At 43.6% G+C, this 243,793-nt stretch overlaps 1 protein-coding gene across 4 annotated transcripts; it reads right to left on the bottom strand.

The window, feature by feature from the left end:
* Nucleotides 1-1,818: 1,818 nt before the first annotated feature.
* On the bottom strand, nucleotides 1,819-205,133 carry DPF1 (double PHD fingers 1). 4 transcript variants are annotated; one of them, XM_040323123.1, is made up of 12 exons: nucleotides 205,031-205,133; nucleotides 105,166-105,326; nucleotides 102,201-102,308; nucleotides 58,205-58,332; nucleotides 51,433-51,522; nucleotides 48,386-48,464; nucleotides 41,328-41,459; nucleotides 33,153-33,203; nucleotides 18,324-18,443; nucleotides 16,156-16,268; nucleotides 12,703-12,784; nucleotides 1,819-2,537 (listed from the first exon to the last, which is right to left on the bottom strand). In XM_040323123.1, the coding sequence occupies exons 1-12, from the start codon at nucleotides 205,126-205,128 to the stop codon at nucleotides 2,467-2,469; spliced, it is 1,233 nt and encodes a 410-aa protein (XP_040179057.1). In that variant the 5' UTR covers nucleotides 205,129-205,133; the 3' UTR covers nucleotides 1,819-2,466. The 4 variants fall into 4 exon arrangements, with proteins under 4 accessions (XP_040179057.1, XP_040179058.1, XP_040179060.1 ...); XM_040323124.1 differs by having other exon boundaries at nucleotides 102,216-102,308; XM_040323126.1 differs by lacking the exon at nucleotides 205,031-205,133 and adding an exon at nucleotides 166,564-166,652.
* Nucleotides 205,134-243,793: the final 38,660 nt, after the last annotated feature.

Below are 243,793 nucleotides of genomic sequence, written 5' to 3'. Positions count from 1 at the left end.
CGATTCTCAAAAACTGAATGCCAGAACCCCCCCCCCCCCAAATAAATAAACCTGTGATTTATCTGAAAATATGAATATATAAAAAACAGACCAGTGATATGTCTATAATGTTAAAGACTATATAACTCCTATGAAAAAAAGCAGAATCAGAATCTTTGATTCTGCTTTTTTCTCAGGAGTTATATAGTCTTTAACATTATAGACATATCACTGGTCTGTTTTTTATACATCAGAAGCAGTACCTCCGGCAACCACTGGGTGGCGCATGGATACACACTACAGATCTGCAAGAGAAGCCCAGGCATCCATCCAGCGGCGCAGGCTGCTGTCATCGGTTCCGATATCGGCGCCATTTGTGTTCCACGCTGGTTAAGTGGAACTGGCCGTGAAACAGAAGAATCGCAGGTCATCCCGCAGGGAGATCGCGGGCGGGGAGAATCGAGATCGCGATTGTCTCCGCGATTAATCGTGCAGCTCTAATGCATGGACAGATGTTAGTGAAAAGTGGTAAAGAAAATGGCCTACCCTTACTCACATAGGGATCAATCTTTTCCCCACCCAGGACCAAAGCTACAAGGTGGCACAGAACATCTGCCTGGGATAATAAGACATTCCTGGCAGACCTCAGCTGCTAAGAGTGACTATGCATGAGCAGATGTCATTGAAGAGTTCTAAGAATCTTGCCTGTGCTTACCCCCAAAGCCAGGTCAATCTTCTCCCCAACCTTGACCAAAGCGACAAGTTGGCAATACATGGACAGTTGGGAAAGAATGGCACTTGGACTATCCACCAAAGCAAAATAAACTAAGCAAAAATTAGAGCTCATGTCATTGCTCATTACCACGAGGACATGAATCCCGGTGGGACAAGGATACTTCAATCTGCTATATTACCTGCAAACGGAGCCATACAATATAAATCAGTTATAAAACATGTCCCTAGGATGTAAAGGCCTTTCTGGAAAAAAAACTACACAATAGGGTGATAAAAGTTTATCAATGCCAAGATCAGCCTACCTGCAAAGGGGTCTACGCTTAGCTTACCTATTTGTCCACCACAACAAACTTCTAGGAACTACGGGCTTCAACAGGGGTTTAAATTAAACTTGGGCAGAAATTAGGCCCTTAGTACAATCTTAGCCTGAGGGGCCCAGGGATTGCAAGATAACAGCAGACTATAAAATACGGCCATTCCAATACTTTACATCAAGGAATTTAAACATTAACATATAACGGGCATTTTGGTCAAGGGCGGGGAGAAGATTAACCTGGCTTTGGGAGTAAGGGCAGGAAAGTTTCCTTAACATTCTTCAATGACATCAGTCCATGTATAGTCACCCTTAGGAGCTGATATCTTCCAGGAATGTCTTACCATCCCAGGCAGACATTTTGTGGCACCTTGTAGTCTTAGTCCAGGGTGGGGAGAAGACTGACCCGGCTTTGGGAGTAGTGGCAGGCAAGCTTCCTTACCATTCTTCGATGACATCGGTCCATGCATAGTCACCCTTATGGCCCGTACACACGTTCCGAATATCGGACGAGAACAGTCGTCCGAGAAAGAATCGTACGATTTTCGAATTGTGTGTACATTACTTTCGAGAGCCAATCGCAACAGTTCATCCGATATTATTCGATCGGACAAGCACAAAAATATTCCTCGTACGATACCAGATCGTACGATTTTCATTTAGTCAGAATAGTTGTCGTCCGAAAATACAATACAATTACATTACAACATATGACATCACTTCCGATTTTTTTTTTCTTGTTGTACAAGAATTTTTGTGACTTTAATAACCTATTCAATTTTTACTTGCAACTATTAAGCGAAAAAAGTTGTGCGATTTGTCGTACGATATTCGGATCGTGTGTACGGGCCATTAGGAGCTGAGGTCTGCCAGGAATGTCTTACCATCCCAGGTAGGTGTTTTGTGGCACCTTGTAGTTTTAGTCCAGGGCAGGGAAAAGATAGTAAAGGCGGGGCAATTTATAAATTCTGCCCAATTCTCTCCCATGTCAGATCAAAATGAATATATAGTGCTTGAAATTAACCACAATTTGTTAAAAAAAATTAAAATCAGCTGTAAAGAGCAACAAAAAATAGATACTAATGTCAAAGAGAAGATGTATGTCATAGCCCCATCTGTACGACATAGCGAGTGAGCCTGTATAACTTGGTGTTCAATCTCTCTGGGCTTTAGTTTGCAAATTACTTGTATTAAAAGGTCAAACTGAGAAATGTTTAGCAGAGATCACAATACCACTAACCTGGAGGAGATTGCCAGAGAAATAAATAGGAGCAAAATGTAGTACTGTCACACAGCTTAACCAATAAAACTACTTTAAACCCCTCGAATGAGGAGGGTTGAGGACCCCAGTGTGGAAATGAGAGAAGCAGAGGATTCTGGGAATAGGTAAGACCAGTCTGAGGGAGTCAGTGATCTATGTCCTCTTGGTGCTTGTCCTTCTAGGTCAGTGTGATGTAGGCCGATGCTTTTTCCTTCAGTTGTCTCAGGCACAAATGACAACTCCAGCTTCCTGCAAGGACAATTTTTAAAACACATTAATGTCAATGAAAGGCATTCGCTTCAGCCGAGAGCAGACGCATTAATGCCCTGTACACACGATCGGTTCGTCTGATGAAAACGGACCGATGGACCATTTTCATCGGACAAACCGATCGTGTGTGGGCCCCATCGTTTTTTTTCCCATCGGTGAAAAAAAATAGAACCTGTTTTAAAATGTTCTTATTGATAAAAAACCGACAGAAAAAAACGATCGTCTGTGGGGAAATCCATCGGTCACAAATCCACGCATGCTCGGAATCAAGTCTACGCATGCTCGGAAGCATTGCACTTCATTTTTCTCAGCACGTCGTAGTGTTTTACGTCACCGCGTTCTGACACGTACGGATTTTTGACTGATGGTGAGTAGGCAAGACTGATGAAAGTCAGCTTCATCAGATATCCGATGAAAAAATCCATCGGATTAGATTCCATCAGATATCCGATCGTGTGTACAGGGCATAAGTGGCTGTACGTTTGTGTCCACAGGCGGCTCCAGCACACCTGTGGCTTCAGTCATCCTACAAATACCTACTGATCAGTGTTGCCAACCTAACAGATTGAAATTTACTGACACAACATCCAAAATATAGGCCCCGCACACACGATAGAATCCATCCGCTGAAAAATCCCAGCAAATGGGTTTCAGCGGATAGATCCTATGGTGTGTACACTACAGCGGATCTTTTTCCGCGGATATTTCTCCCCTGGGATGGATTCCAGCAGATCGAATATTTGCTGACATGCCAAACAAATCCATCTGCTGGAATCCATCCCAACGGATGGATCCGCTGGTCTGTATAGACTCACCGGATCCATCCGTCCGAAGGGATCCCCCGCATGCGTCGTAATGATTCGACGCATGCGTGGAATTCCTTATATGACAGCGTCGGCACGGATTTCGGCGCGGATTTCAATGCGATGGTGAGTACACTCCATCGCATTAAAATCTGCTGAAATCCTCAAGAGGATTTATCCGCGGAAACGGTCCGCTGGACCGTATCCGCGGATAAATCCTCCCGTGTGTATGGGGCCTAACTGGCACAGCCACGTTTTTACTGCCATATACAAAGTTTTCAAAATTACAGTTTTAAGTGCAAATTCGAGTATTTAGGCTACAAACAAATACAATATGCAATTCGCAATATGATTTAGGTAGATAATAAGGCAAAAAACATACTTCTTGTTTTATTTTTGATATAGTAAGTAAGTAGCTCAGGGACAGGACATAGGGGGGCAAAAAATTAGAATGGGCGGCACACACACATAAACTTGACTCTTCCAGTGACACTGACAGCAGTGTGCAGCAACACAGATGATGAGACCTCACTGACACAACACGTCCTAGTGACATTCTCTCTCTGAGCCTAGTGGTGGTCCCTCCAGTCCACTCTAGATTAAACAGCACTGACGGTCCCAGTCCCAGCCTGCATTGCTCCCATACCGCAGACCCACACACGAGGCTCTGGCCGCTACAGCTTGGCTTCATTGCACCATGACATCACATGACATGCTCAGGCACCGCTTCCACCAGAGCTGTCCAATCACACTGTAGCAGGCACTCGGATGGTGTCACAGCCATATTTTTTACTGGCAACTTTTTACTTTTACTGGTAGGAGAAAATTGGCTGTTTTTTACTGGCTGCCAGTAAAAATACTGATGGTTGGCAACACTGCTACTGATTGTTATGGGCTAGATTCACATAGCCCGCCCTAACTTTGGGGCGGCGTAGTGTAGCTTGTTTACACTACGCCACCGTAAGTTAGCGAGGCAAGTACCTGATTCACAAAGTACTTGCCTGCTAAGTTACGGCGGCGTAGCGTAAATGCGGCGGGCGTAAGCGCGCCTAATTCAAAATAGGCTGAGGGAGCGTGTTTTATGCTAATTCGGGTTGACCTGACGTGATTGACGTTTTTTTGGAACGGCGCATGCACCGTCCACCTACATATCCCAGTGTGCATTGCGGCTAAGTACGCCGCACGGTCCTATTGATTTTGACGTGGACGTAAATGACGTAAATCCCTATTCACGGACGACTTGCGCAAACGACGTAAAATTTTTAAATTTCGACGCAGGAACGACGGCCATACTTAACATTGGCTACGCCACCTAGGGGGCATGTTTATGTTTAGGTGGCCCATCTCTTACGCAAACAGCGTATCTTTACTGCGATGGGCGGACGTACGTTCGTGAATAGGCGTATCTAGTGATTTACATATTCTACGCCGACCGCAATGGAAGCGCCACCTAAATATTGCACCCTAAGATAGGACGGCGCAAGCCGTCGTATCTTAGATAGGTTTAAGTGTATCTATGTTTGAGAATACACTTAAACTTAGGTCGGCGCAGATTCCGAGTTAGGTCGGCGTATCTACTGATACGCCGGCCTAACTCTATGTGAATCTAGCTATATGTCTTTTGTAAACGGTGCTAACTGCATTTTCAGAAAAACGCTCTACAGAGAGTCCCGGTATTACCCAGAATTCTCCGGGGAGGCCCAACACGTGGGAGTACAGTGTACAAATGTATCCAGAGTTACAACCATTGTGGCTGGAATACCGAAGACAATCCTTTCTACTCTGTAAGGTTAATGGCCAGGCAGTAAAAATGCCAGAAAGCGCTCTTAAAATCTGACATCCTAAAGAGGCATCTGTATGTTGCTGTGGAAAATAAAAGTATTTTATCTGCGGTGGAGAGGTTTCTCTGTGGTTAAACATTGATGCAATAATGGTTTACCCAGAGAAAGGAAAAGGCCTATTGTTCATTACAGAACAGACTGTATATAGACGCTGCATTTCTCCATCCACATACTGTAAATATAACCTCTGCCATTTTTACAGTTCTATTTCGACAATACTGAGACCATATCTTTTCCAAGCAGGCAGCCCTGGCTGGGATTTGCAGGCAGTGCTCTCTGTGCACACTGCATAGCACAGGCTCCTGGTGATTATACATGAAATAGATATGTATTGCAGGTTTTCTGGCTGATGGAAAGGAGCAGGATGATGCATGAAACTTTGATGACAGCAAGGAAAGAGCCAGATAACATTTTAAAAAGGTGAAGGAATATTGTGCCAGTTTCCAACTTTTGTGGGGGAAAAAAATGCAAAAATGGAATTCACTATATCACTCGGGGGGAGAAAAATCAAATTCACTATAGGTCACAGACAACGGAGACCTTCCAAATCATTAGTTGTGCTAGAAACACGAGAAGTGCACATGGAAATAATGTTGAGAGCATGATATAATTGCCTAAATGGTTCTTAAAGCGGAGTTCCAGACACAATTTCACTTTTTATATATAAATACCCCTGTAATACACAAGCTTAATGTATTCTAGTAAAGTTAGTCTGTAAACTAAGGTCCGCTTTGTTAGGTTGTTACAGCATTTAGACACTTTATAAAATAGAAATTGACCGGGGCCATCTTAAGTGTGGGCATCATGAAGCCAGACTGTATGACTTCCTGGATTTCAGCCTTGCAGATCTCGCACATGCTCAGTGCTGCACAAGCAGTGTAATAGGTTTCAGATCAGGTTTCAGCACCTGTACTGTCCAAGTCACATGATTCTTCGAGACTGGGGAGTGCACAGACTCCTGGAAAGTTACACCCACTACATTCCCAGGAGTCTGTGCGGTGTAGGTTAGGAAGCTTAAGCACCTAGGTGCAGGAAGTGGGAAGATTAACTATTCTGCCTAGCAACAACACTTTGAAGGCATCAAAAAAAAAAAATTTCTTAAAGGACTAAATGACATTTTTTTAAAACTACTGATGTAATGTTCTATTTATGGGTTGAACTCCACTTTAACCAATGGATTCCTAACCGATGGGACAAAACCGATCGTTAGTAGGCACAACCATCGGTTAAAAATCCACGCATGCTCAGAATCAGGTCGACGCATGCTCGGAAGCACTGAACTTAGTTTTTTTCAGCACGTTGTTGTGTTTTACATCACCGCATTCTGACACGATCGGTTTCTTAACCGATGGTGTGTAGGCGCGACGGACCATCAGTCCATCGGTCCGTTCTCATCGGATGGACTGATCGTGTGTGCGCGGCATAAGTTGCACTATGATATTACTTTACTTTATAGCTTATTTATATAATAAAGGACGCATCCTCCAGAGATGTAATATTTTTTCCCTATACTAATGTAGGCAAAATATATTCTCTGGAGGATGCTTGGTGTTCAGCTTGGCCACTCATGTAGGGTGGTCGTAGAACGTTCTGACTGTCTTTCAGATGACAGTCTTGTGTCTATGGCAGCAGACCCCCTCCAGCCATCTATCCTGGGTGGGGAATGACTGATAAGATCAGTTTGAAAGCCTTGCCTTGTGGCTATTTCCCCCCCCCCCCAAGATAAGCTGACACCAGGAGGTGACCCTTCCTGACCGAGTACCCACTGTAATGAGGCAAGATGGGTGCCTTGCCTTGGACACTCGGGGACACCTTGCCCCCCTATAGTCCACCAAACACACTGGATGAGCAGCAAGTCACACAGACAGCTGGAAGTCGGCACTAATTGTCAGTGAATGAATCCATTGCAGTTCCTTTCCTTCCGCCCGGTTGCGTTGCTCACGCAGTGAGAGAAGACAGCGAATGGTGACCTGGTCATACGCTGACAATCATTGCTCACTTCCTGCTGTCAGTGTGTGATGAGCGGCTGTGTCTGGCACAGCAGGAATAAAACTCATTTCAGCGGGGCTCTTGTTCCCATTGTACCGTGTGTGATCTAATATTTTATTATGTCATTATAACAACCACCCTTTATGTAACAGACTCAGCAAGTCAGGCTATGGTTTGTATTTCCTATAATGCCATATGCTGACCCTCCTCGCTCTGTACACGGTTCTCAGAAGACAAAGGCGATATTTGAATCAGTAACATAAATAAGACAGCCCAAAAAACAAACAAAAAACTTGGGGTATATTCTGGGCGCTGATTCAGAAACTTGCATTGGCTAGACTACATCAGCTCTGGTTTCTTAGATATGGTCAAATATATATAATTTTGTTTACTTAGGTATTTGAAAAGATCTTGCTGATCAACTAATTATTTTTAGAAGAGATATCTGCACAGCCGCACTTGAAAAAAATGTTGGGCCAGATTCAGCGAACACTTACGCCGACGTATCTACCGCGTAAGTGCACGGATGCGCCGTCGTATCTATGCGCCTGATTCTTAATACAAGATACGCCTGAATTTTGGCTTCCTCCGACCGACGTAAGTTTCCTACACCGTCGGAGCCTGGGCGCATATTTACGCTGGCCGCAAGTGGCGCTTCCATTGATTTACGCATCGAATATGCAAATGACCGAGATATGCCGATTCACGAACGTACTTGCGCCCATCGCAGTAGTATATGCCGTTTACGTAAGGCGTACGTCCGGCGTAAAGTTATTCCACCTATAGGAGGCGCATCCCATGCAAAGAAATGGATGACGGAACAGCCTTCGGATTTTACGTAGTTTACGTAGGACTACGTGAATGGGGCTGGGCGTAGGTTACGTTCACGTCGTAGTCATTGAGCCGTCGTATCTTAGGGAGTAAAGTCGATGTGATTCTGAGTATGCGCGCGCATGCGCCGTTCGTTCGGCCCATCATTTGCATGGGGACAAGCTTTATTTAAATGGATCACGCCCACTTCCTTCCTACTTTGAATTAGGCGGGCTTACGCCGGACAATTTACGTTACGCCGGGCAACGCTGGGAGCGAGTGCTTTGTGAATACTGTTCTTGCCTCACTGAGTTACGTCGGCGTAGCGCATATGAGATGCGCTACGCCGGTATAAAGATGCGCCGAGCTACGTGAATCCGGCCCGTTGTCTATTTGTAAAACAGGATCACAAAAACATGTCATAGCAGACAGAACACCAGCTGACGCGTTTCACACTAATCCTTAGTGCTTAATCATAGCAGTTATGGCTACTTTTTTATGCGTTTCTTTCATACTACAAGGAGATTTAAATAAAATAGATTGGTATATGGCATTTATGCTGTATCTCAAAAACTAAAGTCGATAGGGGAAAATTGGTGCCATTTTTGAAATCATTGCGTCAAATATACCCAGGAACTGATCTAACATTCAGGCTGCATTCACACCTGGGCATTTTGAATCATGGGCAGAATTGCGGTAAATCTGCCCACGATTCAAAACGCCCAAGTGTGAATGACAAATCGCACATTTCAGATACCATTAATTTGAATGGCATCTAAAAACACAGGGCCAGATTCACAGATGAAATACGCCGGCGTATCTACTGATACGCCGGTGTATTTTCTAATTTCCTGCGTCGTATCTTTAGTTTGAATCCTCAAACCAAGATACAACGGCATTTGGGTAAGATCCGACAGGCGTACGCCTTCGGATCTTAGGATGCAATATTTCTGCGCCCGCTGGGTGGAGTTTGCGTCGTTTTCCGCGTCGGGTATGCCAATTAGCTGTTTACGGCGATCCACGAAGGTACGCGTGGTCGTCGCATTCTCTTACGTCGTCGCTAGTCGGCTTTTCCCGGCGTAAAGTCACGGATGCCATTTCAATGGCTTATATTTAGACTAGCCATGTTAAAGTATGGCCGTCGTTCCCGCGTCAAATTTCCAATTTTTTTTGCGCAAGTCGTCCGTGAATAGGAAAGGACGTAACGCACGTCGCCGTTCAAAAAATTACGTCGGTGCGACGTCATTTCGCGCAAAGCACGGCAGGAAATTTCAAAACGGAGCATGCGCAGTACGTTCGGCGCGGGAACGCGCCTAATTTAAATGATACACGCCCCATTTGAATTAGGTGGGCTTGCGCCGGACGGATTTACTTTACGCCGCCGCAAGTTTACAGGCAAGTGCTTTGTGAATCAAGCACTTGCCCGTAAAACTTGCGGCAGTGTAACGTAAATGTGATACGTTACGCCGCCGCGGATTTACGCGATTCTACCTGAATCTGGCCCACAATGCGGTTCTGCCTTGATTGTCTGCAGCCTGAATGTTAGATCAGTTCCTGGGTATATTTGCCCCGCTGATTCAAAAATGGCACCAATGTTTCCCTACCAGCACGAGTTTTTGAGATACAGCATAAATACCATATACCAATCTGATAGAGCTGATGGGGGAAAAATTGGTGCCATTTTTGGAATCAGCTGGTCAAATATACCCAGGAACCGATCTAACATTCAGGCTGCATTTACACTTGGGCATTTTGAATCGTGGGCAGATTTACAGCACTTCTGCCCACGATTCAAGACGCCCAAGTGTGAATGACAAATTTCAGATACCATTCACTTGAATGGGACCTAAAAACACAATGCGGTTCTGCCTTGATTGTCCCACGATAAATCGCACTGCAATCGTGGCAAACCGCTTTGCGTGAAGCATGTCAACCAAAAGAAGCCCCTGAATGTTGTTTGGGCGACAAGCTTCATACAATGTGGTTTGGTGCAAGATTTATCGTGGGACAATCGCGGCAGAAGCCGTACTATGTTTTTAGGTGCCATTGAAATGACTGTCATCTGAAATGTTGTGAAATCGCGGGCAGAATCACGGCAAATCTGCCTGCACTTCATAATGCCCAGGTGTGAATGCAGCCTTAAAGGGGTTGTAAAGCTCCGTGTTTTTTTCACCTTAAGCCCCCTCGAGCCCCCATTTTAATTACCTGAGCCCCAAATCTCTGTGGGCGCGATCCCGCATTGTTCTCTCCATGGCTAATGGGCTCCTCATTGGATAGATTAACCACTTGACAACCGGGCCTATTTTGGCACTTCTTCATGTAAAAATCACAATTTTTTTGCTAGAAAATTACTCAGAACCCCCAAACATTATATATTTTTTTAGCAGACACCATAGGGATTAAAAGGGTGGCCATTGCAATCATTTTTCAAACGCCTTTTTTGGGGGAATTTTTTTTTTTTTAGGAATTAAAAAATAACAAAACGGAAAAGTTAGCCCAATTTTTAACATTTTTTACAGGTTACTATTTTCAAGTTACAGAGGAGGTCTAGTGCTAGCATTTTGCGCACGCTCTAACGCACGCAATGATACCTCACATGTGGGGTTTGAATGGCATTTACATATGTGGGCGGGACTTGAATGCGTGTTCGCTTCTGAGCGCGAGATAACGGGGACAGGTGCGTTTTAAAAAAAAAAACGCCCCTGGGGATGGCCCCTTCTTCTTCCAACATGACTGCGCACCAGTGCACAAAGCAAGGTCCATAAAGACATGGATGAGCGAGTTTGGGGTGGAGGAATCTGACTGGCCTGCTCAGAGTCCTGACCTCAACCCGATAGAACACCTTTCGGATGAATTACGGCAGCCAGGCCTTCTCATCTATCATGACAAATGCGCTTCTGGAAGAATGATCAAACATTCCCATAGACACACTCCTAAACCTTGTGGACGGCCTTCCCAGAAGAGATGAAGCTGTTATAGCTGCAAAGGGTAGGCCAATTCAATATTGAACCCTACAGACTGATGCCGCGTACACACGGTCGTTTTTCATCATGAAAAAAAACGATGTTTTTCCAACTTCATCATTAAAAACGATGTTCCCCACACACCATCGTTTTGGAAAAATGATGAACAAAGCGCAGTGACGTACAACACGTATGACGGCACTCAAAAGGGGAAGTTCTATTCGCCTTTGGGCTGCTTTTAGCTGATTCCGTATTAGTAAAAGACGATTCGCCCTTTTTTGTCTGTTACAGCGTGATGAATGTGCTTACTCCATTATGAACGGTAGTTTTACCAGAACAAGCGCTCCCGTCTCATAACTTGCTTCTGGGCATGCGCGGATTTAAAACATTGTTTTTGCCCACACACGATCATATTTTACATCACGAAAAACGACATTAAAAAATGCAGCATGCTCGAATTTTTTTTTCTTTTCGTTTTTCAGAAGATAAACGATGTGAAGCCCACACACCATCATTTTAAATTACGTTTTTAAAAACGTTTTTTTCATGCCGAAAAATGATCGTGTGTACGCGGCATGAGACTGGGATGCCATTAAAGTTAATGGGGCAGATTCACATACATTTAGATAGGCGCAGCGTATCAGAGATACGCTACGCCGCTGTAAATTACTTTTTCATTCTTTGAATCCACAAAGAATTCGCCCTGTAAGTTACGGCGGCGTAGTGCATCTCTCGGCGCGTAATTCAAATCGGCGGGTAGGGGGCGTGCTTCATTTAAATGAAGCGCGTCCCCGCGCCGAATGAACTGTGCATGCTCTGTTTCGAAATTTCCCGCCGTGCATTGCGCGAAATGACATCGCATACTTAACATGGCAAGTCTATCTATACGCCGTAAAATAGCAGCTTTAACTATACGCCGGAAAAAGACGACTAGAGACGACGTAAGAGAATGCGACGGCCGCGCGTACGTTCGTGGATCGTCGGAAAAAGCTAATTTGCATACCCGACGCAAAAAACAGCGCAAACTCCACCCAGCGGACGCCGAAGTATTGCATCTACGATCCAAAGGCATACAAAGCCGTACGCCTGTCGGATCGAACCCAGATGCCGTCGTATCTTGGTTTGAGGATTCAAACTAAAGATTCGACGCGGGTAATTTGAAAGTACGCCGGCGTATTGGGACATTTTTCTTTTATGTTTTTGTATTCCTGCATTCCTCGCTGTGCCTGCAAGACATTCTTGTGCAGTGAAGGGGCTGGCTGCCTCTAGCTACTGAGAATTAAGTGAACTCTGGCTCCTTGCCTACAGTAATGGGGGATTATGGGAAGGAATTCAGCCGTACCAAGCAGCCATGTTGGTACTCCCATTTTAGAAGGGCAGCTGTGATTGTGGCTGCTTCCTACTGCCAGTCAGTAACATGATTTGTACAATTCTATGGCATATATGCACAATTGCTGCATTAACTAAGTACACTATATTGTCAAAAGTATTGGGACGCTTGCCTTACACACACACATTGGGCCAGATCCTCATAGCATAACCTCATCACTGCACAAGAATGTCTTGCAGGCACAGCGAGGAATGCAGGAATACAAAAACATAAAAGAAAAATGTCCCAAAGGCTGGAACAGCCTAATGACAGGATATCTTTACACAAAACGCATCAGCAAAATACTGCATTATAATAAATACCAGAGACATAAAACAGTACATGAGCACACAGGACTCAGTCACCCACCTTCTGGGGGCTCGGACATTGGGGGGCTCAGGCAATACATATGATACCCTCGGTCGCAGTCATCACAGAAAAGCAGCTGGTCCTATAGGGAAAAGGAAGGGTTAATGCATTTCATTCTTTCAGGACTAGTTTGCAGAGACAAATCACAAGTCGGGAGACGCCGGGCTGGACATGGAACGTGATGTTCTGTGCCTGACTTGCAAAGACAATACAAAAGCCACATGGCATATATATATATATATATATATATATATATATATATATATATATATATATATATATATATATATATATATATATACACACACACATACATATACAGTATATAAAGGCCCAGAATAAAATAATGGCGGACGTAGAAAATCCTTATGCAGAGCTCCAGCACTTGTACTGAGAATTGTACGCCGCCGCCACCCCCTGAAAATATCTGACAGAAATTGAATACTTAAGATAATGCCGACACTCTATGTGAAATCTCTACATTTCAGGCTTTTTTTTTTCCTAGAAAAAGATCATTTTCAGGTAATGCCAGAAAATGTTCTACAATCTCAGTCCGCATTTTTCAGGACTTGTAAAAGCGGGCACTTCAGTTGTTTTTATCACATATTTGCCATGCATTTATGGTGTACCATATATTCACATTTATTTGAAGGTTTTCCTTTATCTTGCACAGGTGCTTTAAATCAGAGTCAATGGCTTGGTATTTTGGACAGCTATTTTATCTAAGATAATTTCCCAAAACATGGCCTGTTGGGGGTACCTGAAGACAGGTTTGAGAACCACTGGTGTAGGCCAATGAATGAGATGTATTGGCCAAGAAATAAGATGGTTGTGGCCGAAAATTGAGATGGTGGTGGCCAAGGAATGAGATGGTGGTGGCCAAGGAATGAGATGGTGGTGGCCAAGGAATGAGATGGTGGTGGCCAAGGAATGAGATGGTGGTGGCCAAGGAATGAGATGGTGGTGGCCAAGGAATGAGATGGTGGTGGCCAAGGAATGAGATGGTGGTGGCCAAGGAATGAGATGGTGGTGGCCAAGGAATGAGATGGTGGTGGCCAAGGAATGAGATGGTGGTGGCCAAGGAATGAGATGGTGTAGGCCAAGGAATGAGATGGTGGTGGCCAAGGAATGAGATGGTGGTGGCCAAGGAATGAGATGGTGGTGGCCAAGGAATGAGATGGTGGTGGCCAAGGAATGAGATGGTGGTGGCCAAGGAATGAGATGGTGGTGGCCAAGGAATGAGATGGTGGTGGCCAAGGAATGAGATGGTGGTGGCCAAGGAATGAGATGGTGGTGGCCAAGGAATGAGATGGTGTAGGCCAAGGAATGAGCTAGTACTGGCCAAAGAATAAAATGATACTGGTCAGGGAATAAGATGGTGTACATCAAGGAATAAGATGGTGAAAGATATCCTCAGCAAGGCTATTAATCATACCGGAAAAGTGGAATAAATTCAACAATAAATTATCCTAAAGAAGTACCATAATAAGTCGTCCCCCCCCTTTTTTTTTTTCTTTCCTTCTCTCTTTCTCTTCTTCCTTTCTTCCTTCCTTTCCCCCTTCCTTACCCCATCCTCATACTACATCCTTTCAACCGTTAAGGGAATATCCACTCCAACATCTTGCCTATTGGTTGAAATAGATAAAAATCTAACAAAAGAGAATCTTTTCTCTGGTGAATCCTACAGTTTATAATGCTCACACCTTAAGAGCCGGTTCACACTGGGGCGGCACGACTTCGGGGGCGACTCGGCAAGGCGTCCTGAAGACGACTTCAGAGGCAACTTTCAAAATTACTTCTGTATAGAAGTCAATGCAAGTCGCCCCCAAAGTCATACAAGAACCTTTTTCTAAGTCGGAGCGACTTGCGTCGCTTCTATTAGAACGGTTCTATTGAATAGAATGGGACGCGACTTGTCAGGCGGCTGAGTCGCCTGACGAGTCGCCCCAGCGTGAACCGGCTCTCATGGTTTTGTTTATCTTTTCTCTTTGTTTAATGATTATACGCTATCAAAAGATTCTAACGTATGTCATCATTAGTATTGTTATTACTCGACATTGTAACCATACGCCGTTTTTTGTGCTGTATTAATTTGATATTATGTAGTTTTTTTAATCACCAAATAAAACGTTATGAAACAAAAAAAAAAAAGAAGACAGTGTACATCAAGGAATAAGATGGTGTCAACCAGAGAATAAGATGGTATAGGCCAGTGATGGTGAACCTTGGCACCCCAGATGTATTAGAACTACATTTCCCATGATGCTCTTGCACTCGGATGTGTAGTTGAGCATCATGGGAAATATAGTTCCAAAACATCTGGGGTGTCAGGGTTCGCCATCACTGGTATAGGCCAAGATAGGAGATGGTATTGGTTAAGGAATGAGATGGTGTAGACAAAGAAATTAGGTGGTAATAGACAAGGAATGAGATAGAATTGGCCAAGGAATGGGATGGTATTGGTTAAGGAATGAGATGGTGTAGACAAAGAAATTAGGTGGTAATAGACAAGGAATGAGATAGTATTGGCCAAGGAATGGGATGGTATTGGCCCAGGAATGAGATAGTATTGGACAAGGAATTAGATGGCATTCGACCAGCAGTCTTTGCCATGGTGATATTGGCATTCATGTTTGAAAGGGCCAGGTCTTGAAAACCAAACTACACAGTGCATGTTTTATGGAACGCTTTATCCATGTTTTCTCTACAGAATCTTTGGGGGAACGTCACTCAAAAATGTGTTGAGATTAAGGTAACATTCAATTCATATGCTTAAAGGGGTTGTAAAGGTTCATGTTTTTTCACCTTAATGCATCCTATGCATTAAGGTGAAAAAACATCGGATGATTGCTGGCCCCCCAGCCCCCAGTTTTACTTACCTGAGCCCTGGAAAGTCCCGCGTCACAAACGCGCTCTTCCTTTGCTCGTTCTTCATTGGATAGATTGATGGCAGCGCAGCCATTGGCTCGCGCTGCTGTCAATCAACTCCAATGACGTGAGGGCCAGGGGGCGGGGCCAAGTCCTGTAGTAGGCGGCTATGGACGCCGGATACAGGACTCGGGAGCACGCCCGCAAGGTAAGCCCCTTGGGAGAACGCTTTCCAGAGAGACTTATCAGAAGTGGGGAGGGACCCTAGAAGACGAGGATCGGGGCCACTCTGTGCAAAACGAGCCGCACAGTGAAGGTAAGTATGACATGTTTGTTACTTTAATTTTTTTTTATATTTGAAGCTTTAGTATCACTTTAAAACAAAGTACCGTGAAGCCCCACCACCTTTACATAAAACGACAAGCTGTTCATACAGGCATGTGAAACAAATGCTGGAACTTGCTTTTATACTAACAGAAGACGGCTATCCCAGATTATACACACTGACTGCCATTTAAAAGACCTGGTCAGGCATTTGCTTTACTCTGAAAATAAATAATTTCATGTACATTGCGGTGCACTCACATCATTTTCTGAAGTGCCACAAAGGATACAGGACTTGCATTCAATACATTGCCAGCGATAAGTCCTAACAGCAGCTGTCATGTTGACGGTGAATTGTAGACATGAGGGGTGACCTGCAGAAAGAGAGGATTAGAAGAGCAGAACAAGAAAGCCTGAGATACATATGAAGATTGCCATTGCTAACCTCGATTTCAGAAAATGCTAGCTTCCTGGCTGCTGTGCTGAACCAGTGGAATCAATGCTTCCTGAGTCACCAACTCAAAGGAATCACTCAGGTTGTAGGAGTTCTGGCAAAATATAGTTACTTAATGCCGATTCCAGGTCAGTAACTCAATAAATTGCAGCAAGATAGAGCCCAGAAAACAGCATTTTCAACAGCATCTCAGTAATACATACAATTCTAATGCATATATGGAAACGGATTCATCTGCCAAATGATTGTTTTCCATCCAACCCTGATACTTACACAGCTCTGCCAAAAAGCACTATAATATTGGTGACTGCAGAGGGTGCCCGGGCGCCGCCCCCTTTCTCATGCCACCCCTCTATATGCATAATGAATAAATTCATGCACCGCTGCAGCAGCCACCCCCCATTCATGCGCGCGACCCCTTTCGGGCGCCTGAATTACAGCAGCAAGGGATTTTTTTTTAAGCACCTAATTAGAGCCAGAGGCTCTAATAGGCTGGAAAATAGTCTGGGCTCGGGTCACAGAGCATCTGACCTAGAGCCCACCCAGGTGTGTTACAACAGTGAATGAAGATTCGCTGTTGAAACACTGATCCTCAATCCGGCCAATCGGAAGCGGGTGCGAGACCCGTTTTCTGATTGGCAAAAAAGAGAAGACTCCCGGAAACGGATGCCGTCGGCGTGAAGAGCAGGAGAACGGGAGGCTGCTGAGCAGGGGGAAGAGCAGGAGAACGGGAGGTTGCTGAGCAGGGGGAAGAGCAGGAGAACGGGAGGCTGCTGAGCAGGGGGAAGAGCAGGAGAACGGGAGGCTGCTGAGCAGGGGGAAGAGCAGGAGAACGGGAGGCTGCTGAGCAGGGGGAAGCCGCCGCTGAGCAGGGGAGGCCGCCGGTGATGGAGTGCAGGATAACAGGAGACCGCCGCCGCCAAGCAGGGGGAGTCGCCGGTCATGGGGTAAGTGCTACCGACAAACTGACAGCTGCCACTGGGTGACTGGACCTTTATCTATTGCAGTGAAGTAAAACAGTTTTGGCAGTTCCTGTCCTCAGTGTATGTTCAGCTCTGGAAGCACAGCATCATTGGTTGCTAAGACGCCGCTGGCTGATGTTTTAAACACCAATGGCACATCCCCAGTCCCATTTAGCTGCCGCCTGTAATTTCCCAATGAATGGTCATTGCCATATTTGAGATATGATGTCAGCAAGCATCCCCCAGCCCTGTGTGTACATTTAGCTATGGGCTGGAGACTCTCAGCTTAAAAGGGCCTGGGATTAGTCATTGGTTGCTGGGAGGCTGCAAGCTGCTGGCATCCTAGCAACCACGAGCCCTGTGCAGGAAGCTGTCACGTTCATGCCAGTGTTAGGGAGCTAGGGAGCAAGACTCACCAGAGCAAGTGAAGGTCTGCTTTAAAGAGTAACTCCACTTTTGATTAGAAAAAGACTTGAAGTTGCACAGATATGAATGGTTATCATTGGAAATCACGGGGAGCGACTTGTCGAGCGACTTTGCAGTCCCGAGTCGCAGGACAAGTCGCACAAGTGTGAAAGGGGCCTTAGACGTGATTTCCCTTTAGGAATTTCACACCAAAAATTATATTTTTTTTTTGCAGGGGATGCCCAAAATCTAAATTGCATCTTAGCAATCAGTGAGCCAATCTCACAAGCAGGAAATAACATTTCTGGGGGGCGTTTCATACATCATCTGTGTACAGAAAGCCTCCAGGTTGCCATGTTGGATTTTACAGAAAATGGCAGAGCTGCAGATTGAAAAGGAAAAGGGAATTTTATATAACTTTCAATCATAATAGGACTTGTTTAGCAATTGTATACATTATATTATTATCTTTATTTGTTTTCTCATTGAAAGTGGAGTTACTCTTAAAGCTGCTCGGCTGATTTTCTGTATTATACATATTCAGCTAAGGGTTATGCAGATATCCTATTTTAAACATGATATTGACAGGAAGTGATGTCAGATTTTACCAGAACGTCCACAGTCTGCACAGGAAATGAGGTCCTCTGGACAACCCGTCTTCTTGGCTCCTCCTAGACAGAAATCGCAATAGCCATTGGCAATGACCGAGCCGTCAGGGGCCTTCTTAACTGAAAAGCAGGAAAAATAAATAAAGATTTATTGAACCACAGTGGTAGTTTTGTAAAGCATTGTAATGCAGATGAGGTTGGCTGAGAAGGTAGGTGCTGATCTTGAGTTGGGCTTGGAGGAAACATTCACCTAGACTACAGATATATAGGTAGATTCACATACATTGCCGCAACTTTGCGGCGGCGTAGCTTAAGGCATTTAAGCTACGCCGCCGTAAGTTAGCTAGGCAAGTACATGATTCACAATGTACTTGCCTGCTAAGTTACGGCGGCGTAGCCTAAAGCGGGCGGGCGTAAGGGCGCCTAATTAAAATTTCTCTAAGGGGGCGTGTTTTATGTTAATGGTGCTTGACCTGACGTTTTTGACGTATTTTTTCAACTGCGCATGCGCCGGGCGCCTACATTTCCCAGTGTGCATTGCGGCTAAGTACGCCGCACGGGCCTATTGATTTCGACGTGGACGTAAACAACGTAAATCCCTATTCACGGACGACTTACGCAAACAATGTAAAAATTTCTAATTTCGACGCGGGAACGGCGGCCATACTTAACATTGGCTACTCCACCTAGGGCCCAGCTTTAACTTTAGGCGGCCTATCTCTTACGTAAACGGCGTAAAAGTACTGCGTCGGCCGGGCGTACGTTCGTGAATCGGCGTATCTACTAATTTACATATTCTACGCCGACCGCAATGGAAGCGCCACCTAGCGGCCAGCCTCAATATTGCAACCTAAGATAGGACGGCATCTTAGATATGTTTAAGCGTATCTCTGTTTGAGAATACACTAAAACATAGGTCGGCGCAGATTCTGAGTTAGGTCGGCGTATCTACTGATACGCCGGCCTAACTCTCTCTGAATCTACCTAATACATTATATTGTCAAAAGTATTGGGACGCCTGACGTTGCATCCCCATGAACTTTAATGGCATCCCAGTCTTAGTCCATAGGGTTCAATATTGAGTTGGCCCACCCATTGCAGCTATAACAGCTTCATCTCTTCTGGGAAGGCTGTCCACAAGGGTTAGGAGTGTGTCTATGGGAATGTTTGACCATTCCTCCAGAAGAGCATTTGTGAGTTCAGGCACTGATGTTTGATGAGAAGGACTGGCTTGTAGTCTTTGCTCAAATTCACAGGTGTTAAACACAAGGCCCGTGGGCCAAATCCGGCCCTTGCATCTCTACTGAAGTTGCAGGGGAGCTCCAGCCCTCCTCTGGTCCTCCTTCAGACCCTGTACATTCTACTTTCAAGCAATGCATCCAGCTTCTTTCCAGCAGCAACATAAGGAAAGGGGGGTGCACTGTGATGTAAGTGAGGGTTGGGGACTTAATTTTTGATGGTGGGGTGACTCTTGACATCTAATGTCAGGGGAGGGGATGCGCTGGACATCTAATCTTGGCTACATCCGGCCCTTTTGAGGGCAATCATAATGCCGATGCGGCCCACAGTGAAAATGAGTTTGATACCTCTGCTCTAATTCATCCTAAAGGTATTCCATCAGGTTGAGGTGAGGACTCTGTGCAGGCCAGTCAAGTCCCTCCACCCCAAACTCGCTCATCCATGTCTTTATGGACCTTGCTTTTGTGCACTGGTGTGCAGTCATGTTGGAACAGGAAGGGGCCGTCCCCAAACTGTTCCCACAAAGTTGGGAGCATGAAATTGTCCAAAATGTCTTGGTATGCTGACGCCTTAAGAGTTCCCTTCACTGGAACTAACTGGCTAAGCCCAACCCCTCAAAAACAACCCCACACTATAACCCGTCCCTCTACCAAATGATTTGGACCAGGGCACAAAGCAAGGTCCATGAAGACATAGATAAGCGAGTTTGGGGTAGAGGAACTTTACTGGCCTGCACAGAGTCCTGATCTTAACACGATAGAACACCTTTGGGATGAATTAGACTGTGAGCCAGGCCTTCTTGTCCAACATCAGTGCCTGACCTCACAAATGCCCTTCTGGATGAATGGTCAAACATTCCCATAGACACTCCTAAACCTTGTGGACAGCCTTCCCTGAAGAGTTGAACCTGTTATAGCTGCAAAGGGCGGGGCCAACTCAATATTGAACCTTACAGACTTATCCCGCGTACACACAATCGGAAATTCCGTCAAGAAAACCGTGGATTTTTTCTGACGGAATGTTGGCTCAAACTTGTGTTGCATACACACGGTCACACCAATCTTGTTGGAAATTCCGACCGTCAAGAACGCGGTGACGTACAAGACGTACGCCGATCCGAGATCCATGAAGTTCAATAGGCAGTTCGGCTCTTCTGCTTGATTCAGAGCATGCATGTTTTTGTGTGCGTTGGAATTGCATACAGACGAGCGGATTTTCCGATGGGAACCTTTTCCGTCGGTAAAATAGAGAACCAGCTCTCCATCTTTTGTTGGCGGAAATTCCGACAGCAAAAGCCTGATGGACGGACCAAAAGCTCACATCGGACTTTTCTTGTCGGAATTTCCGAACGTGTGTACGCGGGATAAGACTGGGATAGACAAAAAAAAAAATATATATAAAACAGTCATTCAGGGGGTGACAGGATCACTTCCTGAATGATTGGAAGCTGTTGCTGTGCCACCCACTAAAAGCAATACAGTACAGAACGCTTTTCAGAGGGCAGTAGAAACTTCCACCAGCATGAAAGTGGCCTAAAAGCTGAACTTCAGGAAAACAGCTAAATACAAAGATACACATATATGGGAACTGCCAAAGGGTTTGAAATTCTGTCCATCCAGTCCTGAGATTTACACAGCTCTGCCGCACAGTACAGTCCTGTCTGGTACAGAAGGGGGTCTGATCTTTCTCTGCAGCAGTTTCACCTTCACCAAAAAGTCTCCTTCCCAACCAATGACTGGAGAAGCAGCTCATCTCTGTCACTCTGCTCTCTCCTACCTGCATACTCCTTGCATTGCAACACTCCTGACTGTCTCTTTGTGCTGCTTCTCCCTCTCTGTCTCAGAGCTCTGCTGTACAGGGACACAAAGAGGCCGGGTCAAATTCACAGCTTACATAAAAAAAAAAAAAAAAATCATGATATATTAACCACTTCCCTACCGTAGGACGTCATATGACGTCCTGTACTTTAGGGGCGGGGATATCTGAATGATGGGTGCAGCTACAGGCATTATTCAAATATCATCCTTTTCGGGTAGCGGTTGAGTCCATAAGAATGATCATTGCGGCAGTTCCGCCGCTTGATCATTCTTATAGGCGGCGGGAGGGGACGCCCCCCCCCCTCCCGCCACCATACGGTGCTTCTCCGGCCTCTCCCGTGCCATCGGAGGTGTGGAGAACGAATTGTCTGCCACCGAATGAGGAGGATAGAGATTTCCAATGACCAGATGGTCACCAGTCATCTCTATGACTATCAGTGCCCTGGGCGCGATGTTATGACATCACACACGGGTACACGGAAGTAAACAAATCCGCAATCACGGCTGAAAGCATGAGAATGGTGAATTTTTTTTTCACGATCTCATGCTTTCCAGCCTGGAGGAGAGATGTGGGGTTGGCGGGCTAAGCTGACCGAATTTTTGCCTAGGCAAGAATAGCAGAAGTTTAAACAGGTACCTGTCACAAAAAAGACAAGGGGAAGGGGGGAGGATGAGTGGTACTTTTTTTTAGGTGAATTTCAGCTTTAGGGTACAGTGGCTGATGTTGGCCAATCAGAAATAAGCTTGTTCTGGCTTTTACATCCTGCTACTCTGTTGGGTGATGCATACTTCTTGCCTTTGATTGTACTGTGGTATAGTTACCTTTATCATGCACTGTACAAGTATAGAGGGACCATAAATTAGAGAGGGACCAACGCTTTATTTACAGAAAAGAGGGATGTAGTTATGTACAGTGATTGATCTTGGCCAATCAGAAATAACCTTGTCCTGGCTTTTAGATTCTGCTCTCTTGGATGATGCATACCTCTTGCCTTTGATGTCACCATTAAAAATCTCCCTGTTCTATTTATTCATCATCCTGCTAAGCCTCAGCTTCGGAAGTTCCTTGCAGTACAGATTTCTCTGTTGTTATTTGCATTTGCGTGGCTTCTCTCCAAGATCTGTTATTTTGGCCTTGGCTGCGATTACTGAGCTTGGCTACCTGTGACCGATGTGGTCACTCTGTTAGCTGATGTGCTCGTCTTCCAGACCCGCGCTCACCACAGACGTCTCACCGGGATCCTGACCCCGTCTGATTACTTTACTGCATTGTTTGTAATTTGTCAGTTTAATCCATAGTGAGAAATGTGAAGTTTTGACACCTTTTATATAAAGGACAGCTAACGCAAGATCTATACACAATATTGTCAAAAGTATTGGGACGCCCGTCTTTACACGGACATGAACTTTAATTACATCCCATCTTAGTCCGTAGGGTTCAATATGGAGTTGGCCCACCCTTTGAAGCTATAACAGCTTCAACTGTTCTGGGAAGGATGTCCACAAGGTTTAGGAGTGTCTATGGGAATGTTTGACCATTCTTGCAGAAGCACATTTGTGAGGTCAGGCACTGATGTACTCTCTAATTCAACCCAAAGATTTTGTATCGGGTTGAGGTCAGGACTCTGTGCAGGACAGTTAAGTTCTTCCACCCCAAACTCGCTCATCCATGTCTTTATGGACCTTGCTTTGTGCACTAGTCCAAATCATTCGGAGGAGGGAGAATTATGGTGTGGGGTTGTTTTTCAGAGTTTGGGCTTGGCCCCTTAGTTCCAGTGAAGGAAACTCTTAAGGCATCACCATACCAAGACATTTTGGACAATTTCATGCTTCCAACTTTGTGGGAACAGTTTGGGGATGGTCCCTTCCTTTTCCAACATGACTGCTCACAAATACACAAAGCAAGGTCCATAAAGACATGGATGAGCGAGTTTAAGGGGGAAAACTTGACTGGTCTGCACAGAGTCCTGACCTCAACCCGATAGAACACCTTTAGGAATAATTAGAGCGGAGACTGCGAGCCAGGCCTTCTCATCCAACATCAGTGCCTGACCTGACAAATGTGCTTCGAGAAGAATAATCAAACATTCCCATAGACACTCTTAAATTTTGTGGACAGCCTTCCCTCACATATACTAATGTGCCACAAACAGGAAGTTAATATCACCAACCATTCCCATTTTATTAAGGTGTATCCATATAAATGGCCCACCCTGTACATACTAGGAGTACAACAACTGGGGGGATCTGTAGTGGAGAAGGATCTGGGGGTTTTGGTAGATCATAAGCTCAATAATAACATGCAATGCCAAGCTGCGGTTTCCAAAGCGAGCAAAGTCCTTTCTTGTATTAGGAGAGGTATGGACTCCAGAGATAGAGATATAATTTTGCCCCTGTACAAATCATTAGTAAGATCTCATCTGGAATATGCAGTTCAGTTTTGGGCCCCAGTTCTCAAGAAGGATATCGGGGAACTGGAGAAAGTGCAGAGAAGAGCAACCAAACTGGTAAGAGGCATGGAGGAGCTCAGCTATGAGGAAAGATTAGAGGAACTGAATCTCTTGAGAAGAGGAGATTAAGGGGGCATATAATCAACATGTACAAATATATAAGGGGTCCATATAGTGAACTTGGTGTTGAGTTATTCACTTTACAGTCAACACTGAGGACAAGGAGGCACTCTTTACGTCTAGAGGAAAAGAGATTTCATCTCCAAATACGGAAAGGTTTCTTCACAGTAAGAGCTGTGAAAATGTTGAACAGACTCCCTCCAGAGGTGGTTCTGGCCAGCTCAGTAGATTGCTTTAAGAAAGGCCTGGATTATTTCCTAAATGTACATAAAATAACTGAGTACTAAGATTTATAGGTAAAGTTGATCCGGGGAAAATCCGATTGCCTCTCAGGGATCAGGAAGGAATTTTTTCCCCTGCTGTAGCAAATTGGATCATGCTCTGCTGGGGTTTTTTGCTTTCCTCTGGATCAACTGTGGGTATAGAATTGGATATATGGGATTGTATGACATTTTTTTTTATTTTTTTTATGGTTCGAACTGGATGGACTTGTGTCTTTTTTCAACCTGATGGACTTGTGTCGTTTTTCAACCTGACTATGTAACTATGTAAGGGGGAGGCATTTGCACCAAAACTCATTGACTTTATCTAATACGCTTATTCAATATAAATATCGATTTGACCTCTAAGACCCTTTTCACACTGAGCCGCGCATAGCGTCGGCGGTAAAACTCCGCTATTTCAATGGGCAGCAGTGGTGGAGGAGCAGTATACACAACGATCCTTCACCACTCCAAAAAAAAGGTGTGGCTAGCAGGACTTTTTTTTACAGTCCTGCTAGAGCAACGCTCCAGTGTAAAACCCTGGCTTTCACACTGGAGACAATGGTGCAGCTGTTTGAGCGGTATTTTTAACGCTATAGCACCAATACGCTCCAGTGTGAAAGGGGTCTAAGTGTCATGAACTTTTGCACTGGGCGCTCCTCAAAACCCATCCCAGAATTTGTCATCTACTGAGAATTCTCCTTGAGACGTGAACAGGATCCATCAACATTACACCTTCATTGCACATGAGTTCTTTTGAGTCCAACACTATCAAGCCTTTGCTTCTATTGATCCAGTGTGATCACACAAATACACATCAGTTGCAGCATGACCAAGGAATACAGTGGAACCTCGGATTACGAGCATAATCCGTTCCAGGAGAATGCTTGTATTTCAAAGTACTTGCATATCAAAGCGAGTTTTCCCATTGAAGTCAATGAAAATATAATAATTTGTTCCGCATTGACTTCAATAGCATGCAATACCGAATGCGGCCAGAGTTACTCTTAAACCGAGGTTCCGCTGTACATATGACTGCTCCTCCTGCAATCAGTATACGCATACATTGTGCACTGTACCTGAACGGTCCTGAGTTGATAGCTCATTAGTATCCCGGTACAAAGTAGTTTGATAAGCTATTAGGCCTCATGCACACTGGACGTTTTTACAGCAGCTGTTTTTGGCAGTAGACGTTTTTTTCTACAGTCAATAAACTCTCCATCATGTTATCCTATGTGTCCATGCACACACAGGCTGTTATCAGCAGTTTTGGACAGTGGCGTTTTTGAGCAGTAAAAAAAAAAAATAGTGGATTCTAAGGCGTCGTTCCAAACCGATGAGAATGGTCCGACGGACCGTTTTCATCGGTTCACCTCTGAAGTGGCCTGATGTGCGTACACACCATCAGTTCAAAAACCGATCGGGTCAGAACGCGGTGACGTAAAACAAACGACGTGCTGAAAAAAAATAAGTTCAATGCTTCCAAGCATGCGTCGACTTGATTCTGAGCATGCGCGGGTTTTGAACCGATGCTTTCTGTACTAACCATCGGTTTGGACCAATCGGGCAGTTGTCCATCGGTTCGGTTTTGAAGCATGTTTTAAAATTTTGGACCGAAGGAAAACAGACCGATGGGCTATACACACGGCCGGTTTGGACCGATGAAACTGAACCTCGGTCCATTCTCATCGGTTTGGTCCGACCGTGTGTACGGGGCCTGAGAGACGCTTTTCAGCTGTAAAAATGCTCTAACTATGATAAATGCCAATAAACGCTCAAAAACGTCACTCACCAGTGGTTTTTTTTTTAAGTTTTTGATCCATGGAAAAAAAAAAATCTTCCTCAAAAAAAAGCTAAAAAACGCTATTGAAAAAAGGTGAAAAACTCACTGCAAAGCTACTGGGGTTTTTATAACGTTATTTTAAAGCGGGAGTTCACCCGAATTTTTTTTTTTAACATTAGATTGAGGCTCATTTTGTCAAGGAGAATCGGGTAGTTTTTTTTAAAATCGAAGCAGTACTTACCGCTTTAGAGAGCGATCTTCTCGCCGCTTCCGGGTATGGTCTTCGGGACTGGGCGTTCCTCTTTGATTGACAGGCTTCCGACAGTCGCATACATCGCGTCACAAGTAGCCGAAAGAAGCCGATAGTCGGTGCGGCTCTATACGGCGCCTGCGCACCGACGTTTGGCTACTTTCGGAAAATCGTGACGCGATGTATGCGACCGTCGGAAGCCTGTCGGAAGCCTGTCAACCAAGTAGGAACGCCCAGTCCCGCAGCCCATACCCGGAAGCGGCGGAGAAGATCGCTCTCTAAAACGGTAAGTACTGCTTCGATTGTAAAAAAAACACCCGATTCCCCTAGACAAAACGAGCCTTAATCTAATGTTAAAAAAAAAGGTTTTTGGGTGAACCTCCACTTTAACGTCTGGTGTGCATGAGGCCTTAAAAGTGCAATGACTGTCCACATCCTAGCATGGGGCACTTGAATCACTTGAAGGTGTAGATCAGTGGTCTCCAAACTGCGGCCCGGGGGCCGAATGTGGCTCTTTTCTTGCCTTTATCCGACCCTTGGAACATTATTCTCCCATTGACACCAATAATGGGGCACTATCCCCCCCCCTCCAATACGAAATGTGGCAATGTTTGCTTCCACTGATGCCAGGAAAATGTTCACTCCCGCTGGCCACAATCCAGCCCTCCTTAAGTCTGAAGGACAATAAACTGGCCCTTTGTTTAAAAAGCTTGGAGACCCCTGGTGTAGATCAACAGCCATAAGTACTCATAAGTACTGTCACATTGATGTCACTCTACAGACTGACCAGTCCTTACTTCCCTCAGGCCCTGATAATTACTTTGTTGTGCTGCATGGCAAAAGGCATTTGCAGGTACTAGGATATTTTATCTATTATTTTCCAAGGTGGTCCTATAAAAACAGTATTTTACTGAGACAATCGATCTGCCTAAGGCCTCTTTCACACGGAGTGGACCGTTTTTGTGTCCGCTCTGTGTGTCCGCAAAAGCTCAGCGGGGATCATCCGTAATCCCCGCTGAGCTGTCGGCGGATCCCGCCCTGTCTCTCCTCCGCTCTCCCCTATGGGGAATCGATGGGGAATCTGTCCGTCTTCATCCGATCCGTTCCGCCGGACGGAAGAAAAATAGGGTTTTCTTCCGTCCGAAAAACCGGATCCTGACGGACGCGCATGGTTGCGGACGTTAGCGGATGCATCATCCGCTAACGGACGCGATCCCATAGGGATGCATTACAAGTCCGTAAACGGACTTGTAAAAAACGGACAAACGGTCCGTACGTCTGAAAGGGGCCTACCTGATTTACAATTGCTACAGTTCCCCTTCAAAAACCTACAAAGGCCCATGAATTCAAATGAAAGGTCAATCATTTAATATTTTCTTGGTGAAACCGATCCAGAGAAGCCAGGGCTGTGCCAATCAGTGAGCCCCCCTCCATTCTGCCCCCCACACTTATCAATTTTCAAGTATTTTTTATTTAATTCAATCTGCTCATCATATCTGGGAAGATTTTTCTTCAATGGTGCGACACACGTGTTGTTTTATTTCTGATAATAATACAAAATATGATACATTTCCTAAAAAAAAAAAAAAAAATCAGGTAGGGTAAAAGAAATGTAGGGTAAAACGAATTTCTGTGAGGTCAAACAAAACAAATATTCTGTAGAGGTGCTCATTTCCTTTTTTTCCCCACATAATTTGATCTTATTCAGGTTTTACAGGTGGGAATTACACAAAATCTACCCTTGCACTCCCCCCCTCCCCCAACTGCAAGGATTAAATGCCCATGTAGTCTATGAGTGCAGGAAAAGGATAAATGATAGCCTCACTCTTGGTTCTGACAGGCTTCCTCAATCCATGCAACCAGTCCTCCTCAGCACCCCCTACTAAGCAGCTTTGGGCCGTGGTTGCATGCTCATCTCCTGTAGGTTTATTAGCTGCACTGTACATGATGATGCAGAGAGGCTGCCAACAACACGGAGGTGAAGAAAAGGGAGTAACCGCTCCTGGTGGGTGTGTTGAGAAGATCAGCAACAGTTCAGGAAATCAAGGGTGCTGGCAATGCACGAAGCAATTGATATGAGGAAAGACGGGATGGACAGCCGCACTCCAGAAAAACCATAAGGTTGTCTTAGCCATGACTAAGCACTAATTGGAGTGTGAAACGTGTAGGCTGTTTTCCTTGGGTTCTGCTTGTTTTGTAGTTTTTTTTACAATAAAGACAACCTTATGGTTTTTCTGTCCATCCCGTCTTTCCTCACATCAACACGGAGGTGAAGGACATCGCTGGAGTCTGGGATAAAATAAGAAATACACCTTACCCCTGCACCCCTGATCTAAGTGAGCATTTAACCTTTACAGTAAATGGGGGGGAGGGGGGCATAGCTGCAAGGATAAAGTTTGTCTCATTATTACAAGAGATCAGTTTTAAAATAAACATATTTTCGCAAAGAACATATTTCATTGTCTTTTGCAGTACAAAAATACCATAAAGCAATTCACGCAGTTTGTTCAGAAATGGAAGTCAGCTGTCATTCCTGGATCAATGAGGTCCAGGTGAGGGATTGACATCATTGCCCTAGGCCATTGACCTAGTATGGTCATGTGGCCATATCGAGTCAATGTCACAAGCATCCCCACTCTTTTAGCTACAGATCCCAGCAATGACAGCCAACTTCTGGATTAGGACTGAACCCAAGCTCATCACTAGTTATTACCGGGTAAATATAACTTGTGGTGGAAATTACTGAGCAAAGTTGTAGATGGAAGGTATAAATACTAAGATCTGTTTTTGCAGCATGGATATCGTTGTCCCTTAGCAGAACTACCGAGGTGAGGATCAACATTTTGTTATGACCCATTTGAGGAGATGACAGGTCACTATTTGGTAGAGGGGAAATTGAGGTGGGGATTCCCATGACATCATTGCCCTAGTATTTATACCTTCCATCACCAACTTTGCTCAGCCTCTTCCACCACAATTTATATCTACCTGGTAATAACTAGCGATTGGCTTGGGTTCAGTCCAAACCCAAGTTCGCCCAAACCCAGAACTTAGCAGTCAATGCTGGGATAATGAGTTGAAGGCAAGAGATTACTGGTCCTGTAGTTCACATTACAAAGAGGTATGGATGCTTGTAACATCATTGACTCAATATGGACACATAGTTACATAGTTAGTCAGGTTGAAAAAAGACCATCCAGTTCAACCATAAAAAATAAAATAAAAAATATCGTACAATCCCATATATCCAATTCTATACCACAGTTGACCATGCTAGGTCAATGTCATTGATCTAGTATAACCACATGGCCATATTAGGTCAATGATGTCTTGAACATCACCACTCTAATGTAATGTGAGCTGCAGGATGAGGAACATTAGCTATGGGACCATGAATCTCCTGTCTACAGCTCATTAGGCCAGCAATGACAGCTAACTTCCGGATTTGGATGAACTTGGGTTCGGACTATTCCCATGCCCATCACAAGTTATTAACCAGTAGATATAAATTGTGGTGGAAAATACTGAATACATTTGTTGATGGAAGGTATGCTATGCTAATATATGTTTTTGCAGGGTGGATATCGCTGTCTCTCCTAGTAGAACTAAAAAATTCTCATGACCCATTTGAGGAGATGACAGGTCACTATATAGTAGGGAAGAAATTGAGTTGGGAATTCTCAAGACATCCCAGCCCATCTACCTGGTAATAACTAGTGAGGAGCTTGTGTTTGGGAATGGGTTCAGTCCGAACCCAAGTTCATCCAAACCTGGAAGTTAGCTGTCTTTGCTGTGCTAATGAGCTGCAAGCAGGAGATTCCCCGGTCCTGTAGCCAACATTACAAAGAGGTGTGGATGCTTGTGACATCATTGACTCAATATGGCCACATGACCATGCTACAGCCGTGGCCAAAAGTTTTGAGAATGACACAAATATAAATTTTCACAAAGTCTGCTACCTCCGTTTTTATGATGGCAATTTGCATATACTCCAGAATGTTATGAAGAGTGATCAGATGAATTGAAATTAACTGCAAAGTCCCTCTTTGCCATGAAAATTAAACTTAATTCCATAAAAAATCATTTTTACTGAATTGGCGAAGAAGGCCCCAGGGCGCCCAAGAAAGTCCAGCAAGCGCCAGGACCGTCTCCTACAGTTGATTCAGCTGTGGGATCGGGGAACCACCAGTGCCGAGCTTGCTCAGGAATGGCAGCAGTCAGGTGTGAGTACATCGGCACGCACAGTGAGAAGAAGACTTTTGGAGGGTGGTCTGGTGTCAAGAAGGGCAGCAAAGAAGACACTTCTCTCGAGGAAAAACATCAGGCAGATTGATATTCTGCAAAAGGTATAGGAATTGGACTGCTGAGGACTGGGGTAAAGTAATTTTCTCTGATGAATCCCCTTTCCAATTGTTTTGGAATCCAGAAAAAAACTGTCTCGAGAAGAAAAGGTGAGAGCTACCATAAGTGTCATGCCAACAGTAAAGCACCCTGATGCCTTGTACATGCACTCTATTTTCCCGGTGGTAAAAAGTCTGGTAAAAAGTCCACTGGGAAAACCGAGAACCTGCTCGGTAGCTTTTTCCCCCCTACACATGGGCGGGTTTCCCGACAGGAAAACTGCCATGAGAGCTTTGGTCGGGAAACCGGCCGTGTGTATGTTCCACCACAGGTTTTCCCCATAGGAAAACCGCCAGCTTAAAAAACGCTGGGAATCCCAGCGGGAAAAAAAAAAAACACGTTCTCTTTTTTCCCGCTGGGATTCCGGCCGGTTTTCCTGTCGGGAAAAGTGCGATGGAGCATATACACAACCGGGATTCCCGGCCAAAAGCTCTCATGGCAGTTTTCCTGCCAGGAAAACCGGTCGAGGCATCAGACCATTCATGTGTGGGGTTGCTTCTCAGACAAGGGAGTGGGCTCACTCACAATTTTGCCTAAGAACACAGCCATGAATAAAGAATGGTACAAAAACATTCTCCGAGAGCAGCTTCCCCCAACCATCCAAGAACAATTTGGTGAGTAACAATGCCTTTTCCAGCACGATGAAGCACCTTGCCATAAGGCAAAAGTGATAACTAAGTGGCTTGGGGAACAAAACATCACAATTTTGTGTCCATGGCCAGGAAACTCCCCAGACCTTAATGCCATTGAGAACTTGTGGTCAATCCTCAAGAGGCAAGTGAACAAAAAAACCCCCACAAACCCTGACAAACTTCAAGCATTGATTATGCAAGAATGGGCCACCATCAGTCAGGATGTGGCCCAGACGTTGATTGACAGCATGCCAGGGCGAATTGCAGAGGTCTTGAAAAAGAAGGGTCAACACTACAAATGTTGACTCTTTGCATAAACTTCATGTCATTGTCAATAAAAGCCTTTGACACTTATGAAATGCTTGTAAATATACTTCAGTATACCATAGTAACATCTGACAAATAGATCTAAAAACACTGAAGCAGCAGACTTTGTGAAAATGTATATTTGTGTCATGCCGCGTACACACGATCATTCTTCAGCATGAAAAAAACGTAGTTTTTCAAAAACGTCATTTAAAATGATCGTGTGTGGGCTTCACATCATTTTTCAGGTTCTGAAAAACTAAAAAAAAATTTCCGAACATGCTGCATTTTTTAACGTCGTTTTAAACAATGTCGTTTTTCGGGTTGTAAAAAATGATCGTGTGTGGGCTAAAACGACGTAAAAAACCCGCGCATGCTCAGAAGCAAATTATGAGACGGGAGTGCTCGTTCTGGTAAAACTACCGTTCATAATGTCACGCTGTAACAGACAAAAAAACGCAAATCGTCTTTTACTAACACGGAATCAGCTAAAGCAGCCCAAAGGCGAATGGAACTTCCCCTTTATAGTGCCGCCGTACGTCACCGCGCTTTGCTAGATCATTTTTTAAAAACGATGGTGTGTAGGCAACATCGTTTTAATGCTGAAAAATGATCGTGTGTACGCGGCATCATTCTCAAAACAACTGTAGGTCAATGTCACTGACCTAGTATGACCATATGGCCATATTAGGTCAATAATGTCTCGAACATCACTGACCTAACTCTATTGTCAGCTGCAGGGTGGGGAATCTCCTGCTTGACCATATTGAGTCAATGATGTCACAAGCATCCCCACCTATTTGTAATATTAACTACGGGACCATGAATCTCCTGCCTGCAGCTCATTAGTCCAGCAAACTGATTTCGGATGAACTTGGGTTTGGACTAAACCCAATCCCATCACAAGTTATTAACAGGTAGATATAAATTGTGATGGAAAATACTCAAATAAAGTTGTTGACGGAAGGTAAAAAAAAACAATATATGTTTTTACAGGATGGATATCACCGTCTCTCCTGGTAGAACTACCGGGGTGAAGATCAAACTTCTCATGACCCATTTGAGGAGATGACAGGCCACTATATGGTAGGGGGAGACATTGAGGTAGAGATTCTCATGACATCACTGTTCCATCTACCTGATAATAACTAGTGATGAGCTTGGGTTTGGGTTCAGTCCGAACACAAGTTCATCCAAACCCGGAAGTTAGCTGTAGGTTTTTGCAGGATGGATATTGCGGTCTCTCCTAGCAGAATTACTGAAGTGAAGATCAAAATTTTCTTATGACCCAACCAAAGAGATGACAGGGTCTATATGTTGGGGATGGAGGGAGGGAGGGGGTGGCGGGGTGGGTGATCATCTTCTAGAGTTTATTGAGGAGAAAAGGTTGTAGAACCAACAGGTAAGGATATAGACAGTAAGGTCCAAAAGGAGGGGGGGGGGTGGACATTTCCTTTAAACAATCCACTTAAATGATATAGAATCAGTCAGACCCACGCACTACACAGTAGTCGGGATGTTTTTTTTTCTTATATTTTGGGTACTGTGTATGCCTGTGTCCTCCTCACCTGTATGTCGAGGCTGCATCTCAGGCACCCAGTTCAGCTCTCTGTAGAAGTCTAGAGGGGGAAGAAAGACATCAGAATTGCAGTAGTTACACAGCGGGGTACCAAGGGGTTAAGTGGGAGGTGTGATTATTTTAGGGAAGCTGAGAAGGGAGGGGTGGGGGGGGGGGGTTGTCATCACCCAAACTGATAACCTACCCCTGTCACTCCTCTGTTTCCATAGCAACTGTCTGCATCCGAGGGGCCGCCAAAACATGCAGCATGGATTTAATATATCTCTGCCTGATTTATTGTTTCAATTAGAGAAACAGACGTAGAAATGGGGGATGGTAGGCAATATGCTTATACAGAGAGCAGAGACGCCTACCCAATGCACAGAGTTCTACTGAGAACTAGGCTTCTAATGCCGAGTCTTCTGTACAGGCCAGAACTGGCAAAACCCATCCTGTTCTGTAGAAGATTCAACTGTCCTCCAAATATACATTATTATATCCGCTAAGATTATATCTCGGGCTACCCCAAAAAAAGTTCCCGTAGTCAGGATTGCATTCATCTCACAAATACAAAGCGTTCCTAAAACTCCAATAATGATCATTATTTTACAAAAACCTAAACGGCTTCATATTTCCCCCTTTTTATTCTAAATCTCATAGAGAACTGAAATGCTGCCTTCATTCTCAGTATCCTGTATAGAAAGGAACTGCTTTTTACTACCTTCTATCCCAACTGTCCTGAAGCCATGACTTGTGTGTAAGGCTGCATAAATACTGGCGATTCGGGACAGTGCGAATTATAGCCGCAGGAATTGGAGATTCCTGCCGCGGCTCTCAGCAGCACAAAGTGCACCCAGCAGCAATCACCGCAGGTAATCACTGGCTGTGCAGACAGCCACGAATAGCTGTGACTGCTGGCGATCCGTCATTATAGTGAATGGGGCCGGTGGCCTCACCTAGCCGATAAAAGCTACCGAAATATTCCTGCCGCTACTATTCGCACTGGTCATAATCGCTGGTGTGAATTTAGCCTTACGTCGCGTACACACGATCATTTTTCAGCATGAAGAAAACGTTGTTTTTCAAAAACGTAATTTAAAATGATTGTGTGTGAGCTTCACATCATTTTTCAGGTTCTGAAAAATGACAAAAAAAGAAATTTGAACATGCTGCATTTTTTATCGTTGTTCTAAACAATGGGCCAGATTCTCGTAGATACGGCGCCGGCGTAGTGTAAGTCATTTACACTACGCCACCGCAACTTACTGGAGCAAGTGCCGTATTCGCAAAGCACTTGCTCCGTAATTTGCGGCGGCGTGGTGTAAATGGCCCGGCGTATCCCCGCGTAATTCAAAGGGGGCGGCTTGTATTTAAATTAAGCGCGCCCCCGTGCCGATCGAACTGCGCCGGGCTTAAAATAGCCCAGTGCGCATGCTCCAGTTCTCGACGGAAAACGTCAATGACGCCGACGTGAGCGTCATTGACGTAAAGTCGTATTCGCGGACGACTTAGGAAAACAACGTTTCCTAACGCCATACCCGTGGACCCGACGCCATACTTAACATGGCATACGGCGGACTGGCGTAAGGTTACCCCTCATATAGCAGGGGTAACCTTACGCTTACGGAAACGACGTAAGCGACGGCTACGCGACGCAAATTCGTTCGGGAATCGGCGTATCAGGCTCATTTGCATAGTCAAATGAGACCTGAACGTAAACGCCACCTAGCGGCCGGCGTCGCATTACATTTAAGATCCGACGGTGTAAGTGCCTTACACCTGTCGGATCTTGGCCGTATCTATGCGAAAATTATTCTAGGAATCACTCGCATAGATACCCGGGCTCAGAAACAGAGATACGACGGTGTTTCCTGAGATACACCGTCGTAACTCTTCTGAGAATCTGGCCCAGGGTCGTTTTTTTTCGGGTTGTAAAAAAAATTATCGTGTGTGGGCTAAAACGACAAAATAAACCCGCGCATGCTCAGAAGCAAGTTATGAGACGGGAGCGCTCGTTCTGGTAAAACTACCGTTCATAATGGAGTAAGCACATTCATCACGCTGTAACAGACAAAAAAGCGCGAATCGTCTTTTACTAACACTAAATCAGCTAAAGCAGCCCAAAGACGAATGGAACTTCCCCTTTATAGTGCCGTCGTACGTGTTGTACGTCACCACGCTTTGCTAGATAATTTTTTTAAAACGATGGTGTGTGGGCAACGTCGTTTTCATGATGAAGTTGGGAAAACTTTGTTTTTTAGACATGCTGAAAAACGTTTTTTTTTTCATGCTGAAAAATGATCGTGTGTACGCGGCACTAGGCTTCGGTCACACATACGGCCAGAAGAGGGGGGTTTAAAACCAGGTGATTGAGCCACGGTTTTACCACCCCATAGCCGCCCACCTGAACACTAACATATATCCGCTCATGGCTGTACACATGCCACAGCTGCAATTCTGTACTTTGCGGCAAAACCTAAGCAGCATGTTTCTTTTGGCGGGTGGTGCAGCCAGCGAACACGACTAATGCGGTTCTATGGGGCTGTAATGCCCACTATTTTGGCGTGGTTGTAGGGCAAATATAGGATTAAACTAGGTGCCGAGGAGACATATGGATTTCCTACCATCTGTCAAACACCTCTAAAAAGTGATCTGAGGGAGGATCACTTGTAAAATGAACCCCAATACTCAATATTCTATAGAGACCTCTTCTCACTCACTTTATCCAAAACAAAAGAGGCTATAGATGCACTTTAAGTGAAAAAATATTATAAAAAATACCCAATGATCCTGCCAGAAACCATGTACTGTCCTGTGTACTCTGAATTGTTATCTCAAGTATTCTGATCACCCTACCCTGTTCAACCCAGTGAACAAACCCCAACCCACCAATGTTAGGGACAAGAGGATAGAAGGGAGGCGCTCTGTAGTCCTGAAACACGTTTGGCCCCCAGGTGACAATGCTCCTTTATAAATACAGTACAGTACTGTAAGTAAGCATTACCACCTTAAGATAGGGAATGTGTTTTGGCAGGCTTAGCAGGTGAAATGAAAGCAATAGAAAGCTGAAAAAAACGAAAATGAATGCAGCCACCACATCTAAGGGCTGGTAAGCTAAACTATATTACATATACAGTTAGGTCCATATATATTTGGACACAGGCACAATTTTAGGTTTATTCAGGTATTTATCAAAACATATTCAAGCTATAGTTATATAATGGATATGGGCTGAAAGTGCACACTTTCAGGTTTAATTAGAGGGTATGTACATCCAAATCAGGGGAAGGGTTTAGGAATTACAGCTCTTAATAGCCATCTACTCTTTTTCAAGGGACTGAAAGTAATTGGACAATTGAATCAAAAGCTGTTTCATGGGCAGGTGTGGGCAACTCCTTCGTTTAAGCAGGTAAAAAGGTCTGTAGTTGTTTACAAGTGTGGTATTTGCATTTGGAATCTATTGATGTGAACCTACATCATGCATTCAAAGGAGCTGTACATGCAAGTGAAACGGGCCATTGTAAGGCTTCAAAAACTAAACAAATCCATCATAGAGATGGCAGCAACATTGGGAGTGGCCAAATCAACAGTTTGGTACATTCTGAAGAAAGAAGAACACATTGGTGAGCTCAGCAACATAAAAAGGACTGGACGTCCATGGAAGACAACAGTGGTGGATGATCGCAGGATCTTCTCTATGGTAAAGGAAAACCGATTCACAACATCCAAGCAAGTGAAGGACACTCTCCAGGAGGTGGGCGTATCACTGTCAAAGTCTACAATCAAAAGAAGACTTCACTAGAGCAAATACAGAGGGTTCACCACAAGGTACAGACCATTCATAAGCCTGAAGAATAGAAAAGCCAGACTAGACTTTGCCAAAAAAACATCTAAAAAAGCCAGACCAGTTCTGGAAAAGCATTCTTTGGAAGGATGAAACTAATATTATTTTGTACCAGAATGACAGGAAGAAAAAAAGTGTGGAGAAGGCTTGGAACAGCTCATGATCCAAAGCACACGTCATCATCTCTAAAACATGGTGGAGGCGGTGTGATGGCATGGGCATGCATGGCTTCCAGTGGCACTGGGTCATTGGTGTTTATTGATGATGTGACAGAAGCAGCCGGATGAATTCTGCAGTGTTTAGAGATTATACACTCAGCCCAGATTAAGCCAAATGCAGCAAAGTTTATTGGATGGCGCTTCACAGTACAGATGGACAATGATCCAAAACACACCGCAAATGCAACCCAGGAGCTTTTGAAGGAAAATAAGTGGAATATTCTGCAATGGCCGAGTCAATCACCTGATCTCAACCCAATCGAGCATGCATTTCACTTGCTGAAGGCAAAACTAAGTCCCACAAACAAAGAACAACTGAAGACAGCTGCAGTTAGATCCTGGCAAAGCATCAGAAAGGAGGAAACCCAGTCTTTGGGTTCCAGACTTCGGGCAGTCATTGCCAGTAAAGGATTCTCAACAAAATATTAAAATTTAACATTTTTTTTTACGATTATATTAATTTGTCCAATTACATTTGAGCCCCTGCAAATGGGGGGGACTGTGTATTAAAATGCTTGCAGTTCCTAAAATTTGTACTTGGTAGTTATGTTCAACCTCTTGAATTAAAGCTGAAGGTCTGCTCTTCAAATTCATTTTCTTCTGGTGGCATACGAAATATGCATACAAAAATATGAAAATTGTGCCTGTGTCCAAATATATGTGGACCCAACTCTGTGGTTCTTGAGATACACCTCAACTATCCGCCTAGTACTACACGATCGGAATTTCCGATGGAAAAAGACAGCGTTTATGCCGAAAAATTCCGTTGGAGTTTAGATAGAGAACATGTTCTCTTTTACTCTATTTAAAGACTTCCTTTATAATCTAAAAATATAAAATAATAATTATTATTATATACAAGGGCTGTGCTGAAAGTAATGCCAAAGTTTGTATTAGGGTTGTCCCGATACCACTTTTTTGAGACCGAGTACAAGTACCGATACTGTTTTTCAAGTACTCGCCGATACCGAATACCGATACTTTTTTTTTTTATGTCATGTGACAGTGGCAGTATTTTTTTTTTTTTACAGTGATTTTTTTTTAGGGGGGGGGGAGTGGATTGTCAGTGTTTTTTTTTACCTTTTATTTTAAAAAAATATATATTTACTGCAATTTTTTTTTTAATCAGCCCTGTTGGGGGTCTGTGGAGAGATATCAGGGGTCTTAACAGACCTCTGACATCTCCCCTTTAAGACAAAGAAAGGGACTAAGGACACAGATTCCCCAGTCCTTTTCTCTGCAGCCTCAGCTGAAATGAATGGAGGGAAGCTCCTCTCCATTCATAAACTGAAGCATCGTAAACACAGGTTACGATGCTCAGTTATATGAATGGACAGAGTCAATGATCACTGACTCTGTTCATTCTGAAAAGGTAGGAGCCGGATTTAGCGGCTCCTACCTCCGCTCTCCATCCTGACAGATTGAGGGGGGAGAGAGTCACGGAGCGGGGGGAGAGAAGACTTGCAACTCCCCTGCCTGCCCAGGTATCGGGTGAGGCATCGGAGCATTTCCCCCCGAGTACAAGTACTCAGGAAAATGCTCGGTATCGGTACCGATACTAGTATCGGTATCGGGACATTCCTAGTTTGTATAACCTTGTATTACCTTATATAGGTCATTTAAATTTCATATGTTGGTAGAGTAACTTTTCCTCTATAGCAGTGGTTCTCAACCTGGGGGTCGGGACCCCCTCGGGGGTCGAATGAGGATTTGCCAGGGGGTCACCGAATCCTGGTCTGTTCCTGAAGCCCGCACCACTCTCCCAGTCATTTTGCTATCCCTGGAGCCTGTGGCCACCCAGCTGGGCTGTTCCTGGAACCCGCAGCTGACTGGTGAGGAATGTGAAGTGGGAGGGGCTGGAGGAGACCCTATCTCCTGATTTCAGCATAGGTGTCACTGCTACGAGACACCACGAAGTTGGAAACACAGTGAAGCCGGAGGCACAGTGAGTGACACTACCTGTGATTATAGTTGCCATTAAAAGGACTCAGGGATCGCTAAATATCTGTGGGCTAGGGGCGCAAATTACTTGTCTTGCCTTGGGTGCTGACAACCCATGCGATGAAAATAATGTTACCGTTAGGGGTCCCCACAACTTGGGAAATGTTATCAATGGGTCACGGCACTAGAAGATTGAGAACCACTGCTCTATAGCAACTCTTCTTGTTTTAAATTGCAAGTAAATAATGGATTCCAAGCAGAAGCAATGTGCTATCATTGAGATCTTGACGAAGGAGGGGTGCAGGTTGTCAGACATCCACAGAAGGCTACAGAATGTTTACCGAGATGACACCAGTCATAAGAGCCATGTCTTGTTACTGGTGACTCTTGTCAATGGTGTCATCTCGGTAAACATTCTGTAGCCTTCTGTGGATGTCGGATGACAGCACATTGCTTCTGCATGGAATCCATTATTTACCTGCAATGAAAAACAAGAATAAGAAGTACTATAGAGGAAGAGTTACTCTACCAACATGTGGAATTTGAAAAACTTATGTAAGATAATCAAAAGATTATTCCACTTACTAATGAATCCTTCTAAAGGGGGGGGGTCAATATATAAAGGACTCGGACTGGTTTGCTGTGGTTTAGGAATTTAGATTAGGCTAGGAATAGGAATTTGTTATCAAATAAGGTCATGTCTGAACACTGAAGCAACAAAAGTCAGAGTCCTAAACACATTTAGATCTACCAACAACTACTATATATCAAGAGCCTGCCTGATTGGATACAGACTGACTCATATTTCAGATTAGGATTCTGGCAAGGAGCCAGCACCTTCACCCCCTTCCTGCCCAGGCCATTTTCAGCTTTTAGCACTGTTACACTTTGAAGGACAATTGCGCGGTCATGCAACACTGCACCCACATGACATTTTTTTCTTTTTTTTTCACACATATAGAGCTTTCTTTTGGTGGTACGGTATTTATTCACCACTGGGTTTTAATTTTTTTGCTAAATAAACAAAAAAATACAATTAAAAAAAAATAAAAAATAAACCCTTTTCTTAATTTTTTTAAAATAAACTTTTGAAAATAAGTAACTTTTCGGCTGCACTAGTGGACACTGATGAGGCTTGCACTGATGGGCACTGATGAGGCTTGCACTGATGGGCACTGATGAGGCTTGCACTGATGAGGCTTGCATTGATGGGCACTGATGAGGCTTGCACTGATGGGCACTGATGAGGCTTGCACTGATAAACCTTGCACTGATGGGCACTGATAAACCTTGCATTGATGGGCACTGATGAGGCTGAACCGATGGGCATTGTTTAGCACTAATGCAGCTGCACTGATAATCATTGCCCTGATTATCAGGGTAAGTGATGTGGTGGTGGTGGTGGGGGGGGGGGGTTGCGGTTTGGGAGTTAACCCTCCAAGAACTGGACAACCGTGCTGTCAACCGTCGTCTTTCAGCCATAACACGGTCGGCAAGTGGTGCCAGGAAGCAATTTCTACTCACCTTGGCGACCTCTGGCCTGGGATTTGTTGAGCCCTGGTTTACACTATCGGTGCTCTTTAAAGAGCAATCCTTGTTCAGATTGCTCTTCAGAGAGCTTTAGACAAGCAGAAAGGAGGTCTTCTTACTGCCTGTTTTAACCCCTCGATCCCTGCACTACATCTGCCAAAAGTGACAGGGGGTATGATTCTTTGCAACAACCACCAACCAAAGACTGCATACACCCCCGGCTATTGCATCTAAGGTGGATAGTGGTTTGAGGGAGGTAACAACGTGGTTCAACCACAGGGTTTTACTGCCTCTCAAGCCACACGTGTGAACGAGACAAAAACGGTACGTATAAGATTCAAGTGGGAAGCATTTTAAGTTAAACTGAAGGACATAGGAGCATGAAAGTTCAAGACTAATGTTAAAAAGTATTATTGGATGCTTGGAACAGACTTCCAGGAAAGGTAATAAGTCAATTTAATAATGCTTGGCCAAAATATAGGTCTATCCTCAGAAAAATAAATAATTACATAAAAAATGAAATAAAAACATCCCCCCTAGTCTATTTCCGCCATCACCCTTCTATGGGTCTCTTTGTGATCCCAGACACAAGGACTGATTCTCTAACACACAGCATCTCACCTCCTCCGTCTAGGGGGGCGACATTACTCACGTTTGTGGTTATTTTTCCTGTGGAAAGGGATAAGATATCTCTCTGCATTCTCCTCACCCTCTTCCTCGGCCAAGTGAGTGTGGGTGTAATGGTAGCTGAGACCAGGCCGGTTCTTGTATCTCTTGCCACAAACTGGAAAAGAAGTACAGCTTACTCAATGCTGCTAAACCAAAGAGACACACTTCAACTCATACAAAATATACATCAGATCTAGTAAGGATACTACACACTAATGAGATTAAAGCGGTAGTAAAGTAAACGTTGCGTAAGAAAACGGTAGGTGCGGAGTCGCTGCCGCGGCACAGGGCTCTGAAAGAACGGCGAGGGGTTGCTGCTCCTTCAGAGCGTATGCACCTGTGACGTCACCAGCTGTAGCTTGCCACTTTAAGCAAGCTGCTAGCAGGCTTCAGCACTTCTTGAAGTCTGTTGAAAGCCTGCTAGCAGCTTGCTTAAAGTGGCAATCAGCACTCCCATTAGGATTTGTGTTCAACATTTACAAACTGGAGTTGAATGGCTTGCTGAAAGCACTGCAAATGCTTTGTCAAAGCTTGCTGGTTACACTGCTCTTATACAGGCTGAAGCCCGTGTGAAACAGGCTCTGCAAAAATAATCCATATGTTGGTTGTGGTTGTGTGCGCTACTCTATACACGTCACCACACGTCCCATAGTACATAGTTCATAGAACATGTCGGGAGTGAGCAAGGGGAGGGTAGCTATTTTCCTACATACAATGACAGGAAAAAAGGGGAAGTTTCTAGCCCCCCTTTTCCTCATGGGAGAGCGACGGGGGACAGTTTCAGGTCTCCCCTGGGGATTTCTTGGGCTCCTCTGGGGGAATTGGAGGGATTGGCCTTTGGGTGACCTTTCCTGGGGTCTGGATAGAAAGCCCGGGAAAGGTCAGTTCAAACTGGTCAGAACCTTTCTTGTGAAAAAAAAAACTGGTCAGAACCAGCAGGTTTTCAGCCTGTTTTGGGCTATTTAAAGCAGGTTCCATCAGCCCACGCTCATTCGCCTCAGAAGACATAGAAGCTGTGGTGTTCTCCCCCCCTTTTTTATTATATATCTTTGTCGCGGTTGTTTTCTTGTGTGGTAGTGTTACCTTTGTTTTAAAAAATAAATAAAAATTTAACAAAGGGGGACTAGCTTTGTGTCTCATATTTATTTAATTTATATATTTATAAAAACAAATATTATTATTTAAAGCGGTTGTAAACCCGCATCAAAATATTTTTTTTTCTCCTGTAAGGCAAAAGTCATAATGAGCTAATATGCACCGCATATTAGCTCATTATGAAATACTTACCTCGGAACGAGGTGTGTAGCACTTACCTGGTCCACGCCGAGCGAGATATCATCTTGTCTCGGCGTGTCTTCCGGGTATCGCCGCTGGAGCGGCGATGATGTCACTCCGGCGCGTGTGCGTGGGAGATTTAAATTCGGCAAGGTCCGGCGGCTGCCGGTCCTTTCGCCGTAGATCCCCCCTGTGCATGCGCCGCTGCAATCAGCGGCGCATTGCGAGGGGAATATCTCCTAAACCGTGCAGGTTTAGGAGATAATTCTCCTTACCTACAGGTAAGTCTTGTTATAGGCTTACCTGTAGGTAAAAGTCAAAAAAGTGGGTTTACAACCACTTTAAGAGTTTGGTACAAGTGCTCTAGCTGGGTAGTTGTGTTGGCAGCCTGAGCTGTAGTGGCTAGGCTAGCTTTAATGCTTATTTTAATGCTTATTTATTTTTGTATTTTGTTGATAGTATTTATCACAATATTTTGAAACCAATATTAAACAACCGCGTCCTTTAACATCCAACAGTGGTCTGCTGTCTTTATTTATTATTTAAAGTATTAAGGGTTATTTCCCGTCTGCTGTCCCATGGAACCATGGAGAAGGAACGTAGCCACCCTCTAACAGGAAGTTGCATCACAAAAGCAAAAAAAAAACAGGAAATTGGAGATTTGTAGGAGGCTGTGAACAATAAACAAACATTTTTTTTTTAGTTTAGTGTCACTTAAAATGAATAATAATAATAGTCAGGAAAGACCAAATTGCTGTTCACTGTAGGTAGATCAATCTGTCACTGAACCCGTACAACCTCTGGAGGAACCCATGAGATTGAGGCTGTACTTGACTGTGACACTCACACAACCCAATTATTTGTCAGTGAATAGATCTACATAGCTGGCCTTTTAGAAATGTGTATGACTAAGGCTCCATTCACATCTATGCGACAACGGCGTACGCGGCATATTTTGCCGCGAGTGTGAAACTTTTTTTTTTTTTGACAAAGCATTCCCATTGCTGTCAATGGGCGAACACCAATGTCGCCTGAAAAAAAGGGTCCGGGACTTTTTTTCAGGCGACAGGCGTTCGGCGTCTATGAGATGTGAACCATCTCCATAGACAGCAATGGGAATTCTCCCCTCTAGCGGCAGAAGCGGCCGGCGTCGGGCGTTTTGTCGCATAGATGTGAATGGAGCCTAATACAATAATAAATAAAGGCCAATTTCTATCAATGGCTTCTGCTTACTGTTTACTGTAATGTCTTCAGCGTGGGCTCCTACCCATTGGAGAACCCCCACTAATATGTTTCACCCAGTGTGGCTCCATGTACACGGGACGTTTTACAACCTCTCCTGAACGATTTAACTTGACAGATAGTAACCCGCGTTTAAAACGTCCCTTTTGCTGCATTTACATGCCACAACTAGCAGCGTTTTGCCGTGCTTGCGCTTAGAAGCGTTTAAAAAAATATTATTATTATTTTTTGAAATGGGCAAAAAACGCCTATAAACGAAACGCTGCTAAATGCGGGTTACCGCATTTAAAAGCGTTTGGCGTCTGAAACGTCGGCGTCTGAACTAATTTTTTTGACTTAAAAAAAAAAGGCCTATAAACGCAACTGCCTAAAAACGACAGTAAGGCTGGGTTCACACTACTACACTACTTTCATCCTACTTTGCTCTGTGTTCAATGTTTCCCTATGAGAGCGTCTTGTAGCGTCCTACACAAGTCGGTCCGACTTTGAAAATGCTCCCTGTACTACTTTTGGTCCTACATTGATCCTACTTCAGGCCCATTGAATATCATTGAAGTCGGACCAAAGTAGTATCCTGTTCATGAATGTAGGATAAATGTAGGACCAATGTAGCAGAGCAAAGTAGGATGAAAGTAGTGTAGTAGTGTGAACCCAGCCTTAGGCTCCTTTCACATGGGGCAGTGGAGGTGCGGTGACGGTATAGCGGCGCTAGACAGTCGTATTTACCGCAATATTCGGCCGCTATCGGTGCGGTTTTAACCCCCGCTAGCAGCCGAAAAAGGGTTAATACCGCCGGCAATGCGCCGCTGTAGAGGCGCATTGCCGGCGGTATTTCCGTGGTTTCCCATTGGTTTCAATGGGAAGGAGCGGTAAACACCCCGCTCCTATACCGCTCCAAAGATGCGGCTAGCAGGACTTTTGGAGCAGTCCTGCTAGCGCACTGCTTCAGTGTGAATGCCTTCGGGCTTTCACATTGAAGCCTGCAGGGCACGATTATTTTAGGTGGTATAGCAGCGCTATTTTTAGCGCTGAACCGCCTGAAAAACGTGTCAGTGTGAAAGGGGTCTAAACGAACCTGTGTACATGTACACATAAGTACACATTGAATGAGTTCAGGGGCAGTTGAAAAAAAAGTGTCCAACTGCCTCTGAACGTCCGTTTAGCAGCAGCAGTGTACATGGGGCCTAAGGGCTTAATCTTTGATTTCTACCATGGATAGGAGACCACGCTGAAGACATACGCTATGTCATCAAAAGTATTGGGACACCTGCCTTTACACACACACACATGAACTTTAATGGCACCCTAGTCTTGGTCCATAGGGTTCAATATGGAGTTGGCCCCCCTTTGCAGCAATAACAGCTTCAACTCTTCTGGGAAGGCCATCCACAAGGATTAGTAGTGTCTATGGGGATGTTTGAGCATTCTTCCAGAAGCGCATTTGTGAGGTCAGGTACTGATGTTGGAGAAAAGGCCTGGCTCGCAGTCTTTGCTCTAATTCATCCCAAAAGGTGTTCTTTTCGGGTTGAGGTCAGAACTCTGTGCAGACAATTCAAGTTCTTCCACCCCAAACTCGCTCATCCATGTCTTTATGGACCTTGCTTTGTGCACTGGTGCGCAGTCATGTTGGAACAGGAAGGGGTCATCCCCAAACTGTTCCCACAAAGTTGGGAGCATGAAATTGTCCAAAATGTCTTGATATGCTGACGCCTTAAGAGTTCCCTTCATTGGAACTAAGGGGCCAAGCCCAAGCCCTGAAACACAACCCCACACCATAATCCCCCGTCTACCAAATAATTTGGACCAGAGCACAAAGCAAGGTCTGTAAAGACATGGATGAGTGAGTTTGGGGTGGATGAACTTGATTGGCATCCTGACCTCAAACAGAAAGAACACCTTTGGGATGAATTTGAGCTGAGACTGCGAGCCAGGCCTTCTCGTCCAACATCAGTGCCTGACTTGACATATGCGCTTCTGGAAGAATGGTCAAACATTCCCATAGACACACTCCTAAACCTTGAGGACATCCTTCCCAGAAGAGTTGTAAAAGGAAAAGATGGGAATTGGGCGCTTATTCAATAATGTGCCATAAAGTAATATACTCAAAAAAAAGGATTATGATGAGTATCCAAACATACAAATAAATGTGTATTCCTCGCCCTGAGGAAGTCACGTGACCAGTGACGCAACGCTTCGGGTGGAGCCTTCTAACGTCAGTTCCGGTGGTGTTTAACGGAAGTACAGCGAGGAGGCCTGTGTGTCACTACTCCCATTGCTTATTACTGCGGTTTTTATCCTTACTTGATGTAAGCAGTTTTTTCGACTAAATAAATTTACTTTTCATTTGGCAATATTGCACTATGGCTGTTCTTTGTTTCCTTTCAGCGCCATTCAAACAAGAAGTGCCATTCCTTGGAGCGATCCTCTATATATGGAATTACCCAAGATGTTTCGATGCCAAGTTTTGGACGTAGCTCTTCGTCTTCGCCTGGAACCTGGATGCCTTTACAGATCCACCAGCAGGATTCCTTATCTGACTCTCTGATGAGCCTTGTTTGCCCCTTGGGTCATTGTTGGAGGTGAGTGGCCAATTCATAAATTTAACAGTCGATGTTTGGATAGATGTTTTATCAGTTTTTTCTTATCTCAAGTTATCCCTATGAGATTTTTGCCTTTGTATGAACTAACTCCTACCATTGGGCTTTAGGTGGACTTAATTCACATTTATGTATTCATTTGTATGTTTGGATACTCAGCATATTCATTTTTTGAGTATATTACTTTATGACACATTATTGAATAAACGCACCATTCCCATCTTTTTCTTTTACATTGGTTGCAGCTAATTCACGGTCACTATACATGTACAGTGGAACCTCGGTTTAAGAGTAACTTGGTTTGAGAGCATTTGATTTGCGAGCAACTTTTTTTTTTTTAATTCTGACTCGGTTTGCGAGTGTTGACTCGCAAGACGAGCAGAATTCAAGCTAAATAGTCCTGTAGTACCTCATTTGGCCTGAGGTACAGGGGGCGCAGAAAAGCCAAGCAGAGCCGAAAATAGGCATGCAGTACCTCATTTGGCCCGAGGTACGGGGGCGCAGGAGCCGAGAAAAGCCAAACCTTGGCCTGCAGTACCTCATTTGGCCTGAGGTACGGGGCGCAGGAAACGAGCTGAAGTGTCCTCGGGCCTTTTCAGCGTTCTCTGGCACCCCCCACTTCTGGCCGCATTCGGTATTGCATCCCATTAAAGTCAATGCGGAACAAATTATTCTCGTTTCCATTGACTTCAATGGGAAAACTCGATTTGATATGCGAGTTTGGATTACGAGTATACTCCTGGTACTGATTATGCTCGTAATCTGAGGTTCAACTGTTTATATATATATATATATATGCAGATCCACAGAGATCTGCACCCACGCAGCGTATCAGAGATACGCTACGCCGCCGTAACTTTTCCGGCTTTGCTTCAAATCCTGAAAGATTGCGTGCCGAAAGTTACGGCGGCGTAGTGGCGCCTAATTCAAATCGGCGATTAAGGGGCGTGTTTCATTTAAATGAAGCGCGTCCCCGCTCCGAATGTACTGCGCATGCTCCGTTTCTAAATTTCCCGCCGTGCATTGCGCTAAATGACGTCGCAACGACGTCATTTTTTTTTTTAACTTAGAGGTGAATTACGTCCATCCTGATTCACGAACGACTTACGCAAAAAAAAAAAAAAAAGATTTGAAATAAACGCGGGAACGACGGCCATACTTAACATGGCAGGTCTAACTATACGCGCCGAAATACCAGCTTTAACTATACGCCGGAAAAAGCCGACTAGAGACGCCGTAAAAAAATGCGCCGGCCGCTCGTACGTTCGTGGATCGACGGAAATAGCTAATTTGCATACCCGACGCGGAAAACAATGTGAACGCCACCCAGCGGACGCCGAAGTATTGCATCTTAGATCCCGAAGGCGTACGAGGACGTATACCTGTCGGATCTAACCCAAATGCCGTTGTATCTTGGTTTGAGGATTCAAACCAAAGATACGACGCGGGTAATTTGAAAGTACGCCGGCGTATCAGTAGATACGCCGGCGTACTAGCTCTGCGGATCTGCCCCATAGTTTTCTGAGTTTATTTTCACTATATTCACTGGAGGCTGATGGTTTATATTTGCTTAACAATAAGAACATAGTAATGCGGAAGTTTTTCCCTTATAGCACATCCCAGAAGAGTTGAAGCTGTTGTGGCTGCAAAGGGTGTACCAACTCAATATTGAACCCTACAGACTAAGACTGGGTTGCCATTAAAGTTCATGTGCGTGTAAAGGCAGGCGTCCCAATACTTTTGGTAACATAGTGTAGTTTACTAAAAAGAGCTCACTATATGACGAGGCAGCGTGCAGATGGGCGCCCTTTTGTTGTAGCTCTCGATGTGTCTGACGAGCCAGTATTCAACACGGCCAGCACCTTCAAACACTGTGGGATAACAGATTGTCAATTTGAGCCGAAGCGATCTAAATTGGTCCACTTACTGTCACACACATAAGGTTTGTCTCTATCTTCTAAGGCGGAAGCATCCTGTCTCTTCTTCAAGCCACCAATTCCACAGGCCTATGGAAAAAATCATGTTACATGATGTAGTCTAGTACGTTCCTCCAATACTGCATACACTCTACACATCTTCCAAATCCCCTTCTTATACTGCAGTACCCTCCCCTCAGGCAGGAGACCTGACTATTCTCTGCTGCAGGTCTCGTCCCAACCCCATCCTGTGACTGGGCATTGAAAGAAGAAGCAGCAGACTGAAGAGTTAATCCTTCTGTCACTCTGCTCTCTCCACCTATCAGGGTGCTTCTTACACTGCAGCACCCTCCCTTCAGGCAGGGCACCTAATTTTTCTCTGTTGTGTTGAAGTAACAACTACAGGTCTTATCTCTCCCCCAGCCTGTGACTGAACAGTGAAAGAACAAGCAGCTGACTAATGAGTTCATCTATGGGTTATCTAAAGAGATGGCACAGCAGAAGCTCCCTGCCTTTCTATCCAACCAAAACCTTGGATTAATCAATCTTTTGCTGGGCCGTTCTGTCCAGGAAGCCAAATGAGCTGGCAGCTTCAGGTGGCAATCACGGAGGCACAGTGTGGCTCATTGTCGCTAAACCTGGTAATACACAGGCTCAGCAGTACCGAGTTCCCTGCATGACCGCTGCTCTTGTCATACATGCAGGCACAGCAACTAAGCCTCTTCAAGCAGTACTAAACCCAAAAGTCTCTGTGACCGTACCCACGGGGACCTGCAGACTCGATGTCCGCCGGTGTCCCGCGATCGGGTCACGGAACGGGAGAACAGAGGGATGCCTTTGTAAACAAGTTATTTCCCTGTTCTTCCTAGTAACACAACACTGATCGTCTGCTCCCTCTCATCGGGAGCAGCGATCAGTGACGTGTCACAGTAAGCCACGCCCCCTAACAGTTAGAATCACTCCCTAGGACACATTTAACCCCTTCCCCGCCCCGTACTGGTAACCCCTTCCCTGCCAGTCACATGTACATTTTTATAGCACTGATCGCTGTATAAATGACAATGGTCCCAAAATGGTGTCAAAAGTGTCCCATGTGTCCGCCATAATGTCGCAGTCATGATAAAAATCGCTGATCGCCGCCATTACTAGTAAAAAAAAATATTAATAAAAATGCCATAAAACTGTCCCCTATTTTGTAGATGCTATAACTTTTGCGCAAACTAATCAATGAAAGCTTGTTGCGTTTTTTTTACCAAGAATATGTAGAAGAATACGTATCGGCCTAAACTGAGGAAAAAAACTTTTTTTTATATATTTTTGGGGCATATTTATTATAGCAAAAAGTTAAAATTATTGCATTTTTTTCAAAATTGTCGCTCTATTTTTGTTTATAGCGTAAAAAAATAAAAACCACAGAGGTGATCAAATACCACCAAAAGAAAGCTCTATTTGTGGGGGAAAAAAGGACATCAATTTTGTTTGGGAGCCGTTATTTTCTAAATAGGTTCCTTTAAGCTGGTGCATTGTTGGTTCACTTACCTTTTCCTTAGATTTTTCTTTGTCTGAATTTCTCACCTCCTGTTTCTCCTCAGTAAGCTTGCCCCCATCATCCGAGCCGTTCTGGCTGGGGGTTAGTCAGCCAGAACAGCTTACTGAGGAGAAACAGGAAGTGAGAAATTCAGACAAAGAAAAAAAACATTTAGAAGGAAAATCGAATAAAAGTTACTGTAATTATTGGGGTATACCGCGCGCCGGCGTATAACGCGCACCCCAAGCTTAGAAAGGTAGTTTAAGGAAAAAAAAGAAAACTTACATTTTTGCCCTGCGTCCATCGGCGGCCTTGTCCGGCGTCCGTCTGCGGCCTTGCGCGGGGTCTGTCCAGCCTTGTGGGTGTCGTCTGCGGCTTCCTTGCGCGGGGTCCGTCCAGCCTTGTGGGTGTGCGTCTGCGGCTTTGGAGGTGTCCATCTGCGGCCTCCATCCAGGTGTCCGTCAACGTCCAGCGTGTCCATCCGCACCTTGCCCGGGGTTGCAGCTGTGTTTGTTTTTTTGATTTGGCGCAGAGAGGAGCTGGATTTCCTGTGTGTTCGGCTTGTCTCGGCTCCTCTCGCGTGGCTGCGGGTGGAGCCTAGCCAAGTGCGCAGTACACTCGGCTCAGCTCTAGGCTGCGGCGGGCGGAGCCGAGCATGGCCGAGTCTAGCAGAGTGCGCAGTACACTCGGCTTGGCTCTAGGCTGCGGCGGGCGGAGCCGAGCGTGGCCGAGCCTAGCCAAGTGCGCAGTACACGCGGCTTGGCTCTAGGCTGCGGCGGGCGGAGCCGAGCTCTAGACAACGGGGATCGGCGTATATCGCACACCTACGATTTCCCCCTGATTTTAAGGGGAAAAAAGTGTGCGGTATACGCCGATAAATACGGTAAGTGAACCAACAATGCACTAGCTTTAAGGAACCTATTTAGAAACTAAAAAAACAAACCTTTACAACCCCTTTAAGTGGTTGAATAAAGAATTCTTTACATGGACCCTATTAGCTATCCTTTGGTGCATAACACTTATTGTGCACAAGACACATTTCTCAATGCACGTCTAATATGATGGTATAGTATTGAGAAAACACTAAACCCCCCCCACCTTAAAAGACTGCGTCCCCCCTCCTAGATTTCTCTGCCACCCACTCTGCCTTTTATTTTTGTGTTTCTTCCTCTTGGCTCATCATCCCACATCAACTTATGTTGTAATGAAGGATATTTGTTCAACTAGCACAGGCTGAAAATGGGAGATTTTCAGTGCTTTTCATATTTTTTCCTTGAACGCTTGTTATTTATAAAGCACAATTATGCACATTTGTTCGACTGTTAAGTGCGCTAAATAAATAGCAAAATTAAAGCTTTTTTTAACAAGGAGCAGGAGAGCTTCTTACGAATATTAGCGTCCTCTGATGTCTTTTCCATTTCCTCTTTTCCCCATTCTACCTTTTATTTCAGTTCCGTTTTCCCTCTACCCTCGTCCCGACCCTCACTATCTGCTCTTCCATTTTTAATGTCACATCTCCGAGTTCTCTACCTTTCCTTTGGCTCGGTTCTTGCGTTTTGGGGTATCGTCTTCCAGGTCATCGGCCTCTAGTTCGTGTGGCACGTCTCCAACTTGTGTTTTCTGGAACCGCGAAAAATCAGATTAAACTTCTCTTAAAGGACAAGTGAACTTTCAACACATAATGCAACATTGCAGTTAGAGGATGTCAGGCCAAATAATACATGTAAAAAGAGAAATATTTGCAAAGGAATGTATGGATTAAACTGTTTCACCCACACAAGGCCAGCATTGCAAATGCAACCCAATCATATATACAAATGTTGCAACTGACCTAGTTGCTGAGTGCTAATAATTTTTTATCTCGGGATTCATGTTCCTCCAGTACAGTGGTGTCCAGTGGTGGCTGGATGTAGCCCTTTGCTTGTCTTTATCCAGTCTTTGGGGGCACCATTCCAGTCACTGAAACCAATGATGGGACACTATTTCTCCCACAGATACCAATAATGGGACACTATTCCTCCCACAGATACCAACGATGGGGCACTATTTCTCCCACAGATGCCAATGATGGGACACTATTCCTCCACTGACACCAATGATGGGACACTATTCCTCCCACAGATACCAATGATGGGACACTATTCCTCCCACTGACACCAACGATGGGACACTATTTCTCCCACAGACTTCACAATCATGGGACACTATTACTGCCACTGACACCAATGATGGGACACTATTCCACCCACTGACACCAATAATGGGACACTATTTCTCCCACAGACACCAATAATAGGACACTATTACTCCCACTGACACCAACAATGGGTCACTATTTTTCCTCACCGACACCAATGATGGGGCACTATTCCTCCCACTAATACCTATGATGGGACACCATTCCTCTCACCGACACCAGCAATGGGACACTATTCTTTCCTCTGAAACCAATGATGGAACACTATTCCTTCCACTGATACCAATAATTGAACACTATTTCTACCACTAACTCCAATCATGGGACACTATTCCTTCCACTGATACCAATGATGGAACACTATTCCTATCACTAACACCAATGATGTGTCACTCTTCCTCCCACTGACACCAATGATGGGACACTATTTCTCCCACAGATACCAATGATGGGACACTATTCCTCACACTGACACCAATAATGGTGAACCATTACCCCCCACGGATACAATGGGTCACTATTCCCCCTATTAACACCAATGCTGGGGTACTATTCCTCCAACTGATACAATGGGTCACTATTTTTCCTATTAAAACAAATGATGGGGTACTGTTTACTTCCACGGATAGTAGAGCATTCCCATTGGTCATAGTCTGGCTCCTCTAAGGCCTAAAGAAAACAGGCCCTTTGTTTAGAACGTTTGGAGAGCCCTGCTCTAGTAAAATCTCTATAGTCGCTGGCAAGGGCCTGACCACATTTCAGGAAACTTGTTGAAGGTGTTTATATGTCTTTAAATGAAAAACAGATGTCAACTTTATGAAAAAACGGTCTTCAGACGCATCTGTTGCACACGGGCTCCTCGGCTAATAATCACTTCCCTAACATTCTGGGGCTCCAGCACCGCCATTTGCATTTACACCTTGATACCCAGACTGGTGTGTGTAGGGTCTTCCAGATCGACCCACCAAGCATAGAGCAGCAATATTCCCTGCGGCTCTTCTACCAGAATGTCTGACCCCTTGAAAGGTGTTCAGCAACCTCCTAGATGTACAAGTAGAGTACAACAATTCTTACTTTCCCTGACTGCTAGTTGTAATGCTACTGTATATTCAGGGATTTCCCTAATTACTACACCACAGGGATCTCTCCTGTGGCCTTTTATCTCTTTAACTGCTCCCTCCATACATATGGAGCTTCTCTAACCTTACAAATCAAACGACGTTGTGACAAAGTATTGATGTGGTCTCCATTGAGCTTTTTTCCGTGTAAACCTGATCTCAGCATTGATGATAGTGGCCTATATCGCACTACTAATATCAAATTATGGCAGCACTGAGGGCCAGCAGGCCCCTAATATGTCATCTTTACTGGGGTTGTCAGGTGCAGTTCTTTTGCTTACCCCTTACAACTAATGCCCTGTACACGTGACCGATTTTCCCAGTCGGTTTTTCTGACGGAATTCCGCTCAAGCTGTCTTCCATACACACGGTCACACCAAATTCCGACCGTCAAGAACGCAGTGATGTATAACACTATGACGAGCCGAGAAAAATTAAGTTCAATGCATCCGAGCATGCGTCGACTTGATTCTGAGCATGCATGGTTTTTAGTCCGTTGGAATTGCATCCAGACGAATGGAAATTCAGTTTCTGAAAAATTGAGAACATGTTATCTATCTAATTCCGTTGAAATTTCCAATGGGGCATACACACGGACGGAATATCCGATGAAAAGCTTCCGTCTGACTTTTTCCGTCGGAAATTCCGCTCATGTGTACAAGACTCATGTGTAAAAAGCATAAGAAACTCTTTCTATTATGCCGCGTACACACGATCGGAAATTCCGACAAGACCAATGTGAGCTTTTGGTCTGAAATTCCGACCGTGTGTATGCTCCATCGGACTTTTGCTGTCGGAATTTCCACAATAAAAGATTGAGAGCAGGTTCTCTATTTTTCCGACGGAAAAAGTTCCTATCGCAAAATCCGCTCGTCTAAATGCAATTCCGACACGCAAAAAAACAAAAACAAAGCTCAAAATCAAGCAGAAGAGTCGAACTGCCTATTGAACTTCCTTGATCTTGGCTCGTTGTACGTCTGGTAAGTCACCATGTTCTTGATGGTTGGAATTTCCGACAAGATTTGTGTGACCGTGTGTATGCAACACAAGTTTGAGCCAAAATCCACTGTTTTCCTGTCGTTATTTCCGATCGTGTGTAGGTGGCATTGGACAGTTATCAGTAGCAATGTGTCCTTTTATATCCACACCCAATAAAACAAATTATCTACTTGGTTAAGGGTTAGGCTATGTCCACTAATTATTATCCCAATTTCCATCAGTAGTCACTGGGATCCTTTTATGTCCCCCCCCCCCCCCCTAAAAAAAAGGTTATCTTTACATTAGTGGTCAGTGATAGGGTGCCATTTTTTGCCTTTCCCCTCTAATAAGGTGACTTGTTGGTCAGCATTCACTCATAGACAGGTGCCAGGACTGAACAGTCTCCAGCATGTGGTGCAGTGTGGCACTGGCACGTTGGTTTAGAGAGGCTCAGATTCCTGCCGGTGTACAGCAAAGGCTGCTCTGCCTTCACACCTCTGGGAGCTATGCTGGCTCTCTAGGCTGGATCAATGCAAGGACAAGAAGTACGCACATCCAAAGCCAAACTCAGGAGGGCAGGTTAAACTAAGAGCGCCATTTTTGCCTTTCCCCTCTAATAAGGTGACTTGTTGGTCAGCATTCACTCATAGACAGGTGCCAGGACTGAACAGTCTCCAGCATGTGGTGCAGTGTGGCACTGGCACGTTGGTTTAGAGAGGCTCAGATTCCTGCCGGTGTACAGCAAAGGCTGCTCTGCCTTCACACCTCTGGGAGCTATGCTGGCTCTCTAGGCTGGATCAATGCAAGGACAAGAAGTACGCACATCCAAAGCCAAACTCAGGAGGGCAGGTTAAACTAAGAGCGCCAATGAACAAAGCAAAGAGTAGGTGATAAGTCGTTTTTTTGGTCACCCTGAACGTTTACTACCGCTTTACATCATCAGTGTGCGCCTGGTATTGAGCCGTTTTCCTGCAGACGAACTGCACACATTTGCAGAATGACTGAGGGGTCAAAACATGTTATATATAGCAATGGTTTCACAGCGAAAAATGGGCTCCACTGGTGGAAGTTTCTCTCTCTTTAGACCCCTTTCACACTGCTGACTCCCATAGCGATGGAGGTAAAGTAGGGGTAAAACGCCGCTATTTTACCGTTGGATTTGCGGCGCATTTCGGCCGCTAGCGGTCATATTGCCGGTGGTACAGAAGCGCGGGCCATTGATTTCAATGGGCAGGAGCGCATTAGCAGCGGTGAGTTCACCACTGCTAATGCGCTCCAAAGAAGCTGCTGGCAGTACTTTTCCTGACACCCTGCCAGCGCAACGTTCCAGTGTGAAAGACCTCTGGGCTTTCACATGGAAGACAATAGAGCAGCTCTTTTAGGGCGGATTGCAGGCGCTATTTTTAACGCTATATCGCCTGCAAAACACCCTCAGTGTGAAAGGGGTCTAAGGTGGAACATTGCAAGGCTCAGGATTTGAATTGGCTGCCCGAAAAGACAGTTAATGTAGTGCAAGATATGGCATGGAACATGGTAAAACAGTGTGTGGTATTATAGTAGATCAGACTTTTCCAACCAGGGTGCCTTGAGGTTTCTTTAGGGGTGCCTAAAAATAGCCCCAAAATTGTATACAAACTGGTGGGTGGATGAAATCTGCATTTTTATTGAACAAAGCCACCGGTTTTCATTGTACACCATTACAACCTTCTAGCTGCCAACCTCCTAACGACCAATTACATCATCAGTTGATAAGGAGGATGCCAGTTGCCTGCATAGCATCCTTGGGTTACCCTTCCTTGCCTCTCTCCATCAGCTTTGGGGTCTCATTAGCTAATTGATGGAGAAAAAAACTGAAGGAGAAGAAAAATATTGGAATACTAATCAGTACCAGTTTGCAAAAGTGTGTTTGCTTTGTTAGAATAAATCACCTCAAACGTTGGGTGTCCTACGTGTATTTATGTTGCTGCATTATGTAAAACTTTTAGAATCGTTTTTAAATTTTAGAATAGGGTGCGTTGAGATTGCCCATCATTTTAAAGCGTGCAAATGACTGAAAAAAGGTTGGGAAACACTGTAGTAGACATCTTGAAAAATAAATAAAAAAATAACATACAATAGGTGCACGCGATATTGTGTCAATCTCGCTCCCTTTCTCGGCGAGATTGAGCACCTACGAGCCCCATCGCGGGAGCCAGCGCCGAGCTGGCTTGCCGCGATAGAGACAAAGCCGTCATAGAAGCGACGGGAGATCCGACTTGGATTCCCGCCAATTCTACACGTGTGCAGCGTTTGTTATGAATCCTGAGGGGGAAGTCCCCGCCGGATTTTAAATAAAAATTCGGCATGGGTTCCCCCCTCAGGAGCATACCGGGCCCTTAGGTCTGTTATGGGTTGTAAGGAGAGCCCCCCCTACGCCGAAAAAACGGCGTAGGGGGTCCCCCTACAATCCATACCAGACCCGTATCCAAAGCACGCTACCCGGCCGGCCAGGAAAAGAGTGGGGACGAGCGAGCGCCCCCCCCCTCCTGAGCCGTACCAGGCTGCATGCCCTCAACATGAGGGGGGTTGGGTGCTCTGGGGCAGGGGGGCGCACTGCGGCCCCCCCCCACCTCAGAGCACCCTGTCCCCATGTTGATGAGGACAGGGCCCCTTCCCGCCATTTCAGCGGGAAGAGCCGGCGTGTCAACATCGGGAGAAGAGAAGAAGAGAAGACGTCACAGCACAGCGGCCTGAAGGGAGAAGTAGAAGTCGTCACAGAACAGCGGAAGAAGAGGAGAAGACGTCACAGAACAGCGGAAAAAGGAGAAGGCACCGGACAGCGGGAGGAATAACCGGGGTGCGCCGAGTCAAGAGCGGAGAACATAGAAGAAGACCCCCCGGAGAAGACGTCACAGAAGAGCAGTGAAGACCCCGGAGAGCAGGAGAAGACCCCCGGAAATCGGAAGAAGAAGCTCCCCCTGGTAAAAGAGCTAAAGAAGACAGGGGGAGCCTCCGGAGCAGACTAATAAAATATTTTAATACCCTGTGTTTTTTATTTGTGTTTTTACCACTTTTCCTCCAGGTGAATGGGTAGGGGTACGATGTACCCCATATCCATTCACTTAGGGTGGGGGGCCGGTATCTGGGGGCCCCCTTATTAACGGCCAACGACCAATGTTGAAGGGGCCCTGTCCTCATCAACATGGGGACAGGGTGCTCTGGGGTGGGGGGGCCCCGCAGTGCGCCCCCCTGCCCCAGAGCACCCAACCCCCCCATGTTGAGGGCATGCAGCCTGGTACGGCTCAGGAGGGGGGGGCGCTCGCTCGTCCCCGCTCCTTTTCTGACCGGCCGGGTAGCGTGCTTTGGATACGGGTCTGGTATGGATTGTAGGGGGACCCCCTACGCCGTCTTTTCGGTGTAGGGGGGGGGCTCTCCTTACAACCCATAACAGACCTAAGGGCCCGGTATGCTCCTGAGGGGGGAACCCATGCCGAATTTTTATTTAAAATCCGGCGGGGACTTCCCCCTCAGGATTCATAACAAACGCCGCACACGTGTAGAATTGGCGGGAATCCAAGTCGGATCTCCCGTCGCTTCTATGACGCGCACGTTGGAATGTGCTGTCACTATTCCAGTGAGTGCGAGATGTCGGCGAGATCTCGGCACCATGTCGCCGAGAATCAGCGCGATGCTTTTAATGCTAAAAACACAATATCACAAACACCTACTGTACTAACAGAAAGGTGGTTGTGCAGGCAGGTGGTGGGACATGATCGTTTTTAATAGTGCAGGCAGTCTGTCTAGCACCCAGAGTAAGGTCTCTGAACTGCGCCCCCTCCCCTACTGTTAATGCATGCCTTAGATTGGGTAACCCATTCTCTGTCCCCTTGCTCTGCTGTACTCAGGGCAAATTCCCCTCCTGCATACCCCTTGTCCTCGTCCTGAGTGCAGGTGACACTCATATACTAAAAAAACTGTGATTGTGGTACACAAGTGAACAAGGTTCAGGAAGCTAACATATGACCCTTACCTGACAGTCGCTGACTATCTCCTCCTCTTTCAGTTCCAGCTTCTTGTCCACAGTCTCTGCACACAATAAGGCTTCTAGGACTGGCCCCTCCGGCAAGCTGCTCTCCTTCTTCATAGGCACTTCATAATCTGAGACATAGAAATGGAGTTCAACTTTCAGAGGCTTCCCAAGAGAATTTAACAGATTATATTGTAGTTTATACATATATATGTTAATTACAATCAGCTCTACAATATAGTATATGTATATACACACTGCTCAAAAAAATGAAAGAAACACTTTGAAAACATATCAGATCTCAACGGGCAAAAATCTCATGCTGGATATCCAATACTGATATGGACGGGGTAATGTGTTAGGAATGAAAGGATGGCACATCGTTTGATGGAAATTAAAATTATCCACCTACAGAGGGCTGAATTCAAAGACACCCCAAAAATCAAAGTAAAAAAATTATGCAGCAAGCTAGTCCATTCTGCTGAAATTTCATTGCAACAACTCAGAATGGTCCTCGGTAGTTTGTATGGCCCCAAGTTCTTGTATGCATGCCTGACAACATCAGGGCATGCTCCTAATGAGACGACGGATGGTGTCCTGGGGTATTTCCTCCCAGATCTGGACCAGAGCATCACTGAGCTCCTGAACAGACTGAGGTGCAACCTGGCGGCACCGGATGGATCGGAACATAATGTCCCAGAGGTGTTCTTTTGGATTTAGGTCAGGTGAGCGTGGAGGCCATTCAATGCTATCAATTTCTTCATCCTCTAGGAACTGGCTGCATGCTCTAGCCACATGAGGCTGGGCATTGTCGTGCACCAGGAGGAACCCAGGACCCACTGCGCCAGTGTATGGTCTGACAATGGGTCCAAGGATTTCATCCCGATACCTAATAACAGTCTGGGTGCCATTGTGTAGCCTGTTGAGGTCTGTGTGTCCCCCCATGGATATGCCTCCCCAGACCATCACTGACCCACCACCAAACCAGTCATGCTGAACGATGTTACAGGCAGCATAACGTTCTCCGCGGCTTCTCCAGACCCTTTCACGTCTGTCACATATGCTCAGGGTGAACCTGCTCTCATCTGTGAAAAGCACAGGGTGCCAGTGGCGGACCTGCCAATTCTGGTGTTCAATGGAAAATGCCAATCGTGCTCCACAGTGTCCGGCAGTGAGCACAGAGCACACTAGAGGACCACACTCAGGCCACCCCCATGAAGTCTGTTTCTGATTGTTTGGTCAGAGACATTCACACCAGTGGCCTGCTGGAGGTTATTTTGTAGGGCTCTGGCAGTGCTCATCCTGTTCCTCCTTGCACAAAGGAGCAGATACCGGTCCTGCTGATGGGTTAAGGACCTTCTACGGCTCTGTCCAGCTCTCCTAGAGTAACTGCCTGTCTCCTGGAATCTCCTCCATGCTCCTGAGACTGTGCTGGGAGACACGGCAAACCTTCTGGCAATGACACGTATTGATGTGCCATCCTGGAGGAGTTGGACTGTCTGTGCAACCTTTATAGCCAAGTATTGCCTCTTCTACCAGTAGTGACACTGACCCTAGCCAAACGCAAAACTAGTGAAAAACACTGTCTCCCATTCATAGTGATGCTGAGCTGGCACCGGTGGTCACAGGTGAAGCTGCAGCGCCCCCCTGGAGTCTCATCCATGTGTGCAGTTTAGGTCAGCGCACAGTGGGCCCCCCTATCCTTGGAGGCCCGTGTGCAAAGCACACTCTGCACACATGAATGATACACCACTGGCTCTGCCCGAGGTTTCAATCAAAGACAGATTTTCTAAAAGAAAACAATCTGAAGTGCTATTTAGCTCATTCATAGTGCTCTGGATATCTTTTATCACACCTTAGATGTTTGCATGCAAAGCACATGTCATGTGTACAGGTTATTGTAGCAAATACAAATGTAGTTATACAACCATTGTTTCCTCCAACAGGACTTTAAAGCAGAGTTTCACCCAAAAATGGAACTTCCGCTAATCCAGTTCCCCCCTCCGGTGTTACATTTGGCACTTTTCAGGGGGGAGCAGATACCTGTCTAATCCAGGTACTTTCTCTCACTTCTGGCAAAAGATTGCAGCAGTATCCTCTGCAATCTACGCCATGTCCGGCTCCTCCGTCCCCCGCTATCTTCTGGGTAGAAAAAAAAGGTCCAAAAGACAGCAGGGACGACTCAGAACGCGCAGCGCGACTTGTGCATGCACAGTAGGGAACCAGGCTTCCTGATTCCCTTAGGCCCCTTTTCACATTGAGGCGTTTTTCATGCGGTACAGCGCTAAAAATAGCGCTGCTATACCGCATGAAAAATCATGCCCTGTAGTGTTCAATGTGAAAGCCCGAAGGCTTTCACACTGAAGCGGCGCGCTAGCAGGAGCACTCCAAAAGTCCTGCTATCCGCATCTTTACTGCGGTATAGGAGCGGGCGGTATTAACCCTTTTTCGGACGCTAGCGGGGGTTAAAACCTCACCGCTAGCGCCCGAATATCACGGTAAATACGACGGTATAGCGGCGCTACAAATAGCACGGCTATACCGTCACCGCGGCTCCACGCCTCAATGTGAAAGAGGTCTTACTGAAGATGCCAGCGCCTCCACCCGAGGGATGGGTCGGCTTCAGGTGAGGACATTGCGGGGAGCCCAGGACAGGTAAGTGTTCTTATTTTAAAAGTCAGCAGCTGCAGTATTGGTAGCTGCTGACTTTTAATATTTTTTTTTTTAGGCGGAACTCTGCTTTAAGAACAACCAATCAACGTGTAAAATTACAAGCGTTATTACAAATCCATAAAATATACAATAGTTAATAACCAATGGTAACAACACTTCTGCTATTTCATGTACAGTATGTGCATAATGTGCATTTGAATGCATAATGTGCATAAGAGTGGTACTCCCAGAGCTGGTTTATACTGTACAATCCTAGTAGTTCTTATTGACAGCTTAGTCCATAGGCTGGGAAAGCTGACGCGTTTCAAATCTTTATGTTTCATCTATCTTCTTCAGGGATAATGTACCACTCTGAAATGAAATAAAAAACAACATACTGAAATATAGGCTTATATTCTTCTAAATCTCCATTGAATATATCCATACTTATTATTCAACACTTACTGCACGTGCTCATAGGACATCTTTTGTATAAAACCAAATGTGTGCCTTAACTATGTCCCTCTGGATGACCAGCTGCTGTGTTGTGCCACAAAAGGATATTTGGTTTTATACAAAAGATGTCATTTGAGCATGTGCAGTAAGTGTTGAATAATGAGTATGAATAGATACAATGAGGATTTAGAAGAATGAATGTTTTCTAATACAATTCTGAGTGGTACACTATCCCTGAAGAGGATAGATGAAGAGTAAAGATTTTAAACGCGTCACATTTCCCTGTATATGGACTAAGCTGTCAATCAGAACTACTAGGATTGTACATTATAAACCAGTTTTGGGAGTACCACTTTGATCGGATATGCACATTAGGAAATAGTATACATTTTGTTACCATTGGTTTTTAACTATTGTATATTTTATGGATATGTAATAAAGACTGTATTTTTATACATTGATACCTTGGTTGCCCTTAAAGGGGTTGTAAGGGTTAGTTTTTTAATTTTCTAAATAGGTTCCTTTAAGCTAGTGCATTGTTGGTTCACTTACCTTTTCCTTCGATTTCCCATCTAAATGTTTTTTTTTGTCTGAATTTCTCACTTCCTGTACCTCCTCAGTAAGCTGCCCCCATCATCCAAGCTGTTCTAGCTGGGGGCTAGTCAGCGTGCTCGTACCCTCCCTTGGGACTACATCCCTGTGTTTACATCGTCTTCCTGCAGGGATGTATTCCCAAGGGAGGGGGCAAGCATGCTGACTAACCCCCAGCCAGCACGGCTCTGAAGATGGGGGCAAGCTTACTGAGGAGGAACAGAAAGTGAGAAATTCAGACAAAGAAAAAAAACATTTAGAAGGGAAATCGAAGGAAAAGGCAAGTGAACCAACAATGCACTAGCTTAAAAGAACCTATTTAGAAAAAAAAAAATGAACCTTAACAAGTTCCATTAGAGGAAAAATGGTTTTAACATTTTCTTTGTAACGACGGTGGCAAGCTCATCCCCGCAACTGAGCCACCCACCATTTTGGCAATACAAATGTGGTTTTCCTTTAAAGAGCCACATTACAGCCACTTCTATTTGTTTTTTTTTTTACTTTTTTGGTGTGGAAGGCATTTGGTTCAGTCAGCTGTATATGTAGTAGTTGGCAATAGATCCATACTCTGTGTGCCTGTATCCTCCAGAAGTACAAACCAGCTATAGGAATGACTTAAGTCACGGAATGCATGTGCATTGGACGTAGGGTCCAGCTGGGACTTTCTCTGGGCCACGGCTGTGCCACACACTGAGGATCTTTGGAGTAGGGCTGAAGGTGAGTATTTTTCTCAGTGGTAGCGAAGCGGGGAAACTGTAAAACTTCATCAAAGTTGCCCTTTAAATGTTAAGTGTTGGGGGAATTGTTAAAAGTTAAATGTAGGGGTTAGGTGAAAAATGTGAGAAATGTGTGAATCAAACCCTGATAAATAGACCTCATTTCTTTGTGCCAGAATCATTGCGCCATTAAACTACCAATGCCAGGCTCTAGGAACCAAAACAAATGTATGACTTTTTCTGTTTTGATGGACTATTTTACTGCTAAAATGTTATATAACACTATTCATTTAATTGATTCTACAAATCAGCCATTCTACTGGCCCGTACACACGATCCGAATATCGTACGACGGATCGTACGACTTTTTTCGCTTAATAGTCGCAAGTAAAATTAAATAGGTTATTAAAGTCACGAAAATTCTCGTACGACAGAAAAAAATATTCAGAAGTGATGTCATGTGTTGTAATGTATTTGTATTGTATTTTCGGACGACAACTATACTGACTAAACGAAAATCGTACGATCTGACATCGTACGAGGAAAATTTTCGTGCTTGTTCGATCGAATAATATCAGATGAACTGTCGTGATCGGCTCTCGAACGTAGTGTACACACGATCCGAAAATCGTACGATTCTTCCTCAGACGATCGTTTTCGTCCGATATTCGGATCGTGTGTATGGGCCATTAAACTATTTACTCAAAAGAACCCTTCAAATACTTTTCAGGTCTCAGGGAACCCTTGCAAAAATTGATTCATTGGTCATCAGTAGGGAGAATACCCCTTTCATTGGTGGCTGGTAGAAAGATGTTCTTCATACAGTGGTCCGATGGGGCCTACACACGGTCGGAATTTTCGACCAAAAGCTCACATCAAACTTTTCTTGTCGGAAATTCCGATCGCGTGTACGTGGCATTACAGACAGCAAGAAAGATCACTGGGTTCATGCATCTGACTTTGCCAAGTGGTGTTGGTCCTGAAACTATGCAGGCACCATAAAAAGGGTCGTCAAGCAACCAAAGCTTGAGGAACCCCTAGCCACTTCTAGAAAACCTAGTTTTCCACTGAACCCTGGTTGAGAGTGGATGTTCCAAAGTATTGCATAACTTATTTTCAAGTGAATAAAAAATAAATAGTGGTTAAAAAAGCATCAGAAGGTTTACCAATCACTCTTCGCACATTAATTCCATATGGTCTGCGTAACTGGGGATGTAGCAGTGGTCAGCCTATGGCACATGTGTCAAACACAAGGCTCACAGACAAATCTTGCCCACTACGCCACTTAATTTTGCCCTCACACTTTCCCTGCAGCTGCGGTACCCCCCTCATCTCTGCCCCCACCTTGTCTTAGCAGTTGGCATAAGAGAGGAGGCCCGAATTCCTCCGCCAGATCCTGCTACTCTCTGTGCAGCAGCAGCACACCCTTGTCTCAGCATTCAGTAGACTCCGGCAGCTGACTCCAGCCCTCCTCTGGTCCTCCTTTAGACCCTGCACTTTCTGCTTCAAAGCCTTGCCCCCAGATTCTTCCCAGCAGTAGCACAAGATAAAGGTGGGGGACTCCGGACTTCTGATGATAGGGTGGGGGGGGGGGGTTGGTGTGCTCTGGATATCTGCCTATAATTATGCCAGTTAAAAAGGTGGATTTCAAGTTTGAGTGAAAGACAGCGCTGGACTGGTGGCGCCCGATGCTGACTAGTGGCAAGTTACTTTGTGGAAGGCATAGAAGGAATCGCTTCCAATGGGTTGTATCCCAATTGTGAGTGGTAAGTGATAGACTCCATTGGAGTCTAGGGCTTCTACATTTCTGATAACAATGAAGGCATTAGCGCAGTGAACACTTGGGTGACTGGAGAGGAGCGCTCGATGTCCAAAAAGAAGTTCTCACTTGATTAATTGTAGTTATTTATTAAAGATAAAAGTAAACAAGTAGAGCCAACGCGTTTTTGGGAGAATTGCCTCCCCTTCTTCAGGGCTGTATTTCTTGGAGAATGGTTACATTTTGAGAGGGTTATATTCAATCAGCAGCTCGGCAGTAACCGGCGTTGTGGAGAAGAGACAGCCAGGCTAGTATCATTCACAAGAAAATGTGTTCTATAGTCTTACAGATACAACCAGCCCTTTGAGGACAACCATAATGCTGATGTGGCCCACAATGAAATCGAGTTTGACACCCCTGGTTTATGGCCTGACATTATTTGCGCTAAAACTCCTCCCCTTCCCTCCTCTCAGAAAGTTATGAGATATGGGGGTTTATTTACGAAATCTGGAGAGTGCAAAATCAGGCTCACTTCTCGGTTTGCAGAGTGAGATGGGCCTATATGATTCGGGCAGCTGGGGGTCTTTACCGGCTTTGGGAATGAGCACTATACTAGCTTTGCGCATTGATTCTGGAAGGGCAGAGGAGTCGAATATTGCCTGGTAAAGGCTAAGAAGCATGGGGCCTAGTGTCTCAGAAGAATGGATATAAAATTCAATGGGTACACAGGGCCTTGGCTTTCGCGAAGTGTGAGATAGCAAGGTTAATGTTATCTGCCGTGAGTGGAGCCTCCAGCATGTCTACCTGTTCAGTAGTTAATTTAGGAAGCGTGAGGTCATTGAGTAGGTTTTCCAGGTCCTGTACAGGGTAGCTGATTTTAGATATGTACACTTCTTGAAGGTGAGTAGCAAACTCCTCAACAATCGCCGCAGGGTCCGTAAGGACACCCACTGTAGCAGAGTGTAAGGTAATAACTACTGGAGTCCAAGTGCACCAGGTACACCAGTAGCTTACCGGGCGCTCACCCTGCTCAAAGATCTTTTGTTTGGTGATGAATAGTTTATGCTTGGCTCGTTCCCGGCACATCTGGTCAACCCTGGCTTGAAGCTTCAAAAGTGCCAGTGAGGCTGGCGATGGCTCTGCCACAGTGCTTTCTTTCAGTTCATTCAGCCGAGCCATAGCCTGGGTATAGCCAGCCTTATGCCGCGTACACACGATTGGTCCATCCGATTAGAACGATCTGATGGATCAACCGATGAAGCTGACTGATGGTCAGTCGTGCCTACACACCATTGGTTAAAAAAACGATCGTGTCAGAACGCGGTGACGTAAAACACAACGACGTGCTGAAAAAAGTTCAATACTTCCAAGCATGCGTCGACTTGATTCTGAGCATGCATGGATTTTTAACCGATGGTTGTGCCTACCAACGATCGTTTTTTTTCTATCGGTTAGGTATCCATCGGTTAAATTTAAAACAAGATTGCTTTTTTTTAACCTATGGATAAATAACCCATGGGGCCCACACACGATCGGTTTGGTCCGATGAAAACGGTCCATCAGACCGTTCTCATCGGTTTGACCGATCGTGTGTACGCGGCATAAGAGTCCCGTTTGAATCTGGAAATACATTCGGTGAGTAACATTGTAGCATGCTTTTTAAATGCTTCCCCTTTTATAACTGGAGAGGACATATCAGCATTATTATTGAAAAAGAATCCCCATTCCAAAGCTAATCTATCAGTGTAAGGAATGATAGTCAACCAGAAGGGGTAATCAGGCTCTTCTGCATATAAACCAATCAGATTCCAGGTTTTATTGCCCAAGCTTAATTAAACAAGCTGAGGCTAGAAGCTGATTGGTTTCTATGCAGAAGTGAGCCTGATTTTGCACTCTCCAGCTTTAGTAAATGAACCCCATTGCGTCAGTTCATTGTGTACAAGAGTTATGTCCAATAAAAGGTTAAATTGTTTAGCTTTAAAGTCAGTCCACTCAAAATTGATATTTCAGTTTTGTACACAGGAAAGTAGAGAGAATGACCCTGTAAGTCCAGGAAGAGCGCTTTTTCAGCCGTTATCAACTCCACCCACCCACTGTGAGTCAAAGGGCCTAATGCTCTGTACACATGATCGGTTCCGGACCGATGGATTTTTCATCAGATATCCGATGAAGCTGACTTTCATCAGTCTTGCCTACACACCATCGGTTAAAAATCTGATTGTGTCCAACGTGGTGACGTACAACACAACGACGTGCTGAGAAAAATGAAGTTCAATGCTTCCGAGCATGTTTGTTTACCATAAGAAAAATGTAAAACAGGTTCTATTTTTTTTCACCGATGGGAAAAAAAACGATTGGGGCCCACACACGATCGGTTCGTCCGATGAAACCGGTCCATCGGTCCGTTTTCATCAGACGAACCGATCGTGTGTACAGGGCATAACTCACCTCGTTGGATTTTGAATTTGCTTTAAAATATAGAGCATGCAGAAGCCTTTTCAAGTCATGCTGGAGAATATAGTGGTTAACAAGTGAGGGGAATGACGAAGGCGTAGAGGACAATTAGTTGGATGATGGGGGATGGAGTTGAGAATAATAAGGTAGGCCAGAAAATGTAAGTGATAATTAACCAAGGCACAAACAAGGTCAGGAAAAATTGATCAAACTGTATTTTTCTCCAGACTAGACTAATAAGAAGCTAAATTTGGAAGCCTTCTTCTTGAAGGCGATATAATGCATGACTGTTACTAGCTGTCCACGGGACAGATACTGATAAGTACATATGTGTGATCTTATTAAAAGGTTACTTTGTAAGAGCGGTTATTCATAGCCATGATAATTAGCTCATTTTAAAGTAGTCTGCAATGTTTTTTTTTTATGCTCAATTATTCCTTCTCCATTTTTTTGTACATTCCACAATGAGAGCCCTATATAGGGACAAAAAAAGATCTGAATCCAATTAATTTCCAGCTCTGGGATTTTCATACAAAGAGAGTACATAGTGCTTTATTGGTGACAAAGAGAAAATAGTAGGCGCTCGGTCAGCTTGTAAACAACAAGGAAGGTGCACAGTGGCAGAAACCATTAATATGGACCTGGTCTTAGGTATACAGGGCCAGATTCAGGTAGAATTGCGGCGGCGTAACGTATCATAGATACGTTACACCGCCGCAATGTTTCATCGCAAGTGCCTGATTCACAAAGCACTTGCGATGAAAACTACGCCGGCGGCCTCCGGCGCAAGGCGGGCCAATTCAAATGGGCGTGTGCCATTTAAATTAGGCGCGCTCCCGCGCCGGACCTACTGCGCATGCTCCGTTTCTTAACTCCCGCCGTGCTTTGCGCACCGTGACGTAATTTTTTAGAACGCGACGCGCGTAGCGTAATTCCGTATTCCCGGACGGCTTACACAAACAACGTTATTTTTAAAATTTCGACGCGGGAACGACGGCCATACTTTAGACAGCAATACGTTTGCTGACTAAAGTTAGGGCACCAAAAACGACGACTAACTTTGCGACAGGAAACTAGACTAGCGGCGATGTAGCGAACGCGAAAATCCGTCGGGAATCGCCGTAACTGCTAATTTGCATACCTGACGCTGGTTTACGACGCAAACTCCCCCCAGCGGCGGCTGCGGTACTGCATCCTAAGATCCGACAGTGTAAAACAATTACACCTGTCGGATCTTCTGGCTATCTATGCGTAACTGATTCTATGAATCAGTCGCATAGATAGAAACAGAGATACAACGGCGTATCAGGAGATACGCCGTCGTATCTCTTTGGTGAATCTGGCCCACAGTGCCTTAAAAAGGAATTCTAACCCCTTGAAATTTTCTACATTTTGTCATGTTACAATCAAAAACGTAAATGTATTTTATTGGGATTTTATGCGATAGACCAAAGTGGTCTAAGTGGTACATAATTGTGAAGTGGAAGAAAAATGATAAATGGTTTACAAATTTGTTTAGGAATAAATAAATATTTATTATATACACATAGGGGTGTATGACCCAGGATGGACACAGTCTATATACTGCCATTCCACTGACGTTTCTGGATTCTGAGTCATGGGGAAAGCAAAAGAATTGTCAAAGGATCTGCGGGAAAAGGTAGTTGAAGTGTAGAAAACAGGAAAGGGATATAAAAAGATATCCAAGGAATTGAGAATGCCAATCAGCAGTTTTCAAACTCTAATCAAGAAGTGGAAAATGAGGGGTTCTGTTGAAACCAAACCACGGTCAGGTAGACCAACTAAAATTTCAGCCACAAATGCCAAGAAAATTGTTTGGGATGCAAAGAAAACCCCAAAAATAACTTCAGGTGAAATACAAGACTTTCTGAAAACATGTGGTGTGGCTGTTCAAAGATGCACAATAAGGAGGCATTTGAAGAAAGATGGGCTGCATGGTCGAGTCGCCAGAAGAAAGCCATCACTACGCAAATTCCTCAAAGTATCCCGCTTACAATACGCCAAACAGCACAGAGACAAGCCTCAAACCTTCTGGCACAAAGTAATTTGGAGTGAAGAGACCATAATTTAGCTTTTTGGCCACAACCAGAAACACTACATTTGAAGAGGAGTAAACAAGGCCTATGATGAAAGGTACACCATCCCTACTGTGAAACACGGAGGTGGATCACTGATGTTTAGGGGGTGTGTGATCTACAAAGGCACAGGAAAATTGGTCAAAATTGATGGCAAGATGAATTCAGTATGATATAAAATAATACTGGAGGAACATTTCCATTCATCAGCCAAGAAGCTGCGCATGGGACGTACTTGGACATTCCAACATGACAATGATCCAAAACACAAGGCCAAGTCGACCTGTCATTGGCTACAGAAGAATAAAGTGAAAGTTCTGGAGTGGCCATCTCAGTCTCCTGACCTCAATATCATTGAGCCCCTCTGGGGAGATCTCAAACGTGCCGTTCATGCAAGACAGCCCAAGAATTTAGAGGAACTGGAGGCTTTTTGCCAAGAGGAATGGGCAGCTTTACCATCTGAGATGATAAAGAGCCTCACCCACAAATACCACAAAAGACTTCAAGCTGTCATTGATGTTAAAGTGGGCAATACACGGTATTAAGAACTGGGGTATGTAAACTTTTGATCAGGGTCATTTGGATAGTTTCTGTTGTCATTATAATTTAAAAAGAGTAAACACAGTTAATTGATAATAAATGATTTCAGCCCAACACTAACCATGAGTGAGAGAAAAGTTTTTGTGTTATTATCATTCATATTTTCGGAAAAATGGCCAAGAAATCATAAATTCTGCCAGGGTATGTAAACTTATAAACACAACTGTACATAGATAGTCAGGTTAAAAAAAAAAAAAAAAAAAAAGACACAAGTCCATCCAGACTGGCATGTCATTAAAATTAATTTGCGTGTAAAGGCAGCTGTACCAATACTTTTGGTAATATAGTGTACATAGATGTGTGGCATGCATTGGAAATTCTTATAAAAAATGTGACCATCCAACCCTGAGCACAAGTACAGTCAGCAAATTCCATCAACACATGTTTCTGTCCAAGCCCCCCGTTCACACCAGTGCGATTTGTCATGCGATTTGACAGTTTCAAATAACATGACAAGTCGCACCCCATTGCCGGCAATGAAACCGTGATTATGAAAACGGTTCCTGCACAATTTTTTCTGATTTCATTGCAACTTGCATAGACCGTCAAATAAAGTTGCAAGTCGCAATGAAATCGGCGGTGCAAATCACACTGATCTGCAGATTTTAACTTGCGAGATTTCAAAGCCACACCAGTGTGAACCAGGACTTATGGATTTCACATTCCCATACAAGTCTACAGGGATGCAAAATCCCCTTGAATTATGTCAAATGCAGATCAAGAGGACAACTGCAGGTCAATGCACCAGTCAATGAGTTCTGCATTGACCTCAAAAGTATCTGAAATGGATGTGGAACTGATGTTGTTAACACAGGCTCAAAGACCATTGACACGGGCCCAAAGACCATTGACACGGGGCCCAAAGACCATTGACACGGGGCCCAAAGACCATTGACACGGGGCCCAAAGACCATTGACACGGGGCCCAAAGACCATTGACACGGGGCCCAAAGACCATTGACACGGGGCCCAAAGACCATTGACACGGGGCCCAAAGACCATTGACACGGGGCCCAAAGACCATTGACACGGGGCCCAAAGACCATTGACACGGGCCCAAAGACCATTGACACGGGCCCAAAGACCATTGACACGGGCCCAAAGACCATTGACACGGGGCCCAAAGACCATTGACACGGGGCCCAAAGACCATTGACACGGGGCCCAAAGACCATTGACACAGGCTCAAAGACCATTGACACGGGCACAAAGACCATTGACACGGGCACAAAGACCATTGACACGGGCCCAAAGACCATTGACACGGGCCCAAAGACCATTGACACGGGCCCAAAGACCATTGACACGGGCTCAAAGACCATTGACACGGGCTCAAAGACCATTGACACGGGCACAAAGACCATTGGCACGGGCACAAAGACCATTGACACGGGCACAAAGACCATTGACACGGGCACAAAGACCATTGACACGGGCACAAAGACCATTGACACGGGCACAAAGACCATTGACACGGGCTCAAAGACCATTGACACATGGGTCCAAAGACCATTGACACATGGGTCCAAAGACCATTGACACATGGGTCCAAAGACCATTGACACAGGCTCAAAGACCATTGACACAGGCTCAAATAGTGATGGCTAAGTATGCAGGCATCCAGGGTAAAGCTTTCCACATAGACCATACTCCGCAACGCTGGCTCTCACCGTTGTCAGTCTCCAATCATGACCAGGAAGACTACCCTGCAGTAGAGCGATCTCAAAGCGAGGCTTGAAGCGCTCATGGAGGGCAGCATGGAAGGGATGACATTAATGGCAATGCGGAGGATGGTCTATGTCAGGGATCCTCAAACTACGGCCCTCCAGCTGTTGCGGAACTACAAATCCCATGAGGCATTGCAAAACTCTGACATTCACAGACATGACTAGGCATGATGGGAATTGTAGTTCCTGAACACCTGGAGGGCCGTAGTTTGGAGACCCCTGGTCTATGTGGACAGCTTTACCCCGGATCCCTGCGTACTTAGATGTGTCTGTTTTAATCAACCGTGACAGTTGCTAAATGTTGCACCTTCAATAAATGTAACCATATTGCTACACTTAGAGGCTCCTCTCTTCTCTTTTATACTCTGTTGTGACATGACTCTACTTCAAGTTCAAGTTACATTTTTTTTAAAACATTTTGCTTGTCTTGCAAAACGCTCTCAAACCAAGGTTTTACTGTACAGTGGAACCTCGGATTGCGGGTAACGCAGTTAACGAGCGTTTCGCAATACGGGCACTGTATTAAAAAAAAATCCTGACTCGGTTTGCGAGTGTTTTGCAATAAGAGCAGGATTCAAGCCAAAGTGGTGTGCAATACAGCATTTGGCCTAAACGGCGCCGTTCGGAGTCGAACATCACCGTTCGGAGCCGCTTGGAAATGCTCAGAAAATTTCCGAACTACTCTGTTCCCGAGTCTTTCCAAGGTTTTCCAAGTTCAGCCGAGGTATCTTCGGCCCTTTCCGGGTGTTTCCGAGCCTCTCCGGCGCCGCCCCACCTCTGGCCACATGCGGTATTGCATGCCATTGAAGTCAATTATTTTTGTTTCCATTGACTTTAATGGGGGAACTTGCTTTGATATCCGAGTACTTTGGATTACAAGCATTCTCCTGGAACGGATTATGCTCGTAATCCAAGGTTCCACTGTATATTTATTTTTAGCAGGAGTTCCCCTGAGACCTGAGAAATATTTCAAGGGTTCCCCAGTGATAAAAAGGTTGAGAACGGCTGGGCCAAGCTGATCGCCTACAGCTCTCTGATTTATCTTCTTTTAAATCTATCTTTGTGTTAAGCCCTTATAGTGATTTCATGAAAAGATCTATTCAAACGGAAATAAATGCCTCGGTATTAAACTTTCCAGTGGTCTCGGCACCTGACAATAGCTGGATGTCCATCAAACTGCAGTGCTAAAGGAACACTAATGAGGTCTGTGTGGCTACAGCACCTATCCGTGTCCAGCCACAATGCAGGACTGTCTCCATCCTTCGGTATTACATACAGAGAGAAGAAAGATCCATTAGCTGTCATTAGCACAGTTAAAGCCATAAAAAGACACTTCTGTACTGAAATTAGCCATAAAAAGCCAATCAGGGTGTAGGCGGCAAGTAATCAGGATTACGGGAGGGAGTGAAGGGCTCCTTCTTGGGCTTGCAGGAGATTTTCTGTATTCGGTGACAGCCGTCGACCCCCGGCACACCGAACGATTTTGTACAAACCCACTCTACTTTAACTACTTAAGCCCCGGACCATTTGGCTGGCCAAAGACCAGGCCATTTTTTGCGATTCGCCACTGCGTCGCTTTAACTGACAATTGCGCGATCGTGCAACGTGACTTCCCAAACAATTGACTTCCTTATTTCCCCTCAAATAGAGCTTTCTTTTGGTGGTATTTGATCACCTCTGCAGTTTATTTTTTTGCGCTATAAACAAAAATAGAGCGACAATTTTGAAAAAAAACAATATTTTTTGCTTTTTGCTATAATAAATATCCCCCAAAAAAATATATAAAAAAAAAAACGAATTTTTTCCTCAGTTTAGGCCGATGTGCATTCTTCTACATATTTTTGTAAAAAAAAAAAAAAAAAAAAAAAAAAAAAATCGCAATAAGCATTTATTGATTGGTTTGCGCAAAAGTTATATAGCTAGATTCAGGTAGGGCGGCTTAACTTTATGCGGGCGTAGCGTATGTTATTTACGTTACGCCGCCGCAATTTAGAGAGGCAAGTGCAGTATTCACAAAGCACTTGCTCCGTAAATTGGCAAACGTAATCCCGCCTAATTCAAATGTGGAAGAGGTGGGAGTGTTTTATGTAAATTAATCGTGACCCCACGTAAATGACGCTTCGAACGAACGGCGCATGCGCCGTCCGTGGACGTTTCCCAGTGCGCATGCTCCAAATCACGTCGCAAATAGTCAATGCTTTCGACGTGAACGTAACCTACGCCCAGACCTATTCTGAATCGACTTATGCAAACAACGTGAAATTCGACGGCGGTTCCGACGTCCATACTTAACATTGGCTGCGCCATCTTTAACGCCTTACGTAAACGGCGTAGCTTACATTCCCCTGTCGAGCGTACGTTAGTGAATAGGCGTATCTTGCTGATTTACATATTCTCAGCGTAAATCAGCGTACACGCCCCTAGCGGCCAGCGTAAATAGACAGCTAAGATACAACGGCGTAGGAGACTTACGCCGGTCGTATATTAGCAACATTTAAGCGTATCTCAGTTTGAGCGTACGCTTAAATATACGACGGCGCGGATTCGGAGTTACGACGGCGTATCTACTGATATGCCGTCGTAACTGTACCTGAATCTAGCTAATAGGGTCTACAAACATTTTCACCCCCTTTCTGCCCAGACCAAATTTTTTCGTTTTCAGCGCTGTTGCACTTTGAATTACAATTGCGCGGTCATGCAACACTGTACCCAAATTAAATCTTTGTTTTTTCCCCCCCACAGATAGAGATTTAGGGCCAGATTCTCGTAGAATGGCGTATCTATGCGGCGGCGTAACGTATCTGATTTACGTTACGCCGCCGCAAGTTTTTCAGGCAAGTGCTTTATTCACAAAGCACTTGCCTGTAAAGTTGCGGCGGCGTAGCGTAAATCACACAGCGGAATTCTAATTTGGCGGGTAGGGGGTAATGAAGCGCGTCCCCGCGCCGAACTGCGCATGCGCCATCCGTAAAATATCCCAGTGTGCATTGCTCCAAATGACGTCCCAAGGTCGCATTGGTTTCGACGTGAACGTAAATGACGTCCAGCCCCATTCACGGACGACTTACGCAAACGATGTAACTTTTTAAAATTTCGACGCGGGAACGACGGCCATACTTAACATTGGTTGCGCCTCATATAGCAGGGGCAACTTTACGCCGGGAAAAGCCTAACGTAAACGTTGTAACTTTACTGCGTCGGCCGCGCGTACGTTCGGGAATTCGCGTATCTAGCTAATTTGCATACTCGACGGGGAATCCGACAGAAAAGCCACCTAGCGGTCAAAAAAAAAAATTGCAGTTTAGATCCGACAGCGTAAGAGACTTAAGCCTGTCGGATCTAATGGATATCTATGCGTAACTGATTCTAAGAATCAGTCGCATAGATACGATGGCTCAGATTAGGAATTACGACGGCGTACATGGCGCTGCGCCGTCGTAAGTCCTATGAGAATCTGGGCCTTAGATTTTTGCGCTATAAAACAAAAGAAGAGCGACAATTTTGAAAAAAAAACACATATTATTTTCTTTGTGATTTAATAAATATCGCAATTAAAAAAAAAAAAAAAAATTTTGTTTCTCAGTTTAGACCGATACGCATCCTTCTACATATTTTTCGTAAAAAAGTTATAGCGTCTACAAAATAGGTAGTAGTACTAGTAATGGCGGTGATCTGCGATTTTTATTGTGACCGTGACATTGCGGCGGACATATCGGACACTTTTCACACGTTTTGTGGGACCATTCACATTTTAGTGGATAGCCAGCAGTGGATAGCCAGCAGTGGATAGCCAGCAGCTTCTGGCTATCCACTAAAAGTCATCTGTGGGACTTTACAGCTGCCTGACACATTTACAGGACTCTGAAGGTGCTGTGCTTGAACGGCTGGGGAGACATTAGAGGCCTAAAAGACCCCCAGCGTCTCCATTAGAGCTGCACAATTAATCGTTAAAAAATCATGATCTCGATTTAACCCCCCTGACGATCTCCAATGCAGAGTTTGCCAATTCTTTCATATAACAAGTGGAGAGACTTATCTGCTCACTCAGCTGTCAAAAGAAAATATCCGGGCAGTCTGCCAAGTTCTTAACAGGAAACATTGTAACTAACGCTTCCTTCTTAGATCAAAGGGATAAACTTCTGTGTGTAAAGAAAAAATCCTGGCAGTCTGCCAAGTTTGTAACATGAAACATTGTAACTAACTTCCTTCTTTGATCAAACTTCTGTGTGTAAGGCCCGGTTCACACTGCTGCGAATTCTATTGCGAATTTGAGCCGTTGCGTCATTAAAATAACACCGTTTTCCATTAGTGCAACTTTATTTTCGTATCAGCGACAAAAAGGACCAATACCCCGTAATAGAACAATCCCTCACTCAGATAGACAACTGGATGACGGAGAGTCACCTTAAACTCAATTAAGCAAAAACAGATATCCTTCAACTCCATGCAACCGAAGGAAACTGGCCAGGACTACCTGGACACCACCAACCATTCTGGGACAAACCATCACCCCAAGCACCAAAGTCAAAAGTCTAGGTGTCATTTTTGACTCTGATATGACAATGGATGCACAAATAGGATCACGACCACAGTTGCAGGCAGGACTTTCAAACATGCCTCTTTATCTCCCCAATGGGCAGTATTCAGTATAGGTGATGGTGGAAATTAACTCAGGGTGGCATGATATACATATGCATACCGCCTCTATTTACATATGACTGCTGCCATTCCGCCTATATTTACATATGAATGCCACAGCTATTTGCATATCAATATCGGTATTTACATATAAACACAGGGTCTGCAGGTGAGTCCCCTGTACACAACAATAGGACAGATCTGGGCAGCATTAGTAACAACTTATATGGGAAAGGTCTACAGCGCTACTATAGTGAAAAAATTAATTATATCAATTAATCAATAAATAAATGAAAAAGCAGCAATTATAACGGTGAACTAAACCAAGCAAAATATGTGAAAAAAGGATAATGCGCTAAATCAACTGATTAAATAAAGGTGTCAACACATCAAGATACTGGAGAAATAAGACAAATTGATACAAAGAATAAAGTTCCAAATTCTAAATATATATCGTCTCTTGTTGCTGTAATCCTGAAGGCAACTCAATAACACTTTGCCCGACCGCACACACACAGTGTGTGAGATATAACCAGCTTGATGGTGTGATGATCAGCCTGTCAGGTCAAAAAAGTGCTTTCCACCAGGTATTCACAAGTTTCAGATATGCAAAGAAAGGGAGACAGAGAAAAGACCGATAGTGTGATACCGTTAAATGAAACACTAACGTCTCACAACACTCAGAACATCACTCACGAATCCCCGGTAATAGATCGGCTTTAGCGTGTGTGCATGTAGGCTGCTCAGCTTGTCAGGCTCTTCATCCGGCACCTCCGTGCGTCCCGTCACTCAAGCTCCTCCCCCACGCGTATCGTCACTAGACACGTGACTTAATCATGGGTCAATGTGTGAATGGGGCTTGCTAGGCTATAAATAGCCTGTCACACACTCGCAGCGGCGCGAACGGACCAATGGGGAGGCACCAATGACTACATCATTGCAGATACACCACCACATTTCAGCCGTTGTGGTTTATAAAATTGTATCTATTTAACAAATTTTAATGTGATACAAAATGAGACAAAAATAACTTTTAAAACCGCTGTCTTAACAGTAACAAACAAAAAATAGTTTTAACTCAGGTTCTTATATGGGCAAATCCGTGCAGCTCAGACTCATCTATTTTGAGCACATACAGACAATACCCCGTGGTTTTCATGTAGTATTACTACCACATAAGCCAAAAATATATATATATATATTGATAGTGTATGACCATATACAAATACACCTAAAAATAAAAATAAATACATATAAAAAATATAAAAATATATATATAAAATGCAAAGTAATCCATCATATACATGTTAAAATGTTACATGTGGATCAAGCCAAGAGCTGTCAATCACATATCCCAATCTGCACTTAAAATAGCATCATACGCAGGATTGCATAACACTACAAGAGCACTATACCACTAGCCAACAAGTGAGTATACGCTCATAGTAGGATAACAATAAGATAGCTGATAGGGAGATGTGAGAAATATACATATATATAAAATACTGTTAAAAACTTATTAAAACCAGAGATTTAAAAATCAGATATAAAACAGTTAAGATCAAAGTCGATATTTAAACCATTCGGAGAGAGAGATCCCATCTCATGGATCCATCTTGATTCTGCTTTACTTATCTCTCTCACCCTATGGCTTCCTCTCCAATGGGGACTATATTTTTGTATGCCCCAAAATTTCAAACCCTTTGGGTTCCCTTGATGACATAACTCGAAATGGCGGGAGACATTATGTTTCGGGTATGCATTTAGAATATTCTGTACATGCTCTCTTAATCTTTTCCATAAGGGTCGTTTAGTGCGGCCTATGTATTGTAGGGAGCATGGACACTCCAGGACATACACAACACCCTCAGTTCTGCAGGTAATAAGGTCATCAATATTGTACTCCTTCTTGGTGACATTTGAAGTAAATTTGGTACATTTTTGACCATTAAAATTCGTATTCTTACATGCAAAACACCTCTTGCATGGAAAAAATCCCTTACCCTGAAAGAAGGTAAGTACATTTTTCTTTGTAGCTAAAAACGTTCCTGATCCTCCAACAAAGAAAAATGTACTTACCTTCTTTCAGGGTAAGGGATTTTTTCCATGCAAGAGGTGTTTTGCATGTAAGAATACGAATTTTAATGGTCAAAAATGTACCAAATTTACTTCAAATGTCACCAAGAAGGAGTACAATATTGATGACCTTATTACCTGCAGAACTGAGGGTGTTGTGTATGTCCTGGAGTGTCCATGCTCCCTACAATACATAGGCCGCACTAAACGACCCTTATGGAAAAGATTAAGAGAGCATGTACAGAATATTCTAAATGCATACCCGAAACATAATGTCTCCCGCCATTTCGAGTTATGTCATCAAGGGAACCCAAAGGGTTTGAAATTTTGGGGCATACAAAAATATAGTCCCCATTGGAGAGGAAGCCATAGGGTGAGAGAGATAAGTAAAGCAGAATCAAGATGGATCCATGAGATGGGATCTCTCTCTCCGAATGGTTTAAATATCGACTTTGATCTTAACTGTTTTATATCTGATTTTTAAATCTCTGGTTTTAATAAGTTTTTAACAGTATTTTATATATATGTATATTTCTCACATCTCCCTATCAGCTATCTTATTGTTATCCTACTATGAGCGTATACTCACTTGTTGGCTAGTGGTATAGTGCTCTTGTAGTGTTATGCAATCCTGCGTATGATGCTATTTTAAGTGCAGATTGGGATATGTGATTGACAGCTCTTGGCTTGATCCACATGTAACATTTTAACATGTATATGATGGATTACTTTGCATTTTATATATATATTTTTATATTTTTTATATGTATTTATTTTTATTTTTAGGTGTATTTGTATATGGTCATACACTATCAATATATATATATATATTTTTGGCTTATGTGGTAGTAATACTACATGAAAACCACGGGGTATTGTCTGTATGTGCTCAAAATAGATGAGTCTGAGCTGCACGGATTTGCCCATATAAGAACCTGAGTTAAAACTATTTTTTGTTTGTTACTGTTAAGACAGCGGTTTTAAAAGTTATTTTTGTCTCATTTTGTATCACATTAAAATTTGTTAAATAGATACAATTTTATAAACCACAACGGCTGAAATGTGGTGGTGTATCTGCAATGATGTAGTCATTGGTGCCTCCCCATTGGTCCGTTCGCGCCGCTGCGAGTGTGTGACAGGCTATTTATAGCCTAGCAAGCCCCATTCACACATTGACCCATGATTAAGTCACGTGTCTAGTGACGATACGCGTGGGGGAGGAGCTTGAGTGACGGGACGCACGGAGGTGCCGGATGAAGAGCCTGACAAGCTGAGCAGCCTACATGCACACACGCTAAAGCCGATCTATTACCGGGGATTCGTGAGTGATGTTCTGAGTGTTGTGAGACGTTAGTGTTTCATTTAACGGTATCACACTATCGGTCTTTTCTCTGTCTCCCTTTCTTTGCATATCTGAAACTTGTGAATACCTGGTGGAAAGCACTTTTTTGACCTGACAGGCTGATCATCACACCATCAAGCTGGTTATATCTCACACACTGTGTGTGTGCGGTCGGGCAAAGTGTTATTGAGTTGCCTTCAGGATTACAGCAACAAGAGACGATATATATTTAGAATTTGGAACTTTATTCTTTGTATCAATTTGTCTTATTTCTCCAGTATCTTGATGTGTTGACACCTTTATTTAATCAGTTGATTTAGCGCATTATCCTTTTTTCACATATTAGTAACAACTTCACACTGAGATATCTGGACACAGTACGGACTAAAACCTCAAGGGACAAGGGAATTTAAACTGGGATAGTTGGCAATTATGAGGCAGCTGCTTTGGGCCCCACAACGACAGGGCCCACAGATGCCCATTTAGCCCTGCCTTAAATTGGATGTAAACCTGATTCATGAAATTTGAGCTGGGCGCATATATCTGCAATATTTTGTTATCTCTTTTCAATGAGCAAAGTCTTATAGCTCTCTTCTGAACGGTTCCTCTGTTATCAGCCTGAGAACTCCTGACATATTTTTTGACTTTTTAGACAAAAGCAGCCTGAATCTTTTCTCAGAGGAGGTTGCTTAAATATATTAGCAGAGAGCAGCTCCTATTACAAAACAGCTCTGAGAGTCTCTGCCTATGAGGAGAGGGGGTGTGTGCCTTTCCTCCAATCAGCAATGTTAGCTATCTTGGCTGTATGCCCAGACATCACACTCTGTATTAACCAGGAAGAGAAAATCTAATACAATCTGAACAGTATATAAATCTGAACACAGCAGATATACATATAAAACCTATGTAGGGAGATTTGGTTAATCTCTGTGTATCATCTGAGGCTGTTCACTTCACTGGATGTATGGAGGATTTACATACACTTTAAAGACAGCCCTGGCCAAGTGGCTGCCTTACTGCAATGTGGACACAGGAGGTTGGCTGCTTGGCACGGGTGCCATTCAGAGAATGCTTTGCAATTTCGGAATGAATGCAAAGCATTTTCTGATTGGACAAGCTGGGCAGGCAGGATGGTGACATCACACTCGTTCTGGTATTCTATCTGACTAATTTTTATTACGGGTCTACTCTTCTTCAAAGTGACCCAAGGGTAGTGATGGCAGAGGCCAAAGGGGAAGTCCAATATCCGGTCACACAGCACCCTATTCCTGGCTCCAACATTGGCCTGGCCTAGTTTCAGCTATTCAATCTGAGTTTTATCCCACAAAGCGCGTACGTCAATATCACTATTCTAAAAAACGATAAAAAGATCAATTATATATTTTTTTTTTAAATATTAATATTTTTATTAAAGGTAACAATTCATGGCAAGGGCATCATTATATCATTATATATGATATAATAGCCCCCCATTTTTTTGTATAAACACATATGTTAATTTTTATTTATAAGTTGAATTCTTTTTTTTTTTTTTTTTTTTCTGCCTTACAACTGGGACTGCTTTTTATACGAGAACTGAAATTGCATTTTCTTTCCAGACAAGTATACAAAAAAAAAAAAAAAGAGCATTAATACGTCTGGTCATGTGGTTTGATAGTTTCCATGGCAACTGCTTTTTTCATTTACCGAATAGCTGAATTAAAAAAAAAAAATGTGGAGAAAAATGTGAGAGAAAAAAAACCGGGGGAAGGGAGGAAGGGAAAGGGAGGGGTCACAGAGTGCAGGAGGGGGAGAAGAAGAAGAACAGCGAGGAAGGAAAGGAATAGAGAGAAATAGGAAGCAGAAGATTCAGAGATGTATATGGAAAGGAGGGGGGCAGGAAGGAACAATAGAAGGGGAGATGGATAATGAGCAGTGGGGAGAAGGATGAAGGCTATAGACTGACAGGAGGCCGGGGAAAGGGTTGGTGGGGGGGGGGGGCAAGGGTAAGATGGGAAGGATGTCTTGGAAGGAGAAAATAAACTTGGATGGTGCAGCCAAAGAAGAATAAGTCAAAAAAGGAAAATGAGTGCTGGGCGACCTTCAGCCCTTTGTTTGCTGTACGGCTTAGAAGTGCCCAAAATCAGCACTGCGTGTATCTCCCAGCGCACCCAATCCATGCTTCCACTGCCTTTTTTCATTGATAATTTATAGTATATCTAAACCCAGCAGGAAAAATGTAATTCTTTCCAGCTTACCATTCCTGCATTAGATTTTTTTATTTTTTCAATTTTATGTTCACCTGATGCCATTTTCCGTCTTAGGGTGACAACGATCACTCACTGTACTGTAACTAAGGAGGAGCGGCTGGGGAGACATTTTCACTTCCTATTATGTCTACGGTAACAGGAAGTCCCAAGAAATCTCACCAATGAGGATAGTCAGCAATAAAAAAAGCCTCTCGCAGGACGTTTTAAGAACGGCCCCAGGCTGCGGAAGTTGTAACAAAGAAACAGCTAAAGTGTTTGTAAAACTCAGACATATGAAAAAAGCATTGCCCCTCTATAGTGTGTACTTGTCTTAACCACTTGAGATCCGCGCTATAGACAAAAGACGTCCACAGCGCGGCTCTCAAGTGCCGAGTGGACGTCTTTAGACGTCCTTTTATGTGCATTACCCGCGCGCGCCACTGGGGGGGGGGGCGTGGCGGGAAAACACTGTCCCGGTGATCTGACGTGCTGGTTCCATGTATCATGGAAGTTCCAGCGCATGCGAACTGATGCGCTGAGCTGGTTCCAGCCATCGGGAAAGTTCCGTCAAGCACTGCGCAGGTGCAAACTTGCTGATGGAAATCCCCGAACGGCGGCCGGCATCCAGGGCGACGTGGACTTAGAGGAAAGTGGCCAGTCGGCCTCACGTCCTCGCTGCGCTCGGACGGCTCGCTTCGCTCGCTCGGCCTCCTGGCTCTTTTTTTAACATCCTCCAATCCACGGGGATGTTAAAGAATAAACCTGGATGCCGGGCGAGGTTCGGGCATTTCCGTCGGGAAGTTTGCGCCTGCGCAGTGAGTGGAGGAACTTCCCCCATAGGGGAACATTGAGGACAAGTCACCGGCGCATCGCCGAAGAGCCGATGCGTGTACCTGGTGGCCGCGATGTCCGCCGGGTACACGCGATCGTCGGGAACACAGCAGGGACGTGGAGCTCTGTGTGTAAACACAGAGCTCCACGTGCTGTTAGAGGAGGAGACCGATCTGTGTCCCTTTACATAGGGACACAGCATCGGTCACCTCCCCCAGTCACCCCCCTCCCCCCACACAGTTAGAACACATCCAGGATACACATTTAACCCCTTCCTCACCCCCTAGTGTTAACACCTTCCCTGCCAGTCACATTTATACAGTAATTAGTGCATTTTTATAGCACTGTTCCCTGTATAAATGTGAATGGTCCCAAATTTGTGTCAAAAATGTCCGATACGTCCGCCACAATATCGCAGTCTCAATAAAAATCGCAGATCGCCGCCATTACTAGTAAAAAAAAAAAATTATAAAAAAAATCATAATTCTGTTCCCCATTTTGTAGGCGCTATAACTTTTGCGCAAACCAGTCGCTTATTGCGGTTTTTTTTTTGTTTACAAAAATACGTCGAAAAATACGTATCGGCCTTAACTGAGAAAAAAAATAGTTTTAAAAAAAAAAAAAAATTGGGATATTTATTATAGCAACAAGTAAAAAATATATATATTTTTTTTAAATTGTCGCTTGTTTTTTTGTTTATAGCGCATAAAATAAAAACCGCAGATGTGATCAAATACCACTAAAATAAAGCTCCATTTGTGGGGGAAAAAGGACGTCAATTTTGTTTGGGAGCCACGTCGCACGACCGCGCAAATGTCAGTTAAAGCGACGCAGTGCCGGAAGCTGAAATTTCGCCTGGGCACAAAGGGGGTTTATGTGCCCAGTAAGCAAGTGGTTAATTCAGAAGTGTCATTTCTGTCTGCTGCCGCCTTCCTCGGTTATCAGCAGGAGTCACTTGAAAGAGAAAAATGGTGATAAGGGAGGGACTTCTGGCACCCAGCCTGTGAATGACGAATGACGGGATTCCCGACGATCAAGGTCCGTCGGAAATCCCGACAGGAAGATCGAGAACCTGCTCTTCTGTACACACGAGTGGGTTTTTTCGCGAAGGGGAAAACTCCAATGAGAGCTTTTTGCCGGGAATCCCGGCCGTGTGTAAGCTCCATTGGAGTTTTTCCGACGGAAAACTGCCAAAAACGTTTTCTCGTACACGCGGCCGGGTTTTCTGCCGGGAAAAAGTCAGCCGTGAACCCAGGCGAAAAAAAGAGAACAGGTTCTCTTTTTTTTGTCCGGCGGTATTTGGGCAGTTTTCCCGTCGGAATTACTGCGAGGAGCATACACACGGCCTGGATTCCCGGGCCAAAAGCTCTCCTCGCAGTTTTCCCGCTGGGAAACCCTGTCGTGTACGGGGCATCAGAGCACTCCTAACGGATCTGCAGCGTGCAACTTCTGCTCCCTTTTTTTCTGACAGCTCAGACAAGCTTTATAAATTCTGGACTTCGAATTAAGAGACTGCAGATAAACAGGTACAACTTACAGGTGCAATCTCAAAAACTGTGAATATCTTTAAAAAGTTAATTAATTTCAGTAATTCAATTTAAAAAGTGAAACTCGTATATTATATAGATTACACACAGAGTAATATATTTCTCAAGCATTTCTTTCTTTTAATTTTGATGATTATGGCTTACAGCTAGTGAAAACCCCAAATTGCTTTAACTGACAATTGCGCGGTCGTGCTACGTGTCTCCCAAACAAAATTTGACATCTTTTTTTTTCCCACAAATAGAGCTTTCCTTTGGTGGTATTTGATCACCTCTGTGGTTTTTATATTTTGCGCTATAAATCAAAATATAGCAGCAATTTAGAAAGAAAATCAATATTTTTTACTTTTTGCTATAATAAAGATCCCCCAAAAATATATATACATTTTTTCCCTCAGTTTAGACCGATATGTACTCTTCTACATATTTTGGGTAAAAAAAAAAAAAAAAACGCAATAAGCATTTATTGATTGGATTGCGCAAAAGTTATAGCGTCTAAAAAATAGGGAATAGTTTTATGGCATTTTTAATATTTTTTTTTACTAGTAATGGCGGCGATCAGCGATTTATATCTATATATATGGACATTTTTAATTATATGTCACTTGTTGGTTTGGTTCACCTTCTTTGCTGCAGCTTTTATCATTGTTTATTAATTGTGTATTATAATTATTGATTAGTAGTAGCGCTGTAGTACATATTTAAATTTTTCCAGCGATTTATATCGTGACTGCGACTTTATGGCGGAGACATCGGACACTTTTGCTATAAAAATGCACTGATTACTGTAAAAATGACACTAGCAGTGAAGGGGTTAACCTGTAGGGGGCTCTTAAGGGGTTAAGTGTGTCCTAGGGAGTGATTCTAACTGTTAGGCCTAGTACACACGAGAGGATTTATCCGCGGATACGGTCCACCGGACCGTATCCGCGGATAAATCCTCTCGAGGATTTCCACGGATTTGGATCCGATGGAGTATACTCACCATCGGATCGAAATCCGCGCCGAAATCCCCTCGCGATGACGTGTCGCGCGATGATGACGCGGCGACGTGCGCGACGCTGTCATAAAAGGAATTCCACGCATGCGTCGAATCATTACGACGCATGCGGGGGATCCCTTCGGACGGATCGATCCGGTGAGTCTGTACAGACCACCGGATCGATCCGCGGGAGCCAATTCAAGCGGATAGATTTGTAGACATGTCTACAAATTTTTATCTGCTGGAATTGGGAAATTTCCGCGGATAAATATCCGCAGGAATGTACACACCATAGAATCTATCCGCTGAAACCGATCCGCTGAGATTTTTCAGCAGATGGATTCTATCGTGTGTACGGGGCCTTAGGGTGCGTGGCTTGCCGTGACACGTCACTGATCGATGTTCTCGATGACAGGGAACAGACGATCAGTGACATGTGACTAGGAAGAACGGGGAGATGTTGTGTTTACACTGACATCTCCTCGTTCTTCACCTCTGTGACCCGATCACAGGACACTGGCGGACATCAAGTCCGCAGGTCCCATGGGCACGGTCACGGAGCACGGGACAGTGGTGCGCGACCACGCGGTGGCAAATTAAAGGGGACGTATATTTACGCCCATTTGTCCAGCCATGCCATTCTGTCGACGTATACGTTTGTGCGGCAGTTGAGAAGTGGTTACATTTTGCACTCTCCAGTTTTGATAAATTATCCCCATAGAGCAAGGCTCTAGATTAGGAATAATGGCACTGCTCGCTGTACATGAGTAGGCGTGTGCACAGGACAAAGAAGCCTGAAAACTACAGTATGGGACTTAAAAAAAAAAAGAAATAGTCATGGCATATTTGATATTTTAGAACAATTAACCTCCCTGGCGGTATGATTCTGTCAGAAAAAACATGCTAAAAGCGGTACCATTATTTGCAAGGAAATTTGGCGTTTTATATTGTAGGTCTGTAATTTTTAGAAATAACTCACTTTAAATCTGACCAAACAAGATTCTAATAGGCATCCCGGGTATGAAATTTTTTTAAAAACAAAATTATAAATTATAATATAATAAATAATTATAAATAATTATAACAAATAATAATATAATTATAATAAAAATTATTCAATAATGTAATCAAATCAAAATCACTGAAATTTGCTCAGTTGCAGAATTGTTGCTGTCATTATTTTTTTTTTTTTATGACGAATTTCCCCACAAATCGCTATCGCACAATTCTGCAAGTGATTATAATTTATTATCGCTGTTTTTTAGCTGATCTAAAACTATTTTTGACATAAAGGGACACTTTTGGTTGCTATGGACAATCTACAGTTTGCAGGGAGAAAGAAACGTTTTTATTATATAAAATGACATGCATGACACAGGACAGACCACTAGGGACAAGGGGGGTGTGTTTTTTTTACATACAGTACTGTAATCTATAAGATTACAGTATACTGTATGTAAGGTGTTTGTTTACTTTTTTGAATTTGGCGCCGTTCTCCGTCCCCGTGCGTCGTAACGTCGCAGGGAACGGAGATCGGCGTCACACGGAGGCACTGTGTGAATCGAGCGAGGTCCCGCTCGCTCACACAGCGCGGTGGCATCGCTGGATCCAGGGACAAGGTAAGTAACTTGTGCCTGTGGATCTAGCGAGGCAAGCCCGAGTCTGACTCGGGGTTTCCGCTCGCAGCAGGAAAATCTAACCCCGAGTCAGACTCGGGAAGACCGCCAGGCAGGTTAACATTAAAGAAAGAGGAGTTTAGTGTCACTTTAAAGTGTAATTTAAGGCAAATTCGGTGTATATAAATGGTTAGGTCCTCTGTCAGGTTTCTATTGCTGTCAGGGGGGGATTTGTCCACTTTATTTGTACTGGTGATAGTTGTCACTGAGACAGAAAGTGAGAGAAAATTCAAACATTTAAGTTTCAGGTAGATGTGCCTACACTTACGGCGGTGTAGCTTAGCGTGTTTATGCTACGCCGCCGTAAGTTAGTTAGGCAAGTACACGATTCACATTCATGTACTTGCCTGCTAAGTTACGGGGGCGTAGCCTAAAGCGGGCGTGCGTAAGGGCGCCAAATTCAAATGTGTGTAAGGGGGGCGTGTTTTATGTTAATAGGGCTTGACCTTACATTTTTGACTTTTTTTTTTTTACTGCACATGTGCCGGGCGCCTACATTTTCCAGTGTGCATTGCGGCTAAGTACGCCGCAAGGGCCTATTGATTTTGACGTGGACGTAAACTATTCGCGGACGACTTACGCAAACGACGTAAAAATTTAGAATCTCGAAGCGGGAACGGCGGCCATACTTTAACATTACTATTCCATCTAATAGATGGAATAACTTTAGGCCTGATAATGCCTTACGGAAACGGCGTAAATGTACTGCGGCGGCCGGGCGTACGTTCGTGAATCGGCGTATTGACTCATTTACATATTCTACGCCAACCGCAATGGAAGCGCCACCTAGCGGCCATCCGAAATATTACAATCTAAGATAGGACGGCGCAAGCCATCCTATCTTAGATATGTTTAAGCATATCTGTTTGAGCATACACTTAAACATAAGTCGGCTTAGATTCTGAGTTAGGTCGGCTTATCTAATGATAAGCCGGCCTAACTCCTACTGAATCTACCTATAAGATGGGAATTCCCTTGACTTTTATGGGATTTTCTCTCATCCAAAACTAAAAAGCTTTAGCTACACAGAACCTTTAGATTTGGCTACTCTTACCTTGAAGTCCAACTCCAGGAAACTGTAAAAATTTAGTGCGCGAAGGGCTAATTCAGAACCAGTAAACTTTAAAATGATCCCTTGCAGTAAGGGTGCTCCCACGTTGCAAGGGCTGATTGCTCAATTAGGTCTAGAAGTAATGAAGATTTACATACTTGATCTTCCACACTGCTAGACCAGTCCCCACAGTGTTATCTCCTCTACCTTTCAGTAGTCCATGGTCCAGACATCATCGTGACCAAGGCAGGGCCCGTCGCGCTGCACTTGACGTGTAGGGATAGTCCACTGCCAAAGTGCTGGCGAGTGCCATCTGCTGGGGGGAGTAGAAGATCAGGAAAGTTGAAGTGCTTTTCCTCTCCCCTAGAGCAGTAAAACTTTGCAGTTTGGGTGCAGCTCCACTGCAAGGGATCATTTTCAAAGTTCACCAAGTTGGGCTTTAAAATCAGCCATTCTCCACCAGGGTTCTGCCAGAGGTTGCTAGGGGTTTCTTGAACTGTGGCCGATTGAATTTCCATCTGATGGAGCCTTGTTATTCCCAAGTGCAAGCAACATGACACCAATGATCGTTTTTAGCTGTCTGTATGGGGGGCATTCTGCGCACCACTGTGAAGAGGACATTCTTCCCACTGGCCCCCCAATGACTTGTTTTAGCAGAAGTTTCCCTTAATCCAAAAACTTGTTATGGGGTTCCTTTGGAAAAGGGTTGTTTTAAATGTGTCCATAAAATGCATTCATACCACGGGCGTTACTTTGCCAAAAATTGCAAGTAATTGACTGGTGTGTAGATGTTAACCCCCCGGTTCGGTTCACAGCAGAACATGCGAACAGGCAAAACATTTGTTCGAACACGCGAACACCGTTAAAGTCTATGGGATACGAGCATGAAAAATCAAAAGTACTAATTTTAAAGGTTAATATGCAAGTTATTTTTAGAAAAAGTGTTTGGGGACCTGGGTCCTGCCCCAGGGGACATGTATCAATGCAAAAACAAGTTTTAAAAACGGCCATTTTTCGGGAGCAGTGATTTTAATAATGCTTAAAGTGAACCAATAAAAGTGAAATATTCCTTTAAATTTCGTACCTGGGGGTTTTTTATAGTTATAACCGAGGGCAGGGCCACCCATGACGTGTGACCCCGCCCCCTCTGACGCGTCACAGGAAACCCCCGTTGCGTCAGAGGGGCGGGGTCACCCAGTCACGGGTGTCCCCTCCCTCGGTTATAAAAGAGCTGTCAAAGAGCTTGCGCGTCATTCGGCCGGGTGCCTCCGGTCCAGGCAGGATCGTGCGTCATTCCTCGCTGGAGAGAGCATCGCTGGACATCGTGACTGACATCGCTGGAATCGTTTTTCTATTTTTATAAAGGACTTGTCCCAAGCCGTTCCCTGTCGTTAACATTTTCACACTTTTTTGTGAAATGGTAGGGGTACCCTTACCAATTCACATAGGGGGGCCCGGGATCTGGAGTTCCCCTTTGTTAAAGGGGGCTTCCAGATTCCAATAAGCCCCCCGGCCACAGACCCCCACAACCACCGGGCAAGGGTTGTGGGGATGAGGCCCTTGTCCCCATCAACATGGGGACATCCTTCCCCATGTTGAGGGCATGTGGCCTAGTACGGTTCAGGATGGGGGCGCTCTCTCGCCCCCCCCCCTCTTTTCCTGTGGCCTGCCAGGTTGCTTTCTTGGATAAGGGTCTGGTATGGATTTTTTGGGGGGGACCCCACGCCATTTTTGTTTTAATTTTTTATTTTTCAATGACTTTCAATTACTTTGATCTGTATTGCCGGGACCCGACAATTCATTATAGCTCCGGGTCCCCAAACACGTTTTATGACAATAACTTGCATATTAACCTTTAAAATTAGCACTTTAGATTTCTCCCATAGACTTTTAAGGGGTGTTTTCCGCGGCTTTTCGAATTTGCCACGAACACCCCAAATTGTTCACTGTTCGGCGAACGGGCGAACAGCCAATGTTCGAGTCGAACTCATGGTCGACTCGAACATAAAGCTCATCCCTACTGTTGTGTAACAAACAATAGTGCAATTTGGATATTTATTAGAGGGGCTAGGATGTTTCTAGATGGAGTTCAGAAAGACCTGGAAAGGACCTTTTTTTTGGATCAGAAATTTCATCTAAAAAGCACATTTCTATTTACCATGCCTAGTGGAATGATTTATACCAAAGGAAAGAGGACAAGCACCAAAGAATCACCATTTTCCAGTGAGCGATTCCTTTTCAATTTCAGTATTCAGTACATGATGCTTGCGGTTTCACTGTGTATGAAAAATTAAATACGTTCATAGAAATAGGCAATGTACTTTGACTAGGAAAATATTTGCAGATATACAGCATTCACCTGGCTGTATGTGATTATTTTATATTGGACTTTAATGGAAAAAAAATGCAGAAATGAGAAATGATAAATGAGTTCCAATTTTAAATACAAATGAAAAAGGATAACATATTGTTGGTTATTAAAATTGATAAAATACAGTGCAGAAAATACTCACAGCGCTTCGCTTTTTCATTTTGTTGTGTTACAGCCTTATTCCAAAATGGATTAAATTAATTATTTTCCTCAAAATTCTACAAAACAATAACCCATAAAGACAATGTGAAAGTAGTTTGCCTGTAAAATTTGCAAATTTATTAAAAATAAAAAACAAAAAAATCCCATGTACATAAATATTCACAGCCTTCGATCAATACTTTGTTGAAGCACCTTTGGCACCAATTACAGCCTCAGGTCTTATTGGGTATGATGCTATAAGCTTGGCACACCTATTTTTGGGCAGTTTTTCAATCCTTCTTTGCAGGACCCATGAAACTCCATCAGGATAGATGGGGAGCATCGGTGAAAAAACATTTTCAGATCTCTCCAGAGGTATTCAATTGGGTTCAAGTCTGGGCTCTGGCAGGGCCAATCAAGGACATTCACAGAGTTGGCCCATAGCCACTCCTTTGTTATCGTGGCTGTGTGCTTAGGGTTGTTGTCCTGTTGGAAGATGAACCTTCACCCCAGTCTGAGGGCCAGAGTGTTCTGGAGAAGGTTTTCATCAACAGTGTCTCTGTTCATTGCTGCATTCATCTTTCCCCGATCCTGACTAGACTCCCAGTTCCTGTTGCTGTCACCACCATGCTTCACTGTAGGGTTGATATTGGCCAGGTGATGAGCGGTGCCTGGTTTCCTCCAGAAATGACGCTTGTCATGAAGGCCCAAGAGTTCAATCTTTGTTTCATCATACCAGAGAATTGTGTTTCACATGTTCTGAGACCTTAAGGTGCCTTTTGGCAAACTCCAGGTAGGCTGTCATGTGCCTTTTACTGAGGAGTGCCTTCAGTCTGGCAACTTTACTATACAGGCCTGATTGTTGAAGTTCTGCAGAGATGGTTGTTTTTCTAGAAGGTTCTCCTCTCTCCACTGGAGTGCTGTCACAGTGACCATCAGGTTGTTGGTCACCTCCCTGACTAAGGCCTTTCTCTCCCAAATCGCACAATTTGGCCGGGCGGCCCACTCTAGGAAGAGTCCTGGTGGTTCAAAACTTCTTCCCTTTACGGATGATGAAGGCCACTGTGCTCATTCGGACCTTCAATGCTGCAGAAAGTTTTTTGTACCGTTCCCCAGATCTGTGCCTTGATACAGTCCTGTCTTTGAGGTCTACAGAAAATTCCGGGGACTTCATGGCTTGGTCTGTGCTCTGACATGCACTGTTAACTGTGGGACCTTTTATAGACAAGCGTGTGCCTTTCCAAATAGTGTCCAAACAACTGAATTTACCACAGGTGGACTCCAATCAAGTTGTAGAAACATCTGTAGGATAATCAGTGGAAACAGGATGCACCTGAGATCAATTTTGAGTGTCATGGCAAAGGCTGTGAATACTCATGTACTGTACATGGGATTTTTTTTTTCTCGTTTTTTATTTTAAATAGATTTGCAAAGATTTGGAACAAACTTCTTTCATGTTGTCATTATGGGGTATTGTTTGTAGAATTTTGAGGAAAATAATGATTTTTTTTCACCTTAATGCATAGAACTCCTTTAAGAAACAAGTGTCAGAAAAAGATTTAGGCCTCGTAAACACGACCGTTTTCCTTGGTGGCAGAGCTTTTTTTGGTGGCAGAGCTTTTTTGCCGAGGAAACCGGTCGTGTGTACGTTTTTCATCAAGGAAACTGTCGAGGAACTGGACGAGGAAAAAAGAGAACAAGTTCTCTTTTTCCTCGACAGGAGTCTCAATTTCCTTGTCGGGCTGGTTTTCGACGAGAAACGCGATCGTGTGTATGCTAAGAAACCCACGCATGCTCAGAATAAAGTGTGAGACGGGAGCGCACCTTCGGTAAAAGTAGCGTTTGTAATGGAGATAGCACATTTGTCACGCTGTAACAGTCTGAAAAGTGCAAATTGTCTTATACCAAACTTTTACTTAACACGCAGTAACATGAGATTAGCAAAAGCGGCCCCAAGAGTTGTGCCAGTGGAATCGAACTTCCCCTGCTGTTGTATGTGTTGTACGTCACAGCGTTTGAGAACGAGGAGATTTTGTCTTGACCGTGTGTACGCAAAGCAAGCTTGTCAAGTTTCTCGAAAAGACTAACAAGGAACTTGTCGAGGAAAACGATGCGTCTTTTCCGACGAGTTCCTCGGTCGTGTGTACGAGGCCTTAGTCTTTAAGTGTTTAAACTTTCTGCATTTACACACAGAAGTTTGCTCTTAGAAGAAAGTTAGTTAAAATGTTTATTGTTGTTAAAAACTTGGCAGACTGGCCGGATGTTTTCTTTAGGCCCCTTTCACACTCATACGACTTGTCCCACAATTTGTGATTGCAAAGTAGCATGACAAGTCGTTTCCCATGATTTCCAATGACAACCTTTCATATTAGTATGACTTCAAGTCGTTCCGACTTCAAAGTAGTCCCTGCACTACTTTGGTCAGATTTTGATGCCACCTACACAGACATTCCCTGAAATCGCGGCAAAATCGCGCTGCAAAATCAGGGTAAATTTGCGCAACTTTGAAGTCACAGTAGTGTGAAAGGGGCCTTACACACACAGAAGTTTATCTCCTTGATCTAAGAAGGAAGCATTAGTTAGGTTTCCTGTTAAAAACTTGGCAGACTGCCCGGATATTTTTATTTGACAGCTGATAAGTCTCTCCACTTGTTATATGAAAGAATCAGCAAACTCTGCAATGGAGATCGTCAGGGGGGTTGAATCGAGATCATGATTTTTTTAACGATTAATTGTGCAGCACTACACCAGGTGTTTGCTTTCTACATGTTTATGTACTTACAGACCATCCCAGGGCAAAAATAATATTGAGGAGAATTAAGTTTGGTCCTCCACAACAGTCGCTGTTTCTCAGGTGGTTCCCTGGGAAAATTAATCGCCCACCCTTGGTATAAAGTGTATCTAAAGCCCAATTTTTTTTTTTTTTTTTGGATAGAATGTGAAAGTGTTGGCAACACTGTCAGGTTTTTATTGCTGTGCATGTCCCTGATTAGGAGATGCATCCACGCTATTTGTCCTGTTGACCACTGGGACTGAAAGTGGTCATAAATTCTAAATATTGAGCTGCCACATCAACAGGAAATAGTCCAATGGGGCCCATTTTCTGGTGACATCTGTCTAATGCCGCGTACACACGATTGGAATTTCCGACAACAAATGTTTGATGGGAGCTTGTTGTCAGAAATTCCGACCGTGTGTAGGCCCCATCGGAGCTGGTTTTCAAATTTTCCAACAACAAAATCCGTTCTTATAAATTCCGATCGTGTGTTGACAATTTCAACGCACAAAATTCCACGCATGCTCTGAATCAAGTATGAGACAGAAGCGCTCGTTCTGGTAAAACTAGCGTTCGTAATGGAGATAGCACATTCTTCACGCTGTAACGGACTGAAAAGCACGTAGCTGAAAAGCGCGAATCATCTCTCGCCAAACTTCTACTAACACAAGATTAGCAGAAGGAGCCCAAAGGGTGGCGCACTTGGTATTGAACTTCCCTTTTATAGTGCCGTCGTACGTGTTGTATGTGACTGCGTTCTTGGCGATCAAAATTTCCAACAACATTTGTGCGACCGTATGCAAGACAAGTTTAAGCCAACATTCGTCGGAAAAAAATCCACGGTTTTGTTGTTGGAATGTCCGATCGTGTGTACGCGGCATTAGGGTTACCATACATGTCAAAGTCTGATCGTTCAATCCTTGTGCAATCTATTATAGGTTTACAACAATTATATAATATAAGAATTTTCCTAAACTATCCAACCCATCTGTATCCAATCAGGCAGAGCCTTGCACTACATAGTTGTTGGTGGATATAAAGAAGATTGGACAGTCAAATTGCTATTTGCATGTTGATTTTAAAGGGAAGATTTTCCACTTCCTTGTTGTGGGACAGGAAGTGAAGTCGAATCCCTGGCCCATTGTCTTTCGCATTCACACATTGGGGAATCCACAGTGCTCGCTGTCTGTCCATGTGTCCCTACCTCAGCTCCCATGCCGGACAATTTTAACGGCCTTGGTCCTGTACTCACATCTATACAGTTGACGTGAGTATTTATAGGATTATTTATCTTGTTCTGTATATTTATAATATTCTACTACAAAATGTTATCATATGGTTATGTCTTTTATAGATCACCATTGCATTCGCCCCTGAAGAGTTGGTATATCCCAATGAAACGCGTCGGGCATATATAGATGCATGATGTTGATACAGATGATTTTATGTTTTGTATAGTGTTTTACTCCTAGATTCTCATCATACTATCAAGCACCTCCAGTGGTTCATATTGTGCAGGACTTGTTTTTATTTCACGATATGCCAAGTATCATGATGTTACGCATGTGTAATTTGTAACATGTTCATGCGATTTTGTGGATGCAATTTTTGTCATTCAGTATGCTTGATATTATATCACAAGGCATAATAAAAAATGCTCCTTGCTAAGACTGCTCTGTGTCATACACTTCTCATTGCAAGTCCTCAATCAACTCCCCCTTTTGTGTTGGAACCCAATCAAGCAATACCATATACCTTACATGCTCACTCCGCATGGTGATTGGCCTCATTTAAAGTCCCGCTGACAAAACTTTCTTTTTTTCAGTGGAACACACATAGTAAAATAAGCCGAGTGGGGTTTTAACCCTTCCCTAATACATCCCAAAAGTAAAATAAAATGGCTTTAAATAAACTTTAAGTAAGTAGATAAAAAATTAAGCAGGATAACATTAATAAAAGCAATCATTGACACATCCAACTTTAGTCCCCAAAGACATTTAAAAAAGCCCAGTGTTAAATCTATGACATATTGCTTATTTAGACAAACTTTGGTTCTACAGCAGAGATTTCCTGATAACTGCCCCAGGTGTTACATGAAGGTGCATTCGGACAGACCTGCAAAGCATTGTGCTACTCTAACACTGTAGGAATCTACAGGACTGTACGTCTCCATATGACCATGTACTGGCAGACACATAGGCCCTATGAGCCTGGACACATTGTAGCACATAACCGTCAGAGTTTAGTCCGGTTGTTGACTCTCATTCAACCCAACTAATAAGTGGCCACCCTCTTCTGATACTTCTCAAAATTCAGCTTCCAGCTATTATTTCTCAGTGGTCTCAAGTGTCTGTCTAATTAACTGACAAGCTTCTATCGAATATTTCTCACTGTTAGATCTTCAGATACAAAAATACCAATAGCCTGTCCTTCAGTACTAATTCTGACTTGTGGGCCTTCAGCTGGTAACTGCCTTGCCTTCTGCCTTGACAATCTGGTTAGTTTAGCCTCTATCTGATTTTTCTCGTTGTCCAGTCTCTAATTCATAAATCTCGATGGCCAGTCTCCAGATGGTAAGTTCCACCAGTAGCCTCTAATTCACAAATCTCAATGGCCAGTCTCCAAAAAAAATTCCAGCCTTTCATCCACAGGTCATTCTCACATGTGGACTTCCCGCTGGTAAATCACACTGCTCAGCTTACCGCAGTTTATACTAAGCCTCTAGCTTAACCTAATTATGTCGGCCAGGCTGCCTTTTTTTTCTAGGGGTGCCACATCCTCAAAAGTGCTATAACGTAAAGACATACACAGTAAGTAATGGGTGGGACTTTGAAGGCACCAAAAAAGTTGTTCACGTAAAATTTTATACATTTATTATACACAGATTAAAAAGTACCACATAATAAAAAAAATCAATATCACATGATTGTCAAATGAATACCCATCAATCCACTAAAAGGGAACCCAAAGCGTCATTAATACATGAACAGAACCCCAACATGTTTAAACTCCAGTAGCCTTCTTCAGGGTGTTGGTAAAATGGGTAATTTCTACAAGAGAACAATATACTGTATTTATTGGTGTATAACACTCACTTTTGTACCCTGAAAATAGAGGGTAAACTGTGCCTGCGTGTTATACGCAGGGACTGTGGAAAGTTTTTTTTCCTGAATCTTAAAGTTAGGGTGCGTGTAAAACGACTGTGCGTGTTATACGCCGATAAATACGGTAATAACCAAAAAAGTACAAAAGTAATATACAAGAAGAGTTACATCAATATAGTATGACACATTACATATCGCAATGAAATACACTCACAGCAATACAATCACCAGCACTGTGAGTGTAGTTCATTGTGATATGAAACGTGTCAGTATTGATGTAACTCTTCTTGTATATTACTTTTGTACTTTTTGGCCATTATATTGTTCTCTTGTAGAAATGACCTATCTTACCAAGCCCCTGAGGAAGAACCTTTAAGTTGAAATGCATTAGGGTTCTATTCATGTAATCGCGACCTTATGGGTACCCTTTTAGGGGATTGATGTGTATTCATATGACAATCATGTGATATTGATCTTATATTATGTGTTTTTTGTAATGGAACTGTGTGGTTCTTTTTAATCTCTGTATAATAAACTTTATGCATTTTACAATTGAACAATTTTTTTTTGGTGCTTTCAAATCCCACCCATTACTTAGGTCTTTATCTAAACGCCTTTAGCATATAATTAACACTGCGCAACTTTTATCTGATAATTCTAATTGGCCAGTTTCTATGCAATAATAAATGTGATAATTCTCAATATCCAGTGTTAATTTATAGGTTGTATTGCCTAGTTTCCATATGATAATTCTCACTAAGCCTCAATTTACAAGTTTCATTGCCCAGCCTCCTAATAATTCTCACTACCCAGCCTCCATTTATGAATCTCTTTGCCCTGCCTCTATGTAGACATTCAAACTGTCCAGCCTCCATTTATAAATCTCTTTACCCAGCTTCCCTTTAATAGTACTCACTATCCAGCCACCTTCTAATAATTTTCAGTATCCAGTTTCTAGTTAGAAGTGCCTATACTCCCTTTCATAATTATCACTGTCCAACCCCTTTAATAATTATCACTGTCCAACCTCTATGTATAAGTCTCACTGCCCAGCCTGCTTCTAATAATTCCTTATTGCACAGCCTCCGTTTCTAAATCTCTCCGCCTTTCTGCAATCTAACATTTCTCACTGCCAAGTGTTCATTTGTAAGTCTCTTTGCCCAGCCTCCTTCTAATAATTCTCATTGCCCAGCCTCCTTCTAATAAATCCCACTACCTAGCCTCCTAATAATTCTCATCATCCAGCTTCCAACTATAAGTCTTACTACCCATCCTTCTTTTAATACTTCTCCCAGCCAAAATCCATTTATAAACCTCATTGTCCAGCCTCCTAATAATTTTCCTTGTCCAGCCTCCATTTAATAGATTCATTGTCCAGTCTTCATCTAAAAAATTCTTACTGCCCACTCTTCATCTAATAATTGTCACGGCCTGGCCTCCTTTACTTGCTCAATTTTCCAATTCTCTTTCTGATAATTCTCGCTGCCAAGCCTCCCATTTATAAATCTCATTGCTCAGCTTCCTCCTAATAATTTTCATTGTCCAGCCTCCATTTAGATCTCCCAATCCCCAGCCTCTTTCCAATATTTCTCCTTGCACTTAATAATAAACAGCTGCTAAAAGTAAATTATATACACTGAATAAATCAATGTTATCTGGACAATATGGGTGACTGTATAACGAGCTTTGTATGAAAAACTAGGTGTACTACTGTATGTACAACCCTTTATGTATGATTACTAAAAAGATGCTCAATATTTCTTTTGTGGTTATTATGCTTGTATTGGCTTGGGAAATGTACTTATCTTTCGTAATAAATGTAGATATAAAAAAAAATAGTACATTACATTTACTCTAGAATATACCTAAATTCTATTGCTGAGAGCAAAACAGCTGTAGCTATGGGAAAATATAGGATAACATGCAGACTGTGGATGCTTTTTTTAAAACCATCCACCTCCATTGGGAAGCTAAATATGTTTTTCATGATCAGCAATACCAATTTATTGGTCGTGCATGAGAGGTAACGCCATGATCCTGCTGCTTAGTTCTAGAAAATAAGTGATAAACTCTGGGTTGGGTATTGAGGGGCACCCAGTACAAAAGTTCATGGTACACAGAGGTCAAATATTTTTTTTTTTAAATAAAGTTAACAGATAAAGCCAACGTGTTCTGGAGATAATGCCTCCCCCTACCTTGAGGCTGAAACCGTGGACTTGCTATGAGCTACAAAGGGGAGATCTATATTGGGGCTTGAGCCAAACCAGTTTTTATTTTTTAATCCACGGTGGTGCTGAAAACGAAAATTCATTAAGAGAACAAAAAGGGTGTGCTTTTGTCCACCTCTCGAAGGAGTAAGACCTTTCCCTGAACCCCCAGGGCGCAAGGCTCCTGACAGGGACAAGGTTACGAACTTGGTCCACCTAGCCAAAAGGCCTGGCGGCCCCCTCTCCTCGTGGCCAGCCAAAGCCGACCACTAAGCACTAGGTCGAGGGGCATTCCCGAAAAGAGGCAACCCAGGTTTAGGGGAGGAAGGAATCTATTGGTTACACATTCTCCCTCTAGACTCCAGGGCAAGCCCAAGGACTCGCACCCTCCATCCAGTGAAAAAAACACACACAGACAAAAGTGAAAAAGTGACAAACGTTTGAAGAAAAAAAAAATTACATAAGTGGCCGTGCAATGGGCACTGGCTAGGCCCAGAGGCCTGGTAAGAAAAATTGCCCCAGATTTAGCCAAAAAGCAGAGCCCTAAAAAGTGCAGTGTAGAAAAAAAAATTCACACCGTGGGGTCCCACACCCAAGTGTTACTAAGAGCATTCCTAAGATGACCATTATCAGGGGGCACAGACCCTGCAAACTCTCTGCCTTCCCAGCCCATGGCCAGACAAGGTAGATCCATTCAAACCAGGGAGGAACTGGGCCCATCCAGTTTCCCCCCGGGGGAATTACTCCTGTGCCCCAACTGCCTGTTGATGCCACGGTTTCTGTTCTAGCTGGTACTAGCCTTCAAAGTCCCCATCATACCAGCAGGGATACTATACAGCCAGCCATTCCAGCTCCCAGTAGCCCAGAATGAAGGTGTAGCACCCCTACTGGACACTGATCAGAACAGATACTACGCTTGATGTTAGCCAAAACCGGCGGCAATGTTTTTCTTGTGTATGCAATGCAGGGGTAGGGGGAGACATTTTCCCTAGAAAACGTTGGCTTTATCTGATAACTTTATTCACGGCCTGAATTGATAATCGGTGACAGACTTTTACCACACAGTAAAATGTCTGTCGCCGCAGAGACAAACAGGAAACAATTGTTTCCTATGTGTCCCATTCACACTGCAATGCAGCCTAGCGATGCGCTGCAGCGTGCTGCAATAAAATGCAAACATGCTACATTTTATCGCAGCGCACCGGCCCGAATCACACTGCAATGTCAGGCAGGACGGCGCATTGCTCCACCCTACATTGCAGTGTGTGAAGTGTAAGTGTTGTAAACTTCACATAAAGTTTGTTTAAAACAAAAAAAAGGGGGACAGTGATTAATCGCGTTGGCTGCCCTGCGATTTGGCTGTGGGCCAGTGTGAGTTGGCCCTCAATAAAAAAAAATCTTGAAGTGACCCCTGAGTGTCATGAACTTTTGTAGTGGGCACTCCTCAAAACTCATCATCTATGCTACAGTATATCCAACAGTATCAAGACCTCTATACTTACAACCAAAATTAAATTGCACTGCAGTCCATGGACTTTATGGGCACCATCAGACATTTATATATAAACAATAAAACTTTATTTATGCAGAGTAAAATATTAACACAATAAAATCTAAAAACACAATAGCATACTGCACCCTATGCGGATTAGGTGGTGGCCAGGTACACATGTAATAATTACACACTAACAATCAGAGCAATATTTTATTTATTACAGGTGCTTAAATAGCACCATCAATTCAAGCAGCTCCTTACATACTGTATATATTATGCATTCAAATCAGTCCCTGCCCTCAAGGAGTTTTCAATCTGCAGATCCTAACTCACATACTAGGGCTAATTTAAACAGGAGCCAATTAACCTACCAGCATATCTTTGGAGAATGGGAAGAAACCCACGCAGGCACAGGGAGAACATGCAAACTCCAGGCAGGTAATGCCGTGGTTGAGATTCGAATCGATGACCGTAGTGCTGCTAGGTAGAAGTGCTAACCACTTAGCCACGGTGCTGCCCTTAAATATACATACTAAAGGGCTCCACCACCCCTTCACCAAGGTTTTAGAAAGCATTTGTATCTTTGCACCTTTTTCTCCTGAAGAAGCGGAACTACGCAAAACATGTTGAGCTTTATGTGAAAGGGTGGTGGAGCTCTCTACTATGTATATTGCTCTGATTGTCAGTGTGTAATTATTACATTGTTACATGTGTAACTGGCTACCACCCTTAGGCTCCATGTACACGGGACGCTTTTACAACTGCTCCAAAATTTTTAAACTTGACAGATAGTAACCCACGTTTAAAACGTACGTTTTGCCGTGTTTAGCTGCGTTTGCATTTAGAAGCGTTTCAATAAAAAAAAATTAAATGGGCAAAAATGAAAAACACCTATAAATGAAACGCTGCTAGACGCGGGTTACCGCGATTAGTGTCTGAAATGTGGAAATCTTCTGCGTCTGACCTAGGGTTGTCCCGATACCACTCTTTTAGGACTGAGTACAAGTACCGATACTTTTTTTCATGTACTCGCCGATACCGATTACCGATACTTTTTTTTTTAAATGTGTCCATGTGTCCCCAAATGCAGCCTTGTGTCCCAAATGCAGCCATGTGTAGCCTTGTGTCCCCAAATGCAGCCATGTCCCCAAATGCAGCCTTGTGTCCCCAAATGCAGCCATGTCCCCAAATGCAGCTTTGTGTAGGTCTCCAGTGGCCTACCTGTGTAGGCAAAGAGAAAGCCAAGCCCCCCCCCCCCGCCGTCTAGTTGATCAGCGCACGGGGAACATAACAGCTTTCATTTGAAGAGCTGTGTGTTCCCCGCTGCGCGTTGTCATATATAGCCCCACCCCCTTGTCCGGGCACTTTGATAGACAGATCACCCGTCCAATTCTGGGATGGGTGATCTGTCTATCAAAGTGCCCGGACAGGGGGGAGGGGCTATATATGACAACGCGCGGCGGGGAACACACAGCTATTCAAATGAAAGCGGTTATGTTCCCCGAGTGCTGATCAACTAGACGGCGGCAGTAGCTCTCCTCTCCTCCATTAGTGACATATTTTACATACCCGAGGACTGCTCTGCTCTCCACCCCTCTTTGTCCGCTCTCCGCCCCCTCTCAGCCCACTCTCGGGTGAAAAAAAAAGTATCGGGTGAAGCTTCGGGAGCATTTGCGTGAGTCCAAGTACTCGCGCAAATGCTCAGTATCAGTGCCGATAGCGATACTAATATCGGTATCGGGACAACCCTAGTCTGAACCCATTTTTTTGCTTTCAAAGAAACGCTTTTAAACAAAACTGCCTAAAAACGGTAATAAACAAGACTGTTTACATGGTCACATTAAATTAGTTAAGGGCAGTTGAAAAAAGCGTCCAACTGCCTCTGAATGTATGTTTAGCAGCGTCCCGTGTACATGGAGCCTTATTGACATGGGCTGCAGTATGCTACTGTGTTTATAGATGTTATGGTCTTAAGATTTTACTGTGCATAAAAAAAGTTTTTGTATTTTTTATATATAAACGTCTGATGGTGCCCATAAAGTCCATGGACTGCAGTCCAATTTAATTTTGGTTGTATATATAGATAGTATTTGGGGGATGAGGCACAGTTGTCCTATTAGGCTTAAGGAGGGTCCATGGTGCCCCCCGTGGATTCTCGTTTGATAATTTGATTATCAATACCTCACTTCTGTTAGTCCAGAGCTATCATACCTACACACCAGACAATAAGCGAAGAAGCAATGCAACTCTCCTTCAATTTGGTATCTCTCTACCTAAACAATCAAGAAGAGAAAAAAACCTACATCCAGCTAATTATCGACACCTTTTAACTGAGAAATCTACAACAAACTTTCAATAGGTCTTCTGACTATTGCAGACTGACACCATTGTGCGCTTGGTTTCTTCATACCTGGTGTGCAATGTGTTCCAGGTCCCACGATGGCAGAGCATGATAACACCTGGGGCCCCCCAAACTAACTTCTTACCAAGTTTGAACTCACAGGGCCTCAGACGAGGGTCCTCTAATATGTCCAACCGCCTCTTCTTCCTCCAGCATCGAGCAGGATAGGTGTAGATCTGTCCCGGCGACAAGCCTGCACAGAAGCGAGAACATTTTCATTCATGGCTTACAAGCAATGCATTACAATGCAAAAATCCCATTCGGATAGGTTTGCTTTAATACCCCACAATCTCTATCAAGATTTACTTATCCCTCTACCAATCTGCTTATGCCGCGTACACACGATCGGAATTTCCAACAACAAATGTTCGATGTAAGCTTTTGGTCGTATTTTTCCGACCGCGTGTATGCTCCATCGGACATTTGCTGTCGGAATTTCTGACAATAGATGTTTGAGAGCTGGTTCTCAACTTTTCCGACAACAAAAGTTCTTGTCGAAAATTCCGATTGACTGTACGCACAAAAATCCTACGCATGCTCAGAATCATTGAACCTCATTTTTCTCGGCTCGTCGTAGTGTTGTACGTGACCGCGTTTTTGACGTTCGGAATTTCCGACAACATTTGTGTGACCGTGTGTATGCAACACAAGTTTGAGCCAACATTCTGTCGGAAAAAAATCCACGGTTTTGTTGTCGGAATATCCGATCGTGTGTATGCGGCATTGGAGTTGTGAGCAGAAGGAAATCAAGGTATGGGGGAACATCTGACAGCACTGGACCAAATAAAGTTGTCAAATTGGGAGTCAAGTGCCCTATGTAAACTCTGGCCATTTGCAGGCTACACAGGGTTTTCCATTCATTCCCGACAGGGCTTTAAAACAATAAAACAACTTTGGCTGCAATGCTCACCTCGTTTCCAGTGTTGTCCATCACAGTAATTCCTTTCCACCACTAGATGTCTTCAATCAGAGTTGATTGGACCCATAAGACTGAAGACATCTTGCACGCTCATACAATGGTGCAGCGAGGATATTACTACATCATTGAGGAAGGGGAACCTGTTCATTATGTGACATTCAGAAAAAGGTAAGAATGCAACTAAATGAAGCATGCAGGGGTGATTGAAAAGGTGGGGACCAACAGGGGGAGACTTAGGAAGAAGTCACCGCTCTGGATGGATTTTGCAGTTGTCGGAGTCTTCACTGGGAAGATTCAAATCACTTCCTGTTCTGCTGCATGGCGACACTTGAAACAGAAAGTGAGGGGAAATGACAGATATCATTTTAGTAGAGTTTTTTTTACACATCGATCAGCCATTGATTATGTCATTACAATGGCATCTGGTAGTGGGTGGGATATATTAGGCAGCAAGTGAATATGTTTTCCTTGAAGTTGATGTGTTTAAAGTAGAAAAAATGAGAAAGTACAGTGGAACCTCGGATTACGAGCATAATCTGTTCCAGGAGAATGCCCGTAATCCAAAGTACTCGATGGAAACAAAAATAATTTGTTCCGCATTGACTTTAATGGCATGCAATACCGCATGCGGCCAGAGGTGGGGGGGGGCCCGGAGAGCCTCGGGAACACACAAACAAGGACAGCTCTGCAGACCTTGGCAAACCTCGGGAACGGCGTATTTCTGAGTCTTTCTGATAATTTCCAAACTGTTCCGAATGGCACTGATTGGCTCTGCTCGACTCCCGTGCCCCCCCCCCTCTTCAGCGGTGCTGCACACCACTTTGGTTTGAATCCTGCTCGTTTTGCAAGATAACACTCGCAAACCGAGTTAGGATCTTTAAAAATACAGTGCTCGTATTGCGAAACGCTCGTTAACCTCGTTACTCGCAACCCGAGGTTCCACTGTATAAGGATTTCAGTGAATTTGACAAGGGCAAAATTGTAATGGCTAGGCGACTGGGTCAGAGCAACTGCAAAACTGCAGCTCTTGTGGGATGTTCCCAGTCTGCAGTGGTCAGGACTGACCAAAAGTGATCCACTGACAGAAAACCGTCAAACTGGCAACAGGGTCTTGGTGCCAAGGCTCATTGATAAATGCAGGGAGCGAAGGCTGGTCCGTGTAGTCCTATCCAATAGAAGAGCTTCTGTAGCTCAATTTACTGAAAAAGTTAATGCTGGTTCTCATAGAAAGGTGTCAGAACACACAGTGTATTGCAGTTTGTTGTGTATGGGGCTGCGTAGCTAGAGACCAGGTGAACATGCCGTCTAGTGTCCACAGCCAAAAGCACCTACAATGGGTATGTGAGTATCAGTATTTGACCATGGAGCAAAGGAAGAAGGTGGCCTGGTCATATGAATTCAAGAATGGTTTGAGGAACACAACGAGTTTGAAGTGTTGACTTCAAATTCTCCAGATCTCAATCCAATTGAGCATCTGTGGGATGTGCTGGAAAACCAGGTTTGATCCATGGAGGCCCCAACTCACAACTTAGGCCTCGTACACACGACGGGACATGTCCGATGAAAACGGTCCGCGGACCGTTTTTATCGGACATGTCCGCTGGCGGATTTTGGTCTGATGGCTGTACACACCATCAGACCAAATTTCCCGCGGACAGCGAACACGGTGACGTGGCCGCGACGATGACGCGGCGACGTGCGTGACCCTGGAAGGTCAATGCTTCCACGCATGCGTCGAATCACTTCGACGCATGCGAGGGCTTTCGGCTGAGCTGACATGTCCGGTGAGTCGTACAGACGACCGAACATGTCCGACGGACAGGCTTCCAGCGGACATGTTTCTTAGCATGCTAAGAAACATTTGTCCGCTGGAAACCTGTCCGATCCGCCGGAAAATTGTCTGGTCGGCCGTACACACAAGCGAACATGTCTGCTGAAACTGGTCCGACGGACCAGTTTCAGCAGACATGTTCGGTCGTGTGTACGAGGCCTCACAGGACTTAAAGGATCTGCTACTGACGACTTGGTACCAGGTACCACAGCATACTTTCAGAGGCCTAGCGGAGTCCTAGCAGCCCTGCCCCAGCAGCAAACTGGAGACCCAGACCAAAAAACTAAAATAATATGTTACCTGGCCCCCTGTGTGTCTTTTCCATCCATATATAACAGTTGTTCTGTGCCACGCCGGTCTGGGAGTCCAGGAAAGGAAGTCGCATGCTCCTCTCTGCACACAGGCGGGCGTTATAACTCCGGCAATGCTCTATCGCCTCCCGGTAGAAATCTTCTCCCAGCCTGAAAAGACAAAAAGATCCCAGTTTGTAAAAATGTCTCTTTAGTCTGTTTTTTTTTTCCTCATCACAAGTTTTTTCCCCAAAGCTGGAGTAATTATCTGGTACAATGGGCAATCCTATGCCAACATCTCATTAAAGAATGTATGTTATTTTATAGTGTGGCACCACTATAAATATCAAACTTTTTTTCAAAAACTCACAGGCAAAAATAAAAGTGCACTTATATACTCGTCTGCCTGGCATAATGTAATGACATTTTGATAATGTAGTCAAATTGCGTACCTGTATTTGACTACATTTACTAGCTGTTTTCTGGCATTGGCTCCCTTGATTCACAATGGCAAAAAAAAAAAACAACATAAATCTGTGGTAGGTGGAAAGGGCAAAAGAAGAACGTGAACTATTATTTATCCAATAGCCATTCGGTGGTGAAAGCATAGTGAATGACTGGCAACGCCATCCTTTGCCACTTTATAAATATGCCCCTAGATCAGGGTTTCTCAAGCAAAGTTCCATGGAAAACTATGGTTCCTCCAGAGGTTGCTAGGGGTTTCTGCCTCTTAGATAAATTCCCACTGACACCATTGATCTTTTTGACTGTAAGGAGGTAATTCTTCCCAATGACTACAAGTGTAATGCCACGTACACACGATCGGAAATTCCGACAAGAAAACCGTGGATTTTTTTCCGACTGAATTTTGGCTTAAAGTGGATGTAAACCCTCCATACACCCAGTGAAGTAAACCGCCTCAGATGATATACAGGAATGAAACAAATCTCCCTACATAAGTTTTACATGTTTATCTGCCGTCTTCACATTTATATACTGTTTAGAAAGTTCACATCGTGTTAGGAGATTTTCTCTTCCTGGTTAACACAGAGTGTGATGTCTAGGAATACAGCCAAGATAGCCAACATTGCTGATTGGAGGAAAGGCACACACCCCTTCTCATCATAGGCAGAGACTCTCAGAGGTGTTTTGTAATAGGACCTGCTCCCTGCTAATCTATTTTAGCAACCTCCCCGGACTGAAGATTCAGGCTGCTTTTGTCTAAAGTGTCCAATAATTTGTCAGGAGTTATCAGGCTGATAACAGAGGAACAGGTCAGGAGAGAGCTATAGGACTTGGCTCATTGAAGAGAGATAACAAAATACTGCAGATATATGTGCCCAGCTCAAATTTCATGAATCGGGTTTACATCCACTTTAAAACTTGTGTTGCATACATACGGTCACACAAAATTCCGACCGTCAAGAACACTGTGACGTACAACACTACAACAAGCTGAGAAAAATTAAGTTCAGTGATTCCAAGAAAGCGTCAAATTGATTCAGAGCATGCGTGTTTTTTTGCACGTCATAAATTACACACAGAAGATCGAAATTTCCGACAAAGAACTTTTCCCGTCTGAAAATTTGAGAACCAGCTCTCAAATTTTTGCTGTCCGAAATTCCGACAGAAAAAGTCCGGTGGTGCCTACACATGGTCGGAATTTCTGACCAAAAGCTCACATTCCGACCGTGTGAACGCGGCAATAGGAGCATTCTTTCCACTGACCATCACACTAATGTATCCTGAGCTGTAGATATAATCATTTTTAGCAGGGGATCCCTGAGACCGGAATGTTAATTCAAGGGTTCCAATGTGATGAAAAGGTCGAGAAAAGCTTCCATAGATATTAAATATTCCTTTTTTTTTGTAGTAAAATATGAAAAGCATGAAAAGTTCAGAATTGTTTTCCTTCCATGACTATCTGAAGAGTGCCAAGGCATTGGTCACATGGTCATTGGTAACATGCCAAAACAGGTAATCTTGTGCTACAGGATGGCAGATCAGTAAATTGGTACTCTTTTGTCACGTACACACGATCGGACATTCCGCCAACAAAACCGTGGATTTTTTTCCGACGGATGTTGGCTTAAACTTGTCTTGCATACACACGGTCACACAAATGTTGTCGGAAATTGCGAACGTCAAGAACGAGGTGACGTACAACACTAGGACAAGCCGAGAAAAATGAAGTGCAATGATTCTGAGCATGTGTCAAATCACTAAACCTACAGGTAAGCCTTATTATAGGCTTACCTGTAGGTAAAAGTTACAAAACAGACTATGCCGCGTACACACGATCGGACATTCCGACAACAAATGTTCGATGTGAGCTTGTTGTCGGAAAATCCGACCGTGTGTAGACTCCACTGGACATTTGCTGTTGGAATTTCCGCCAACAAATGTTTGAGAGCTGGTTCTCAATTTTTCTAACAACAAAAGTTCTTGTCGGAAAGTCCGACCGTGTGTACACAATTCAACGCGCAAAAAATCCTACGCATGCTCGGAATCAATTTGACGCATTCTCGAAATAATTGAACTTAATTTTTCTTGGCTCGTCGTGTTGTACGTCACTGCGTTCTTGACAATCGGATGCAAGACAAGTTTGAGTGAACATCCGTCGGAAAAAAATCCACGGTTTTGATGTTGGAATGTCCGATCGTGTGTACGTGGCATTAGACTGCAGTTATGTAGACTTTTGGCTGTATAGAATCCCATATAAATGTCATTATTTTGTTTTGAAGTGACGGCAAAACAAAATGGGAAACCACAATGGGAAACTCTTGTAAATAATATACTGTAGTAGCTTTGGAAGACATTCTGATGGTTAAGTCAGCTAAACTAAGAAATTTTATATTGGGTCCATGTCTGCAAAACAGTGATGACTTATGCCTTGTACACACGATCTGAATTTCCGATGGAAAAAGTCCAACGGAATATTTTCATCAGATATTCCGACCGTGTGTGTGCCCCATCGGAAATTCCGATGGACTTAGAAAGAGAAATTACGTTCGTCTGTATGGAACTCCGACAGAGAAAAAAAACACACATGCTCAGAATCAAGTTGACGCATTTTCGGAAGCATTGAACTTTTCTCGGCTCGTCGTAGTGTTGTACGCCACTGCGTTTTGGACGGTCGGAATTTGGTGTGATAGTGTGTATGCAAGACAGCTTGAATGGAATTCGGTCAGAAAAATCTGTCATAATTTTATCCCAATGGAAATTCCAATCGTCTGTATGGGGAATTACAGATAAGAAAAGGGTATTTAGCCTGGAAGCGATCTATATTTGGGGTTGAGGTGACTACCAAGGTGTAACAGGAGTCACTTTTGGGCACAGATTGAGCCAGGAAATAAGGGACATATGTTGGATTGTTTTAGCATGGACAGTGATCCACAATATATTCCTTAATGTCTGCAAAGAACTAATTACAAGTTGTTGGCTTATTCTGACCCCACCAGGTCAGTGGAGTGTTTTCATGCAATGTGAGGACACATGCTTTTGAGATGGTAATTGGGGCTGCTCCTAGACCTCTCATTATGTATGCTAATACTGTTTTATGTGTGAAATGTACTTGTCAGATCGGTGCAAAAACGTCTGACATAGAAATGTGTATTCTGCAGGTGAATCACTTATTGTCGGAGACGGAATGTCTGGTGGATAATTAGCTCAACTGGATGTCATTGTCTAAAAGAATGTGATTGAAGCCCCAGTGAGTGATGTTGGGGGTGGAGAGTTTGATTGTTTCTGTGATTACTGAAACATGCCTTGTAACTGTATATAAACCTGAGAGCCAACCATTAAAAGTATTCATACATTCGACTCAGAACACAGAGCGTCTGTCTCGTAATTCTGGGGGAATTCTTATGGAATGGATCGGGTCTGCTGGATGGTTGGAGTGTCGGAAGCTGTCTTGGGTTGATGGAATGGGAGATCATGAACGGTGTTAACCCCTGACCGTTACACAAGGTATGGGAGTTATGAAGACCATTTAAAACCAAAAGTTACCCTTTATAAAGGATATGGCTGTTGGTTTCAGAGTAACGTCAATATCAATTGATTTTAATTGGTTAACCTTCAATCCCATACCAATAGATTTATACTTTGTAGAATTGCACTTTGTCTTCCATATAATATATGAATAACATACCATAAAGTCATAACTGCTATTTAATTTTCTGTTTCCTGGATTCCTCTTTAAGAGCAAAGCCGTCTTCTTAGGAGAGATTGTTGCCCATTCCCATTAAGTGCTTGTGTTTATGAGGTTTACCCAGTAAAGTGTAATCAATGCAATTTAGTAATAAATTATATGAACCTGGCAGTCTTGGGTAATAAAGTGTGTTTGCTTTAAAAGAAAATCACTGGAGACTATGAAAGAACGGCAGAATGAAGAGGTAGCACTACATTTTTTATTTTTAAGAATCAAAACAGGGTAAACTATTGCCCAAGAAGTTAAACATTATGATGGACCAATGAGCAAATATTACGAGCTTGCTGGGCCCTGCCAGGCAGGACTATTATGCCGCGTACACACGATCGGAATTTCCGACAAGAAAACCGTGGATTTTTTTCCGACGGAGTGTTGGCTCAAACTTGTTTTGCATACACACGGTCACACAAATGTTGTCGGAAATTCCAAATGTCAAGAACGCGGTGACGTACAACACTACGACAAGCCGTGGAAAATGAAGTTCAATGATTCCGAGCACGTGTAGGATTTGTATGCGTTGGAATTACATACAGACGCAGAAGCTCTCAAAATTTCCGACAGAAAATGTCCGATGGAGCCTACACACGGTCGGAATTTCCGACCAAAAGCTCACATCGAACTTTTCTTGTCGGAAGTTCCCAATCGTGTGTACGCGGCATTAGGTATACAAAGTCCTGAATCAGCACCTGAATCAGTTGTCAGCATCCAGTTGTCAGTTAAAGTGGAATTTTAAGAAAATATAAAAAACATTTTGTCCAGTTCTGTATTCACTAAAGTAAATGTGTTGTAAAACACCACTTTCAAGTTCTTTACACTTGTGGTCAGTGGGAAGAATGTTTCTTACACAGGTGGTAAGTAGTAAGAATGCTGCTTACATTGGTCGTCAGTGGGAAGAATGTTCTTTACATTGGTGGTCAGTGGGAAGAATGCTCATTACATTGGTGGACAGTGGGAAGAATGCTCATTACATTGGTGGACAGTGGGAAGAATGCTCCTTACATTGGGGGTCAGTGGAAAGAATGTTCCTTACATTGGAGGTCAGCGGTAAGAATATCCCCCTTACATTGGTGGGAAGTGGGAAGAATGCCCCCCTTACATTAGTGGTCAATGAGAAGAATGTCCTTACAATGGTGGTCAGTGGAAAGAATATCTCCATACATTGGTGGTTAGTGGGAAGAATGCTCCTTACATTGGTGGTCAGTGGGAACATCAGCGGGAAGAATGCTCTTTAGATTGGTGGTCAGCGCAAAGAATGCTCTTTACATTAGTGGTCAGTGGGAACAATGCTCTTTAGATTGGTGGTCAGTTGCAAAAATTATTTTTACATTAGTGGTCTGTGGGAAGAATGCGCATTAGATTGGTGGTCAGTGGGAAGACTGTCCCCCTTAAAGATAGCTTAAATGAGCGTTGGTGCCAGCGATTACTTATCTGAGGGACAGGAATTGCTCATTGTTTGAGGAACTCCTAGCAACCTCTGGAGGAGCCGTAGGGATCCACAGAACCCTGGTTAAGAAAAGCTGCTTCAGCGTTTATACATTTTGTATATAGAGCCCCTCTGAAGCAAACCTGTACTCAAATGTTAAATTCAAAACATTTTCTTTGCTTTGTGTAGAGTAGTGAAATGTTAAGCCAATGAGGGAGATTTCCCTTGACTTCATGTTCTGGAGAATCATTAGGAAATGAAAGGAAATCTCTCATTAACCCCTTTGTGCCTAAGGGTAAAACAAATCTTAATGCCGAAGAAAGATTTTGCGACTTTGACCCTAACCTTGACACAAACGCTAATCCTGGGGCTGACCTAGCTCAAACCTTGATCTAGGTTTTTTTTACATTTTTTTTATTTTTAATTCTTATTAATTTTCTACTTTCAAAAGTGCACAGTAAATTTGACTTTAGTAAATCAACCCCAATGTATCGGTCTTGTCCATTCACAGAGACAGAAAACACAGGGGCAGGCTTCACAGTGGCTGATCACGGTGATAGCCAATCAGAGGCTATCACAGCGATAAGGTGACCTGGAATCGGATGTTCCGTGTCCCGATCATTAGAACAGGGCTCTCGGAGAGACTGCAAATATGCTGGGAGATACACAAAAATGCACCCCCCGCGGAAAAAAAGACCAGTCCGGTGTGGCCACATATTTGTGTAAGGTTGGCCAGAAGGGGTTAACTGAATTCCAACCTTAGGGATTTGTCATAAGACCATGTGTCTATTTGGAGGATTTTCACTAAAGTCTTGCTCTTGGATTTCCCATCACTTTCTGTCCCAGTGACAATGATTAATGGGACAAATAGAGGGGTGAATCTCCTCAGTGGGGGACAGTGAGTTTAAAGCCTAGTACACATCGGCCGAACAGGTTCAATAGAAAACATCTGACATTCGGCCCATGTGTATGTCAGCTGGTTCGACAGTTTGGAAAACCAGTGGCCGACCGACTCCCGATCAGTGCTCTCAGCCAATGGATTGTTAGTAATGCGGCTCCAAGCTGAAGCTGTCACCCGATGGGTTGAACGAAGAAAAAAAAATTAATGGTGTGTACTGGGCTTTACCCATCTCTACTGTTGCCAAAACAATTGTTCTTTAAATACACTTTGATTAAAACTATTGAATAAAACTATTGAAAAGTCCATGCAAGCCCTACCTGTGTTCAGTACAGCCGGTGCACCCAGTGTTAATTTTGGCAGCAAATTTCGATTCAGTCTTTGGCCTCGTACACACGACCGAGGAACTCGTCGGAAAAGACATATCGTTTTCTTCAACAAGTTCCTTGTTAGGCTTGTCGAGGAACTCGACAAGCTTGCTTTGTGTACACACGGTCAAGACAAAATCTCCTCGTTCTCAAACGCGGTGACGTATAACACATACAATGGCAGGGGAAGTTTGATTCCACTAGCACAACCCAAGCTTGGGGCTGCTTTTGCTAATCTCATGTTACTGCGTGTTAAGTAAAAGCTTGATAAGAGACGATTTGCAATTTTCAGTCTGTTACAGCGTAAAAAATGTGTTACTTTTACCGAAGGTGCGCTCCCGTCTCATACTTTTATTCTGAGCATGCACAAGTTTCTTAGCATACACACGATCCTGTTTCTCGTCGAAAACCAGCCCGATGAGGAACACGACAAGGAAATTGAGACTCCCGTCGAGGAAAAAGAGAACTTGTTCTCTTTTTTCCTCGTCGAGTTCTTCGACAGTTTCCTCGATGAAAAACATACACACAGCCGTTTTCCTCAGCACAAAAGCTCTCCCACCAAGTTTCTTGATGGATTCTATCGAGGAAAACGGTCGTGTGTACGAGGCCTTAGTCTTGGGACTAAAATGGCATTTTAGTTTTAGTGCCATTTTAGTCTTCTGCAATTGTTTTAGTCATATTTAGTCAACTAAATCTCCAGTAGATTTTAGTCGACTAAAATGTCCTACATTTTTGTTGACTAAAACTTATTTTAGTCATCTAAAATCTAATGGGTGTAATTAAATTGTAATGCATTAGTTAACATTTCTCTACAATTTCCAAACTCACTATATACTGCTGGAGTGAAGAATGGAATATGTTATTATTTATGGTATCGAGGTATGAACATTTTGAAGTAAAATTTCAATTTATTTCAAGTCTTAAGGTTTTTGTCTTCAGGTTTACCAAAACCATCTAATATGAGGTCAAACCTTAAAGCCTTGTACACACGCTCGGTTTTCTTGACAAGAACCAGCAAGAAAACTGCTGGCAGAGCTTTCTTGCCGAGTATACCGAGTGTGTGTGTACGATGCTTTCAGGTTTCTCAACAAAGAAAACTGCCCAGAATCTAGACGAGAAAAATAGAGAACATGTTCTCTATTTTTCTCTTCGTGAGATTCTCAGCAGTTTTCTTGCAGAGAAACCCGGGTGTGTGTACACTTACCTGTCGCCGTGGAAACCCGCACATGCTCGAAATGACTTTGACGCATGCGTGGTAGCTTCCTAGGCATAGTTAGGGTGCAGCAAGATGGTGGCAACGGCATCGAATGTGCCGCCCGAGAGTCTGTACACTCGGGCGGCAAGAGATTCCTGTCAAGAATCTCGTCAGGGAAAACAAAGTTTTTTTCCTGACGAGATTCTTGCCCATGTGTACAGGGCTTAAGAGTTTTAATTTGTATGAAATCATGCAGGCCCTTACACTACATGGTTTTGGTAAACCTGAAGACAGGAAAACTGATAGTGTGTATGGGGCTTTAGTCTTTTGACTAAAATGCCATTTCAGTTTTAGTCATATTTTAGTCATCTCAATTGTTTTAGTCGTATTTTTGTAGACTAAAATAGTATTCATTTAGTCGACTAAAATGTTTTAGTCGACTAAATTAACACTGGGTGCACTGCCACTCCACCCGCTTGCTTACAATATTCATTAAAGCAACAGCCCCTCTCTCCTTAGGCCACGTATACACGGTCGGTCCAAACCGATGAGAATGGTCCGACGGATTGTTTTCATCGGTTCACCGCTGAAGTGGCCTGACGGTCTGATGTGCATACACACCATCAGTTCAAAATCCGATCGGGTCAGAACACGGTGACGTAAAACACACGACGTGCTGAAAAAAACGAAGTTCAATGCTTCCAAGCATGCGTCGACTTGATTCTGAGCATGCGGGGGTTTTGAACCGATGCTTTTGTGTACTAACTATCGGTTTGGACCCATCGGTCAGCGGTCCATCGGTTCTATTTTAAAACAAGTTCTAAAATTTTGGTCCGAAGGACAACAGACCGATGGGCCGTACACACGGTCGGTTTGGACCGATGAAACTGGACTTCAGGCCGTTTTCATCGGTTTGGACCGACCGTGTGTACGCGGCCTTAGACATAGCTGGTGTTACAGTTCATTGCCTGAGAACTCACTGGTCACGATGATGTTAATTTAAAAAATAAAAAATTAAAATCTAGTCCCTCCTCTTAATAAATTAGAAATTATTTAATAAACGTATCCTTAAATGGCCGGAGGGCAGTATATCTCAGTGGAAGATTGCTATAGCACAAGGACGTGATCCGTAACCATAATACAGAGCAGAACAGAAGATCCATCCCATACTTGAAAGTCACAGCATGGCAGAGCGTAGAAAATGGAGGAAAAGCATCTGTGTTGCCAGAAGTAACCCGTAAGATGCTTGCTTTAATTTTCTGACATGCTAGATATAACAACTAGGGAATAGGATATTTTAGAGCTTAAAGGCCCTTTAAAAGGAAAATTCAACCCAAAATATTTGATTAAAAATATTAATGGGTGGCAGGGGTACAGATTTCGTCAGGGGTACAGATTTCGGCGGGGCTACAGATTTCGCTAACCCCTTTGTCCCTTTCTGCAATGCACGATTCAAAATGCCAGCTCTAAGAGCCCCTGGGTTAAGCTCTTCTCCACTTGTTCTGCTTGACACATCCCCAACAGAAAACTATAAAGACCGTTTGGACACACAGCATAAGCTGCAGATTACAGAGGAAATTCTCGATGCAGGATATTCAGGTCTCCTACACAGGGGCCTACAGAACTGAATCCACAATGTCCTTTATATCCCATCCTGACCAATTGTCCAATGAAGTTCCCTGTGAAGAGACTTGCCAAGGAACAATATGTTGTAAAGTGACCAGAAAATTGCTGCTTACACCTTCAGGCACCCAATTGGTCAACATTTTTACAGCAATTTCCAGAATATTTGGGTGCTCTGGCACGCAAATACCAACTGCTTTACATGGTCTTGTCTTGCTCCACCGCCTAAGCTTTACTGTTGGCCAATGACATGGCCCTGGAGTATATTCACTTGACCAACCAATAGTGAGGCTTGGCTGGAGAAGGAAGGTGGACAAAGCTGGTTGCATATCAGCGCTCTCTTAGTTTTTGGTCCTGTCTTCTCCACACAGTGAGTGGCACTTTTAGGTTTTGTTCACAGTGGCATTGGAGTGTACCACCCCTCTAAAAAGCAATCCATAGTGGATAACTTTTCAAAGATGGCTGAGTGGTGATTTGCAAGCATTCAAGAAGTGATACTGATGTCCCCTGAATGCCTCTATTTTCCAGTCCCAAGGGGGGAGGGGTTCATTGCAATAACACACCGCAGGCGCTTGCCAAATACATGCAGTTATGGTGCAGTCCGAATGACTCAATGAGCACATTTGGCACCAGCTCATCTAGAGGAAAATAGATTTAACTTCCAAATACGGAAAGCAAGAGCTGCAAAAATGTGGAATGGACTCCCTCAAGCCTGCATTTATTCCTAAATGCACAAAATATATACTAAAAGATAGAAGATTGACAGTGTGTGTATAGCCTGGTCTGGCCAATCCAATGAACGAAAAGACAAACCTAGTACTCATAGGCACAGCATAACCCCTCAGGATTTTTAGGACAGACCAGGTGAGTATTTAAAAAATATTGTTTAATGAAAACATGTAGTATTCTATACAGTAGAGGAGTAAAATCAATTGCAGTACAAAAATACAGGCATGAATATACAGGTGAAACTCGAAAAATTTGAATATCGTGCAAAGGTTCATTTACTTCACTAATGCAACTTAAAAGGTGAAACTAATATATGAGACTTGTAAAAGTAGGAAGATACTGCGCAGGTCCAAAAATAAAACAGTAGTGACACTATAAAAATGTGTAAAAATAAAATCAAAAGATAAATAAAAGAAAATAAAAAAATGCTGCTGCAACTTATATGTAAGATACATACACAAATACAATATAGAAAAGAAAAAGCTGCGCTGCAAGTAAAGTCAACATAAATAATAAATTATGTATAAAATACACAAAAATCCCAGTGCAAAAAACTGAAAATTAGATTTGTGCAAAAAGTCCATGTAAGATGTATCACAAAGGATTGAGAGGTTGTTAAAGAAGTTCTCCGAATGGGTGAAGCAAGGTATCCAGTAAAAAATCTTGTGAATCAGATGATAAATCCACCACCACTTATGTATCAGCTGCTTACCAGAACAAAAATGAAATCAAACATGTAAGACATGGATCTATAAGGGTCCTGGATAAACTGCCGCTCACTCTCCAATATCACCAATCCTTAATATCAGACCAGCTCTCTCCACAGAAGCGACCCAAAGGAGAAAGACACTCACATAGTGTGATAACGTTTTTAAAATTTTAATGAATAAAAGTATTACACTTACATGTAAACAGTGTAAAAAGTGCGATCAATAGTAATAGCCGGCCGGCTCTGCTGTCTGCTCGTCCTTCCGGGTAGACAGCGTGGATCGTGATGACGTCAGCACGTCGCTCCTCCCTACGCCGTTTCGTCACAAGAATGACTTCTTCCAGGGGATACGAGCGACGTGCTGACTCGCCACTCTTATAGCAATATACAACACCCGGGACCGCCCAGCTCTGAACCTTGGGAGATCGCGGGCATCGACCGCCATTTTTAAGTTGGGATCACTGCCAGTATTTGCTACTAGACCTAAAAAATTGCGGAGCATTTAAAAGCTTATGATACTAATGAGTATCAACTTTGTAATACAAAAAAGCGGCGTATTGACTCACCGTTTTTTTTAAAAAGAGAGCATCGTGACAGAAATCACCTCCACTGCAATACAGGGCTGCGTATGTCTGTCACTGAGTAAATTTTAATACTAGACCAGTAAAGAAATTATTAGTATATAATATTAAAGGGCTTGAATTACCTAAATTAATATAATAAGCCAAAAAATGAGTTACTCATAGATCCGCTGTGTGAACAGCTGCGGATCTAAGAACGATAAATAAAGTGTAAATCTATCAACGGATAACCGCATTAGAGATTAATATGATAAGAATTCAAATGCTAGATATCCTAATAATGTGCAGAAATATGGTGAATTAATTGATAATCACATAGCATGAAGGCAGCCAAAAGTCCGCAATTTAAGCGGACAAAGCTGCATCAATGCCATAACAACATAAAAAAGACCTCATGAATGAATACAAAACATCCATAGGAAGAAAAAAATGGTTATAGTGTAAATATTGTGATCAAGATAATCTTAATCTATATGATGACAAACTATGAAAGTGTCTCAAGCTAACCTCTCATAAATTAATTAGAAATTGATGGGTGCAAAAAATTATATAAAGATATATATATATGAAATATATATATCAGAGTGATAACAAAGATAAAAATTATAATATATTTAAAGGGGTAAGTCTATCAACAAAAGCCCATATGTACCAAGATTCAGAGATGGTTCACACAAATACATAAAGGTTAACCATTATCTATGAACGCGTTAACGTCAGTATCTATGTTTAGTCCATAAGGACTATATGTACGGACTCTGTATATCCAGGCCATCTCCATCCTAGAGAGTTCCCTAACCAGTGAACTGCCTCTCCAGTGGGGCTCAAACTTATCTATTCCAATAAAGAGTGTCCCCTCTGGGTTACGTGCATGGTGTTGGTCATAATGACTGGATACTGAATGTTGCGGGAATCCTGATCTAATATTAGCGATATGCTCGCCAAGTCTGACATTCATTGGTCTTTTGGTTCTGCCAATGTATTGTAACCCGCAAGGGCATTCCAAAAGATACACCACGCCTGTAGTGCTACACGTAATGAATGGCTCGATTTTATGTTCATTCAGTGTACTTGTGGATTTAAAGCATATGGTTTTCTTAGATTTGATCTTATTTAATTTACACACTGTGCAATTCCTGCATTGGTGGTAGCCCTTTATGTTACGTTGAAAAAAGGACACTTTCTTCATGGGTGGATCCACCACATTAGGGGCTATCCTATCCCTCAATGAAGGTACACCCCTGAATATCACCTGAGGATTAATAGGCAAAAAGGAATTTAAGATTCTATCATTGGATAATATATGCCAGTGTTTTTTGATTAGCTTTTTGATGGCATAGTGCTGGTTTGAGTATGTCGTGATAAAAGGCACAATCGGTCCATCTCTGCTTGATTTAGGGCCTGACATAAGCAAAGTGTTCCTTTCAATTGCGGCCACCTCATTATAGGTACTCTCCAAAGTTTCGGGGTCATAACCCTTCTCCAACAGTCTATCCTTAAGGATGCCAGCCTGTATTTCATAGTCCTTCAGGGTAGAGCAATTCCTCCTCATCCTTACAAACTGGCTCTTTGGAACTGAATTTAGCCAATTGTCATGATGACAGCTTCCCTTAGGAATAAAAGAATTCCTATCGGTTTTTTTAAAGAAAGTTTTGGTCTGATATAGATCTTTATCTTTCGTTATAGTAAGGTCAAGGAAGTCAATTGACTCTTGACTGGCCTCAAATGAAAGACGTATACCGCGCTCGTTATTATTGAGCGTAGTGATAAAGGATTCCAATTCTGCTCTGTCTCCTGTCCATAGGAGGAGGACGTCATCAATATACCTGGCCCACAACTTAATGTGAGGATGGGTATCACCATAAATGACGTCCTCCTCCCATTTGGCCATGAACAGATTAGCCAGACTTGGCGCATGTTTAGCGCCCATGGCGACTCCACGGATCTGTTTATAGTAGTTATGGTCAAACCAGAAATAGTTATGATCTGCCGTATACTCCAAGAGTTCCATCAGAAAGTCCTTCTGCAAGGATACCAGATCAGAGGAAAGATCCAAAAAATGTCTGACAGCTTCAAGCCCTAAATTATGAGGGATAATAGTATATAATGATTGAACATCAGCTGTCACCATCCATGTGTCTTTGTTAGCCTCTATCTGGGAAAGTAAATTAATAACTTGTTTTGAATCTTTAAGATGGGATGGCATCTTCTGAACCAAAGGTTGGAGGTAATAGTCAATGTACTTGCCCACCCTGGAAGTGATCGAATCTATGCCACTGATAATCGGGCGACCAGGGGGGCAAGTTAAGCTTAAAGATTCAAAACAAGTTATTAATTTACTTTCCCAGATAGAGGCTAACAAAGACACATGGATGGTGACAGCTGATGTTCAATCATTATATACTATTATCCCTCATAATTTAGGGCTTGAAGCTGTCAGACATTTTTTGGATCTTTCCTCTGATCTGGTATCCTTGCAGAAGGACTTTCTGATGGAACTCTTGGAGTATACGGCAGATCATAACTATTTCTGGTTTGACCATAACTACTATAAACAGATCCGTGGAGTCGCCATGGGCGCTAAACATGCGCCAAGTCTGGCTAATCTGTTCATGGCCAAATGGGAGGAGGACGTCATTTATGGTGATACCCATCCTCACATTAAGTTGTGGGCCAGGTATATTGATGACGTCCTCCTCCTATGGACAGGAGACAGAGCAGAATTGGAATCCTTTATCACTACGCTCAATAATAACGAGCGCGGTATACGTCTTTCATTTGAGGCCAGTCAAGAGTCAATTGACTTCCTTGACCTTACTATAACGAAAGATAAAGATCTATATCAGACCAAAACTTTCTTTAAAAAAACCGATAGGAATTCTTTTATTCCTAAGGGAAGCTGTCATCATGACAATTGGCTAAATTCAGTTCCAAAGAGCCAGTTTGTAAGGATGAGGAGGAATTGCTCTACCCTGAAGGACTATGAAATACAGGCTGGCATCCTTAAGGATAGACTGTTGGAGAAGGGTTATGACCCCGAAACTTTGGAGAGTACCTATAATGAGGTGGCCGCAATTGAAAGGAACACTTTGCTTATGTCAGGCCCTAAATCAAGCAGAGATGGACCGATTGTGCCTTTTATCACGACATACTCAAACCAGCACTATGCCATCAAAAAGCTAATCAAAAAACACTGGCATATATTATCCAATGATAGAATCTTAAATTCCTTTTTGCCTATTAATCCTCAGGTGATATTCAGGGGTGTACCTTCATTGAGGGATAGGATAGCCCCTAATGTGGTGGATCCACCCATGAAGAAAGTGTCCTTTTTTCAACGTAACATAAAGGGCTACCACCAATGCAGGAATTGCACAGTGTGTAAATTAAATAAGATCAAATCTAAGAAAACCATATGCTTTAAATCCACAAGTACACTGAATGAACATAAAATCGAGCCATTCATTACGTGTAGCACTACAGGCGTGGTGTATCTTTTGGAATGCCCTTGCGGGTTACAATACATTGGCAGAACCAAAAGACCAATGAATGTCAGACTTGGCGAGCATATCGCTAATATTAGATCAGGATTCCCGCAACATTCAGTATCCAGTCATTATGACCAACACCATGCACGTAACCCAGAGGGGACACTCTTTATTGGAATAGATAAGTTTGAGCCCCACTGGAGAGGCAGTTCACTGGTTAGGGAACTCTCTAGGATGGAGATGGCCTGGATATACAGAGTCCGTACATATAGTCCTTATGGACTAAACATAGATACTGACGTTAACGCGTTCATAGATAATGGTTAACCTTTATGTATTTGTGTGAACCATCTCTGAATCTTGGTACATATGGGCTTTTGTTGATAGACTTACCCCTTTAAATATATTATAATTTTTATCTTTGTTATCACTCTGATATATATATTTCATATATATATATCTTTATATAATTTTTTGCACCCATCAATTTCTAATTAATTTATGAGAGGTTAGCTTGAGACACTTTCATAGTTTGTCATCATATAGATTAAGATTATCTTGATCACAATATTTACACTATAACCATTTTTTTCTTCCTATGGATGTTTTGTATTCATTCATGAGGTCTTTTTTATGTTGTTATGGCATTGATGCAGCTTTGTCCGCTTAAATTGCGGACTTTTGGCTGCCTTCATGCTATGTGATTATCAATTAATTCACCATATTTCTGCACATTATTAGGATATCTAGCATTTGAATTCTTATCATATTAATCTCTAATGCGGTTATCCGTTGATAGATTTACACTTTATTTATCGTTCTTAGATCCGCAGCTGTTCACACAGCGGATCTATGAGTAACTCATTTTTTGGCTTATTATATTAATTTAGGTAATTCAAGCCCTTTAATATTATATACTAATAATTTCTTTACTGGTCTAGTATTAAAATTTACTCAGTGACAGACATACGCAGCCCTGTATTGCAGTGGAGGTGATTTCTGTCACGATGCTCTCTTTTTAAAAAAAACGGTGAGTCAATACGCCGCTTTTTTGTATTACAAAGTTGATACTCATTAGTATCATAAGCTTTTAAATGCTCCGCAATTTTTTAGGTCTAGTAGCAAATACTGGCAGTGATCCCAACTTAAAAATGGCGGTCGATGCCCGCGATCTCCCAAGGTTCAGAGCTGGGCAGTCCCGGGTGTTGTATATTGCTATAAGAGTGGCGAGTCAGCACGTCGCTCGTATCCCCTGGAAGAAGTCATTCTTGTGACGAAACGGCGTAGGGAGGAGCGACGTGCTGACGTCATCACGATCCACGCTGTCTACCCGGAAGGACGAGCAGACAGCAGAGCCGGCCGGCTATTACTATTGATCGCACTTTTTACACTGTTTACATGTAAGTGTAATACTTTTATTCATTAAAATTTTAAAAACGTTATCACACTATGTGAGTGTCTTTCTCCTTTGGGTCGCTTCTGTGGAGAGAGCTGGTCTGATATTAAGGATTGGTGATATTGGAGAGTGAGCGGCAGTTTATCCAGGACCCTTATAGATCCATGTCTTACATGTTTGATTTCATTTTTGTTCTGGTAAGCAGCTGATACATAAGTGGTGGTGGATTTATCATCTGATTCACAAGATTTTTTACTGGATACCTTGCTTCACCCATTCGGAGAACTTCTTTAACAACCTCTCAATCCTTTGTGATACATCTTACATGGACTTTTTGCACAAATCTAATTTTCAGTTTTTTGCACTGGGATTTTTGTGTATTTTATACATAATTTATTATTTATGTTGACTTTACTTGCAGCGCAGCTTTTTCTTTTCTATAATATATGAGACTCATTACATGCAAAGCAAGATAGGTCAAGCTGTGATTTGTCATAATTGTGATGATTATGGCTTACAGCTCATGAAAACCCCAAATCCACAATCTCAGAAAATTATTATATTGTGAAAAGGTGCAATATTCTAGGCTCAAAGTGTCCCACTCTAATCAGCTAATTAAGTCATAACACCTGCAAAGGGTTCCTGCACCTTTAAATGGTCTCTCAGTCTGGTTCAGAAAGAATCACAATCATGGGAAAGACTGCTGACCCCACAGTTGTGCAGAAAACCATCATTGACTTCCTTCATAAGGAGGGAAAGCCTCAAAGAGTAATTGCAAAGGAAGTTGGATGTTCCCAAAGTGCTGTATCAAAGCACATTAATAGAAAGTTATGTGGAAGGGAAAAGTGTGGAAGAAAAAGGTGCACAAGCAGCAGGGATGACCGCAGCCTGGAGAGGATTGTCAGGAAAAGGCCATTCAAAAGTGTTGGGGAATTTCACAAGGAGTGGACTGAGGCTGGAGTCAGTGCATCAAGAGCCACCACACACAGACAGATCCTGGACATGGGCTTCAAATGTCGTATTGTTCTTGTCAAGCCACTCCTGAACAACAAACAATGTCAGAAGCGTCTTACCTGGGCTAAAGAAAAAAACAGACCTAGTCTGTACTCAGTCGTCCAAAGTCCTCTTTTCCGATATGAGCAAATTTTGCATCTCATTTGGAAACCAAGGAGCCGGAGTATGGAGGAAGAATGGAGGAAACCAAGGAGCCGGAGTATGGAGGAAGAATGAAGAGGCACACACTGCAAGATGCTTGAAGTCCAGTGTGAAGTTTCCACAGTCTGTGTTGATTTGGGGAGCCGTGTCATCGGCTGGTGTTGGTCCACTGTGCTTCATTAAGTCCGGGGTCACCGCAACCGTCTACCAGAAGATTTTGGAGCACTTCATGCTTCCTCCCGCAGATGAGCTCTATGGGGACGCTGACGCCATTTTCCAGCAGGACTTGGCACCTGCCCACACTGCCAAAAGCACCAAAACCTGGTTCAATGGCCGTGGGATTACTGTGCTTGATTAGCCAGAAAACTCGCTTGACCTGAACCCCATAGAGAATCTATGGGGCATTTCCAAGAGAAAGATCAGAGACATGAGACCGAACAATGCAGAGGAGCTGAAGGCCGCTATTGAAGCATCCTGGTCTTCCATAACACCTCAGCAGTGCCACAGGCTGATCGCTTCCATGCCACGCCGCATTGAGGCAGTAATTGCTGCAAAAGGGGCCCAAACCAAGTACTGAGTACATATGCATTCTTTTACTTTTCAGAGGTCCGATATTGTTCTATGTACAATCCTTGTTTTATTGATTGCATGTAATATTCTAATTTTCTGAGATTGTGGATTTGGGGTTTTCATGAGTTGTAAGCCATAATCATTACAATTATGACAAATCACGGCTTGAACTATGTTGCTTTGCATGTAATGAGTCTATCTTATATATTAGTTTCACCTTTTAAGTTGCATTAGTGAAATAAATTAACTTTTGCACAACATTCAAATTTTTTGAGTTTTACCTGTAAATGCCCTCTGGTATGAAGGGCTGTTGAACGTAGCTGTAGGAGATTACGCCTGACATGTTTCAGACCCCTAGGTCCTTCTTCATATGCTGAATGTCATCTAAGGCCCCTTTCACACGGGGCGGATCAGTAATGATCCGCCCCGCGAACCTCCGCTTGCTCAGCGGGGATCGCTCCGTTGATCCCCACTGACCCGGCGGATGACAGGGCGGTCCGTGTGAAAGAGCCCTAAAGTATATATATATATATATATATATATATATATATATATATATATATATATATATATATATATATACATACACACCTATAAAGTGAACATATTTGAACATTAGTATAATAGTACAATTTTAACATTGATCAACATATTACTTGGAATTAAACATCCATGCAAGTACATGTAGAATTAAAAATTTCAGTTCTAAAATAGACGAGTAGGAGCAACGCAGGATGCCATTGTTGTAGGCACTAGGGCTGATGTGGGGACATGCATACAAACGAGGGCAATATGCTAAAGTCAAAAAAGGACCCAACACTTCCCACAAATTGGCTTGAGAAGGCAATTGTTGAGCAGGGAAATTAAAAGAAAATCTCAAATAGTATTCTTGGTAAATCGCAGTAAAAAGAAACTAAACTAAAAAACATATTAGGGCTTATTCACACTAAAGTGATCCACTGCTGTGCGTTAACATGTGTTACTATATGTATTAACGTGCATTGCGTTCAGGTAAATCATTTATTAGGAAGGGCCTGGCAATACATCATTATAGAAGTAAAAATGTACCCCATTTTTAAACCACAGTGCACCAAAATGCACGACACACGTTATTGTGTGCTGCTGTACGTTGTGATACGCTTTGCAATGAATGGCACCAAGATGTACTGCGCATGGAAAAGGTGCGCTGGAATGCGTTTTAGTGCGTACCGCAACAAACTAGTGTGAATGGGCATTTCTCCTAAACATGACGTATGAACAATGAGCTCATAATCGAGAATAGGATACAAGACAGTTTACAACAGGATGACAACCTTCTTCCTTTTATGTCCTGGTTTCTGTACAAGCATATGGAAATCATCCATCGCAACTCTGCCCTGTCACATCTTCTTGTGTAAACAGCTCTGAGGATCAGACTGCAGGTGCAGATTATGGAGCGATAACAAATTCTGGTGTGAAATATTTCTTGAATATTCATTCCGGTCATTATCGGCTTTTAGGCAGCAATGGAGTGTATTTCATTGTCTGCTTCAGACGTCTCCCCTTAAAACAGGATCACAGCAGACCCAATTAAAGTGAACAGCTGAATCGCACGCTGCCGTCTTGTATCTGTCTGGGACTCTGGTGAAATATATGCCAATCTGAATTCCCACTTTCGCCTAGGTGCCATGATTGTTACAAAGCTGGATGAAGGTGTGACATTTTCCCCGGGAATTCACTATGATGCATAATAAGCAAGTTATCCAGCAAAGGGAGAGTGACACCTTTATAAAGGTTTGTGGGAGGCAGCAGAAACAAATATTACTTTGGTAAAATCTCTATATTAAAGAAGAGCTCTCACTTCAATTATTTTAGTGTTCTGTCCCCAAAGGACAGGAAGTACTTTATTCCACGTTTCTACGTGCTTTGCAAACTTGGTTATGAGGTTGGACAGAGAGCCCCCCACCTCCCAACATTGTATCTAGCAAGGGGATGGCAGCTTGATAATTGGTGTATCTCTTGGTTCTAAACACTTGCCTGAGACAAGCGGTGGCAAGAAGAATGCAGAGTGGGAAGGGGGTGTGTCATCCTCCTGGCCCTCTGCATTCTTCTTGCCGACGTATGTGTCTCAGGCAAGTGTCAGGAGCAGAGACAAGTACCGGTTATCAAGCAGCGGTCTCCTTGAAAGCTACTTTGTCAGACAGTTGCAGGGGAACGTGTAGCTAGGCTTAAAAAGCACATAGGAAAGAGGGACAAATAATGCCACAGTACTGCTACTGACCACCAATTGAGATAGGGGGGATTACATAATAATGCAACAGTACTGCTACCGACCACCAATTGAGATAGGGCGATTACATAATAATGCCACAATACTGCTACCGACCACCAATTGATATAGGGGGGGATTACATAATAATGCCACAATACTGCTACTGACCACCAATTGAGATAGGGGGATTACATAATAATGCCACAGTACTGCTACTGACCACCAATTGAGATAGGGGGGATTAAATAATAATGCCACAGTACTGCTACTGACCACCAATTGATATAGGGGGGGATTACATAATAATGCCACAATACTGCTACTGACCACCCATTGATATAGGGGGGATTACATAATAATGCCACAATACTGCTACTGACCACCAATTGAGATAGGGGGGATTACATAATAATGCCACAGTACTGCTACTGACCACCAATTGAGATAGAGGGGATTACATAATAATGCCACAGTACTGCTACTGACCACCAATTGAGATAGGGGGATTACATAATACTGTTACAGTACTGCTACTGACCACCAATTGGGGTAAGGGGGGATTACATAATACCACAGTACTGCTACTGACCACCAATGGAGATAGGGGGGATTGCATAGTAATACCACACTACTGCGACTGACCAACAATTGTGATAGGAGGGATTACAGAATAATTCCACAGTACTGCTACTGACCACCAATGGAGGGGCTACATAATACTGCCACTTGAAGGAAAAAGTATTTTGTGATGGAGGACCTTTCTATGTTACCAACACCCCTGGTTAGACTAGGAAAGAGGAGAGGTTCCCCCAGGGTGGGGCTTTAACGGTAACAAAAATACAGAATATAAGGTATAGTAAAATTTATTGTGAAAGAAATACAAAACAAAAATTATGATAAGCAACACATTGATATAAAAACAAAGTACGTCACTGAGTGGTGCGTATGTCCGCAGGGATAGGTTCAGGCCCTACGCGTTTCAAGACTACAGTCCCTTCTTCAGGGGCCGGTGTCCATGCGACAATTGTACTGTATACAGTAAAAGAATATGGTAAAGTAAATTAACAATTGTATCGTAAAGCAAATTGACATGTGTGCATATATCAGAAGAGAGGGAAAAAGTTAAAATCTACACGTTACATTTAAACACGTACCCATCACCACTTGTGTAGACCAAACAGGACCGCAGAGCACCGAGGCACCAAATCCCTAAGGTGGATAGGGGGCCAACCAAAGGGACACAGGATCGTGTCCCAGAACTCCTGAAGACAAACCCTGGGCAAAATGGAGGAAATGTGGAACAAAGCCACAAGGCTCCTATGAAGTGAAGAAAAAAATGAATATAGTGTGATACACTGGGTCAAGATAGAAAATTATCAAATATATAAAAAAGGTAATGAGAAAAGAACGGGGATATATACCTGTGGGACTTAAATGCTTAAGGTAGAGCAGGAAAGCAACCAAGCGGCCACAGGTGTAGTCCTAGAATTTAGGGCTTAGACACACACTCAAGTACGGGGAGATCCAAATTGAGGTATAGAGGTATTGAAAAAGCTTCTAAAGGCATCAAAAATGGGAGGGTAAAAAATGAAAATCATGGGTTAATTACCGTGCGGAACAATGTATATAGTGCTGCACGTAAATATATTTAGCATTAAATACCCATGATATTGGCATACCTGCAGAAAAACACGAGCTGTCCCAGGGGGAAATGTTAGTATAGGTGGAACTCCTGGGAAAATTAAAGGAGAAATATGTAGGTATAGCTATGAAATAAATGGTAATGAAAATTTATGAAAGAAACCAAAGAAGGTGGCTAGTATTAAAAGAACAGAGATTACTGCATACCTATAAATGGAACAAGGGGTAAGCCGAGGGCGATCCCAAGGGTTCAAGAAGTTAAGGATGTAATGGTACAAACAATCCAAATCTAGGGAGAAAGCATGATAATTAAAATAATTAGGAAGCAGAACCTGAGAGGTAGGAGCCCAAAGTAGGTATGAAGAGAGCTTGAACAAGACAGCCAAGGGAATGGTAGCAATCTTACCGTGGCTAGGGGGATAGTGTAGTTGTACGGTCGGCAGTCAGCAATGTAGTGATATAGCCGCTTGCGAGAATAAATAGTTGTCCAGTAATAGGGGAGGGACAATAGCTGTCCAGTGATGGAGGAGGGACATAAGACAACACACCGCCCTCTGCCTCTGGTTGGTGCCAGGTGCACGATGCATCGTATAGGCATGCACGTGGGCGGGTTCGGAACATAGTAGTTCTCGGCGTGTGACGTCGCCGCGGTGGTTCCCGGCGTGTGAAGCCGTCGATGAATCCCCGCGTATGGCGCGTCCCTCAGAGCAGCTGATCGCACGCCAGGTTCCCGGCGTGTAACGTCAGCAAGATAGTTCCCGGCGTGTACCACGCCCCTCGGAACAGCTGATCACCCAAACAAAGCGGAAAGACAGAGCGAAGATCAGAGGGGGGGAAAAAGGGGAGGTGCCTGCCATCTCAAAGAGACGCCTAGCAAAAAGAGGGTATGGTGGATTACACGATAAATGGGAAAGATATATACGTGAATGGTGTTGCTGATAGGGAGCACTGTCATAGCAACCAAGGAATATATAAAAGAAATGATGAATACACGGGATGCTCTACGGTATTTTAAAGGCAGGCAGAGGCATATGCATAAAGAAGCCAAATGAGGACACATTTAGTAAAATTATTGAAATAGTATGATACAGTAATCATTCTGGTGGATGATAAAAGTAATTATTTAAAAGATAAATAATGAGGTAATTATAAATAGAAAAAGTGCCCATAAACGGGTCCAGGGAAAGGGGATTGAAGTGGTGATAATACCCCCTAGGGGGAAAAACAGGTCTTCCCCAAAGGATGGGACTGACCACCACGGGAAACCCGGTTCACTGCTGGCGCTGAAGAGAACCCAAAAGGTCACAGACCACAAGTGGTACGGACCAAGGTCTCACATATGCCGACCCACAGGTGAATCCTGGGGGCAGGCCTACGTGCGCCAGGTCAACGGAGAACAAATCACCTAGCCCCCCCAAGAATAAAGGGGAGAACACGGTGGGTGGCTTCGGCGTCAACGGTGCAACTGCGATCCAAGTGGCCCACAACAAGGGGAGGGGCAAGGGGAACATCAAAAAGGGCACAGGAACGAAATGAAAAGATACCTTGGTATTATCAAGGAACATAAGATCTTAATCTTTTTCACAGCCACCGGATGCAAAACCCTCCAGGAACGGTCTAAAACTGATCAGATCGTTGAGTCCTGGGGGGATATTCGCACCAAGGTTAGCGATCCAGCGGGTCTCATGTTGAAGTAATATTTTATTCCAGTCGCCACCCCTGGCATTTGGGTGGATTCTGTCCAGAATCAGAAAATTAACTCCTGAGAACTTGCCTCCATGGTGCAGCAAAATATGCCTGCCTAAGGGTAGATCTGGGTTAGCTGTTTTCATTGAGTGAATGTGTCTTAGGGCACGTATGTGAAATGGTAATTTGGTTTTGCCAATGTAAAATCTGTCACAGCTGCAGGTAAGTAGGTATACCACCCCTGCAGTTTTGCAGTTGGCAAAGTGTCGAGGCCGGTATGGTCGACCATTGGGTAGGGTGATATTAGTTTTTGTATTCATGTATCGACAGATAGAACATCCCCCGCAGGTGAAGGTTCCACAGCGTTTACAAGGGTCCTTTCTAAAGGCACCCCTGAATTCGCTGGAGACCAACTGATCCCTGAGGGAGGATGCTCGTCGATACGTGATCGCGGGTTCTGTTGGTACAAAAGGACTCAGGTTGGGATCAATAGATAGGAGGTGCCAATATTTTTTAATGATTGACCTGACTTGTTGGTGTTGGCCGTGATATTTGGTGATAATCCTAAGGGTATCACTGGTGGTCTTTTTATGTTGGTGGGGCTTGAATAGCAGGTTATCTCTTGTTTGTCCATCTGCGCGTTTAAAGGATTTTTTCAATGATTTCATGGAATATCCTCTTAATAGGAGTCTGTCTCTCAATGCAGCAGCTTCCGATAGAAAAACATTTTGGTTTGAGCAATTGCGCTTAAGGCGCAGGTACTGACTATAGGGAATTGATCTAATGAGTGCTGCCGGGTGTGCACTGGTGGCGTGTAGCACCGTATTACCCGCTGTGGGCTTTCTATATAGACCGGTAGAGAGGCCACCTTCATGGTTTTTGGATATAAGCACGTCCAAAAATGCAATTTGGGAGTCGCTACTGGATACTGTGAATTTCAAATTGAAGTCATTGGAGTTCATAGTGGACATGAATAGGTCCAGCTCGGCAGCAGAGCCCTCCCACAGCATAAGGATATCATCAATGTATCGGAACCAGGCCGATACATGATGAATCCACGGCCTAGCACCCCTGCTGGAAAGGAAGGAGTGCTCCCACTCCCCCAGGTACAGGTTGGCATACGATGGGGCACAAGAAGTCCCCATCGCAACCCCCTGCACCTGGAGGAAGTAGGAGCCATCAAAAGAGAAGACACCGTGTTCCAGGACAAATTCAAGTGCCATCACAAGAAATTCGCCTAATTTGCGATCCCTTTGGAAAATGGAGGAGATAACATGCCTGATGGCCGCCACCCCAAGGGTATGGGGGATGGAGCTATATAGAGCTTCAACATCTATGGCTACCAACAGTGTGTCACTTGATGTATGCAGGGAATCAACTTTTTGAAGTAGGTGGATAGTATCCTTAATATAGGACGGAAGTTTAGTTACAAAGGGCCGTAGATGTGTGTCGATGAAAATGCTGAGATTTTCGGTGAGGGCACCATTGCCTGACACTATGGGTCTCCCTGGGGGATCAGTAAGGTTTTTGTGGACCTTAGGTAGGCAATAAAACGTTGGTATTTTTGGGTATTTGGTCCGGAGGAATTCCCAGGTGTCCTGATTGATCGCACCCTGAGCAAAAGCTCCATCCATCAGTGCATAGAATTGTGTCTCAAATTTGAGAATACTTGACATGGGTATCGACATATACCACTCGGTATTAGAGAGAATTTTATGACACATGTTCCTATATTGGTCATTATCAAGGATGACAATATTTCCACCTTTGTCTGACGGTTTAATTGTCAATGAGTTACAATTTTTGAGTTTCTCGAGAGCTTCGTTAAGTGGATTAGTGAGGTTCCCACTAGTTTTGGGTCTTGGGATTTTTTTGATTTCCGCAGAAGTGAGGGCGACAAAAGCCGCTAGGTTAGAATTAGTGGACAATGGGGGAAATTTATCCGATTTGTTTTTAAGAGGGCCAATTGCAATCTCAGGGGTGTCTGGATATAGTTCTTCAACGGGCAGGCCTTCGAGATCCAGTGTGTCAATCAGATCTACGTCGTCTGCCAGGGATAGAAGTAGTTCTAAGTCAGCCTGATGCTGTTGGGTCATTGAAGGTGAAACATCGCCTTTGTGTTTGGAGTACAGGCTTTTAAATAATAATTTCCGTGCAAACAGATGCAGGTCTTTGGTAATCTCAAAAGTGTCAAGCTGGGATTCAGGACAAAAAGTAAGGCCTTTGGCCAGTAGTGTTCTCTCTTCTAAAGATAATACATGGCTGGAGAGGTTAATAATGTCCATGCCAGAAGTAGTGCATGTGTCATCCCCTCTCTCCCTGGGGGAGTCTAGGTGTTCGCTGCTGTGGGCGGGACCTGGGAAAAAACCCCAGTGTCAATGGTTTCACGAATAGTTGATCTTAACCCTTCGTGGGTGGAATGTGTGTTTTGATGTAGGGGATTTGTGAAGCAAGGATAAAGTTCAGTGGGGCGTGAGAGGAGACCAGCCTGTTGGTCAAACATAGCTGCGCCTTCACCGATAGTGTGGGACAGATTGGATTGAATAATGCGTTTGTTTGGGGCAGTGACATCTTCACCAGACAATGCTCTTTTGGGTTTAGAGTTGCGGGATGAATTCCTAGACGAATTCTGAGATGAAGTGGTAGGGGGGATATTGGGCTGAGGTTTAGAACCCTTTTTAAAATTGGACCTGTCACTGCCACTGACCACTAATGCTAGGTAGTTAAATAATTCTGACCCTGACCATTAGTTTAAGAGGCGAAAAAACAGTACTGTCACTGATCAACGATGTTAGGGGGAGTGGTTATGTGGTACTGGCACTAACCCCAATGCTGGGGGTATTTTTGCAGTCACTGACACCAATACAGGGACTTATTATTCATTACATCAATACTCAATGAACGTGTGTCTCTTTTTAACCTGTCAATGATGGGTGTTATTATTCCCGCCACCGACACCAAGTGTGGGGGCTGTTATAGCATTCAATTCAAGGACATCAATGCTGGTATTGATTATTACCATTACTGACATCAATGCTGGGGTATATTATTGCGGCCATTGACACTAATGCTGAGAATTAATATTGCAGCCAGTGGCACCAATGCTGGGGTTTATTATTGTGGCCTCTGGGGGTTATTATAAGTTTTTTTTACAGCCCATTTATCTAAATGGCCTGCCTAACTTGATGTAATGCACCTCACATGAAAACATGCTGGTGTTGTGTGGCTTGCCGAGCTGTGTCACTCTGTCAATGATGGGGGTTATTATTGTTATTATTGCCACCATTGGCACCAGCACTGGGGGTTATTATTGCATTCAGTGAGATCAATGCTGGGGGTGATATTTACATTTACTGATGTCAATGCTGGGGGCTATTATTGCATTCAGTGAAATCAATGCTGTGGGGGTGTTTATTACATTTACTGACATCAATTCTGGGGGTTATTTGTGCGACCATTGACAGTAATGCTGAGAATTAATATTGCAGCCAGTGACACCAATGCTGGGGGTTATTATTGTGGCCTCTGGCACTAATGTTGGGGGCTATTATAAGGCATTTTATATCCCATTTATCTGTATGGCCTGCCTAACTTGATGCAATGCACCTCAACACATGAAAACGTGGCTCGACTAGCTATGTCACTTTGTCAATGATGGAGGCAATTATTGTCACCACTGGCACCAGTGCTGGGGGTTATTATTGCATTCAGTGAGATCAATGCTGGGGGTAATTAACAAATTTACTGACACCAATGCTGGGGATGATTGTTACATTTACTGACACCAATGCTGGGGGTTTTTGTTGCGGCCATTAACACTAATCTGAAAATTATTGTTGCAGCCACCAAAGCTAGGGGTTATTATTGTGGCCTCTGGTACTAATGCTGGGGGTTATTATAATGTGTGTTACAGCCCATTCATTTGAATAGCATGCCTAACTTGATGCAATGTACCTCAACGCACGAAACCCGCTAGCATTCTGCAGCCCACACTGGAGGCCATCTATATTTTTTCAGATTGACCACCTCTGCTTTGGAAAATCTGCCAGATTATAATTACTGTCTGTGTCCTCCTGTCCCAATGACAACCACACTCCTCACTATTTGTCCAACTGTCACAAGTAAAGGTGCACCGAAATGGAAATTTCAGAACCGAAACGAAACCGAAATAAAAAAGAAATGTCAGGCCGAAACCGAAAACTTTTTTTTAAAATAATTGTATGTTAAAACAATACAGTCGGATTGCAAAAATGTATGCAGCATCCTATCACTGTCCCTCAATTGCCGCCTCTTGTTTCTTTTTTATTACTTCATCATTTTTGTAGCTTGTCGTTTTACTTTTTTTATTTTTGTATAATTTTCTTATTTTTAATATTATTTTTCTTATTCTTTACTTTTTAATTACTTATTTTATTAATTTAATTATTATTTCTTATTTTTTTACACTTAAACTTTATTGCTATCACACAGGAGAAAATAATTCCCTGTGTGATAGCAATTGGAAGTGACAGGTTCTTTTTATTAACCCTGTCACCCCCAAAACAGGAGTGCATTGGCGGCAGGGACAGGAGCCAGACTAGGCAGCCGGGGGGAGGAGGGGGGGGACAGAGTCCCAAGGGATGTATGTGGGGGGGAGAGGGGAGGACGGGTGGCTGCAAACATGTTATGCTAGAAAGGAAAGCAACTCACCGCCCGTATGTTGAAACTGTCTCCACGCTGCTTGCACACAGCCCCGCCTCCTCCTAACCCCACGCTGTGATAGACAGAACACATCTCAGCATTAGACCCGCATTCTGTCTATCACAGCGTGGTTAGGAGCAGGCGGAGCTGTGTGCGAGCAGAGCGGAGACAATTTCAATGTGTGTTTTACCGCTCTGCAATCCCGCGTTGCACCACTAGTCATTATCGGCAATTTTTAAGTTGTTTCGGCATTTCCCCAAAACAGCTATTTTCGGCCGATATGCATCGGCCGCCTATATATCGGCGCATCCCTAGTCACAAGGATTGGAAGTGGGGTGACAGAAAGCTCTAAATTGCAGGAAGCTTAGCCTCAAAGCAAAGGGATTTTGCTTCCAAAAATTAGGGCCCTCTCAAATCTAGGGGGTAGCTTTAGCTGAATTTGTAAGCGTAGATGTATGGTTAGCACTGTGGAAAGCAGAAGTGGCTTTTCTGAAAGCTTCCACTGAAAACAATGGGGATTTGGGTATAATACATCCAACAGGTCTGAGTACATAGAATTCATTTATTTTATAGCACTAAAATAATCTATAGCAAAGATTTGCAGTTTTACTCTGTCCAAAAAAGCATAAAACAGCAGCAGAATCATCTGAATCGTGTTATTATTGTCGCTATTATTTGTAGGCACTTTTTCAAATACATCCAGCCTAAGAAGATTCAGTGTTAGGTGGGAGGCATTCAAAGACAAAATAAAAAATCCAAGGACAGATGTCTAAAATCGGGTCTGTTGTCAACAAATCAGACACTTTCACAATCCCTCCCAGCCAGAATGCAGTATAGACCAGCACCTATACACACACATAGATATGTATGCAGATTTTAGCACTCTTATACTAGCCTGTGCTTTGCGTACTCAATAAATTCCTCTGGGAGAACTGATTGGAGCTTGGAGGGAACATAAAATTGCATTTGCTGCATAAAGAGATTCAGGTATGAGATGAATTATTCATTGTGTAGAGACTGAGAAACCACCATTAACTGCTCCCATTCCTATCCGGGAGGAAATGCACCCAGGGACCCTAGGCAAAATGAACCAACTAGAGGATCTGGAGAACAAGAACACCCTTTAAACCTGTAAATATCCCACCCTTCACCCTTTCCAAAAATATTTAAGCTACCGCTGAAAATCCTAGTGCTGCAGGGCAAATTAAAGTGGTTGTAAACCCTCTGTTTGAAGTTACACCTACAGGTAAGCCTAGATTAAGGCTTACCTGTAGGTGTTTGCAATATCTCCTAAACCTACACGGTTTAGGAGATATTTGCCAAAAGGAATACACGGTTGTCTACGGCACATGCGTGCCGTAGACAACGGCGCAGGCGCACTAAGAATGCCGGTTATCTCAATGGCTAATGCCGGCATTGACGGCTCCCGCGCGATACCCAGAAGTAACCTTCCGTAGAGATGTCTGTGGCCAGAGGGGGAGACGAGGATGGCTTCAAGGGCTTCGATCTAAGGTAAGTAATTCATAATGAGCTAGTATGCTAGTCATACTAGCTCACTATGCCTTTGTCTATTCCCATGCCTTTTGGAGCAGAGCATAAGAGTGGCTAGTCCACCCCAAAGTTTTCCCACTTGGAAGCCAAGTGGTAGGACGGTGGATCCAACGTATACGCTATGGGGTTAATTTACTAAAACTGGAGAGTGCAAAATCTGGTGCATTTGTGCATAGTAGCCAATCTAACTTCAGGTTGTTCAATTAAGCTTTAAAACCTGGAAGCTGATTGGTTTCTATGAAGAGCTGCACCAGATTTCGTACTCTCCAGTTTTATTAAATCAACCCCTATATGAACAAAGTATGTAGAGACTAGGGATGAGCCGAACACCCCCCCCCCCCGGTTCAGTTTGCAGCAGAACATGCGAACAGGCAAAAACATGTGAACATTGTCAAAGTCTATGGCACATGGGAAATTCCCGTTGCGTCAGAGGGGGGCGGGGTCACCCATACATGTCACTGGGTGACCCCGCGGAGCTTCATCGTTGCGTCAGAGGGGGTGGGGTCACCCGCGCACATCATGGGGGACCCGCCCTCAGCTATTTAAGAGCTGTCACAGCGGGTCTCACATCATTCAGACGTCTCCCAAGGAGGCAGATCAGATCGTGGCGGCATGTTTTTCCATATCGTCGGGTCGTGGAAGGATTACATCACTGGAATTGATTTTTCTTTTTTAATAAAGGACTTATCCAAGGCTGTATCTGTGTTTTTTTTAAAAAATGTACACTTTTTTTGTGAAATGGTAGGGCTACAATGTACCCGTTACCAATTCACATAGTGGGGGGGCCGGGATCTGGGGGTCCCCTTTGTTAAAGGCCCTAGTCCCCACCAACATGGGGACATCCTCCCCATGTTGAGGGCATGTGGCCTGATACGGTTCAGGAGGGGGGCGCTCTCCCGTCCCCCCCCCCCACTTTTCCTGCGACCTACCAGGTTACGTGCTCGGATAAGGGTCTGGTATGGATTTTTGGGAAGACCTCCACGCCATTTTTTTTACTTTGGCGCAGGGTTCCCCTTAATATCCATATCGGACCTAAAAAGGCTGGTATGGAATTTGGGGGGGATTTTTTTACATTTTGGCTCGGGGTTCCCCTTAATATTCATACCAAAGGGCCTGGTAATAGATTTAGGGGGAACCCATGCCGGTTTTTTCAATGACTATTATCTGTATTGCAGGACCCGACAATTCATTATAGCCGCAATCAGTTTTTTGTTCCTTTAGAAATTTCATTTTGTGCAGGGACTGTTCTAAAAACGGGAAAAATGTGCCACTTTACAGGCATACTATAGACACCCCCCAGGTATGTAATGTAAAGGAATATTTTTTTTTTGTTTCACTTTAAGCATTAATAAAATCATGGCTTTTTTGCATTGATACATGTCCCCTGGTGCAGGACCCGGGTCCCAAAACACTTTTTATGACAATAACTTGCATATTAACCTATAAAATTAGCACTTTTGATTTCTCCCATAGACTTTTTAAAGGGTGTTTCTGCGGTTTTCGAATTTGCTGCGAACACCCCAAATTGTTCGCTATTCGGCGAACACTTACGTTCAACTGGAACATCAGGCTCATCCCTATTAGAGACCCTCAGATCATGCTCCTTTGGCTGAATGGACACAAATTCCTATAGACACCCCCAAAATCTAGTATATCTGCAAGGGGGGGGGGGGGACAACATCAAATGAATGGTCATGGTTTTGGAATAGGATGTCCATCAAGCTCATGTAGTAATAGTCAGGTATTCACAAATCTTTGGAAATGTACTCTAGCCAGAATAGAACCTTCAACAAGATGAATCAATCTCTCGAAGTGCCGAGAACTTTAACACTATAAAACATCAAATCCCACCCAACGTTGCCTTTTCAGGTGTTTGGAAACTTTGATAAATAAGGCCAACTGCATGTAAGGCCTCGTACACACGATAGGTTAAACAGAGGACAACGGTCTGATGGACCGTTTTCATCGGTCAAAACCGATCGTGTGGGCGCCATAGGTTATTTAACCATTGGTTAAAAAAAAAAAAAAGCCAACTTGCTTTCAATTTAACTGATGGATTCCTAACCGATAGGTCAAAACCGATCGTTAGTAGGCACGACCATCGGTTAAAAATCCATGCATGCTCAGAATCAAGTCGACGCATGCTTGGAAGCATTGAACTTCGTTTTTTTTTTAGCACGTCGTTGTGTTTTACGTCACCGCGTTCTGACACGATCGTTTTTTTAACCGATGGTGTGTAGGCACGACGGACCATCAGTCGGCTTCATCGGTTAACCGATGAAAACAATCCATTTGTCTGTTCTCATCGGATGGACTGATCATGTGTACGCGGCATTACAGTTCTTGTAATGTGTAAATATTTGACACGTAATATGTGTCAAATGTATGCGATGGTATGACAGAGGAATGTGTGAATGCATTTAAAGAAATCTGATCTAAATGAAATTCAAAAGCATAACTCAGGGGAAGATGTAAAACGATTCAGTGAACTGCCATAGCCATTTTGGAAACACTGGGGTGGATTCAAGAAGCAATTGCGCCTGTGTAACCATAGGTTACACAGCGCAATTGCTTACTTTCCCCGGCGTAACGAGTGCTCCTGATTCAGGAACCTCGTTACGCCGACTGCAGCCTAAGATCTGCGCGGCATAAGGCTCTTATGCCCGCATATCTTAGGCTGCATTCTAGCGATGGCCGCTAGGTGGCGTTCCCTTTGTGCTCAGTGTATAGTATGCAAATTGCATACTAACACTGATTCACAACGTTGCTCGAGCCCTGCGTACGCAATTTACGTCGTTTACGTACGGCGGTTTTCGTGCAAAGCTGCCCCTGCTATTAGCAGGGGCAGCCCATGTTACGTATACCCGTCGTTCCCGCAAAGTTTTACGTAGTTTGCGTAAGTGAATCGTGAATGGCGCTGGACGCCATTCACGTTCACTTTGAAGCAAATGACGTCCTTGCGACGTCATTTGACGCAATGCACTTTCCCGACGGAGCATGCGCTCTACGCTCGGCGTGGGAACGCGCCTAATTTAAATGATTCCCGCCCCCTACGGGATCATTAAAATTGCGTGCTCTTGCGCCGGGCATTTTGCCGGCGCGCCCACGCAATTTACGGAGTTAGTGCTCCGTGAATCGAGGGCAGCACAAAAAAATTGCGGGGCGCAGGGCAAAATCGTTGCCCTGCGCCTCCGTAATAAATGCGCAAATCTCTTTGAATCCGGCCCACTGCTACTTTGTTAGCCCGAAAAGTCTTGGAAGGACCTTGAGGTGGGACTGCAGACTCTTGCCAGTCAGTCGTTCTGTACGTCTTCCCGATCTCAAATTTGCATGCTTTGAACTGCAGTGACAGTGGAGCAAGGGACTAAATAATTTCTATGTAAATGATCGGGGGGGACTGTATAATGAAACTACAGGGGATCTTTGAAGAGCAGAGTTGAGAATCCTGGTCTTGATATCTGTAGGCTCAGGAGTATACATTTCGAGAAGACCAAATAAAAATGTAGAATATATTCCCTCAGGAACTACTTCTAGCCAGCTCAGTTGATTGTTTAAAAAAAGCTGGAAAATCAAAAGACTGAGTGCCGAGAAAACCCCTTTATCAGGGATTGGGCTAATTAAAATTTCATAGATGGACTCTACAAGATGTCCTGGAGAGCAATCGCTATCCAAAGAAAAAATTGCCTTGTGATGGAGATCCTGGACTTCGGGTGACCCCCTACCCTGTGGTATTTATCTCCCACTTTGTGTGGTTGAGCAAAGCCAAATCATCAACTTCTGTTACCATCTTTTATTTGACATGAGTCCAGTGCCTTTTTTCTGTTTAAAAAAAAAAAAAGCTGTATGGATTCCTATTTTTTTCTTTTTTTTGCTGTCTGTGGCCCTGTGGCAGAATATTGCCATCACTTCCTGTCCAGCCACACTGCGAAAGGAAATGCAGGGAGACTCCCCATAGCAATGCAGACAGCAGTAAACACAAAACATTCTAAACCCACTCTCACTAAAATAGGGATTTATTGCTGTTTGCATCACTGTGGAGAAATGTGCTAGTAGAATATAAATGGATATATCCAGGGCTTTTTTTCAGCGGGAACGTGGGGGGAACACAGTTCCGGCACCTCCAGCACCAAATGTATGTAATAGAAAGGGGTGTGCTGGAGGATGTATGGTCACTGGTGGGGGTCTAATGTTGCTGGGGTTGATCTTTTGTTGCTGAGGGTGGTATTTTGTTGTGGCTGGTCCATTGTTTCTGTGTGGGATGTCTACTGCGTGGAGAACTATTGTTGCTGGGATGGGGTCTATTGCTGGGGGGAACTATTGTTACTGGGGACCGTTGTTGCTGGGGGATTCCATTATTGTGTGAGGGATCTATTGTTGCTGGGGTGGCGTCTATTATTGCTGGGAGGGGATTGTTTGTTGCTTGGGAGGACCTATTGTTGGGGTGGGGTCTATTATTGGTGGGTGGGGAATCTGTTGTTGCTTGGAAGGATCTATTATTACTGGGGTGGGGTCTATTGTTGCTGGCTCCAGTGCATCTTATTTTTACTGCTTTTCTTGTTATTAGACACAAACAAATTACATACAAATTATTTAGTAAATGATACTTGGGGCAGTACTGGGAGGTGGGTAGGGGGCGGAATCAAAGGACAGTGCTTGGAGGTAGGTAGGGGCGGAGACAAGGGTGGACTCAGAAGGGGGGGGGAGTTCCTGCACCTATTCTCTGAGAAAAAAAAAAGCCCTGGATATATCAATTAAAGGCTACAAATAGCATGAGGCTCAATTACAATTAAAGTGGTTGTAAAGGCTGAAGTTTTTCTTACCTTCCATGAAGCTAAAAAACCTTCTGTGTGCTGCTCCCCCCAATACTCACCTGAGCCCCCTCTCGATCCAGCAATGTGCACGGGAGCCTCAGCTGTCCTGGATCTCTCTCTCTCTCTCTCTCTCCATTGGCTAAAACACAGCAGAGGAAGCCATTGGCTCCCACTGCTGTCAATTACAATGAGCCAATGAGGAGAGAGCAAGGAGCGGGGCTAAGCAGTGGCTCTATGTGTCTTATGGATGCATAGAGGGGGGCTCGGGAGCGAGCACGTGTCACTGCCCCCATGGCAAGCGACTTGCTATTGGAGGCACTGGTCAAGGGGGAGGAGTGCTGGCTGGTGACCCAAGAAGAGGAGGATCAGGGCTGCTCTCTGGAGCACGTGTCACTGCCCCCATGGCAAGCGACTTGCTATTGGGGGCACTGGTCAAGGGGGAGAAGTGCTGGCTGGGGACCCAAGAAGAGGAGGATCAGGGCTGCTCTCTGATCAAAAAATTTGCACAGAGCAGGTAAGTATAACATTTGTTATTTAAAGGGGTTTTCCACCTTTTTTTTAAGTTTATTAAAAGTCAGCAGCTACAAAAATTGTAGCTGCTGGCTTTTAATAAACTGACACTTACCTGCTCCACGGCTCCAGCGACGCGCCGGCCAGGGCTCCGCTGCTCGCCCCCCCCCTCGCCGTCTTCATTCTTAGTGTGGGCACCCAGCAGTGACAGCTTTCGGCTTCACGGCCGGGCACCCACTACGCATGCGCGAGCGGCAGTGCGCATGCGCGAGCGGCGCCGTCCGATTGGACAGGCGCTCGCCTACAGGGAGGGACTGTGAAAAGGTGATTAAGCTAATCGCCTTTCCAGCCCCTCGGCGGAAGGAGGAAGTGGGACAGGAAGTCCCCTTCTCCTGAAGCCCCCACTCCCCCCCCCAAAAAAATGACATGCCAAATGTGGCATGTAAGGGGCGAGGAGTGGGTTAAGAGGAAGTTCCATTTTTAGGTGGAACTCTGCTTTAAAAGAAAAATGAACCTTTAGAATTACTTTAAGTTTTGCACCCTTTTACAGACTTTATAACTAGATTTGAGAGTATAAAAGGGTCTCATACATTTTGTATGTGGGGGTGAATTTTGAGACTGTGAACCCCAACTAGGGCACAATATATAATTATCCTGGTTTAGATGTAGTAATGGTAATTGTAATATTATATGGACATTGTGTATGGAATACATATACAGTGGAACCTCGGATTACGAGCATAATCTGGTCCAGGAGAATGCTCGTAATCCAAAGAACTTGCATATCAAAGCGAGTTTCCCCATTGAAGTCAATGGAAACAAAAGTAATTTGTTCCGCATTGACTTCAATCGGATGCAATAGCGCATGCGGCCAGAGGTGGGGGGGGGGCACCGGAGAGCCTCGGAAATGGCCGGAAAGGCGCACAACGCCCGCATCATTTGAAATGACCGATTTCTTACCTTTTATTTTACCCTAAGAAAGATACTTTTGAAACGGATTGTCCCATCCCCCCCATCCCTTTGCTCCTGGGAAGCACAGATTGAGGCTGCCTTACCTATGTATAGAATCACCACAGATTATTAATGGAAATATACATGAAAATTCTCTTGTCCCAAGGAAGCAAATTTTTGTCAAATGTGTTGATGACACAAACTGAACGATGAAACGCGTTAGGGATGTATATCTATGTAATCTGTGGTTGAGATGTTTTGTGAAAATACTTTTGTATGTGAATTACTGTTGATATGCCAAGGTTTCAAAATAACGTGCAGCATTTTTGTGCCTTCTTTTTATTCTGTGATGAAATAAAATATTCATGATTGTAATTTTAAAATATGACTCCTAATATGCTACATTGAAAGTCCCGTGGGGTTGGAGTTCTTTTGTGGATGTTATTAAACAGAGATGGTAGCAGGTTGACAATAAGATTTGCCAAAATGTATCCTTCCACCCCGAGCAGGATTTTAGTATGGAGAGATTTTCCTCTTCCTTCCCACCAACAGGAAGTCAGGAGAATCCTCCTAAGGCTCCGTACACACGATCACATTTTCGGGAATTGTGTGATGACATGCTGTCGGTGGAAAATCCGACCATTTGTATGCTTCATTGGACAATTGTTGTCGGATTTTCTGCGGACAGTTGTCGGATTTTCCAAAGTCCAAAGTACAAACACGCATGCTCAGAAGCAATGCACACGAAACACATTAGCAGAAGGTGCCCACAGGATGGCGCTAAGGAGCCGAAAAACAATGTAGTACGTAACTAAGTTTGTGCTTGTTGGCCGACAATTGTGCGTCGTTTGTTTTTGGCCAACGCCCTTCGGACAAAAGTCAGAGGCTTTGGCCCGGATTCACGTACAGCGGCGCATCTTTGTGCCGGCGTAGCGCATCTCATATGCGATACGCCAAAGTAACTGAGAGGCAAGAGCAGTATTCACAAAGCACTCGCTCCCAAACTTGCGCCGGCGTAACGTAAATTGGCCGGCGTAAGCCCGTCTAATTCAAAGTAGGAAGGTAGTGGGCGTGATCTATTATAATGAAGCGTGACCCCATGTAAATGAAGGGCCGAACGAACGGCGCATGCCTAAGATACTCCCTAAGATACGACGGCTCAATGCCTACGACGTGAACGTAACCTACGCCCAGCCCCATTCACGTACGACTTACATAAATGACATAAAATACGACGGCTGTGCCGACGTCCATACCCTAACATGATTTACCCCTGCTTTATGAGGCTTAACTTTACGCAGGACGTACGCCTTACGTAAACGGCGTAGATTACAGCGACGGGCGCAAGTACGTTCGTGAATCGGCGTATCTCGGTCATTTACATATTCGACGCGTAAATCAATGGAACCGTCCCTTGTGGCCAGCGTAAATATGCGCCCAAGATACGACGGCGTAGGAGATTTACGTCGGTCGGATCAAGCCAAAATTCAGGCGTATCTTGTTTTCTGAATCAGGCGCATTGATACGACGGCGCATCCGTGGACTTACGCGGCGTATCAGAAGATACGTCGGCGTAAGTCCTTTCTGAATCCGGGCCTTTGTCTGTGGAAAATCCCATTGTGTGCACAATAGGATTAAAAAAAACATTGCCTGGTCTAATTTCAGCTGTGACATTCAGATGGTAGGGTCAGAATTTGGCGTAAACAACATGAAAGCTTGGATGGCTGGTTGTGGTGTAATGGTGTGGGTAACATTTTCTTGGCACACTTTGGGGCCCTTAGTACCAATTGAGCATCATTTAAACACCACGTCCTACCTGAGTGTTGTCACTGACCATGTCCATCCCTTTATGACTACAGTGTCCCCATCTTCTGATGGCTCCTTCCAGCAGGATAATGCACCATGTCACAAAGCTCCAATCATCTCACCACTGGACAATGAGGTCACTCACTGCACTCCAATGGCCTCCACAGTCACCACATCTCATCCAATAGAGCACCTTTGGTAAGGTGACCAGATTTTTTAAATTAAATCTTTTTTTTACTAGTAATGGCGGCAATTAGCGACTCTCTGCTCGTCGCTGCCGCCTCACAGCCTGTCAAGTCTCACTCCCCGGCTACTACTGGGTGGGGAGCTGAGGAAGATCACTCAGTCAGGGAAGGCAAGGAGATAAGCAGGCAGGCGGCTGGCCGGGACTTGCGCCAAAGCAGAAAAACGTGTGAGCGAAGCTGAATGGGCATGCACCCGAAACTGAAGAAATATTCCCTCCACTCCGACCAGCACATGAACATCAGAAAGGGGCACAGATAGCACTGTATGTTGCGTTGACTAATGCCGCGTACAGACGATCAGACATTCCAACAACGAAACCGTGGATTTTTTCCTGATGTATTGTTGGCTCAAACTTGTCTTACATACACACGGTCACACAAATGTTGTCGGAAATTCCGATCGCCAAGATCGCAGTCAAGTACAACACGTACGATGGCACTATTAAAGGGAAGTTCAATACCAAGTTCAATCGTGTTATGCCGTGTACACACGATCGGACATTCTGACAACAAAACCGTAGATTTTTTTCCAACGGATTGTTGGCTCAAACTTGTCTTGCATACACACAGTCACACAAATGTTGTTGAAAATTCCGAACGTCAAGAACGCGGTCACGTACAACACGAGCCGAGAAAAATGAAGCTCAATGATTCCCAGCATGCGTTGAATTGATTCCGAGCATGCGTAGGATTTTTGTGCGTCGGAATTGCATACAGACGATCGGAATTTCCGATAAGAACTTTTGCTGTCGGAAAAATTGAGAACCAGCTCTCAATCATTTGTTGACGGAAATTCCGACAGCAAATGTCAGATGGAGCCTACACACGGTCGGATTTTCCGACAACAAGCTCACATCGAACAGTTGTTGCCGAAAATTCCAACTGTGTGTACGCGGCATTAGACAACTGTACACTTTTAACAATCAATGTCATGGTCCTTACTTTGTATTGCGAATACATTAGGCATGGCATTACATTAGGAATTACACGTCATTAGTAGAAGTTTGGTGAGAGACGATTCGCGGTTTTCAGCCTCGTGCTTTTCAGTCCATTACAGCGTGACGAATGTGCCATCTCCATTACGAACGCTAGTTTTACCAGACCGAGCGCTTCCGTCTCGTACTTGATTCAGAGCATGCGTGGAATTTTGTGCGTCGGAATTGTTGTCGGAAAATTTGAAAACCAGCTCTCAAATTTTTGTTGTCGGAAATTCCGATGGGGCCTACACACAGTTGGAATTTCCGACAAAACTCTCCAATTTAACATTATGTTGTCAGAAATTCCGATTGTGTGTACGCGGCATTAGACAACTGTACACTGTTAACAATCAATGCCGTGGTCCTTACTTTGTATTGTGAAAACTTTGGCCCAGATTCACGTCCAGCGGCGTATCTCTGCGGCGGCGTAACGTATCCGATTTACGTTACGCCGCCGCAACTTAGACGGGCAAGTGCTGTATTCTCAAAGCACTTGCTCCGTAAGTTGCGGCGGCGTAGCGTAAATCGTCCGGCGTAAGCCCGCCTAATTCAAATTTGTATCGGGGGGCGTGTTTTATGTAAAAGTACTGTGACCCGACGTGATTGACGTTTTTGCGGAAAGGCGCATGCGCCGGCCGTGGAATTTCCCAGTGTGCATTGCTCCAAAGTACGCCGCAAGGACGTCATTGGTTTCGACGTGAACGTAAATGACGTCCAGCCCCATTCACGGACGACTTACGCAAACGACGTAACTTTTTCAAATTTTGACGCGGGAACGACGGCCATACTTAACATTGGCTGCGCCTCATATAGGAGGGGCAACTTTACGCCTGGAAAAGCCTAACGTAAACGTTGTAACTTTACTGCGTCGGCCGCGCGTACGTTCGGGAATTCGCGTATCTAGCCAATTTGCATACTCGACGCGGAATTCGACGGAAGCGCCACCTAGCGGTAAAAAAAAAATGCAGTTAAGAATCAGGCGCATAGATACGACGGGTCGGATTCGGACTTACGAGGGCGTACATGGCGCTACGCCGTCGTAAGTCCTCTGAGAATCCGGGCCTTTGAATAAAAACTATTGAAATAGAAAGGGGCACAGATAATGAAAACAATTTTTTTTTTATTTCTTTGAAATTGCCCCAGCCCCAGTTAAAATCCAATCCGGGGACAAAACCGGGGACAGACTTGGTTCGGGGACAGTGTCCACAATCCGGGGACTGTCCCCTGAAACCGGGGATGTCTGGTCATTCGCACCATGGATGTGCAGCCGATAAATCTGCGAGATGCTATCATGTCACTATGGACCAAAATCTCAGAGGAATGTTTCCAACACCTTGTAGAATCTACTAGCCAGATTCAGGTATAGTTACGCCGGCATATCAGTAGATACGCCGTCGTAACTCTGAATCCGCGCTCAAACTGAGATACGATTAAATGTTGCTAAGATACGAGAGGCGCAAGTCTTCCTACGCCGTCGTATCTTAGCTGTCTATTTACGCTGGCCGCTACGGGCGTGTACGCTGATTTACGCTTAGAATATGTAAATCAGCGTGATACGCCTATTCACAAACATACGCTTGCCCGTCGCAGTAAAGATACACCGTTTCCGTAAGGCGTTTTCAGGCGTAAAGATAAACCACCAAAAAGATGTTAACTATGGACGTCGAAACCGCCGTCGAATTTCACGTCCTTTGCGCAAGTCGATTCAAAATAGGGCTGGGCGAAGGTTACGTTCACGTCTAAAGTATTGACTATTTGCAACGTGATTTGGAGCATGCGCACTGGGATACGACCGCGGACGGCGCATGCGCCGTTCGTTCAAAACGTAATTTACGTGGGGTCATGCTTTATTTACATAAAACACGCCCACCTCTTCACAATTTGAATTAGGCGCGCTTACGCCGGCACATTTACGCTACGCTGCCGTAACTTAGGACGCAAGTGCTTTGTGAATACAGCACTTGCCTCTCTAACTTGCGGCGGCGTAACGTAAATGACATACGCTACGCCCGCACATCTTTAACCTGCCGTACGTGAATCTGGCCATATGCCACCAAGAATTAAGGCAGTTCTGAAGGCAAAAGGGGGTCCAACCTGGGACTAGCAACGTGTACCTAATACAGTGGCCGGTGAGTGTATATATTAAACTGGAGAAAAACAGACTAAAACACCACTACAATGAGTCTCCAAAAATACTGCAGAATGTCTGTCTTTGTCCTTAATCTACAGTCTCCTAACTGGTTACGTCTCCTAGTAGACGGTCAGGTCACTCTTAGTCCCCCTCATCGATCAGGCTCTTTCTCTTTTCTCTCTCACATGGGTACCGTCTCTAGAGCAGCAAGGCCTAAAGCCTGTAATATTTCCCAAACTGATCTGCCACCAGCCAGTGATCTGTCACCATGGAGAGCTGTTATAATATCTAAATAATACTGTATGGGGGGGGGGGGGGCTGAGGGAGGTGGGGGTGGTATGCATCAGGATTTCTGCGGTATTAAACCACCCTCCCCCCCTCGCCCAATCTCACCCTTCCTTGTCAGGCCTGCATTCTTTCTTCTGCATATCCCCGTTTCTCCGAATCTGTTTCCCTGACCTGATATCTGACCCTCGTCTTCTAACCAGGCCTCTTTCTTTGATAGCTTCCTCTTCATTTAAACACAGTTAAAAACACGACCAGTGTTTGGTTGGGTGGTAACATTTTGGAAGTCTCAAACACGTAATTTTTTATCATAATAGAAGTCGCAGTCTTCTATTAGGAGCTGAAAATAATAATTTCAGCAAAATAAATATGGAAGAATAAGGATTAACATTTTTATTCACATTCAGTTGACGTGGGACCTGAAAGCAGATCTAGCGTTACATTTATAAGTATTAAAGGAGTTGTAAAGGAAAAACATTTTTTGCCTAAAATTAATGGGGCAGATCCACAGAGAGAGTACGCCGGCGTACTTTCAAATTTCCCGCGTCGTATCTTTAGTTTGAATCCCCAAACCAAGATACGACGGCATCTGGGTTAGATCCGACAGGCGTACGGCTTTGTACGCCTTCAGTCTTAGATGCAATACTTCGGCGTCCGCTGGGTGGAGATTGCGTAGTTTTCCACGTCGGATATGCAAATTAGCGATTTCCGACTATCCACGAACGTACGCGCGGCCGTCGCATTCTGTTACGTCATCTCTAGTCGGCTTTTTCCGGCATATAGTTAAAGCTGGTGTTTTGCGGCGTATAGTTAGACTTGCCATGTTAAAGTATGGCCGTCCTTCCCGCTTTTAATTTGAATTTTTTTTTTTGTTTGCGTAAGTCGTCCGTGAATCGGAATGTACGTAAGTCACGTCTAGGTTAAAAAAAATGACGTCCTTGCGACGTCATTTTGCGCAATGCACGGCGGGAAATTTAGGGACGGCGCATGCGCAGTTCATTTGGCGCGGGGACGCGCTTCATTTAAATGAAACACGCCCCCTAATCGCCGATTTGAATTCCGCGCCGTTACGCCGCTTGAGATACACTACGCCGCCGTAACTTACGACACAAATTCTTTGGGGATTCGAACCGGCCAAAAGTAAGTTACAGCGGCGTAGCTTATCTCACATACGCTGCGCCCATCTATTTGTATGTGGATCTGCCCCAATGTCTGCAAGGTAGACAGACAGAATAGTGTAATGATTCTGTTAAAAAACGAGTAAATATCTATTAAATTCCTTCATCTATATCACCTTTGGCGTTCTAGTTTCTGTTCTCTCATTCACTTCCTGGTTTTCGGCGCACGTTCATGTAAGAACTACATTTCCCAGTATAAATTGCGGCACGCCCAATAATTCACACCTTCTTGAGGTCTCTAACACGTAGAGAGCGTCCTGCCGCACAGATGTAGTTCCCAGGAGGGGGCGAGCACGTCACTGACCACCGCAGTAAAGCCTCCCTTCACGGTGGTCAGTAAAATCAGACAAGCAGGAAGTGAACAGAACAGAGAAGAAATAGAGCAACTTCTGAGCAAAAAGGAACAATGAGGAAGTGAAAGAGGAATGTCTGCAGGTAAAGGATGCTTATTATGAAAAATAAAATAAAAAATTCCTTTACAACCCCTTTAAACGATCGTACATTTTAAGTAATTAGCAAGTTTAAAGGAAAAGGGGTATACCGCCAGAAGATTTACCCCCCCCTCACCCCTTCATAACTAGGCCACTTTTGGCAATACCGCACTGCGTTACTTTAACTGACAATTGCGCGGTCATGCTGTACCCAAATAAAAGTTGTAATTTTTTTTCCCACAAATAGAGCTTTCTTTTGTTTGTATTTGATCACCATTTTTTTTCCTTCTTTTTTGCGTTATAGATAAAAAAAGATCGACAATTTTGAAAAAAAAATAAAAATTTACTTTTCACAATTAATAAAAACAAATATTCATAAGTTTGGGCCAATATGTATTCTGCTACATATTTTTGTAAAAAAAAAATAATCCCAATAAACCTATATTAATTGATTTGCCAAAAAGTTATAGGGCCAGATTCAGGTACAAATGCGGCGGCGTAATGTATCGTCTTTACGTTACACCGCCGTAAGTTTTCCTCGTAAGTGCTTGATTCACAAAGCACTTGAGTATAAACTTGCGGCGGAGTAACGTAAAGACGTCCGGCGCAAGCCCGCCTAATTCAAATGGGGCGTGTACCATTTAAATTAGGCGCGCTCCCGCGCAGAACGCTCTGCGCATGCTCCGTAAATTTCCCGACGTGCTTTGCGCGAAATTACGGCGCCCCGACGTGTTTGTGAATGGCGACGTGCGTAACGTACTTACGCCGAAAAAAAAAATTGGACGCGGGAACGACGGCCATACTTTAACATGGCTGGTGTAAAGTTAAGCCATGAAAAAGCAGGCTTAACTTTGCGATGGGAAAAAACGACGTAACGCACGCGAGTAGCTTTGTGGATCGCCGTAAAAGCTAATTTGCATACCCGACGCTGGAAAACGACACGAACTCCACCCAGCGGCGGCCGAAGTATTGCAGCCTAAGATCCGAAGGCGTACGAAGCCGTAAGCCTGTCGGATCTTAGCCAAATGCCGTCGTATCTGGTTTGTGAATCACAAATTAAGATACGACGCGGCAAATTTGAAAATACGCCGGAGTATTAGTAGATACTCCGGCGTATTTCTTCTGTGAATCTGGCCCATAGCGTCTATAAAATATGGCATAAGTACTGGAACATTTTAGATTTTTTTTTTAATATACTAGTAATAGCAGCAATCAGTGACTTATAGCAGGACTGAGATATCGAGGCGGTCAATCATACACTAACTGACACTTTGTGAGAACCAGTGACACTAATACAGTGATCAGTGCTAAAAAACACATAGTAATGACACTGGCTGGGAAGGGGTTAAACATCTAAGGCACTCAAACGGCTAGATGTGTGCCTAACCAGTGTTTTTGTGTTTACCATGTGCTGTTTTTACTAAGAAATGTGCTGGATTTTATTCCCCGCTTTGCAGGGACACAAAATCCACCACATCCCTGCTGACAGAACTGAGCTCTGTTTTGTTTACATAGGCAGAGCTCTGTTCTGTGCATCTCAGTGGGTGTGGGCGCACACCCATTTTCCGGCACCCGCTGATCGGCTTGTGCTGTGTCCAAACATAACACAGCCGCGGTGCATGCACCCCCTACCCAGAAGTGTCGGATCATATACAGGTACCTGATCTGATCCGGTGCAGGAGAGCCGCTCTGCCGCCATACTCATACGTGAGGTGGTCAGCAAGTGGGTATACACCAATTTCATTAGAGATTAACCTTAAAGCAGAGCTTCACCCAAATGGACAAGTTCCGCCTTAAGGTCTCCTCCCCCACGAAATGGCACTTTTGAGGAGGGGGGGAGGAGCGAGTACCTGATTTTGACAAGTACCTGCTCCCATGTCTGCTGAGACCAGTCAGGCGATCAGAGCCAAAGTTCTCCTCCCCCTCCTCTCAGTCTTCTAGGACACGTCACAGCCTGGAGCGGCTACCCCCCTCTCTTCTGGGACACGTCACAGGTCCCAGAAGACTATGGGACCATTCATAGCGCGCAGCGCGGCTCACGCATGTGCAGTGAGCACTGAACAAAGAACACTTGCCGCTCCAGGTGAGACAAGGAAGCCTAATGGACCCGGTGGGTGCCTGCCCCAGCTCGCCGCCACAGTGAGCAGAAATGGTTGCACACCACAACTAGTCCAAGATCCTTTATTGGACAACCAAGAGGACACCACAGAACAAAGATTGCCTGGTAGATGCGTTTCACACAGTAAAAATGTGCTTAGTCATTACTAGCTGTCAGAGCTGGGTGCCCACAGTCAAGATGCCGGCACCGGGGAAAAAAGACGGGAGATGGAAATGGCTGGGGTGACAGTGCTGGATCGGTTAGTGGCTGTTTATTAATACTCAGAAGCTTCAGTTTTTGTATTTTTACACAGGAGACTAGAGCTCCTCTTTGGCCATAGGCACTAGTTTACTAAAACCGGAGAGTGTGAAATCTGGTGCATAGAAACCAATCAGCTTCCAGGTTTGATTGTCAAAGTTTAACTGAACAAGCTGAAGTTGGAAGCTGATTAACCACTTAAGGACCGCCTCATGTACATATACGTCAGCAGAATGGCACAGGCAGGCACATGTACGTATATATACGTGCCCTGCTTGACGTGGGTCGGGGGTCCGATCGGGACCCCCCCCCTGTACATGCGGCGGTCCCCGTGGCTTCAGGAGCGATCCGGGACGACGGCGCGGCTATTCGTTTATAGCCGCTCCGTCGCGATCGCTCCCCGGAGCTGAAAAACGGGGAGAGCCGTGTGTAAACACGGCTTCCCCGTGCTTCACTGTGTCGGCGCATCGATCGCGTCATTCCCTTTATAGGGAAGACACGATCGATGACGTCATTCCTACAGCCACACCCCCCTACACTAGTAAACACACACAAAGTAAACCCTAACTCCTACAGCGCCCCCTGTGGTTAACTCCCAAACTGCAAACTGTCATTTTCACAATAAACAATGCAATTTAAATGCATTTTTTGCTGTGAAAATGACAATTGTCCCAAAAATGTGTCAAAATTGTCCGAAGTGTCCGCCATAATGTCGCAGTTACGAAAAAAAATCGCTGATCGCCGCCATTAGTAGTAAAAAAAATAAAATAAATAAAAATGCAAAAAAACTATCCCCTATTTTGTAAACACTATAAATTTTGCGCAAACCAACCGATAAACGATTATTGCGATTTTTTTTATTTTTTTTACCAAAAATATGTAGAAGAATACGTATCGGCCTAAACTGAGGAAAAAAAAATGTTATATATGTTTTTGGGGGATATTTATTATAGCAAAAAGTAAAAAATATAGCATTTTTTTCAAAATTGTCGCTCTATTTTTGTTTATAGCGCAAAAAATAAAAACCGCAGAGGTGATCAAATACCACCAAAAGAAAGCTCTATTTGTGGGGAAAAAAAGACGCCAATTTTGTTTGGGAGCCACGTCCCACGACCGCGCAATTGTCTGTTAAAGAATGCAATTTTAAATGCATTTTTTGCTGTGAAAATGACAATTGTCCCAAAAATGTGTCAATTTTTGTCGCTCTATTTTTGTTTATAGCGCAAAAAATAAAAACCGCAGAGGTGATCAAATACCACCAAAAGAAAGCTCTATTTGTGGGGAAAAAAAGACGCGAACTGTAAAAACCCCTTGGGTCTTTATGCAGCATTTTGGTCCGGGGCTTAAGTGGTTAACTACCATGCACACCTGCACCAAATTTTGAGTGCTCCAGTTTTAGTAAATCAACCCCAAAGTGTATCTAAAACTTTTGGGTAAGTGAAGGGGTTCTACTAAGCATATTTTACAGACATCTGTTTAAGGTTAGGGGTTAGGGTTTCCCATTAAAGAATAAGGCTAGGACTCAGGAATTGGAACAGGGACCTTCCCCCAGAGGTCAAAGGTCAGAAGACTGGTTCCCAGAGGTCAAAGGTCACGGGTAGTGGTGCAACGGATCACAGTTGATCCGTGATTACGAACGGGTTACCCCATTCGGATCGGCACACACTGTGACCTGCGGATTACCGCGGCTCCGGAGCTAGGCCGAAGCTGCGGCCTTTCCTAATGTTATGTCCGTGGCACCAGAGCTAGGCCGAGGTCGCGGCCTTTCCTAATGTTATGGCCGCGGCTCCGGAGCTAGGCCGAAGCCGCGTCCATAACATTAGGAAAGGCTGCGGCTTCGGCCTAGCTCCGGAGCCGCGGCCATAACATTAGGAAAGGCCGTGGCTTCGGCCTAGCTCCGGAGCCGCGGCCATCTTGGTACACCCGGCGGAGGCCCTCCTCTCTGTTTGCATCCACAGAGGAGGAGGAGCCAGCACTCGTGGGACACACCGCTGGGAGTACTACCTGGGGGGGTCTGTCTGCACTACCAGGGGGGGGCTTGTCTGCCTGTACTACCTGGGGGGGTATATGCCTGCTACTACCTGGGGGGGTGTCTGCCTGCTGCTACCTGGGGGGGGTGTCTGCCTGCTGCTACCTGGGGGGGGTCTGCCTGTTACTACCTGGGGGGGGGGGCTTGTCTGCCTGTTACTACCTGGGGGGGGGTCTGCCTGTTACTACCTGGGGGGGGGGGTCTGCCTGTTACTACCTGGGGGGGGGGGTCTGCCTGTTACTACCTGGGGGGGGGGTCTGCCTGTTACTACCTGGGGGGGGGTCTGCCTGTTACTACCTGGGGGGGGGGTCTGCCTGTTACTACCTGGGGGGGGGGGGTCTGCCTGTTACTACCTGGGGGGGGGGGGTCTGCCTGTTACTACCTGGGGGGGGGGGTCTGCCTGTTTCTACCTGGGGGGGGGTGTCTGCCTGTTTCTACCTGGGGGGGGGTGTCTGCCTGTTTCTACCTGGGGGGGGGTGTCTGCCTGTTTCTACCTGGGGGGGTGTCTGCCTGTTTCTACCTGGGGGGGGTGTCTGCCTGTTTCTACCTGGGGGGGGTGTCTGCCTGTTACTACCTGGGGGGGGGGGTGTCTGATACAGTGGGGGGGGGGGGAGATGTGGATATTACAGTGGGGGGGGGATGTGGATATTACAGTGGGGGAGAATTGTTTTTCTTTGTCGATCTGAAAAAATGATCCGATCCGTGACTCCTGATCCGAGGAACGATCTGAACTGTTAATTTTTTGATCCATTGCACCCCTAGTCGCGGGGGTGGCTGACCCACCCCCACCAAAGTATACTGCCTAACCCAACTAAGTCGGGAAATGAACAAGTCGGGGAAAGCTTACGGGGGTGGTCTTTTACAAGGTGGCTGTCAGATGTAAAAGATACAGTACAGCTACCCAAAAATTTCCACACACCATGTTTCCCAGGCTCCATGCTCCCACCTGCAGACTCAGGAACTTCATAGCGAGTGCCATTGGAGTAGAGGACAGGGAGATCTCCCTTACCTCGTAAGAACCCATATTACAACACGTCCAGGTTCCGCTGTGACCTTCCTTGGCCCATGTCGCAACCAGAGAGTAGCACATAGGTGACTTTTGATTAGATAAAAAGTATAGTGAAAAGTAGCAAAAAAAATGTTACAAAACAAGTACTTAACTACTTCAATACTGGCCACTTTCACTTTCTGTGTAAAAAGCTGTAAAAAAACAGCTCATTCTGACAACTGACCAGCTGCAGTGATCCGCTCTCCTCACTGACAACTTCTGTGTGAGGAGAGGACAGCTAGCAACCGGCTCTCTATTTACATCACATGAAGGCTGTGATTGGACACGGCCGTCATGTGATCAGGAGGGCCAATCACAGAGCCCTCCTGCCGATCGGAGATACGCCGTGTCTGGGCGATCCCCATTGTCTAAGGAAAATTTAGGGTATCAAAGTTTGTCGCCTCATGCGCATGGGTGTCTGAGAGGCAAAGGTGCAGCGTATAATAGGCTGCCTGTCAAAATCAAAGACGGTATGTGCATAGGGCTGTACGCGTTCAGGGTAGTATGCCCCAAGGGTAGAAATTTTGGGGCAAACATCCCTACACCAATATGGTTCTCAGAACAGCATCTAGCAACCACATATTTTAGCTTGTCATTGATTTTGCAAGTGATGTCGCCAGGTGGCCGCACCTTTTTTTTTTCAATAGCCAGGCACCGGCAATTGTAACCGCGAGTCAAATTAAATGTGTCGACTCGTTTTTTTCCCCCTTTTAAAACATCTTTCTTTGGAAAGGGGGTGGGGTTTCCCGAATGGTCACAATGAAATTTCAGATGCATTGCAGCGCTGCAGATTGAAAATGAAAGGTATTTTTTTTTTGTAAACAAAAAAAAAAGAAAATTAAAGGTATTTTTAATAACATAGAATGCATTAAGGTGAAAAACCCCTTTAAATGTTTATGTTGGAAAATTACTTACAGTATGTTAAAATCAAAATAAAGCTGTGACCTTGCCCTTTCCAACCTAACTGGTCTGAGTGTTGTTTATTGGTAGACATGGTTATTATGGTTTAGGCCAGGGCTCGACAAATCCCAGGCGCCAGGTCACTATAGTCACTAGAAATTACATCCTGGTACCTGGGCTTTTCTCGGCCCATTCACTGTTGCAGGAATGCACAATTTGTATTGCCTGACACCTGGAACATGCAGTTACGGGTGCCGAGCAGGTAGTTTTTTTCTACATTTAGCCTTGCTGTGGGCAAGCAGCAGGGCTCACTTGTCAGTTGGAAGCATTTTGGAGGCTCTGCTGCTGCCCAATTGTGTCCACACACGCGGGTAAAGTGCACCCCCGTTACGTATCCTGGGCTCCGCTTGCCCAGCTGCGGGACCGGCATAATGGGCGTCACAGAGTAGAGGGGAGGGAAGAGAGTGGACACACAGCTGCTCTCCACCCCATCTTGTTCCTGACCCGGAAGCAATGTGTATGATGTCACTTCCTGGGTTCCCATTGACAGTTTTTACTGGCCGGGAAAGATTGTAATGCAGTGCGATCTGCATTACATTCTGCGGAGCACAGGGGAGACATGCGAGTCTATAAGACCTGTACACGAGTAAAATGCACAAGAACCCAACAACAACAAAATCTCGTTAGTATATAAAATGATTAAAACATACTCGAAGATGAGGAATTGGTCTGCAGCATAAAAAGTTCCCCCCTCCCTCTTTTATCTCCTCTATTGAATAACCACCACTATTGATTGATTTATTATTGTTGTTTTTTCTATTTTATTATGTTTATATATTTACTTATTCTCTCAGATATATGTATGTACTTTGTTAATTTTTTAATTGGAATAAGCATCCGTTGTTTTAACTCCATGCTCTTAATATGCCCTGTTTCCCCCCCTCAAACCAACTGGTGCTCCATTATTAGTTTAATTAATTAATTCATTAATGTCTACCCCTCTCTACACCCAGTATGGATACGCACATGTGTAGTTGCGTACATACAGGTATGTATACATATGCACATGTATGAGTATTTGTGCATATTCCCCCCCCCCTTTACCCCTTTATGTCTCTACTGTCCATATATTAAATGAACCCTCTCCTTCGCAACTAAATCCCCCCCCCCCCCCCTCCTAATTCTTCTGATATTTAGATTTACTTCCTCATCCCTTCGTACTGCTCACCTTATCATTAGCTCACCCCTACTTAAAACGTCGTCCCCCCCCTTACATAAATAGACCCATATATATGAACACATATTTTTACCTCCCTTTAGCAGTTAAATTTAATACCAGCCTTTCTCCCCCCCCCCTTTCCTTCCTCTTAATTTCCATTTATTACCACTACACTAGCGATACGACGGTAATGTCCCTCATTATATTATCTAATTTCATCCCTAATCTATTCCATGACCATTCTTCTGTCAGTGCGGTCCAAGTCCCGCTTTGTTTTCACTTCACGTGTCCCAGCATTGTGCAGCTGTCTGCACCGTTCGTTGCTGACACTTCCCCCGTCTGTCCGTGTTCACCCGATCCGATCCGCCAGACGGATGGAAAAGTAGGTTTTTCCTCTGTCACACTTTGGCGGATCGGAGCGGGTCGGATGTCAGCGCTGACATCCGCGGCTCCATAGAGGAGCACGGAGCGCCCGTTCAGGTCCGCCAAAAAAACTGGCAGGCGGACCTGAACGGGCCGCCCATGTGAAAGAGCCCTTTGTCAAGGCATTTGATCAACGTGATGTCTGGGCTAGGCTCAGCCCTTCATTCTCTGTGCTAATTGCCAGCTCCCATCTCTCCACAGTGAGCCACCTGCTCGTCAGCTCTGCCTACTTAAAGCCTTCCAGTTCATTTGCTCTTTGCCTTCGCCTGTGTTAAAATCACAAGAGACTTTCTCCTGCGTTTCTGTTGAAGACTTGCTTCACTGACGTTCCCTCTGGCTACAGATCCTGCTCGCTGTACTACTACTACTACCTTTATCCCTGGCTCTTGGACATTGGCTTGGCCAACTACCTGATCCGGTTACTGAACTCTGGCTATGTTTTGACTACACTTTCTCTGTTTACCTTTTTATTTTTATTATTAGACAAGTGTGATTTAACTGAGTGAGTGAGAAACTTATATAGTGCAACACATGCGAACTGAATCGCCTATGGGGGCTTAGTATCCGTTCCCTACTGTCCTTTTGCCTTCATAAAAGAAGGCCAGGTGATTCACCTCCATTTGGATGCTGGTTGGTAGAGCGTTCCATAGTCTAGGTCGTTGGACTGCAAATCTTCGTTCTCCTTTGGACTTGTATCTGGCTTTGGGTATCTGGAGTAGATTTTGGTCGGTGGATCGGAGAACGCGATTGGGGTTGTGACTTTTTAATTTTTCGCATAGATATTGGGGGGCATTTTCTTGAACACAGTTATGCGTCAGACAGAGTGCCTTAAAAGCAATTCTGTCTTTTACTGGCAACCAATGAAGGGATCTCAGTGTAGGCGAGATTGATTCCCATGTTTTTTTCCCAGTCACGAGTCGAGTGGCCGTATTTTGAACGACTTGCAGACGAGAGATTTGGTATTGGGGGAGTCCGAGGTAAAGGGCATTTGCATAGTCGAGTCTGGAGTTGATAATTGTTCCCACCACGACTGCTATGTCTTCTTTCGGGATGAAGGGAATGAGTCTACATAGTAGGTGCAGCAGATGGTGGGATCCGCTGACTACTGACCCTATTTGTGCATCCATTGTCATGTGGGCGTCAAAAATGATTCCGAGACTTTTGACTTTGGTGCTGGGGGTGATGATTTGCCCCAAAATGGGCGGCGGTGTCCATGTTGGTGCGGGAGATCTTTCGGTTGGCGTGAAACAGGAGAAGTTCTGTTTTTGAGCCGTTGAGTTTAAGGCAGGGGTGCCCAACCTTTTGAAGAGGGAGGGCCACTTAAGCAACTTGGTAACCAGTCGAGAGCCACAATGAGCGGAGCGGGCAGATGTCAGGTCACGGCTACTCTATAGGCCCTCCTATCCACCCAGATGAAAGGGTATGAATTCTCTTCTGGTTTTCAGATTGGAGGTAGGTGAGCGTAAACAGACATCTGTCTCTCTATAGAGGTGAATTAAGGGTCCCATTTGGTCGGGCCGATCGTGTGAAAAGGGCCCAAGACTGCTTTCACACTGATGTGCTGTTGGTTACCCACACTTTGGGTGCAGCATAGTGCACCTGTGTCTATCCTGCGGGTTAGCTGAACTTTGCCATAGACTCCACCTGTGGCAAAAGCCGGCGCTGTAGAGGAAGCTTCGGCTAATGGGGCTCTGCTGCTGCTTTCTTCCTCTACCACCATCTTCATTCACAACACTGATGATGTAGTATAGCGGGTCGGCAAACCTGCGATCTGGGCTTGCCAATCCTCCATTTCAGAGGAGGTCGCAGGCCACATCAGAGGGCTCCGCGGGCCACATGTGGCCCCCGGGCCACTGGTTGGCCACCCCTGGTTTAAGGTAACTCTTCGTCATCCAATTTTCTATCAAAGTAAGGCATTTCTCTAGTCCGAGATAATGATCCTTATTGTTGCAATGTACTTCTGTCTTGGTCTGATTCATGGTTTCTGACACTTGAGCATAACATTCTCATAGAAACACTCTTGAAAAGGGGTGAATGCGAAAAAGATGCTAGTCTCATAGTCAATGTCTATAACAAACAAAACAGGTTTATGAAGATGGGTACCAAACGCAAACATGTGATAACAGTAGAAAGAAACAAGTGCCAAGGATGTGTTCCGTCTCCGCTGGCATTCAATTCCTACACAGAAAACGTTTCAATTTATTTGTGAAGGTGTTGGAATTCCAGCATTTGAATGCAACATCATACAGAGAATAGGCTATACAGTTTTGCTTGCAGAATCTGAGGAAGGCCTCAACCACTTAATGACACAGAACATAAGGGCAAGGCACTTTACATCCATATAAACACTCAGAAGACAAACAGCACATTTGTAACCAACAAAGAACACAAAGACGTAAAAATAATGCCTAGAAACAAAAGTATAGGGTAAGTAACCAACCTCCAATACCTTGGAATAAGAATTAATGAAAACGTAAAGACCGATGTTGATGTCAGAGCTGGAATCGCCAAGGCCAAACAAAGTTTCTGAGACACAACGTGCTGATGAAAAACAATCTCCCTCTAAGCACAAAGAAAAGATTGCTACAAATGCAATTTCGGTTGATTCTCTGGTATGGCGCAAAAACGTTTTCTCCCACAATGGGTTTTATTTACTGAAGACAATTAGATTGTTCACTTTGAAAGGGAACATATACTTTGCAAGGGTATTTTCTTCAGAGCCTAGTGAATGAGGTGAAGCTCTGCTGACTTCCATTACCCAATTAAAGTGGAGGTTCACCCAAAAAACAAGTATATGCCATTCAATCCAGCATACTGCCGACATGTACAGTATGCCGTTTTTTTTTTTTTTCGGTTTACATACCGTAGTATAGGTATTTCCCCCCTGGCGTCCGGGTAGTGAATCCCGCGGGAGTGGGCGTTCCTATTCAGAGACTAGTGATTGACGTATGACAAAAGCTTCGACCCCGGCACATAATGTGCGTCACCAGTTTCCGAAAGAAGCCAAACTGCGAGTCGGCGCTATACTGCGCACCGACGTTTGGCTTTTTTCAGAAACTAGTGGCGCGCATTATGCGCCGGGGGTGAAGCTTTTGTCACATGTCAATCACTAGTCTCTAAATAGGAACGCCCACTCCCGCGGGATTCACTACGCGGAAGCCGGGGGGGGGGGGGTGGGGGAATACCTATACTACGGTATATAAACTGAAAAAAAAACAGCATACTGTACATGTCGGCAGTATGCTGGATTGAATGGTATATACTTGTTTTTAGGGTGAACCTCTGCTTTAAAGAGGAAGTAAACCCTCTCTATAAAAAAAAAAAAAAAAAACGCCCTGCAAGAAAAAAACATAATGAGCTAGTATGCATAGCATACTAGCTCGTTATGAATTACTTACCCGAGATCAAAGCCCTTCTCCGTCGCCGCCATGATACCCGGAGTGATTTCCGGGTATCGCTGCTCCATCGCTGTGACTGGCCGAAGCAGCGATGACGTCACTCCCGCACATGCGAGTGGGAGCTGCCACTAACAGCATGATCGCCGTTAGAAGCGGTAGGCTCAGTGCGCCTGCGCCCGATGTCTACGGCGCATGTGCCGAAGACATCAGTGCCGCTATTTCTGCAAAAATCTCCTAAACCTTTTATTTGTTGCACCTACAGGTAAGCTCTAATCTAGGCTTACCTGTAGGTTAAAGTGGTTGTAATGGGTTTACAACCACTTTAAACAATAATGCTTTTTTTTTTTTAGAGCTGCACGATTCTGGCTAAAATGAGAATCACATTTTTTTTGCTTAGAAGATAAATCACGATTCTCTCATGATTCTCGCGGCGTAACATCATCTTTCACATTAAAACAAAAAAAAAAAAATGTGCTAACTTCGCTGTTTCGTTTTTTTTTTTATTCATTGGAGTGTATTTTTTCCCAAAAAAATTGCATTTGAAAGACAGCTAGGCAAATGCAGTGTGACATAAAATTTCAGCAATTGCCATTTTATTCCCTAGGGTCTCTGCTAAAATATATATAATGTTTGGGGGTTCCAAGTAATTTTCAAGCAAAAAAATATTGATTTTAACTTAAGAAACAAGTGTAAAGTCCCATACACACCATCAGTTTTCCTGCAGGCTTTTGTCTTCGGGTTTACCAAAACCATGTAGTGCAACGGACTGCCTGATTGCATATGAATTGAAACTCATATTAGATGGTTTTGGTTACCCTGAAGACAAAAACCTGCAGGAAAACTGATAGTGTGTATGGGGCTTCAGAAAAAGATTTATGCCCTGTACACAAGACCGGTTTCCCCGTCAGAATAAACTCTAACGTTTTTTCCGACGGAGGTCCGCTCAAGCTGTCTTGCATACACACGGTCACACCCAATTCCGACCATCAAGAACGTGGTGACGTACAACACTAGGATGAGCCGAGAAAAATAAAGTTCAATGCTTCCGAGCATGTGTCGACTTGATTATGAGCGTGTGTGGTTTTTAGTCCGTCGGAATTGCATTCAGACAAATGGAAATACCGGTAGAAATGTTTTTTCATCGGAAAAATTTAGAACATGTTCTCTATCTAATTCCGTCGGAATTTCCGACGGAAAAAGCTTTCGTCTGACTTTTTCCGTCGAAAATTCCGCTCGTGTGTACAAGGCATTAGACTTCAAGTGGTTAAACTTCCTGCATTTACACACAGAAGTTTATCCCTTTGATCTAAGAAGGAAGTATTACTTACAATGTTTCCTGTTAAAAACTTGGCAGACTGCCCAGATTTTTTCTTTACACACACACAGAAGTTTATCCCTTTGATCTAAGAAAGAAGCGTTAGTTACAATGTTTCCTGTTAAAACTTGGCAGACTGCCCAGATATTTTCGTTTGACAGCTGATAAGTCTCCCCTCTTGTTATACGAAACTCTGCATTGGAGATCGTCAGGGGGGTTGAATCAAGATCATGATTTGTTAACGATTAATTGTGCAGCTCTACTTTTTTTATTGTCCTTGCATGTGATTGGGAATTCTTTGCAAAGTGAAATTTCACCACATTTGAGAAGCTCTGGGGAAATGTTCCTTGCAAAATGAACAGCCTATTTGCCGTTAGAAAATCAAAAAAAGAGGATCACAAGGTTTAAACTGTGGTGTTACAGAAATCAGCTGTTTGGACATGAATGAAGATGCGCTGCAAAGAGACAATAAGGTCCCTTTCACACGGGGCGGATCAGTAATGATCCGCCCCGTGAACCTCCGTTGGCTCAGCGGGGATCGCTCCATTGATCCTCGCTGAGCTGGCGGATGACAGGGCAGTCCGCGCACACTGTGCAGGGACCGCCCTGTCTTTTCTCCGCTCTCCCCTATGGGGGGGATCGGATGAACACGGACCGTCTGTCCAAGTTCACCCGATCCGATCGACGGATGGAAAAGTAGGTTTTTCCTCCGTCACACTTTGGCGGATCGGAGCGGGTCCGATGTCAGCGGGCATGTCACCGCTGACATCCGCGGCTCCATAGAGGAGCACGGAGCGCCCGTTCAGGTCCGCGTGAAAGAGCCCTAAAGCAAAACCATGTCTGTTGGAAGGAACATTGAAGAGAAAATGTCAATTCTTTGGCCATATCGCAAGACATTCAGCTAGAAAAGGGCTACAAGGTACAGAAAGGGAAAGGGAGAAGAAGACCATGGTGGATGGATGACATATATAAAATGACAGGCAGCCATGACATAAAGAAGGCAAAAGGGAAGCCCAAATGGCAAGATGGTGATAGAAGTAAGGTTCAAAGTTCAGCAAAGACTGCAAGTGACCATAGTAGTGGTAACAGATGCCATATAAAAAATCCCCTTAAAAGGGGTTGTAAAGGTTAGTTTTTTTATTTTCTAAATAGGTTCCTTTAAAGGAGTTCTGTGACCTAAAACTTTTAACCCCCGCTGTGCCCGGGCTGTAAAACTATACAAAATAAACCGTCACTTACCTGCCTACGATCCCCCGTTGTTCCGATATCGCCGTCCCGTTCTCCGGTCCCGGTCTCTTCCGCTTCCTGTGTGTCGGTGACTCATAGTGCGCTCAGCCTATCAGCGGCCGCAGCAATGTCCCGTCGCGGCCACTGATAGGCTGAGCGCACTATGAGTCACCGACACACAGGAAGCGGAAGAGACCAGGACCGGAGAACGGGACGGCGATATCGGAACAACGGGGGATCGTAGGCAGGTAAGTGACAGTTTATTTTGTATAGTTTTACAGCCCGGGCACAGCGGGGGTTAAAAGTTTTAGGTCAGAGAACTCCTTTAAGCTAGTGCATTGTTGGTTCACTTACCTTTTCCTTCCATTTCCCTTCTAAATGTTTTTTTCTTTGTCTGAATTTCTCACCTCCTGTTTCTCCTCAGTAAGCTTGCCCCCATCATCCGAGCCGTTCTGACTGGGGGTTAGTCAGCCAGAACAGCTTACTGAGGAGGAACAGGAAGTGAGAAATTCAGACAAAGAAAACTAAAAAAAAAAAACATTTAGAAGGGAAATTGAAGAAAAAGGTAAATGAACCAACAATGCACTAGTTTAAAGGAACCTATTTAGAAAATAAAAAACGAAAAGTTAAACTTTACAACCCCTATAACCACTTGCCGACCGTGGAAGTTATACAACGTCCTCAGCTTTGTGGAGCTACCGTATTTATCTGCGTATACCGCGCACTTTTTTGCCCTTAAAATCAGGGCAAAATCGTGGGTGCGCGGTATACGCCAATACCCGTTTTTCCGCGCCGAGTTTGAATACTGCGCCGACATATACCGAGCGCAGTACACTCGTGTATTGTCGGGCAGTCTCGGCTCCTCCCGCGCTGACGTCCTGGACGTACAGGACGTCAGCGCGAGTGTAGCCGGGCATTGCCGACAATACACGAGTGTACTGCGCTCTGTATATGTCGGCGCAGTATTCAAACTCGGCGCGGGAAACGAGCGGGGAGGACGTGAGGACACCGCAGAAGGACGCCGGACCCGACGAAGAGGACACCCGAAGCTGCAGACGGACGCCGGACCCGACGAGGCCGCCGATGGACGCCGCGCAAGACACCAAAAATGTAAGTACAAAATAACTTTTTTCCACAGGATTCGGGGCAACTTTAGGGGTGGCGGTATACGCGGGAGCGCGCTATACCGCGATAAATACGGTATATCTGAATGATGGGTGCAGCTACAGGCATCATTCAGATATCGGCATTTTCAGTCTTCCCAGCCTGAGGCCTCGTACACACGACCGAGAATCTCGTCATAAAAGAAACATCGTTTTCCTCAACAAGTTTCTTCTCAGGCCCCGTACACACGACCAGTTTCCTCGGCAGAATTCAGCTTCCGACCGAGTTTCTGGCTGAATTCTGCCGAGGAAACTGGTCGTGTGTACACTTTCGGCCGAGGAAGCCGACGAGGACCTCGGCGAGGAAATAGAGAACATGTTCTCTATTTCCTCGTTGTTCTATGGGAGCTCTCGGCCCGCCGAGGTCCTCGGCGGCTTCAGGGCTGAACTGGCCGAGGAACTCGACGTGTTTGGCACGTCGAGTTCCTCGGCCGTGTGTACGAGGCCTCAGGCTTGACGAGAATCTTGTCAAGCTTTCTTTGCATACACACTGTCAAGACAAAATCGCGTCGTTCTCAAACGCGGTGACGTACAACACGTACGACGGCACTATAAAGGGGAAGTTCCATTCCACTGGCACAACCCTTTGGGCTGCTTTTGCTAATCTCATACTGCGTGTTAAGTAAAAGTTTGGTGAGAGACGATTCGCGCTTTTTATTCTATTACAGCGTGACGAATGTGCTATCTCCATTACGAACGCTACTTTTACCGAAGGTGCGATCCCGTCTCATACTTTATTCTGAGCATGTGCGGGTTTTTAAGCATTCACACGAACGTGTTTCTCGTCGTAAACCAGCCCGACAAGAAACACGACGAGGAAATTGAGACTCCCGACGAGAAAAAAAGAGCATGTTCTCAACGAAAAACATACACAATACCGTTTTTCTTGGCAAAAATGCTCTGCCAGCATTTTTCTTGATGGATTTTGCAGAGGAAAACGGTTGTGTGTACGAGGCCTGAGGTGAGATGTGGGGTCTTATTGACCCCATATCTCACTGTAAAGAGGCCCTGTCATGCCATATTCCTCTTACAAGGGATATTTACGTTCCTTGTAATAGGAATAAAAGTGATCAAAATTTTTAAGTGTCAAAATATTTTTTTTTTGAGTAAAATTAACAATATTTTTTTTTTAAAAGTGCCCCTGTCCCCGCACACAGAAGCGAACGCATACATAAGTCCCGCCCACATATACCAAACCACACACGCGAACGTTAGAGCGAGAGCAATAATTCTAGCCCTAGACCTCCTTTGTAACTAAAAACATGTAACCAGTAAAAAAAATTCAAGCGCCATTCCACGAGCGTGTGCAATTTTGAAGCGTGAGATGTTAGGTTATCTATTTACTCGGCGTAACTTCAGCTTTTACATTATGAAAAAAAATTGGGCTAACTTTAATGTTTTATTTTTAAAGCATGTAATGTAAATGAAATTTTTGGTGCAAATACCGTGCGAGATAAAAAGTTGCAATGACCGCCATTGAATTCTCTAGGGTCTTTGCTAAAAAAAAAAACATATATAATGTTTGGGGGTTCTATGTAATTTTCTAGCAAAAAAAATTATGATTTTTACATGTAGGAGCGAAGTGTCAGAATTGGCCTACAGTAGTTGTTAAATCAGAGGTTCACCCTCAAAATTAACTTTTTAGCTAACCTATCTCCAGCCTTAATAAAGGCTTGTAGCGTTGTCATTTTTTTTTTAAATGTGTACACTTACCTGTCTTCAGCCTCACTTCCAGGTCATCTTCCTTGCGGGGAGTGGGCGTGTAGCTCCTTTTCCCCGACGGGGAGCTCTGCGCAATGTCTCCTGGGAGTGAGTGTTGATCCTCCCAGGAGATGATTGACGTGCGGGTAAAGCGCGTCATCGCCTTTTCGAAAATATCCCACGGGGACTCGGCTCTTTACGGCGCCTGCCGTGTAGAGCTGACTGCGCAGGCGCCGTAAAGTGCCGAGTCCCCCTCGGATATTTTCGGAAGGCGTTGATGCGCTTTACCTGCATGTCAATCATCTATGCCTTGTCTTAGGAACGCAGTATGCTGGATGTAACGGTCTATTGATGTTTTAGGGTGAACCCCCCCTTTAAGTGGTTAAACTTTAAATGTTATTTGTACAATTTTCTTTTAGTAAAAATGACATTTGTATGCTTAATAAAAACATGATGAACTGTGCTGGTTTTTCTGTTTTGGACCATCTGAAAACGGGAGAAAATAAGCAATATCATGTGGCAAAGCTTTTTTTTTTTGCCTAAAATGTTGCTAAAAGGTTCCCCGTGTTACTTTTAGAGGGAAATGCTATTTATTTTTTTCTTATGTATATCTGGGTAATCCCCAAGAAGAAGTGCACAATAGGAAGCAGAGAATAAAAGTAAAAAAAAAAAAACCTAGAGGCCCTCAAAATCTTTTTCAGTGAAAAATTTGAGCAAAGCATGTTAAGCACATAAACATCTGTATCTAAAACACAATATCCATAATCAAGGTGCCTGGAATGAAGGCGACCCGTGCAGCCCCCTGCCTCCCTGACATATAATAGCTACGCGGTCATGTGATCACTACACTGGAAGAACAAAGGAAAAGGTCACATTAATGAAAGGGAGGAACACAAATATGAAAGCAGGTAAAGCCTATAGCTGTGCTTTTTTTTTCTCTTTTACAATCCATGTGTAAGACTGTGCAAAGGAACCATGAAATTACATTTAGGGGTAAGACCCGCTTTATTCTGGTTAAAAACAGATGCAATGGACCTAAATGACCCCATATGGCTTGTAAATTCTGATATTGCTCAAAGTTTAAGGGGAATTACATGGAAAGTAAAAATTCAGTAATAAGTACTCTATAAGAATAACTGCTTATGGTTACCGAATCTCTGCATCTTGTTCTCATACACATCAGATTTCACCCTACTGCAACTCCTAAGAGCGCTGCAAGAGTTCTTTGTGTGTTTTAAAGAGCGGTGGGTTGATTTACTGAAACTGGAGAGTGCAAAATCTGGTGCAGCTGTGCGTGGCAACCAATCAGCTTCTAAGTTCAGCTTGTTCAATTAACCACTTAAGACCCAGACCTTTAGGCAGGTAAAGGACCCGGACAGTTTTTGCGATTTGGCACTGCGTCGCTTTAACTGACAATTGCGCGGTCGTGCGACGTGGCTCCCAAACAAAATTGGCATCCTTTTTCCCCCACAAATAGAGCTTTCTTTTGGTGGTATTTGATCACCTCTGCGTTTTTTATTTTTTGCGCTATAAACAAAAATAGAGCGACAATTTTGAAAAAAATGCAATATTTTTTCCTTTTTGCTATAATAAATATCCCCCAAAAAGATATAAAAAATTATTTTTTTTCCTCAGTTTAGGCCGATAAGTATTCTTCTACCTATTTTTGGTAAAAAAAAAATCGCAATAAACGTTTATCGATTGGTTTGCACAAAATGTATAGTGTTTACAAAATAGGGGATAGTTTTATTGCATTTTTATTAATTTTTTTTTTTTACTACTACTAATGGCGGCGATCAGTGATTTTTTTCATGACTGCGACATTATGGCGGACACATCGGACAATTTTGACACATTTTTGGGACCATTGTCATTTTCACAGCAAAAAATGCATTAAAAATGCAGTTTGGGAGTTAACCACTAGGGGGCGCTGAAGGGGTTAAGTGTGACCTCATCTGTGTGACCTCAAACTTAAAATGCAGTTTGGGAGTTAACCACTAGGGGGCTGGACGTGTGACGTCATTGATCGTGTTTCCCTATATTAGGGAACACACGATCAATGACACCGCCACAGTGAAGAACGGGGAAGCTGTGTTTACACACAGCTCTCCCCATTCTTCAGCTCCGGGGACCGATCGCGGGACTCCAATGGCGATTGGGTCCGCGGTTCCCGCGGCCGTTATCACGGACTGGGCACTTAAAGAGGACGTACAGGTACGTGCTTGTGCCCAGCCATGCCATTCTGCCGACGTATGTCTGCAGGAGGTGGTCCTTAAGCGGTTAAAAGGGTTGTAAAGGCTTATTTATTTATTTTTTAAATAACAAACATATCATACTTACCTCCACTGTGCAGTTCGTTTTGCAGAGTGGCCCCCGATTCTCCTGTTCTGGGGTCCCACAGCGGCTCTTCCGGCTCCTTCCCACAATAGCTAACCCCCTCTCTGGGAAGCTCTCTCCCGAGGAGGTTGCCTTGCGACCACGCTCCCTGTCATACACTTGGCATCCATAGCCGCAGAGTGTATGACTCGGGCCTGCTCCCGGCGGCCGCGTCATTGAATTTGATTGACAGCAGCGGGAGCCAATGGCTGCGCTGTAGGGCTGGGGAAAAAATAGATTTGAATCTTGAATCGAGTTGCAAGGTCAAATCGATTCAGATTTTCAGCAGGGATGAGCTCCAGCGTGTTGGCATAGTACACGTGCAGACCCCGCCAGGAAGTCTGCACGGCGCTGCACTAATCACAGGCAGGGAGACATTTCCTGATCTCTGCAGCCGAGCATCGGGACAATGTCTCCCTGGCTGTGATTAGCGCAGCGCCGTGCAGACTTCCTGGCGGGCTCTGCGCGTGTACTATGCGAACATGCTGGAGCTCATCCCTAATTTTTAGCAAATAGATTTTTTTTTTTTTTACACCGCGCCGGTCCTGAGAAACTGAGAGCAGGAGTTTTTAGGCGGGGCCAGACGCCTCGATTCGAATCGTGAATCGAGTTGTTTTTTTAAAATCGCAGGTTTTTTTGAGGGAGAAAATCGCCCAGCTCTACTGCGCTGCTATCTATCTATCCAATCAGCGCAGAGACTCTGTGGAGAAGAGGACGCCAGGGACACGTAGAGCAGGTGAACTGGCTCAGGTAAGTAAAACGGGGGGGGCTGGGGGGCCCAGCCAATACCCTTATTTTGAAGAACCTAAGGAGCCTGGTGGAAAGTTGTTGGCTGAACACCACCTGAATCCAATAAGACGCATGCGCTGTTCGGTGATTTTGACAGCTGGTGGCGCCTGTCAGAATACAATAGTTGCAACAGGAGATTCGTCTATCCGCATGGTTTAGTATGGGTGGAGCAACCTGTTTTATTTTTTTTGTTCAGCCCTCAGACCGACCAAAAAAAATGTGATTTCTAGTGCTGCAGTGCTTGATGATGGAAATCACACTATTCTCTATGGTGCCCATTCACATCAATGAGTGTGATTTTTTTAAAGGGTGCAGGTGCTTCTGGGTGTGGCATAGTGTGTTTTGGCCCAATAGAGCTCAATGGAAGAGCATGAAAAGCACACACAAAAAAATGTCCAGGGTTTTTGGTGCTTTTGGCAGAGTTTTGGGGTTAACCTCTTCCCGCCATCCACCTACTAACCCTTTAAGGAATCTAAAAGTCGGGAGGCGGAGGTGGGCATTAATGCCATGTGAATAAACTGATACTGCAGTACTGAAGCGTGGCAGGCATAGGGATTGGCCAGGTCACCAAATCTGACCATTTTTGGTATCACCACAAAACTGTTCATCATCCTGTTGCTTTTCTCTGGATGCACTTTCTTTGTGCGTTAACCAATATGAAGCTGTAGAAAATGGCATTTGGTAAGATAGGATCTCAAGACGGAGGGTTTGAAATTGGAATGACTCATAGCAACCTATCACCTTCCACATTTCAGTTTCTAATGTGCACAGAAAATGAATTATAAAAGGCACCCATTTTTTGCACATGGCGTTCAATCATCTTCGTGAAAACGTTCTTCACCCTAATGCCGCGTACACACGATCGGACATTCCGACAACAAAACCGTGGATTTTTTTTCCGACGGATGTTGGCTCAAATTTGTCTTGCATACACACGGTCACACAAATGTTGTTGGAAATTCCGAACGTCAAGAACGCGGTGACGTACAACACGTGCGACAGCACTAGAAAAGGGATATTCAATACCAGTCATGTTAGTAGAAGTTTGGTGAGAGACGATTCGTGCTTTTCAGCCTCATGCTTATCAGTCCGTTACAGCGTGATGAATGTGCTATCTCCATTACGAACGCTATTTTTTTCAGACCGATCGCTTCCGTCTCGTACTTGATTCAGAGCGTGCGTTGAATTTTGTGCGTTGGAATTGTCCACACATGATCAGAATTTACGGGAACGGATTTTGTTGTCGGAAAATTTGAGAACCAGCTCTAAAATTTTTGTTGTCGGAAATTCCGACAGAAAATGTCCGATGGAGCCTACACACGGTTAGAATTTCCGACCAAAAGCTCCCATCGAACATTTGTTGTCAGAAATTCCAAGCGTGTGTACGCAGCATTAAGGCTTAGTGGAGGGGGAGTAATAATGTGCAGTTGATCTGCGTTTTTACTACCTCCCCCCTGACCAGTCACCTCCCGGAAGGGCATGTTGTCCTTGACATGCTGTGATGCCGAGCATTGCAGTTCGGCAATTTGCTGCACCGTCTGTCAAACTAGTCCATTGAAGTCAATGGGACTGCACCACAACAATGTGCCAAAGAAAGCTATGATGTCTATAATAGAAGAATAGTAGTAATGCGATGTAAAATCCACATTGGGATACAAAAAACCTCCCCCCGGGGATTACAATAAAAGAAAAAAAAATGTGGCCGCTCGATTAGTGACTGGCAAAAAACCATAGGAATCAATCTCACCTTCGCTGAGAGCCCTTCATTGGTTGCCAGTAAAAGACAGAATCGCTTTCAAGGCGCTCTGCTTAACGCATATGTGTATTCAAGAAAATGCCCCCCAATATCTATGCGAAAAAATAAAAGCCCATAACCCAAATCGCATTCTGCGATCCACAAATCAAAACCTACTCCAAATACCCAAAGCCAAATACAAGTCCAAAGGAGATCGAAGATTTGCAGTCCAGGGACCTCGGCTGTGGAATGCGCTACCAACCACCATCCGACTGGAGTCAGACCACTTGGCCTTCAGGAGAAAGATTAAAACCCATCTCTTCTGAGGTCAAGGGGTCTTTTTTCTTACCCATGGAATGGAAACAGCGCCCAGAGGCGACTCAGTTCGCATGTGTTGCGCTTTACAAGTTTTTCACTCATTCACTCACTCATTCAGAAGGCGCCAGTTTAACCTCCTGTAAACTGGCAGTCAAACCTGGTCTCAAATGAGATCCACCACAGATTGCTTTTCAGAGTGCCGCCCATGTGAACTAAGCCCTAAAGAGGCCCTTATGCACTACAAAGGCAGTTCTACTTTTTAGACACTTTCATATTTTCTCCAATCATAACTTGCTGATTCATGGTTCTCTATTGACTTTTGACAGATGGCCAGCCTTGCATTTGTGTGCGCTTTTCATACAATTACTTCTCTTGTGTCCCGCACAGCATGGATGCCCCCCACCTGCACGGAGAGCCAAATCTCAGAATGACCCCCCCTACCCTCAGCCAACGTAAAAGAGTATTGGATGGCCTATAAGTGGCAGCTTTACCTAAGGCAACCAATCGGGTTCCATTCCTCTTAGTGTAGTCAGATCAATAAATAATTTCTAATTGGTTTCAATGACTTGCTGCACTCTGCACATTGCACTTTGCCAATGAAAATCAGGCCAATGTCTCGATTCTCAATCTGTAACATTACAGGCTTCTCATGTCCGTCTGGCACATCCAGAGAAATAGAAGTCATATATTTTCTCTGATTGTAAAGCATTTGCACCCTGCTCCTCGCAGCGCCCTCCGCTATCAAAATCTCTGAAATCACCGCTCTATTTTTAGATCCTAATATTTTTTTTAGTTCTTAATGTTGCATTGGCGAGACCAAATCTCTGCCAATATTTTATTGTACACCTCCTCCCCAACACACTCCCCCCCTTGTCAATCCCTCCCGTACTCCCCCACCCTTGTACCCCCCCCCCCCACCCCACCAGACATCAGCCAACCTGCAGAACAGACACAAGATTCTGGCATATCATTGTGTGGGTGTAAGAGGGGGGGTAGGGCACTGACACACAGTACTTGCACACCCTGCACGCATCAAATCCCAATATATATGTATATATGCAGCAGTACAAGAGCATTAACATTTCAAAAGCTTTGCACCAGGAAGAGAAGCAGCAGATTGGCACCTAACAAAAATACAATTATTTGCAGCTCAGATAAAATGTGGGGCCAGGTATATAATTTGGATTGATGAGAAGCATGTATATTAAAACCTCTCTGGAGATGATGAAAGCGTTGGGATGTAATAAGAGGAAATAAGAAAAAATGATAGGAAGAGATCGGGTGTTATTGAGGGCTATAAGGAGTTACTTATGGAGCGGCAGAACATTATAGAGATTAGTAATTGCAGAAGGGGCATAAAGGGTTGTAGAAAATACTCGGGCTTAAATCAGCGCCGCTGCATGCTGCAACCAAAGGACACTAAATTCTGATTGGATGTTATTAGTGGCACTGATGGTTTATTTATTAAAGCTGAACTCCAAGAATTGTAATTATAGCAGTAGAATGGTGTTAAAATGTTTTTGCCTTGGAATGTTCTTTTGATTTATTCCATCCATTTGTTGTACTATCTCTCTATGGCATCCTTTTTTTAAGCCCTTTTACCAATGCAAATCCTTTTTCTTTTTCTAAATGTAAATACCTTTTAGATTATTTTTTCTCCTTCACTTCCTAGGCGAGTACATCACTAGGCGATTCGCAAAGGTTCCTGGGATAGCGGCGTCATGTATCCCAGGAGTTCTTGCGCATCACCTACTGCCCGAAATTTCACGTTGTGAACCTGTCATGAAGAAGAAAAGCCGCAAAGAGGCATTACTGCGCATGATCGGGAGGTACATGCTGGGTAGCCAGCTGCACAGAAATCCCAGAACTGAAGACAGGAGGGCTTCAGATGCCCACAGCTAAAATGGAACCTTCCTGCTTCCAAGATTTGTAAGTAAAAAACGTTTTTTAAAGAAAGTAAATGTGCAACACATATGACATGTTGTAAATGGTAATGCACATGTTTGGACAAAGACAGAGCAACCTTTAAAAAAAAGTGTTTGGGCGACTGGAACTCCGCTTTAATAATTATTGGGGGCCAAATCAATGAATGAACAAAATTCTAGCTGAGAATGTGTTCGGAAGAAATGATGGTACAAAGCATAATAAAACAGATTTAATTAGTCTGGGATTTCATTCAAATAGGAGATCTGAATACAATTTTAAACCCCAACTCAAAACAAAACAAAAAGTCAGGGCTGTGTCCGCACTGCACGGGTCAACTGCTTGTTTTGTCTATCAGAGAGGCGAAAACTGTATACTCACCCGATCCTCCACTCCACCAGCAAACGGCACTCCCCCACGATCCAGCAGTGGACTGTTCCTGACGTCCTCATGTCCAGAGCAGGTCTATGGAATGTTGATATCAGGATCAGCCCAGATAGCAAGCAATTGTGCTGCAAGTTTGAAAATGAATTGATAAGCTATTGCTAGACTTGCCAGGCTTCACCAGTTTGTGGCACAATTGCAGCAAGTCTGCATTGCGTGACTCCAGATCAACTTTCTTTGCAAACATTCTGCAAGTCTGCTCCAAGTTCTGGTTCAGTTATGTTGTGCAACAGTCTTCCCACCACAGGGGTCACTGTGGCTGAAATTTCATGCTGTAGACTTGCAGAGCTCTTGCTGCACTCACCACTGCAACTTTGCTCTTGCTAGAGACTTGCCACGCAAATTTGCTACAAATTGGAAATGTGTCACTAAAACGTGTTCTTCAAATTCTCTGTAACTGTACAACATGCCAGTAAAAATGTGCACCAAGTTAACAAGACATTAATTCAACACTACCACAAATTTGTGGCAAGTTATCCTTGCTACCTGGGAATCCACAAGACCGCTAGACTGCATGGGGCAGGAGCCACAGGGACCGGTCTTGTGCAGGGAAGATCGGAGGATTATGTAAGTATATCTATCTTTTCTAATCCCCTAGACCAGGGGTAGGCAACCTCCGCCTTCCAGCTGTTTTGGAACTACAAGTCCCATGAGACATTGCAAGACCCTTACAATTACAGGAAAAAGTCCTGTCATGTGTATGCTATGGGTGTGCCCAGCCAACTCGCTTTGGACAAAAATTCACGGAAAAGTTTGTTTGAAGTCCGATCGTGTGTACAAGGCTTTAAATTGTGGACGCAAGTAGATTAATGCCAGTTGGAATTTCCGGCAGAAGTCCTATGGGAGCTTTTCATCGGATATTCCGTCCCTGTGTATGCCCCATCGGACTTTTTCTGCTGGAATTTCCGACGGACTTAGAGAGCAGGTTCTCTATTTTTCCGTCGGAAATTCTGAAGAAAAGTCTGGCCGTGTGTAGGCGGCATTAGAGATTTTAGTTTTAGGGTAAACTTTCTCTTTAAAGTGGAAAGTTCAACCCCCACCCCTCCACTGTAACATTATTGGAAGTTTTTGTTTTCTGGGAGTGGGTACCTTTCAAGGATTACGGGTGTTGGATCATCCCCCTCCCCGGCCACCCACAACCTCCTGGGACATGTGACAGGTTGGCTGTGGTTGAAGCCATCATCATTGCTAAAATGTCATAACTCTGTGACCTCTCTTTCTCCAGACTGTTAACTGGACTATGAACATGCTCACACTGGTTATATCTTGCTTGTGCCTTCATCTACTGTAAAGTTGCCTAAACACTACTCTTTCATCTCCCAATAGCTTAAGCATATCAAGATGTCAGAACTCAATGCAGTGCAATAAAAACAATATTTTTTCAGGTTGCTTGAATTCCCTCTTTTAGCCTGAGAGGAGAGGACCATAAACATATAACATATGAAAACAAATTTATTCAGGGAAGCCTATCCCACCTCCACCTAAAAACTGTACTTCGGCCACGTCCATTAGATCGTTCCCCACAGCTATTACCCTTTGTGCTACCTCCACCTCCCGAGGGCCCTCCTATTCCTTCTGTATTGGACTGTATTGTAATTATACTGTCTCCTTTTATATAATAAAACACTGCAAACAGTTGGCACTAAATAGATTCTGTAACAAAAATAATAATATAAATCTTGATTTTAAGTGGTTACTCCAGCAGTACTTAAAGTGGAAGTCCATGCAAAATCTTAAATCCCTGCATCTATAGACACCAGGGATCTAACACTAACCTATCTATCCCTGTAAAGAAAGGATGAGTATACATACCTTTTTGGTAGCTGATCTGCCCCGCTTCGACCCGATCCCCAGCGCCGGAAGCTCTGCAGAGGACACAGAGGGCAACGGCTGTGAAATGAATGGGAAGTGACGTCACCCATAGAGTTACTATGGGGCTTCCATTGTCCTCTGTCTCTACACAGAGAAGCCGCCGCTGACAGCTCAGCGTGGGATCGGCTTCCAAAAAGGTATGTACAGTATACTTGTTTTTTCTTTACAGTGATAGAGAGGTCAGTGTTAGATTCCTGGGGCCAGATTCACAGAAAAAGTACGCCGGAGTATCTGCTGATACTCCGGCGTACTTTCAAATTTCCCGCGTCGTATCTTAATTTGTGATTCACAAACAAGATACGACGGCATTTGGCTAAGATCTGACAGGCGTACGCCTTCGTATCTTAGGATGCAATACTTCGGCCGCCGCTGGGTGGAGTTCGCGTCGTTTTCCAGCGTTGGGTATGCAAATTAGCTTTTACGGTGATCCACGAAGGTACGCGCGTTCGTTAAGTCGTCACTAGTCGGTTTTTCCCGTCGCAAAGTTATGGCTGCTATTGAGGTGGTGTAACAATAGACAGCCCATGTTAAAGTATGGCCGTCGTTCCCGCGTCGAATTTCCAATTTTTTTTTTGCGTAAGACGTCCGGGAATACGAAACAACGTAACGCACGTCGCCGTTCAAAACATTACGTCGGGGGGCGACGACATTTCGCGCAAAGCACGGCGGGAAATTTTCGCACGGAGCATGCGCAGAACGTTCGGCGCGGGAGCGCGCCTAATTTAAATGGTACACGCCCCATTTGAATTAGGCGGGTTTGCGCCGGACGGCTTTACGTTACACCGCCGTAAGTTTACACGCAAGTGCTTGGTGAATCAGGCACTTGCGCTGAAAACTTGCGGCGGTGTAACGTAAAGACGATACGTTACGCCGCCGCGATTCTTTATGAATCTGGCCCCTGGTGTCTATAGATGCAGAGATTTTAGATTTTGAATGGACTTCCACTTTAATACCATATTGTTATTTATAAATCACTGAATACCCGATTGGAATAATGTGTGGGTTTTTATTTTTATTTGCCTGTTTTTTATACTTGTCTTGAGCCCACCTCCAGCCCAAATTGTATTATTTCATTTTAGATGAAGCGTGGAAGGGGTTAGAGTAGTATTTCTCAACCAAGGCTCCATGAAACCCTAGATTTCCTCCGTAGATTGGTAGGGGTTCATTGAGCAAGAACAACGTCTGCCTCTCATAGAAGTAATCACTGACACCAATGATCCTTTTAGCTATCTGTATGACCACAAATGTAAGAAGTACAGTATTTTCCCAGTGACAATCACACTAATGTTCTGTGAGTTGAAGATATAGTAATTATTAGCAAGGGGTTCCCTGGGCCAGGAAAGTTATTTTAACCACTTAGCGACCGCCTCATGTACATATACGTCGGCACTTTAAAGATGGATATCACGGGAACGGCAGCAGCAGCTGCCACAACCGGGATATTCATCTTTTCAGCGGCCGGTCCTGTAAACGATAAAGGTGGTTTCCGCGGCGGTTTCGTCACAAGATCACCGTTATCGGTGGCGGGAGAGAGACCCCCCCCCTCCAGCCACACGCCGGCGCCCTCCACCGCTTACCGGAGCCGTCGGTATCGGCGGAGGTGATCGTGACCTGTCAGTGGCTGGGTATGGATACGAGTGAGGGCAAGATGGCCCTCACCCGCCTCCATACTATAGCAGGGTCGGAAGCAACGTCACTTCCGCCCATATGTTTTAAAGGGAAATTTTTTTGTAGTAATTTTTTCAAATTAATTTTTATTTACCGTATATCGGCGTATAACACGCACCCTAACTTTAAGAGGGACGTTTCAGGCAGGGCTGTGGAGTCGGTAGATAAATGTTCCGACTCCTCAGTTTTATGTACTTCCGACTCTGACTCCGACTCCTCGACTCCGACTCCTCTGTATTAATATGCGAATGTATTTTATACATTCCTTGAGGGAAAGAAACGCAACCTACCACCACAGAACTACTGGCTGGGAAGCCAACAGTCTACTGTATTGCACAGTTTAAGCAAAAGACAAACACAATGAAAACAAAGTTTTATAAAAAAAAAAATTATTAATCAATCAAGTGGCTGGATAGTAGCAGCAGGCATAAACATCAGGAACAGGATCTTTACCAGTTCAAAAATACAAACCACATTATTTGGTTGTTTTAGAACAAAAACAAAGCTTATCAATAATGAACCAAAAACAAAATCTGTAAAACCTAGAAATGGTTTATATTAATCTTGAAATGTAGTTATAGGCTTAGCAAATGCAAATCAATTCAATGTAGAGTTCTAAGGAAGAGAATTGCCTCTGCCAGATCCTCTTTCATAGAGGCTCTTAAGTCAGACTTTATGATTTTTAGGGCTGAAAATAATCTTTCGACACTGACTTGGGTGGGTGGCATTGCAGTAACTATTCTGGCCACATCACTAACGATCTCTGGATAAACAAGGATGGCTTCTTCAACAGTAAGTTTTAGTGTTGCTCACGAATATTCGTATTGCGAATATTCGGCTCGAATATGGCATATTCGAGTATTCGCGATATATTTCGAATTTCGCGGTGAATATTCGCTATTCCGAATATTCGCATTTTTTCAATTTTACTTTTAAAACAGATCACATCCTATCGACGTCTAAAAGCATTGCTGGTATGATTAGAGACCCTGGGCCGAGTAGCTAAGCTGAGGCGATCCTTTTATGTTGCCGAATATAAAAAAAAAAAAATTGCGAATTTTCGCTAATGCGAATGCGAAAATGATTGTGAATTTTCGATAACTGTGGTAGGAGAACTCTGATTGTCTCTGATGCAAAAAGGGGGGGCTTTGTGTATGTTTCTGTTATGAATATTTGTATGTTTGATATTATTTTTTTTTGTAAGAAGGAAAAAATTGCGCATACCTTAAAAAAGGGGGAGAATACAGCAGCAACTCAAAAATGTTATACAACATAAATTAATACAAGACAGAAAATGGAGTCGCTCTACAAGAATAAAAAATATGTCTAGTGACAAGACATGTGGGCAAATTATAAAATAAGCAAGCGCAAATAACTTGTGAAATACACAGTGAAACAAATATATAAAGAAATATAGTCCCAATAATAGAAAAATAATCTTTCATAAAAATGTCTTTGATATGTGAAGTGAAAAAAAGTCCAAAGCATGCAGCATGAACGTGTTCAATCTTCAAGGTGTTTGATTGACAAACGGCTGTGACAGATGGATAGAGTAAAGAATCACCACCAATGCAAAACACTTTTTATTTTCTATTGTAAAATATCACAAATATTCTGAGCCAATCAGAGTGCTCCTTCCGCATTTGCCGAATATTCGCAATTATTTTGTATTGTAAAATATCATGAATATTCTGAGCCAATCAGAGTGCTCCTTCCGCTTTTGCCGAATATTCGCAATTATTTTGTATTGTAAAATATCAAGAATATTCTGAGCCAATCAGAGTGCTCCTACCGCAGTTGTCGAAAATTCGCAATTATTTTCGCATTCGCAATAGCGAAAATTCGCAATCATTTCATTTCGATAAAATATCACGAATATTCGAATTTAGCGAATATATCTCGAATATTCGACTATATATTCGAGATATTCGAGATATATCGAAATCGAATATGGCGTATTCTGCTCAACACTAGTAAGTTTTGATGAGCGATCATACTTTTCAACTTCTTTTAGTGCTTTATAAAACTCCTGTTGGAATTTTTTTTTTAATTCCAATCTAAATTTAGTAGGAGTCGGTGCATTGTTTGCCGACTCCGACTCCAGGTACCCAAAATTTCCCCCGACTCTGACTCCTCGACTCCGACTCCACAGCCCTGGTTTCAGGGGAAAAAAATCCAGAGCCCCTACGTATAACACGCATGCACAGTTTACCCTCTATACTCAGGGTAAAAAAAGTGAGTGTTATACGGCAATAAATACAGTATTTTTTTATTGCATTCAAGTCCAAATATGAGAACTGAGGTCTTTTTGACCCCAGATCTCATATTTGAGAGGATCTGTCATGTTTTTTTCTATTACAAGGGATGTTTACATTCCTTGTAATAGGAATAAAAGTGACCCAATAAAAAAAAAAAAAAACAGTTTTAAAATCAATAAAATAAAGAAAAATAAATAAGAAAAAAAATGTAAAGCGCCCCGTCCCGATGAGCTCAAGCACATAAGTGAGCGCATACGTGAGCGGCGCCCACATATGAAAATTATGTTTAAATCACACATGTGAGGTATCGCCACGATCGTTTGAGCGAGAGCAATAATTCCAAATCTAGACCTCGGCCCGGATTCAGAAAGGAGATACGACGGCGTATCTCCAGATACGCCGTCGTATCTCTGAGTGTGCGTGGTCGTAACTATGCGACTGATTCAGAGAATCAGTTACGCATAGATTTCCCTAAGATCCGACCGGCGTAAGTGTCTTACACCGTCGTATCTTAGGCTGCATATTTACGCTGGCCGCTAGGTGGCGCTTCCGTATAGTTACGCGACAAATATGCTAATTAGGTAGATACGCCGATTCAGAAACGTACGTCCGGCCAGCGCATTTTTTTACGTTGTTTACGTTAGGCTTTTTCCACCGTAAAGTTACCCCTGCTATATGAGGCGTAGCTAATGTTAAGTATGGACGTCGTTCCCGCGTCGAGTTTTTAAAATTTTACGTCGTTTGCGTAAGTCATTCGCGAATAGGGCTGTACGTAAGTTACGTTCACGTCTAAAGCATTGACGATTTGCGGCGTAATTTCGAGCATGCGCACTGGGATTTCGAGCATGCGCTGTTCGTAAAAAACTTCAAATACGCGGGGTCACAGTTAATATACATAAAACACGCCCACATCATCCACATTTAATTAGGCGGGCTTACGCCGACACACATACGTTACGCCGCCGTAACTAAGGGCGCAAGTGGTTTCTAAATACGGAAGATTTTCCCTAAACTTGTTGTCAGGACAGGAATGATGGAAAATGTCTCCAAGCAGGACACTCTTTAAGAAGATTGGGGAAGTTTTAGTTCCTTAGGCAATCCATTTATTGCTGTCCATGTCTTTCTGTCCCTGAGGATCGCACCCCTATTCCTTGCATGGGCCAGGAAGTGAGTTTAAAAGAGAAATTCAGGGTTTTATTTTTTTAAATCGTACGTTTCGATGCTGCATCTGTCCCCCGCCAGCTTGAAGACTGAGAATTCAGCGATCAAAGACCACTGAGTTCTCACAGCTCTGTGAACAGAGAGCTGCTGACTGCCCTGCCCCCCCCCCCCAAATGCTCTCTAGGGGCAGTTCGCTGAGAGGCTGAGCCAGGTGCAGGTCCAGGGTTGTGGGTGAATCCCGACTTCATTGTCGCAATCTTGCCCCAGCCTAGATCGGATCTGTGACGTCAGCCGACAGGGGGTTTTCAACCCTTTTTCGGCCGCTAGCGGGAGGTAAAACCACCCCGCTAGCAGCCGAATAGCGCCGCAAAGTTACCGCCAATGCCCCCGCCCGCCCTAGTGTGAAAGGGGCCCTAGGGCTCCTTCTGTTTGTTTAAAACTTCTACTGTATCTTTTAATTTTACAGCCAAATGTTCAGGTTCTTTTTTTCTTAAATCTAGCAAAACTCTTGCGAACTTCTTTAGAACTTTTCGGCCTCGTTCTTGCTTTTGATGCTTGCCGTTTTACACCTGAACAAAGTCTACATACAGCTAAGTGATGTAGATACAGAAAGATAGAGAAGAGAGATAGTTAGATAGACTTCAATTATATTGGTGATTTTCATTGTCAGCATCTCAGCCCTGGTTTGTTTTCATGCAAAGATCCAAGGTGGTTTTGGCACCAATCCTGGCACAGGATTGGCTGATAGTTTCAGCAAGGACTAGGTACAGATTAAAATGAGATAATTTAGCATTGTGCTTAAAGTAGAACTATAGGCAAAAACATTTTTTGTTTTGGATAGCGTAAGGGAGGGTTAAAACCCCAGTTGGTTTATTTTTTGCCATCTGTTCCCCATTGGGAAGATTTACCTTCACTTCCTGTCCCATAGCCAAAACAGGAAGTGAAAGGAAATCCCTGCAAATGAAGGGAATCCCTTGGGGATCATTAGGTCATCAGGACTAGTTGGAAGACTTCCTCTGTATTACTTTTCTGGGGACAACTCAAAATTTGGAATTTTCTTCTATGCCTTGTACACACGACCAGTTTTCCCGTCGGGAAAACTGCCATGACAGCTTTTGGCCGGGAAAACTGGCTGTGTGTATGCTCCATGGCAGTTTTCCCGACATGAAAACCTGCCTGGAATCCCGGTGGGAAAAATGGGAATATGTTTTCCTTTTTCCTGAAGGGATTCCCGGCTGTCTTTTTCCCGGCAGTTTTCCTATGGCAAACACTGCGGTGGAGCATAAACATGGTCAGGATTCCCAGCCATAGCTCTCATGGCAGTTTTCCTGCCAGGAAAACCGGCCGTGTCTAGGGGGAAAAAGCTGGTGAGACGGTTCTCGGCTTTCCCCTCGGTTTTCCCGGTGGACTTTTTACCACCGGGAAAACCGATCGTGTGTATGGGGCATTACTTTCACTTTCAATGCTAATGGTAAACAGGACAAATAGAGACAACGGATCTCCCCAATGGGGCACAGACAGCAATAAAATCTGACAATAGTTCTAATCCCTCTCCATTATGCAATACTAAAGAAAAGGTTTTATCTTTAGTTATACTTTAAGGTTAAAGATGTAACTTTCACATTTAAAGCAGAATTCCAGATTTGGCGTTTTTGTACATAGTTACATTGGTCCAGCTTGGACTATTGTCGGTAAATATGTGTCAATGTAAATATGTCCCATGCTGAGCAGCTGTTCTGCTGTATTGTAAAGACAGGAAGTTACGTGCCTTGCATGGACGCCAATCCGGGAAGACTTTGGGGCAGATCCACATAGATCTGCACCCGCGCAGCGTATCAGAGATACGCTACGCCGCCGTACCTTACCTGGCGTTCTTTCAAATCCTCAAAGATTTTGCGCCGTAAGTTACGGCGGCGTAGTGTATTTCTAGCGGCGGAATTCAAATCGGCGATTAGGGGGCGTGTTTCATTTAAATGACGCGCGTCCCCGTGCCAAATGAACTGCGCATGCTCCGTTTCGAAATTTCCCGCCGTGCATTGAACGAAATAACGTCGCAAGGACGTCATTTTTTAAACTTAGACATGACTTACGTCCATCCCGATTCACGGACGACTTGCGCAAAAAAAAAGAAAAAATTCAAATTTCGACGCAGGAACGACGGCCATACTAACTGGCAAATCTAACTATACGCCGCAAAATAACAGCTTTAACTATACACTGGAAAAAGTCGACTAGAGACAACGTAAGAGAATGCGACGGGCGCGCGTACGTTCGTGGATCGTCGGAAAAAGCTAATTAGCATACCCGACGCGAAAAACGACGCAAACTCCACCCAGCGGACGCCGAAGTATTGCATCTACGATCCGAAGGCGTACGAAGCCGTACGCCTGTCGGATCAAACCCAGATGCCATCATATCTTGGTTTGAGGATTCAAACTAAAGATACGACGTGGGAAATTTGAAAGTACGCCGGCGTATCAGTAGATACGCCGGCGTACTCTCACTGTGGATCTGGCCCTTTGCTTTTTCTCAATGAATATAAAGCAGTCTCCAATTATACGAGGTGGTGAGGTGGATCATGATCTCCACCTCGTTCAGTCAGAGCACACTTGCATTCCATGAGAAGATGCAAAGTGTTCTCCATATGGCAGCCATGCCAAACAGGGGACCTCATGTATTCAGTAAGAAGGGAGGCCACTTTGTTTACTTTCACTTTCACTACTGCGGGGGAACGCAGTAGTGAACCAGGGCTCAATGCACTATACTGGCTTAGATGAGTAAGGGTCACAAGTGTCCTCATATGGACTTGTATTGCTGAAGAAGAGATGTGGAAGGTACCACCAGATTATGGAATGAACAGGATGATTAGACACTATGGGGTGGATTTACTAAAGGCAAATAGGCTGTGCACTTTGCAAGGGCAGTTTCTCCAGAGCTTAGTAAATAAGGGAATCTCTTCTGAATGCCATCATCCAATCACATGCAAGCAATGCTGTCTTTTTGTTTTCCTTGCATGTGATTGGGTACTCTTTGTAAAATGAAGCTTTACCTCATTTACTAAGCTCCGGAGCAACTGTACTTGCAAAAGTCCACAGTCTATTTGCCTTTACTAAATCAACCCTTATGTGTCTCTTGGACTGCAAATTCAAACTCATTTCAAAGCTGCTAGTAGGAAAGTAGGGGTAGGACAATGAAAATGGAGACTTGTAGAACAATCTCTGATTGGCTGAATACCTTTTTCTGTGACTTAATTTGGGACTTATCCACTTGCTGACCGCCGCACGCAGATGTACGTCGATACAATGACACGGGCAGACCTGTAGGTCCCTTTAAATTTGCCCGCCCTGTGCCTGGCGAGTGTGCTCGCGGGTCCCGGGAACTCGATGTTCCCGGGCGGCCCGCGATTGCGGACGGCAAAGGCAGAACAGGGGGATGACTTTGTAAACAAGGCATTCCCCTATTCTGCCAAGTGACATGTCACTGATGGCTGTTCCCCCGTGATCGGGAACGGTCATCAGTGACGTGTCACTCGTCACGTGCCACACCCCCTAACAGTAAGAATCACTCCCTAGTGCTGACTTAACCCCGACAGCACAACCTAGTGGTTAACCCCTTCACTGCCAGTGTAATTTTTTATAGTAATCAGTGCATTTTTATAGCACTGTTCACTGTAAAAATTACAATGGCCCCAAAAATGTGTCAAAAGTCTCCGCCATAAAGTCGCAGTCACAATAAAAATCGCAGATCGCCGCCATTACTAGTAAAAAAAAAATGAATAAAAATGCCATAAAACTATCCCCTATTTTGTAGACGCTATAACTTTTGCGCAAACCAATCAATAAACGCTTATTGTGATTTTTTTTTACCAAAAATATGTAGAAGAATACGTATCGGACCTGAACTGAGGAATTTTTTTTATATATATTTTTTAGGAGATATTTCCAGCACCTACAGGTAAGTCTTAAAGCGGGGGTTCACCCGAAAAAAAAACGGTAAGTACTGCATTGATTTAAAAAAAAAACACCCGATTCTGCTTCCCGTAATTAGCCTAAATCTAATGTTAAAAATTGTTTTTTGGGGTGAACCTCCACTTTAATATAGGCTTACCTGTAGGTAAAATTGGTTGTACAACCACTTTAAGTGTCACTACTACGACACCGGGAATGTTACTAGACTTAAAGTGGAGTTCCACCCATAAATATAACATTACATCAGTAGTTTTAAAAAAATCACCGCACAGACTCCTGGGAATGTAGTGGGTGTAACTTTCCAGGAGTCTGTGCACTCCCCAGTCTCAAAGAATCATGTGACTTGGACAGCACAGGTGCTGAAACCTGATCTGACACTGCTTGTGCAGCACTGAGCGTGTGCGAGATTTGCAAGGCTGAAATCCAGGAAGTCATACTTCATGATGCCCACACTTAAGATGGCCCCAGTCAATTTCTATTTTATAAAGTGTCTAAATGCTGTAACAACCTAACAAAACGGGCCTTAGTTTACAGACTAACTTTACTAGAATACATTAAGCTTGTGTATTACAGGGGTATTTATATTTAAAAAGTGAAATTGTGGCCGGAACTCCGCTTTAAAGTAGGAGTAAACCCTCCTATCACTTTCAGCCAAGGAAGCTGCCATCTTGGCTTCTGTTTAACCTTCAACTGCCATGATGTTGCACATGTGATCAGTTATGACACCAGCCATTGGATGGTTTGATAGTTTGGTTGAGAGCACAACTAATGTGACAGTTACATTCCCGGCATGCCAGGAATGTAACTGTTTTTTTTAAAACTGTTAAATCGATGGGTTTACTTCCTCTTTAAGGATGTGGACACCATTCTGGGTGTTGGGCACACACTATAGACTGTATTTGGAGAAGTGTCCAAATATTTTTGTTCTGTGATGGATTTCCATCTTTGCCTTGAATTACGCTTTAAACAACACATGTCATAAGAGAAATATGTGGGGTGACATTGTTGAACTCTTTCTGCCTGGCTGCCTCTATTTTCAATACTTTCTTAGCTAGAAAAACTAAGATAGGCAGTTGTTGATAAATGTGAATTGTCTCGCATCTTATTTTGGCGCATCCCATGTCAAGCAACCATTTCTGTTGCAGCCCATATACAATAAAACCTTGGTTTGAGAGCGTTTTGCAAGACAATATTTTTTTTAATACATTTTGACTTGATATACAAGCGATGTCTTGATATACAAGTAGCCTCATGTCACAACCGAGTATAAAAGAGAAGGGAGGCACCTCTAAGTGTAGCAATATGGTTACATTTAATGAAGGTACAACATTTAGCAACTTATTGCTACACTTATGCCCTGTACACACGATCGGTTCATCCGATGAAAACGGTCTGATGGATTTTTTCATCAGATATCCGATGAAGCTGACTTTCATCAGTCTTGCCTACACACCATCAGTTAAAAAAACGATCGTGTCAGAACGCGGTGACGTAAAACACAACGACGTGCTGAGAAAAATGAAGTTCAATGCTTCCGAGCATGCGTTGACTTGATTCTGAGCATGCGTGGATTTTTAACCGACGGATTTCCCCACAGACGATCGTTCTTTTCTATCGGTTTTTTAACCATCAGATAATTTTAAAACAAGTTCCTAGTTTTTTCACCGATGGATAAAAAAACAATGGGGCCCACACACGATCGGTTCGTCTGATGAAAACGGTCCATCAGACCATTTTCATCAGACGAACCGATCGTGTGTATGCGGGATTAGAGGCGCCTCTTCTCTTTTATACTCTGTGGCTCCTGCTGGATTTTGCTTCTAATCCCTTTGCGGAGGCTTCCATTTGTAGACGAACATAATGGGGGAGATTCACAGACATCGGCGCATTTGTAGGCGGGCGTAGCGCATCTTATATGCGCTACGCCGACGTAAAGCAGAGAGCCAAGCACCAAATTCACAATGCAAATGCTCCCAACATTGCGCCGGCGTAACGTAAAGTCGTCGGCGTAAGCCCGCCTAATTCAAAGTAGGTGGAAGTGGGCGTGATACATTTAAATGAAGCGTGACCCCATGCAAATGATGGGCCGAATGAACGGCGCATGCGCCGTCCCGTGGACGCATCCCAGTGCGCATGCTCAGAATCACGTCTAAAATACTCCATAAGATACGTTGAATCACTGCCTACGACGTGACGTAACCTACGCCCAGCCCTATTCACGTACTACTACGTAAACAACGTAAAATACGACGGCTGTTGCCTGATCCATGCCTTAACATGACATACCCCTGCTTTATGAGGCTTAACTTTACGCCGGACGTACGACTTATGTAAACCGCGTATATGAATGCGCCGGGCGCAAGTACGTTCGTGAATCGGCGTATCTCCCTCATATGCATATTCGAATCGTAAATCAATGGAAGCGCCCCTTGCGGCCAGCGTAAATATGCGCCCACGATACGACGGCGTAGGAAACTTACGTCGGTCGTAGGAAGCCTAATTTCAGGCATATCTAGTTCTATGGGCACGGCGCACAGATACGACGGCGCACATTTACACTTACGCGGCGTATATAGAGATACGTCGGCGTAAGTGCTACGTGAATCCGGGGCCTTAATGGTTACATTGTTATAAGATTGTTATAATCTTTTTATATGGCCTATAAACTGAAGGGTATATGAATAAATGGTTGTGAAACGAATCATCTGAATTTCCATAATTTTTTAAGGGGAAATTTGCTTTTATATAAGAGTGCTTTGGATTACAAGCATGTTTCTGGAACTAATTATGCTCGCAATTCAAGGTTTTACTACAGTGTTAATTTTGTCAACTAAAATATTTTAGTTGACTAAATTAATACTATTTTAGTTGACTAACGAACACGAAAACCATTCAGATGACTAAAATACGACTAAAACAAAAGACTATCACTAAAACTAAATTGAGTTTATATCACAGTGGCCAACTTGTGTCTCTAGTGCATGTTTAAACTTTAATACCATAAAGAAAAAACATGTTATTCGATTTTTATTTCAGGAGTAAATAATGTTTGGCAGATCTAAAGAAATAATGCATTAAAATTGAACTAAACCCGTTAGATTTTAGTCGACTAAAATACGACTAAAACTAAATTGGCATTTAAGGCCTCATTCACACGAGACAAATCCATTTCAGCGGAGTCCGCCAGCTCAGCGGTAGATCGCTATGTTAATCTCCGCTGAGCTGGCAGATGACAGGTCCGTCTCCGCTCACTGAGCGGGGAGGGGCCTATCAGAGCACCGCTGATTCCTATGGAGAGATCTGACAAAAACGCACAGCATGCCCATTTTTATCTGATCTCATCCAATCCGCCAAGACGGATTGCAAATGTATCGCCATACGTCTGTCTTCAGCGGATTGGATGGCAGACGGGTGTCAACGGATACATCTCCGCTGACATCCATCTCCCCATAGGAGTCAATGGATGGCCCAATAGGATCCACCTGCAAAACGGACAGGCGGATCCGAGTGGGCTTGCCATGTGAAAGGGGCCTTAGTCAAAAGACTATAATTAAAACTAAATCGAAATTTGATGTTAAAGTGGAGGTTCACCCGGACATAGCATTTTTTAACCTAATGCCTAGTACACACGATAGGATTTATCCACGGATACGGTCCTCCGGACTGTTTCCGCGGATAATTCCTCTGAGGATTTTGATCCGATGGAGTGTACACACCATCGGATCGAAATCCGCGCCGAATTCCCATCGCGATGACGTGTCGCGCCGTTGCCGCGATGATGACGCGGCGACGTGCGCGACGCTGAAATATAAGGAATTCCATGCATGCGTCGAATCATTACGACGCATGCGAGGGATGGGTTCGGACGGATCGATCCGGTGAGTCTGTACAGACCACCTGATCGATCCGCTGGAGCCGATTCCAGCGGATAGATTTCTTAGCATGCTAAGAAATTTTTATCCGCTGGAAATCTGCTGGATCATACACACCAGCGGATCTATCCGCTGAAACCGATCCGCGGATCAATTTCAGCGGATCGATCCTCTCGTGTGTACGGGGCCTTAGATTCCTGCTCATTTTGTCTAGGGGAAATCGGCTAGTTTTTTTTAAATCGAAGCTGTACTTACCGTTTTAGAGAGCGATCTCCTCCACCGCTTCCGGGTATGGACTGCGGGACTGGGCGTTCCTATTTTGATTGACAGTCTTCCGACAGGCTTCCGACGGTCGCATCCATCGCGTCGCGATTTTCAGAAAGTAGCCGAACGTCGGTGCGCAGGCGCAGTATAGAGCCGCACCGACATTCGGCTTCTTTCGGCTACTCGTGACGCGATGTATGCGACCGACGGTAGCCTGTCGGAAGACTGTCAATCAAAATAGGAACGCCCAGTCCCGAAGACCATACCCGGAAGCGGCGGAGAAGATCGCTCTCTAAAACGGTAAGTACAGCTTTGATTTTAAAACAACTAGCCGATTCCCCTAGACAAAATGAGCATCAATCTAAGGGTAAAAAAATTTTTGTGGGTGAACTCCCGCTTTAAAATTAACACTGATGAGCTGATGGAGAAAATAAAAGAACAGTTGTTGGGTGGAGGCAGTATAGGCTTCTCTGAACAATTTTTTCAGGGATCGTCTTAGGCTACTTTCACACTGTGGCGTTTTACAGGTGTTTTTGCGCTAAACATAGCGCTTGAAAAGCGACTGTAAACTGCCTCTTCCGCAGCCCCAGTGTGAGAGCCTGAGAGCTTTCACACTGGGCCGATGCTCTTGCAGGATGGGAAAAAAAGTCCTGCAAGCAGCATCTTTAGGGTGGTGCGGGAGCGGTGTACACACCTCTCCTAAACCGCCCCTGCCCATTGAAATCAATGGGCTGCGCTGCCCAAGTGCCTGCAAAGCGTTTCGGCAGCGGTGCTTTTAACCCATTCCTCGCCCGCTGGCGCCCCCCTGCCCCAGTGTGGAAGTAGCCTAAAAGTGGATAAAGTTGGAGATAGTCAGACAGATTAGGTTAGGGAATTCCAAAGGATGGGAGGGGCTCGGGAGAAGTCCTAGAGGCGAGTATGGGGTGAGATGACAAGGGAGCTATTGAGCTGGAGGTCTTGGGAGGATCGAAGAGAACGAATAGGTTGGAATTTTGAGACCAGGTTAGTGATGTAGGTGGGGGCAGAGTTGTGGATGGCTATGTAAGTTATTGTTAGAATTTGTTGGGTGAGCGGGAGCAAATGGAGGGATTGGCAGAGAGGAGTAGCAGGAGCTGAGCAGTTTGTAAGGTGGAGTAATCTGTCAGCAACATTCATGATGGACGTAATAGGGGATAGCCAATTTAAAGGTAAGCCAATGAGGAGGCTGTATTCGAGAGATAACCAGGCAGTTATTTAGGAGCTTTGTAACGTTGGTTAGGAAGGGACATATGAGGAGATGTTTTCTTTATATCTGAAATCTAGGTAGACAGTTAAATTGATATTTAAAGGACAAATGTCTTGCCTGCTAAAGATTTTTTTTTAATCCTTTGCAGCTGGTTTTATGGCCTAGACACCCCTACCAGACTACACAGCCATGTCCTAGACTTCCACTGCGGCAGCAAACCCCCAGCTTCATGACTGGACAACGATGGAATCAAAATTCTGGTCACTCTGCAATGCACGCAGTGGCTGCGCACTATTGCAGGGTTTAAGGGGTCAAAGCGATGGCGACGGCGAGGAGGCAAAACAATGCTTCTTCACTGCCTGTCAAATGCGCTCTGAACCACTGAAAATATCAAGTCAGCCAAGACTGCCCCTTTAACCAATTAGACTCAGTTCACACTCCGGCATCTGCATTTCCATTTCATTTTTTATGTATTTGCATGCATTCTATTTGCATAGGCTTCTATTGAAGAGTCCAAAAACATACCAAAAGAAATTTATTTTTATCTGATTTGCACAGAATAGATGTGAACGGACCCCATAGAAAATAACGGGATTCCTTGTGTCATACATAGTTATATAGTTACATAGTAGGTGAGGTTGAAAAAAGTCCACCAAGTTCAACCTATGTGTGTGATTATATGTCAGTATTACATTGTATATCCCTGTATGTTGTGGCCGTTCGGGTGCTTATCCAATAGTTTTTTGAAATTATCGATGCCCCCCCACTGAGACCACTGCCTGTGGAAGGGAATTCTACATCCTTGCTGCTCTTACAATAAAGAAGCCTGCAGTTTAAGTTTAAACCTAATTTTTTCTAATTTTAATGAGTGTCAATGTGTATTATTGAACTCACTTCCACAAAAAAAGTTTTATCCCTATTGTGGGGTCACTTGTACGGTATTTGTACATTGAAATCATATCCCCTCTCAAGCGTCTCTTCTACAGAGAGAATAAGTTCAGTGCTCGCAACCTTTCCTCATAACTAATATCCTCCAAGCCCTTTATTAGATTTGCTGCCCTTCTTTGTTCTCGCTCCATTTCCAGTACTTTCCTGAGGACTGGTACCCAGAACTGGACAGCATACTCCAGGTGCGGCCGGACCAGAGTCGTGTAGAGCGGGAGAATTATTGTTTTATCTCTGGAGTTATTCCCCTTCTTAATACATGCCAATATTCTATTTGCTTTGTTAGCAGCAGCTTGGCATTGCATGCCATCATCTTCTAGGACCCCCAGGACCCTGTAGATTGCATTAAAATTTTTGCCACCGATGCATTATTTTTCTACATTAAACCTCATTTGCCATGTAGTTGCCCACCCCATTAATTTGTTCAGATCTTCTTGCAAGGTTTCCACATCCTGCGGAGAAGTTATTGCCCTGCCTAACTGTTTACCCCATCCTCAAGGTCATTTATGAACAAATTAAACAGGATTGGTCCCAGAACAGAACTCTGGGAGACCCCACTACCCACCCCTGACCATTCCGAGTATTCCCCATTTATCACCGCCCTCTGAACTCGCCCTTGTAGCCAGTTTTCAATCCATGCACTCACCCTATGGTCCATACCAACGGACCTTACTTTGTACAGTAAACGTTTATAGGGAACTGTGTCAAATGCTTTTGCAAAATCCAGATACACCACGTCTACGGGTCCTTCTTTATCTAGATACACCACGTCTACGGGTCCTTCTTTATCTAGATACACCACGTCTACGGGCCTTCCTTTATCTAGATACACCACATCTAAGCTGGCCGAAAAATGAAAAATCGCACAAGTGATGTTATTTGAACAACACATACACACATAAACCATGCACCTAGGTACTATCTATAAAAATGCTGCGTCTCCTAACATCTGCACTTCTATCCAATTTAAAAGCTAAACCTATATCTGATTTGAAGAGTTCTTTTACTGACAAGCTTAAATTGGGCTTTATTTCTTCGTTTAGTTTATCTGATCCTTTTAGAATCATTCCATTCATTTACACTATACAGGTATCTTGTTTGTGCTGGAGAACAACCTGGACTGACTGGATCAGTCAATAGTCGAGAGTGGGTGGTTTGTCTAGAGGCGCAAGGGAAAGCTATACTAACCCCCGGTCTTCGATCCTCCAGGAAACCGTGCTCCCAGCAGCCAGTGGTGGACTTTTCCCGCTGTTCTCACATCCAGAGAAGGTTCATGAGCGTGATGACATCAGAAACAGTCCATTCACAAGACCGCAAGCGTACGGGGGGCAGGAGTGGTGGGGAGCGGTCTTGCGGTCTGCAAATTGGGTAAGTATAAGTATAATCCCCTAGACAAAAACGAGCAGTTAACCCATGCAGTGCAGGCACAGCCCTACTGCATGGGGAAAAAAAGTCCTCAGAGTTCTTTAAAGTAATACTAAAGCCTTGTTCTTTAACCACTTAAGCCCCGGACCAATATGCTGCTAAATGCCCAAAGGCGTTTTTACAATTCGGCACTGCGTCGCTTTAACAGACAATTGCGCGCTCGTGTGACATGGCTCCCAAACAAAATTGGCGTCCTTTTTTCCCCACAAATAGAGCTTTCTTTTGGTGGTATTTGATCAGCTCTGCGGTTTTTATTTTTTGCGCTATAAACAAAAATAAAGCGACAATTTTGAAAAAAATGCAATATTTTTTACTTTTTGCTATAATAAATATCCCCCAAAAACATATAAAAAAACATTTTTTTTCCTCAGTTTAGGCCGATACGTATTCTTCTACCTATTTTTGGTAAAAAAAATCGCAATAAGTGTTTATCGATTGGTTTGCGCAAAATTTATAGCATTTACAAAATAGGGGATAGGTTTTTTGCATTTTCATAAATTTTTTTTTTTTACTACTTATGGCAGCGATCAGCGATTTTTTTCGTGACTGCGACATTATGGCGGACACTTCGGACAATTTTTACACATTTTTGGGACCATTGTCATTTTCACAGCAAAAAATGCATTTAAATTGCATTGTTTATTGTGAAAATGACAGTTGCAGTTTGGGAGTTAACCACAGGGGGCGCTGTAGGAGTTAGGGTTCACCTAGTGTGTGTTTACAACTGTAGGGGGGTGTGGCTGTAGGACTGACGTCATTGATCGAGTCTCCCTATAAAAAGGATCACTTGATCGATACGCCGCCACAGTGAAGCACGAGGAAGCCGTGTTTACATACGGCTCTCCCTGTTCTTCAGCTCCGGGGAGCGATCGCGACGGAGCGGCTATAAACGAATAGCCGCGCCGTCGTCCCGGATCGCTCCCCGTGGGAATCCACCCGCCGCACGCAGCGGGGGGGGTCTCGATCAGACCCCCCACCCACTAGAAGGCAAGGACGTGTATATATACGCCCTTCTGCCTGTCCGTGCCATTTTGCGGACGTAAATAGTCGTGCGGCGGGCGTTAAAAATAACAAACATGTTATACTTACCTTCTCCGTATGCAGTGGACTTATACAGAGCAGCCCGCAATCATCCTCTTCTCGGGTCCCTCTTCAGTGCTCCTGACCCCTCCTTCTTGTTCAGTGCCCCCACAACAAGCAGCTTGCTATGGGGGCACCCGAGCCGAGCTGCAGCTCTGTATGTCCATTCAAGCTGGATTCACACTGATACTACACGACAGTCATCCGACCTACATCTGTCCTACATTAGTCCGACATCCATCCGACTTAAATGAACAGGATACTACTTTGATCCAACTTTATGATAGTCTGACTTGTCCTTTGACCAATCAAAACAATCCCAGTGTGAGATAAATTTATTTTACTGCTGTTGTAATCACCATGTCGGATGTCAAAAGTCGGATGGTAAGGACAAGGATCCTACTTCAATGATATTCAATGGGCTGAAGTAGGACCAAAGTCAGACCAAAGTAGTACAGGGTACATTTTCAAAGTCGGACCGGCTTGTGTCGGACCAGTAAAGACGGCTCTCATATGGAAACATTGATTTTCACACGTCATGCGACATGAGCTCCCAATGTCGGAGCGTTTGTCATACCAGTGTGAAACCAGCCTCAGACACAGAGCCGCGGTTCGGCCCTGCTCTTTCTCTCTACCCATTGGCAAACTGACTTTGATTCAGAGCAGCGGGACCCAATGGCGTCACTGCTGTGTCTCAGCCAATCAGGAGGAAGAGCCCTGAACGGCCGAGTCTCTCGTGCAACATCGCTAGACCGAGATAGGGTTCAGGTAAGTGTTGGGAGGCTGTTGGGCACAGAATGTTTTTTTATCTTAAAGGGTCAGTAAAGGAAAAAAATGTATTAGCTAAATAGCTTCCTTTACCTTAGTGCAGTGCTGTTTTCATGTCCTCATTGTTCGTTTTATCTCAGATGTTGTTGTATGGCTTTTCTGTTCTCCCCACTTCCTGGTTGTCTGTGTAAGAAAAGCATAGCAGAGCGAGGATCCCTAGTGTGTGTGGACAAACGTGCTCGCCCCCTCCTCTGCAGACTACATGTCTGCGTCTGGACGCTGTGTACGTTGCTGTGGGTGGGTTTCAGACCATTAATTAGAATTGTTCGGCGGTATAGTGGGTGGTATAGTGGGCGGTGTATTCAAATAATGAGAACGAGCTCTCCTGCCCGTTTTTTACACTGCGCGGCGCACAAAGGATACTGGGAAATGTAGTTCCCAGCACTACGGCGACGTCAATCACACGGACGAGCGCCGAGATACAGGAAATGAAAAGAAGAAACGAAACTGGAAACCACAGGTAAGTTAGAGGATTGAATTAAATTACTTTTTGTATTGTAAATGTTTTTAAAAGAAATGACTAAACTATTCTGTCTGTTTTCATTGCAGACAGACATTTTAGCCAAAAACATTTTTGATCCTTTAATGCATAGAATGCATTAAGATAAAAAAAAACCTTCTGCCTTCAGAACCACTTTAAATAAATATGAATAAAAAAAAATAGAAACCACTAACGTAAAATAACTTTTATGGAAAGTAACACAAAATTTGGACTGAAAATAAAGTGAAATATATTTCAATTAAAAAACGTAAATATGCTGCACAGTAATAAAAAACAGGCAAAACATGGCAAAGAGCCTCTATGTTTATGTAGTAGTTTCACTATTATTAATTATTGTGCAATACAGTAGTAATAAATAGAACTACCCAGCAGAATGGCGAAAAGGCCTCTAATCTGTTTCATGTAAATGTATTTTCTCTTTAATTAAAAAAGTTACTGTGCAAAACGGTAATAAATAATACCAACCAACAGAATGGCAAAGGGCCGTTATTCTCTTTCATGTAAACATATTTCAACTTTAATTAAAAATGATTCTGCAAAATAGTATATAAAAAGTAACTCTAAAATATTTTCACACCACAGACATGGTCCGCCTTTGCTGGCAGCGCAGTGATAAAGTGGTCGTAAACCCCTACAACACACTTTCACCTATTTGTAAGCTTAGATTAAGGCTTACCTGTAGGTGCTGGAAATATCTCCTAAACCTACACGGTTTAGGAGATATTTACAATTCCCCGTACGAGGATTTCTTCTGCGCATGTGCTGATGTATTTGGCGCATTCACACTTTAAAAAGGTCACGCCGTGCCATTTCCAGTAAATCAATTTCAAACTGAATTTTAGGTATAAATTTAAAAAAAGGGGGGGTGGGGAAGTGACTCATAAAATAATTTTTTTTTTTATATTTACTAATAAACTACCTCCACCTCCATTGTTTTCTATGCCTCTAAAGTCCAGCCCATGGTTACTCTCTGAGTACCCTTTTTTGGTCCCTCTTAAAATTTATGGATGTGGCAATGTGAGTGCTCCCTCCTCTATTTTCTCCACCTTCAGCGCTCACCTCGGCAGTCCATTAACTGATTGGGGAAGGGTCCGATGGGCAGAGGTCATGGCGGCGTCACCCAAAAATAGCCAGGCTATTGAGGGCGGGTACTGGGGCAGAGTGATGACCGTGGAGACAGAGCGATGTCCGCAGGGGCTGTGTATTACGGCTTGGCACAGGCAGTAATACGCGTGAGGTAAGCTAATTTTTTCAGCCATTTTCGGCACCTTTTTTTTTCCTATTGGCAAAATGCCGATAGCCCTATTTTTACCCGATCATTTTTGGTGCATCCCTCTTATAAACTTGATAGAAACTGATCAGTGCTAATACTAAAAAAACTGAATGTAAGAGTCATGAAATGAACAGTGACATTTTATCATACACGCTCGTAGCTTAGGTCTACCAAGGGTTGGCATTTTAATGGGCACAGAAATAAATTTTAAAAAACTATATGTAAAATTTAGATAACACATAGACTACCGAATTTGGATATACTACATTTTCCAGCACTCAGCCATCCAGTAGGAGAGTCATAGGCTCATGGGTTGCCTTTGTTACATTTAGGCTATGCAGGAAACAGAGGTGTCTCCAGGCCCAGACAGGTCACAGATGGTTGGCGGTATACTTTGTACAGGTTATATCTACCATTTCTATGCACACAAAAATTATAAGCTAGATAGAAACTCATCTGTGCTAATATTAAAAATTGTATATATGGTTCATAAAATGAGAAGTGATATTTTATCATACAAACTCATCTCAAGCTTAGATGTAATGAGGGTTGGGCATTTTAATGGGTATGGAAATAAATAAAGAGAACGCTATAAAGGTACTCCTCGTTTAACGACTTACCTGTTTAATGACCGCTCGGACTTACGACCAGCTCTCTCCACCCGAACAACGCGCTGTACATCATTGTATTGTACAGTACATTACAGAATTCAATTGTGTTCTGTACTTATGCAAAGTAAAACAATGTTATTGCGCTGGAGTTTCGTGTTTAGACCTTTTTTTCACAATACAGTACAGTAATTAAGAATGCTTAAAATATTGATTATTTGTGGCTCCTCGTTTAACGACCAATTCGTTTAATGACCTGGTCGTTGGAACGGAACCTGGTCGTTAAGTGAGGAGAGCCTATATGTAAAACTCGAATAACACGCAGACTACCCAATTAGGATCTACTACAAGTTCCAGCGCTCAGCAGTTCCAAAGGAGAGTCATAGGCTCATGGGGTTGTCTATGTTACATTTCTGAGGCTATGTAGGACAAAAGTGTCTCCAGGCTCAGAGAGGTCCCAGACGGTTGACGTTATACTCTATACAGGTTATAGCTACCATTTCTATGAACTCAAACATTATAAACTAGATAGAAACTCAACAGTGCTAACTGCATGCAAGGTTCATTAAAGGAGCAAGGATATTGTATCATACAACCTCGTAGCTTGGGTCTACCAGGGTTGGGCATTTTAATGGCTATGTAAATAAAATAAAAAAAGACATGTAATAACAGGTAGACTACCAGACTAGGATATATACTACAAGTTCCAGCACTCAGCCATCTGCCAGGAGAGCCATCGCCTCATCGATTGTCCATGTTACATTTCTGTAGGAAAAAAGTGTCTCCAGGCTCAGATAAGTCACAGACAGTTGGCGGTATACTCTGTACAGGTTATATCTACCATTTCTTTTAACACAAACATCAAAAACTAGATAGAAGCTCATCAGTTCTAATAATAAAAAGAGTATCTATTTTTCATGAAATGAGAAGTGATATTTCATCATACAGTCTCGTAGTTTAGATCTAATGAGGGTTGGGTATTTTAATGGGTATGGAATAAATAAAGAAAACGCTTTTATGTATAACTCAAATAACACGTAGACTACCAGATTAGGTTCTACTACAAGTTCCAGCACTCAACAGTTCCAAAGGGAAGCCAAAGGCTCATGGATTGTCTATGTAACATTTTGGAGCCTATGTACAAGACAGAAGTGTCTCCAGGCCCAGGCAGGTCAAAGACGGTTTGCAGTATACTCTACACAGGTTATAGCTACCATTTCTATGAACTCAAACATTATAAATTAGATAGAAACTCATCAGTGCTAATTGCATGCAAGGTTTATTAAAGGAGCAGTGATATTTTATCATACAATCTCGTAGCTTGGGTCTACTGGGGTTGGGCATTTTAATGGGTATGGAAATAAAAAAATAAAAAATAAAAGCTACATATAAGACACGGATAACACGTAGACTACCAGACTTGGATATATACTACAAGTTCCAGCATTCAGCCATCTGCCAGGAGAGCCATAGCCTCATGGATCATCTATGTTACATTTCTGAGGCCATGTAGGAGACAGAAGTGTCTCCAGGCTCAGAAAGGTTACAGACAGTTGGCGGTATACTCTATACGGGTTATGTCTACCATTTCTTTTAACACAAACATCAACAACTAGATAGAAGCTCATCAGTTCTAATAATAAAAAGAGTATCTATTTTTCATGAAATGAGAAGTGATATTTTATCATGCAATCTTGTAGCTTAGGTCTAGCGAGGGTTGGGAAATTTAATGGGTATGGAAATAGAGAAAACGCTATATGTAAAACTCAAATAACATGTAGACTACCTGATTAGGATCTACTACAAGTTCCACCACTCAGCAGTTCCAAAGGGGAGCCAAAGACTCATGGATTGTCACTTTTCCGAGGCTGTAGGAAACAAAAGTGTCTCCAGGCTCAGAGAGGTTACAGACGGTTGGCGGTATACTCTATACGGGTTATATCTACCATTTCTATGAACTCAAACATTATAAACTAGATAAAAACTCATCAGTGATAATTGCATGCAAGGTTCATTAAAGGAACAGTGATATTTTATCATACAATCTCGTACCTTGGGTCTACCGGGGTGGGCATTTTAATGGCTATGGAAAAATAAAAAAATAAAAGCTACATATAAGACACGGATAACACATAGACTACCAGACTTGGATATATACTATGTGTTAAACTCAAATAACACGTAGACTACCTGATTAAGATCTACTACAAGTTCCAGCACTCAGCAGTTCCAAAGGGGAGCCATAGGCTCATGGATTGTCTATGTTACTTTTCCGAGGCGTAGGAAACAAAAGTGTCTCCAGGCTCAGACAGGTCACAGACGGTTGACGTTATACTTTATACAGGTTATATCTACCATTTCTATGAACTCAAACATTATAAACTAGATAGAAACTTATCAGTGCTAATTGCAAGCAAAGTTCATTAAAGGAGCAGTGATATTTTTTCATACAATCTCGTAACTTGGGTCTACCAGACAGGTCACAGACGGTTGACATAATACTCTATACAGGTTATATCTACCATTTCTATGAACTCAAACATTATAAACGAAATAGAAACTCATCAGTGCTAATTGCATGCAAGGTTCATTAAAGGAGCAGTGATGTTTTATCATACAATCTCGTACCATGGGTCTACCGGAATGGGGCATTTTAATGGGTATGGAAACAAAAAAATTCAATTAAAAAAAGCTATATGTAAGACTTAGACAACGCGTAGACTACCAGACTGAGATATATACTACAAGTTCCAGCATTCAGCCATCTGCCAGGAGATCTGTTGGCTCATTGTTAGTCTATGTTACATATCTGAGGCTATGTAGGAGACAGAAGTGTCTCCAGGCTCAGACAGGTCACAGACGGTTGGTGGTATACTCTATACAGGTTATATCTACCATTTCTTTGGACACAAACATTAAAAACTAGATAGAAACGCATCAGTGCTAGTATTAAAAAGAGTATGTATTGTTCATGAAATGAGAAGTGATATTTTATCATGCAATCTTGTAGCTTAGGTCTAACGAGGGTTTGGCAATTTAATGGATATGGAAATAGAGAAAACGCTATATGTAAAACTCGAATAACATGTAGACTACCTGATTAGGATCTACTACAAGTTCCACCACTCAGCAGTTCCAAAGGGGAGCCAAAGACTCATGGATTGTCTATGTTACTTTTCCGAGGCTGTAGGAAACAAAAGTGTCTCCAGGCTCAGAGAGGTCACAGACGGTTGGCGGTATACTCTATACAGGTTATATCTATCATTTCTATGAACTCAAACATTATAAACTAGATAAAAACTCATCAGTGCTAATTGCATGCAAGGTTCATTAAAGGAGCAGTGATATTTTATCATACAATCTCGTACCTTGGGTCTACCGGGGTGGGCATTTTATTGGCTATGGAAAAATAAAAAAATAAAAACTACATATAAGACACGGATAACACATAGACTACCAGACTTGGATATATACTATATGTTAAACTCAAATAACTCGTAGACTACCTGATTAAGATCTACTACAAGTTCCAGCAGTCAGCAGTTCCAAGGGGGAGCCATAGGCTCATGGATTGTCTATGTTACTTTTCCGAGGCATAGGAGGCAGAAGTGTCTCCAGGCTCAGACAGGTCACAGACGGTTGTCGGTATACTCTATACAGGTTATATCTACCATTTCTTTGGACACAAACATTAAAAACTAGATAGAAACTCATCAGTGCTAGTATTAAAAAGAGTATGTATTGTTCATGAAAGGAGAAGTTATATTTTATCATGCAATCTTGTAGCTTATGTCTAACAAGGGTTTGGCAATTTAATGGGTACGGAAATAGAGAAACACGCTATATGTAAAACTCAAATAACATGTAAACTACCTGATTAGGATCTACTACAAGTTCCAGCACTCAGCAGTTCCAAAGGGGAGCCATAGGCTCATGGATTGTCTATGTTACTTTTCTGAGGCTGTAGGAAACAAAAGTGTCTCCAGGCTCAGACAGGTTACAGACGGGTGACGGTATACTCTATACAGGTTATATCTACCATTTCTATTAACTCAAACATCATAAACTAGATAGAAACTCATCAGTGCTAATTGCATGCAAGGTTCATTAAAGAAGCAGTGATATTTTATCATACAATCTCGTATCTTGGGTCTACTGGGGTTGTGCATTTTAATGGGTATGGAAATAAAAAAATAAAAAAAAGCTACATATAAGACACGGATAACACATAGACTACCAGACTTGGATATATACTATATCTTAAACTCGAATAACATATAGACTGCCTGATTAAGATCTACTACAAGTTCCAGCACTCAGCAGTTCCAAAGGGGAGCCATAGGCTCATGGATTGTCTATGTTACTTTTCCGAGGCTGTAGGAAACAAAAGTGTCTCCAGGCTCAGACAGGTCACAGATGGTTGACGTTATACTTTATACAGGTTATATCTACCATTTCTATGAACTTAAACATAAACTAGATAGAAACTCATAAGTGCTAATTGCAAGCAAGGTTCATTAAAGGAGCAGTGATATTTTATCATACAATCTCGTAACTTGGGTCTACCAGACAGGTCACAGACGGTTAACGTTATACTTTATACAGGTTATATCTACCATTTCTATAAACGCAAACATCATAAACTAGATACAAACTCATCAGTGCTAATTGCATGCAAGGTTCATTAAAGGAGCAGTGATATTTTATCATACAATCTCATACCTTGGGTCTACCAGACAGGTCACAGACGGTTGGCAGTGTACTCTATACAGGTTAAATCTACCATTTCTATGAACTCAAACATTATAAACGAAATAGAAACTAATCAGTGCTAATTGCATGCAAGGTTTATTAAAGGAGCAGTGATGTTTTATCATACAATCTCATACCTTGGGTCTACCGGGGTGGGGCATTTTAATGGGTATGGAAAAAAAAAATTAATATGTAAGATTTAGACAACACATAGACTACCAGACTGAGATATATACTACAAGTTCCAGCATTCAGCCATCTGCCAGGAGAGCTGTTGGCTCATGGGTTGTCTATGTTACATATCTGAGGCTATGCAGGAGACAGAAGTGTCTCCAGGCTCAGACAGGTCACAGACGGTTCTATACAGGTTATATCTACCATTTCTATGAACACAAACATTTTAAACTAGATAGATACTCATCAGTGCTAAAATTAAAAATTGCATGTAAGGTTCATGAAATGATCAGTGATATTTTATTATACAATCTCAAAGCTTAGGTCTACAGGGGTCGGCATTTTAATGGGTATGGAAATAAATGTAGCTGTGAAGACTCAGCTAACACGTAGACTACCAGGTTGGGATGTACTACAAGTTCCAGCACTGAGCTATCTGCCAGGAGAGCTCTAGACTCAAAGGTTATCTATGTTACATTTCTGAGGCTATGTAGGAAACAGAAGTGTGTCTCCAGGCTCAGACAGGTCACAGACGGTTCGCGGTATACTCTATACAGGTATTACATCTACCGCATCTATCAGCACAGAACCCATTACAAAATATATATATTGATATTGCTTTAGAATGACTTTTATCATAGAGCGACGTAGGACGGCTCCACTAATAAACCCATATCTCAGTTATTTCTAGCATGTTTAGGCATCAGAAAAAAGGGGAAGATTCATCTAATATTTCATCCAATACTTGCATAATATTATAAAGACTTTATTCTACTTGAAAGGGGTCCAGCGACATTTGCATTTTATAATAAAAAAGGTTACTAGAACGAATAGTCAGAAGGAAATGCACGGGGGCACTGGGATGCATAACCCTCTGCATGCACTTAATCATACTGCTGTTGCACCAGATCATCCTAGAGAGCTGTGCAGGGGGTACGTGGGTGCCTGTCATCTCATCCATACATAATACTAGTTGCAGGCACACTTTAGGATAGATTTTAGCACAGCTTAGAGCCACTCGAAGGGAGAAGCATGGCATGCAGCAATGAAAGGGTGTCTACTGAATGGTCACATGGGGCTCCATCTCTCCAGATGTGCAGAGGGAATTAAGGACAGTATGTGCTCACAATGCCCACAGTGAACATTAAGCCCTTATTTCAGCCTTTCTCAACCCTTTTAACCCTTGAAATAATATTTAGGTCTCAGGAAATCCCTGCTAAAAGCTATTCTTCAGGGGATCAGTGGAAAGAATGCCACCTACACTGATAGTAAGACGAATACCCCCTTACAGTGTTGGCACCCTTAGCTAGAAAGATCTTTGACGTCTTGCAGCTGGCTCTGCCAAGTGGTGTTGCTCGTGGGCACCATCACATGGAGGTCAATCAGCCACAGGTTAAGGAACTCTTGGAACCTGTGGGATAACCCTAGGGTTTCACAGAACCCTGGTTAAGAATAGTTGTTCTATTTGCAACATATTGCTGCAGAGTTCCAGTACAATCAGGTGGTATTAGAAGACTTTCTCAACATTTTTTATGTGGAGGAACCCTTAAACACCTTTCAGGTCTCAGGGAACCCTTGTCAATAGTTACTCATAGTAAATCAACATGGCGGTCAGTGAGAAGAATACTTCTTACACTGGGGCTTAGTGAAAAGAATGTTATCTTACAGATAGCTAAAAAATATTATTGGTGCAACCGGTTCCATGTCGAGAGGTGGAAAATACTCATTGCTCAAGGAACTCCTAGCAACCCTTGGAGTAACCCTAGGGCTCCATAGAACCCTGGTTGAGAAATGCTGGTCTATTGCTGTAGTTTTGGTACAATCAAGTGGTTAGCTTTTTTTTTTAAATTTTTTATGTGCAGAAATCCTTGAAATACCCTTCAGTTCTTAGGGGAACCCTTGCCAATAATCACTATATCTACAGGGAACCCCTAATAATAATCACTGTATCTACAGCTCAGAGTACATTGGCACGGTGGTCACAATGCCTCTTACATTGGTGCTTAGTGTAAAAAAATGCTACTTTGAAGATAGTTAAAATATTATTGGTGCGACTGGTTCCATATCTAAGAAGAAGAAATTGCTTGATGAACCCCTGGCAACCTCTGGAGTGATCCCGGAGTTATATGGAACCCTGGTTGAGAAAGGTTGGTCTATTTGCATCATATTGCTGCAGTACAATCAGATGGTTATAGTAATCCTTTTAAACCCTTGAAATACCTTACAGGTCCCAGGGAACCCCCACCAACAATTACTCTATCTACAGCTCACAGTGCATTAGCGTGATACTTCGTGGAAAGAATGCTACCATATAGAGTTAAAAAAAAAATAGCCTGGTGTCACCAGTTCCATATCTAAAAGGCAGAAATTACTCAATGCTCAGGAAACCCCTAGCAACCTTTGACGAACCCAAGACCTCCACAGAAACACCTAGAAATATTTGTAAGAACCCAAGACCTCAACTGAACCCTGGATTGAGAAAGGCTGCTCTATGTGTACCATATTGCTGCACAGTTCTGTACAATCAGGTGGTCATAGTATACAGAGGGGGTGCAGTGACCGATCCACACACACACAAGCTGGCTTTCCCTTCCAAATCCCAGATCCTCCTTCCATGTGCACCATGCATAAGAAGCGCCGACACCGAGAACTGCTGACTAATGGCAGTCAGGTGTGTCACTACTGCATATGTGTTGGATAGCACACAGGACACATGACATGGCACGTTTCTGTTAGATCCGGCACTCAGACCATTTCCAAAACTCTTTGCAGTATCTGGGCTTGTCCTGTGCCATGGCATCTCACTGGACCCAAAATCTTTCTATACCCCTAATTTAGCCAAACTAGAATGAGGGTGCTTAGGTTACCATCGACTGGCTGCTCATTTAAAAAAAAAAAAAAAAGAAAACATTCCAACACTTAAAGAACATAAATAGATGGATACATTGAACATACAGGTAATCAGTTACTATAGGGACCCTTCCATGAACAAACATTTCAGCTGAACTTGGGATTGTCCCTGAAAAATCAGAGACTGACGACAACTAGTTCTACGCTCCTACTTTCCCATTGCACTATACTGTATGTAAGCATGCATACACTTATTCTACCCACTGCACTAAATGAAGGCAAGCATATGCTCCTACTGCCCATTGCACTGTATGTCAGCATGCATACACTCCTACTGCCCATTGCACTATATGCTGGCAAGCATACAATCCTACTGCCGATTGCACTATATGCTGGCAAGTATACACTCATACTACCCATTGCACTGTATGTCAGCATGCATACACTCATACTGCCCATTGCACTATATGCTGGCAAGCATACAATCCTACTGCCGATTGCACTGTATGTCAGCATGCATACACTCCTACTGCCCATTGCACTGTATGTCAGCATGCATACACTCCTACTGCCCCTTGCACTATATGCTGGCAAGCATACACTCCTACTGCCCATTGCACTATATGTCAGCATGCATGCACTCATTCTACCTACTGCACTATATGCAGGCAAACATACACTCCTACTGCCCATTGCACTATATGGCAGCATGCATGCACTTATACTACCCATTGCATTATATGCAAGCAAGCATACACATTTACTACCCATTGCACTATATATCAGCATGCATACACTCTCCTACTGCCCATTGCATTATATGTCAGCATGCATGCACTCATACTACCTACTGCACTATATGCAAGCAAGCATGCACTCCTACTACCCATTGCATTATATGCAAGGAAGCATACACTTATACTACCTATTGCACTATATTCCAGCATGCATACACTCATACTACCCTCTGCACTACATGCAAGCAAACATACAATCATCATCATACTACCCATTGCACTATATGTTTGCAGCATGATCTGTGCATGCATTCATGTGTGTGCAATATATATATATATATATATATATATATATATATATATATATATATATATATATACACATAATAAATGTGATAATATATATATATATATATATATATACACACACATATATATATATATGATAATGCATGGCCAGAGACAGGTTAGACGTCTTGGCAGCTCTGCACACAGACATAAAAGTCCTGCACACACACATGCACTCTCCTGCAGGCAGGGAAGGGGGTCCAGGCACACACATGTACTCACGATTTGAGGGGGTTGTGCAGGGCTGTGTTCATGGTGCTGCTGGGTATTAAGCAGGAACACTGCAGCCCCTCTAATATCACAATACTGTACAATTTCATTCATTCTGCACACAGCAGCCAATCACAGGCCGGGCTGAGAGAAGCCGGCCGCGGGGGACGCCGGGAGTTGTAGTCGTCGGCGCGGCGGGCTCAGTGGGGAGGAGGGAGGAGGTGGACTACGTGTCCCGGCATGCCGCGCGGGAGACAGGTCTGGGAGACTGAGGGAGAAGCGGATTGGTGGAGAGGGTTAGGGTACTGTAAGAGGAGGAGGTGGGCGACAAAAGAAGGAGGGGGGGTGTAGAGACAGGAAGGAGGGGGGTGTAGTGGGGAGCAGAGTGGGGGGAGGAGAGAGACAGGAGAGGAGTGAGGGGGGCAATACAGGGGGGAGGAGGGGAGGGCTGTCTGGGCAATACTCAGGTATAGAGAATGAGACAGACATGTGAAGGAATGAGGCAGGTGGGAGAGGAATGAGGGGGGGCAGGAGAAGAGGAACATATAACAAACAGATGGGGGAGAGCAACAGCACAGACCCCCTATAATAATACATACAGAAGAGAGAGATATATATAATACTGGGGGGACATACAGGGACCTCTAGTGGGAGAGAGTCTGGAGAATGGGGGGGCAGACATATACTGTATATAGAGGGATACAGAGACATATAGAGAGAATATAATGAGACATATACATAGGGAGACATATAGAGATACACAGAGAATATAATGAGACATATAGAGACTATAAATAAATACTTATACAGAGTATAGAAAGATAATATAAAGAGATACAGGGAGTAAAATGAGACATATACAGAGAGTTCTTATACAGAGTAAATATAAAGAGATACAGTATATACAGAGAGTAAAATAATACATGTGCACAGAATATAATGGAGACACACATACAGAGAATATAATGAGACACACATACAGAGAATATAATGAGATATACGGTATACACAGAATATAGAGGGATACAGAGAGAATATATAGAGATACAATATATACAGAGAATACAATGATACATGCACACAGAATATAATGAGAGATACACATACAGAGAATATTATAATATATATATATATATATATATATATATATATATATATATACATACATATAGAGTAACTCACAAAAGTCAGTACACCCCTTACATTTTTGTAAATATTTTATTGTATCTTTTCATGTGAGAACACTGAAGAAATGACACTTTGCTACAATGTAAAGTAGTGAGTGTACAGCTTGTATAACAGTGTCAATTTGCCGTCCCCTCAAAATAACTCAACATGGCACCTCATGGTAAAGAATAGGGTTGTCCCGATACCACTTTTTTGAGACCGAGTACAAGTACCAATACTTTTTTTCAACTACTCGCCGATACCGAATACCGATACTTTTTTTTTTAATGTCATGTGACAGTATTTTTTTTTTTTTAACAGTGATTTTTATTTTATTTTTTAGGGGGGGGGGGGGTAGTAGATTGTCAGTGTGTGTTTTTTTTCTATTATTATTATTTACATTTTATTTTTTAAATTTATTGCAAATTGTTTTTTCTTTTTTTTAATTAGCCTTGTTGGGGGGCTTTGGTGAGATATCAGGGGTCTTAACAGACCTCTGACATCTCCCCTTTAAAACAGAGAAAGGGACTAAGGACACAGCTTCCCCAGTCCCTTTCTCAGCTGCACTGGAAATGAATGGACAGGAGACAGAGGCTCCTATCCATTCATAAACTGAAGCATCGTAAACACAGTTTACAATTCTCAGTCATATGAATGGACAGAGTCGGTGATCACTGACTCTGTTCATTCAGAAAAGGTAGGAGCCGGGGTTAGCGGCTCCTACCGCAGCTCCATCCTGATAGAGGGGGCGGAGGAGGACACGGAGGGGGGACACAGATCACGGATGGGGGAAGCAGCTGCACGGAGGGGGAGAGCAAAAACAGAGGACGGCAGCGGCACGGAGGGGGGGAACAGAGAAGAGGACGGCACGGAGGGAGGGAAAAGAGCAGAGGACAGCAGCGGCACGGAGGGGGGGAACAGAGCAGAGGACGGCAGCGGCACGGAGGGAGGGAACAGAGCAGAGGACAGCAGCGGCACGGAGGGGGGGGGGGACAGAGCAGAGGACGGCAGCGGCACGGAGGGGGAGAACAGAGCAGAGGACGGCAGCGGCACGGAGGGGGGAACAGAGCAGAGGACGGCAGCGGCACGGAGGGGGTGAACAGAGCAGAGGATGGCAGCGGCACGGAGGGGGGGAACAGAGCAGAGGACGGCAGCAGCACGGAGGGGGGGGAACAGAGCAGAGGACGGCAGCAGCACGGAGGGGGAGTCAGGTATCGTTAAAGTATCGGAGCATTTTCTCCGAGTACAAGTACTCGGGGAAATGGTTGGTATCGGTCCCGATACCGATACTAGTATCGGTATCGGGACAACCCTAGTAAAGAACTCTCTGAGGATCAGAAAAAAAGAATAGTTGCTCTACATAAAGATGACCTAGGCTATAAGAAGATTGCCAAGACCCTGAAACTGAGCTGCAGAACGGTGGCCAAGACCATACAGTGGTTTACCAGGACAGGTTCCACTCAGAACAGGCCTCGCCATGGTCGACCAAAGAAGTTGAGTGCACGTGCTCAGCGTCATATCCAGAGGTTGTCTTTGGGAAATAATGTGTATGAGTGCTGCCAGCATTGCTGTAGAGGTTGAAGGGATGGGGGGGTCAACCTGTCAGTGCTCAGACCATATGCCACACACTGCATCAAATTGGTCTGCATGGCTGTCCTCTCAGAAGGCTTTTTTGTTGCTTATTGTTTCTGATCATGCGCAGTCTTACGTTTCTGATTTTTCTCGTACGACAACGGTAAGTAAAGATCGTTCATTCTGTTCCCGTATGAGAACATTTTTGGAGCTTGTCCCTTCGAAAAATTTTGTTCAAAGGGTCGGAATGGGCTGTAGAAAGTTGTGTACACACTACACGAAAATCGTACGAAAGTTCTTTGGATGAAAATGTTCTTATAGTGTGTATGAGCCATTAGAAGCTGATTGGCTGCCATGCACAGCAGCACCAGATTCTCTGTGCACCAGTTTTAGTAAATCCCCCAAATGAGACATGAACACAGAATATAATCAGACATGCTCTATTTACAGAGAATACATGGGAGAGATTTACTAAAACTGGTGCACACAGAATCAGGTGCAGTTGTGCATGGTAGCCAATCAGCTTCCAGGTTTTATTGTCAAAGCTTAATTGAACAAGCTCAAGTTAGAAGCTGATTGGATGCCATGCACAGCAGCACCAGATTCTCTGTGCACCATTTTTTGTAAATCCCCCAAATGAGACATGTACACAGGGAATATAATAATAAATAGATACAGGACTATCATAATACATATATACACAAACTATAATGAGACATACTGTACATACAGAGGAGTGGTGGAACTACCAGGGTTGCGAAGGTCCCTGGCGTTCCACCACTGGGGGGTGAGGGTGGAGCCAAGATGGCAGGAAGGGGCCAGCTGCAGAACATGGGCTCGGTTCTCACTGCTTTGACCCCCAAAGTTATGGGCTCTGGGATCAGTGGGAAGGGCCCTGGGCTTGGAAGGAAAGGCCCCAAGACCAGAAGGCTCAGTCCTCACTGCTGTGAACCCAAAGTCATGGCCCCTGGGATCAGTGGGAAGGGCCTCAGGCTCAGAGAGAATGGCCCCAGGACCAGAGGGCTTGGCTCTAACTGCTGCGACCCCCAAAAGTTGTGGGCTCTGGGATCAGTGGGAAGGGCCCTGGGCTTGGAAGGAAAGGCCCCAAGACCAGAGGGCTCAGTCCTCACTGCTGCGACCCCCAAAAGTTGTGGGCCCTGGGATCAGTGGGAAGGGCCCCGGGCAAAAGGGAAAGGCCGGGGACCAGAGGAAAGGGCCCCAGGACCAATAGAAAGGACCCCCCCCTGTGGTCAGGGTGGGCCTTCATGATTTCTTGCACAGGGACCTAAAGGTTCTGGTTATGCCTAAAATACAGAGAATATAATAATACATATATACAGAGGATATAATGAGACATGTACATAGGAAATATAGAGACAGAGAAATAAATAGAGGGAATATAATGAGACATATACAGAGAATATAGAGAGACTGGTATACAGACAATGGGGTTGATTTACTAATGGCAAATAGAATGTGCACTTTGCAAAGTGCAGTTGCCTTCTCCGAGTGTAGTTGCTCCAGAGCTTAGTAAATGAGGTAAAGCTTCCCTTGGCAAAGAATACCCAATCACATGGAAGGAAAAAAAAAACACAGCATGAATGGATGATGGAAGTCAGCAGAGCGTCTGCTCATTTACTAAGCTCTGGAGCAACTGCAAAGTGCGCAGTCTATTTGCCGTAAATCAACCCCAATATAATTTTGTGAAAATAGTGCAGATCTACAAATCTTATCTAAACAAATAATTATACATTCCATAAAACAATTTATGAATAAAATAAATTATAAAAAAAAACAGTTCATATGAAGGTTTCCAAAGCTGTCACCGCTGTGTACAATCCTATTTAAATGTATCCAATATTCAGTGCACACCACCACCTGCTAAAATGCCTGATCTGCTCAAGGATGAGTATAAAACTCATAGACAGATCACTCCTTGTGTCCACCAAGATCAATCCACTTTACCAATGGTAGTAATTCCTACAGTCCCCAGACTGCACCTCTGTGTGGGTAATCAACGTTTGAATTGTCTCCAAACACCACCTTCCTCCATTCGCTTTTTAATAATTAATTCCACTTATATTTCCAGGGGTTAAGGACATGAAACAAAAAACACAAGTACTTTAGTGTTCTCTGCTTTTAAATGTATTAAAAAAGCCCCCCTAAAAAGTTAGGCTGGGTTCACACTACTACACTACTTTCATCCTACTTTGCTCTGTGTTCAATGTTTCCCTATGAGAGCGTCTTGTAGCGTCCTACACAAGTCGGTCCGACTTTGAAAATGCTCCCTGTACTACTTTTGGTCCTACATTGATCCTACTTCAGGCCCATTGAATATCATTGAAGTCGGACCAAAGTAGTATCCTGTTCATGAAAGTAGGATGGATGTAGGACCAATGTAGGATCAATGTAGGACCAATGTAGCAGAGCAAAGTAGGATGAAAGTAGTGTAGTAGTGTGAACCCAGCCTCAGCACCGTGAGTCTACATCTGCGGTGAATGAGCTGGCGATTTGATACATGCTGTTTTTATTGTTATTTCTTGTAAGTGTAACTTTTTAGGGGGGCTTTTTTAATAAATTTAAAAGCAGAGAACACTATGGTACTTGTGTTTTTTGTTTCATGTCCTTAACCCCTGGAAATATACCGCATTTATCGTGGTATTGCGCGCTCCGGCGTACAGCGTGCACCCCTAAAGTGGACCCGACATTCCTGTAAAAAAACATTTTAGTACTTACAGTTTTGGTGTCTTGCGCGGCGTCCATCGGCGGCCTCGTCGGGTCCAGCGTCTGTCTGTGGCTTCGGGTGTCCTCTTCGTCGGGTCTGGCGTCCTTCTGCGGCGTCCTCCCCGCTCGATCCCCACTTTCCCGCGCCGAGTTTGAATACTGCGCCGGTATATGCCGAGCGCAATACACTCGTGTATAGTCGGGCAGGCTCAGCTACTCTCGCGCTCACGTCCTGTACGTCCAGGACGTGAGCGCGAGAGGAGCCGAGCCTGCCCGACTATACACGAATGTACTGTGCTCGGTATATGCCGGTGCAGTGTTCAAACTCGGCGCGGGAAAGCGGGTATCGGCGTATATCGCGCACCCACGATTTTGCCCTGATTTTCAGGACAAAAAAGTGCGCGGTATACGCCGATAAATACGGTAAGTGGAATTTATTATTAAAAAGCGAATGGAGGAAATTGGTGTTTGGAGACAATTCAAACGTTGATTACCCACACAGAGGTGCAGTCTGGGGACTGTAGGAATTACTACCGTTGGTAAAGTGGATTGATTGTGGTGGACACGAGAAGTGATCTGTCTATGAGTTTTATACTCATCCTTGAGGTGAGCAGGCATTTTAGCAGGTGGTGGTGTGCACTGAATATTAGATCCATTTAAATAGGATCGTACACAGCGGTGACCGCTTTGGAAACCTTCATATGAACTGTTTTTTTTTTATAATGTATTTTATTTTTTTTCATAAATAGTTTTATGGAATGTATAATTATTTGTTTATATAAGATTTATAGATACGCAGCGCTGCACTATTTTCACAAAATTAATATTAATTAATAGGTGTGGTGTATCACTATAAGTGATCAGCAGCTGTGTAGACACTCAGGAGGGGTATATTTGATTTTTTTTCACGTCATTATAGGAGAAATTTATTAGCATTGTGGCGCTGATTGTTTTTCTCACAAACCCCAATATAATGACACAGGTAAAGAGAAGGACATGGGGTGAGAGTGTCTGATGAGTAGAAGAAGAGAATGAGACAGGTACAGAGAGAATACTGATGTGAATGTACAATATATATGTGAAGCGCTGCATATTGACAGCACTACACTATATAAGTACCTGTAATAAAGCAAATTAAATAAATAATGAGATGTGCAGAGAGACAGGTAGAGAGAATGAGATCAGATGAGAGTGTCAGAGAAGTAGAGAATGGGGACAGGTACAGAGAAGGACAGAGGGTAGGAGTGTGGGAAGAGTAGATCATTTTGAAGACCAAGGAGAAGAATACATTCAATTACTTTGCCATCTCTCGATCCTTAGTAACCAGATTCCCTTCATCATTCTTTATGGGACCAATATGATCTGAACTCTCTTTCTTACTATTTATAGACTTAAAGAATTTCTTGGTATTTTTTTTACTCTCCTCCACTATGTGCCTTTCGTGCTCTATCTTAGCCGCCCTGATTGCACCCTTACATTTCTTGTTTCATTCTTTGTAAAGTTGGAATGCTGATGATGATACCTCAGTCTTGTATTTTTTGAAGGTCTTCTCCTTTACTTTTATATGCATTTTTACTTCGGAGTTAAGCCACCCAGGACTTTTATTAGCTCTTTTAAGTCTATATACTGATTAGAAAATAAAGATACAATAAGACTTGCCCAGTAGACAACATACGGTTTGGCGCTTCCTTCTAAGAATTTAGCCCCCTACCACCAGAATCTATAGCGAGACATATACTGTACAGTGAGACTATAATAAGCCATATACACAGAAAATATGATCAGACATAAAAAGACAATATAATGTGACAAATACACAGAAAATATACTGTTATGTGTACACAGAATATATGAGATATATACAGAGATAATATAATGAGACGTACACAGAGAATATAGAGAGACATATACACAGAATATAATGAGGGACAGGTACAGAGAATGGGATCAGATGAGAGTGTCTGATGGGTTGTTGAAGAGACTCAGGCAGGTACACAGAGAATAATGATACACGTACAGAGAAACAGGTAGAGTGAGTGGGATCAGGTGTCTCATGAATAGAGAGAAGGAGGCAGGTACACAGAGAATATAATGAGACAGGTAGAATGACATTAGGTGAGAGTATTGGATGAAGAGAGTGAGTCATGTACACAGAGAATATGATGTAGCAGGTACAGCTAGCGGGAAAAAGAGTCATAATAAGCCATCCCCCAAGGTGCCAAGTTGATAAATTCATCAATTAACAATATTGGAAAAATTATTATAATTGCCTCAAGGAACTAACCAATCTATATAATGATTAGAAAATAAAGATACAATAAGACTTGGAGGTTTCTCAGTTCCACTGGTCCAAGGAATCCATGCATTATTCATAAAAATGTGATCTTTATTTTCATAAACCTAAAATTCTACAGAAAACATTTTAAAACTGTATACCAATTCAAACATATAAGCATGGATGACCCCATATAATACACAATCCATGTGAATATTTCAATGAGTATTTAAAAAAATGACATACCGTAGATGATCAATATGTATACGGCCACATGCAACCATGTATAACGTACTACATTTTGGACTGGTACAACTCCATGAAACCTCCATAAGTTATGTCTTTATTCTATATGAATAGAATGACAGGTAGAGAGAATGACATTGGGTGGGAATGTTGTAAGACCAGATGAAGAGAATGAGATGGGTACACAGAGAAGCATGAGACATGTACTGAGTGACAGGTAGAGAGAATAAGATCAGGTGGGAGTGTCAGATAAGTGGCGTGGGAGAGAATGAAGCAGGTCAGATTGGTAGAAGGACAATTCAAAATGAAAAATTAATTTCTGGGGTGGAAAGAGGTTGTCTCCATCCCCATAGTCAATATAAATCCATACAAAAACCTCCGTTGGGACAATAAAGGCAATAAAGGCAACAAACTCAATTACGTTAAAAATCTTCACTTTTATTATTAACATTAAAAATAAATATGACAATAAAAAAACACTGTATGTATTACAGGACAATCATCCAAACCATAGTTGGTTGAACCATATATACATATTGCATTGGTGATAACTACATTCCAACCCAGATCAGATCAACCCGGACCAAGAGCATATAAGTAGCTACAGTTCATGTAATCATAAAAGTACTTATTTTTTGGGTAGCCCAACACATTTCAATTTTTTTTTCATATTCTTCCTCAGGGGTAATTGAATGAATACCAGATGTTCTCTCCTTCGATCACAAGGAAAATAGTTTTTCCAGCCCACATATTGAGCACACAAGGACCACAAATGCCCAGAGTTCCAAGATCTTGATGGCATAGACCAGATATTACAGGTTCCATATTATATACTTTTTATTGTCATACTTATTTTTAATGTTTATAATCAAGGTGACAACATAGGTTTTTGTATGGATTCTGGTAGAGGGAGAATAACATTTTTATCATTATTTTACCCTCTCTGTATTTCCTTCTTCCTTTACAGTCACCTTTCTGTCTTCTCCTTCTATCTAGATCAGGGGTCTCCAAACGTTCTAAGAAAAGAACCAATTTACTGTCCTTCAGACTTTAGGGGGGCCAGACTGTGACCAGTGGAAGTAGAAAATGCCCCAGCATCAATGTCCCTTCATTTTCTTTTTTGTTTTATTGGGAGGAATTGTGCCCCTTTGTTGATATCAGTGAGAAGGATATTGCTTCATCATTGGTTATCGATTGGTGGAATAGTGTCCCAAGGGCCAGATAAAGACAAGTGAAGGGCAACATCTGGCTCCCAGGCTGCAGTTTGGAGACCACTGACCTAGATCGTGATAACATGGACTTTATGGGACCAAAAAGCCCTCCAATACACCAGTAAAAAACCACAGTAGAACCTTGCCAAACAGAAGTTATACGAATATATCACATCACAAATCCTAAAAATAAAGGGCACAGGTGAAAAGATAACTTTTTAGTCTGGACCACCGTTCACCATTCTAAATTGGGAACAATTCTCGTATTTTGGGGATTTGGAAGTGAGAAAGGCTAATACTTTCTGTTTCAAGAAGGCTTAGCTTTAGGTCATGCTCAGCCTGGACTGGGACACAAATTTGGCCCTGGTCTTCATCCAGACCGACCCACTTTAATTTTGCAAACATGCACAAAAACAGTATATAAACTATATGCAATTGCGCAAAAAAAACATAAGTAAAAACATTCCACTATTGGGCATAGGACAGAACATATATCTGTCCTTCAAGTTTTACATTACTTATTTTTCCGTATGAAAATTGGTTAACTGAAAAGATACTCTAATGCCGCGTACACACGATCAGTCCATCCGATGAGAACATACCAATGGACCGTTTTCATCTGTTAACTGATGAAGCTGACTGATGGTCCGTCGCGCCTACACACCATCGGTTAAAAAAAGTATCGTGTCAGAATGCAGTGACGTAAAACACAACGACGTGCTGAAAAAAAACAAAGTTCAATGCTTCCAAGCATGCGTCGACTTGATTCTGAGCATGCGTGGATTTTTAACCGATGGTCTTGCCTACTTACGATCGTTTTTTTTCTATCGGTTAGGAATCCATAGGTTAAATTTAAAACAAGTTCGTTTTTTTTTAGCCGATGGTTAAATAACTGATGGCGCCCACACACAACCGGTTTTGACCGATGAAAACGGTCCATCAGACCATTCTCATCGGTTTAACCGATCCTGTGTACGCGGCATAACTCCTCACTCGCCTCTTTTAATTTTTCACTTATTCTCCTCTGTATTTTTCTCCTCCTTCTCCCATCACTGCGTGAAGTGGGAGGGCTAACGTCATACAGGAACATAGCTACAGCCTCATTGGCTTGAATTTCAGAAACCGGCAATGCTGCACAGCCATTGGCTGCCTTTCAGCAAGGCAGCGGTGCTGAGGCTGAGCCAGGTTGCACACTATAAAGTGAGATGATGGGCAATGCGGATGACAGGTCTCTCCCATACTGGCCGGCCGGACAACTCTTGGTTGTAGGGATGAGCCGCATGTTGAGTGGCTAATCATGTATCCCTTACACAACATATGAGCTTATGGCATTTTCTGTATCCCAGGCATCATACCTATAAGTAAATGGGATTTTTTGTGTTCATGAACCATATTGCCTTACAGTGTTTATATACTGCATCACAGCACAGGATGGCTGTGGTGGTGTGGGTCCCATTAATATATATATTTATATATCTTAGAATATCAAATATACTTTTTTTTAACAAGAAAAAGCATGAAATAGCTGTATGCAGTTTGGAAAAAATTGCTATACACTGGGGCTGATTTACTACAACTAGAGAGTGCAAAATCTGGTTTAGTTTGACAAAAATCTGTAATGCCGCGTACACACGACCGTTTTTCATGTCATGGTCATTTCTCAACGTGATTCCTCTCAAGCCTGCCTTGCATACACACGATCGTGATAAAAAATGCTCAAGCAAAGTGTGGTGACGTACAACATGTACGACGACACTATAAAGGGGAAGTTCCATTCTAATGGCACCACCCTTTCGGCTTGATTATGCAAATTTTTTTTCTCATAACTTGCTTCTGAGCATGTGCGTTTTTTCCCCGTCGTTAAAGCCTACACGCGACCATTTTTCATGACGAGAAAAACTACGACGTGAAAAACGTCGAGAAAAAAAGAGCAGGTTCTAAATTTTTAATGCCCATTTTTCTCGTCGAGAAAAATACTTTGGAGCCTACACACGATCGCTTTTAATGACCAATTCTCGTAATGAAAAACGGTTGTGTGTACGCGGCATAAGCTGATTGTTTTATATGCAGAAAGTTGTAAGGTAGAGCACATGTCATAAAATACAATCTCAATTTCACATTGGCATCATCCTATAAATTAATATGGTATTTTGGGACTTTAAATATGCCAAATGAAAACAAAGTCAGAATAAAAATCTATATACATTTTATTACTTATAAAACGTTATCATAAACACAATATTAAAAACATAGATATGCATAAAGAAACTTTGCAATAAATACAAAAATATGTAAACCTGATGGATACATGTACTTGTAACTGGTCTACGTGTTACATGGGATCCCCTGCTTCTTCGGGACTATACATATATTGCAAGTGTGTTATATACAGAGTTTCTTACTCAATATAAATCATCAAAAAACAGAGGCGAGGAATACTCTGATTGGCTCCGATTGGTTCCGATTGGCTCTGCTCGGGCGCCCCCGCACCTCTGGCCAAATGCAGTATTGCACACCCCATTAGCTTGAATTCTGCTTGTTTTGCGAGACAACATTCGCAAACCAAGTCAGATTTTTTTTTTTATTAAAGTTATTCAAAATGCTCGTTACTCGTTACTCGTAAACCAAGGTTCCACTGTACCAAGAAAACCAGGCATCCCTGTAACGATCACATATGCTGGTATTGTGGTAAATACATATCCACCTCTTCTCTGGCAAAGTTTAGTTTATATGCAGAGCAGCACCAGATTTTGCACTCTCCGGTTTTGGTAAATCAACCACACTGTATCTGCATAATAAGCCAGTGTTTCTGAATGCACAGTTGACTGTTCTTACATGAGGACTAATCCCTTTATACTGTACTTCTTTCCTACAGACATGTTTCACTCTACTTGTATTAGAATAGCCATTCTCAACATTTTCCCCCCGGAGGAACTCTTGAAACAACTTTTAGATCTCAGGGAACCCCTTCTAGAATCGTCAGTAAGTTGTAGATATAATAAATAAAATAATAGGGAATGGGCAGGGGCCAAGTCCTGGGGAAAAATGTGTGGGATCTCCCACCCAAGATCCACTCCCCCAACAAAAAAAAAAAAAAAATGATACGCTTATATGCATAATTACTAAACCACGTTTTTTTTTTTTTTCGATCCACTGTACCTTAGTAATCCTTTATGTTACTGGCCGCTTCCTGTATATGAATTCATCGGGTAGTGTGCGGGTATTCCGTCACTTCCTCAATGCCGCAATGTCTCCTGGGAGCTTTTGTCATTGTTCCCAGGAGACATTGCGGAGGTCTGCTGTGAGTTATCGCGGGATTTAGAAAGAACAAGTTCTTTCTAAATTCCGCGATAACTCGTGGCAGACCTCCGCAATGTCTCCTTTTTTCGATCCACTGTACCTTAGTAATCCTTTATGTTACTTTAAGCAAGTTCTTTCTAAATCCCGCGATAACTCGCGGCAGACCTCCGCAATGTCTCCTGGGAACAATGACAATGACCCAGGAGACATTGTGGCATTGAGGAAGTGACGGAATACCCGCACACTACCCGATGAATCCATATACAGGAAGCAGCCAGTTACATAAAGGATTACTAAGGTTCGCCTGCCCCTGACATTGACTCGAGCTGGGCATCACTGCTTAGTGAAGGATTGGCTTGGGTGGCTTGGCTGCTCTCGGCTGCTCTAGTCCTGCAAAGGGAACTGTGTTCCTGCTGTGAAAAAAGTGCAGGGACTCCGTTCCCACGCGTTCCCGCTTGGACTTGAGCCCTGGGAATGTGGCATTCCTAGAGAATATGACATCCAAATCGGATAATTTTTTGGGTCCCCTTGCATTGTTGGCTAGTGGGAGAGAGAATACCCCTTACACATTGGTGGCCACTGGGAAGAATGACACTTTTATAGATAACGAAAAGATAATTTGTGCCATTTGTTACTTACAGTATGTGAGAGAAAAGATAAGAAGAAGTTCCAATGGTTCCAGTCCACTCGCTTTGCCTATTGATGTTGGTCCTGAAACTATGCAGGTGCCCTTGAGTGTAAAGTCAATCCACAGCTTATTTCTTATTAAAGAACCCCTAGCAATCTAGGGGCAGCCTTTCTCAACCTTTTCAACACAGAGGTACCCTTGAAAGAACTTTACGGTCCCAGGGAACCCCTGCTAAAACGTACTATATCTAGCCATGATACATTAACCTCCTTAGCGGTATCCCCGAGCGTGACTCGGGGTGGTTTTTCCATGCTAGGATCGGTACCCCCGAGTCACGCTCAGGGTAGATGTGCAGATCGTGCAGCGGCGCGGCTTACCTTCTCCTGGTAAGTTACTTACCTTGTCCCTGGATCCAGCGATGCATCCCTGCTGTGTGAGCGAGCGGGTCTTCGCTCGATTCACACAGTGCCTGTGTGCCGCCGATCTCCGTTCCCTGCGACGTTACGACGCACAGGGGCGGAGAACGTCACCAAATTCAAAAAAGTAAACAAACACATTACATACAGTATACTGTAATCTTACAGATTACAGTACTGTAGGTAAAAAATACACACCCCCTTTGTCCCTAGTGGTCTGCCCAGTGCCCTACGTGTTCTTTTATATAATAAAAACTGTTCTTTCTGCCTGCAAACTGTAGATTGTCCATAGCAACCAAAAGTAAATGTAAAAAAAAATGTAAAAAATGGTTTTAGAGCAGCTAGAAAACAGCGATAATAAATTATAATCACTTGCAAAATTGAGCGATAGCGATTTGTGGGGAAATTCGTCATAAAAAATTAAAAGTAATGACAGCGACAATTCTGCAACTGAGCAAATTTCAGTGATTTTGAGTTGATTACATTAGTGAATAATTTGTATTATAATTATATTATTATTTGTTATAATTATTTATTATATTATAATTTATAATTTTGTTTTAAAAAAAATTTCATACCCGGGATGTCTACTAGACTCTTGTTTGGACAGATTTAAGTGAGTTATTCCTAAGAATTGCAGGCCTACAGTATAAAACGCCAAATTTCCTTGCAAAATAATTGTACCGCTTTTGGTACGTAATTCCAGACAGAATCATACCGCCAGGGAGGTTAATGTGATAATCGGTGGGAAGAAGACTCCTTACACTTGTGGTCATTGTTTTCAATTTATTTTTATAAATTTTTTACAAACTTTACACAATTTATACAAATACATTCATGTGCTTATTATCTTCTTTATACGATAAGTAGTCATATTTTACAGTAAAAAAAAACTATTTCCCATTCATACCCAATTCCAAAAAAACAAAACAAAAAAAACAACATCATTCTCTTTCCCCTCTCTCTCCCTCCTCCCTCTATGGGGCGATATTCTCATTTTCATAAATAGTTTATTAAATTCGTTGGGGTCCAAAATTCATCCCACCATTGCCAAATTTTGGGCATTTGATTCTTTATAAACCCTTCTTCCCTTATGTGTCTTTCCATGTGTTGGATTTTGTTCATTTCACATATCCATTCCGTTATTGTAGGACTTTTTATTTTCTGCCATCTACAAGCTATTATTGTTCTAGCTGCTGTAGTCATGTGGTGGAGGATATCTGTCTTTATGGGTTTTATTGACCCGGGTATTATAGATAATATTGCCACCTTTATACTTGGTTGAATCTAAAATTCAGACACTTTCTGGTATATCTCAAATATCTTATTCCAGAAATCCCTCACCACATGACATCCATACCAAATATGAGCCGCAGTTCCCCTATTCTTGCGACATCTCCAACAGGTCTCTGTATTTTCTTTATTTTATTTAGGGCCACTGGGCTCCAATACCACCTCATCAGAATTTTATAATTTCTTTCCTGGTGTTTAACTGCTATTGAAGGTTTATGTATTGTTGTGAATGCTTTCTCCCAATCTGTCACTGCCATCAGGCACCCTATTTCCTCCTCCCATTTTTTCATATTTGTTATTTCATTAAGAGGTCCGGATGGAAGTAACAGATTATATACTAAAGACAATTTTTAAGTTGGTTTATCTTCTTCTACTAATATTTTTTCGAACTTAACCCCCCTGGCGGTATTCCCAAGTCTGGCTCGGGGTGGAATTTCAGAACCAAAAGCGGTAACCCCGAGCCAGACTCGGGATCGCCTCACAGCATCCACAGGCATGGTTTACTCACCTTGTCCCCTGGATCCTGTGATGCCTCTCCGCTGTGTGATCGAGCGGTGTCCTCGCTCGATTCACACAGTGCCTGTGTGCCACCGAGCTCCGTTCCCTGAGACGTTACGACGCACGGGGGCAGGGAACGGCGCCAAATTCAAAAAGGTAAATAAACACAGTACATACAGTATACTGTAATCTTACAGATTACAGTACTGTATGTAAAAAATACACACCCCCTTGTCCCTAGTGGTCTGCCCAGTGTCCTACATGCACATTTGTATAATAAAAACTGTTCTTTCTGCCTGCAAACTGTAGATTGTCCATAGCAACCAAAAAGTGTCCCTTTATGTCAAAAGTGGTTTTAGACCAGCTAGAAAACAGCGATAATAAATTATAATCACTTGCAGAATTGTGAGATAGCGATTTGTGGGGAAATTCGTCATAAATAAATAAAAGTAATGACAGCGACAATTCTGCAACTGAGCAAATTTCAGTGTTTTTGATTTGATTACATTATTGAATAATTTTCATTATAATTATATTATTATTTGTTATAATTATTTATAGTTATTTATTATATTATAATTTATGATTTTGTTTTTCAAACTTTATCATACCCGAGATGTCTACTAGACTCTTGTTTGGACAAACTTAAGTGAGTTATTCCTAAAAATTACAGGCCTACAAATGTAAAACGCCAAATTTCCTTGCAAAATAATGGTACCGCTTTCAGCACTTAAAATCTGAAATAATCATACCGCCAGGGAGGTTAATCAGAGGTAGTTGTATTTTTGATTTAATATATGTGTTTAGTTGAAAATATTGTATCCAATTTTTTGTATATTCGGGTCCTAAATCCTGCAGTTTTGGGAGTTTGCCATCCACTAGAATTTGGGTCAACCTCCTGTTCTCCAATCTATTCCATTTTATGAATTTTGTGGCTTCTAGAGCTGGTGGAAATTCAGGATTGGAGAACAATGGTGTCATAGGTCTAATCATTGTGGATAGCCCCTCCTTTTTTTAGTTCTGCACCCCATATTTGTGAGACAAAAATAGTTAGATCTTTTTTCTCAGGTCGTTGATGGGGTTTAATCCATGGGAGGGACTTAAGTTGTATTCCTACGATATCCTCTTCTAGATTGATCCATTGCTTATTTTCTGTATTATGGTACCAGTCTATTATTCTGATTAATGATGTGGCTTGTAAGTATCTAGAAAAGTCAGGTAACGCAAGACCTCCATATTTTTTTGTTCTACTTAAAATTTCCCATTTTATTTGTGTTTTTTTTTGTGTCCAAATAAAACTTCCTATAGCTTAACATCATTAATTTTTGGGGGGGAAACAAGGGGATGGCTTGGAATATGTATAATAGTTTTGGAAGTATATCCATTTTCACTACATTACTTCTTCCCACCTATGAATATATTACTTTATTATATTTTTGAAGTGATTTTATAATTTCTTGAATTATTAAAAAATAATTCAAGTCCTGTAAATTAATCAAATTATTTGGGATATAGTTACATATTTAGTCAGGTTGAAAAAAGACACAAGTCCATCCAGTTCAACCATAAAAAAATTATAAAAATAAAATAAAAAATATCGTACAATCCCATATACCCAATTCTATACCCACAGTTGATCCAGAGGAAGGCAAAAAACCCCAGCAGAGCATGATCCAATTTGCTACAGCAGGGGAAAAAAATCCTTCCTGATCCCCCGAGAGGCAATCGGATTTTCCCTGAATCAACTTTACCTATAAATGTTAGTACCCACTTATATTATGTACGTTTAGGAAAGTATCCAGGCCTTTCTTAAAGCAATCTACTGAGCTGGTCAGAACCACCTCTGGAGGGAGTCTGTTCCACATTTTCACAGCTCTTACTGTGAAGAAACCTTTCCGTATTTGGAGATGAAATCTCTTTTCCTCTAGATGTAAAGAGTGTCCCCTTGTCTTTTGTGTTGACCGTAAAGTGAATAACTCAACACCAAGTTCACTATATGGACCCCTTATATATTTGTACATGTTGATCATATCCCCCATTATTCTCCCCTCCTCAAGAGTGAATAAATTCAGTTCCTCTAATCTTTCCTCATAGCTGAGCTCCTCCATTCCTCTTATCAGTTTGGTTGCTCTTCTCTGGACTTTCTCCAGTTCTCCGATATCCTTTTTGAGAACTGAGGCCCAAAACTGAACTGCATATTCCAGATGAGGTCTTACTAATGATTTGTACAGGGGGGAAATTATATCTCTGTCTCTGGAGTCCACACCTCTCTTAATACAAGAAAGGACTTTGCTCGCTTTGGAAACTGCAGCTTGGCATTGCATGTTATTATTGAGCTTATGATCTACCAAAACCCCCAGATCCTTCTCCACTACGGATCCCCCCAGTTGTACTCCCCCTAGTATGTATAATGCATGCATATTCTTAGCCTCCAAGTGCATAACTTTACATTCATCAACATTAAACCTCATCTGCCACATAGTCGTCCAATTAGACAGAGCATTGATAAAAATAAGAACTAGCTGATGTTTTTGGGTTGGTGTTAACCAAACATTAATATTGACTTGAATAGAGTAATAAAAGCAAAGTGGACAATTATGTCTGTCTGTTCTTAAAAGCTTGTGTACACCGGACCTTTTATATGGACCAATAGGAGTGTGAAAGAAGAAATTTGGGGCTAGAACAGCCAGGTTGTAGCCAGGTTACCAAGCCCTGAAAATGTAATGTAATGGCAAATTTACAATATATATATATATATATATATATATTACATTAAATTGCCTTTTAAACCATATTCAGCTAACAGGAAAAGGGGAAATGGTACAGTTTTAGTAAGCCACACAGGCGTGTTCAGTTGTCACTTAAATTTACCTCCAAAACCTCCCTCTACCCCTCTAGATCAGGTTTCATCGTTGTTGTTTTTTTACTTTGACATTGTTCCTATAGCAAGGCACAGCTATAATAGTCTCTGTGCCCTCAACGGCAGACTTTTCAGTTCTTTTTGGGTCAACTGCTGGTAGCTTGCTTCCTATTTACATGCCCTCAGAACTACATTTCACATGAGCTATTTCCCCACACACATTATGTGGACATGCTCTTCAAAGTCAAGGCAGGGGCATTGTTTTGCTGGGAAAAAAAATCAGTGTATTCATGAAAAGGTGTCAGAGAGGGGTGGAGGTTAGAAAAAAGGGGAAAAAATTTTATAAAAAGAAAAAAAAAACACATATTGCGCTTGATTGTGGTACTCAAATGTTATATACTCTTTGCTTGCTTTGCTGTTCCATTCTTGACCCAAATAAATGTACCACGCTTTGCTGCCCTCTTAAGACTGGGGTAGTCTGGTAATACTGTAAAAGTAAACAAACAGAAGGCTCCCCAGCTCAGTGCATTATCCTTATACATATACATACATATACATAGAAGATGGAGCTGCAAAGGTTATGTGACACTTACTTGCAAACGAAGCCAGTGTCATCCCTGCTGCAGGCCACATCCATCTTCGCCTGTCTTCCTTCAGGGGACGTGGAGTCTGGCTCTGTGACTGGCCAGAGCCAAGTGATGTCACACCTGCGCAAGCAACAGCACGGGTGGCGGTTTCTTCAGAGCGCATGCGCTGATGACATCATCGGTGCAGTATAAAGTAAATATCTCCTAAACAGTGCACGTTTATGAGATATTTACAGTACCTATAGGTAAGCCTTATTCTAGGCTTACCTATAGGTATAAAGTATACATGTAGGTTTAATGTGGTCAACATTCATTACAATATACATTAAACCTTCCTACAATGAGAAAACATCGGTCTGGACAGCCTTAGCTCCCAGTCGCTAATCAGAGCTTACACAGAGCTGTGTTACTAAGACAGAAAATAACTGGAATGCCAAATTTCATAGCTGTCACCAGGACAATAGGTAAGGGAAATTCTTCCAAAGGGGGACACTTCGTTTAACAACAGCCATTTAAGATAGGGTGACCAGACATCCCTGGTTTCAGGGGACAGTCCCCGGATTAAGGACACTGTCCCCAGACCAAGTCTGTCCCTGGTTTTGTCCCCGGATTGGATTTGAACAGGGGCTGGGGATATTTCAAAGACAGTCAGTGCAGAATGAAAAAAAAAATCTGAATTGCACACCCCCTGCTCCGCCGCTCCTACTAGCTTAGGGGGTGTATTTTTTTCCATTATCTGTGACCCTTTCTGATGATCATGTGCTGGTCGGAGCGGAGGGAATATTTCTTCAGTTTCGGGTGCATGCCCATTCCGCTCCGCTCGCATGTTCTTCTGCTTTGGCTCAAGTCCCGACCAGTCGCCTGCCTGTATATCTTCTTGCCTTCCCTGGTAGAGTGATCTTCCTCCGCACTCCACCCAGTAGTAGCCGGGGCCCAGAGACTTGACAGGCTGTGAGGTGGGCGGGGGCGGGGACGGGAAGAGAGTCGCTGATTGCTGCTGTGCCACCCAATAGACATATTATTTGTTATATATACATATTGTTTCTCAACCATTTTCTATGTACCTTATGTTTTGTTTACATGCTGCCATCTAGCAACCTTTTGTGGTAATGCACAGTTTTCTGTATTTCTTTTGTTTGATCTATGACACACTTCCTTTCTGTGTAATGTTCCACCCTTCTTGCTGAGTTTGTACTTCCTGTCTAATGGACACAGCTTAACAGGCCTCATGTAACATGGGCACATGTATTCTGCATAAGTAAGCTACAGACAATATCATCTTTTGACCGCACAATACTACAACCTGTTCATCCGCTGTAACCTGTCATCTGATGTATTCTGATGTTTTGTATTAAAGCAACTTCTGCGAATAGAATCGGTATTGGTGAGTTCAAGCTATCTGATAAGGATTGTCCTCAGTGATTATATCTACTTATACAGGCCAGGCATAGAGGTCTCACAAGGGATAAATCGCTTCACAACAATCAGAGTCAGAATAGTCGCCATTACTAGTAAAAAAAAAAAAAAAATATGTCCCCGGATTTCATTTTAAAAATCTGGTCACCGTAATTTAAGACAGAAATTCCCCTCACTGTATAGAGATATCTCCTTACTTCCATGGGAGGAGGATTGAAGGTAAATTTAAGCAGTTATAACTCCTGGGTGTTTTAGTATATATCAGGTTCCTATAGGTATTAATATAGCACTGATAATTTACACATCAGTACACATACTGTACATTCCCCTTAGTCCTTTCCCCAAAGGAGCTTACAGTCTTAAGTACCTATTTCACATGTATACACACACACACATAGTAGGGTCAGTTTAGACAGGGACCAATTAGCCTACTTTGAAGTGTGGAAAGAAACCTGAAGAAAACTCACACAAGCACAGTTAGAAAATGCAAACTCTACGCAGGTAGTGTCATGATTAGGTCTCAAACCAAGAAAGCCAATGCTGCAAGGTAGAAGTACTAATCAATGCAACCCACAGTGCTGCCCACAATGATGGAAAATCTCCCCATCGTGACACAGATACACAGATAAAAAATACAATGACTGGATTTTGAGCCTTCCCTTCTCTATCCAACACTTAAAAAAAAAGGTTTTATTATAATAAGGTCATAAGTACTTGGTGGTGCCACTCCAGGCTGAGTGTAGAGCATCATTGGTGCTCAGGATAGTAGGGATGTCAGCATAAGAAAAACTCATCAGGTTAGCTTGAAATCGCTGCATGCCATAGCCAATCCCAGTATGGGATATACATGTGAAAACCTCAGTCAATGTCTCTCCTCGGGCCATGCCCCCTGAAATGTCTCCCCGGGGCTTAATCATAGTTATATGATTAAGCCCCGGGGGTTGTGGTGAAACATATCAGGGAACATGGCCTGAGGAGTTGACTGAGGCTTTCACATGTATACATCAATACTAGGCTTAGCTATTGGGGGCAGCGATTTCAAGCTAAAATGTTTATTGGTCACCTAATGAGTTTTTCCTATGCTGGCATCCCTACTATTCTGAGCACCAATGGGGCTCTACGCCTCAGCCTGGAGCGGCACCACCAAGTACTTATGGCCTTATTATAATAAAACTTTTTTTGAGCCTTCCCTTCTCTATCCAACACTTGAAAAAAAAATGTTTTTATCATAATAAGGCCATAAGTACTTTGTGGTGGCAACGTAAGTAAAACTCATCAGGTGAGCAATGAACATTTTAGCTTAAAATCGCTGCTCGCAAATAGCCGATTCTAGTATGGATGTATACATGTGAAAGCCTCAGTCAATGCCACTCCTCAGGCGGCTATGCCCCCTGATATGTTTCACCCCAACCCCCCGGGGTTGTGCCCTGCCCCCTTCCCATTTTATTTAACCCCTTCTCACCTACCCCAGCATCCCTTTAACTGGGCTCCTACACCCAGGGAGGGGGAAGGTCTGCCTAGTCATGTGACCACTGTGCTTGGCTGTCACAGTGGTCACATAATCGGAAGCTGGTCCTGCCCAGTTTAGTAGGGCTGAGCTCAGGCGGATTTGGACATCAGGCAGAACCCGTCTGAGCTATCCCATTGGGAAGCTGTCAAAGCTGGCAGGCAATCATATGTGGCAGAGGCATTTCCCACTGCATGTATACAAGGGGTGTTATGGCTGCAGGCCAGGGCATGCCTTCGTCACTTATGATTGGCTGTCGGGTTGGACAGCTTCTTGGTAGGTTAGCTCAGGCAGGTTTGGCAGCGTGTCCAAAACCAGTAAACTCATCACTGGTCATTAGTACAGACTTAAAATCAGTTAGTTCTCTGTGCTGAGATTGGGCAGTGAGCACGCTCTCAGCACAAAAACTCTGCTTTCCATAGACGCATATGTGCGGCATGTGGGCATTAAACTCCACCCTCTTTGCGGTGGCACATATGCATTATGTGGGCGGAAGGAGGTTAAATGTGGTGTTACATCAGGTTCTAAACATTGACCCACCATGACATAAATATATGTGATGAGTGTCAGATGCCTTTACCTCCTGCCGGCAGATATGCCAGTTGATAGATCTGCCCTTTTATCATTAATTTCTCTGATGGCAAGGTAGTTCTAATTGTCTTATTTTTCTAGTGGTAAAATAAATCTAACACCAAGAAATACGGTATATCACATATCAATGGTAAAACAATAATCCATAAAATACAAATAATTGGTGCAGAGGCAAGCAACTCATTAAAATTTCATTTGTTTTGCTATGATGCATTGGAGTAATAGAAATGGGAAATGTACAGTTACTGTCTGGAACTCCGCAGTAGAGGCATCACTGCTTTGATAGCTATGAGAGAGACAGTACAGAGCAGACGTGAGATATATGCAGGCTAGACGGAGATGAGTGCTGCATTCCCACTTTATATATTTCTTCTGCACTAGTAAAGAGGGGAGATAGTAAATCTCAGCCTGTTTAAAGAGCATATCGTTATGGCAGTGTGGGTTTTGTGCAGATTCCAATTAAATTTCATTTGTAAGGCGTGCGGTTACTGTCAGGACCGGGGATAGTCTTGTCAGTGGGTTGAATAGCCATGGTGTACATCACAATGTTTGGTAGACAAAGGGACTAAATAATGCTGGCTGCATTCGCCAAAGATAGCATAGCCACCCGTTTCTCCAAATGTACACAAGCAGGGAATTTTTTCAACTGGAACTTGGTGCAACTTTGGCCTCTGATGAAGCCACGTGACGTGGCGTAACATGTAAGGGATGGGCTTACTATAGGAACCTACCAGGAAGCTGTGATCAGCTGTTTTTCCTTTTGTTTTTACTTTGCTTTAATTTGTAAACTCAGCGGGGTAGATTCAAGAAGCACTTGCGCCCGCGCAACCATAGGTTGCGCGGCGCAAGTGCTTACTTGCTCCGATGTAACGAGTGCTCCTGATTCAGGAACCTCGTTACACCGACTGCAGCCTAAGATATGACAGACATAAGCCTCCTTATGCCTTCATATCTCAGGCTGCATTCTTGCGTTGGCCGCTAGGGGGCGCGGCCATTGTGATCGGCGTATAGTATGCAAATTGCATACTACCACCGATTCACAAAAGTTGCGCGGGCCCTGGGCACGCAAGGTACGGAGTTTCCGTACGGCAACTTTAGCGCAAGGTTGCTCCTGCTAATAGCAGGGGCAGCCAATGCTAAAGTATAGCTGCGCTTCCCGCTCGTGAAATTTAAATTTCACGTCGTTTACGTAAGTGATTCGTGAATGGCGCTGGACGCCATTCACGTTCACTTAGAAGCAAATGACGTCCTTGCGATGTCATTTGCCGCAATGCACGTCGGGAAAGTTTCCTGACGGAGCATGCGCTGTTCGCTCGGCGCGGGAGCGCGCCTAATTTAAATGATTCCCGCCCCCGGCGGGATCATTTACATTAGGCACCCTTACGCAGGGCTAATTAGCATAGCGCCCGCGCAATTTACGGAGCTACTGCTCCGTGAATCGCGGGCAAATCGAAATATTTGCGTGGGCGCAGAGAAAAATCTTTGCTCTTTGCCCACGCAAATATTGCACGGATCTACCTGAATCCGGGCCAGCGTTTTTTTTACAATAAACCAGCCCTTGTTTTACTACACTATGGGAAGCTATCCTTTTATTATTTCATGCTGAGCACCATCGATGTCCACCAGAAGTTTGGAGCCGACAGTACAGGATCACACAGGACGTCCTGGACAGCTATACTCAGATGCAGATCTAACAGCACCCCTTATGGACATCCATATAATCAAGGCTTGATTATTTCTTTGGGAAATTAAGTGCTCTGTGAGCACACCTCTTTGAAGATTTGCATTGGAAGATCCCTGAAATCACATCATTATCGTATTGGAGATATATGCTGCTTTGTGGGACTGTTATTTTACTGCATTGATTGATGCTCATTTATTTTATGCACAGTCCTTTTTTGAGGCTCCACAATTAGTGCACTTATCTCAGGATTCACAGAGATTATCATTTGTCTGCTGACAGTTCACAGCATCACAGCCATCTGTGTATGTTATTTTTTCACTTGCCACATGCTGGTTAGGATTATTATTGTTTACTTTTTGGCACTGTGGGTTTATTTTTAGTTCATGATCAGTTTGGTTCACTGACCATCACTTTTGATACACAGTCACCATTATTGCGCTTATCACTTTACCTTTCATCACTCTACTGTATTTATTCACATATATACATTATTAGATTGAGCAGCAATAATTTTTAGATACTTTCATTTCACATTTATATTATTTTCATTCCCATTTTGAGTTTATTTGGTAGGCGCGAGAGCACCCTCACACTTTATATATACAGTAACTGGGCTACAACCTGCTTAGCACTGGAATACAGGTGTTATATGTATATGATCAGGCAATGCTTGTGTATTGTAACAGTAGTAATCTGGGGACCACTAGTATAGTGAACCTAATATACAAGGATGGACGTCATGATCTCCCCTCCTACAATCACAGAATCCCTTGCATCACTTAAAAGAATGCAAGACATTTTCGGAATGGAGGAGCTGCAGAGGAGGCCATTAGCTATGATCTGTGTCCTTCAGTTTCAATGTCGTAATTTCGGTGATGATGACTGTACTATACGGAGGGAATGAATTTATGAGCATTACATAACACAGCAGCGCCCACGCATTGCACACACTTCATTAGTGTTCATTTGTTTTTATAGAGCAAACGGCCAAAAATTGTTTTTGGCCGGAGTTCAGCTTTAAAGTGGTGCGTCAAGACTGTCAGTAGATAAATGGAGGCATAAAGCTGAAGTTATATGCAAATCTAAAAATGCAAATGTAAACTTGGAGAAAGATCCTCCCCTTCCTGACCTCCCATTGAGCAAAATGTGAAATGGGCCAAGCTCGACTTTTACATGAAAAGTCAAAATTTGCATGTAAATTCTACTGATAATTTTAACATGCAGGCTTTACTGAAGGCAATGTCTTCTAATGTACTTTATCAGTTTACCCTCCAACTATGTTCTTTGCCATCAGTTTAATATTTTGCCAAGTGGAGGAATGCAAATAGCTAAAAAAAAACGACACAATTTGATTCGCTTCACTGTATTATTTATTATGGTTGTTCCTCTCTATATGCTATTTGTCATTTGTGTGAGTTCCATACAGAGCGTTTAAGATGTAGAAATAAAGAATCATAATAAATGCATTCTAAATTATTTAAAAACAAGATGCCATGTCCATTTCAGCAGCACAAGAGTTAATCGCAGGATGTGCTCCCCTATTATTTCATTCTCTTACAGGATAAAAATGATCCCCATGGCATGCAAGGCGATCTGTGGAGCTGCAGTGACATCTGGTGGCCATGCTATGTTATTAAAAATGCTGATGTGTGTTTATTACAATCCACGGTTCACGAATTGTGTTTTATCAGGTAGTCATTGATTCGCTATATTGGACAAAAAAGGAAGATGCAGCATGCAGATAGAATTTTATTTCCATTTACATCAGCAAGTTTGTGGGGGAACTCAAACTTTTCCATAAACTGTAAAAAAAAAAAATGTCCAGCCCAAAGATTTTAAAGCGGAGGTCCGGTTTAAAAAAAATAAAAATAAAATTAAAAGTCAGCAGCTACTAGCACTGTAGCTGCTGACTTTTAATAAGGACACTTACCTGTCTAGGGTGCCCGCAATGACGGCAGCCGAAGCCGAGCAAACGCTCGGGTCTCGGCTGCCCCGACACCATCCTCTGTGAGGGAATCAGGAAGTCAAGCCCTGCGGCTTCACCGCCCGATTCCCTACTGCGCATGTGCGAGCCGCGCGGCGCAACGTGAATGGATGATGTCTCCTGGGACACACACAAGGTCCCAGAAGACACCGCTCTCCCATTCCCCAGGAGGCAGCCGAGGAGGAGAAGAAAGAAGACGGACAGCGGATTAGGAAGTTGCAGATTAGGACGATCTGCCTAGCAACAGGCACTTCAGGTATGTATAAAAATAATATATATATATATTTTTTTGCAGCATTTTAGTTTTTTTTTTCTTGGTGGAGCTCCGCTTTAAAGAGTATGTAAACTCAACATTTCATATTCCTGATATGTGCCTGCTGTACCATGTACTTGTATAAAAAAAGTCTCCTGTTCTCTTTGTATTGCTTCCTATGTGTAAAATCCCTAGTGTTCCTGCTAGTCCCTCTGCTTTCCTATTAAAAACTGGCCACACTAGGCATAAGAGCACAGCATGGTTGGTTCTCTAGCTATGCTGGGAATTCAGCCTGCTCTCCTCCAATGATCAGACTTGTCCTGACACCCCCCTCCCTGCACAGCCTTTCACTGGGAAGCTTGATGTGTTTATCTCCCCCCCCCCCCCCCAGCTCTTATGCAGTTAAGGGAATTTGATCACTTATAAAAAAGGAGAAAAAAAAAGGTATTTTTATTTCAGCCCCACATCCAATCACTTTCCAAAGCTTGTCACCTCAACCTCCACAACATCTCCAAAATACGTCCCTTCCTAACCAATGACACCACAAAGCACCTAGTTCACTCCCTGGTTATCTCTCGCCCCGACTACTGCAACTCCCTTTATATTGGCTTACCTTTAGGCTGGGTTCACACCAATGCGAATTGATTGCGGCTTAAACCGCATCCAATTCGCAGAACATTTCTAAAATCATTGTTTTCAATGAGGCTGGTTTACATATGTGCGATGCATTCGCACTGCGCATTGCCGAAAAAACGTGTGCATTTTCTAGGCATTGCGGTGCGGCTCAGGTGCCAATTCAGGCCCATTATCTTCTATGGGTACGCATCTGATTCGCAGATGTGTTCATTTCTCATCAGGATTTCTCTCATTCACCTCAATACACTTCCCCCCTCCCCTCTCCCAGGTCTCCAAATTCGCAGCTAAAACGGAGATGATCTGCTGAACAGTTCTCGTATCTCTCTGCAGAGATAAGAGAGCTGAAATTTGCACCGCACAAGTGTGAATCCAGCCTTAGACCCCTTTCACACTGAGGGCGTATTGCAGCCACTATAGCGTTAAAAATAGCGCCTGCAATCCGCCCTCAAACAGATGTTCAATTGTCTCCAGTGTGAAAGCCTGAGGGCACTAGCAGGACGGTAAAAAAAGTCCTGCTAGTCGCATCTTTTTGTACGTTGAAGGAGCGGTGTGTTTACCGCTCCTCCACCGCTCCTGCCCATTGAAATCAATGGGACAGCACGGCCCATGAAGCAGCACATTGCGGGTGGTTTTAACTCTTTCTCAGCCGGTAGCGGGGGTTAAAAGCTAGTGGCCGAAATGCGCCGCAAATCTGCCCACAGTGGCGGCAGTAAAAATAGCGGCGTTTTACCGCTGACGCTATTGGCGGCTCAGTGTGAAAGGGGTCTTAAATAGGCTTACCCCCCTTCAGTCCATCATTAATGCTGCTGCCAGGCTCATCCACCTTACAAACCGCTCAGAATCTGCTGCCCCTCTCTGCCAATCCCTACACTGGCTGCCACTTACCCAACAAATTTAATTCACAATACTAACAATAACGTACAAAGCCATCCTCAACTCGCCCCCAGCTACATCGCCATTGATAACCTGGTCTCAAAATAACAACCAAATCGACCTATTAGTTCCTCCTAAGAACTCCTGCTCTCTAGCTCTCTCATCACCTCCTACCATACTCGCCTCCAGGACTTCTCCCAAGCCTCTCTCATCTTTTGGAATTCCCTACGCCACTCTGTCTGACAATCTCCAACTCTATCCACTTTTTTTTTTAACAGAAAAGTTTGTATTTGCCTCCAAAAGGAGAGTTATACAGACATACAACAAACAACAAAATTAACACATTGCAGCTACATGTTACAGACTACACAAAATCTAGAACAGGGTCATATACGGTTCTGTTGAACATCTGACAGTTACACAATACATTCATAGCGTTTCAACATGGGTGATGATTGGGACTACCTAGTATAGATCCATGGCGAGGACCCCAGGAGGGGCACCAAAGAAGGGGGAGGAACGGAAGGGAAGAGGCAATGGCATGGGAGGGAAGAGAAAAGAAAGGGAAGGTAAGGAGAGGGGGAGCAGGAGGCCATGCAGGGAAAGGGGAGAGGCAGAGGGTCATGGGCAGGCAGCATCAAAGGCGACACAAGGCCATCGCTTGGTCCAAACGCCCCATATTTTCTCAAACTTCTTAGGACACTTACGGTTCATATACGCAAGCTTATATAGGGGTAGCGTGGTGTCCACAAGTGCTCTCCACTGGGAGACCGTCGGAGGCTCCGGCTGCTTCCACTTAAGCAGGATAGCCTTTCTAGCATAGAAGGAGGCGTAAAACACAAACAGCCTTTTATGTGTGCTGGGTATAATATTATCACAAACCCCTAGTAGCAATATAATTGGGTCCAGGCCTATATGCAAATCCCCCACCAAATTAATGACACCCACCACCTCTGACCAGAAGTGCTGAAGAACAGGACAAGCCCATACAACATGTAGGAAGGTGCCCAGGTCTGAGCCACATTTGGGACATCTGTCAGACTGGGATGGGTAAATTCTAGAGAGTCTCACAGAAGTATAGTATGCCCTGTGCAGAAATTTGAGCTGGATATACCTGTCCCTCGCCGAAACCATAAGAGGAATAAATTGCTGAATCCCCTCCTCCCAATCATCAGCAGCAAGGGACGGCAAGTCCTCCTTCCATTTATCATACAATTTGGACCCACCCTCCTTCTCCTCACAGGACAACTTAAGGTATAGAGAGGAAAGAATATGGTCCACCCCCCTGGAAGTCAGGAACGTCTCTACTCTATGTGACTGTAACTCAATCCCCCAGGAAACTGGGCCTGTATTGCATGTCTGAGTTGTAGGTAGCGAAAGAATATCTTGGGGGGCAGTTGGAAATTGCTCTTCAGCGTATCATACGGTAGAATCCTACCCCCAGCCATAACCTGACGTATGGCCTTAATCTCGTATCGAGCCCACAAAGCCGGATCAGGGATTGTCTGAAGGTGAGGCAACCGAGGATTACCCCACAGCGGTGTGTGTGGGGAAATGGTAACAGGGCCACTGAGCTTAGCTGTGATCTGTTCCCAAACTCCGACGGTAGTGCGCATAGGGGTCGTCATCTGAGGGTGCGCCTTAGGTCCTCTAAACACCAGGTTACTTAGTGCCCGAGTAGGAGCCAAGTATAGCCGCCTCCAGATTGACCGCAGGGTTGGTCCGCGGCTGGGAGAACCACCAACGCACAGTCACCACCACCGCAGCCCAGTAGTACAGTTTAAAACAGGGGAGCGCAAGGCCCCCTAACGATAGAGGGAGCTGTAGGGTGGTTCGGGCAACCCTGGGGGCCCGCCCTCCCCACACAAACGTGCTCACCACCTGATCCAATTTCCGGAAAAAGGAGTTGGGGATGGGAACAGGGGTATTACGAAATACATAAAGGAATTTAGGAAGGAATGACATTTTAATGAGGTTGATCCTTCCAACAGGTGACAGGGGAAGGGACTTCCAGGCCTGAACCCTGACAGTCAGCTGCTGGAGGATCGGATATACATTATCAACTAGATACTGAGAGGGGTCCCTCTGTATTTCGATGCCCAGGTATCTGAACCTGGAGACCATGGCTAGCGGGATCTGCGGGTCCAAAGGGGGCGCAGTCTGGGAGAAGGAGAATAAAGGTCGACTTGGACCAATTGATCCGAATGCCCGAGAAGGAACCAAACTGGTCAATAATTTCAAGAGCTGCCGCCAAAGAGACGGATGCATCTGGGAGGTAGAGCAACGCATCATCTGCGTATAATGAAATCTTCTCGAGCACCGGACCCACCGGAATCCCGCCAACTGCTGGGGACGCCCGAAGTAAAATAGCCAGGGGCTCCATGGCTAGGGCGAACAGCCCCGGAGACAGAGGACACCCCTGTCTAGTGCCCCTACTCAGAGCAAAGGGGGGGGAAGCAGGCCATTTGTCCGGACTCTAGCAGAGGGGTTCCTATAGAGTAACTTAATCCATGAAATAAATTTAGGGACAAAATTAAAACGCTCGAGGACCTGCCACAAGAATTCCCACTCTACCGAGTCGAAGGCCTTCTCAGCTTCAAGAGAGGCCACGACACCGGGAGAGTCTCCCCCTCCCACGCAGGACACATTTGTATATAGGCGGCGTAGGTTTATATCGGTGCCCTTGCCCGGCATGAAGCCAGTCCGGTCACCATGTATCAGGGATAAAATGATCGAGTTGAGTCTAGTTGAGAGGATTTTGGTGGTAATCTTGGCGTCTACATTCAGCAGCGAGATGGGGCTGTAGGAAGCACAGGACACGGGGTCCTTATTGGGGGTTCGGTATGACCACAATAACCGCCTCTGCCATAGAAGGAGGAAGAGCGCCCTCCTCCAACATAGTCAGAAGCAGCCCGTGGAACTTAGGGGCAAGGAGTTCACTATTAGCCTTGTAAAATTCGGCCGGAAGGCCGTCAGGACTTGGGGTTTTGGCCGACTGAAGCGCGGCCATTGCCACCTGCACTTCCTTGAGTGTGATAGGGGCATCAAGCATGTTGCAGGCGTTAACCGAGAGTTGCGGAAAATCGACCTGATCCAAAAAATGGCCTAAGCTATCCGGGGTGAAGCTCGCCCTAGAGGTATATAGACCCTCATAATACCGTGCAAATTGAGCATTGATAGCCAAGGGATCATGGTGGAGCTCCCCCCTGTCATCTTTAATATGGGCAATGTGTGGCGTGGAAGAGCGCTAACTCTATCCACTTTTAGATGATCCAACACTTTTTACTTCAGAGAAGCCTATCCTACTTCTACCCAACAACTGTACTTTTATTTTCTCCATCAGCTCATCCCCCTCAGTTATTACATTTTGTATCATTTGACCCTCCCTTCTAGATTGTAAGCTCTAATGACCAGGGCCCTCTGATTCCTCCTATATTGAAGTGTATTGTAACTGTACTGTCTGCCCTAATGTAAAGCACTGTGCAAACTGTTGGCGATTTATAAATCCTGTATTATTATTATTATTATTATTATATTTTTTGTATCTATAAACAAGTGATTTGTCTTTAACCTCTTGACCACTGGGCACTTAAACCCCCTTCCTAGCCAGACCAATTTTCAGCTTTCAGTGCTCTCACAATTTAAATGACAATTACTCAGTCATTCAACACTATACCCATATGAATTTTTTGTCCTTTTTTTCACACAAAGAGAGCTTTCTTTTGGTGGTATTTAATCCAGTACAACACTATATTTCCTACAACGTTTAATCTAATGTCAACAGAGCGTGCACAGAAAACACTTAAAAATTACAATCGGATTTTCTAGAGATGAGGTAGCTGCTATGAACAAATAGAAATTACAGAGCCACATTTTAGATACAATAGTTAGTCATTTAGTGCAATGGCTGGGGAGTATGTGCACAGCTTGTTTGGACAGCAATGTAAGAGGGAGAGACAAAACATAAGAAAATACCGTGCATAATGTTAGGGACAAGAGCTAAGAAAAAAGCTACACATTATGTAAGCCATTTCAGTAGGGCACATTTGAAGAGGAGCAACATTAAAGTAGTGAATTATGTTTAAGAAGCATGAATATAGTACAGACATGCTGCACATCATGTAAGCCTTTTTAATAGGCCACATTTAAAGAGATACGAGATAGGATTTCACATATATTTATATTGTACAGGACGCCAGGGTTGGGTCCTGGATGGATGCTATGTTGCACCCATTTTTGGAGTGTGGTCTCTTTAAGGCAGTGGTGTCGGGTTCATGAGGTCACCCAGAGGGGGTGAGAAATTCCGGCAAATTAAAAGTTGATCCAGAGAGGACGGCTTACCGTCCTCTCTGTCCTTCTTAATGTCATTTGGGGCCCAGAATTTCGGAGGCTCTAAAGTGACGTTCGAGAGGGAAAGAGCCTCCTCTTCTGACCCCTGCCTTTCAAGCACACAGGGGGTTAAGAACTTCCAGGAAGTCATCTTAAAGGGCAGGTAGTGCTGATAGAGGGTGTGGAGGAGTATGGGAGTGGACCTGTCTGCAGAAGCTGTGCACTGCTGAGAAGGACTGGAAGTTCTGTCTAAACCGTATGTGCCTTTGTTTTGCTTTATCTGCTGTGCTGAAGGAAAACAGACTTTTTAATTTATGCTGGAGACAAGCAGGACTTTTTCTTTGATGTTTTTTTCTGTGTGCTGAAGAAAGCGTTGTGTTTTTCGTTTGGTCACAAATAAAAACCCTTTTTGTTCACTGTTACGGTTTACGCACTTAATCTCGCAGAGCTAAAGAACCCCCAAAGTTCACAATATATATATTATATATATTATTGTGGAATAGGTCAGAGACAAGAGATTGAAATATTATACAGTAAGCATTTAATCAGTTTGCAGAAAGATGTATCTTAAAAATGACAGACCACATGCAGTTTTGCAGTGAGAAATTCCACATTTAGGTGTAAATATTTCACATGAAAAATGAATAATTCCAATACCCCATAGTTATTATTTAAGCACTTCTAGGCTGCTTTTTAAACAGAATGGACAACGGCCTGCTTTAAACAAAAAAATAAACATTAGAGTGTATTTATTTGACAAAAAAAGTCCCCACACTTTAATTAGAACATTTTAACTGTCCACATTTTAAACAGGAAAGACACCAGACAACTTGTAAGCAAAACATCAGTATTAAAGTACAGTAAAGTACAGCAAAAACAGGCTTTATGCACAATATGTAAGAACTTTTATTAGTCTGCAGTTTATTGTGGGGAGACCAGGCAGGTTTAAAAATGAAAAAAATCACTTTAAAATGTTGCCACCTGTGATGTATTTCAGTTATCTTCCAAACCTGGCCAGTTAGTGGGTCCTAAAGACAGGAGTTGAGAACCACTGCTGTGGAAGAACTGAACTAGAGCTATACAGTAGAGATCGCATGAGTGGTAATGCTGGCAAGCCTGCAGTGGTGGAAGGAGATGGTAATGGATGGCACACCACCAGTGGTGGTAATGTAATGATATAATGCTGTGAAGTATACGAATGTTTTTGGGACCAGACTGAACTAAAAAAAGTAATTGTTAGGCCTCATTCACACTTGGCGGACTCCGTCGCTATGGAGTCCGCCTGCTCCTGTCGGCTCAGCGGGAGATCAGTCCGCAGATCTCCGCTGAGCCGACGGATGACAAGCATGTCCGTTTTCATCAGATCTTACCCGATCCGATCCGCATGGACGGATGGGGACGTGGCCCCCATATGTCTGTTTTCAGCGGATCAGATCGGGTCGGATGTCATGTCTCCGCTGACATCCGACGCTCCATAGGAATGCATGGAGCGGCCGTTCAGGTCCCTGACAGACTGACCCGAATGGCCCGTAGTGTGAATGAGGCCTTAGTGTCACTAATCATGGAACGGGGGTACAGAGGGAGTAAAGCCGTAACAGTAAAGAACGTTTTGCTGGCTGTCAAATTTTCTCAGAAATCGACCAGCTATTTGTCCAATTGTCATGAGAACCCCCAAAAGTTCGCTCTGATATTAACACTCGGTAGCGGCTGCAAACAATACAGCTTATGCACACACTAATATCTAAGCCGCCAATACCTTCAAATCACAGGTTAGTGGGAAACCTGACCCCTCTGGTCAGTACACACTGCACTTCCGTGGACTAGCACACAGGCTTTGCAAACCACACACACGGCTCTCACTTGTAGTTACAGTTTAGCAAAACCAAGCAATATTATCATTTCTAGAGTTACGACAAACGTTCAGTCCCTTACCACAACCCACCACTAGAGGGATTTACCTAAATTTAGCTGGCTGGACACAAACAGGCAGATGCAAATTTTGCATATAATCTGGTGCTCTCTAATAGTTGTGGGGCAGCTTAAGTGAGTTCTTCAAGTCTCTGCAGTGTAAACACAGTAAACAGTCTCAATAGTGATTTATGGACTGTTACAAAAGAACAAAAGTCCTAAATATTTGGCCTAACTATACAGAAGAGGCTCTATCTATGCCACTGGCCATGGGTCAGTATGGAATCTTTTGGTGCTGGAGCCCTGGTTCTCCTCTTCAAATAGAATAATGCATAGATAAGTGACCAAGAGGCCTCCCTCCACAGAAGGTGGTTCCCCAAAGGCCATGTGAAGGCACACACAGGAGGGCTCTCTCTCAAACCCTCTCTTTTTAGCTGAATATGAACAAAGATGACAGGGATTCTGGTTGACCTAATTGACCCTTGGAAGCTGTCATTCCTTAGGAGTGGAATTAACACTGCCAATAATGAATGACTTCCCACATGAAAAAGAGGTTTGATGCGGCAGGCAGGCATTTGGACCATTTAGTTCATCAATTCACCAAGGCACAAGAGGCTAGAGTTTGGGACAAACCCTGCTTCACCTCAAACTCAAACCTCATGCCTACTCAAAACAACTGGAACTTTGTTTGGGGTCTCAGACCAAAGAGAGCCACTGTTTAGACACCAGTGTAAGAAACCTACAAAGAGTTGTGTAAGGATAATCTGAACAGAACATGCTGGCCATGGGTTAGTATGGAGTCTGCTGGGGCCTTGGTTTTTCTCTTGAAGCGTTCCAATAGAATAATGCATAGATACGTGGCCAAGAGACCTTCCTCCGCAGAAGGTGGTCCCCCACAAGGTCAGGTAAAGGAACACACCCCACACACAGGAGGGCCCTCTCAAACACTCTCCCTTTAGCTGAATGTAAACAAAGGTGACAGGGATGCTGGTTGACCTCATTGACCCTTGGCCATATGGCCATATTTTGTTAAAGAAGTAAGTAAGCAGCATCCCCAACCCTCATTTTTACATTCAGGTGAATGGAGCTGGGGATGGTTCATTGGTTGCTAGAACACTGGAAGCCCACTGCATCCTAACAACCAGGGCTCAAGTCCTGCGGGAACGCGTGGGAACGAAGTTCCTGCACTTTTTTCACAGCAGGAACTCAGTTCCCTTTGAGGGACTAGAGCAGCTGAGAGCAGCCGAGCCACCCAAGCCAATCCTTCACTAAGCGACGATGCCCAGCTCGAGTCACTGTCAGGGGCAGGCGAACCTTAGCAATCCTTTATGTTACTGGCCGCTTCCTGTATATGGATTCATCGGGTAGTGTGCGGGTATTCCGTCACTTCCTCGATGCCGCAATGTCTCCTGGGAGCTTTTGTCATTGTTCCCAGGAGACATTGCGGATGTCTGCCGCGAGTTATAGCTGGATTTAGAAAGAACTTGCCGTTTAGTAATTATGCATATGAGCGTATCATTTTTTTTTTTTTGGTGGGGGAGGGGATCTTGGGTGGGAGTTCCCACACTTTTTCCCCCAGGACTTGACCCCTGCTAACAACCACAGCTCTGAGCAGGAAGCTGTCGTTCCTTAGGAGTGGAAGTAATACTGTCACTAATAATTGACTTTCCACACAGCCAGAGGTTTGATGCGGAAGGCAGGCAAATAGGACATTTAGTTCACCAATTGACCAAAGTACAAGAGGCTAAAGTTTGGGGCAAACTCTGCATCACCTCAAACTCAAACCTCATCCCTACTCAGAACAACTGGACCTTTGTTTGGGGTCTCAGACCAAAGAGAGCCACTGTTTAGACACCAGTGTTGGAAACCTACAAAGAGTTGTGTAAGGATAATCTGTACAGAATGTGCTCAATTTACAAAAAAAAAGGACACAGAGATATGGCATAAAAAATAACAAAGATCTTCTTGTGTATACAGTCAGTGCAAAGCACCATAATTAGGTGTGAGAAGGAACACACGTTTGTGCTTTGAATGCTAATCACTGTGCTGCAAATAGTGACCAGTGACCTCTATGACCAAAGATATTCGTTTTTCTACAATACATAAACACATGTAATAGCGGAAACCCCAACTAAAACCATTCACTAGTATTTCTCTTTTTAAATACAAACCAACATCTTTGTATCTGGTCTAAAATATGATATCCTGTCACCTTCAACATAGAAAATAACCACCTCGTTGGTCAACACATAGTCAGCTTACACGCTAACATTAATTTGATGCATTACTTAAGTTTAACAACTGTTTTCACAGTATAAAAAAATAGGTTTTAAATAATTCTAAATAGCCTTTTGACAAAGCGAAAAAAATTAATACTTTTGGTGTTCATTTTATACTTTTTCAGTTTTTAAACTGATGTTTTATTTATTGGTACCATATAACAAAATATTTGCCTTACAAATGAGCATTTAATACAAGATGCACCCATCCACTGTATGGGCTTTCTTATTTAGTATAATAGATGCTGTATTCAGGGGCGTCACAGGGCCCCATAGCAAAATGTTGTATGCCCCCCCCCCCCCCCCACAATTTTTTTTTACTAATGCCATTGAACAACAGATTACTACATTCATGTGGCACAGTACCCAGGCAACAGCTTATATTAATTTCGAACAACAAAACAAAAATTTAAATAACCATATAATAAATAAAATGCAAAATTCAAAGCATTGTGTGTACTACTTTTTTTTTTTTAAATAATGTTTTTTATTAGTTATTTTAAAAAGATTATCATTACATAGATACATATAAAGTTTGAAAAACCGAATACAGGGATAAAACAATTCTCTGTGTATACGCAAACGCGCCAAGGAGGGAAATAAAGATACCTTCTTCGCATTGTGTGCATGATATACCGGTATATCAACTTCACTTAGTAGCATTGCTTATAAAAACAAGCATAGTAAACAGTATCTTAAGACCAATTACTGTGTGTACTACTTTTACTCTTTTATACTTACATTTTAAAAAGGGCAAACAAGGCAAACTGCACCGGTTTAAGAGGAAAATTAACAGGATGACAACCTTGTAAGGGAAGGAATAAATTAGGTGTTACATTCTTTGCACTTTAACTTGGCATAAAATTCTTAATTTTTGAGTTTACACCTACTTGATTTAGACCTTGATGCTTAACGTGCATATTTTCAACATGTCTTTAAAAATACCCAAAGGGAAAGAAGCCATGGTTTGAACATACTACAGCCAAAAACAAGCCAAATGTAAGGCAACAGAACATTAGAAAAAGTCAACCTGAAAAAGGTCAATGGAGCCTTAAGCCGCGTACACACGAGCATTTTACATGTCATGAGAAAAAACAATTTTTTTCTCAACGTGATTCTTGTCAAGCCTGCCTTGCATACACACGATCATGAAAAAAAAATGCTTGAGCAAAGCGCGGTGATGTACAACACGTACGACGGCACTATAAAGGGGAAGTTTCATTCGAATGGCACCACCCTTTGGGCTGCTTTTGCTGATTTCGTGTTAGTAAAAGTTTGGTGAGAGACGATTCGTGCTTTTCAGTCTTTGTGCTTTTCAGTCTGTTACAGCGTGACAAATGTGCTATCTCCATTAAAAATGCTAGTTTTACCAGAACGAGTGCTCCCGTCTCATAACTTGCTTCTGAGCAACTTGCTTCCTGTCGTTAAAGCCTACACACGACGTGAAAAACAAAGACGTGAAAAAACGACGAGAAAATTAAGGGCATGTTCTACATTTTTAATGCCCATTTTTCACATAGAGAAAAATGCTCTGGAGCCTACACACCATCGTTTTTAATGACCCATTAAAAAAATTGCATTTTTCACGTCATGAAAAATGGTCCTGTGTACGCGGCATTAGCGTTTTCATCCCTCATGTCCTCAAGGTTTTTAAGGAGGGGATGTTTGTAGGGGAACCTACCAGCAAAAACTTGTCTTTTGTGGGGGCAGACATATTGTTGGGTAAATTTAGAAATGTAGAATATATAAAACGGGAAGTTTCCCCCACTGGGGGTTTTCTTCTGCTGCCGAGAAAACCCTCAGTGGGGGAAACTTCCCTTTTGATATTATTCGGGGTGTGCATCATCATTCCCTTTTCTCCTATAAGTGTCTTCCCTTTTATAGAAATGTAGAATATATAAAAGCCACGGTGCTTGTCTCCATAAAAATGGCATTAACAACTAGTATGCAGTATAGTGTATGCAGCCCCTGAAGGACACACATTGTTGACCTCCATGCCTTCTAACCAATTTCTGTTCTGATTAAGCTTATGTGTAAATACAAGACAAATAGGGGAGAAATAAGACAGCAATGATGAACAGTGGCCCTAATGGTAGTTTGGTCAAGTTTATTCTTAAGGTCTTAGGAACATCTGCACCCTTGAACCTGGCATTGCTCCCCCTCTCTTTGTGACAAAATTATCCTAATGAAAAAATATAGCAAACACTTTCTTCACAAAAATAGCAAAACAGTGCAAAACAGATGACAGTCTCCCACTGACTTCCTACCTCCTGTCCAGACTCCAGAGCCTCCTCATGTGCCGAAAATGATGTCCCTTCACAGGTGCGCTAGAGCGTTCTGCCCCGCCAAATCTGCTCCCGCCCATACTGCTCTTTGCTCCTGCTGTATGCGGCTGCGTGTGTCGGGACACGGCCAGACTCGCAGGGCCCCAGGGCTTTACAGTAAACTTACATTCCTCATCCTCACCGGGCCACACTCGGCTGCGGGCCCCATAGTGCCCGTGTGGGTCGCTATGGCGGTAGTTGTGCCCCTGGCTGT

This window comes from Rana temporaria, chromosome 9 (assembly GCF_905171775.1).
Source record: "Rana temporaria chromosome 9, aRanTem1.1, whole genome shotgun sequence".
Classification (NCBI taxonomy): domain Eukaryota; kingdom Metazoa; phylum Chordata; class Amphibia; order Anura; family Ranidae; genus Rana; species Rana temporaria.
This window is presented reverse-complemented; position numbering and strand designations above follow the sequence as displayed.

Coding starts and splice junctions, on each gene's coding strand:
- DPF1 (XM_040323123.1), bottom strand. CDS start 205,128: ATGAAATTGTACAGTATTGTGATATTAGAGGGGCTGCAGTGTTCCTGC. Junction 33,204..41,327: donor CAGGAAAAATAACCACAAAC/GTGAGTAATGTC, acceptor TTCCCCCTCTAG/ACTTCTACAGAGAGCTGAAC. Junction 2,538..12,702: donor AATGTCCGAGCCCCCAGAAG/GTGGGTGACTGA, acceptor TTGTCCTTGCAG/GAAGCTGGAGTTGTCATTTG.